Source organism: Homo sapiens, chromosome 6, assembly GCF_000001405.40.
Source record: "Homo sapiens chromosome 6, GRCh38.p14 Primary Assembly".
Lineage (NCBI taxonomy): Eukaryota > Metazoa > Chordata > Mammalia > Primates > Hominidae > Homo > Homo sapiens.
In genome coordinates, this window is record NC_000006.12 from 13565288 (window position 1) to 13852126 (window position 286839).

The window sequence follows — 286839 nt, forward strand, 5'->3', positions numbered from 1 at the left end:
ATTTGTTGTCCATCCCTAGAGTTTACCTTTTCTAGAATGTTATATAAATTGAAATATATAGTAGGTAGCCTTTTATGTCTGCATGGTGTCTTTGAGATTCATCCAAATTGTTTCATGTAGTCCATTGCTTTTTATTGAATAGTATTATGTTGTATGATGTACTACCATTTGCTCATCCATTCCCCTACTGATGGACATTTGGTTGTTTCCATTTGGGGGAGATTATGAATAGAGTTGCTATCTAGAAACTTTTTTTTTTTTTTAATGAGACTGGGTCTCATTCTGTCACTCAGGCTTGAATGCAGTGATGTGATCATAGCTCACTGCAGCCTCAAACTCCTGGGCCCGAGCCATCCTCCAGCCTCAGCCTCCTGAGTGGCTGGGACTACAGGCCACCACAACTGGCTAATTTTAAAATTGTTTTCTAGAGACAGTCTCATTATATTGCCCAGGCTGGTCTTGAACTTCTGGCCTCAAGGAATTCTCCTACCTTGGCCTCCCAAAATATTGGGTTACAGGTGTGAGCCACCACACCTGGCCCTAATCTTTTTTAATGAATTCATTTTTTAATAGTTCAGTCAGCCAGTTGGTTTCCGTTGTTTGCAATTAAGAATCAAATGGCTATTCCTCTATAACTGGAACATCCGCAGATCTCACTCGCTAACAGTATAAATAAGCTCATTACCACTTACTTATTTTATTAGTCAAACATCCCATACCTACATCACTACAGTATCCCAGGTATTGTTTTGCTTTGATTTTTGTTGTGAAGGGGCATCTTCAAACCCCTTCACGCCAGTGCCCATGTCAGCAGGATGACTCATCCCCATCCACTGCTCAACAGTCTCCTTGGGCCATTGCCTACAGATCATTTGTGCTGTGTGATGGATAATGACTTGTGAATCCTGCTCTTCTTGGTTTATATTCTTAGAGGCCGTAGGAGAGATCCTTAGACCCCAGGCATCACAGAATTTAATGAGCCAAATGCTTTACTTTTACATAAGCTCTTTCCTCTCTAAAGCTCAGGTGGTGTCAAGGGGACTGGCTTGGGCAGGCTTGCGTCATGACCACTATGCTCTGTCTACTTAGACCTGCTGCCCGGCTTCAGACCTTAGACTTATTGTTGAGACCAGCTCAACACGCCTTCCTGTTTCTTTCCTGAGGATGAATTCACTTCCAGGGTCCCCGTAGTCCACACTCTGTCTTCTAGAGAGCCCCCTTCCGCATTTCCCTGCCAGTTCACCACATACGCCTTTCTTGGTGGTATCTTGTACCACACATGTCCATCATGGGGAGGATAAGCAAGTTCAAAGGGCTGTGGACCTGGGTGAGGCCAGGACATGTGGAAAGTCCCAAGAGTTTCCACTGCTTTTTTCTCATCTTATGTCTCATTCTCCTCCTCTGCTTCCAAAAATCATCAGGTAAATGCCCTCTTGAACTTCCACTGGTAGGTAAACAAGGGCAGTAACTCTCAAACTGTAAAGTGCATACAGTCACCTTAGGATCTGAAAATGCAGATCCTGATGGAGCATTTTAGAGTAGGGATTTATATTTAGCATTTCTAAAAACTTCCAGGTGTTGCTGATGCTGCTGTTTTCAGAATCACGCCTGTTTGACATGACGGAAATTTCAGAATCTGGTTAATATTCATTTTATGCCTTTCCAAGAGGGTTGATATATGGTTTCTTTTTCAAGGAGATTGATGAAACAGTACAAAGATGAGGGGGTTGATAGTTGCTAATAACTACTCAGATGTTATTTCAAAGTGAAATGTATAAAGTAATTTCATAACCTAGTCCTGGAAAGTAGCAAATGAACAGCAACTGCCTATTGGGTGGTACTGTATGCTAGGCACTATGTTAAATACTCTTCATACCTTATTTCATTTAATCCTTACAACAATGCATTCAGAATGAGCATTATTAGCCCCATCTGAAAGGTGAAAAATCTGAGGTTCAAGATGCTAAGACAGAATTGGTGAAGACTGGATTCTTAAATCCTGTGCTTTTCAGTCCCACAGAACATTGCCTGCAACACACTTCTACATGCACTCCAGTGTTTATCACACACTCAGTGGAGTAAGTGATCAAATCTGTTTATGAAATAAATACAGATCGAATATGTAATAAAATGGACAAATGTCCGCTGAAGTAGAACTTAAACCCAAGCTCTCTTCTGTGTGTTTCCTGAGGGTGTTTTTTGTTCCTACCGCTCTAATAAAGTGTCCTGATTAGAGACAATGCCGGTGCACTAGTTTTGCCTCAACTTCAATCTTTTGCCTTGACCTCTCACCAGATTATATTAAACTTCTTAAAGACTCTGATGAAAAAAATTTTTTAAATGCTTTATGCGCCTAAGGAAAATGTTAATATTTACAACAGGTACCCTGTAGAGCTCTGTATTAGAAAGGAAGGGAGAAAAAGCAAAGACTAAATTTCAGTATTTAAAGTTTTGAGGAGGGGCTAAAGAAAAAAACAAAAAGAGTATGTTTGATAGTAGAGTTTTATTATTTCATCCATGCACTGCTAATATTATCAGTACTCATACAGAGCTCACATTGAAGGCCTAGCCAGTTTTTGGCACATATAAGATAAATGAATGAGTATATAAATGGATGGATGCTGTGATGGATGTATAGATGGATGGATGGATGAAATTATACTAGAGGTGGCTGCATCTACCCAGTCAATTTGAAGAATATTGGATTTTTATTCTCGTGTTTCTTAGCTTTTGACCTACTGTCTTATTTTTTGTTTTGTTCAGTTCTTCATGTAAAGATGACTTTTCGAAATGAACACATCCTTTGGTTAACTTCCACAACTTATTTTTAATTATAAAATATTTAGGAATAAATTAAATAGGAAAATGTGGAAAATTCATATGAAGAAAGTTGAAAACATTCCTGGGAGATTTACAAGATGACTTGAATAAATGGAAAGGTAAACATTGTTTTTAAATAGGAAAGTTCACTATCATAAATCTGTTAATTCTCCTTAAAGCAATTTATACATTTAACTTGCTCCCTTCAAAAATATCAATAGGATTCAGTTTCTAGAGCTGCATAGCTTTTAAAAAATTCTGCTTCCTTCCCCCTCCCTCCCATCTTCTCCTCTCCTTCGCCTCCCCACATGCTTGTACAAAGCGAAAGTTTTCTTCATTGGAAAAACTGCACCACTCTTGGGGACAACCTGGGGACAGCAAGCAGAGGAGAGTGAGGGAGAGATGCTGTACTGGGAAAAAAAAAAAAAAAAAGAGGACTAAGAGAAAGTCTACATTTTAATATTAAGGACCTCCCACCCTATCCCAAACCCTCTTCCACGACTCAGTCAGGAAAACTCTGGCAAACAGGCACATACCTTTCACCAACAGGATACTGTATGATGCTTCTTTAAATACCTGAAAGCCTCAAAGACTGACATTTTTTTGTGTCCTCCAATGAACTAGCTCTATCCTTGCCCAACAGTGAAGCCATTCCTCAACCCCCACCCCTACCTGGGATCATCCTATCCATTTTTGGTGTCTTGCTGTGAACAGTCAAGGATCATCAGATACTTGAGGAAAGCCTCCAACATGATCTCTCATGATCTCTCCAAAACAAACACAAAAGGAAACAGGAGAAAATAGAGACAATGTAGGGAGCAAAAGAAAAAAATGCACATTTTATATGTTATATATAATGTACAACATTATATATATATGTTTTCATGTATCAGGATATTACACGCAATGTCCCTGGTTGCCTCAGAATGTTGCTTAGGTTCAGAAGGCTGAGAAGAAAAGAGGTGACGAGCACCCCCACCTTAGAAAGAGAGGTGCTAGACTATTCATAGTTGGCAACAGCATGGGCTCAGGAGCCAGAAGGCCTGGGTCCAAATTCTGACCCTGTAGTTAGCAACTCCGTGACCAGGGGCAGATTAGTTCATCTGTCCATGCGGTAAAATGAAGAAAATCAAAGCCTCTACCTCACTGGGTCATTGTGAGGATTGAAGAATAGAATAACCCATGGGGAATGTTCATAATCGTGCCTGGTGCTTAGAGCTCAGCAAACATTAGCTATTGTTACTGTTATGCCATTATTAGCCCCTCACTCATCCAGAGACACGTAAAAGGAAAAAAATTCTCTGACTGTCGTTGTTAAAATGCAGGTATGTTTCTTATCTCTCATTGGTGAGGAGAACAGAGCTTTTCCCTACACCTCAAGACAAATGAGGAGGGCTTCAGAAAAACACCCAGAGAGCTTGACCTGTGTCCCTAGAGCTGGAGGACCTCAGGGACTGGTAGCCAATATGTACCTGTGAAAACCCACAGGAAAGAAGTGGCTAGGTGGGCCTGAGGGAACAGACCCAAGAGAGTTTGGGCTGTGTTAGGAATGCCTCTGTTTCCAGGATTCAGCAGTGAAAAGATTCAGGCACGTTTTCCACGGACTTGATACGGCCCCATGGGAAAGGGAGTTGGCTTTTAGTTTTCTTGGGAAGAATCCTGTTCTACCAGCTTTCTGTCAAGAGAAGGGCCCTCTGCTAGAAAAGATCCAAACCTACCAAGATGCAGAAGCTAAGGAGACCATGTCAAGGGAGCTAAGGTTATAAGAATCCCCCCAAACTATACAGGTCTCTCATCAGAGAAAGAATCAGCATTTGGAAACTGCTAGGACTTTGATCCTCATCCTTGAACTATTGTAGAGACCAAGGACCAGGGTGGAAAGGTATCAGAGACAAAGAGGTCCTCAAGCATGGACCTTCCCCACTAAACTCCCTCCTACCCCCACCCAATAACTATGGACAACTTTCCATCCAATGGTAAACATTGGGAGAGTGGAGAACTTGGACACCTCATTGGAGATGGATTGGGGTATTGTCTTAGTCCATTTGTGCTGCTGTCACAGAATACCACAGACTGGGTAACTTATAAAGAACAGTAACTTATAAAGAACAGAAATTTCAGCCGGGCGTGGTGGCTCACGCCTGTAATCCCAGCACTTTGGGAGGCTGAGGCGGGTGGATCACGAGGTCAAGAGATCGAGACCACCCTGGTCAACGTGGTGAAACCCCGTCTCTGCTAAAAATACAAAAATTAGCTGGGCGTGGTGGCACTGTAGTCCCAGCTACTCGGGAGGCTGAGGCAGGAGAATCGCTTGAACCCAGGAGGTGGAGGTTGCAGTGAGCCAAGATCGTGCCATTGCACTCCAGCCTGGGCAACAAGAGCGAAACTCCGTCTCAAAAAAAAAAAAAAAAAAGAAAAGAAAAGAGTAAAAGAATATGGGCTCATTGGCTGGGTGTGGTGGCTCACATCTGTAATCCTATCACTTTGAGAGGCCGAGGCAAGCTGATCACTTGAGGTCAGGTGTTCGAAACCAGACTGGCTGACATGGTGAAACCCTGTCTCCACTAAAAATACAAAAACATTAGCTGGGCATGGTGGCAAGCGCCTGTAGTCCCAGCTACTCGGGAGGCTGAGACAGAAGAATCGCTTGAACCTGGGAGGTAGAGGTTGCAGTGACCCGAGATTATACCACGGCACTCCAGCCTGGTGACAGAGCAAGACTCTGTTTAAAAAAAAAAAAAAAAAAAGGGGCTAATTGGTTGGTCAGGGGTGGCTCACGCCTGTAATCGTAGCACTTTGAGAGGCCGAGGCAAGCAGATCACCTGAGGTCAGGAGTTCGAAACCAGGCTGGCCAACATGGTGAAACCCCGTCTCTACTAAAAATACAAAAACATTAGTTGGGCATGGTGGCAGGCGCCTGTAGTCCCAGCTACTCGGGAGGCTGAGGCAGGAGAATTGCTTGAATCCGGGAGGCAGAGGTTGCAGTGAACCAAGATTACGCCACTGCACTCCAGCCTGGCAACAGAGCAAGACTCTGTCTCAAAAAAAAAAAAAAGAAAGAAAATAAAAGAATATGGGCTCGTCATCCAACCATCCAGCCATCGAAAGACAGTGTGTTGTTCTCGTGGCCCGAGACTGCCTTCTGTTGCAGACTTGTCCTGACAACCTAGCTTTCCTCACTGCAGAGCATGCAAACACCTGCAATCCCCATTTTCCTGTCTGCCACCTCTCAGTTATTCATGTCAATTTTATTTCTTAAGATGTGCTGTGTGCACTGTTACTGTGTGTAGCAGGGTTGGGAAAATGCTATGGCTACATGTTACACGCAGATGCACTGACCAGCTGATGGAGGTTAGCGTCACAACTCATGGTGCTGTGTGTGATGCTCCAACTCAGGGTAGGGTCATTCTAGGAAATAAATCCCTAGGCATTTATTTCCATATTTATATTTGCACCAGAAGCTTAAAGAGGACAGTTCACCCCTGAGAGACAGCAGTGATAACCAATAAAGTGAGAGATCCCAAGAGGATGTAAAACTCAGGATGGAGAGAGATTTTCTTTCCAGAGTTAAAGCTTGACATGTCTGAATCTCACCAAAGGAAATAGGCAAAATTATTTTCCAGTGTATGTGCTTCTAAACTTTTCTGTCACCTACCCACATGTCCCAGGAAAACCTCTGTAAATAGGATGAGTTATCAATGAACTCTATCTTGCTTGTTTATTTTTTATTTTGTGCTGCTACAGACAGACTCATAAGCAGAAAGAAAAGGTCATTCGCCTCTTAAATTTTAGTAAAGATAGCCCAAGCCATTATCCTCTGAGTTTGAGGCTGCTTTTCCTGTGAGATTGTTCATTCATTTATTTAATATGTATTTACTAATTCAGCATCTACTATAAGGGATCCTGAGGTGCTGGGAATACCACGGGGAGCAAAACAAAACAAGAAGCCACCTTCACAGCCTGGTGGAGGAGAGAAACTTTAATCAAATACACAGAAATATATTTAAAATCTCAACTGGGATAAGTGCCATGGTGCTACAGGAGCTTATATTAGAGACAAGGGACCTCATGCAGTTGTGAGGGAGGAGGGTTTAAGAAGGCTCCCCCCGCCCCACCCCACCAAGGAACAATTGAATTGAGACTGGAAGGATGAGGGGAGTTACTGTGGAGGGGATAGGAAAAAGTCATCTGGGAAAAGAGAACGGCCTTTTAGAAGGGCAAGGCCATCGAGAAATTAAGCTGGAGTTGCCTGAAAGATGGAAAGGATAGTGGCTGATGTATCAAGATGAGGAAGTGGCTCGACATTGGTCAGGGAGAGGTGGCGTTTCCAAGTCTGGGAGAAGGGACGAGTTCCAGGGCTGGTATGTGGATGGCGGGTGCCTGGATCTTGATGGAATATAATGCCCCAGAAGTGGCAGAACCTGTGGGTGGTGAAGGCTACATATCGGGCCTGTGGACTGTGAAAGTTTGCAATAACTGGCACTGTCTCCCTCTTCTTCCAATTGAAAGGATTAACACACAATGGTCAATATGAAAGCACAAAAGAAATGGAATACACTTTAACGAGAATTGGTATGTGTAGCAGCTTGGAACCTTGTCTTTGAAGTCAAAGCACTTAGATTTAAATCCCAGCTCTACTGTTACTGGTAAATTGCGTTCTTTTCCTAGTCTGTATCAGTTGCAAAGAAAGCACACCAACTGGAAAAAACGGCAAGCGGGTTTCATTCCTGGCCAGGAATAGAGAAGGAGTAAACTTTCACTCTAAAGACCCCCTTCTTCCAGAGCTTTGGGAAGCTGGGGAATTGTAAGGCGTTAGATGTGGAGTGGGGAGGTATGCAAGCATATGCCGGGAGGAACTCTAGACGCACAGGTGCATTTCATAAACATGCCTCTTCATACAATGCACTATCAGAAAATGGCGGCGATTCTCTTCTACGGGTCGGGAGTTGAGCATATAATGATGTATTAATGATCTAAAAGTAACAAGGGGTGGCTGGTTCTGGTTTTCTCTGGTTCCTAGTAGGCCTTATCTTTCTCTGGTACTTGGCAAAGGGCAGTGAGGATCCCGGGCCAACCGCAGTTGTTTTAAGCTGGGTTACCTATAGATAAAGAGACTAGGAAAAAAAATCAAACAAACAAAACGGTTTAAAAAACAATGAGCATTTTCAGCTGTCTACTGTTTAAGAAAATAATGAGCTCTCAGTTTTGCCCTCTGAGCGATTTCTCCAGGACTGCCCTGGTAACACTACTACTCAACAGTTTTGTGCTTTGCGCAGTTACTTGACCTCCCTGGGCCTCGGTTTCCCCACCCATAAAGTGGGGATAACAGTACCTATTTCATCAGGTGGTGGGGACGATTTAAAATGGTTAATAATGTGCAGTTCTTAAAAGTGTCTGGCTCAGAATAAGCACCATACACGTTAGGGGGAAAAACAGCAGCCGGATGTGAGGCCCTCCCCAATTTCGTTACTCCATAAACCTCTGAGTTGCTGGTAACACCTGCAGGAATGAGAAGGGCCTCAACATGGGCTGAATTTCCAGCCAAACTGTGGGAAGTGGCTGAGATTTTAGGTAGGCAAAAAATGTTAATGTAACATTTTTGGCCCCCAAGTTCTCAGACCACTTACTTCCCTTTCTAGTCCACTGACATGCCCGCAAGCAATTCCATTCTGCCAAGTGGTGCTGGTGGCAAGCCGGAATCCAAGAAAAGGAAAGACTCCGATTTTAAGGGAACGGGGACATGCGGAGCCACGTGAGTCACTGGGTCCCAGAGCCACGGAAGGCTCTCAGCTCAGCAGTCAGAGTGCACTCGTCATTGCGTTCGAGGTTAGGTGGCCTAGCCTGGGAACCAACTCACCGTCATTTGAAATCGTTTTAGGGAAAATGACCCTAACATTTAAAATCCTCTCTCCTGAAGTTGTGTGGTCCAGCCGTTTGCTGAAGGAGGAAGCAAAGCCGGTAGTAACTCACTACATATTTGGGCAGTGGAATGAACCCTGGAAGCTGACAAAGTCGAAGCAAGTCACTGCGCCGCCCCCCACCCCCACCCCCACCCCAAATAAAAACAGAGAGACAATCCTTCAATTATAAAGAAGACCACGGCGCCCGGGTCTCCGGCAGGGGCCGCTGCAGCCGAGCAGAACGCTGAGCCGCTCCGCCCCACGGCCTCCTCTCCAGCCGGCGCGCCCGCCTCCCGCAGGTGCGTCTCTGCCTGCGCCGGGCCGGGGTCTCCGCGGCCTCTCCCGCTCGGGCTCCGGCTTCGAGGTCCCGACCAAGCACTGCTCTCGCGGGACTGCGCGCACCGCCCAGGGCCTGCCGCGGGCTCGCGAGCGGAGGTGGCACCGGTCCGCGGTGCGCATGCGCGGCCCGGCCTCTGCCCTGCGGTCCCGGGCTGGTGACTGGCTAGCGGTTGGAGGAAGGGATGTGGGGGATGGTGGGTGGGTACAGAGAGCTGGGAGGGAGGCACCCCGGGGGGCGGGGCGTGGGAGACTGTATTCGGGGGCGCGAGCTGCCCCAGGTGAGCCGTGGCTCAGGTCCGGAGCGCGGTCGGGACACAGCGCCTCTAGGAGAAAGCCTGGAAGGCGCTCCGGGGGTACCCAGAGCTCTTAGCGGGCCGGCAGCATGTGCGGGGCCCAAGGTCTTCCGGGCTCTGCGTGGGGGTCGCTGCGGCTGGAGACCAGGGAGGGGGATGGAAACGGGGTTGGAAAGTAATCCCACCCGAGCAGGTGGGCATGGGAGGCCGCTGTGCTGGGGAGCCCCGCGAGGGCTCCGAACAGAGCCTCCCTTTTCAGAAAGGTCACCCTGGTCATTGCAGCTGCCAGGGTGACCGAGGAAGGTGGCCGGGGTGGAGGCAGTGGGCGTGGAGAGGGGTCGGATTCCGGACGTAGTTTGAAGGTGGAGCCGTCAGGTTCTGCTGAGCAGCTTGGCTATGGGGCGTGCGAGAAGGGAAGGCTCAGGGCCTAGTCCCTGGGCACGAGTAGTAGCCGGGAGGATGAAGTCCCAGTGCTTCGGGGGGAGGCGGCTTGAGGACGGCTCTGGAGCTCAGGCTTGCCCGCGTGGAGTGGAAGCTGCCTCTTGGACACAGGGCGGGGAGGCCGCATGCAGTCTGGCGCGCTGGGAGGATGGGAGATCCAGAGGGGCAGGGCTGGAGGGGTAGGAGGAAAACCTGAAGAGGGTGGCGCCCGGAAGCCCGGGAAAGTGATGAACTGGGTCAGAGGCCGGGTATCAACAAATAGGAGGGTGGAGACGACCTTGAGGAAAGCAGGTGATGGAACGGGAGGGAATGGGGCCCCCTAGTGGAGACACCTGGGAGTGATGTATTGCATTTATTTAGCTCTTAGGCGTTCAAAAATTATTTATTGGGAGCCTGTACAACTTTTTGCAGTTCATTGCATTATCCTTAGCATGTATTTTGTTTTATATAAATATATATTTATATAATTATTTTTATTGACAAATTTATATATTTATAGCGTACAGTGTAATGTTTTGATATATGTATACATTGTAGAAAGATTAAATCAAGCTAATTGACATATCCATCACCTCACCTACTTATTTTTTGTGGTGAAAATCTACTCTCCTGGAAATATACAATACATCATCAACTATGGTCACCATGCTGTGCAGTAGATCACTAAAACTTACTCCTCTTACCTAACTAAAACTTTGTATCCTTTGACCAACATCCCTCCCTTCCACATCAGCCCTCTGCCAGGCCCCTGGTAACCATCATTCTACTCTGCTTCTATGAGTTCAACTTTTTTAGACCCCAAGTATATAAGTAAGATCATGTGCTGTTTGTCCTTCTGTGCCTGGCTTATTTTACTTGGCCTCATGTCCTCCAGGTTCATCCATGTTGTTGCAAATGACAGAATTGCCTTCTGTTTTAAGACTGTATAGTATTCCATTGTATATATGTGCCACATTTTCTTTATCCGGTCCTCAGTTGATGGATACTTAGTTGCTTCTATATCTTGGTTATTGTGAATAATGCTGAAAACAACACAGGAATGCAGCTATCTCTTCAACATACTGATTTCAATTCCTTTGTATATATACCCAGAAGTAGGATTTCTGGGTCATGTGGTAATTCTATTTTTAGATTTTGAGGAGCCTCCATACTGTTTTCCAAAATGGCTGTACTAATTTACATTCCACCAACAGTGTACCAGGGTTCCCTTTTCTCCACATTCTGGACAAAACTTGTTGTCTTTGATCTTTTTTATAATAGCCATTCTAACAAGCGTGAGGTGGTAGCTCAGTGTGATTTAATTTGCATTTCCCTGGTGGTTAGCAAAGTTGAGCGTTTTTCATGTATTTGTTGACCATTCATATGTCTTCTTTTGAGGAATACCTGTTCAGGTTCTTTGTCCATTTTTTAACCGGGTTATTCGTTTTGTTTTGTTTTGCTGTTGAGTTTTTTGAGTTTCTTATATATTTTAGATAAGAGCCCCTTATCAGATGCATGGTTTGCAAATATTTTCTCCCAGTCTGTGGGTTGTCTCTTTACTCTGTTAATTATTTTCTTTGCTGTGCAGAGGCTTTTTAGTTTGATGCAATCCCATGTGTCTATTTTTGCTTTTGTTGCTTTTGGGGTCCTATCCAAGAAATCATTGCCCAGACTAATATGGAGTTTTCACCTATGTTATCTTCTATTAGTTTTACAGTTTCAGGTGTTATGTTTGAGACTTTAATCTATTTTGAGTTGATTTTTGTATATGGTGTGAGATAAGGACTCAATTTTGTTATCCAGCATGTGGATATTCAGTTTTCCTGATGCCATTTATTAAAGAGACTTTCCTTTTCCCATTGTGTGTTCTTAGCACCTTTGTCAAAAATCAATTGACTGTAAATACTTGGGCTTATTTCTGGGCTTTCTATTCCTGTTCCATTGGTTGATGTGCCGATTTTTATGCCAGTGCCATGCAGTTTTGATTACAATGGCCCTATAATATATTTTGAGATTAGGGAGTGTGATGCCTTTGGCTTTGTTCCTTTCACTCAAGACTGCTTTGGCTATTTAGGGTCTTTTGCAATTCCATATGAACTTTAGGATTGTTTTTTCTATTTCTGTGAAAAATGATATTGGAATTTTGATAGAGATTACATTGAATCTGTAGATTGCTTTGGGTAGTATGGACACTTTAACAACCATTAATTTTTCTAATCCGCGAACATGGGATACCTTTTTACTTATTTGTGTCTCTTTTCTCACATCAGTGTTTTATGGTTTTCAGTGTACAGGTCTTATATCTTTGGTTAAATTTACCTGAAGTGGTTTTTTCTTTAATGCTATTATAAATGAAATTGTTTTCTTAATTTCTTTTTCATATAGTTGGTTGTTAGAGTATAGAAACACCACTGATTTTTATATGTGATTTTGTATCCTGCAACTTCCCTGAATTTATTAGTTCTAACAGTTTTTTTTGGTTGAGTCTTTAGTGTATTCTGTATATAAAATCATATTATCATCAAACAGGGATCATGCTGATAACATCTTATATATAGAAATCTCATATATCTTATATGTCTCTCTATATTATATATATATTTATATATCCCTATAGATCTCTCTGTATATCTTATATACATAGATATTATATATCTATATTTTATATACATATCTATATTATATATAGATCTTATATATAGAAAACATATATAGAAAAATTCTTCCCTTCCTATTTGGATGACTTACTTCCTTTCCTTGCATAATTGCTCTGGCTAGGACATCTAGTACTACACTGAATAGACAATGTGAGAGTGAGCATCATTGTCTTGTTCCTGATCTTAGAGGAAAAGCATTCAACTTTTTACCGTTGAGTATGATTTAGCTGTGAGTTTGTCATATTTGGTCTTTCTGTGTCACAGTACTTCTATACTTATTGAGAGTTTTTATTATGAAAAGATGTTGAATTTTGTCACATGTTTTACTGCATCTTTTGAGGTGATCATACAGTTTTTGTCCTCCATTTTGTTAATATGGTATATCTCATTTATTGATTTGTGTATGTTGAGCCATCTTTGCATTCCAGGGATAAATCTCAATCATGATGAATGATCCTTTTAACGTGTCAGTGAATTCAGTTTGTTAGTATTTTGTTAAGAATTTTTGCATCTATGTTCATCAGGGATATTGGTCTGTAGTTTTTCTTCTTGTAACGTCCTTCTCTGGCTTTGGTATCAGGGTAATACTGGCCTCCTAAAATGAGTTTAGAAGTATTTCCTCCTCTTTAGTTTTTTAGAAGAGTTTGAAAATAATTGGTATTGGGAGGCCGAGGCAGGCGGATCACGAGGTCAGGAGATCGAGACCATCCTGGCTAACACGGTGAAACCCCGTCTCTACTAAAAATACAAAAAATTAGCCGGGCGTGGTGTCGGTTGCTTGTAGTCCCAGCTACTCGGGAGGCTGAGGCAGAATGGCATGAACCCGGGAGGTGGAGCTTGCAGTAAGTGGAGACGGCGCCACTGCACTGCAGCTGGGGGGACAGAGCGAGACTCCATCTCAAAAAAAAAAAAAAAAAAAAAGAAAATAATTGGTATTAGTTCTGCTTTAAATGTTTGGTAGAATTCAGGTCATCAGTGAAGCCATCAGGTTCTGAGTTTTCTGTAAATTTTTTTCCCTCAAATTTCTGATATAATCTTTCACTTCTATCTTTCAGAATTGGTAGGGTGCCCCCCTTTTTCACAGAGAACATACAGGCTTTTAAAAAAAATCTGTTAGGTGAGTTTCAGATTTCATGAAAAGGCATCGTTAAATGACATTACTTGGATTAATGTCAATTTATAAGAACCTGCCTAGCACCCAAAAAGCTCCCAATGACTGATCAATGAGTTTATTTCCTCCCTCAAGGCCTCTTTTCCCACCTGGAAGATAAAATCAAGGCAGGAGTCTTCACCCAGGGTAACTTTCACCCTGAGTCCTCTTTCCTCTAACTGTCACAATGGTGCCTTGTCACCCTTCTGACATTGCTTCTAAATTTGAACAGGGTTGTAACCTTGTGGAAACTAGAACCACTGCCTGCCCTGACACCCTGGAAAAGCAGATACATGTTGGCACAAAGGATGTTTTCAATAAAGACTTTGTAGTAGTATCTTAAAAGACTATTTAGTAGCAAATACTAAATTGTATTTAGACTTTTAGTCTTAAAATACTTTGTAGTCGCAAATAAAGACTAAGAAAATAGTTTTATGTTATGAACATTTACGATCTTGGGAATAATTCCAGGTGACATTGTTCTTAATTTCTTTTAAATTCTTAATGACTTTTACAATCCTACCTTCATGCCTGATAAAAAAAAATGACAGTTTATTCAGTAGTTTTTTTGAATTCTTTTACAGTAAATGGAAATGTTTTCTAACATATAAAAACCTACAGAAGAAGAAAATAATTTTCTGGATCAAATTAGAAGTCTGTATTATATTGATGTCTCCAGATTCAAATATATTAGAAAGCAGCCGTGGAGACAACCATCTTCATTTTGGGAGAAATAACTAAAGGTATGTATTAAGCTCAAGATGATAGCCTAAGTAACTTCATGCAGCATATAAGAAGCTTTTAGTTACTGTTAGGCAGTATTCAGAGTTTTGATCTTCACAATTTTCATGACATGCAAGTTTAATAATTGTCATCTCTAACGATATTTTTAAAACTTCATGCCCCTAATTATTGAAGCTGGGTGATAAGAATATAAGGGTTCCCCATACTACACTGTTTATTTTTGTATATGTTTAAGTTTTTCCAGATTTTAACAAAAAACCCACAAACTATATTAACACCTCATTTGTTCCTTACTGAGTTTTCCAGGTAAATTGAAGTTTGTCAAAAGTTTATCATGCCCATGCTAGTTGAAGATCATGGCAATCCATTTTCCTCAAGCTTTCTTTAAATCAAGCACTGGAGTGATATTCATGTTGGTTGGATGTCACCATTGTCACTGAGTCTGGGAGCTGCTCACCAGAGTGGCTGCTGGGGCCCATGAGTCTGTTCACTTCCCTCTAGCAGCCAGTCTGCCTGCCTTCCCTGCAGAAGTAACTTTAGGCAGCCAGACAGCCTTGTCCCCTGAGGTTGTTCTGGAGACACTACACCATGTTTCTCTAACCTCTTCTCTTTTTGAGTGTCAATCTTCTTCTACAGTCTTTTTGATTGCAGAAGAGACAGGATACATTGAAAACGTGTTGACTTGCTTGCTTATTTGTAGGTGAGGTTTATCATATTACTCCTTACGCACTGTAAAATTCACGCTTTTTATTATACAGTTCTATGAGTGTTGAAAAAAATCACAAAAATAAAGATAATGTAATTTTACGTTGCTCTAAAAATTTCTCTGCTCCCCCTTACTCCCCCGACCCCTGTCCCTGGAAACCACTGGTGTGATTTCTGTACCAACAGTTTTGCCTTTTTAAAATGTCTTATAAATGGTCTCAAAAACTATGTAGCCTTTTGTATCTGGCTTCTTTCACTTAGCATAATGCTTCTCTGTCTCTCTTTCCCTCTCCCTCCCTCTGTTTCTTCCTCTCTTTTTCTCTTTCTCTCTTTCTCCCTCACTCTCGCTCCTGCTCTGGCCTTCTCTCCTTTCTTTGACAGGGTCTCACTCACCCAGGCAGGGAGTCCAGTGGCACAATCATGACTCACTGCAGCCTCAACCTTCTGGGCTCAAGTGATCCTCCTACCTCAGCCTCCTGAGTAGCTGGGACCATAGGCATGCACTGCCATGCCCAGCTACTTTTTTGTAGAGATGGGGTCTCACTTTGTTGCCCAGGCTGGTCTCGAACTCCTGGGCTCAAGTGATCCTCCTGCCTCAGCCTCCCAAAGTCCTGGGATTACAGGTGTGTGCCACCATGGCTGGCCCTTTTTTTTCTTGTTGTGAAGCAATTTTATTTTGAAATAATTTTAGGCTTACAGAAATGTTGCAAAAATAGTACACAGAGTTCTCATTATACCATTTACCCAATTTCCTCTAATGTTCACATCTTACCTAACTAGAGTGCAATGATCTAAACCAGGACAAGTACTACACCTAGACATTTACATATACAGTACTAGTAACTAATTTACAGGCTTCATTCAAATTTTGCCATTTGTCCTACTAATGTCCCTTTTCAGGTCTTGAATCCAGCCCAGGATCCCACGTAGCATTTACTTGTCATGTCTCATTAGGACCTGGGACAGTTTCTCCAGTTCTTATCTTTCAAAACTTTGATACTTTTCTGAAGAGTATTGGCCAGTTTTGCTGTAGAGTGTGTAGAACGCCCCTCAGCTTGAGTTTGGCATTTTCTCATAACTAAATTGCAGTCATGAATGCCACACAAGTGATGCTTTGCCCTTCTCATTGCATCATATGAGGAGGTAGGTGGAGTCGCCATGTCTTATTACTGGTGATGTTAACTTTGATCACTTGGTTAAGGTGGTAGCTGCCAGCTTTTCTACTATAGAGTTATTATTGGATAACACTTTTAAAGATTCATTCATGCTGTTGAAGGTATTAGTAGTTTGTTCTTATTGCTGAAGAGTCTTCATGGTATGGATAAACCACAATTTGTTTACCCATTTATAAATTGATGGACATTTGGTTTGCTTCTAGTCTTGAGCCTGGCACTATCTGATAGGCCTTGGTGTTCTATTGAACATAAACCACGTCACAGAGCACCGATATCAGACAGGGCCACTCTGTGACCACAATGGGTCAGGACAAGAACAAGGCCACTCAGTAATCACGTCTGAACTGGGACCGAAACAGGAACATTGTTGAAGCCACAAAGATGACCAAACATCCTCCCATGCCGCTAACATGAGGGACTCCTGCTTGGCCACTCACAGCTCTAGCCTCTCTTCATTCCTTCCACCTTTTAGATAAGATCCATTAACAGCATCAAATCCAGAACAAAGCCCCACTTCCATGAACCTCTCCCCAACATGATCTAACACAAGCACAAATCCTCTAATCAGTCCATTCCAGGTTCCTAACAGATGCTGCAGTTCTTCATGGCGTGTTCTATCTCTCGCAACTTGCTCGAGTACAAGTGTGTTCCTTGGACTGGAAGGCATTGATAATCCAAACAATATATAAACACATATGGAAAATCCTTGCTCAGCTCTAATCTCCTTACATAGCGTTTCCCACCCTATACTCAATTCTTTTTACTAATTTCTTGTGAATTCTTTTTTTGTTTTTATAGCAAATGCAAGAAAGTTAAGGTATATTCTTTTATCCCCTTGCCTTTCTCTTACAAAATACAATTGTGGTAAAACACATGTAACAAAATTTAGCATTCTAACCATTATTAAGGGTACAGTTCAGTCTATTCGCATTGTTGTGTAGCTAATCCCCTGAACTCATTTCATCTTGTAAAACTGAAGCTCTATACTCATTATTTTTAAGTAAAATATGTGTCTAATAAAATTAACCCTTTGTTAGTATTGAGTTTTATGAGTTTTGACAGATACAGTCATGTAACTACTACCACAATCGAGATATATAACAATACCATTGCCTCCCACCAAAAAAAAAAAAAAAAAAAATTCCCGCATGCCCCTTTTTAATCACTCCTCCCCTTTCTGGCAACCACCGTTATATTTTCTGCCCCCACAGTTTTGTTGGACAATCAGTGTCATTGTTCCAAATGTTGTCTTTCTCTGTGTTTGTTTTCTTTTTATAAAATTCCTCAGGTATAGACAAAGATTTACTGAATGTGCCTTAAGATCCACGAGTTTCTGTGACACGATGTTATCTTAATACTATTGTCACAGTACACTTCTTTCCTTCAGAATTTAGTTCTCAGTTAGAAATTACATTCTCACAGAAACTACTTTGGGCTGGGCATGGTGGCTCATGCTTGTAATCCCAGCACTTCGGGAGGCCTAGGTGGGTGGATGGCTTGAGCTCAGGAGATCAAGACCAGCCTGGCCAACATGGTGAAACCCTGTCTCTACCAAAAATACAAAAATTAGCCGGGCATGGTGGCGCGTGCCTGTAGTCCCAGCTACTGGGGAGGATGGGGTGGGAGGATCGCTGGAGCCCAGGAAGTCAAGGCTGTAGTGGGCCGTGATCACGCCACTGCACTCCAGCCTGGGTGACAGAGTGAGACCCTGTCTGAAATAAAAGAAAGAAACTGTACTTTGACCGCAAGTTGAGAGACTAGTGGTGGTTTTCATACCTTCTTTTTTTTCTTCTTTGTTCTTTTTTTTTTTTTTTTTTTTTTGAGATGGAGTTTTCCTCTTGTTGCCCACGCTGGAGTGCAATGGTACAATCTCGGCTCACTGCAACCTCTGCCTCCGGGGTTCAAGTAGTTCTCCTGCCTCAGTTTCCTGAGTAGCTGGGATTACAGGCATGCACCACCACTCCCAGCTAATTTTTTGTATTTAGTAGAGACAGGGTTTCACCATGTTGGTCAGGCTGGTCTCAAACTCCTGACCTCAGGTGATCCACCCATCTCGGCCTCCCAAAGTGGTGGGATTATAGGCGTGAGCCACTGCACCTGGCTTCATACCTTTTGAAAAGCAGCAAGTTTTCAAATGAATTCTCATATTTAACCCTTTCTTGTGCATTTTAGTGGTCCTCAAACTTGAGTAGTTACTAGAATCACCTGGAAATAGATGATGGGGTCCACCCCCAGAGTTTCTGATTCAGCAGCTCTGAGGTGGAACCAGAGGCTGCATTTCTAACAAGATTTCAGGTGATGGCGACGCTGCTGGTCTAGGGAACACGCTTTGAGAAGCACTGCTCCAAGGCACCTCTGCACCTCTAGGAGCACTTGAGAACACAAACGGAAAACAGCCAGTTCAGAGGATGATCTGTTACTAAAGATTTTTTAAAGGACATTCGTGTATGTGTGCGTGTGGGTATAATATAATATACATGATGCGTTTCTGTAATATATAAAATATAAATATTTATACATATTTCCATATATAAAAATATTTGCTGATTGTTTCTACACTATTTGTTTTTGTGATTTTTCTAAAGCCCGCCTCAAGCATTAGAACTACAGACAAACCCTGATGCGACCTCTCCAGATTGTCCCAAGTCGATTGATTTCCCAGCTATATTGTGGCCTGAAGCCTCCAGCGTCCACACGAAACCAGATTTGCCTGAAAATGGCTCGGCCAAGTTCAAGTAAGTCATTTTACCCATTGCCTCACCTGCAGCCAAATGTGAAGTACCTGAAAGTCCTACACTTCGAGAGGAATGTCTCTGTCAAATTAGGTATTGGGCAAGGTTTTGGAGAAAGCCACTCTGTCATCTTCTCTTTTTTTTTTTGAGACGGAGTCTTGCTCTGTCGCCAGGCTGGAGTGCGGTGGTGCGACCTCGGCTCACCGCAACCTCCGCCTCCTGGGTTCAAGCAGTTCTCTTGCCTCAGCCTCCCGAGGAGCTGGGACTGCAGGCACATGCCACCACAACCAGCTAATTTTTGTATTTTTAATAGAGATGGGGTTTCGCCATGTTGGCCAGGATGGTCTCGATCTCTTGATCTCGTAATTTGCCTGCCTCAGCCTCCCAAAGTGCTGGGATTACAGGCATGAGCCACCGCGCCCACCTGTCCTCTTCTCTTTTAGGTAATCCCTTCTAGGGCACCTTCAGAGCCTATCTCCTTAATACTCAAGTCCATCTAGGACATTTTGTTGCTTCTGCCAGAATATTTGCATTTAAGCTTTTTACACATGTTTTGTACTATAAAATCCTTATCTCTCTGCAGGGGAGGAAAACTGGTGATTGTCCTATAGGGCAGTATGAGGTTAAATTTTCTCCTGGACAGAAATACTTTGCAGCTCTACCTGGCAAAAACCTACAAATTAACCTGTCTGGGCCCTTAGTCTATAGTGAACTCAGAAGAAGAGTAGGCTTTTTCCTCTCTGGCTCCATTCATGTTTTGGCAGCACAAGGCTGAGAGAAATTAAGACGGTCACGGTGGAACAGAACAGAGGCCTCAGAAATAACACTACACATCTACAACCATCTGATCTTTGACAAACCTGACAAAAACAAGCAGCCTATCTCTGGAAGGGATGTGAGTTCAGGTAGAGCTTTAGTGTGATTGGTGGGGTAGTTGGGTTGGTTGCAACCTGACGAGAATGGCGTGTTGTGACCGTCTTTTGTTATTTCTTTTACTTTTTTATTTTTTAAATTATTTATTTATTTATTTTTTATTATAATTTAAGTTCTAGGGTACATGTGCACAACGTGCAGGTTTGTTACATAGGTATACATGTGCCATGTTGGTTTGCTGCACCCATCAACTCATCATTTACATTAGGTATTTCTCCTGATGCTATCCCTCCCCAAGCCCACCACCCCCCGACAGGCCCCAGTGTGTGATGTTACCCGCCCTGTACCCATGTGTTCTCATTGTTCAACTCCCACTTATGAGTGAGAACGTGTGGTGTTTGGTTTTCTGTCCTTGCGATAGTTTTCTGAGAATGATGGTTTCCAGCATCATCCATGTCCCTGCAAAGGACATGAACTCATCCTTTTTTATGTCTGCATAGTATTCCATGGTGTATATTTGCCACATTTTCTTAGTCCAGTCTATCACTGATGGACATTTAGGTTGGTTCCAAGTCTTTGCTACTGTGAATAGTGCCGCAATAAACATACGTATGCATGTGTCTTTATAGTAGCATGATTTATAATCCTTTGGGTATATACCCGGTAATGGGATGGCTGGGTGAAATGGTATTTCTAGTTCTAGATCCTTGGGGAATTGCCACACTCTCTTCCACAATGGTTGAACTAATTTACACTCCCACCAACAGTGTAAAAGTGTTCCTATTTCTCCACATCCTGTCCAGCACCTGTTGTTTCCTGACTTTTTAATGATCGCCATTCTAACTGGTGTGAGATGGTATCTCACTGTGGTTTTGATTTGCATTTCTCTGATGGCCAGTGATGATGAGCATTTTTTCATGTGTCTGTTGGCTGCATAAATGTCTTCTTTTGAGAAGTGTCTGTTCATGTCCTTTGCCCACTTTTTGATGGGGTTGTGTGTGTTTTTCTTGTAAATTTGTTTAAGTTATTTGTAGATTCTGGATATTAGCCCTTTGTCAGATGGGTAGATTTCAAAAATATTCTCTCATTCTGTAGGTTGCCTGTTTACTCCGATGATAGTTTCTTTTGCTGTGCAGAAGCTCTTTAATTTAATTAGATCCCATTTGTCTATTTTGGCTTTTGTTGCCATTGCTTTTGGTGTTTTAGTCATGAAGTCCTTGCCCATGCCTATGTCCTGAATGGTATTTCCTAGGTTTTCTTCTAGGGTTTTTATGGTTTTAGGTCTTACATTTAAGTCTTTAATCCATCTTGAGTTAATTTTTGTCTAAGGTGTAAGGAAGGGATCCAGTTTCAGCTTTCTACATATGGCTAGGCAGTTTTCCCAGCCCCATTTATTAAATAGGGAATCTTTTCCCCCTTGTTTTTGTCAGGTTTGTCAAAGATCAGATGGTTGTAGATGTGTGGTGTTATTTCTGAGGCCTCTGTTCTGTTCCACCGTGACTGTCTTAATTTCTCTCAGCCTTGTGCTGCCAAAACATGAATGGAGCCAGAGAGGAAAAAGCCTATTCTTCTTCTGAATTCATTTTTACCAGGAGTCCATGGTAGGGAAGAGAGGAAGGGAAGGGGAGGAGGGGTTGAGCCCTTATTGACAGTCTCTATCCTAGGCTGGGCATAGTGTGTGGCTCTGGGCTTATGAGGATGAGTAAGTTCCATCCCTGCTTAGAGGGAGTCAACCATACATGAGAAACCAGTAGGATGCCCCTTATGGCTGGGATACAGAATGAGGCCACGTTCCCTTTAATATTTAAGCTCACCATCTCTGAGCCCCCATCCCACTATGTTTCTTCCTTGCCTGCTTCCTGCCTGTCCCTGGTTCCATCTGTCAGGGGAGGGTTAGCCTCCCCTCATTCATTCAGTCCAAGGGTTAGCCTTGGTTGCCATTTCCTCAAGAGAGGAAGGCCAGGGAGCCTGCTTAGTCAGCTGAGGAATTCAGCTCCACATTTGCTGGAATTCTTAGTGCTTTAACACAGGGTGGCCATCCTTGGAAGATCTCCATATCCAGGGTGGGGCATTCCCGGCTTCAGTATCTTAGGCCTGCAGCAGGCAGTGAGGTACAGCACTCGCTTCTCCAGGGGGAGGGCAGAAAAGGGGCTCTCTGTTCTCCTCCTGGCAGCGTATGTTCAGTGTTGTACCCCTTAATTCTGGCTTTCCAGGGCCACAGCGCTTACCTTACAAGGGCCTGCAGAGCTGCGGTGCCTAGGAGAGAAGCAGAAACAAGCTGTGTCCCCAGCTGACCTCCCTTTCCCAGTTTCTGCTGCCCAAGAGAAACAGTGGCAGCTTCCCCCATCATGAGTTCCAAGTCTGGCTCCTGCTTCTTGTCCTAGGATGAGGACATTTGTTTCAGGGGAAAAAATCCCACCTTGTGATCCACGTAAAGTGCTTGGCATAGCACTTGGGGTGCAGGGAGCCCTCACCACCATAGCTGCTGTCCCTGTGGGTCTGTGTTCAGGCAGGAGAACTGCCTGGAGTTGCAGGACGGGAGGGCAAGCCATGGTCTGTGTCCACAATTACTTCCTCTCGTGTTATTCTCTGTCTTCAGTTCCCTTTGCTACCCCAAGTCTCTGGCAGTGTCCTGTTGAAAAGTTTGGCTCTCATTTGACTTGTCAAGAAGAAGGCCATGTGTCCTCAAATAAGACCCTTGCCCTCACCTTCAGTCGCTGTGCTGAGGGAAGCTGAAATTAGCAAGATCCCCAAAGGGAAGGTGAACTGGGGGAGGAAGGGTAGGCTTTGGGGTCCAGTGGGCCTCAACTCAGCACTCACACAAACATACAGGCTTGTTTTTACTTTTATGAAGGAAGATGGATTCCTTCCCACTAGGCTTTTTTTAATCTTCGTAACATGCCTGCTCTAGGGAAGGCACTACTGTGCACCTCAAAGAGCCAAGGACAGTGAGGATGGAGAAAGGTACGTAACTTATGTAAGATCACACATTTGTGTGGGAGGCAGAGCTGCGGTGCAGAGCCGGCTGTGTGTGCCCAAAGCCCCTGCTGCTTTAAAATATTGTACACTCACCCAGCAGGTCACATGGGGATGGTGTTTTCATGGTACAGGAATGATGTTTGTTTATCTTAAAGTATAACTTCACACTAGGTCAAGTTTCAAGATACAGACAATTGATATGGGATACAAATGTCCAAACTGTACACTGGATTGATAAAGATTTCACTCTGTTTAGGTATGGCAGATTTTCGAAAGTTTTTTGCAAAAGCAAAGCACATAGTCATCATCTCAGGAGCTGGTGTTAGTGCAGAAAGTGGTGTTCCGACCTTCAGAGGAGCTGGAGGTTATTGGAGAAAATGGCAAGCCCAGGTTTGTAAAGTTTCCAGAACATTAAAAGCCTCTGTCGAATGAAACCATAACAGAGTTTGACTCAAATCCTATACCGATCCCCGAAACCCCAGGGAAATGGTTTTTAAGTGAACTGTGACCCTATTGTCTCATTGATTTTGGCATAAACACAAAGTTTCTATGATTAAGATCAAAATTTAAGCAAGGCTGCCACGTTCCTTCCTAGATAGGTGTGGATTGCATTTATTCAGGTAACAGTTTCTCCTAATAATTGTGTTAAAGTGAAATCAGAAGACCTTGGTTAGCATCATTCATTACTTTATTCTAAAATTATTGAACTCAAGTATGACACATAAAGTTTCTGTGAACTTTTCATGTTAAAACTAATGTCAGTTATTGAAGGGTTAGGATTTGATATTCAAAAATTTATAGGAAGCCCTTCAGAATGTAAGTTCTGTGAAGGTGCGGATTTTTTTAATTCAATTTTTATTGAGATCTAATATACATAAAGTAAAAGTCACCAGTTTTAAGTGTACAATTTAATGAGTTTTAACAAATGGACATAGTTGTATAGCCAGCACCATAATCACAATATGGAACAATTCTGTCCCTCCAGAACATTCCTTCATGGCCCTTTGCAGTCCGTGCTCTCCCATCCCACTGGCTCAGGAAATCCCTAGCTTTGGAAGACAAGGAATTGTTTGATTGTTTGAGATGGAGGTTTGCTCTTGTTGCCCAGGCTGGAGTACAATGGCGTGATCTCGGCTCACTGCAACCTCTGCCTCCCAGATTCTCCTGCCTCAGCCTCCCGAGTAGCTGGGATTACAGGCATGCACCGCCACACCCGGCTAATTTTTGTATTTTTCAGTAGAGACAGGGTTTCACCATGTTGGCCAGGCTGGTCTCAAACTCCTGACCTCAGGTGATCCACCCATCTTGGCCTCCCAAAGTGCTGGGATTACAGGCATGAGCCACCGCGCCCGGCCTCTGTTTGTTTTATTCGTTGCATTGTCTCCAGTTTCCAGAACTCTGGCACATTATAGGTGCTTAATGGATTTTCGTTGGCTGAACGAAAGCAGTCATAAATAAATACTGCAATACATGTCTTCCATGGTTAGTAGCTCATTTCTCATTGAATGCAGAGTTCATGAAGCTGCCCCTTCCTTCTTCTGAACATCTGAGCCTGGCAGATGTTTCGGTGTTTTGCCTCCTGCCTGCTGCCATCTGGGTGAAGGGTGGGGGTCATTACCTTAAAGGTGAAGTGGGGAGAAAGGAGAGCAGAGAACATTAGGGGCCAGCAAGAAAGAGGGGCCACTGGGCATTCCCTGGATTAGCAGCAGCAGAGGGTGGGAGGTCAGAGGGTGCGGGAGGAGCTCGGAGGAGGGGCGCTTAGTTGCGTCCGAAAAGGCTCAGAGTTTGCAGACAAAGCAAAGAAGTCAGTAGAATGTATTTGACTCCAACACCCTTCCAGGGACGCCTGTGGACATATTCCTGTGCCACCTATAAACTACTCCAGGCCATGTGTTCTAGGTGAAGAGCAGGGTCGGTGTGGGTCAACCTCTCACGTGGCAAAGGCTGGCATTACCACTAAGCAGAGGGGCCTTTACGGTAGAATGAAATGCACATGTGTTCAATGTAGGAAGTGTCTCCTTGATAAAGAAGCCATATTTCTTTTTAAAATTAATGTTATTGAGGCAGAATTTCCTTAGAATAAAATGCACCCATGTGCATTGTGTGTACAGTTTGATGAGTTTTAACAGGTGCATGCAACTGCGTAACACCCCCACCTCCACTATCAAGAAACAGAATGTTTCAGTCATCCCTGAAAGTTCCCTGTGCCTTTCCCTGCCAGCTCCCAGCCCCAGACAACCCCTACTCGGCTCCTTTACCAGAAAGGAGGTTTGTTTCTCCCAGAACCATATTTAAAGTGTATGTATTTTATCTATTCTGTTTATATATAAAATATACACTTTTTATGTGTAGCTGTGTGTGTTTAGTTGTGTGTGTAGTTGCATGTATGTGTGTAGCTGTGTATATATGTAGATGTGTGTAGTTCTGTGCGTGTAGGTGTGTGTGGTTTTGTGTGTAGGTGTGTGTATGTAGATGTAATTGTGTGTATGTTTAGTTGTGTGTGTATTAACAGATATGTGTAGTTATGTGTATGTTGTGTGTATGTATGTTGTGTAATTGTGTATGTTTAGTTGTGTGTGTGCAGTTGTGTGTATGTAGATGTGTGTAGTTGTGTATGTAGATATGTGTGTATGTTTAGTTGTGGGTGTAGTTGTGTATGTAGTTGTGTGTATGTACAGTTGTGTGTATGTAGATGTGTGTATATGTTTAGTTGTGTGTATGTAGTTGTGTGTGTGTGTAGTTGTGTGTGTGTTTAGCTGTGTGTAGTGCATGTGTGCAGTTGTGTGTGTATGTAGACGTGTGTAGTTTGTGTAGCAGCATATGTGTGTTTAGCTATGTGTGTGCAGTTTATATGTAGATGTGTGTAGTTGTGTGTGTTTAGTTTGTGTGTGTAGTTGTATGTTTAGTTGTGTGTATAGTTGTGTGGATGTAGATGTGTGTAGTTGTGTGTGTATCTTTAGTGTGTGTAGTATATGTAGTTGTGTGTGTGTCTAGTTGTGTGTATGTGTGTGCAGTTGTGTGTGTGTAGATATGTGTAGTGTGTATGTATATTGAGTTGTGTGTGTTTAGTTGTGTGTAGATGTGCGTGTATGTAGATGTGTACTTGTGTGTGTGTGTATAGCCATAGCTATAGTTACAAAAACTGAGTTTCTCACCCATGGTCATTAGAGCTCAATGGGCATTTTGCATTTCATGCTTTCCCTGGGTGTAGGTCAAAATGAGATCCACTTCGTGTGTTTTAGAGCTGCATGAAAAAGGGGATTCGACCCAAAATACCTTCCTGCATGTTCCTTTACTTCATCTTCACTACTTACTTGGGAGGTAGATGGGACAGGTTGCATCATCCCTGTTTTGTCACTAAGGAAATTGACTGATTTCTCCAAGGTCCCTGGGCAGTCCCAGGATGGGGACGTAGGCTGGTACCCAGACCCTGCCTGGCATCTGCCATGTTGTTTGAACATAGTGCTGCCATCTCCAGCCTGCACCTTCCCGACGCTGCCTGTCTCTGCCTTAGGGAGGAAGGGCCTGTGCCCCAGGGTTCAGCATCCTGGCTGTCTCTGCCTCCCTCACTCCTGCCTCCTCTCCCACTCCCAGGACCTGGCGACTCCCCTGGCCTTTGCCCACAACCCGTCCCGGGTGTGGGAGTTCTACCACTACCGGCGGGAGGTCATGGGGAGCAAGGAGCCCAACGCCGGGCACCGCGCCATAGCCGAGTGTGAGACCCGGCTGGGCAAGCAGGGCCGGCGAGTCGTGGTCATCACCCAGAACATCGATGAGCTGCACCGCAAGGCTGGCACCAAGAACCTTCTGGAGATCCATGGTGAGAGACCCCCAGCCTCCCATTCAGGGAACCAGCTTTAAAACACCTGTCCTGCTGTTTCAGCATCACCTCTGGTGCCTTCCCTCCCTCCCTGCTGGACATCCGTCCTGTCCTATAGGATGCTGTGGCATTTCCTTTGGGGACATGTTAGTGTCCCGTGGCACCTGGGCAGCTGCCTTTGGCCATGGGAGGAGCCCCTGACCCACTAACATTATTCACTTAGCAGTTCCTCCATCCTCGCTGCTCAGGGTGGTCTAAGAGCCAGCAACATTTGGCGTCCCCCAAGAACTTGTTAAAAATGCAGAATCTCAGGCCCCATAGGCCCCACTGAATCAGAATCTGCATTTTCCCATGAGCCCAGGTGGCTGGCGTGCTTTTTATACTGGAGGAACGCTGGGGTGCACAGCTGCGTGACCCTTTCCTCTGTGGAGGGGCACGGTACTGTGAGACAATGGCCTCAATGAGCTGAGGAATAAGAGGCCTGGCCCATTGGACAGCTGGGGCTTGAGCAGGAGCAGACTGCAGCATCTTGGGGTCTCCTGTCACTCCCCCTTCATCCTGGTGGGCACTCCCCACTGAGGCTGTGCTTCTGCCCCGCCCTGGAGCCTCAGAGAGCTGCCAGCTCAGTGCTGGACACTGCACCAAGCCCACCAAGCCTGTGATGTCGGTGGACCCCACTGAGGCTGTGCTTCTGCCCTGCCCTGGAGCCTCAGGGAGCTGCCAGCTCAGTGCTGGACACTGCACCAAACCCACCAAGCCTATGATGTCGGTGGAGTTTGTCTTGGGTCCCTCTGGGCTCCTTCCTCTGTCCTGGGTAACCCCTCACCCCTTCACTCTTGTCTTCTGGCTCCTCCCTTCTTTGCTGTCACCACAAATCTAAAACATCCACTTGTCCACAGTCATAATGGGCAAACTAGGGTTTCCCCCAAGGCCATTTGCATTTAAAGAGTCTGCATTCAAATCCAAGGAATGCATTTCTTATTTTTTAAGCATTTATTTCTCTTAATTTAATTTAATTTAATTTTTTTTTTTTTTTTAGCAATGGGGGTTTCACTCTTGCCCAGGCTGGGGTGCAGTAGCCTGATCATAGCTCATTGCAGCCTTGAACTCCTGGCCTCAAGGGATCCTCCCACCTCAGCCTCCAGAGTAGCTGGGACTACAGGCACATGCCACCATGCCCAGCTACTTTTTAAAATTTTTGTGGAGAGTGTCTCACCATGTTGTCCAGGCTGGTCTCAAACTCTTGGCCTCAAGCAGTCCTCCCTCCTCAGCCTCCTAAAGTTTTGGGATTACAGGCTTGAGCCACTGTGCCAGCCAAAAATGCATTTCTAAGTGTAGCATTTCCAGAAGCAGTGCACCAGTCGGGGGTGTTTGTTTTTGCGTGTGTGTGGTGAAGCTGCCTGCTTTTACTTAGATCACCCTGATAAGGAAAGCGAGGCACTACTCATTTCGACTGTGTCTGTCTTTTGTTCATCAGGAACAGCCAGCCACCTATTAACCGAGCATCTTTTTGGTACCTACATCTGCTGGGTCTGAGCCACTTTCCATGTGCCTCTGCTGATTTCCCTGCAGTGTCAGAATGTGGGCTATGTCATCAGCATAAAACCGAGATGACAATGCCTATCTTATAGAATTGTTGTCGGGATTAAATAAGATCATATATGTGTGTTAGTCAGGACTTTTTAAAATTTCAAACGATGAGAACTCTCTTCTAACTTAGGTTAAAAAAAATCAATGGCATCTTCAGTCTGATGAAGGGTTTTTTTTAAGATGCATCATGTTTTTAATGTGGCATTTAGAATATAATCTGCCTAAACCATGATATACTATTTTATTATCCCTTAGAATTATTCTATACTTAGAGAAAGAGCTTGTTAAAACTTAGACACGTTCTTTAGAAATTATATCTTTCCAGGCATACATAAAGTATGAGTATGATAAACTGGTCCAAATATTTCTCATTATCTAGCTCTTCTAAATGATTCTGAGTGACTCAGAGCACGGATGTCTGTGTTTTCCATGCAGTTTCATGCTCTGTGTCTCGGGAGATGGATGATGCAGCGTTTCCTGAGAGAATGCCCCTCTGTTATAGCTGGGATTCTCATCCAAGCTCCTGACACACCTTCCGCAAGTTCGCTATTGGGCCTGACATGTTCTTACCAAAAGGCATCAGTGGAAAGGCTGTAGACAACAGCCAAAACTTGCTTTCCTTCCTGAAGTGGCCCTTGAAGGGTTTGTTGGCGGAAGGATCCAGGGGCTGAATCTGCCCGGTCAGGCCACGGAGAATAACAACAAAGTCACCCCATTTTTCAGTGTTCTCCTTCAACAAGTCTGTGCAAGCATGATGATGATGTTACAGTCTCATCTGGCCAGTAGCAATTGTAGGACACATCTGAATTTCAGAGATGTGAAAATGGGGAAAAATGTCTATGCTAAAACTGACAAAGTAGGTTTATTGGCTCACAAAACTGAGGAGCCTAGTGGTGCAGCTTATGTCATCTTTCCTCCCGGCCCCTGTCCCCCTCCTTCTTTCAGCTTTGCTCACTCTTTGAGGTGGCCTCCCTTCTCTCTCTGCAATTGATCTGTCTCCACGCGCCAAGGGAGAGTGCCTCCGACGGCTCCAGCTCAGCCACCTGCTCAGAAAATAAACCTCTGGGTAGGCTTGCTTGGTCCACACGCCCACCCTTCTGACCAAACACGACTGCAGAGGGATGGACACCACATGGGGGCCGTGCGCAGCATGTGGCTGAGCTTGTATTTGGGATGTGACCCACAGCCCTATTGGCTCAGCATGCGAGAGAGCAGGGATGGTGCTCCCCAAGGAAGGACTGGTGGGCAGGACGGAGCAGCGCATGTCCACTAGGGTTGAAAGTGCTCTGCACGGCACCAGTTGCCTGGTACCCATTTCATAAACTGTGGCCACCATGATTGCTTCAGCTCAATAAGTGGTGGTTAGTATTAACAATTACTTTTTTCACTTATTAGTTGATTACTTATTTATTGAGGTGCTTTTGTATAAAAGATTCAAGCTTTCTGAAATCGAAGTTAAAATTTTGTAAACATATCCCACGCCATTGAACCTTTGTCAGTCATGTCAATAAATCACGCCCTTAGATTTAGGTTGAGCTCCCTCTACCCTATTGGCAACTTCTGCCCACTTGAACACCACTCCAAGGTCATCTGATGGCACATTAGTCATGGAGTTATTTATTTTTCCTCCAGATTATAAAGTCCTTGAGGGCATATGCTCTTGACTGGCTTAAGAGTACTGCATGCCTCTGTTTCCCATGAAAGCTAAAGCTAGGGTAGGCCCATTTGCTAAAATGAAGTATGGCTCAGTGTGGCGGTGCACACCTATAGTCCCAGCTGCTCAGGAGGCAAAGGTGGGAGGATCGCTTGAGCCCATGAGTTGGAAGCTGCAGTGAGCTATGATCGTACTGCTACACTCCAGCCTGGGTAACTGGGTGAGACCAAAACATGAAATGAAGTGTGAAAAATAAAGTATCTTATACCCTTTTAGACATGGAGAAGGTTGCTCTTGATTATACTAAATTCTGGATTTGCTTCATATGTATTTTTCAGGTAGCTTATTTAAAACTCGATGTACCTCTTGTGGAGTTGTGGCTGAGAATTACAAGAGTCCAATTTGTCCAGCTTTATCAGGAAAAGGGTAATTATACCACACTACAGAATAAGTATAGGTTGTTTTCTCCTTTAGGTTGAACATAAATGTGAGGAAATTGAACATTCATCAAAGATTCCCATGGATATTTATGAGAAATAAGACTAAATACAAGGCTGGGTGCAGTGGCTCATGCCTGTAATCCCAGCACTTTGGGGTTACAAGGTGGGGAGACTGCTTGAGTTCAGGAGTTCAAGACCAGCCTGGGCAACACAGTGAGAAACCTGTCCTACAAAAAAACAAAACAAAACAAAAAACCACAAAAATTAGCTGGGTGTGGTGGCACATGCCTGTAGTCCCAGCTACTAGGGAGGCTGAGGTGGGAGGGTTATTTGAGCCTGGGAAGTCAAGGCTGCAGTGAGCTGAGATCATGCCACTGCACTACAGCCTGGGTGACAGAGGGAGACCCTGTCTCAAAAAACAAACAAACAAACAAAAAAACTAAATATAGCCATGTGATAAAAGAAATATTTTGCTCACAACTTACAGTGTTAAGTGAAAACCACAGGGTCCTAAATTTGTACACACAATGAGTTCGTGTATCTGTATATAGTTAAAAGACCAGAAGAAAATACAACAAAATGTTAATAAGGAATATCAGGAGTGGAGGGATTATGGGTAATTTTTAATTTCTTCTTTATATCTTTCTGAATTTTCCTATATTTCTATTATGAACATGTACTATTATTACAATGAGGAAAAAATTTGAGGGTAGACACAATATTGAGAAAAATTCCACTCAGCCTTTTAAAAACAGTATAAATTGTATAAGGACTATATAATGTCATTGCAGAGGATACAAATGATGATGATGATGATGTATAAAGGTAAACATGAAGTTCCCCCTTGGCACACCCAGCCACTCCAGCCCTCCCCACACATGCATTCCCTCACTGGCAGTACAACCACTGGTGATTTTTTTTTTTCTGAGACAGGTTCTTGCTCTGTTTCCCAGGCTGGAGTACAGTGGCACAATCACACCTTACTGCAGCCTCCAACTCCTGGGCTCGAGCAATCCTCCTGCCTCAGCCTCCCAAGTAGCTAGGACTATAGGCACACATCACCACACTCAGCTAATTTTTGTATTTCTGGTAGAAATGCAGTCTTACTGTATTGCCGAGGGTTGTCTTGAACTTCTGGCCTCAAGCAGTCCTCCCACTTTGGCCTCACCAAATGCTGGGATTACAGGCATGAGCCACTGTGCCCAGCACCACTGGTAATTAATGGCTTGGGGTCCTTCCTTCTAATGCCCTTCCAAGTGAGCATGTATTAATTAGGAGTTTTATACCACATACTGCCAGGCAAATATACAAACTGAGTTATGTTGTTTCTTTATTTTTTATTATGCCAATAACAATCTTTCTTTTCTAATATTATTTACTTCAGTGCTCCAGAACCTGGAACTCAAGATGCCAGCATCCCAGTTGAGAAACTTCCCCGGTAGGTAGAAAACTCTGATTTGTACTGGTGTTCCAGGTTACCAAAACAAAAAAAAAAACAGACATCAAAACCTAAACATGTATTTGGCAAGACGCCTCTTAAATCAAATGCACAAATGTAAAAACCAGGCTTGATCTCTGAGACCAAAAGTGAAAGGACAAAGGATGAACCAAATTAGGATGAAAAGAATGATTTTTTTCCAACCTCTTTTTGCTTTGTGTTGTGGTAGGATCATTTGAGGTCGGGAAAGTTTCTGAAGCTGTCGTGCGACAGGTGGTTACCCAGTGTACAGAAAGCATAGGGGCTGACCTGTAACTGGTCAAATAACATCACTGGCATTATTAATCCAGGGTTAGGGAGGCAATGAAAGGACCTGAATAGGAGAGGTTACAGGACCAAACAGAATGTTCATAGATTAAAAAAAAAAAAAAAAAAAAGGAAGATTTTTATGCCAATTTTTCAAAACCAGGCATTAAAACAGCACTTCTATAACCTGTAATTGGATTAGAAGTTTTTTTGTTGTGTTTATTTTATTTTATTTTTTTTTGAGATGGAATCTCACTCTGTCACCCAGGCTGGAGTGCAATGGTACGATCTTGGCTCACTGCAACCTCCACCTCCTGGGTTGAAGTGATTCTTCTGCCTCAGCCTCCCGAGTAGCTGGGATTATAGGCGCCCGCCACCACGCCTGGCTATTTTTTGTGTTTTTAGCAGGGATGAGGTTTCGCCATGTTGGCCAGGCTGGTCTCGAGCTCTTGACCTCAGATGATCCACCCGCCTCAGCCTCCCAACATGCTGGGATTACAGGCGTGAACCACTGCACCCGGCTGGATTAGAGTGTTTTTAAGGTAAAATAAAACAGCACTTCTAAAAGTGTTTCATAGAACATTAATTTAATGTTACGTTGAGACATTACTTGAAAAAAACATGTTAGGCACTCAAATAAATATGGAAATGTTAGACTAAACAAAGTTAAAATATGTTTGCTTTACTGCAGGACTTTTTAGAGCATTTAATCCACATTGCTGCCTTCTAAAAAGTGGTTGTAATACGTATGTTAATGCTTTACTGGCTTATTTAACCACAGAACCTTTTAAATTTTCCTCATGAGGGTTTTAATTGCTAAATATTAAAAGTTTTCTTCTGAAGGAATAGGTAGACCTGGAGGATTCCTGTGATGCAGGAGATTACTATGATGAAAATGGTGTTTGGGGGATGGTTTTAGGAGGTGTATAGAAGGTAACCCTGAGGTAGGAGGGAGTGAAAGAAGAGAGATTTTTAGTAATGGACACAGGAAAGCTGGCTACATACTGGGCCAGAGAGACATGAACCTGAGAGAACATGAAAGGAGGTCATTGATGAAATTAGGGGATGCTTGGGGTGGGAGGCAAATCTGAGTCCAGTATGTCTCCCAGGTCTGGGTGGCTGTGAGCACAAATGTGAGCATAATGAATGAACTGGGAAAGCTTAGCTGAAACAATGTGTCAGCACATCAAGTACATACAGACAAGATAAAAAATAAGGACAGTTCTGCAGGGCGCGGTGGCTCATGCCTGTAATCCCAGCACTTTGGGAGGCCGAGGAGGGCAGATCACCTGAGGTCAGCAGTTTGAGACCAGCCCGGCGAATGTGGTGAAACATGTCTCTACTAAGAATACGAAAATTAGCTGGGTGTGGTCACACATGACTGTAGTCCCAGCTGCTCGGGAGGCTGAGGCAGAATTGCTTGAACCTGGGAGGCAGAGGTTGCAGTGAGCGGAGACCATGGCATTGCACTTCCGCCTGGGCAGCAGAGTGAGACTCCGTCTCAAAAAAAAAAAAAAAAAAAAAGACCATTAAACCTGATGCTTCATAAGCAAGGCAAGTTTATATAGGCTGGGAGGGAGGGTGTAGGGAATAAGAGGCATCAGAGGTGACCCATCTGGATGTACTAGGTTTGGGGCAGCCCCTGGCCTCCCTCCGATCCAGCTGGGCAGACTTGGCTCGGGGTTGGCTTAAGGATCCCATTCTTCCAGGTGTGAAGAGGCAGGCTGCGGGGGCTTGCTGCGACCTCACGTCGTGTGGTTTGGAGAAAACCTGGATCCTGCCATTCTGGAGGAGGTTGACAGAGAGCTCGCCCACTGTGATTTATGTCTAGTGGTGGGTCATGCCCTTCCCTAACCCCAGGACAGGACTGGAGTTTGTTATTTTTTCCTTCCCCCTCTCCTCTTTTCCTTCCTCCCTCCCTTGCTTCTTTCCTTCCCGCCTTCTCTCCTCCCTCCATTTCTTCCTTTCCTTCAAATGTATGTTGAGAGGTCTTTGTGGTATCCTATAGAAAAACTGAGAAACAATGAATAAGAATTTGTATTAAAATAGGAAACCATGCATGTCTTGGGCATCTCAAAGCCTCCTCCCCCAGCCCCACCAAAAACAAAGAAAAGAACATGCTATTGGTTTTTTAAATAATACATGCTTATGATTAAATTTAATTGAGAACATGCAAAAATTATCACATTATAAAGAGGAAATTAGAAATCGCCCATAGTTCTGCTATCCAGAAATAGTTACCGTTAGCAGTTTAGTATGTTTTCTTCTAGACCCAGGAGTGAGCAAACAGCAGCCTTTGGGCCACATTGGGCCTGCTACCTGTTTTTGGAAATAAAGTTTTATTGGAACTCAGCCACACTCATTCTTCCACACACTGTCTATGACTACTTTCAAACTACAAGTGGCAGAGTTGAGTACTTGTGACAGAGATTGAATGGCCTGCAAAGCCTGAAAAATTTACTGTATGGTCATTTTCAGAATAAGTTTGCCCACCTCTGGTCTAAACCTTTTCTTATGCAGATGTACACGTATTAATTAAAATTCAAAACTGAGTTCATGACATATGTTCTGTTTTGAAACTACTTTGTTCACGCAGCAGTTCACTTAGCATGTTCCATATCAATATGTCTAAATCAATATCATCTTTCAATTGACTGTATGGTGTTATATATGGATAAGGAATGATATATTTAGCTAATTCTCTACTGTAAGACATTTGGGCTATTTCAAATTTTGATAGTTTAATCAATGATATCGTGAATATCCTTAGATAGAAATCTTAGCATGCTCTTCAAATGATTTCCTTAGGACACATTTCCTAAAAGTGGGATTCATTGGACAGATTGTATGCGTATTTCAAATTTTTCTTGACACGTCTTTAAAAGCAGAGGCACTTTCTTGTGGTGCGTATTCATTCAGCCAGTATTTAAAGAATGCTTCCCAGTGTTGAGTATAGTGCCACTGTTGATGATGGATTGTTAAATGAGAAAAGCCGGTTTACAAAACAGGTCATGCTCTTCCCATCCCTGTAAAGAATGTTTATAAGCAAATATTTATAAGAGAAAACCTAAGAGGACATACATGAAAATGTTAACAGTGGTTATCTTGCGGTAAGATTATGGATGATATGTATGTTTTTTTCTTCGTATTTTCTACCTTAAACAAAAAGATAGAAAATATGTTTTAAAAAGTTATGGATCATTTGTTTAACTTTAAAAAGCAGAAACAAAACCAGAATTAACCCCAAAACATGTTGATTGAGTCACTTCTATGTCACTCTTTGCATAACTCTCCTTTTCATGTCACATATTCTTCTCGATTCTAGTGATTGATCAAAGGACACCTCTTCACTTTCCCTTGTCCCTTGGACACCCTGTTTTATCCCATCCTGTTTGGCTTTTCTCACACCTGCAACCACAGACCTGCCTGAGTTTGTGTAAGGTTTTCTGAAATAATGTTCCTTCTCCTTGTCGTCTGGCTGTTTGTTCATCTCCGTGTACTTGCCTTGTAGGTGGGCACTTCCTCTGTGGTGTACCCAGCAGCCATGTTTGCCCCCCAGGTGGCTGCCAGGGGCGTGCCAGTGGCTGAATTTAACACGGAGACCACCCCAGCTACGAACAGATTCAGGTACTGGGATACCCTGATGGGAGAGGGAGATGTGGGAGGCAGGTACAGACATGGTCATCTAAACATAGTTGACCTACTCCTCTAATTTTTAAAAAAGACATAGGGTTTGTGTTTTTTTGTTTGATCTGCAGTTGCTTTTATGGAAGAACAAAATCATTCACTGTAGACTAAGGTAGGGTAGCTCTGTCATTGTATGCGAAATTTGCCGTGGGACTTTTGTTTGTTCACATTTTGAACGCTCTTCTTGGATTCCTTAGGCTTTGCTTTCCCTTACATTTTTAAGCTAGACTTAGTGATGACCTGTAGTTGTAGGTTACCCAAATGCTCCGCAAGTAAGCCTGGGAGATGCCCTTGCAGAACCTCATCACCTGCCGTTCTTACTGGGAGGCCACCTGGCAGATACCCCTTTGGTCTAATCGCCAAGGTTATTTGTATCTGTGGCCATATTATGACACTGATCCTGCTTCCCAAGTTTGGGTGGGAAGTGTAGATTGTCATAGTATGCATTTTTAGTCTTATTCCTGGGTCTGTTTTATTTCTTCATCCATGTTCTGTCTTTTTTCTCACCCCAACTTTTTTTTGCTTTTACCTCTAATTCTTGTCCATCTAGTTAATTCCTTTTGAATAAGTTAGAATATAAATAAGTAGTAAATTAATATAAATGAATAAAATAGAAAACTTCATTGAACCATCTTGTCATTACTTTAATCAACAGTTTCCAACCTTGGCTGCATATTTTAAAAATACTGATGCCTGGGTGCCACCTCATGAAATTTCGATGTCATTGCTCTGAGTTGCAGCCCAGACATCATCATTTTGATAAGCTTCCTAGGTGATTCCTGTGTGCAGCCAGGATAGGAACCACTCTTCTAAGTCTTTGCTGGGATTTAAAAAAAAAAAAGAAAAAAGAAAGAAAAGGGGCCACAGACACTTCAGTAGGCCCCTCCTCAAGTGAGTGAACTGGCTCTGAGCCTCTTCTTTTCCATGTGTCTTTTTGATCAGCTACAGCCTGTGTTCTTGATCCATAGTTCTTCATCTGTGTGTGAGTAGTAGGAACTAAGAAGATAGCCTTAAAAAAAAATTGCCTCCTATGCAAAACTTATACTCTGAAAACTACAGAACATTATTGAAAGAAATAAGGAAGGCCTAAATGAATGGAAACATATCCAGTGTTCATGGATTGGACAACTTAATATGATTAAGATGGCAATGCTCCCCAAATTGATCTATGGGCTCAATCAACTCAGTCCCTATCAAAATCACAACTGGCTTTTGACAGCAATTAATTGAAAAGATTAATCTAAAATTCATATGAAAATGCAAGGGACCCAAAATAGCCAAAACAAAATGAAAAATGAAGTTGGAGAACTCATACTTCCCAATTTCAAAACTTACTATGTATTAACTAGGCATGATGGCACATGCCTGTAATCCCAGCTACTTGGGAGGCTGAGGCAGGAGAATCGCTTGAACCTGGGAGGGGGAGGTTGCAGTGAGCCGAGATTGTGCCATTGCACTCCAGCCTGGGCAACAAGAGTAAAACTCCGTCTCAAAAAAAAAAAAAAACTTACTACAAAGTTGCAGTAATCAAGACAGTGTGGCACTGGCATAGGATAGATATATAGAATCAGTGGAGTAGAATTGAGAGTCCAGTAAAAAACAAAACAAAACAGAACAATAAAACAAACCTCACATTCATGGTCAACTGATTTTTGAAAAGAGTGGCAAGACAATTTGATGAAATACAGTCTTTTTCAAGAAATAGTGCTGGATACCCACATGCAAAAGAATAAGCTTGGACCCCTCTGTCACACCATTACAAAAAATAACCCAAAATGGATCATAGACCTAAATGTAAGAGCTAAAAGTATAAAATGTCAAAAGAAAATGTAGGAGTAAATCTTTGTAACCTTGGGTTAAAGCTTTCTTAGATATGACACCAAAAGAGCAAGTAACATAAGAAAAATGGATAAATTGGACTTTATCAAAATTTAAAACTTCTGTATTCCAATGGGTACCATCGATTAAGTAAAAAGACAACCCACAGGCCGGGTGCGGTGGCTCACGCCTGTAATCCCAGCACTTTGGGAGGCCGAGGCAGGTGGATCATGAGGTCAGGAGATCGAGACCATCCTGGTTAACACGGTGAAACCCCGTCTCTACTAAAAATACAAAAAATTAGCCGGGCGTGGTGGTGGGCGTCTGTAGTCCCAGCTACTCGGGAGGCTGAGGCTGGAGAATGGCGTGAACCCGGGAGGTGGAGCTTGCAGTGAGCCGAGATCGCGCCACTGCACTCCAGCCTGGGCGACAGAGCCAGACTCCGTCTCAAAAAAAAAAAAAAAAAAAAGACAACCCATAGAATCGGAGAAAATATTTGTAAGTCTAATATTTGATATTTGATAAGGGATTTGTATCCAGGATATATAAAGAACTCTTACAACTATAAATAATAAAAAGACAATCCAATTAAAAACCAGGTCAAAATATTTGAAAAGACATTTCTCCAAATATATACACATGGCCAATAAGCATATTGAAATGATGTTCAGTAGCAAAACCACAGTGAGATACCACTTCACAGCCACAAGCGTGGCTATAATTTTTAAGATAAAGGAAAATCACAAGTGTTGGTGAGGAAATTGGAACCCTCATACATGGCTGATGAGAATGTACAATGGCGCAGTCATTTTAGAAAACAATGTGGCATTTAAATATAGGGTTACTATATGATCTAGCAATTCTACTCCTTGGTATATAGTCCTAGAAATGAAATCATACATCTACACAAAAATCTGTACACAAATGTTCATAGCAACTTGTTAATGGAAAAAGTAGAAACAACCCAAACGTCCATCGACTGAAGGATGAATAAATAAAATTTGGTATGTTTGTACAATGGACTATATTTTAGCCATAAAAAGAACGAGATATCCATACATGCTACTACATGGATGACCCTTGAAAACGTTATGCTAAGTGAAAGAAGCCAGTCATAAAAGACCATATATGGTATGACTTCATTTATACGAAATATCTAGAATAGGCAGATCAATAGAGAGAAGGTAGATGAGTGGTTGTTTTGGCTGGGAGTAGGGAGGAATTGGGAGTGGGTGCTAATGAGAACAAGTTTCTTTGAGGTTGTTAAAAATGCTCTAAAGTTGATTGTGGTGATGGTTGTATAATTCTGTGAATACACTAAAAGCCACTGAATTATATATTTGAAATAGGTGGATTGTATGTGAATCAAATCTCAATAAAGCTGTTAGATAAAAAGTTAAATGATCTTCTAACTTATCTCCTGAAAAATGCACATTGAGCCTCCGTCTGATTTGTGTTGTGGCACCTATGTGGAGCAGCTGGGCCACTTAGCATGACTAAGCGTAGTAATACCGGAGCTAGGCAGCTCAAGCCTCCTGTCTGTTTGAAAGACCATCAGAAAACTCGAAGAGTGGGACAGGATAAACTTTGTGAAGCAGGACCTGAGCTATGTCCCCAGTTTGGTTCTTCTAATGTGGTTTCTTTTCAGTCATTTGATCTCCATCTCATCTCTAATTATTATAAAGAATTAAAACAAGTCATCATTGTAGAAAAGCAAGAAAATGCAGATAGAGAAAAAGAAGAAAATAAAACTGGAGTATTTCCACAACCCAAGTTTAGAGTTGGCCCCCACCTCCCATGCCATGGACTGAGCAGCAGGGGCCCAGCATCCCTTGGATATGGTGGCTGTGTCTTCATGTGAAAGAAACTGAACTTGGTGGTTTTTCCTGCCAGTTCAGGAGAGATTCTTGGCATGTAATATATATCACTGCTCAAGTCAAGCCTCCTAAAACCACAGACCTGTTTCAGCTGCTACTTCAGCCAAAATTCTTCAGCTTCATATTGTCTTGAAAACCTATGATTGTCTCTAACAAACAGGCTACTTGCTAGTTAGAAATTCTTATCAATTTGGCAAGCTACTTATCAACCAGACTGACCACAAGAACTGTCATCTCATCAATGAAGGAGTAACTGATCAATGAAGCCAGCAATGCTTTTTTCTTGGCATCATCAAAGCTGACATTTAGAAGAGATGCTGGTGATAGTCATCTCATCCTACTCAATTTTTCAAAGGCAGAAACCAACCCTGGAGCAATTGAGAGGACTGTTTAAACACAGAGCTTAACAATGGCAGAATTGTATATCTCGTGCTTAACAGATTTTGGTTGAACTTTACCCTAGGTCAGGGGTCAGCAAACTACTGCCTGTGGGCCAAATTTGCCCACCACCTGTATCTGTAAATAAGGTTTCATTGGAACACAGCTGTGGCCATATGTTTGTATATTGTGTGTGGCTGCTTTTGCATTAGGATGACAGAGGTGAATAGTTGCAACAGAGACTGGCTGGTCTGCAAAGCCTAAAATATGTCCTGTGTGGCCCTTTACAGAAAAAGTTTTCTAACCCCTGCTCTAGGTTACGGAGAAAAAAAAAATGGAATAATGTTCTCTGCTACTTTTAACCTGATTTTCTTTGTTACCTAAATAGGCAGCTAGAATGCTGCCTATATTTTAATAAGGATTTGGATCTCACAAGACACCTTAGGCCTTACACAAGTTGTTCAGATTCTTTGCCCCAGTTCTAATCTAGTGACAAAGGCATAGAATTCTCCTCCCACAGGAATGTATTTCTATTTTCAAGGTGTTAATTAGTTCCAGTTTTGGTTTTGTCGTTTTCCCCATGTCCGATGCTTATATTGGATGATTTCTGATAAACCCTGACTATTCCAATAAACCCTAGGCATTTTTGAATTTAAACCTCAGTGTTTTGACTGTTACTCAACCCCAGGGGGCCTTGGCTTGTAGGATTTGTACATTCGCTGAGGCAAAAATGGGACTGTCGCTGCAGGGAGCTGGTGGCCAGGGCCTTCAAAGCACCTTTGGCCCACTGTGCCCTGCAGCCACTATGTTGTGCCCTGTTGATCTTTAAATTTCTCTAAATGTTGGAATTTAATTAAAGTCCACAAATATTTGTAAGTATCCACTATGTATCAGACACTTTTCTAAGTGCTTAAGATAGGATATATCAGTAAACAAAACAAATATCTACCAAGGAAAGATTATATTCTAGTGGTTGAGGCAGACAGGTAAGCAGTGAACATAAGGTACACATTCTACAGCACGTGAGCAGGTGCTAAGAGACTGCACAAAGTAAAGATGCACAAACCTCATTAAGAAGAGATTGGAGCAAAGACTTGAAGGAGGTGAAGGAGGCAGCCGAAGACATAATCTGGGATAAGAGCTTTTCAGACACTGGGACCACCTGGAGCAGAGGCCCCTCAGTGTGGCTGGAGTGGAGTGAGGAAGTCCCAGGAGAGGCGAGCAGTAAAGTAATGGAGTTGGGGGCTCTGGGGAGGGAAGACACCCAAGCTACCTGCTGTTGGAGTTTAGAAGTCTAAGGAATTGTTAGGTAGAAGAGTTTTATAGATTGTTGTGGTTATATAGTTACCTATCTAGGGTGTGAAGAGGTCACTGCTTTGAAGCGATAGTTGACCGTGTGTGTTAGGGAAGTCCAGCGCTCTCCCTGGCTGTGCTGTCAAGGGCGGGTAGGGAAGCCCTCCTAGTCCATGCAGTCAGGGCTTAGTTGGTCTGTTCATTCAAAAAGCCACTGAAAACAAGACTAATAGAAAAGGACACATACATACTTTAAACATTTTGATATAAAGCATAAATCTACCTTCATTTGCTTTTTGTTTGTTTTTTGTTTTGTTTTGTTTTAAGACAGAGTCTTGCTCTGTTGCCCAGGCTGGAGTGCAGTGGCGCAATCTTGGTTTACTGGAAACTTTGCCTCCCGGGCTCAAGCAGTCCTCCCACCTAAGCCTCCCGAGTAGCTGGGATTACAGGCGTGCACCACCACACCTGGCTAATTTTTGTATTTTTAGTAGAGACGGGATTTCACCATGTTGGTCAGACAGGTCTCAAACTCCTGGCCTCAAGAGATCCACCTGCCTTAGCCTCCCGAAGTGCTGGGATTACAGGCGTGAGCCAACACACTTGGCCTGCTTTTTTTTTTTTTTTTGGAATAGAGCTAAAGGCCTTTTGTTTGAGTAGGGATCTGCTGATTGGAGCTCACCTTTCTTGTCGTATCCATAATCTTCCTCGTGTTCCCCAAATACCCCTGAAGATACGAATGACTCCAGCCCTTATTTTATAAAACAAAACAGACAACCAGGAAAATCAGATCCCAAGGCCCCCACCTAGACTTCCTGAATCAGAATTTCTAGGGGGAAGATGCCTGTTTATCTGTGTAGTTAGCAAATGACCCAGGTAATTCTTACCAAGAAACCTTGGCAAACACTGGATTACAACTTCTGGTTTTTGATATTTGTCTGTTTTTTTTTTTTCTTTTAAAGGAGAGCAAGAACTTAGGAAAAGAAACATGTGAAGCAGTCTTCCCCCATCTTTTACACCTACACCTAATTTAACCAAATTATATTTAGTGACTCAGTATGTCTTTCCCAAGCATTCAACTAGTTTTCCTAGAAATAACTCTCTTAACAGCTCTATTTTTGCAGTTTATTACGTAATTTTAAATGCAGCAGGATGATTACATTAACCAATGCAAGTGGCGTGAGCAGATGTGCAGCTAACACTGTAGTCGTGGTTGTCCTACAACTGGTGGGGGCCAGCAGAGTGCACAGGTGTGCTAGAAAGAGGCTTTCAAACACTGTTCATGTTTGCCTTTCCCATTTTAAAAGTTGACATCTAAGGTTTTTTAAATCAAATATAGTTGGAGATGTGATTCCAAGTGCATTGGAAACACTGCCATTTTATTTATTTATTGATGTTTGAGACAGAGTCTGGCTCTGTTGCCCAGGCTGGACTGCAGTGGCACGATCTCGACTCACTGCAACCTCCGCCTCCCTGGTTCAAGCAATTCTCCTGCCTCAGCCTCCCAAGCAGCTAGGACTACAGGCGTGCGCCACCACACCCAGCTAATTTTTTGTATTTTTTTTTTAGTAGAGACGGGTTTTCACCACATTGCCCAGGCTGGTCTCAAACTACTGACATCAGGCAATCTGCCTAGCTCAAGCTCCTAAAAGTGCTGGGATTACAGGTGTGAGCCACTGTGCCTGGCTGAAACACTGACATTTTAAAATAAAAACTACCATATCATTGTTTAAAATGTATCCAGTCCAATCTGAATGTTATAACTATCTGGTACATACCACCATCCATTTACAAAATAAATATACAAGCCCTTCCTTAACAATTGGAAACTTTGCATTTTTTCTTTTCTCTTTGAACTTGTATTTCCATTCTATCACTACTACAGAATTTATACTAATGTAATATATTTTTATGCATGAAAATCTTTTACTGGCCAGGTACAATGGCTTATGCCTGTAATCCCAGCACTTTGGGAGGCTGAGGCTGGAGGATCACTTGAGGCCAGGAGTTCAGGACCAGCCTGGCCAACATGGCGAAACCCCATCTCTACTAAAAATACAAAAACTAGCCAGGCGTGGTGGTCCACACCTGTAATCCCGGCTACTTGGGAGGCTGAGGTGGGAGAATCCCTTGAGCCTGGGAGGCAGAAGTTGCAGTGAGCCAAGATCGTGCCACTGCACTCCGGCCTGGGTGACACAGTGAGACTCTGTCTTAAAAAAAAAAAAAAAGAGAGAGAGAAAGAAAATCTTTTACTGACTACCTATTATACTTCTACAGCAAAATATCATATGAATTATTTAATTTTTTCAATTTCCTTAAAATGTTAAAAAATGCTTTACTAAAACATCTTCTAGATAGAATTATCACTAATCTGCAGTGCATAATTGTAAAAACAAAAAATACATATAAATGTAGATTAATAATTCCAAACAAGTAAAATTTTATTGGATTTTTTTTTTTTTTCTTTGAGATGGAGTTTTGCTCTTGTTGCTCAGGCTGGAGTGCAGGGTGCAGTCTCAGCTCACTGCAACCTCTGCCTCCCGGATTCAAGCGATTCTTCTGCCTCAGCCTCCTGAGTAGTTGGGATCACAGGTGCCTGCCACCACGACCAGCTAATTTTTGTATTTTTAGTAGAGACAGGGTTTCACCATGTTGGCCAGGCTGGTCTCAAACTCCTGACCTCAAGTGATTTGCCCACCTCGGTCTCCCAAAGTGCTGGAATTACAGGCGTGAGCCACTGCTCCTGGCCTGGAAATATATCCTTAATAGATGAATGGGGCATAAACTTTTAATTGGTCCATGTTTCTATGGCTGAGTGTTACCTATTGTTGGAAGGAGACAGTTCCTCCTGTTCTAACCCAATCCTCCTGTAGTCACCATAAACAAACCGGTATTCTGTCAAGATCAGGTTTATTGATTTAATGCAATGAGGGAGACCGGACCCCCGTAGAACTGAGAAGTGTTTCCCAATAAGGGAAAGGTGGAGTTATTAAAGCAATTGGGGGGAGGGTGAAGTTTAAGTGAAATTTGAATGAAGTAGTTTTTGATAGACTCAAGCAACTAGCAGGGCTGTACAATGTAAAGGGGTCAACATCATGTCTGGCTGGCAAAGTAGGCCAGGGTCCCACTTCCCCAGAAACTATAATACCAAGTTTAGATCAACGTGGAATGTTGTGTCCAGAAATCCCTTATCTGAAGCTCTGCACCTGGGTTGGAAATCCAGGCTGCTTCTCAGTATCAAAGTGACTTAGATCCTCAAGGCTAGAGGAATATTTCATTCTTTACTGCTATAATTTCAAATAGCAATGTTTCCAATAGTTTATAATATTAAGGAACAAAATCCAAAAGCAGTAGTCACTCAAAGAATGGAATTAAGACATTTTGCAGCTTGTCCTAGGGGAAAATATATTGTTTCCTATTAACTTGGCAGCTGGCTTTACCCGTGTCTTTTATTCTGATCCAAAGAATCGCTGGGCAGATTTTGACCTGCCAAGCTAAATTTTACTTTTTCAATGTCAATTGTAATCTTCAGTGTTGTTTTTTATAGATGTAAGTACTGAAAGACCTGGGCCACCTAAACTCTAGGCATGAGGGAATTATTTTTTTTTAAGAGAGGGAGCTCCCTCTGTCACCCAGGCTGGAGTCTGTACAGTGGTATAATCATAACTCACTGCAGCTTCAAACTCCTGGCTCAAGTGATCCTCTCGCCTCAGCTTCCGGAGTTGCTGGGACTACAAGCTCGTGTCACCACGCATGGTTGTTTTTACTGTTACCTTTTTGTAGAGACGGGGTCTTGCCATGTTGCCCAGACTGGTCTTGAACTCCTAGCCTCAAGCGATCCTCCTGCCTCAGCCTCCCAAAGTGCTGGGATTCTAGGCATGAGTCACTATGCCCAGCCATGAAAGAAATTTTGGTATAGCCTTGCCACTCCAATTTTGGACCACCTTCCAAGTTGTATGCCAAAATACACAGAGTAATTTTGTATCATACTTAGCGATCTATTCACTGAAAATCCTTTCCGACCCTCTTTCAACTTTATTGAAAGCAAGAATGAAACCAGCCTACTTACATATGAAGGTGTCAGATCTACACCAGTATTCCAGACGTCCCTCTATTTGGTACTCCATATGTTTCACACTCCCTCTATTTCACACTCGGGGATGAGGTATCATTGTAAAATTTGGGATGGGTGAGGGGTCCAGCTTGCTTTTGTAAGGCGGAAGAAGGCTGAATGTGGAAAGGGGCACTTGAAATCACTTAAGAAAGAGAAGAGGTGGAAATTGAGGATCTGGGAATTCCCTAAACGCTCCCCATGGCTGGCAGTAATTCCTGGATAACCACATACTGGCCTGGAACTTTCTGGAAGTCAGTGCTCAGCACGTGGCAGGGGGCAGACGGACTGGAGATGCCGTGTAGTCTGGGCTGTCCATTAAGTGGCACTCTGTTGATAGAACAAAGCATTTGAGGGATAAGGCAGTCACTATTTGTATTGTATCAAGAATAAATAATATAAATGAGTTGCACTGAGGAAATGCCTTTTCTATTTTTAATTGTGCTCAACTGGTTTTCTTTTAATAATGCATGAGGAAGTCCTGCTTTTGCTTCTTATTCATAGTTTTTTTAAACAAAAGTCCATGATTTTTCTTCTTTTTTCTCCTTCCTCTTTCTCTTTTTTCTAACTACACCTCAGAAGCTAGTCAGAAAGTTCAACAGGTGGTTTGAGAGGCTCGTTGACTTAGCTGAGATCCTAGTGGTCAGATAGTGCATGGGTATTTTTTTCTCTTGTTCTCAGTACTACCTGTGAATGCTGCTGTAATGTTTTATGTGTGTGTGTGTATATATATATATATATATATATATATATACACACACACATACACACACACATATATATACACACACATATATACACAAAAAAGTATGTATTGTGTCTATATATAACATGCCAAACATACGTGTTATATAGATACACATAAAACATATATATGTATATAAAATACATATATAACACACATACATGTATATTTTATACTTACAATTTCAATGAGTTTGGCAGTACAGTCCCAAAATACACTTTACTTGCATAGGTTCTCAGGATTTGAAAAAAACAAACAGAATACACTTTGTAATCATGTCTCTTACACTTTGAAATAAAATTCTTCTTTATGGCACATAAATTCTAGACATTTGCTTCTCAAAATTCCCCCAGTCACAGAGCCCAGCCCATAGTGAAGTGTTATAACTAGAGTTGTTAGAAGCTAGTTGAAAGAAGTGGGCATGGAAATTCATAATACCATCTTTATGAGAATTTGGGTTTTACTTCGGCTATTACTTCAGAAATAAGTGCTTGCTGAAGTAGGGCATTCATTTTGCTAACCTGTAGTTCAAAACTGCTGTATTTGCTTCTTCTCTTTCAGGTTTCATTTCCAGGGACCCTGTGGAACGACTCTTCCTGAAGCCCTTGCCTGTCATGAAAATGAAACTGTTTCTTAAGTGTCCTGGGGAAGAAAGAAATTACAGTATATCTAAGAACTAGGCCACACGCAGAGGAGAAATGGTCTTATGGGTGGTGAGCTGAGTACTGAACAATCTAAAAATAGCCTCTGATTCCCTCGCTGGAATCCAACCTGTTGATAAGTGATGGGGGTTTAGAAGTAGCAAAGAGCACCCACATTCAAAAGTCACAGAACTGGAAAGTTAATTCATATTATTTGGTTTGAACTGAAACGTGAGGTATCTTTGATGTGTATGGTTGGTTATTGGGAGGGAAAAATTTTGTAAATTAGATTGTCTAAAAAAAATAGTTATTCTGATTATATTTTTGTTATCTGGGCAAAGTAGAAGTCAAGGGGTAAAAACCCTACTATTCTGATTTTTGCACAAGTTTTAGTGGAAAATAAAATCACACTCTACAGTAGGTAATTTATTGTATAAAGACATTACCCCACGATATGGCTTTATTAGGGACTTTTTTTTTTTTTTTTTGAGACAGAGTTTCACTCTTGTTGCCCAGGCTGGAGTGCAGTGGTGCGATCTCAGCTCACAGCAACCTCCGCCTCCCGGGTTCAAGAGATTCTCCTGCCTCAGCCTCATGAGTAGCTGGGATTACAGGTATGTACCACCACACCCAGCTAATTTTGTATTTTTAGTAGAGACGGGGTTTCTCCATGTTGGTCAGGCTGGTCTTAAACTCTCGACCTCAGGTGATCTGCCCGCCTCGGCCTCCCAAAGTGCTGAGATTACGGGCATGAGCCACCGCACCCGGCTTACTGGGGGCTTTTTAACCTTGTTTGGCTACATTACCTCAGTGAACAAGGGGAAGCTCACAACAGGAACTCACACAAAGAAGGAAGAGAACAGTACCAACAAGGTAGAACATCACGATGAGAAGAAAGAATGATGCAAATATGTGGACCCCCAGGATAAACACAGCTGCCCAAAATTTAGCTCTGGCCCCCTTAGATGGGGGAAGTCAACAGTGAAGTGTTTCTCAGCATCATAAAGGCAGAAGCTGTGGTTCCTGTGGGGCCTGCCAACCGTTCCCAGATGCTGAACTCTGCTGGGAGTTTTTTCCATGGGACTTTAAAAAATGATGCCCTTAGGTTGGGCCAGACCTCTGTTAACTTCAGTAGGGATGGCACCAGGTTCAAGAGGCCAAAGAAGAGACCTGGAGCTAGTGAAGGAAACATAGGGTTTATTTGGGGAACCTTACAGGGTGGTCCAGTGGCCGCGGGCTGGACAGAACTGCAACCACTTATAAAAAGCATGCAGTTTACATAGCACTTTCACTCAGCACCCTCCCCTCAGCAGCCTCCACGTGGCAACCCTCACTTCTTAAGTTATTGCTGTCAGATGCATCTGCCATACAGGGTCATTCTCAGGGGATGCTTAAGTTATTTCTGTCAGGTACATCTTCCATACACTTTACTACCTTGGAGTAAAGTAGTAAGAATACAGCTTTTTCCTTAACCTTTACCAGCTAACTCAGTGCTTAGGGGCCTTGGAATGCCTGCTGTCCAGCAGGTGTCACAGGCCTGACTGGGAGGCATGGCCATTATCAACAGTGTATGAAGGTCACATATGGCTCCCTGAAGTGATTACATACTTGGACCACATCACCTCAGCCCCTTGCAAAATTGCATTTAATGTTACACCCTTGGCTTTTGTAGAAACAGGCAACAAGACACTATCATATAAAACTTTGTACTGCATTGCAAGGCATAACCTTTAATAAATCCCAGTGGTCCTTTGTGTAGGGAACGGGGATGCTCATAGCCTATGGGGCGGCTGGAGAACCAGTCAGGGACCCTGAGGGCTCGATGTACACTTTACATGGGTGGGCCAAGGAGTTTACACTGAGGGCACTGGTAATACCTGTAATAGTCTTATAGTACTTATAAAGCAGTTTTGCACATAAAATACCATCATGCACTTATAAGTTTGTTCTTGGGCTGCTCCAAGTTAACTTTATTCATTTTCCTAGTGTTAGTGTCTCAGGGAGTCTGATTATATTTTTGATTTGTAATTTCTATCTGACTAAGGCCTAGAGATTTCAAAACTGTTCTTTGCAATTCCTCTCATACTGAACCTCTGGTTCAGCAGCTTTTTTTGTTGTTGTTGTTTTCAAGTTTTATCATTTTTGTTCCTATTTGGTTTTGTCGTTTTTAAATTGAGAATTGCTTCTAAAACAGAAGACATGAAAAGAGAATTAAAAATACAATATATGTGTAAGATAGAATTATTCAACTTAGCATTTATTAAACATCTACCAGATGATAGACATTAGAAATAAAATGACTAGCAAGACCTGGCCCTTCCCCTCAGGGGTTCACAGAATGGCTGGAGCAACTGTCATATAAGCTGTTATGAAGTGCAGAAACTACACAGACATTTGTGCGGGTTCAGACCAGCGCAATTAGAGATGGGCAGAGTGGGATGGGGTAGGGGTAAGGTGCTTGAAATTTGCCTGGGTGGGAATTTTTGAAGTATAAAAAGGACTTCTACCTGGGGGGCTGCGGCAGTAGAGGGAAGAGCACGGTCGGTACAAATGCATGGCAGGTGTGAAACAGTTTGATTTGTTCAAAGAATGATGAATCACTTAGTGTTGTATAATGGATGGGAGGAGAGAAACACAGCGATCACAAAGGGCCATGTTTGCCAAGAAATAAAATATACTTGGAAAAAAAGTACGTATGTGTATATACCACAAAACTCGGGTGCATTCTCTAGGGACCGGCGAAGCCATTCTTTCAGGAGATATGCTCAGCATTTGCCACGGGCCAGCTGCTGTTCCAGGTCGTGGGTTAGGGCCCGGCACCAGGAAGGGCGCCCCTCCCACAGGGCCGACATCCTAACCGGCGTCGCTGCGGCCGCGGAGCTGGGAAGGCCGAGGGCGCCGGGCACGTCTGTGCAGATTTCTTTAGAGTCCAGGTCTGTCGCCCGCGTCTTCGTCGGTGGCAGCAGGGCTGACTGGCCACGGCGGCCATCTGCTAGAGCGCATTTCTTCCCATGAAACGCCACCTCCTCCGAAGTGCGGAGCGAACGCAGCCAAATCTACACAAAGACTGACAAGCTGGATCCACTCGACGGAACCCAGGGCCAAAAAACGGCGGCGAGCAGCGCCTCGGGCCCGCGATTACCGGTTTTCTGAGCACCGGACAGCGTGAGCCGTGCCAGCCCTGTCTCGCCATCCCAGCCGAGGAGGGCAGCGCGATGGCTCTTCCCTGCCTTGAAATCAACCCCATTGCCAGCCGCTTTCGCCGGCAGAGCATTTTCCGTGGGGTCCATCCGGCTCCAAGGCGGCCTGCGCTGGCCACGTGGAAAGAAACACGCCCACTGCCTACAGGCCACGCCCTTCCTCCCTTCGCGCATGCGCCCCACCCGTCCTGAGGACCTCCGAACCTGCAGGGGGCGATGAAAGTAGGCTTGCGCTCCGCTTGTAGCTGCTTCCGGGTCAGAGGTCAGACGGTCTAGCGCTGCGTGGGCCATGGTGCAGCTCCGACCGCGAGCGTCTCGCGCCCCGGCGTCGGCGGAGGCGATGGTGGACGAGGGCCAGCTGGCCTCGGAGGAGGAGGAGGCGGAGCACGGGCTGTTGCTCGGGCAGCCCAGCAGCGGCGCGGCCGCCGAGCCCCTGGAGGAAGACGAGGAAGGGGACGATGAGTTTGACGATGAGGCCCCGGAGGAGCTGACTTTCGCCAGCGCCCAGGCGGAAGCGAGAGAAGAGGAGCGGCGAGTGCGGGAGACCGTGCGCAGGTTCGGAGCCCGCTGCCCGGCGGGGAGAACCGCCCTTTCTCGTCCCGCTTGTCCTTCCCTTTGCTGACTTATCACCCTTCCTCCCAGGGATAAAACGCTCCTGAAGGAGAAGAGGAAGCGACGCGAGGAGCTGTTCATCGAACAGAAGGTTAGAGGCTAGGGAGGAGGTGTCTTATTAAAACAACTCGGCTCAGGGAGAATTCCTATGGTGGATGTAATTTGGGTTGGCAGGATATTGGAGTGGGGAAACAGTCACCAAGATTGCCTCTGACAGTGGTGGAAAGATGCTCGGGCCGGGCGCGGCAGTACTTTAGTTGGACGAGGTGGGCGGAGCCCGGGATGTCGAGGCTGCCTGGAGCCGAGATCACACCACTGCGCTCCAGCCTGGGCGACAGAGCGAGACCCTGTCTCAAAAAAAAAAAGTTCGTCTCCTTTAGTGTCCACCAACTGAAAATAAGAGGTTGCTGTGAGAATTAAATGAGGTGATTTGTAAACTGTAAGGGCTGTACAGACTTAGTGTATGGTTGCTTTGCTGTCTGATACTCGACACAGAGAGCTGGCTCCAGGCAGACATTACTTAACTGCTTTCAATTTATAACAGTGACCTGAGGGTTAGAATACCGTGGGCACCCTTTCTAGTTTTCATCAAGTCTTTCAGAGAATGTGGAGTTTTGTGGACCCGGTCTTCCCATAGCTTAGAGGTATGGGGGCAGTTTCCAGCCTAATTCATTTCTTTGCCTAGATGTAGGGCATTCTTAAAAGCGGTAACTTCAGAAGCAACTCCGGACATACTATGTACATGACTTTCTATTAATTTTAAACGTTTTCATTCCAAAAGAAAAGAAAACTCCTTCCAGACACTATTTTGGAGAAGTTAACCACAGCTTCACAGACTAAGTAAGTAATGGATCTTTTTATATTACTTGCTTATATACACCCATCTTTGAATTATATACTGGTACATTTATTTGAATCCATATAACTGAAGGAATTGTAGAACCCAAATTCAAAAGCTACCTTGGTATATGAATTTGATGGGAAAGACGGAGGTAACGTTCTACTTCTTATTTTACCATTTATTTTTGTTCATTCCCATAGCTAGCTTTTGAATTCCTGATCCCATTGTGTTCATTCAGTACATTTTGTTGACTGCCTGTCATTGTACTAGGGCATAGTGGGTGGTGGTGAATAAAAAGTGTTTTGAATCATTTAGTGGGGTAGCAGGCACTTATCCACAGGCTCTGAAAACTTGATTTGTCCCATACTTGCCTTACCTGCCACCAACCTGTCCTTCCTGTTCCCCACTTCATTTAGCATCTTTGGTGTTTTATGGTTTAAAGCGAAAAGCTATAGTCGTCTTTGGGAATTGATCAAACCCTACTAAATTTAGCCTTCTAAATTTTTTTTTTTCTATCCTCTTTTTCTCCCCTTAAGGCTTTAAATTCAGAAATTCAGCCCCCTTTTGCTTAGGCCAGTGACTCTCAAGTTTTCAGTAAAAAAACTTTACCAAAGAGTTACTCAGATCCTGAATACATTAAACGTAAGAGCAAATCTATTTGGTGGCAAATTCCCTTTCATCTTTTAAAACCAAGCTCAAGTGTCACCTTTACCTTCTCATTTGCCCCCCCCCACCTCCCATCACTTCCGCTTTTGTGTGGCCTTTCTCCTGTGCAAATGCTTCTGTATTGTATTCTGTCCATTTACATTTCTCTCTCCATTGGGCCACAGCCCCCTTGAGGCTGTTCCCTGTCTCCTGTGCCTAAACTATTAAATTAATCCTTTGTGATTTCTCCAAATGAAATGAGGCAGACCTACTCCCATTCACTTCATATTTCAAATACTTTATAACTTGTTCTGAACAAGTGTTTCACTTGAACTCCATTGCCCACAGCATTTTGCTGCTTTGAAAGCCTGCTAATAGGCTCTCAGATTTTAACTGTGAAGATCTTCCAATGCTTGAGAGTTGGTGGCAGTGTACTAGGGAGTGACTATTGCTTTCCAAACTGATGAGAGCTCCTGAGTAGAAATTGAGGGTGTTGGTAATGAAAGGGGGTGTCTTACTTGTAAAGGCAAATGAAATAATATAACATGTTTTGAGTAATCTTTACTGCCATTGCAGTCAGTGGTTTTGTTTTTTTTCCTTAGCATCAAGAAATCGCCAGGAAAGGTGAAAGAAGGTATGACTATTCTAATTTAACTAACTTCTCATGTAAGTGTCAAGTGCACTTGCAGATGTTTCCAGTCAAATATGAATGGCCCTTAGAAAGCCAGCATGGGCCTGGCCAAGGTTAGCTGGGGCCTATTCCCTGTATTTCATACAAATAAAAACTGCATCCACATTGGTGTGTAGTGGATGCTTAAAGTGAACTCCAGTAAATTTCCTGATTTATTTTTACGTGAATGCTAATTAGAAAATGTAACTCTATTTTTTAGTTAATTTGCAAAAGAAAAATGAAGACTGTGAAAAAGGAAATGACTCCAAGAAAGTTAAAGTACAAAAAGTACAGTCTGTCAGGTAATGAGTCTTTTGTTTCATTTGGGATGTAAAGGAGACCTTTAAGAGAGTTAAAGTATTGGCTAACATGGGAAAATATTTTATTTTATTTTATTTTATTTTTATTTTTTTATTTTTTTGAGACGGAGTCTCGCTCTGTCGCCCAGGCCGGACTGCGGACTGCAGTGGCGCAATCTCGGCTCACTGCAAGCTCCGCTTCCCGGGTTCACGCCATTCTCCTGCCTCAGCCTCCCGAGTAGCTGGGACTACAGGCGCCCGCCACCGCGCCCGGCTAATTTTTTGTATTTTTAGTAGAGACGGGGTTTCACCTTGTTAGCCAGGATGGTCTCGATCTCCTGACCTCATGATCCACCCGCCTCGGCCTCCCAAAGTGCTGGGATTACAGGCGTGAGCCACCGCGCCCGGCCGGGAAAATATTTTAATTAGTAGTAATTTCAGATTGTCGTCTCTGTGGAAAAACCAATTTTGGGCCGGGCATGTTTGCTTACACTTGTAATCCCAGCGTTTTGGGAGGCTGAAGCAGGTGGATTGCTTGAGTCCAGAATTTCAAGACCAGCCTAGGCAACATGGTAAAACCCAGTCTCTACACAAAATAAAAAAAGTAAGCTGGGCGTGCTGGTGTGCACCTGTATTCCCAGCTACTCCAGAGGCCAAGGTGGGAGGATCACTTGAGCCCAGGAGGTCGAGGCTGCAGTGAGGCGAGATTGTGCCACTGCACTACAGCCTGAGCGACAGAGTGAGACCCTGTCTCAAAAAAAAAATCGGTTTTCATAAAAAAATAAAGATCAGTTGAACACTTTGTCTTTGCAGGTCCTGCAGGTTAAGTTCAAAAACTTTTTTTTAGTGGTTTTATTATTGAGAAAATTTCATTTCACCTCTCCCAATAGATAGATGTTTATTTCAAGATACACTGCAGCCTACTGTCAGCACTTCAAACTTGCCAGCCTACTCTTATTCAGGCAGTTTAATTTTTCTGGCTGCTGAATGTTCCTCCAGTCACCAGCCCTTATGGTGCATGGTGCTGATGCAAAGACAGTCATTCCAATGGAAAGGTTGTTCACCACTATTGCCAGTCATGGCAATTCTTCAAAAGGAGTCATTTTTCACAAAATTCAACCTTTCCCTGACAATATGGCCTTATCTTCTATTCTTATGGTCTACAGAAGTCACAGAGAAAGTGCCTATTGCTGTTACTGGAATTTTGGCCGATACTGTGGACGATGTCTGTAGTATCTGTCTTGAAGTCCACAGGCATTCATTTGAGTTGCATTCAGTACAGCTTGGTGGTCCAAATCATTACTTGCAAATCGGTGTTTTAGCCACAAGATCAAATATAGAAACAAATGTAAAGCAAAGTGCAAGACCATGAGAGGAATTCATCACAGTATGTTGGACTTTTCATTTGGAAAAACTTATTTGGCACAATCGATTTGGAAATCATGCTGTCAATTCTCTTTTACTACATGTATCCGAACAATTTCCTGTTAACTAATGTTTTGACTTTTGGTTTTAGTATATTTTAGTACAAAAGTCCAGGAACAAGTTCTTCAGTTGGATCTATCTGAGATGCTGATTGTTCAACTGATGAACAAAACCACCATGTGCTCTACTAAAATATGAGTGTCTGTTTCTTGTAGTCCTTGTAATTTAGTTTTATCCTATCTGTGCATATATAAAATTAGTTTCATTTATCACTATGAGACAAATGATAAAAATATTTTAAAGTAAGCATGTAGCCTGGGCACGGTGGCTCATGCCTGTAATCCCAGCACTTTGGGAGGCCGAGGCTGGTGGATCACAAGGTCAGGAGTTCGAGACCAGCCTGGCCAACATGGTGAAACCCCGTCTCTACTGAAAATAAAAAAATTAGCTGGGCATGGTGGCAGGCACCTGTAATCCCACTATTCAGGAGGCTGAGGCAGGCAAGTTGCTTGAACCTGGGAGGCAGAAGTTGCAGTGAGCTGAGATCGCGCAGCCTGGGTGACAGAGCGAGACTCTGTCTCAGGAAGAAAAAAAAAAGAAAGTAAGCATGTGTAATTCTTATTTAACCTTTTATATTGATCAACAGCCAGAATAAAAGCTACTTGGCCGTAAGGCTAAAAGACCAAGATCTGAGAGATTCAAGGCAACAAGCAGCACAAGCCTTCATACATAATTCATTATATGGGCCAGGAACCAACAGGACTACTGGTAATTTTTTTATGGACTATTTTTCTCACTTTTTACTGCAAATAAAACTGTGAAATGATAAATACCTTTCTTTTCTAGTAAATAAGTTCCTGTCTCTTGCCAACAAGAGGTTACCAGTGAAAAGAGCTGCTGTCCAGTTTTTGAATAATGCTTGGGGTAAGATCCAGCTTTATTCTCCTGTCTCTAATAGCTTTATATGTTGAATAATGTTCTTTTGAAGGAGATAGTTCATAATTATACTTTTCCCCCTTATAATGGCTTATATATTAAGTTACTTGTGAAAAACAGGTCAATGTAGTATGTATATACATCTAAAGTATAATAAGCCCACCCAGTTTTAGTAATTACATTCATATAGAGTAATTAAAAAAATTTTGAATTATGTTTTTCTAATATACTTACTGCAGAAAACTTTATATTCTAGGAATCCAAAAAAAACAAAATGCCAAGAGGTTTAAAAGACGGTGGATGGTCAGAAAGATGAAAACTAAGAAGTAAATCAATGCTAAATGAAGAATCTGTACTTTGTATGTATAGAATTTATCTAATAAATCATTCATAGATCATTTTAAAGGATCATTATAAAAATCATAAACCTATTTGAGGAAGTGCTCAACCACATTTCATTCTTCTGGAGTAGAACTGTGCCTTGCAATCCTAGAGGAAAAAGTGGTTTAAGAAGGAATTGTTTTCTTTTTAATATATTTAACTGAATTCAAGCCATACCCACATCAGCAACAGCACCTCTTCTACTCTCCCCGGGTTAGAGGGGTGGCAAAAATGGCACGGACTAAAAGGAGAAATGGATATTCCAGCAAAGTCTCTAACTGCAGCCTGTAGACAATTTGCTATTAAAGATTCAGTGCACAAAATATAGCTAACAGCTTTTAAATTTTTACTTTTAACCAGTCTGGGGATTTGCTTGCCTGGTGAGTCTCATATGCCATATTATGAATATGAAAATAATGAAGTTAATTTCCTGTTGCCTTTCTGTGTCAGCCACAATATCAGGTCTAACCCTAATCCAGGGATGCCAGTAAACTGAAGGCAATTTTAGGTTGTAGAACTCAGATTAATTGTAGAAACCATTAATTTTAATTGCTCTAATTTTCATAGTAATCATAAAAAGTATGCAAGTACCTAATATATAAACTCAATTGACACTGTATCTGTAGAAGTAAATTTTTAATGGCTGGTTAATTATATCACTACATTTTATTGCAATATAGTACTCATTTAAGCACTTAAAAATGGAAGGTGTACAAAGATTAAATTAAGACACGGTAAATTGACTAAATATTTGGTTTTTATATAAATAAAGGTCATAACCACACCGTTGACATGTAATACTGTTATAATACAACAGTTAAACTTGTGAGTCTACAACAGAAGTCATCTGTAGTTAAACAGGAAACAAAGTTGAAAAAGACCATGTTAAAACAAAACTACTGGGACTAACAGGTCGGGATTGTAAGTAGCAACAAACATATTCACTCAGCTCCTGAGTATTTCAAGTTTTACAGTACACATTAAAAATGATTTCTTCCATCAACACTATAAATTCAAACTGTCGGATGTTTATGCATTTTGCAAGTTACACTGATTGAATGCTTATATGGGAGTGGGGGTCGGAACATCTCCCAATTTGAAGTTTACATCACCCACATGCTAACACAAACACAACTTGTTCCATTTCCTTCCCCTCTCTCCCCCCTCCCCCACAAAGAAGGCAGGATTTTTGGTTTCTTTTAGGTAATTGTTTTAAAGGATTTGTGATGATCAATTTGAACGTCTGAAATTCAGTAATATTTAACTCTTAGACAACTAAGAGGTTAAAGATGGAAAATAATTTCTCCTAACACTAAGTTAGAAAATCATTTGCATCATGCTGTAAACTAGGAAGCAATGTAAAGCGACAAAAACCTGTCCCCAGTACATAATTTAAAAAATCTAAATTTCAAATCAGCAGAGCTGGTCTACTTCCATGTTGACTATATGCCACAATATAAGTGTGAGCTCTTGAAATGCATAGCTAATGTAGGTAGTCTTCCACTGTGGCAAATGCGCAGGATCCAATTCCTGATCGAGCCATCAGTCCTAGACATTGTGTGGCCTGTCCCATTGCTAGGGCAAGTGGAGGTTGCTTTGGCAGATTGTGGGTTTCTGAGGAAAAATAATTTAAAAATGAGAACAGCAATTAGCAAGACATTTTAAAAAACATTTCAATCAGGAGAATACTGCAATGACTTTAAAAACTACCACTCCCATACCACTCTGAAATATCAGCAAATGAAGGTTTCTAAGCAAAAGACAGATGCCGCCTTGGACATACTATTCTGACAAGGTAGTGTGGGTATTGTGTATTCAACTATAAGATAAACTCTGGCAGAATCAGACTTTTAAAGTATCAGATACTAAAATACTTCCATATTAACTATGATGGGAAAGGTACAATTTTTTATCTGATATTTGGAGTGGAGAGTAAGGAATTATTTCCCTTCTGGTTGATCAAAGTCAGTTGATACTAACTAAAACTAAAAAAGGCACCAGGTTTTCATTACAAGTTTCCACTGATGGGTTCTTCCACCTCTGTGGATAGGACCAAACAGGCTGCCTAGCCATCTCCAAGGCATATATAGGTAATGTTATTTGGGCTGGTGGGGAGTAAGTGGTGGTGGTGACAGTGAGAGAACATACAGCAGAGCCACCCCACAGTTTTGGAGGTGCTAATTTACAGTGGACAGTTCAGACATTTAAAAAAATGCCAATAAATTTTCAGGGTCCTGCATATCATAAGTTTCTTTGTCAGACATTTGTAGTACAAATGCAATAATTAACAAAATTTGTTCCTTGCCAGAGATGGAAAAAAATGAACTAATGGTAAAAGTGGCCAGACTCAGAAGCTGGTAATTTCTCTTTATGAGAAGGCAATGTCCAAACTAATCAATAAAATTACTAATCAGTTCTTTATAGGCACAGTTGACAACAAAGGGCAAAAACAGTTGACACATGGCTAGGAAGGCTTCATATGGTTTAACTCCACTCTTGGTTCAGAGGATGCAATTTGATGGTGGAAGAAAGAAGAGGAAATTTCCAAAAGGGAAAAAGCACAATATCAGAAAGAAGCAAATTCAGGACTTAAAGGTAGAAGAGAAAACAAAAACAGGATTAAGAATAAACGTGTGCAAAAAAGGGCACATAGATTGATGAGAAAGTGTGGTGTCTTGAGGGTTCACAGGGAAGACCGTGCTCAAAGACAAACATCTACAGGGAATATTTTTTTAATTTTATTTTGGCCAAAGGAAGCATCTGGCGATGCATCTTTAACTTTTTTGGATGTATGAAATTTTCATAACACTATATAGATGGACCTACATAATATAGCATGGTATTTATAAACATATACATGCCCATCTATAGCAGTTTAATAATTGTGTCATTAATTTTACAGGAATCGCATACATTTATATTAATAAGATTAAGCACTATTTATGGCTGAATCTACATAATATAGCACAATATGTAAGAGTATATGTGTCTATAGATAATGGTGCTCAACAATTAAATTCCCTTGAAGAACTCAAGAAACTAAATTGTAAGAAAACTGGTCACTTTAAAGATTAGTATCATCTAATAATTAGGTCTTAATGATTACCTACAATATAACTTCAAAAAGACATTTATAGTAAACCATAATTTTCCTTACAATTCCAGCATTATTACTAAGTTACTTTTACCAACGGAGCTAAATGAATTTTGTAGAACCAATGAAAATATAACACATTAACCAAAGAAAATTCACATTTATATACAAATCCTAAATTCCGGAGAACTACAACACTGAGGACACTACTCCTATTCCCAAACTTCAGTATTGGTCCTTAACAAATTAATAAATTTTCTAAGGGCAAAGAAACAGACTGAGTCTTAAATATGAATGCTTTTCATTGCTTCCTTTACATTCTTGCTGTAAGAGTCCTGGCCCTCATTGCAAGTCTCCCTATCTAAACTACTCTTTAATCTACTTTTTGTGGCACTGCCCTCATCTTCCTAAACTAGTTTGAAATATGTGACTAAAAGTCCCTGAACCTTGCAGGGCCAAACAGCACAGCACAGACTTCTAAACTAGACTGGAGTCCCAATTACCTGGGAATTAGACTCTGAAGTCAAATGAAAACTCACTCTTTATATAAATTACCTTTGATGAGAACTGCCCAAAACTCAAACTTGTTTTATGTAAACAATCGACCCTATCACATTTATATAGAAATGCACAATATGTGCAGTTACACAATTCATATAAAAAGTACTTGTTCAGTATATAAATACTATAATCACAAACGCTACAGTGAGCTGCTCATAGGAATGGCAACCAAACGAACATCGAATTAGCGTTTCGCACTTGATGCTCACCCCTGGCTAAGCCTCGCCTTTTAAATTGCTTTTCTCTTCCTCACCCACCCTTTTTATTGGGTAAGGGCATGTAGTTGAATCCGGCTAATATAAATGCAAATAGAATGTGACATCAAGGCTTGATCCTGCCGGGTACTCACAAGTCATCAGGAAGCCCCTTGTGCCCATATTCATAAGCATGGTGGGAGCTGTGATACCAGTGGCTTAGGCTGCTGCTACCCATTGCAAATTTAGCTCAAGCAAAATGGTTGGGAACCAGGTAACAGGGGAGGACCAGCTAGGAATCCTGCCCTCTACTGGATCAGTTTGAGCTTCTCTGATATTCAAGCTCTTCACTCCCTTACTTCCATTTTCATTCTCTCCATCAAAACCTTTCTTGACCTCTTTTCTTCAAATGTACCCTGTTCCCTTCTAGCCTAACTCTTGTGACAATTATTAATCTATGTTCTTAACGTTCTCCGATTCCTTCTACAGCAGCCAAACGAGAGAATGCCACCCAATTCCTAGCCTAGAAATCAGTGGCAGAAAATGCCTTTCACTAAAGAGGGCTGTAAGGAATGTCTCTGGTAGGGTAGTATTTTGAATTATACACAAGGACCACCAAATCTCTCATTCTAATGAGAGAAGTAGACATTCGTGGCTACCAGAAATGCTTACATACATGCACACAAAAACTTCTATTTCCCAAACATCCCAAGTTGTACCCCATCTTACTGTTTTTATTCTATTTAAATCCACTTGAATCTGGAATTAAAGGAGGGGGTTTCTATATTTTAGGTATTTTTATATTTTAAAAATATAGAAAACATTTTCCTGATGATTTTACCAAAGTGTAAATGCCAGTACAAACACCCTCTCTTAAATTTTCAGAGAATCTAACTGAAATTGTGCCTTATTTGGCTTTACTTACCTAATATTGCACTGTTAAGAGCTGAGCACACAGGTTCTCTCTGAATCGGGTCAAGCTGATTTCCAACTGGGCTGTTCCAGGGATCTGAATATGCTAGTAGACTGAATGCATCCTGTTGAAAACACATCGATTTGGTTTTAATTCAAATAGTTCAACTATTATGCTCACAAATGTTTCCAAGTTGAGAGGTAAAATATGGCTTCCAGGCACAGACTAATAATGTAAACTTTAAACCCATTTACTCCCAGCACTGGGACGCTCTACATTTTTGAACATTAAATTATGCAGCAAAGCCTAATTTATTTTCATTTTTCCTGTGGACAGCCATTCTCATTCAACTTCCTCCCATCCCTAAACACAAAACAGGAAAAAAAAATTTCAAAGGAATGAACTAGTACTGGTGTAGGGAGAGTGGAAGGCAAAACATTCAGATGTTTTACTTCACAATTTATTACTACTGATATGAATGTGACAGTCAAAGGACAGGGCCTGTCTGCATTTCCTTTTTTCAACAGATTTAGGAACTGGACACATCTCACTGGGATGTCATCTTCTCAAATTCAGTTATGAAAAAATTAAACAGGCTGCCCTTCAGGACCTGTTTATGCATTCAGTATTTCCAACTATCTCAAGCCACACCTCTTCAAAACTTAAAATGACTGACAGTCGTCTTCTTTTCAAACAACTACTTTATATTTTTTGTCTTCTTTCTATGGGAGGCACATACTAATGGTGGTTTCAGATACTGGCTTCAAGTCCAAGCTCCACCACTAACTGGCTGTGTAGCCTTTGGCAATTGACAATCTAAGTGCCAGTTTCATTACTGCATAATGGGGACTATAAGAGGCCCTATTTCCTAGATTTGTATGAGGACTAAATGAAATTAGCAGTATCAGTTCATTCTAATCTTTCAATAAATGACGTCTTATTATTATGCCAAAAGTCAATACCCTAATCCAGAGCAATATTATACAAATATAAAAATAGAGAAATTCAGAACACTCTTACCAATTTGGAAGGCAGACATGGAGAGTTGCTGCAGAAACTGTCAATTTGTGAGTTCAGGAACACAACACTTTGAAAATACTGACTACTGAAATTCCTAAAGAGCACCATCTCCTAGGTTCAGCTGCTCAAAAAACCAGATTCCACACCCATTTTCCATCATTTCTCTAGTTATCTTACTAGTGTTATGAAAGCAGAGGTGGGGGAAAGGCTTCTGATTAACTGTACTCTTGCCCTTTCTCATCCAAATAAGCCTCTAATATTGTGGATTTAAAGAAGAATAACCCATGAAGAAATGCTGTGAAGTCAGTCTGAGACCACAAGGCATGGAATACACGTGCCTCTACGCAAACACACATGGCTCCTCCATTGTTTTATATTGCTGAGTATTTCATTCTGGGTAGTTTTCTCCTCCAATTACAATAGAAGTTCTTTGAAGATAAAAATTATTTACTATACTATTTTGAATCCCCTGAAGCTATGCAGGTGCTTGGTACAGGAAGATAATTCATATGCCTGTTGAGAGCAAGACCTGCTTCTTCCAGCAATGAAGATGTTTTATGCATCCCACAAAGCTACTTGGTTCTACTTCCCGCCCCTAACCCAACCCACACTTCCCAACCCATGGAAAGAATATATGACCCTTTATCCTGTAAAGCTAACTCAAATCAAACACATTATTTTGTTTTTGGCCGGGTGTGGTGGCTCACACCTGTAATCCCAGCACTTTGGGAAGCAGAGGCAGGCAGATCATTTGAGGCCAGGAGTTCAAGACCAACCTAGCCAACATGGTGAAACCCCATCTCCACTAAAAATACAAAAATTAGTCAGGCATGGTGGTGCATGCCTCTAATCTCAGCTACTCGGGAGGCTGAGGCAGGAGAATCACTTGAACCCAGTAGGCGGAGGCTGCAGTGAGCCAAGATCACGCCACTGCACTCCAGCATGGACGACAGAGAGAGACTCCATCTCCAAAAAAAAAAAAAAAAAAAAAAAATCACGTTATTTTTAAGGACTGAGCTTTGCTCAAGACTTAATTTACCCCACAACCATCTGATGAGGGTACCATACCCATAGTACAGATAAATTTAAAAAGAAATACTGAACAATTTTTCCAAGGAATACTTGGTAAACAAAAACTTCAAGTACAAAACTATATTCATAGCCTACATCCTAACACACCACCGAAAATGTGAAATGTCGCACTCCCAAATCTTAAATTAAGACTACACTGTCTAGTGCAGCAAACCACCATGGCACACGTTTACCTATGTAACAAACCTGCACATCCTGCACATGTACCCTGGAACTTAAAGGAAAAAAAAATACTACTACACTGCAGTGTTTAAAAACTCAGAGAAAAAGTTCTTTAAAATGACAACAACGTATTGTGCACTAATATTGTGTGAAGAAGTGTTTTAGGCACTAATATGGATCATCTATTTAATCCTTACAATAATCATCTAAAGTTGTTATCATGTCTATCATCTAGAGAAGCAAACTGAGGCAGTGAATAGTAAGATGCAGATTCTTTTAGTTACCAATCTAAATGTTAAGAAGAAAAAACATCTAAAATTTTTCTCTGGTATTTCATTTTCAGTACAGTTCAACATACAGCTGTCAGATATTGAGGATACAGTGATGACCAGGACCTAGTCACTGCTTCAAGAAAAGGCTTACATGTAAATAAATAACACACAGTACATTACTATTGACTTAATACATGCAAACTCAGGCTGAGAGAAAGGAGAAAAAAGCATGGTTGGAAACATGGGTAGGGGTTAGGAGCTAAAATACCCCAAAAAACATACTAAAAAGCTTCAAGTTTTTCCAATAAGGAAATAAGGTTTTAAATGAAGGAAACCAATATGGATTAGACTTAATTTTAGAAGGATCACACAAAAACACTATAAAACATGGCTTGGAAGTAGAGTGAAGCTGTAAGCAACAAAACTAACAGAGCCTTAAAAATAAAAAATGGTTTATACCATCAAACTCCCAGTCGTAAACATCTAGGACTTGATTCTTTCTTCACAAAGGAAAATGAATGAAACTGGCAAAACAATACTAATGGTTTAAAGCCTGCTGTAAAAGTTAACTGGTGATGATAACCAAAGAAATGCAAATAAGCAATTTTAAGATACTAACATATGTTAAACCCGCTAAAGTAGCATTAATGTAGTAGTGCCATTGGTACATTCCTTCATTACTGCTGGTAAAAGTTGGTAAAGGGTTTCTGAAAACCAGTATAGCAACATGCAGTGAGAGCCACAATAATGTTCATATTCTTTGACTCAATTCTACTTCTAGAAATTTATCTCAGTGGAATAATTTAAGAAACAAAGATACATGTATAAAGATTTCACTAAAGCATCTGACATAAAAGCAAATGGAAAAATCCAACAACAGAGCAATGTTGAAATAAACCTATACAGCAACAATAAAATATCATTGAGCCTTTTTGTTTTTTTGAGACAGGGTCTTGCTATGTCACCCAGGCTGCAGTGCAGTGGTGCAATCACAGCTCACTGCAGCCTCGAGCTTCTGGGCTCAAGCAATCCTCCTGCCTCAGCCTCCCAAAGTGTTGGGATTACAGATGTGGGCCACCACACCCAGCCTCGTGTAGTTATTTAAAAATAATTGGAAATAATGCATAGAAACTGGGAGGAAATAAATTCTTATGACAAAACAGAATACAAAATAGTGTCACTACAGTTATTAGCTAGTTAAGATACATGCACATGGGAGTTAAGGCACAAAACTGAAAATACCTGAAATATGTAGCATTATGGGTTATTTTAAAGCAAAAAACATTACCTCAGTGGAATAACTTCTGAGGGAAATGTGACATCATTTAGGTAGGATTTTCAAATTGTACTCATATTTGGTTTAGAATCTGGAGCAGTTTCTAAATAGGGTGACTCTAAATGGTTCTCTTGCTACTTCAGTTACTAAAGGGTCCTTGCAGGCTGGGGCTGTTCATTCATACTGGACTTTCCACAGTCCCTACAACAATGCCTCTCCACACTGCAAAAATTCAATAAACAGCTGCTCAACAAACAATTCAAGAGTTCTTTTGGGAGCCACTGGAAGACGTAGGCAGATAAGGAACAAAGACAACAGGAAAAGAGGAAAGAAGACTTTGAAAAAACTAAAAGGAAAAAGGTCAAGAGAAACAGTGTGCCACCTGACCTTCAACATTAATCAAATCTCTCAATCTCTCTCTCTCATGTCTCTGTCTCTCTCTCTCTCTCTCTCTCTCTCGTGTGTGTGTGTGTGTGTGTGTATTTGCATGAACTTCTGAGTCACATGACTCAAAGTTTATGCAAACCTAAAAACGATGCTACAATTTTAAAAAATGCTACAATTACAAGTGAACTGAAGTGACAAAAAGAAGTGGAATGATTTCTAAACCTGTTTTCTCTTCATGTTGCCCTCAAATCATCCGGCCTTGTTCTTTGGCTACTTATATATAAGGTGGGTCAGTTGCTCACCTTATCCCTATCTAGATCAAGATAAGTTTGGGAAATGAGATGGAAGCAGCTCAGAGTATTAAGAAAGTCTCTGAAAGTAGCTGGCATTTGCTTAGAAGTTAGAGGTGCAAAATCAAAGACATCTATACTCTTTAAATAAAGATGATACATCTTCACACAATTCAGTATATAACCAAGGAATATCTTTGAGAATTGGCCATATAATGCCATCTTCTGAGCTTCATGTAAATAAGAATCAAACACAAAGTAAGCTAATGGAGTATAATCTTAAATTTTCAAAGGTATTTCATCCTGCTCAATTAGCATAAAGTTTTAAAAAGAAAACCAAGTCAGATGACCTAGTGTAAAAAAAGTCTTAAGAATTCTTAAAAAAAAAAAAAAATTCTTTATTTCCAAATATGCCCTAAAACAACAGTACTCAAAGTATGATTCAGGGACACCTGGGTCCAAAAACCTTTCAGGGGATCTGTGAAGTCAAAATTATTTGTATAATAGTACTAAGATGTTCCTTGCCCTTTTCTCTTTCATTTCCTCTGACTATATAGTGGAATTTTCCAGAGGCACAAGACATGTGATACCACAACAGACTAAAGGCAGTCTGGTCTGTATGCGAATACAGCTCACCTATTAAACCAAGCATTAAAGAGACTTACAAAAAAATATAAAGCAATGCCACTCTTCTCATTTTTCTATTTTTTTTTTTTTAAGAGGCAAGGTCTCACTATGTTGCACAGGCTGAACCTGAACTCCTGGGTTCAAGTGATTCTCCTGCCTCAGCCTCCTGAGTAGCTGGGACTACCGGCGCCCGCCACCAGGCCCAGCTACTTTTTTGTATTTTTAGTAGAGACGGGGTTTCACCGTGTTAGCAGGATGGTCTCAATCTCTTGAACTCATGATCCGCCCGCCTCAGCCTCCCAAAGTGCTGGGAATACAGGTGTGAGCCACCGCGCCCGGCCTGATTTGACTTTTTAAATTAAACTTGTTTCAATTATCAATTATTTTTTATCTAACATAAAAATAATTTAACTTTTTTGATAGCTCAGGGTAACCACTAGAAACAGCAGTTTTTATACTATGGAGTAGATGAAGTTCAAAGTATGATAAATACACCTGACTTCCCATCTCAGCTAGGGAAAATACAAGATTGCATGCCTTTAACTTGAGGTGCTCTATAACACATCCTAGGCCAGGCAAGCATGTTATGTCCTACACTTGTGCTATGTTTCAGATTTCAGATTTTTTCAAATGTTAAAACATTACTAATTGAGCATCTCTCATCTTAAAGTCCAAAATGTTCCAATGAGCATATCCTTGTGTATCATGTCGGCACTCTTAAGTATCAGATTTTGGAGCACTTCAGATTTTCGGACTAGGGATACTCAACCTGTACTAACTTTCAGTCCAGGTCAGGAAGAAACAGCGGCAGGAATCTTTTGCTTGCCCTTTCCTACCATACCCAAACATTAGTCTCAAGGCCACTGCATTCATCTCCCCTTTAATTTCAGTCTTCTTCCAAAATATTCAGAAGAAAATGTTTACAATGAACCAACTGTTAAAGAGCTGTACATCTCTACAACTGCAATGCTGACTTAAGTTAGGAGAAAGCCCCTCCACCTTCAACTGGTACACAAAACTGTGGCTACTTTACTGAATTAGATTGTATCCATCCTATCAGCTCATGGACAACAATCCAGAAGAGACTTTAAAATGTATTTTAACTATTCTGGCCATGAAAAGTGACCCAATTCTTCACTAATTCCCATCAAAATGAGAACCATGTGTTATACATCCAAAATGCTATAAACCTGAACAACATTTACTAAAATGAGATCTCAGACCTATAGTTTTATCTGCACGCCCACATTGCTCCTAGTAACTGCTGATTTTACAGCTGAGAAAATAAAACTAAGAAACTAAGTTAACGAGGACACACAATGTTGATAAGCACTAGCACTGGGATTTAATCCTTTTTTTTTTTTTTTTTTTTTTTTTTTTTTTTTTTTTTTTTTTTTTTTTGCTTTAGTCCAATGCTCTTTCCAGTAGATCAGAACTGCCTAACTTCATCAAATATTTCCACTCTCAGATGGGCAAGGAGCCAGGGGGAAGGTCAGGTCCCAGTTCCCTAACAAGAATTTCTGGTACACTGCTCAGTGTTTCACAAAACTACATTTTAGTTCCTCTGACATATTCATAATTTTTCAAGAAAAAATATATTCACCTTCAACATTTTTTTGTTTGCAGTGTTCTTGCCACAGTCTCTCCTTAGCTGTTCACTCATTGCTTGCAGCTCTCGTCCAAAGTGGATCATTCTTTCTATGGCGGCCTGACTTCCTCCACACAACTGGCGTCTCAACTGACTTGAATCAACTTCTGTAAGAAAAACAGACAAGTATTTTACTACCTTATGGAATGGAGTATAATGAGGACACGAACATACATTTCTTATACCATTTTGTACATTTAGTAACTATTCCCTAATATTTCATCTAAATATGCAGATTGTTAAAAATTCATTTTTAATATGAAACTGCAGCTAAAAGATATACTTTATTTAGCTCTCAAGAGTCTAGGATCCAGTATTCAGCATGCAGTTGAGAGGGGACAACCTTTCAGTGTTAGAGGGTACTTATGTCAGAAAAAAATTTTAGAAAAAGTATAATTCCCTAAAACTACATTAAGCAACATTTAAAAAAAAAAAAAAAAAAAGGAAAACTGTTAATAATGCCACTCAGGCTGCCTTAACTGACGTAGTAGAGATGTAATAAAATGCTCCTGAAAGCTAAGAAAAGCTAAATGACTACAATAAAAATACAGAAGACAGCATATTATACTAACTGAAAAGATTAAATGCACTACTTTTAGAAAAATACCACTTTGAAAAAATAATTTTTTTTTTTTTTGGATGGAGTCTCACACTCTGTCACCCAAGCTGGAGTGCAGTGGTGTGATCCCAGCTCACTGGAACCTCTGCCTCCCAGGTTCAAGCAATTCTCCTGCCTCAGCCTCCTGAGTAGCTGGGATTACAGGCACGCGCCATCATGCCTGGCTAATTTTTGTATTTTTTAGTAGAAATGGGGTTTCACCATATTGGTCAGGCTGGTCTCAAACTCCTGACCTTGTGATCCGCCCACCTCGGCCTCCCAAAGTGCTGGGATTACAGGCGTGAGCCACCATGCCCAGCTAAGAAAATAGTTTTATATATCTTGATTGATAAAATAATTTAACTGTATAAATTACTTATAAGTCATTAAAAATAAGGTAATGACGATGATGATGGTTAATATTTCCCAAGCACTTTGTGCTATTAGCTTTTTGGATTATTCATTTACTTTCACAATAACTTATGAGGTCGTTATTATACCCATTTTACAGATGAAGAAACTGAGACACAGAGCAGTTAAGTAATTTTTCCAAGGTCACACAGCTAGTAAATGGCAGTTTTGCAGAAATCAAATCTATGTAATCTGGCTCTAGAACTCCTGCTCTTTATCACTGTACTTAAATTACTCTTCAGAAACTGAGGTGGCTGATATTGAAGAGTAAAACAAAGCTGCATTTCTTTTTAAAAAACAATTTTAGTAATACCACTCAATCTCAAAATAATAAGAAATCTAACATTGCCATGGAATTCCAACAAATAAATGAAAAAATGTAATCCAACAAATAAATTTTCACTCTCCATTTGATGGGATAGTTTGCTGATGGGACAGGCAATTTACTACTTAAGTTGTCTACAAAATAAAATTATGCATGCTAATGTGTCTTGGAGCCACATAATTTTTTTGTTGGTGGTGGGGTTTTTTTTTTTGGTGAGGGAGGTCATACTTAAGCACCTACTATATACCAGGGATAGTACTATGCAAAGTCACACACGTTTACGTTAAACTCATTTAAGAAATACTGATTAGAAATTTGTAAAATCATCTAACCATTTGGCCTTACTGACTATACTGACATAAATATAAGAAGTTCTATCATCTCCAACCTAAAATAGCCTAGAGGCTCAACACCAGTAAGTCAGTACTGCTGCATTAGTGACAGCGCTAAACCTGAGCCTAAGCAGTTCAGCAAGAAACACTGCCTGTAGCTGAAAGGTAACTCTACTTTCTCTAGCAGCCCACTCAAACAAGAGTTTAAGTGCTATGCATTACTGTCAAGTCCTACAGCACATACATCTTTAAATCTGGTTTATGCTCATCAGCTGTGAATCAGTACAAGTAAAAACATAACCTTGTAGCCATCATTTTTTATTAAAAATGTAAGAAATATCACTGCAGACCCATTTCGGTGTCACAATCTTCCATTTCGTGGTCATGTTTAGAGCTACCATTTAGGAAACCATTGGATGAAGTTTCTCCAACTCCATTGGAGTAGTGATCTGTTTCCATGTCTACATCATTACTGAAAACGAAAAAACAAACCTAATTTTAGAAATATCATACTTGCAGCTTAGTTTAAAATAAATCACTACTGAACTACATAGCCTACGAATAAACTAATTTCATAAGGCAACAGAAATCTGCAAAAAAGGTATTTAGTTAAATCTTGAACGTATTCAAAGCCAAACATGTCGCTGACTTTTAACAAATTTGTACCCCCGGAGGTAAGGGAGGAAAAAAAGTACATATGCTAAAATGTAGTGGTTTTATGACTTTACATCAATATGGAGAAATCATACTTCCACACAATCCTATTATTTTTCAAATTCAGATCTGTACGTCTTCGTTAATCAACTGCTGCCCCACCAACTCCCCAGCCAGCCCTCTCCCCCTACCCCCAGCACTGATTTCTAGTATGTAAGGGGAAAACCTCACTCTCAAAACAAATACATCTCACTCCTGGAACCCGCTTCACCTCGTTCCGGACCTCATACTCAATCCACTCCTAGGCTGTTTTTAAATAGCATTCTGGCATTTGTCCTCACTACTTAAAAATATACATTCTTTCAAGGGTAACTGATAACTTAAAAAATGATTGAGCTTCATTCTCTCATCCCTTTTCACCACACGACAGAGAGTGAACTCACAGGCTATCTTATTGGCTAAAGTATTGCTGAATCTTAACTTTTAAACTGATGTCCTGGATAGTTTCCAGTTTTCACTCATTCCACTCAATGAATATCTATCTGCCAATAACTATATTTGCACATATTTAAGCTGTCAATGTATGTCCTTCAGAACCATCCGCACTCTTATAAGCAACAATAAATATCTAATCTTTAGGATTTATCCTATGGAAGCCTAGGTAATAATTATACAATCTAGAAGTAAACACTCGATGAAATTTTAGGTAATGCTTAGATAAAAATGACATTTCTCATTACAAAAGCAATATATATTCAATTGTAGAAAAAAAAACACAGATGAGCAAAAACCACTATGCGTAATACCACCAGAGGTAACAAATTCTAACACCTTGGGGGTGTGTGTGTGCATGCATACACTCCTGTTAGTAAAATTGTTAAGGTAAAAAAAAAAAAAACAAGAGATCTAGGGAAAAGGGGGATATGGCCCTACGACTCCAGAGCAGACTTACTCAACCAGGAAAGCTTGTTTATAATCTTAACAAACTTCGAAAATTGGTAAGAAAAACCAAACTTTAAGAATAAGAAAATCCTTACCATCACAGCTTTCAGTGGCTTTTTAAAAAATACTAAACTTTTTTTTTTTTTTTGATAACTCAGTTTAGTATTTGGAAGGAACTCGTTCATTTAACACACATTTAAGAGCCTCTGAGGTATGATCCCTGTTAGGTGCTAAGGATATTATGAAACAGCCTCTGCCTTCCTGTAGCAAACAACCTATAAAAAGCTAATTAAGTTATTATATTACAGAGTAATTATGATCAGTACTATGATGGAAGTTAATCACAAAACATGACATATTTGATGGGATGTAAATCAAGGAAAACATCCTGGAAGAACTGACATCTGAACTTGAATTTTCTCAGCCTGGACAGAAGTTATACTGGAGGTGAGGGAGGGTAGGAAGAAGAGCATTTCAGATGGTGGGCGGTATCAGGGAAAAAGCACAAGTTTGCAAGTCAAATCCTGAAACGCAGCCTCAGCTCTGCAACTTACTAGCTACTAATAATTGACCTTAAGAAAAAAAAGTCATTTACTTTTCTGATATCCCGCTCTACATCTGTAAAATGGTTTAAATAGTTAATACCATCTTTGCCTACTTCACAGTTAGGAAAGCCATTACCAACTACAAAATAACTTATAGCTTAAGGCAGTTCAAAGTTGACTTTCTTTCCCTTTTATACTGCAGACAAAGGAGGATGTTGTGTCATCAGACCCTTCCGTTAAGCTTGCTTCCCTGAACTCAGGTAATAATAGATCTGTTTAGCAACTTCCTGCTGTAGGGATAGTATTCAAGAGAAAAACTCACAAACTGACTGCAATCTTACCCTCAAACATTGGCAAGAGCCTTGATCAATGATAAAGTACCAATGCATTTAGTATAAAGCATGATGAAGTACTTAACTTTTTACATTTCCATCTATTTTTAAACTATAATATTTTGATTTTATATTTTCCAATATATCACCTCTGCTGTGAAAGACGATTTTTCTGCTCTTCTCATACACTTTTGTGGTTCTCCATTACAACTTATATCAATCACACACACTATTACTTCAGTAAATTTTTGTCACGTGTGACAGACAACCCAGAAATTGAGATTAATCTCCCAATTTTCAAATACAGATTTTTTTTTACATACAATCCTTTCTGCAAAATCATATTTCCATTAAGATTCCATGCTAAAAGTTAGGCTCTCTCTCCTTTAATAAGAAAATGTGGCACTGATGACCATTTCCTGAAAATGCAATGTAACCAACTGGTTTGTTATAGACCAAACCAATATTAAATTGACCCAGTCCTGGATGATTTGGGCAGGGTGAATTCACAATAATTTGCTACTGCACAGTAGTATTTAATTCAAATAATGTCACTTCATGAACTTTTAGGTTTCATAAATATTAAACCTGAGTATATCAAGGGTCATAGTACACTGACTGAGATATCATCTTTCAAACCTCTTCAAAGTGAGACACCCTACCTAGCAGAATGTTTGGTGCCCAACAAATCCTCAAAACCATCCTCACACCAATGTTTACTAAATGACTTAACCATCTGCTATATGCAAGCTACTTAAAGGCAGGCTTTCAAAAAAGATTATTTGTAAAGTTAGTTTTGAACTTGGAAAACATTCTACACATTTACACCAAAAAAAACTCACACACAGAGAAAAAATCAGTTGTAAATTTATCTTATGTCACCGTTCAAGGTTAAATATGCTACTGTGTCTTAACCACTGTGAAAACATAACAAATGGCATTTATGTGATCATTTGTATAGCTCTGTGGCTGGCAGGAAGACAATGCATGAAGCCCTGAATTTGTCCTTATAACTTTACTAGAGGGAAGAAGGTAGTAGAGAAGAGGAAGAAACTAAGGAAAGAGCTCATGTGCATAATAGGAGACTAAAAAGCTTTGGGGAACTGACTCCCTACGCTTTTATTCTCTGGGGGCTTAAGAACTCCCAGAGCCCCTCTGTGGGTCACATAATTCAAGTTCTTTCAAAATTATTACAACGATTACACCTATAACTAGGTTGCTTATATTAGTGCAAAAGTCAGTGAAATTACTTACCTGGTGAAGTTATTAACTTGCTGTGATCTTGACATATTTATACTGTTTAGTTCTGGTACATTCAAGTTGGATGACTGGTGTTTATTACTATGGCAATATGATTGATGTGCTTTATTTGATATTACACCATTACTACAACTTTCAAAACCTGAAGAAAAAGATACCACGTAGAAACAGAAACAAACACTAATTTATTAATACGGTTGTAAACAAGTCTCCATGTTGATTTTGTACTAAGACTTCTAGAACGTAGGAGAGTCAATGGATGATGTAAACAGGTAACTTCTTTGAAAGGATACTAAGAATACTTAATTGTGAGATCTTAATTATTACCTCATCTAACATTTATTGAAGGCTTAATTACACATCTCATTTAATCCTCAAAATCCCCCTAAAATGGCAATATTATGATCATCCCCATTTTACATATGAATACACTGAGGCTCAGAATTTATCCAAGCCTGAAGTGACTGTATGATATTCAAGAGGAGTAGTGGCTAAGAACAGACATGGGAATCACACTTGTTGTACAGAGTGGTGATGTAAATAAACTGAGAGGAAGTAATGCAGAAAAGAGAATAAATTGAAATAAGAAAAAGCAATGGTGTTACTTCATGAAAGGAAAGGAGACACTATCTGACTTGTTTAAGAATGTTAAATGTACAAAGATAACATCTTGGGAAATGCAGAATTAAAGAGATGGGCAAACAGAAGACTGAGAAGCATCAGAAATAAATCTGTGGCTGGGCACGGTAGCTCACACCTGTAAGCCCAGCACTTTGGGAGGCTGAGGCAGGAGCAGTGCTTGAGGCCAGGAGTTTGAGACCAGCATCAGAAACATTGCGAGACTCCAACTCTTTAAAAAGAAACAAAAACAAAACCAAAAAAACCTGTAGAAGTGATGTCACAAAAGCCAAGAAAGGAGAGAATTTTAATTAAGAGAAAGCCCAAAGTCACAGAGAGTAAGACTGGTGAGCCAACAAACGGATGGGAGAAAACGAACTAGGCAGAGCTGACTTTTGCAAGAGGCTTGGTTGGGAAAGGTTGGGGGTGGGGGGAGAGGAGGGAGGCAGCGGCAGCCCAGCTAGATGTGGTAACCAGTGGCATAAGGTATCACAGCCACATCACCTTTAAATTTATATTTTATTAAAACACACAATTACCTTTTCACTATTAAAAATCAATAATTTAATTCTGGTGACTACTCATTGTGAATGCTGACTTTCATTTAGGAAGGTCTGCTAATAACCTATTCTCAGACAGCTGTTCTTCAAGTGACTTCCTGGTACTGAGAACATGTCAATCTGAACCTACAATTTTTCACCCAGAAAAATCTTAAGTATACACATTTGAAAACAGCTACAAAGGAAATATACAGATTTTCTGAGACAAATGGAGTGTCCCTCTGTCACCCAGGCTGGAGTGCAGTGACGTGATCTCAGCTCACTGCAACCTCTGCCTCCAGGATTCAAGCAATTCTCCTGCCTCAGCCTCCCGAGTAGCTGGGACTACAGGCACCTGCCACCATGCCCAGCTGATTTTTGTATTTTTAGTAGAGATGGGGTTATCACCATGTTGGCCAGGCTGGTCTCGAACTCCTGACCTCGTGATCCGCCCACCCTGGCCTCCCAAAGTGCTGGGATTACAAGCGTGAGCCACCGTGCCCAGCTGGAAATATACAGATTTTCAAAAGGAAAAAGGTTTAAGATTATAAAGAGGAAAAATCTAAAAATAATGTCATAAGTTAAATCTCACCTGAAAAATGTGCGGTGCTTCCTTTGCCTGATGCTAAATTGTGGATATTCATTCCATGGCTGGGGCTCATACTTGGACTACTAAAAGGTCGAGGACTAACAGGATAACTGTCTTGAGACTTTGGACTTCGGCCTCCCAAACATCGTACTTCACTATCTGTACCATTCACCATTTCTATAAACTGACGCACTCTAAAGGAGAAAAGAAAAATTTACTTAGACACAATCTTCAAATGGCCTTTTATTTAATAGCAACAGATTTCTAAAAATATTTTTAAAACTTTGATTTATCAGTAGGATTGGTCTTTAGTAAGCTAAAAATATTAAATATGGTGTCCTATGCTTTAATGCTTAGAATTTTAGAATTTCCAGAAAAATGAGAGTACAATGTAATAGACACTATAATAATATTACCCCCTTTAATCAGGATTTACCAAATGGAAATTTACCTATAAGAAGATATGAACCCCATTTTTTTGGCTACAAGTAATTTAATCAAAATAACATTTGCGCTTGGTAGCAAATCAAATTGTGCCTAAGGACATGATTTTATGTATATGAGATACATATAAAGCGTAGCCTTTCTCCCCACCCGTCCCATTCCCAACCTCTTAACCAAAATGGGCCTCATTTAAAATTCTTATTCTAAAGCAAAACAATTCTGTCATTTGACTTACAAAGGATATCTGTTGCTTAACAAGTTGAAATCTGAAGCTCAGTAACATCTCATTTTTTAAGTAACAAAGATTCATAAAACCAATTAAAATTGTCAAATCAGGATGGCTATTATTAAAAAAAAATAGTTAAACATAGAATTACCATATGATCCAGAAAGTTCACTTCTGGGTATATAACCAAAAAAATCTAATGCAGGGACTCAGATATTTGTACACCTATGTTCACAGCAGAATTATTCATAACAGCCAAGAGGTAGAAGCAAACTTTAAGTGTCCATCAGTGGATGAATGGATAAACAAAATGCAGTATTATCCAAACAATGGAGTAAAATTCAGCCTTTAAAAGGAAGAAAATTCTGATACATACTACAATAAAGATGAACCTTAAGGCTATTACACTAAAATAAGCCAGTAATGAAGAATAAATACTCTGATTCTACTTATATGGGTAGTCAAATTCATAGAGGCAAAATGTAGAATGGTGGTTTCCAGGGGCTAGGGGGATGAATGGATGGTTAGTGTTTAATAGAGAGTTTCAGTTTGGGAAGATGGAGAAGTTCTGGAGTCGGATGGTGGTGATGGTTGCACAATGATGTGAATGTAAAAAATGGTAAATTTTATGTATATTTTACCACAATTTTTTAAAATGCCAGAGAGATTAAATGTAAGGTACTTCTGAGAAGGAAAAATAGACACCCATCTTCTAAATAAGATTTTCACATTTTTAAACACATAAATAGAATAATAAAAGCAAATACATAGCAAAAGACACCTTCTGCTTATGGTCCTTAACACAAAAGTATTTTTCATAACATGTTGCTTAAATGACATTACAAAATTGTATATACTTGAAAAACGAAAAAAACTAAAATTACAAAAGCACGAAAATGTCTTTTATTACATAACTTGACAAATATTTATAATATATAACAAATATAGCATTTTATTATGCAAACTCACTTTAATGTGAAAAGGAGATTAGGATTTCTTTCAAGTAAACTTGGGTATAACTGTTGTGTTGTTTCAATGGCTTCTCCCATTCTTCCTGCTAATACCAATTTCTGAATTCCTATTCAGTAAAAGAAAGCAAACGATTAACTTTTACAAAAGTAGATAAAACATAAACTTAGTGACCTCAGAAAAGAAAGTTAGTAAGAAATCTTTAAATAAATTATGATTAATTTCAATTTCTTTCTCTAACATCATAGTTTCCATTAGGCAATCCAGGAAACATTTCAGACATACTAGAAAATTAGAAAAACAAGTACGGTCACAAATTTTTTTTTTAAAATCACGAACATACGAGTAATATAGTTAAAATACCTATTATGCAATATTGAAGTTTCAAACACTGAGATTAAAAAGACTGTTTTAAAGGGATACTAAAATGCCTTATCAAACATAATCTTCTGAACAAAGGACTGAAAAATGCTAGCTTTTGACTAAGATTCCAATTTAACAGAGACTCGTTGAGCATTCACTTGATCTGTTATATGTTAAATTAGATGATAAGGATACAAAATGAGTAAGTGATCTCTGTTCAACAGAGCTTATTAAAATAGTAGAAAAGGACAGCACACAATTAACTACAACCCAATGTAATCAGTGCTATTACAGCAATTTGACCTATGAAATAGTTGTTTTCACCCATTAATTTCACCCATCTATTTTGTTTTCATCTCTATACTCTTGTCAAGTCATACCCACCCTGATGGACAAACAGCACCAATTTTAGGATGGCTAACTATGGACCAGTTATGCTGACTTGCCATTGTTATACAGGACCTGTTTTATCTCTGGCCACAGAGGCCAGCACTAGGATCTAAATAATAAATACTTATGGATCAATACTGTATTAGCCATTTAAATTCAAAGATATTTACATTTCTTTCACATACTATCTCCTCCAACTAATCAGGACTACTTTATTATTATTTTTAAATCTTTTTATTAAATGTTTATTTCCTGAAAGCTTAAGAAAACATTTAAGAAAAAAATGGTAAAGACATTCCTTCAAAAAACTTCTGTAAAATCTCTCTAGAATTAGAATTCTGACATAGTCCTATGTGAATTTTTAAACTGATCTTCAAAAATGTCAGTGAAAATAAAATTCAGAGGCATCCATTTTAAATTAATATATTTGAAATTTTTTTAATTAAAAAAACAAAATTTCTAAAAATTAAAGTAACCAAATCTATAATCTGAAAACAAATGTTAGCCATGCACCACAGTGTCCTTACTTTGTCTATTCTTAATGGAAGCTAATTCTTCTAGAACGGTCTGGTCTGTAGATCTGGCAAAGGCCTCTGCTGTGGCACAGTACCCATGGTGGACTAAATAAGATGAAACCATTCTTAAAATAAAAAGAAGAAACATACATCTTTTAGTGAAGAGAATACATGCTTCATACTACAATTTATATAAACAAAATCTATTCTGGTGTTATAAAAACGAACCTATTTCCTTGAAACAAGGCGTTAAGAACCTCACCTTTAAAGTAAGCTTTTGAAAAACATCATTTTGTTCTATTCATGTACTATTTTCGAAAAGATAACTGCAAATGCTATGTTGAGACTACTCTCCCTAAAATAAATATTACTTGAGAATCAAGGACATTAAATGACCTTTTCTTTGATTCTTGGACTCTCATTACCCCCAGGTCCCTTCCTATCTTATTATTCAGCCCTACTAACCATAATTTCTATTTTGACTTTATCATATGACTTATTCCAGTATTGCTGGCATTCTGTAAAATAACCAACTTTAAAATAAAAGATTAACTCTTAATGTTCCAGAGTTCAACCATCTTCTTTACACACCGGTTAAATGAAGTGGGATCACAAAGTATGTACAGAATACTAAGGTGAATCCAGAGAGACAATCTTCCAGAACATGTCTATAAGTGTACTACTAATTAAAGGAGGAATCAGCCTTCTAATCTAAATCAATTACTATGGTTTTACCCAAGAGATTTATCAAATATGGTTTACATGTAAGTGACACATTTCCAAGACAATAATCTTTTAAAAACGTACCAGGTAGTCAAAACATATACTTACATCTACCCACAAGATGTGGTTAGAAAAACTGGTGATGCAACAATATTAACCCAAATATCTGTTATCTCCAAACAGTCAATTTTTAAACTTGCCTCCACCTGACACTACTAAGGGCCAGTTAGAAAATCGTGGGAAGCAGTGGTTCACCACAGGAGGAGACTGAGGCAAAGAGCGGAGGGAGAAAAGGGAGGAAAATGTCTAAGAAACAGATCTGCATCTTATTTTACCCAATTGTTCAAATTAATTTAAGGGGGAGGGGACCTTTTAGAATGGACTTCTCAAGAGTTCATGGTGAACATCAAGTCAGTGAAGAAGTGGGTGGAAGGATCCTGGTTATAAGGTTAAGATAAATGTTTTCTACTATCTTGCCATGATACTCAGTGGTAACCATTTTCAGAGCATTAAAACAGTGTGGCCCCAGAACAACCCATTCTAGCTTCACTTCGTGGTGACTATAGGATTCTGCATCAGGGTTGTCTATTCTCAACTGGGCTGGACAAAAAAACTAGTGTCCAATCTCTGTAATACAGATGATAATAGCTCCAGGGACGAAGTGTGATTTCAGAGTCATCATCATGTCTCCCAATCACTTCCTTTTCTAAAAAATACCCCCAACATTTTATTACAATTTTAAAGTTAAGAATATTCAAAGCAATTATAAGGACATTAAAGATGAAATGTGTTGGACCAACTGTATCTGAAAGTCTGCTATTTTCTTGACCTGGATTATAATAGTGAAGAGGACTTTTTAAATTTAATGGTATTTATTTAAATTTTAAGTCCATACTTAACTACTGCTGATAGTTCAGATATTAAGAGCTTGGACATAGCCAAGTTCATGACCAAAAACCACAGATCCTGATTATAAGATCTAGATTATCTCTCAACTTTATCTTTTCCATTAACATTATTAAAAGTTAAATTGTATAACCTACAGAAATCATTAAATCCTATTACTAAGAATAGCAAATGAATTAACCTAGCCTAGGTGACCTAACATCATTTTATTTCCTTCATCAAATTAATTCAGACTGAAATACAATTCTGTACGTGTGTCAAACAATTGTTTTTAATTTGTTTAAATAGTGGAGTAAATTACTTTTCGTTGAGAGATTAAAATCAATAATATAATAGATATGTCAGTATATAAATTAGTGGATTAAAAAGCTTCTGTGGATACCAACAGAATAAATGTCTTATAAAAAACAGATTCTGAATAGCATCAATTGAAATTTCTTCACTCTTACTTTTGTATCATGGTCTGCCATTCTCCTTCTCGATCTCCGATAGGAAATCGATCTATCTGTGCCTGGATTTTGGTTCTCCACTCCCGCATATAGTCTTCTATATCAAACACGAAAGGATGTTGCCCAAAATTGGCATCGACCACTTCTCCTGGTGTTTGAAGCCCCACAGTAGGATACAAATTTGGCTGTAAGATAGCATATTTCATTAAACATCTATCCATTTTATGTTAGATTTAATAATTCTTTTAATGTTACATTTAAAAGAATAGAACTATAAATTTACTTCATATTTTAAAATCCCAATCAAAATATTAGAAGGCTAAAACAAATGATCTAAAATACATTATATGTTAGATGAAAAAATATCACTTCCTGCAATGTAATCATCAAGAAAAAACAAAGAGACCCAAGATCTCTGTTTTATTTATTCAGGGACTACGTTGTATTATACCACGTGGTATTATGCTACTAATATATGTGCATGTAATTCTTGTTCTAAGATTATGTCATATAGTAGTTACAGAAATTCAACTATAAACACATAACTCAGGTTTATCCCACATTTTATATATGATACATTTCTATAAACTGCATGTTAAAGCTAGTTATCATAAAAGTATGATCTCAGCTAGTCTGGCATTTAATAGCTTAAATTTACTGTTTTCATTCTGTATATTTGGGATGCCTAACTTTACAAAGGGAAGGGGATAAGACCATAACTATAAGCAAAACACAGTGCCAGGAAGAGTGGAGATTCTCTATATTAAAAAAAAAACACAAAACCTCAAATATATGTATTTCAAGGGAGGAAAAGGATGAATCTGAATATACCCAAACTCAGAAATGCATTCAGGTACACTCCATGGTTTCAAGGTTAATCAAGATGAAAAGGTGATAACTTCAAGTAAACAAAAAATACAGGGGTCATTCTTTTGGCTATGTCACTAATTGGTTGTTACATCTAAAGGCAGAATGAGTTTCTGAGTGGCTACTAAATGCCAGGGTTTAATCATAATTCTGTGAGGCCACTATTATTATTTCTACTTCAAAGACAGAGAAAATGAGGATTCAAGGTTAAATAACTTGCTCATGGTCGTTCTGCTAACAAATGGCAGAGATGGAATTGGAACACAAGTTTGTCTGATACCACATCCAAAACTGATTTTTCCTCTTGCAACTCCAAATCCTACCATATTTTCATTTTCTGTATTTATGTCTTATATCTTTAATAGTTATAACAAGTATTTTTCAGTACAAAACAAGGTAAAGATCAAGAGCGGATAATTTCTGTGTGAATATGTTAAATAGATTTCACAGTAAAATGCAAAGAGGGTGTGTTTAAAAACAACCGTTCAATCAAGCAGAACAAATCAGAAACAAAATATTACATCAAAATATCAAAAATATAAAGTACTACTGGATTATGGAAATAAATGGTTAAAGCAAAGTATGCAAATGTATTGATTCTTAATAATCAACAGAGCTAACAAGTTTATAAACTTTTAAGCCAAAAACAGGTGAGATAGTACAGCCTTCCCATTTCACCAATGAGAAAACTGAGACCTAAAGACTTTATAGAAACAGGCCAGGCATGGTGGCTCACGCCTGTAATCCCAGCACTTTGGGAGGCTGGGGCAGGTAGATCACCTCAGGTCAGGAGTACAAGACCAGCCTGACCAACATGGTGAAACCCCGCCTCTACTAAAAATACAAAATTAGCTGGGTGTGGTGGCGCATGCCTGTAATCCCAGCTACTCGGGAGGCTGAGGAAGGATAATCGCTTGAACCGGGGATGGGGAGGTTCTGGTGAGCCGAGATTGTGCCACTGCATTCCAGCCTGGGCAACAAGAGTGAAACTCTGTCTTAAAAACACAAAAACAGAAACAAAACAAAACAAAAAAACAGAAAAAACACTACAGAGTTATGAGATACTTTAACACAAAAGCATATAAGCCAAACACAATTGAGTGAAAGACAATTCTGTTCATTAAGCAGTTTATAATGATGATATTCAGTATTGTCTAAATAAAGACATTTTTAAAATGACTGCTCATCTAAATTTTCTTACAAATTCAGAAAAAATAATTCTATCAACACTATCAAAGACAATCAACATTCATGAATTCTCTGATAAAACTATTTCATAAAAATTTAAAACTTCCCTATGACAAAACATGCCACAAATGGCAAAGACAAATGACTCTCTAGAAAAAAAAATCTGCCACACATATGGCAAAATGTGTTTTACAAATACAGAAAAAATTCAGGAGGACAAAGACTACCAGTTCAAATTCTTAAAAAAGGCAATGAATATGTAGGCAATTTGTAGAAGAAATAAAAATGACAACACATAAAGAGAAGCTTAATCACACTCAACTTTTTAGATGAACATTTTTAATGCGCACTTAAAAATAAAATCAATTAAAAGTTCAAGATTTAAAAACTTTTGCACATCAGATTAAGACTTGAAAGGCTGAGAATACCCAATGCTGATAAGGGTTGGGGAAATAACCCTTTCATCTACTGTACACAGAAATGTAAACTGACATAATCTTTTAACAAAGAAATCTGGAAAAATCTATTAAAATTGACCAAGTAATTTCACTTGGAAGAGTGTATTCCTACAAAAATAAGTATGTGCAAAGATATGTCTTGTAGCATTATTTGTAACACAAACAAAATTTTAAAATATTCACAGATATGTGATATTATACCATATTCATCAAGTCTCAAAATCTAATAGTAACAAACATCACTATTTTGTGTCTAGGAAAACATAATGCAAATTAAACTCTGACCAGTCATTGATTCTACAGTGCATTCTCATTTCAGAAATACTAAAATATGAAAAAAATGTACATTTTATAATTGATCAATTGTGGTAGTAAGTTAATAAGATAACATAAAGCAGGCAAAAAGAACAGAATGAAAAATGTATATATGGACACAGAAAGATGTCCTATACACACTAAAGCAAGGTATAACATATTGTATATGGTATGACCCTATCTTTCACATAAACATTCAAAAAATGAACATACTGGCTTATATGTGTTTAGAAAGAAGTCTAAAAGGATATATATTCAAGTTAAAACAAACATTATAGCCAAAGAGACTGGGATTATGAAGAACTTCTCTTTTGTACATTTCTGTATATATAAACATTTCTCATTTAAGTATTTAATACTATACATTACTTCTGTAATCTGATATTGATTAAAAAAACTTTTAGTAATATTAAGTCAGTTTTGGCTCACTGAAAAGTAAGTATAATTGTTATACCATTTACTCAACCTTAAAACTGGAGAATTGGGAGAAGAGGATTAAGGACATAGTCCTTAACTTGCTATATTACAGATTTTAAAAAACAACGGCCTTCAATGTTTTTTAGTATGTTCACAGAACTGTGCAACTACTGTAATTTAATTGTGTAACAATCCCATCACCCCAGAGAGAAACTCAGTACCCATCAGCAGCCACTTCCCATTTCCCCGTTCCCCCTGGCAACCACTAATCTACTTTCTAACTCTATGGATCTGCCCATTCTGGACATTTTGCATAAATGGAACAACAAAATATGTGATCTTATATGACTGGTTTTTTTTTTTTTTTTTTTTTTTTTTGAGACGGAGTCTCACTCTGCCGCCCAGGCTGAAGTGCAGTGGCATAATCTCGGTTCACTGCAACCTCTAACTCCCAAGTTCAAGCAATTCTCCTGCCTCAGCCTCCCGAGTATGGGACTACAGCCACATGCCACCACTCCTGGCTAATTTTTGTATTTTTAGTAGAGACGGGGTTTCACCATGTTGGCCAGGATAGTCTTGATCTCTTGATCCGCCCGCCTTGGCCTCCCAAAGTGCTAGAATTACAGGCGTGAGCCACCGCACCCAGATGGCTGGCTTCTTTTATTTAGCATGTTTTCAAGGTTCATCCATGCAGCAGGTGCATTGTCACTGTAGATTTATATGTAATAATGTCTTCTAGAAAAATACTCCTGCCCATGTAGAATAGTATATAGACAGAATAGGTTCTTTATGAAAAGAATAGGAAAACATTTCTATTAACTTGCAAAACATACTTTCAATCTAGAAATTGCTTAAAAGCTAAATGTACACAATATAAATTTATATTCTCAATAGCACAGCTTTGGTCTACATTCGATCTCTTTTAATAAAAATGACTATACAAATAATGTATCCACAAAAAGTAGATTTCAAGTCAGTGCCCAGAATTCGAAAACAGCATCATTTAAAATGAGAACAGCTACTGTAACAAAAGCCTTTAAAAAGCAACAGCCTTCAATGTTTTTTAGTATGTTCACAGAACTGTGCAACTATCATAATTTAATTGTATAATTAAATCCCAAACTGAATTAGTTATACTTAATGTCATTTCTCAAACTGGTGAGGTAAGCTGAGGAAAAAAGACTATTTTGAAAAAAATCTAAGGTTTTCAAAGCTGTATAAACACTTATATTCCATAACAGGTGCAGAACAATCTAGGTAAACTGGTTTTTCTGCAAATATACTTTCTCTCAGGATTCAATGGTATGGGTAGCTTGTGAGAGATCACAGGTATAGAAGATATAAACACTTCCTTGATGCTTCCTTTAAAAGGAAGAATTGATATGAAGCCTATGGAAGTCCCAGAAGATTTACAGTATTAAAAATGAAAAATACTACACTAAAAGGAAACCTAAAACCACCACTGTACCCATTGTTACAACAAAGTTGCACATGATCATTGGCTACCTGAGGGAAAAAACATAACTGGTGATTCAAAAGTGGGAGAGAAAATAAACAACATGTCTACAAGCAACCAAGCTTTTTCCAAATGATCTCCGCTATCTATGAACAAGAAAACGAAAGCTAACAACAACAAAAGCTCACGCTGACTAGTTGCTTAGTGCCACAACAGAAAAAAAAAAAAAAAAAAAAGTCACTAAACTCTTTAACCAACTCCAAATGAAACTTACAGCATTCTCACCAGTCTCTTAACTGTTAAAGACCAAATCAACCCACTAACCAGAATCTGCACCTACACACTCTGCCTGTCCCCACAATGCTCTTCTCAAAAGCCCATCCCCTCAATTACACATCTGTCTACCTCTTTCTATGCGACACCGACATTTTCATCAGCATACTCAATCTCCTAACTTAATTTTTTTTTCTACTGCCCCCACTTCCACCACTGGCTACTACTCCATTTCTTTACTCCTCACCATGGCCAAAGTCCTCCAGAGTTATCCACTGCCTATAACTCACCTATTCCTAAAATCCATTCCAATCAGGATGTCTCCATCCCACAGCTGAAACTTTCTTGTCCAGGTCACCAACGACCTCTACTCTGCTAAGTACAATTGTCAATTCTCAGACCTTATGTAATTTTCAGATCCAATCCATTAGCCAATTCTCTTGGTTTTCAGTTGGATTTTTAAAAGAATCATATTTTTGTTACTATTATTTTGGGATTTTTAAAAATTTAACTCTTTAATCCATCTAGAACTTACTTTACACTTTGTCCTAACAATATGTATTTTAAAAAAATAAATAATAAAGACTCATTCCATCACTATTTACTAAATAATGCGGCAGGGTTTTTTGTTGTTGTTGTGTTTTTTTGTTTTTTTTTTTTTTAGTAGAGGTGAGATCTCATTATATTGCCCAAAGTGGTGTTGAACTCCTGGCCTCAAGCAGTCCTCCCACCTCAGACACCCAGAGCCAAATAATGCTTCTTGAAGAGTACTTTTGATCGGTAGGGTTCAAATATTCCTTGGCTTAAAATTATTTTCTATTATAATTTTGATTTCTGTTTTTTCCTAGCATTTTATTAAGGGATATAAATAGTCTATAGATTTGGTATCTATTCTCTACCTCTGAATCTTCCATCATCTCTTTCAAAACATCTCTGAAAACTGGAATGCATTTTATAATTGATGACACCTTACTATGGTCAGGCAGCTGTCATGACACAGCTGTCAATGCCTGCACAGGAGCGATTTGTTAAAGAATGAGCTCACTGAAAAACTCTTGGGACTGAGTTGCTTTTCCTGATGAAATTTTCATTTTCGTGATATTGGTTAACATCATGAAAGTGACAGTATCAAACGTGCACGATGTAATCAGCAGCTTGGAGATTAATCCCAGAGACATAATAAGAGTAATCTTAAAAAATGTTCTTGATGACGGAGAAGACAGTATCACATAGAAAATCATGGGCATCAGCCTCGGCAACCTGGCGAAACCCCGTCTCTACCAAAAATACAAAAAATCAGTCGGGCATGCTGGCGTGCACCTGTGGTCCCAGCTACTTGGGAGTCTGAGGTAGGAGGATCCCTTGAGCCTGGGAAGCAGAGGTTGCAGTGAGCCAAGATCACACCACTGCACTCCAACCTGGGTGACAGAGTGAGATCAAAGAAAATCATGGCATCCAGTCTTTAAAAAACTGATTTAAAAGGTTAGACTCTGAACATGAAATTTTAGGAATACCTTAATCAATTTATATTGCTTATCTCATCCTTTTTAGGTGTGCAACACCTAAAAAGAGACACATATTAAAATCTAAGTTTAAATAACCCTAAGAGATCATTCAGTGAGTATAAAATAAAAATGCTAAGTGATAAGGGAGGCATTATGTCACAGTTTGTTAGTTTTTTTCCCCCTTGGTGTCACAGATGATGCAGATTACAACTGACAGTGCCTTGGGTTTGGTAAATAAGATACGTGGAATCAAACCTCTACCGAAGAGAGTTACTGTAACCCCTTGCTTGAATTTCTGCAATAGTCTTCTCACAGGTCCCCTTGCTTCTACCCTTACTCCCATATAGTTTTTTGTTGTTGTTGTTGTTTTGTTTTTTTGTTTTTTTTTTGAGACAGAGGCTTGCTCTGTCACCCAGGCTGGAGTGCAGTGGCACAATCTTGGCTCACTGCAAGCTCCGCCTCCTGGGTTCACGCCATTCTCCTGCCTCAGCCTCCTGAGTAGCTGGGACTACAGGCGCCCACCACCACGCCCAGCTAATTTTTTGTATTTTTTTTTTTAGTAGAGACGGGGGTTCACCGTGTTGGCCAGGATGGTCTCGATCTCCTGACCTCGTGATCCGCCCACCTCGGCCTCCCTAAGTGCTGGGATTACAGGTGTGAGCCACCATGCCCGGCCTAGTCTACTTTTCAACTAAGCAATCACAGTGATCCCATAAAAACTGAAGTCCTATCATGACAAATAAAAGTCCACAATGTCTTTGTATTTCACTCAGAGTAAATTTCCAAGCCCTCCCAATGGCTTGCCCAGGTCTAGATGATCTATTAATAGCTTACCCCCAACCCCATTATTATCTCTGATCATCTGCTACTACATATGCTCTGCCCTCCTCACTCCTCTCTACCACACTTCACACTCTTCTTCAAACAAGCCATCTGTGCTCCTGCCTGAGCACCTTTTCTCTAACCTCCCTCTGCCTGAAAACTCTTGCTCTACATATCCACTTGGCAGACTCCCTCACTCCTCCAAAAGCTTCAGCTCAAGTCTCACCTTGAGCAAAGGGGAGCAACTTGTACAACCTTGTGTCCTACCGTTGGTATTCCCATTCTCTGTTTTTTCCCTTTCTTTCCAAAGTATACTTAACACCCTTAAAATATGTTCTACTTTACTTGTTTTTCATGTACTGCTCATTCTCTTTCACAGCTTGAATACTATAAAGTCCAAGAGGGCAGAGACCTTTACTACCTGTTGAATAATATATTCCAAGCACTTTACCTGCCACATAGTAGGCCTCTATATAGCTTGGATGAATAAACGATTATAACTGCTATACAGCCTTCTGCTGAAAAGTCCAAGGAAATACATTTCAAATGAATGAATGGTGACATTTAAAAAGACACTTGAGAATCAATTCTGATTTATTTTCCTTTATACAATGAATCCAGTGCAAGTTGGAGCTTAATTTCTGAGGGTCTACACCCAAGGTGGTTAGAGAAAAGATCTCTTTCTTTGCATGTCATATAAACCTAATAAATATCAATAAGACTGTATTTTAAACTTTCTAAATATGCCCAGTATCAGTTTCTTTATACTTCCTGTAATTAAAAATGGAAAACTGCTTTTAAAAAAAGTCTTACCGGTAGGTCAGTGAAAGCAATACCTAAAAAGAAAAAAAAAAGTGGCATTAGAAGCTGTTTTTCAAAGCAGACTATACTGACAAGCTGAATTTCTAACTAAAAGGAGGAAACAAATGGCAAAAGAAAAAAACATTAAAGCCTAAATAAAAAATAACAAGACTAATTTTTAATCAATAATACTAACATATGTCTGAGTGAACAAACGCTGTCCCCTTTCAAGATAATCAGCCTTGCTAGTCATACACAAATTTTATTTCTGAGATGCTGCCATTGTCTCCAGGATTTTTGAAATACTTTTAGATATATCTTCAAAGCTACATTAGAAAACACATTAAGAAAGTTGGTTGCAAAATAGTCAGTTTATTTTTTAACCCCAAGTTGCAATTTGTACCCTCACCGTTTAATAATCATCATCTAGATTTAGCTTTTAAATAATTTTAGCTGGAAAGAAAAGAGTTTTTCTGTTATAAAAGGCAAACAAGGGAAAATACAGTATATTTTTGCTTCTTTAAAAAATGTTTCTTATGAAAGTAAATTCTTTAACTTATGATTTACTCGTGGGAAAAATCAATTCCTCCTTCAAAGGATGAACGATTTTGCACAGTTTAGAATTTCTCTTGAATACCTTTTGACAGTAATTACAACAGTCATGTTCTAGATACAACTTGAGCAATGGCAATATCATTGGAATAAGTCTACTGTCAACTCAACGTGACAATTTAACGACCTCCTTTAAATATTCCAATATACAACTTAGCTGAAAATAATAAAGTATTTCTGTAGATATATTTTTAAAGATTTAGCTCTAGAATAATGGGAGAGCAGTATTGGTGAGTCAGTCAGCTGATCTCAATTCTTCCAGTCTAAAACAAACATTAAAACCAAGCCAGCACCACTGCTTCTACAGTCTTGATCACTATCTTAAAACTGAGGGAATTTCCATTAAATTGTTTTTAAGGTCTCTTCCTACTTGACATTTTATTCCTCTATGACTGTGCTGTAATAACAGAAAACATCTAACTCTATTTATTAATAAAGTTAAAAGACAAACTGAAAATAAATTTTATACTTTTAAAATAATGTGTAAAATTAATGCTTTTGTAGTTAGTAAAGCCCTGTTTTTATGATTTTTAAAAACTAGTAAATTCATGGTGGCTTGTTAAAAGGAAAGCAAAGTTAGGGTTCCTGTTTTCCCCACGTAAAACATTATCATTACATTTAACTTCATTAATAACACAGAAAGCAAGTACTATCAGCCCAAATAAAAAACTTTCCCAAAAATTTCACAAAAGTAAAAAGAATACAGAAAGCAAGAGAATATTTTAATATACTATAAACTATACATATTTCTAATATTTTTCATAAAATAATTTTTCTCAAAGATGTCTAGTTATAATCAACACTGTATATTCTATCTTTAGCAAAAATCCTTTGTCTGTAATTACTGAAATCTTCACTTTACCAAAAACTCTAACGAAAAATTCAAAATTAATTCCAAAGGTTAACATTTTTTAACACAGCCAAATATAGTTACCACAACATGTTTTTGCTCAATCAGACCACGAAAAGATGCCACTTTAACAAGATGGCATAACTATTTGAATTTTACACAGAAAGCAATTTTCTATATTCATAATTTCCTGATTTGTCAGGCTTTTTGAAAAGTGATCTTCAATTGGTGAACGATATTCAATAAAACAAAGTAAAAAATTATCAAATTACATTAACCTATATACTGCAAAGTTTCTCTTATTTTCTCAAATAAAACCTTTCTATTTTTCCTTATATAGTAAACAAATATACATTCTGAAAATCTTCCATGAGACAGAAACTAAAGATGTATCAAGTTTTGGGCACAGATTATCCACTTAGGAAGTATAAGGGAATAGTAACTAAATATTTAACAGTATTTTATCTTGGAAGATGCCAGAACCTAGACCAGAGGTAGGCAAAGCTTTCCTATGAAGGACTACTAATATGTTCTGCTTTCCAGGCCATATGGTCTTTATCACAAATATCCAACTCTGCCACTGTAACAGGAAAGCAACCATAAACAATATTTAAGTAGGTGTGGCTGGTTGCTAATGAAATTTTATTTTAAAATAAACAGGAGGCTAACTTGGCCATAGCTTGTAGACTCCTGTTCTAGAGAAGTAATTTCTGCTCATCAATGGTTTACCAGTGGATCCCAGGAACCTAGCTCAGGGGCTGACAAACAATGATACTAAATAACATTTAATGGTTATTCACTAGATGCCAGAACTGTGCACATACTATTGCAGTTTAGTCTAACCACCTTAGTGAGATAGGTATTACAGTGATCCTACTTGACAAACTAAGAAAACTGAGGCACAGAAATGTTAAGTAATTTACATATGGTTACCTGGCATAGGCCGGGAGTCAATCCCAGGCAAGTCTGACTAAAGAACTCTTACTAACCACTGTTATACCATCTCTCTATGTGCTTAATACTCATTAAATTTAAGAATGAATAATGCCAAACATTCAGGTTTACTTAAAATTAAAATGTAGGCTGGGCACAGTGGCTCACGCCTGTAATGCCAGCACTTTGGAAGGCTGAGGCGGGTGTATCACTTGAGGTCAGAGGTTCAAGACCAGCCTAGACAACATGGTGAAACCCCATCTCTACTAAAAATACAAAAATTAGCTGGGGGTGATGGCGTGCCTATAATCCCAGCTATTCAGGAGGCTGGGGAAGGAGAATTGCTTGAAACTAGGAGGCAGAGGTTCTGAGCCGAGATCACATCACTGTACTCCTGCCTTGGCGACAGAAGGACATTCCGTCTCAAAAATTAAATAAATAAAATAAACAAAAAATAAAAATTTATAATGTGACTCCATTATTAGGTGCACCTTTTTAAAGACACATCTTACATTTTAAAAATAGCTTTCTTAGCCAAGAGAAAAATTTAATTTAAATATTTGTGAAAATAGGGAAAAAATAAAATCATTATCACCTGTGATTGTCTTATCTCCCAAAATGAAATTTCTTCTCTGGAAAGTTTAAAAAGTTTATGTTAAAGAGATTGTGGTTTTTTCAAAATGTATTTTTTGGTTTTTGAGCCAAAGGTCACACCTAAAAGCAGATTTCTCCGGATTCAAAACTTCCAACATCTTAAGCAGTCAAGCCAACTAAGATTATATGAACAGTCAGAATAGTAACAACAAATAAATTCAAGAGGCCTGTATTGTTCTTGGAAACCAGGTGGCCACAACAATGAAACCACACACAAATATACATAATTTGCATGGGGTCCTTAACATTATTGTACTAGTGAGAAAAGGATCTCTTGTGGACTTGAGAAAAACTTTTAAGTCAGATAATACAGAAGGACTTCAGAATTAAAAATCAGTAATCAGAAATAGAAATGCTAAGCTGAATATGAAAAAAGTTAACTTTATTGAAACACTCTTAAAAGAGTATTGCCAATGCAGCCAGAAATTCAGAATTTTCTTTTATACTATGAAATAACAGAAAAAACAGCTTTTGTGTTAAAGAACATCTATTATATGTCTAAGCATACTACTTTAAGTCTAATTTCTAAATACTATTTGTAAATAGTTTCTGCCTTCTAGGGTTACTCAGTTTATGCTTCCTTTCATTTTACCTCATTAAAAATAATTTGCTTTGAGTCAAAGATTTTTCCAGCAGTAAAAGGTGAAATCTTTTTTTATAAAACAAAAAGCATCAGTGTTATTATCCTTTATATTTTCTATAGTTTAAAAAAAAAAACTTCTAAGAAAATGGAATATAATGACCACATATAACTTTAAATTTGAAGTGCTATGAGTACATGAATAGTCCACTGAAAATCTTAACTTACTATTAGTCTTACAATGTATGGGTTTCAAGTTTTCCATAACCTATTTTATTTTCAGAAGTTTTTTATTCTCAGTTTTGTCACTGTTTGCTTGTTTAATTCTGCTTCCTTCCATAGAACAAACTTGTAGTTACCAACTTAGCCATCTTTGTTAGCAGATCTGACCTTTGAGTGTGTTGATGCCCTTCATATGCTTGTGGCATCAAGCTTTCCCTTCCTTTGTTACTATTCCCCACACTATCCTAACAACTGACTGCCCCTTTTTCTTAGCACCTGTTACCCAGAGAATTAGATTATACTGTGTAGCGTTTTATTTAAAGTAGAAAACTCTTGGCATTTCTATTTCTAGAATAAGTATCTCAGTGTGGGGATTATTTCTACAGTAACTCCTATACATATATGTATTATATAGATGGCCTTCACAGAATATAAATAGGGTGAATATAAATATTCACCATTTCCTCAGCTTCTGTCTGGGAAAAAGAAAGAAACCATTTCCAGAGGCATCCATCTATAAAGGAGAATCACATAATAAATACAACTACCATCCTGGAAGTATAATAATCTCCATATTTGGTTATTTTGCATGCAATATATTATCTCAGTACCTAAACTATGTCCATTCTTGGTGTAAAAGCAGGTATTGTTGATAAGATTAACACAACAGCCAATGACATCACCAGTAGTGAAAGTTGGTCCATAAGGTTGTCCAGTTCCAGAAGAACAAAACGAATGTCCATCATCCCCATGGTAACCATATGAATGCTTATCCCAACCTAAGGAGAAAGTTCCGGCATATTTACAATGAAAAGTAAGGTTCCTCTGTACTAGGTTTATTCACTAAGATTATGATAAATCAGAACAGTACAAGATAATATAAAGATGAAATTCCCAATGTACATTTAAATTCTCAACAATTACACTACATAATTTATTCTATATTAAAATACAGTTTACAAATTTAAGAAAAATAGCTACACAGAACACTAAAACAAATATTAAACAGAGAGAACCCCCTACCAGAAAAAACAAACATAAATGCAACAACCACAGGAGGACACATTTTCTGTGCATATTCCGTTTGCTAATACACCAAAATAATTTTGTTTTGATTTAAAGAAACACATACACGTTTTATATAACATAAGAGATTACATCCTATTCAATCACTGCAAGTTTCTCAAGACTGTGATCCAAATATAAAAGCCAAACAGGGTGTGGTCTTACCACACTACAGATATGTTTATATCATCATTAAGAGATTTTTACCTTATCAGTTACTTCTATAAGGAGTTTTCAAATAATAAAAACCTCAATTAAACCCTCTTTCAAGTATAATTTTAAGCAAAAGGGTACAAAACAAAGCATGTCAAGGTAACATATGTGATTACAATCAGATGCAACTACATTGTCTTGGTTTGTTTCTTTAAGGTACTTCATGTAGTTTGACATTGACAGTTTTGCCTTGTACTTCAAAAAGTCTCGCCAAAATTAATTTTTAATTTTAGCAAAGAGAGTATTAGAAGACATAATCCAAGAATCACTTCCTTCTCATAAGTGGTACTGGGAAACAGGTCTGGATCTCAATTCATCTCTTCCTTAGTTTACTTTAAGTATTAGTCGATATTCCCTGAATATTAAGATGGGTTAAAAGTCAAAAATGTGATGGGTAGCCAATATAACTAGCCACATTAAAATATTTAAAGTAGCTGATATTACTATGTACTAAAACTTAAAAATATAAAAATACAAAAAAAAGCATGATATATATACTATATGTTTTACTAAATAGTGTGAAATTTAAATTTATTAAAAACCGCTCAGCAGGCTGGGCATGGTGGCTCACGCCTGTAATCCTAACAGTTTGGGAGGCCGAGGCAGGTGGATCACCTGAGGTCAGGGGCTCGAGACCAGCCTGGCCAAAATGGCAAAACCCCATCTCTACTAAAAATACAAAAATTAGCCGGGCCTGGTGGCGCATGCCTGTGATCCCAGCTACTTGGGAGGCTGAGGGCAGGAAAACCGCTTGATCCCAGGAGGCAGAGGTTGCAGTGGGCCAAAACTGCGCCACTGCCCTCCAACCTGGGTGACACAGTGAGACTCTGTCTCAAAAACAAAACAAAACAAAAAAACCCCACTCAGCTTTCACTTAAAATTCATAATGATGATTAAAAACACAGAAAATCAGTATCTTTAAATATTACAATTTCTTACTTGAAAAATTTAACCAGAAAGAGCTACTCATAAGACATAATACTGTAATTCAATTACAAGTGTACCTGGTAGTCTATTCATGTTCACACCTTGAGCAGAAAGACCAATTCCCATGTAACTGTTGGCGGAGGTTGGGGGAGAGAAGAAAAGGACATTATTACAGTCATATATGTATAAATTACCAAACAGTCTCAAACAATATCAGAACCAAGCCCAAGTTGGAACTCCTAAGGTAGCAACAAAAATTTTATTACAATTTATTATGTAACAACAACGGGCAATATTAAGTACCAGTAATACTCAGACTTCACAGCAAACTCATATGGTAATAATTCATAAATACACACAAAGCATTAATATACAGCTATGCACTCTACTGACACCTATAAAAAATCTCGCCAACTTATTTACAGATAAATGTTTGGGATTAAGATTTCTCACAAAAAAAGCACAGAGGGATTGCAGAAGGAAAAAAAATGTTAAGGAAACAAATGTGTTTCCCAAGGGACACAGTACAAATTTAGACCCCACACACACACACATACACACACACACACACACACACACACACACACACACACGGAAATATGGATTCATATTTGGAAAAAATTTCAAACTCACATAAAAATATCTTAATAAAATTACCCCAAGGTATGTATTTTCTATACTAGCTTTCTAAAACTGAGCAAACTGACAAAATCTACCTAAACAGAGGGTTCTTTATTATCAATTTATAAAGTTAGAACAAAACAGTCTCCACACAATACACAAGGGAAGATTATTAAGGTATTCAATTATTTTTCAAGTGCTTATAAAACATTAACAACAAAACCTGATAAATATAGTTCAAAGGAAGAAAACATAACACAATACACTTGTAAGTATTAACACAAAAGGAAAAACAAAATAAAAAGCAAACTGAATCCAGTTTGTTAAAAGGCTAATTGCCCATTATTGTTATCAAGGTTTTAAATGGCATTTGATAAAATTCGGCCACCATTCCTAATAAGAACTCCAATAAAATAAGAATAAAAGGAAATTATTTAACTATGAGACTTTTCCCCCAAATACAGCAAGCAAGATATTCAACAGTAAAACACACTGAAGGCATTTCCACTAAAATCAAGAACAAAGAGATGCCTATAATTGTTAAATACTGTTTTAGGGGCTTTAGAAAGCTTAATAAAATAAGAAAACTAAATGACTAGCATAAATGTTAAAAGATATAAAAGTACCTTTATTTGTAGTTGGTATGATTATATACATAGAAAACCACAGAATCTACCAAAACCTTTTATAATTATTTAGGCATTCTGGCAAAGTGACTACATGTAAGAGGAACATTTTAATATTTCTTCTAGTATAGCCAGCTGGACAGCCACAATAACTACAGAAAACATAAAACAGGAATAAGGTTCTCAAGGAAGGCTCAAAATTACATATTAAAAGCTGTATATAAATGGATATAGTTAACTTCTGGATAACTGGAGAGCATAAAAATGGCAATCTTTCAGATAGGCACAGAGGCTCACACCTGGAATCCCAGCACTTTCAGAGACTGAAGCAGGAGGATCTTTTGAGCCCAAGAATTCAAGACCAGCCTGGGCAACATTGGGAAACCTTGTCTCAAAAAAAAACAAAACCATCAGTTGTGTGCGGTGGTGCACACCTGTGGTCCTAGCTATGTGGGGGACTGAGGTGGGAGGACTGCTTGACCCCAGGAGGTTGAGGCTGCAGTGAGACATGAATGATCACACCACTGCACTCCACCCTGAGTGATAGACCAGGACTCTTGTCACTCAGGCTGGAGGGCAAAAACAAAAAAAGGAGGACAACCTTTCTAAAATGATGTAGACACACATTTATACATTTCAAGACATATTCCAACAGAAGTTTTAAAACTGAGCAAAATTATTTCAAAGTTCATATGTAAAAATATATAATTTTGATCAAGACAAAATTTTAAAAAAGAAAACTCAGAGTTTTCCCTACTAGAAATTAAAACTCAGATTCACAAGAGCAATATTACTACTATGAGCATATGCCAAGTGAGACAAGAGTGACAAAACATTAAGAAACAACACATAGATGTCTAGTCAAGAAGGCTCATTAAGTTTGTATTTTGATTCAGCCCCTTTGCTAGAAGTACAATATAAAATGTTAAGTATTACTTTTTATTTAGAAAGGCTAAGTCACAAGAAGATGAGAAGAAACACAAGGCTGTGAATGGGGATATAAGCTGTGGACCTGCAAAGCTCTGAGTCTATGAGCACTCAATAGTGGCTCAAAGTTCCCCCTCCTCTGGGTAAACAAGGACTAAAAATGTTCCATAAGAGGAGTATTAGCTATGCTTACTGCTTAAAGCCAAAGGCTGGAATAGCCTTCTCCTCTTGAAAGGAAGCTAAGAATATACTGATATCCCCTGTTGCCTAAGCTAGAGCTTATTTGACATTGTGGTGTAGTTAAGGGGAAAGAGAGAGGAGAAACCTCTTAACCAGGATCTAAACCAGTTAGTTATTGAATGGATCCATGACAGAACCTGCAATACTCTCAATATCATGCTGAAGCAAGAACCCGGAAACTCTAATACAAACCTAGTTTTGGATTGGGAGGAATGAATTGAAAATCAAGTAAAAACTGTAAGAAAGAAAATAAGCATAGAAAAAGACAGATGGGCAAAATGAAGAAAAATGTTAAACTTCCCAATCAAAATAAGGCTGCAAGGACAAAATTCTAAAATATAATATCAACAAATGTGACACAACAGGCATGTGGGAAAAAAAATGAGAAAAAAAGAGAAAGACCAATAAAATAAATGGCTGGAACATGAATTCATTCTAGATGATATCACCCAATGGATAGTATGATTTTAAAAAAACATAAAAATAAGTATATTTAGGAATATACTAAAAGAAAAAAACATAATCACTAAGATATAAGGACAGTGGTGTACCAATATTTGCTGAGATAATTTAGATAGTAATTTTCCAGAATTGAAAAACATGTTGTTGAACTGAAAATACACACTACATACTGAGGAAGATAAAAATTAAGTCACACATAAGACACACTGTAGAATATCAATCACGGGCATAATCTTAAAAGCTACCAGAAAGAAAAGCAGATTACCTAGCAAGAAATGGCAATTAGACTGACTTCAGACTTCTCCCCAGCAACAACTGATGACGAAAAACAATGGCACAATATGTTCAAAGTATTGAAAGTAAAGTAACTGTCTACCTAGAACTTAGGTCCCAGGTAATGCAGCAAGAATGAGGGAAAAAATAAGATATTTTAAGACACATAAAAGCTAATGGTTTACTATACACAGACTGTCACAAAAGAACTATCTGACGACATACTTTAGCAGCAGGGAGACAAGTGAAAATAGAAGAAAAGCATGGACAAGGAAACAATCAGCACAGAAAATGACAAAATATATCACTAAAAGTCATTATCAATTTAAAAAATACTATTCAGAGTTTTAAAATCTATCATCCATACATAATGTGCTAGAACACAATTACCCGACATACAAAGGAACAAAAAATATCCATGCTCAAAAGAAAGCACAAACAGGGAATGGCCCTGAGACAATCCAGATGTGAGAATTAGCAGACAAAAAAATTTAAACCAGGTACTGTTACAATGCACAAGATGTAGGGAGAAATACTCTTGCTTTGAATGAAAAGAAATTCCAGAAAAGAAAAAGAATCAATAAAAAGGGACTACTATGGTCTGAATGCGTGTGTCCCCCAAAATTCTTATGTTGAAACCCGGTCCCTAATATGGTGGTATTATGAGATGGGGCCTCTGGGAGGTCATGAAGGCTCCACCCTCAGGAATGGGATTTTTGCCCTAATAAAAGAGGCGTGAGAAGGCTTGTTTGCCCCTTCTGCCATGTAAGGACACATAGGTGTTTTCTATGAAGCAGAGAGTTCTCACCAGAAACTGAATCTGCTGGAACCTTTTAAACTTGGGCTTTCAAGCCTCCAGAACTGTGAGCAATAAATGTATGCTGTTTATACAATAAATTACCCGGCCTAAGGTGTTTTGTTACTGCAGCCCAAACAAAAACAAGAACCAAACAGAAATTCTGGAGCTGAAAACTGTATGAAATAAATCTTTACTGATGTACTTAATGGCAGACTGAAGATGGCAAAACAAATAGTAACATGAAAACAGACCTTATCTGAAGGACAGAGAAAAAAAGGTAGGGGTATGGGGGGAAAGAGTCCTTGGAACAGTATCAAAATACATATAACCAATCCCAAGGAAAAAGAGAATAGGACAGAAAAGAAATTGAAAATAATTCCCCAAATTTGGTAAAAGACAAAAACGTATAGATTCAAGAAGCTCAGCAAACATTAATTAAATAAAAAGAAAACCACACCTAGGCACAAATCACAGCTGAACTGCTGAAAACTAACAAAAAAGAAAAAAAGTGCAGAAAACAGCTAGAGAAAAACGACATATTACTTTCACAGGAACACTGAGTTGAATTTCCACTGACTTATTAGAAAATATAAGGCCAGAAGACAGTGGAATGAAATCTTTAAAAGTGCTAAAAAGAAAAAAAACCCAAAAGCCTGCCAACACAAAATGTTATTTTCAAGAGAAATATTCTTAAGAATAAAAGTGAAACAAACACATTTTCAGATAAAAGAAAAACATAATGTGTTGCTAGCAAACCTACACTTAAAAAAATGCTCTTAATTTTCCTAAAACACGACTCTTTAAAGCAAAAATGGTAACATGTATTGTGTAGTTTATAACATACCATAGATGTAATACATATGACAATTACAGCAAGGACAGGAGGAAGTGATAAATGTAGAAATGCAAGTTTCTATATTTTACATAAAATGGTTCAATATTAATTCTCAACAGGTTATGAAAAAAGATACACAAAATCTAGAATGGCTAAAAATAGCAGAGACATAAAGGTCAGTAAATAAAAAGAAATTCTAATAATGTATCAAAACGATAACATATGATTACTAGATAGTGTTTAACCCAAGAACAAAAGATTGGTTTAACATTCAAAACCAATCAATGTATTTTTCTATACTAGGGGAAAATTCCTATCATGAAATAGCTGCAGTGAAAACACCTGATACAATTTAACACCATTCAAAATAAATACACTTGGCAAACTAACAAGGGAACTTCCTCAACCTGTACCTACAAAAACTCTACAACTTACATGCTTAATAGTGAAATACTGAACACTATTCTCCAAGGACCAACAAAAAAGCAAGAAGGCCAGTGCTCACCACTCGTATTCAACACCATACTACAAATCCTAGCCATTTCAACAAGGCAAAAAAGAGAAATAAAATGCATAAAAATCAAAAAGAAATAAAGCTGGCTCTATGTACAGATGATATGACTGTTTATAAAGAAAATCCTAAGGAATCTACAAAATAACTGCAATAAGTGAATTTAGGAAGGTTGCAGGATACAAAGTTAATATACAAAGTCCACTGTATTTGGCAGCAAATACTAGAAAAACAAAATTTAAAAAACCAATTCTATCTACAACAGCATCAGAAAACATAAAACATCGAACAAAAGCCATGCAGCCCTCTCTACTAAAAATTACCAAACATCACTTTGGGAAATCTTAAAAGACGTAAATAAATGGCAAAACATATCATGTCTACGAATTGGGCACCTCAACTGCAATTCTCTTCAAACTGATCACAGAGTCAACACAATCCAAAGCATAACCACAATAGGCTTTTCTTTTTTTTTAATCTGAAAAGCTGATTCTAAAGTGTATATAGAAGCTGATTAATGAATGTACATACACAGCTTAATAGAAGAAATAAGACCTAGTGTTAGATCAGTAAGATGACTATAGTTCACAATATTCTATTGCACATTTCAAAATAGCTAGAAGAGAGTAATTCAAATGTTTCCAGCATAAAGACAAATATTTAAGGTAACAGATACCCCCAATACACTGATTTGATCTTTACAATTATATGAATGTATTATCACTGTACCCCCAAAACATGGACACCTATTATGCAGCTATAAAAAATTTAAATTAAATAAGTAAAATGTATATGGAAATGTGAAGGATCTAAAACATCCCAAAAAAGCTTGGAAAGCTGTAGAAGTTACACAATCTGACTTCAAAACATAGCATGGGCTGAGTAATCTAAACAGTATGGTACTGGCTTAAGGATCAACAAATAGATCAATGCAACAGATTAAGGAGTCTAACAAAGAGACCCACATTTATAGTCATTTAATATTTTACAAAAGTGCCTAGACAGTCCAAAAGAGGATGGAAAGTCTTTTGAACAAATAGTAAAAAGATAACTGACATCCATGTGGAAAAAAGTAAGCCTTAATCTCTATCTCACACAATACACAAAAATCAAATGAAGATGAATCACAGTCCTAAATATAAATGTTAAAAACTATAAAGGTTCTATAAGAAAACATGTAAAACTATCTTAATGACTTGAGGATAAAGCAAAGATTTATTAGGACACAAAAAGGAAGACCCATAAAAGAGTAAACTCATAAATAAAACTTTAGCAAAATTTAAAACTTAACAAAAGACATAGATGATCCAATTTTCAAAAATGAACAAAAGGTCTGAATAGATATTTCACAAAATAAGATACTGCAAACAGCCAAGGAGTACATGAAAAAGTGCTCCAAATTGTCAGTCATCAGGAAAATGCAAATTAAAACCACACTGAGATACAACTGCATACCTGCCAGAATAATTAAAATTTATAAAACCAACAAGATCAGTGTTGCCAAGCATATGGCACAACAGGAACTTTCATATGTTTTTGGTGGGAATTTAAAACAATAAAACCTCTGAAACAAAGGCTGGCAGTTGCTCATAGGACTGAACACCTGCCTACCCTACGACCCAGCAATACCACTCATAAGAAAAATGAAGATGTGTCTACCAAAAAAATTTGTACAAATAGGTTCATGGCAGATTTCTTCACAACAGTGAAAAACTTGAAACAGCCTGGCTATCCATCAACAAGCGAACAGATATACAAATTGTGGTATATTCTACTCAGCAACAAAAACAAAAATACAATTACTGATAAACACAAATGGATCAATCTCAAAATGTCATGCTGACTCAAGGAAGCTTTACATACAAGAAGAGCATATGTCATATAATTCCTTTTATATGAAATTTTGCAACAAGAAAAATCAATCTAAGGTAGTAAACAAGTCAAAACAGTGGCTGCCTCTGAAAGGGTGGCTCAAGGGCCTAACTAGGAAGGAGCATGAGGGAACATTTCTGAGAATGATGATGTTCTATACTTTGATAGAGGTTTGTATTTCATGGGCATACACATCTGCAAAACTTATCAAAGAGTACACTTAAGATGTGTGCATTTCACCAAATGTAAACTGTACCACACACACACACACAAAAAGAGAAGTAAGCTGACATCAAACTCTAGTTAATGATATATACATGCTGTAGTGATTAGGAGGGAAGTATACCTACACTGAAATGTATCAAAGACTAAGACGGATCAACTGATGAAAAGAGGAATAAAGAGATACCTTATAAAATAATTATAGTCAGGTCCGCTATATCATGACATACGAGTTTCAAAAAAACCACATTATACAAAATCATGCAATAAAAGCTACAAGGTTTACGAAGGAAATGGGATTGGAAGCACAGCATGCAAAAATGTCAGTAACACATTTTTGAAAAGATAAGAACCCAATAAAAACAATTTTACACCAATTAAATTATTAAGGAATAGGCCAGGCACAGTGGCTCATGCCTGTAATCCCAAAGGAAAACAAAACTGGGAGGCCATGGTGAGAGAAGCGCTTGAGTCCAGGAGTTCAAGACCAGCCTGGGACCCCGTCTCTCCAAAAAAAAAAAAAAAAAAAAAAAAAAAAGATTGGCAGGGTGGTGCATTGCCTGTAGTCCCAGCTACTCGGGAGGATCACTTGAGCCTGAGAGGTCGAGGCTGCAGTAAGACATGATGGTACTACTGCACTCCAGTCTGGGTGACAGAGGCCTTGTCTCAAAACAACAACAACAACAAAAAATTGTTATGGAATAAATACTACAAGAAAGTGAGTATTTTACCTTGAAAAACACCTAAGTTTATGCCTGGGAAATGGGTGTCATAAGAGTTACCACTTGTGAGTTACTGTGAAGTGATGAAAGGAGGGTTATCTGACAAAGGGAAATTTGTAATACCAGTTGTGGCTGGGTGTGGCTCATGACACACAGTAAACTGAATAGCTGGTAGATATATAAAGGCTATCTGACATATAAAAACAAACTCAATCCAACAGTGAGGGACAGGCAAAATTTATGTGAACAAGAAATTTATTATTGTGGTACTATGTGTTTACCAAGAGCAATGAACATGAAGATTTTTCAGATCAATATGTCAACGTAGATCATCACAAATTATGCATTTATTAACAGTTATGTAAGTAATGTTTGTGCCTAACATACAATGGAGACTAACAGCATTCTAGTTTAATTCCTATTATTGATAGGCTTAAGCCTACTATCTTGCTATCTGTCCATCTGTTCTCTCCATCTTTTTCTGTGTTCTTTTTAATTCTTATTTTTGTTTTATGGCCATTATTAGTTTTCTGCTATACCTTTTGGCAGTATATTAATGACTACCTTATTAAGATTTTAATGCATCTTTGATCTATTACATTCTTGATTAAGTTAGTATATGTATCACATGCTGGCAATGCAAGAAACACTTTTAAAAACCTATTTACAGTGATGTTCCACATAACAAATGTTTCGGTCAACAACAGACCGCATGTACAACAATAGTCCTATAAGATTATAATGGAGCTGTTCTATACAAGTGTGCCATTTTAAATCTTTTATACCACACATTTTTACTGTATCTTTCCTATGTGATGTATTTAGATACACAAAACCATTGTGTTACAATTCCCTATTGTAACACAATAACAAGCTATTCAGTTTTGTAGCCTAGGAGCAGAGCAATAGACCACACAACATGGCCTAGGTGTTTAATAAGCCATGTGGTATGGTCTATACCATTTAGGTTTGTGTAAGTACATTCTATGATATTCCTACAATGACAAAATCACCTAACCACACATTCTTCAGAACGTATCCCCATTCTTACGCAACACATTTTTTGTTACTGTTGTCAAAAATTAAAATTAAATAAAAAAGAAAGATCTCTAATTAGTAATCCAATTTCTACCATTAAGAATGAACTAAACCCAAAGCAGGTAGCAGAAAAGGAATTATAAAGATTAGGGGAGAAATAAGAGGAGAGACTAGAAAAACAATAGAATCAACAAATTCAAAAGTAGGTTCTACTAAGCAAGAAAAATAAAAGAAGACTCAAATTACTAAACATCAGGAATTACAAGAGTATTACTACTAAACTAAAAAGGATCATAAGAAAACAATTATTAAATACTATGAACAATGAATTACATAACCTCCTTTAAATGGACAAATTCCTAGAAAGACACAAACTACTGAAACTGCATAGTAATTTTAAAACACAAAGACAAGCCCGTGCTCAGATGGCTTCACTGGGGAAATCTACCAAACATAAAAATTAACATTAATCTTTCCCAGACTCTTCCAAAAAAGCTAGAAATACTTCCTAACTCATTCTACAAAGCCAGTACTATCTTGTTACCAAAACTAGATAAAGGCATCACAAAAAAACTACAGAAAAAATATCCTTCATTAATACAAATGCAAAAATCCTCAACAAATTACTAGGAAATCAAATCCAGCAACACATAAAAAAGATTATAAATCATGACCAAATGGGATTTATATCCCAAAAACATGAAGTTCGTTTAACAAACAAAAATCAATCAATGTAATATATTAAGAAAATAAAGAACAAAATCCATATAATCATCTCAACAGGCATAGAAAAAGAATTTCACAAAACTCATCACCCTTTCACGATTTAAAAAAAATCATGAAAAATCATGACTCAGCAAGCTTGAAACAGAAGGAAACTTCCTCACACTGATAAAGAACATCTATGAAAAATCCCCAGCTAACAGCATACTTAGTGGTAAAAGACTGAATACTTTGACCTTAAGATTAGGGACAAAAAAAAGGATGTCTTCTCTCACCACTTCTATTCAACATAGTACTGAAACTTCTACCCTGGGCAAGAGGGCAAGAAAAAGACATAAAAGCCATCAGATCAGAAAGCAAGAAATAAGCATCCTCTATTGACAGATGGCACAATTTTGTATATAGAAAATCCTAAAGAATCTCCTCCCCCAAAATTATTAAAAGTAATCAAGTTCAACAAGACTACAAGATACAAGATTAATATGCAAAAATCAGTTGTATTTCTACACACTAGAAATAATTTGAAAATGAATTTAAGAAAATACTTTCATTTGGAACAGAATAAAAAAAAAGAATACTTAGGAATAAATATAACAAAAGAAGTGTGAAATCTGAACACTAAAAACGACATTGTTGAAAAAATGAAAGAACTGCTAAGTAAATGGAAAGACTCCCCATGCCATATTCATGGATTTGAAGACTAAATGCTGTTAAAATAGCAATACTCCCCAAATTAATCTAGAGATTCAACACAAACCCTATCAAAATCCTAACTTGCTTTGCTGCAGAAATTGACAAACTGATCCTGAAATCATACACAAATGCAAGGGCCCAGTAGAGCCAAAATAATCTTGAAAAAGAACAAAAAAGTTGGAAGACTCACACATTCCAATTTTAAAACTCAATAAAAAGCTACAGTAACCAAGAGAATGTGTTGCTGGCTTAAAAACAGACATAGAGATCAATGCCATAGAATTGAGATTTCAGAAACTCTTGTATTCACGATCAATTAATTTTGTTATTGTTGTTGTTTTGCGACAAGTAAGGTCTCACTTTAACCAGGCTGCAGTGCAGTGGCATGACCACAGCTTACTGCAGCCTTTTTTCTCCCGATTAGGTGATCCTCACACCTCAGCCCCCGAGTAGCTGGGACTACAGTTGCATGCCACCATGCCTGGCTAACTTTTTTTCGCATTTTTTGTACAGACAGGGTTTCTCCATGTTGCCCAGGCTAGTCTCAAACTCCTGGGCTCAAGCAATACTGTCCACCTTGGCCTCCCAAAGTGTTGGGATTACAGGTGTGAGCCACAGCATCTGGTAGATGAATTGATTTTTGACAAGCAGGAAAAAACAATCCAGTGGGGAAAGAACTGGTTTTTTTTTTTTCAACAAATGGTACTGGGAAAACATACAAATGCAAATGAATGCAGCTGAGGTCGGGCACAGTGGCTCAAGTCTATAATCCCCGCGCTTTGAAAGGCCAAGGTGGTGGGTGGATCACTTCAAGTCAGGAGTTCAAGACCAGCCTAGCCGACATAGCAAAAGCCCATCTGTACTAAAAATACAAAAATTAGCCAGGTGCAGTGGCACATGCCTGTAGTCCCAGCTTCTCGGGAGGCTGAGGCATTAGAATTGCTTGAGCCTGGGAGGCGGAGGTTGCAGTGAACTCAGATTGTGCCACTGCACTCTGGCCTGGGTGACAGATTAAGATTCTGTCTCAAAAATAAAAAAATATTTTCAAAAAGAATGTAGCTGGATCCCTATCTCACACCATATATAAAAATTAACACAAAATGGATTAGAGAGCTAACTGAAGAGCTAAAACTATGAAACTCTTAGATGAAAACACAGATGTAAGTCTTTCTGATAGTGGCTTAAGACAATGGTCTCTTAGATATGACATCAGAAGCAGAAGAAACACAAGAAAAAATAGACAAACTAGGCCAGGTGTGGTGGCTCATGCCTGTAATCCCAGCACTTTGGGAGGCTGAGGCAGGCAGATCACGAGGTCAGGAGATCGAGACCATCCTGGCTAACACGGTGAAACCCCGTCTCTACCAAAAATACAAAAACAAAATTAGACGGGCGTGGTGGTGGGCGCCTGTAGTCCCAGCTACTTGGGAGGCTGAGGCAGGAGAATGGTGTGAACCCGGGAGGTGGAGCTTGCAGTTAGCCAAGATCATACCACTGCACTCCAGCCTGGGAGACAGAGCAAAATTCCATCTTAGAAAAAAAAAAAAAAAAAAAAGTAGACAAACTAGACTCCATAAAATTTAAAATTTTTGTGATTTAAAGGATACTGTCAAGGAAACTAAAAGACAATTCACAGAATGGCAGACAATATATGCAAATCATATATCTGATAGGGTAACTTTTTACAGTATATATAAAGAACTCTTACAGCTCAATAAAAGGAAAACCCTACTAAAACAATGGGCAAAGGATCTGAATAGACATTTCTTCAAAGATGTATAAATGTCCAATAAGCAAGTAAAACTATGTTAATCATTAGTAATTAGAGATGCAAATCAAAAGACACTATGAGCTCTCATTTTACATACACTAGGATGGCTAGAATCAAGAAGATATGTGTTGACAAGAATGTGGAGAAACTGCAACTATCATAGCTGGTAGTAAGTAAAATGGTACAGCCACTTTGGAAAACCGTCTGGCAGCTCCTCAAAAAGTTAATCATAGGGTATCTATGACCCAGAAATTACACTCCCATTTTCTGCAATAAAAATGAAAACACATAGCCATACTATGTTACACAATTCTTCATAACAGCAATATTCTTAACAGTCAAAAAGTGTTTCCACCAACCAATGGATAAACAAAATGTGATATATTAATACAATGGAATATTAATTTGGCAACAAAAAGGAATGGAGTATTGATATATGATACAGCATAAATCAACCTTTAAAACATTAACCTTTAAAACATGTTAAGATAAAGAAGTCAGAAACGAGAGGTCACATTTTGTATAATTCCATTTATATGAAATGTCCAGAATAAGTAAATCCATAAAAACAAAATAGTTAGTTGCTGCCTGGAACTGGGAGGAGTGAGTGTTTTGGGGTTCCTTTTTCAGGTGACAAAAATGTTTAAAAATTAAATAGTAAGGGTTGCATAACTCTGTGAATATAGTAAAAATTACCAAATTGTGCATTTTTAAAGGGTGAATATGTACATGAATTATACATCTCAATACAACTCTCATTAAAAAAATAAAGATGACAACTTTGTTCCACTCTATTACGTAAACAGCTTGGAAATCATCACTCCCATCCTCACAAGAAAAAAAGCAGAACAACTGAAAATCAACTACTCTTAGAAGCACTGGAAAACTGAGTTCACAGGTCACAACACCTCCAGAAAAACTGAAGAAACATGTGAATATAGACATATGGAGCTATATTTACTCTAAAGCCAATAACTGGAAGGAACACTTTAAAAGTAAGTAGCAAACTGCTGGAGACTGAGAGTGAACTAACTTGAGCTTTAACTTGTGAGGGCTCAGTCTTAAGGAAGAATATAGGTGAGAAAAGGAGCTCCACCTGGTTTTTATTAGAGTAAAATCCCTCCATTTTGAGTAGGGAAAAGGGAAAAGTAACCATTTTGAAATCTGACCTAGAGTAAGAGCAATAATTCCAGCCCCCTCTAACCTGCCTGAGAGGAGGGAAGAAAAAAGCTTAAGAAATTCTTTTGAAGGTCCGTTCAGGAACTCTGGTCCACTAAAAAACCCAACAGATTTCATCATATGATTATAGAACACTTCTCCTCTCTACTAAACAGGGCTCCAATATAACAGATTACAACTGAGAAAATTACAAGAAATAGACTTTTTTTAATTAATAAAAGTTTCTAAGGAAACTCAAAACAAGACAAAAACCAGGAAAGTAGAGGAAAATGAAATGTCTTATACCTACAAACAATATAAATACCTAGTGAACATTAAACACAGCCTAACTCCCAGCCAGATAAACCTAAAATCTCACATTAAACACCTGTTTACCTGAGTTTCTACTACTCAATAAGCCATGTCCAGATTTCAACAAAAAATTGCAAGGCATGTAACAGGCAAGGAAAAGGTCTGAAGAGACAAAGCAAGCATCGAAACCAAACTCAGATAAGGTAGATTTTGAATGATCAAACTGGACATTTTAAATAACTCATTAAAATGCTAAGGGCTATAAGAAAGAATCAAAACAAAATGCTAGAAATAAAAAGCATTAACACAAATAAAGAATGCCTTTGACGAGCAATCAGCAGACTAAAAAAAACAACAATCAGTGAGCTTGAAAAAAAACTGGAACATGGTATTTGAGAATGGAGGACAACTATAAAAGGTGAAAAATATTCATAATAGTAATGCTAGAAGGAGAAGAAACAAAGAAAATGAAGTATTTGAAGTAATGATGGTTGATGATTTTCCAAAATTAATGACAGATCCCCCAAACCCCAAATCCAGAAAGCTCAGAAAACACTAAACAGGATAAACATCAAAACATCAACACCTCATCTTCAAACCTAGGTCAAAGACAAAGAGTAGGTCTTGAAAGAAATCAGGAAAAAACAAAACAAAACACTCACTCTATATAAAAGAAGGGCAAGAATTATATCAGATTTCTCTTCAGAAATCATGTAAGCAAGAAGAGAGTGGAGTGAAATATTTAAGTGTTGGGAAAAAACCCCACCAAGCTAGGATTTAGCATCCAGAGAAATTATCCCTCAGAAGTGAAAGAAAAATAAAGACTTTCTCAGACAAACAAAAATAGAGGGAACTTGTGGCCCACAAACTTGCCTTGCAAGAAATGTTACACGTTCTTCAGAGAAAAGGAAAATGATATAGGTGAGAAAATAGAATCCTTATGAAGAAAGGGAGAGTCCAAGAAGGAATAAATGAAGATACACTCTTTTATTTTTCTTAATCTTAATTGATCACATAGATAAGTATTCAAAATAGTAACAATATCTTGGGTAACTGCTGACTATGGATAAGTGAAATGAATAACAGCAATGCTATAAGGGACAGGAGGGAGGAGTTGGTTATATTCTGTTATAAGGTACCTGCACTATGTGTGAAGCAGTGTAAATGGTATTTAAAAATGAACTTAGATGAGCTCTAAGGGAAACTACCAAAAAATCTTTTTTAAAGAAGTACAATTAGTATTTTATACAGAAAAGAAAAATGGAATAATATACAATGCTCAATTAAAATCAGACAATGGGCTAGGCACGTAGCTCATGCCTGTAATCCCTTCAGAAGGCCGAGGCAGGAGGATCACTTGAGCCCAGGAGTTCAAGACCAGCCTGGCCTACATGGCAAAATCCCATCTCTATAAAGAATACAAAAAATTAGCCAGGTGTGGTGGTGTGCCCTTGTAGTTCTAGCCACTTGGGAACCTGAAGTGGGAGAATCACTTGAGTCCAGGAAGTCAAGGCTGCAGTGAGCTGAGATCCCGCCACTGCACTCCAGCCTGGGTGACAGAGGGAGACCTTGTCTCAAAAAAAAAAAAAAAGTACATTTTAAAATAAGCAACAAGGAACAAGTATAATGAGTAAGAAACAAATATGGTAGACACTAAAACCCAACTTTAACAATACTTTCAATGTGAATCATCTAAATATACCAATTAAAAGACAGAACTGACAAGAGTGAACAAAAAGACCCAAATATATGTTGTCTACAAGAAACTCACTCTAAATATAAAGACACAGATAGGTTAAAGGGATGGAGAAATACATACAATGCCAACACTGATCAAAAGGCAGCTGGACTAGTTATATTAATTTCTAACAAAGCAGAATTCAGAACAAGGAAAATTATCGGAGAAAAACAGGAATAGTACATAATGATCAAGGATCAATTATCAAACAAGATATAACAATCCTTAATTGTCAAGGGTCGTGATCAACTCAGTATAGTACTGGAGGCTATATGTGCAAACAGCAAACTGTTTCTCATAAAAGCAGGATGTCGGCAAACTGACAAACTGTGTCTGTTGCCCAGAAGGAATGCTGAGGGCAGCCACCACCCAGGCACAAGTGTTTCTTCTGATTAGGCATAACTGAAACCTGTTAGCAATAATGTGAACCTGTGATCAATCCAGCAGCTGACCAATCATTACCTCCTCCTGCTGCTCTTTCTACCCAATACATATTAAGGGCTGTAGAGTCTTAGGCAGCTGCCTTTGCTCACTAAAAGCAGGGAGCCCTTTTCTTCTTCTCTTCTCCTTCCCCATGTTACCCTTACTTTAAAGTAGTTACCTTTGTCTTAAGTTTTCATTTCTATGTCTGTCCCCCTTGATTCAGTCTCATAATGATGGTCTCAAGTAGTAACAGTAATAACTGTCTCAGTGACAGTCTCAAGTAGTAACTGTGGCAGTCAGCCACACTTAATGTGTCTGAGCCTAACAACAAAGTGTCAAAAGATGTGAGACAAAAACTGATAGAGCTACGAGAAGCAGCAGTTAACTCCACAGCTATAACTGAAGACATCAACACCCCTATATCAACAACTGGCAGACACAGCAGGCAGAAAACCAGTAAACATATAGTCAAACTGAAAAGTATCATCCATCAACTGGATTTCATTGACATTTATAGTATACTTTATCCAATAACCGCATAATACATATTCTTCTTAAGCTCACAAAAACATTCACCAAAACAGAACACATTCTGGGACATAAGAAAGACATGCCTTAACTAAAGTCATACAAACTATGCTCTCAGACTTTAATAGAATTAAACTAGAAATCAACAAAAGAAAGATAGCTGGAAAATCCCCAAATATCTGGAGATTAAACAACACATTTTAAAATAACACATCAAAGAAGTCTAAAGAGAAATTTAAAACTATTTTCAACTAAATGAAAACAACTTATCAAAATTTGTGGGATGCAGTGAAAGCAGTGCCTACAGAGAAATTTATAGCACTGAATGTAATGGTGATCTAAAAATCAATGATTTAACTTTCCGCCTTAGGAAACTGGAGCAATAAATACAAACCTAGAGAAAGAAGAAGAAATGAGAAATAGAGATAGCAATGAAATTTTAAAAAATAAAATAAAATAAAATAAAAATCAACAAAATTAAAAGCCAGTTCTTTGAAAAGATCAGTAAAATTGATAAACCTCTAGCCAGGATAACCAACAAAAAAAAAACACAAATTATTAATACCAAAATCAAAGACATAAGAAACTATTATTATCAGTAATAATATCAATACTGATCCCAGACATTAAAAAAGTATTAAAGAAACATTTATAACTAACTTTATGCCCACAAATTTGATTATTTAGATGAAATGGATTTCAAGGCAATTCCCTGAAAGATATAATTTATCAAAACACACAAGGAGAAAATGAAAATCTGAATATGCCTCTATAGATTAAAAAATTAAATCAATAATTAATAACCTTTACAGAAATGAGAAAGAAGAGGAAGAACTCTGGTAACTAGATCGAATTGTAGTGTCAAAATAAACTCCATCCATTGAAAGAGCCTAGAAGCAATGATACCCAAGAGTAGAAAGCACACCCATAATAAATCTATTAAATAAAATTCAAGAATATTTGTTGCATAATGTTTGTCCTCAGAATATATCCAATAAGGGTGTACGATATATTGTGTTCAAAAGTTATCTGCATTCATTATTTTTTTTTATTGTGGTTATTGTTTGTAAAAGCTAAATAAAAACATATACTCAGAAAAAAATAATAGTAACAATTAATAACCTTCCAAAAAAAACAAACACTGGGCCCAGATGGCTTCAGGGTAATTCCAACCAAACATGTAAGGAAGAAATAACACAACTGTCTCCAATCTTTTCCAGAAAATACACTCAGAGGGTACACTTTCTAAGTCATTCTGAGTCTAGCATTACCCTAATGCCAAAACCAAATAAAGACATTACAAGAAGGGAAAACTGCAGACAAATATCTCTTATGAACACAGATGCAAATATCCTCAATAAAGTATTAGCAAATCAAATCCAACAAGGTATACAAGAACTATACCTCCTTGAAGTCTGGATATTAAAATAAATAAATTAAATTAAAATTTTAAAAAAAGAACTATACACCAAGACTAAGTGGGATTTATCCCAGGTATGCAAGGCTGGCTCAACATTCAAAAAAAACAATGTAATCAATCACATCAAGAAACTAAAGAAGAAAAATCACGTGATCAGACCAATAGATGCAGAAAACGCATCTGACAAAATCCAACACCATTCTTGATAAAAACTCTCAGTAAACTAGGAATAGAGGGGGAGCTTCCTCAACTTAATAAAGAACATCTACAAAAAACCTACAATTAGTATCATACTTAATGGCTAAAACTAGACACTTTCTCTTTAAGACCAGGAAAAAGGCAGAGGTATTTCCTTTTACGGCTCTTATTCAACATCATAGGGGAAGTCCTAGCTAATGCAATGAGACAAGAAAAGGAAATAAAAGGTATATAGATTGAGAAAGAAAAAATAAACCTACTTTTGTAGCTGAAAAGATTGTTTATGCAGACAACATCAAAGAATTGACAGAAAAAAACCTCTTGGAAAAAATAAGCAATCATAGCAAGGTGGCAGGATACAAGGTTAATATGCAGAAGTCAATTTCCTACGCACCAGCAATGAACTGGAATTTTAAACACACAATACCACTTATATTAGCACCAACAAAAAGGAAATAATTAGGCATAAATCTAACAAATATTGACAAAATTGATACCATAAAAACTATAAAACTGCTGAAATACTCAAAGAAAAGCTAAATAAATAGAAAAATAGCCTATGTTCATGGACAGGAAGACTCAAATTTTAAAATTTCGAATTCTGAATAGTTTATTCATGTATATAAGTTACTGACACAGTAAGAGGGATCTTTTTTTTATCTTACAAGACCTAAAAATTACTTAATACCTTTGAAATAAAATGTTTTATTTCTGCCAAATGGCATTATGAATATAATAAGACTTAAGAGCACCAAAAGTTAGTTACTACAGCAAGATACACTAGTATACGTATATCTATTTATATTAAGAAACTCAGGGCACTTGTCTATAATTCACAAGTTACCAATCTTAAACATTTAAGCTTATGAACATATACCCATTTTTTTCTCATGTAAAAGAACAAACTTTAACATCTTTCAACCATCATAAGTGAAATAATATTAAAAGTGATATATACCAACTGGTGATTCACATAGTAGTGTTATAAAATCAAACCAAAAACATTCCAGCAACAACTGCAGGCCAGGTGTGGTGGCTCAAGCCTATAATCCCAGCACTTTAGGAGGCTGAGGTGGGTGGATCACTTGAACCCAACAGTTTGAAACTGGTCTGGGCAACAAGGCAAAACCCCGTCTCTACATAAAATATAAAAAATTAGCCAGGCATAGTGGTATGTGCCTGCAGTGCCAGCTACTCAAGAAGCTGAGGTGGGAGGATCACTAAGTCCAGGAGTTCAAGGCTGCAGTGAACAGTGATCACGTCACTGTACTCCAGCCTGGGCAACAGAGTGAGATCTTATCTCAAAAAACAAACAAAAAACAATTACAGATGCTCCTGTGAAAATATTTCAATCAGGTTACATACTTGAGACGTATTTCAGTGTTTAGAAAAGGCAATCACTATCTAAAAGAAATGAGAACTTATAAAAAATAATAAAGAACCAAAAGGAAAGCAATTGTTGAGAAAGCTATGGTTCTCAAAGATTATTAACACAGAAATTATTTGACAAGGTAAACAGAACTTCAGCTGGCCACTGCATTTAAAACATGTTTCTTATTTACTATATTTTATTATGTTTTGGCTTTTTAAAAGCTTGCTGGCCAGGGCTAGTGCTTTCTTAGAGATAAGAGGGCTCACAGGAGCATGTCTTCCATATACAAACCAACCAATCCTGAGTCTACAGCCAAATCCACCTCCTTATCTAACGCTCACATACGAAGCCAGTATTTCCTGCCCTAAATCATTCCAGAGTCAGGTACCAGGCAATTAGAGACCACCTCTACAGCTCAAAGCCTGGAGGAATCATCCAAACTCTTCAATCCTCAACTGTTTACTCTGCCCTCCCTTGCCTTTCCCAGGAAATCCCAATACTCTGGCCTGGACTTTTCCGTGGCTCCTGTCTTCTGCTTCCTGACTAAAACCTGGTGCTTCCCCTGTGTAGCATGCAGTGACCCTCCCTGAGACCTGTGAGTATAATAAAATTCTTCCTTCTAAGCCTTATTCTCATATCCCCCTGCAGCTACCCAGACTTTACCACACCGTATCCAACACCTACATTCTTAGAATAGCCACTATTAATATACAAAATAAATTTAAGTATATGCATGCTCAAAATATTGCAAAGTGAAATATTAATCACCAGATGATTATCTGCACCAATGGAACTGAGGTAAGAAACTTAAAACTAAAGTAACAGAAAACAGAAATCCTTTTTTCAAACCTAGAACATTCTGCTGTGATTAAAAAAAAAATTTGTTCCAATTCTAATTCTATGCTGACAGTAAAGCAGCTACTTATCTCTCTCTACACTGCACCTTCTCTACCACATTCTTCCCAAAGCATAAAGAATCATGAAAAACAGAAATTCTTTCTTGCCTTCGGAAAGTTCACAATAATATACACCAAGCTGCATCTTTCTTCAGCTGCATCTTTCTCCCATTACCTCTCGAAGAGCTATAAAAATATAAATATACAATACCTAAAATTAAGGCCTGGCTATATTTACTAAGATGGCCTTCAAAGTACCTATTCATTTATCCTGCCTTTTAATAATTAAGACAATAAGGCTCTAAAAACAAGAAAAGCCTATTAGTTTGAGAGTTCCTCTGACGATTCTTTGTCGAATAATTCCATCTGTAGTTAACTACTACAACAACAACAAAACACAAAATAACTTGTTAAACTGTTAAATGTTAAGGAAAATAATCTATCATATGCATAAAACAACATATTCTACTTTTCACCCAACAGACACAAAATTGTTTATGTTTCCAATAAACTGACATTTTTGGTTAATAAAATTATTTATATTTTAATCCATATTTAAAATCTTGTTTTTCAACATATCCCTATAAGATTAATAAATAAAAAGTAGCAACTTTAAATCACACAAATAAGTTCAGAAGAAACTGATTTACATTTCAATTCTATAAACATTACAGGTTCTACTTGTACCAAATGAGATGTACCTATAAAACTATGGAGACTGAGATGCGTTTTACTGTTTTGTTTTTCAATAATATTTCTCTTCACAAGTGCTATAACTTAAAAATTACACTGGATGTTCAAGACTTGTTCACAGGAAGTCTCCAATTTTTAATATAAATCGGTCAAAAAATAGTGTTCTTATTTACTTAAGAATTACAAGGAAAAAAAGGAAAATTATTTCAGAAATAAAGACAAGCTAATTGGAACACAAAGTAAAAGACCCCACAAGAAAAGAGGAAAGAGAATGGAGGAAATTTTTAAAATAACGAAGTTAGTCAAGTGTTACAGATCCTTTAGAATTTCTCTGGCAGGTTTTCCAGTTTTTACCAAAAAACTCTTCAAAAAAACAAAATAATAGAAGAAGTTAGTCAAAGAAGACCCAACATACATTCATAATTAGAGTCCCTAAAAAACAAACCCATGTAATGGAACAGAACAAATACTGAAAACCATCATACGAAAAAACTTTTCTGAAATAAAACACTTGAACCTACTCTTAAGACCATACCAAGATCAACACCAAGACATAGTCAAGTAATGGTTCTTTAAAGAAAAAGAAAAATCTTTCAGGTAACAGGCAAATGACCAAATTTCTTGTAAGAAAAAAATGTCTGAAGACTTTGAAAATGTCCATGGAGCTCATAAAAAAACATGGCTGGGTACAGTGGTTCATGCGTGTAATCCCAGCACTTTGGGAAGCTGAGGTGGGAAGATCATCACTTGAGCCCAGGAGTTCAAGACAAGCCTGAGCAACACAATGGGACCCTGTCCCAACAAAAATAAAAATAAAAATAAAAAATAAAGTTAGCTGAGCATAGTGGTGCGCACCTGTACTCCCAGCTACTCAGGAGGCTGAGGCGGGAGGATCGCTTGGCCCCAGGAGGTTGAGGCTGCAGTGAGCCATGATTGTGCCACAGCCCTCCAACCTGGGCAACTAAGTGAGAGTCTGTCTCGGAAAAAAAAAAAAAAGAAAGAAAGAAAACATGAGCCAGGGATTTTACATACAATCAAAGCTTCAAATATAATGAGTATAATGGTCACAAGCAAATAGTTTGAACCAAAAGGACTTAAAAGAATATTGTTCCCATGAGCTCACTTGTAGAATGTGAGCTTCAGATAACCAAAAAATCCTCGAAGTATCTTTGGGATAAGGTCTGATGATGAGTATTGAATATAATTTAAAATTAACACTAAGTGATCAGAATAAAGATAACAGTATAGTGTATGCAAATGTTATATGCTCATAAAATATAGATATAAAACAATTAACAAAAAAGAGAATTTACAGAAAAAGCAATGACCTACTGATACACTCAACTACCTGGATGAGTATCACATGCATCATGCTAAGTGATTACAAAATAGCCATTTTCAAAAGGTTACATTTATATAACATTCTGGCTTCAAAAGGCAAAACTATAGGGACAGAAGACAGATCAGTGGTTGTGAGGAGTTGGGGGTGGGAGGAGGGTTTGAGATAAAGGGGCAACAAGAGAGAGTTTGGCGTGGTTGTTATGTAATTTTAGTTGTGGTTGTTATGTAATTCTATTTGTCAAAACTCACAACTATACACTGAAAAAAATGTATTTTACTGCACATTAATCAATAATACATTTTAAGTGCAAAAAACCCACAGACACTGGGGAAAGGGAAGAAAAGGTGCTGAAGAGGTTACTAGCTAATTTCATTATTGCTCACAATACAAGAGTACCTTAAAAGGAGGGGACTATAGGTATTAGTATAAATGTACCTCTCTCAATGTAAAAATATACTAAACCTCTCAAAAAAAAAAGAGCAAACAAAATAGATAAAATAAAAAAATTCAAAAGCAACAAAAATGTTTCAAGTTTCCTTTCACTCCCATCCCCATTTAACCACTTCCTCTACTTACAGCCAACTAGTGTCATCAGCTATTTGTGATACCTCTTCAAAGTTTTCGATGGCATATTTGCTTCCATTTTCAAAAGGAAATAACAAAAGAATAAATCAAGAACTAATGAAAATGGTTACCTGAAGGGGGAAGAAAAAAAGGATGACGTGAACCTTCTGTGAAGTGCCTTCTTTCCTTTTTTTTTTGAGAGAGAGTCGTGCTGTCACCCAGGCCAGAGTGCAGTGAAGCAATCTTGGCTCACTGCAACCTCCACCTCCCAGGCTCAAGCGATTCTCCTGCCTCAGCCTCCTGAGTAGTAGCTGGGATTACAGGCACGTGCCACCACACCTGGTTAATTTTTGTATTTTTAGTAGAGATGGGGTTTCGCCACATTGGCCAGGCTGGTCTCGAACTCCTGACCTCAGGTGTTCCTCCCACCTCGGCCTCTTAAAGTGCTGGGATTACAGGCGTGAGCCACCGCACCTGGGCCAAGTGCCTTCTTCAACAGTCTTACTTTGAAACAATGTAAATGTTTTATATAATTAAAACAAAAATTTAAAAATCAGTCCCTAAGAATGGAAGATAATTTTAAGTAAGTGAAACTAGTATATATCAAGTTGGTGGCAGAAATACAGAAAAAAGAATTACTTCAAGTGACTTTAAAACACAGTATTTTGAATATCCATCCCTAATGGGATATATTCTAAAGACTGAAGCAAAATTAAAAAAAAAAAAAAAAAAGACTGCAAAAAAACATACAGTATTCAATGTTCTTAATACATAATTTTTTTTTTTAATTGATGGAGTTTTGCTCTTGTTGCCCAGCCTGCAGTGCAATGGCACGATCTTGGCTCCATGCAACCTCCGCCTCCTGGGTTCAAGCGATTCTCCAGCCTCAGCCTCCCGAGTCACTGGGATTACAGGCGCCCACCACCAGGCCCAGCTAATTTTTGTTACTAGTAGAGACAGGGTTTCGCCATGTTGGCCAGGCTGGTCTCAAAACTCCTGACCTCAGGTGACCCACCTACCTCTGCCTCCCAAATTACTGATATTTTAATTTGGCAATGTATCAAGATATTCTAGGCTAAAGCAAATAAATATGTAAATATCACTAGAATCAAAGATTCTCAGAATAAGAAAAAAGAAGTATAAAATGAGAGACTTTAAAACTGATTTGGAAACTCTGCAACTCATGAACTCACTTTGAAATGCATTTTAAAAAGATGGGGTGTGGATGTACAGATCTATAATAAAGTAAATATAGCAAAATCTTAATTCTAAAATCTAGGTGGTGTGTACAAGGGTATTCACTGTATTAACTCTGTCTTCTGTATGTTTGTAAATGTTGGGGAGGAAAACTCCTTAGATTCTGTACTATACAAATCACAAAGAATCACTGGGATGAATCTCAACTCTTAACCAGTCTGTTTTTCCATCTGACAACAATTACTTCTCATCAACCATTTTAAAACATTTCAACCACTCCTCCAAAAAACTATCCATACTACTAAATCATCCACAAAGCCAAAAAGGTCTAGGACCAACAGATCATTTCTCCTTATCTTGGAATGTTAATCAACCTAAGTGATTCCAGCAATAGGCAAAGAGCAAGAATTCAATATATCTGAGATAAACATAAATAGAATGGTTATAAACTGTTTTCCTGGTTCTGAAAAACTGAAATATGATTTCAAGTAATATATTCATCAGGACAAAACTATATACAATCTTAAAGTTATATGACATGGGTGTCTTTAAGACATTAAAATGAAATTTTCTTCCTGAATTTTCAATTAAATTTATATTAAAGTGAAAGTATAAGAACTGGTACCCATGAGAATAATTTTTTTTAATCTCTCATGTGACTCAAATACATCTTAAACCTATTTTTCTTTCTTAGACTAATGTTGAAAGCAGTTTTAATAGAGAAAAAAAGCTGGAGAGAATATACTCCAAAATGTCAACTGCCATTAATCCAGGTGGTAGGATTGTATATGCTTTTAAAAATATGTTATTTTTTTTCTATTTCACAGGATTTGTTTATTTGATTTTCCCTTTTGCATTAAGAATGCATTACCTTGTAATTGGAAAAAAAAATTTCTTGGGAAAAAAAAAACACCTATACTTGTTAAGTATAAAATAACTGACAGAGTAAGAGGTAAGGGTGATTTGGGATTTAAACTGCACTAAAGATAACCACTTCAAGAATAATTTGAGAAACATGATGGTTATATATCTTTAGGTCACTTTTCCCATATTTCATACCTTCTTAAATAACCAATTTTTCTCTCCACCAAAAATGTGGCTCCTACCATTCTTAATGGTTTTTAGAACATATCCAAAATCCAAGACTCACATTCTGTTCATTCCATAAATATTGACTATCTATACTCTGTACTATGCACAGCAAGTGCTAGGGGATTACAAAAGAAAAGATGTTATTATCCCTACCCACCTCTACTTAGTTAACATATTTATGCAGCACCTATTTTGTGTCTGGCATTGTTCTACACAACATGGATATAGCAGTAAACAAAACAGACCAAAAAAGCCTCTCTGATAAAGATTTTCTTCTCTTGTCTTTCATTGTTATGCCCTACACTTAGCCAAATGCAGCAAATCCACCTCAGAAATCCCTCTGCATCTCCTTAAAACTCACTAAAAACAGCAATATATAAATCTCTCATTTTGTCTGAGTATATCAGCTCCGTGCTGATTTCATTTTTTCCCTACCCAGCCTGAACTAAAATGGTCCATTTAGATATTCCCTCACCCGTAACCTCAATTACTACAATTGTTCTTCCAACTTACCTAACCTATAGTTTCCCATTTTGCATCAATCATACAATTCAACTTTCCTCTCTAACCAGCTGGGTATATAGTAAAAAATTGTAAGTATGTAAACCGCTGTCACAAATTTGTGGTTTTAAATCTCACAGTTCCTCAATACCTTCACTTCTCTGATCAATGAACATTTACTAAATATCTATGTGTAGGATGACACAGATAAAGCTGTGGCAAAGACAAAAGTCTGTGCCCTCCCTAAAGGGATACTCTAACGGGTAGGACAGATCTTAAATAAATAATTATGAAGGTGATTAAATGCTATGAAGGGGAAGTACAAGATGCTGTGAAAGGGTGTTAACAGAGGAGCCTCATCTTGTTTGGAGGTGAAAAGGCTGTCAAGACAGGCTTCCAGAAGTAGTGATAAGTGCCAATAAATAAATTCCGCACAGCATCCCACCTTCCTAATTTATACTTAAAACCCCATATCCCACCTACTGGGCAAAGAAACTTGCCTCATTCGCCTCCTCAGCCTTCTCCTGGACTCACTAGTGATTCCTTCTCCTCAGCATATACATACAACAAGGTCTCTCCCACCCAAACATAAATTGCAATAATTTTTCCGGAGAGTAATTTGGCCATGTGCATCATAAGCCTTAAAAATGTGCATACCCCTTCTTGTGATCCATAATTCCACTTCAAGAAATCTTTCCTACGGAAATAAAGACAAATTTCATGCAAAAAAGAGTATTTAGAATAGTGAAAGAATTAAAACAATCTAAATAACTGGCAACAGGAGAACAGCTATGGATGTGCCTTAATAAACTTAGACTATGCCACAGCCAAAAATAAAAAGATATTCAGAGCTTTTAATCTCATAGAAGAATGCTTATAATTATGTAAGAAACATACTATAACTGCTACATAGAAATAAATCAATAATAATCCTCTACAAAAAAATTCAAAAATAAGCCAGGCATAGGATACATCTCTGTAGTCCTAGCTACTCGAGTGGCTGAGGCAGGAGGATCACTTGAACCCAACAGTTTACAGTGAGCTATGGTTACAGTGAGCTATGAATGCGCCACTGCACTACAGCCTGGGCAACAGAGAAATACCCTGTCTCCCCAAAAATACTAAATAAATCAATGATAAACACAGGATGTAAAAACCTGTATAAAGAGGATACCAGGCCGGGCGCGGTGGCTCACACCTGTAATCCCAACACTTTGGGAGGCCTAGGTGGGAGGATCACGAGGTCAAGAGATCGAGACCATCCTGGCCAACATGGTGAAACCCTGTCTCTACTGAAAATACAAAAAGTAGCTGGGCGTGGTGGTGTGCGCCTGTAGTCCCAGCTAATGGGAGGGAGGCTGAGGTGGGAGAATTGCTTGAACCTGGGAAGCAGAGATTGCAGTAAGCCGAAATTGCACCACTGCACTCCAGCCTGGCAACAGAGCGAGACTCTGTCTCAAAAAAAAAAAAAAGAGTATAACTAAGCTTAAAATATAAGTGTATATATAAAATCCGAAAGAAACGAGCAGAAGTATTGATAGCAATTAATTATACAAAAATCATGGTTTAGTTTTCTCCCTTACATTTTTTCTGTACTTTTTTTTCTTTCCTGAATTTCCAAAATTTCTTCCCCCCCCCCCCCCCGCCCCCCGAAATAGAGTCTCACTCTGTAGCCTAGGCTGGAGTGTAGTGACAGAAACACAGTTCACTGCAGCCTTGACCTCCTGGGCTCAAGCGATCTTCCTGGCTCAGCCTCTCATATAGCTGGGACCACAGGTGCATGCCACTACACCCGGCTAATTTTATTATTTTTATTTATTTATTTATTTTTTGAGATGGAGTCTGGCTCTGTTGCCCAAGCTGGAGTGCAGCGGCGCGATCTTGGCTCACTACAGCCTCTGCCTCCCAGGTTCAAGGGATTCTCCTGCCTCAGCCTCCCAAGTAACTGGGTACAGGAATGCGCCACCACGCCCAGCTATTTTTTTGTATTTTGGGTAGAGACAGGGTTTTACCATGTTGGCCAGGCTGGTCTCGAACTCCTGACCTCAGGTGATCCACCCACCTCAGCCTCCCAAAGTGCCGGGATTACAGGCATGAGCCACCATGCCCAGCCTAATAAACAGGGTCTCGCTTTGTTGCCCAAGCTGGTCTCGAACTACTGGGCTCAGGCAATCCTCCCACCTCAGCTGCCAAAAGTGCTGGGATTACAGGCATGAGCCACCACGCCTGGCCTTGAATTATCAAATTGGCAGTGTATTACTTTTCTAAATGGGTTGTGAATTATTGTTTCTCACAACAGCAACACAGCTACTAAGTCCACTGGCACATTATCTCCATTCCTTACCTCTCTTTGACACACTGCACCTGCTATCACCCCAATTTTAAGGAAACTGCTATCACAAGGACTAATTAACCCCCCAAATGACAAACCAGTGGAGACTTAGCAGTCCTCCTTTGAACTGACTTCCTTGGCTTCTGAAAACACCTAGGATCTGCCTTCTAATTCTCTGACCATTCTTTTATAGAATCTTAGATGATTATGTAACAAGAAGAAATTGTTTTAAAAAATTCATAAGTACATGAAAAGAATCTCAGACGAATTCCCTCCTTCTATATGTCCTTTAAATATGGTGTTTCAGGTGTCCACCCTAGGCCCTCTTTGTTTTTGTTACATTACATACTTGGGTGATCCTATCAATTCCCATGGCTTTAACAACTTAACCTTCTGACCACTCCAAAATCTACCTTCAGCCCTACTCTCCTAAATCCCATTTATTTTTAGTCAAAGCCTTTGCTATTAATTTTCTGGGATTCCCCTAGCAGCTCAAACACTGTTCTCATCATCATCTTCTTTAAAGATCCACTTCCTGGCCAGGTGTGATGGCTCACAACTGTAATCCCAGTACTTTGGGAGGCTGAGGCAGGAGGATCCCTTGAGCCCAGGAATTTGAGGCTGCAGTGAGCTATGATCACACAACTGCACTCCAGCCTGGGCAACAAAGTGAGGCCCTATCTCTTAAAAAAAAAAAAATCCTCTTCTGGTATTTTCTGATGTATTTAGTCACATCACTATCCATTTAATCTTCTAAGACAAAAGCTAGGGAGTCATTCTTAACATTCTCTCAACAACTACCTTTACGTGCTTACTACTCCTACTTCCTAATCAAGGAAATAAAGACAGATTTCATGTAAAAAATTAAGTCCTAATTAGTTAACAAATCTGTCTACTTTCCTCTACAACCCCACCACACAGATTAAACCCTCAATTTATTATTACAATAACCCAACTGATCTCTAGAAGTCAGTCTCAGATCTATTTTCCATATTACCCTCAGATAACCCACCTAAAAAGCAAATCCAACCATATAATTCCCTTGCTTAAAACTAGCACCTGAAAGATAAAAGGTAACACCCATTAGCATTAGAAGTCCCTTCATGATCATCTCCAGACACATTCCTCCCACAAAACTTTATGCTGAGCTTCCTCCAGCAGCAGCAGTGGCAGCAGCCAGCAGCAACAGCAGCAGCAAGAAGACACGAGTTTGCTGTGCACCAGGCATCTTTTTTCAGAGCAGCATCAAGCTACCTTGAGTTTGCTTCACACCAGGTACTCTAATAAGTGCTTTAAGTGAGTTATGTAATTTAGTCTTATGAGGTTGGCACTATTATTTCCTTTTCACAGACTGAGAGAGTCTGTCAAAAAATACAAAACCACAGAACCAGTTAAGTAGCAGAGCCAAGATTTACATCTCCACTATATTTCTCAACAAAAGTAACTAGTCAGCTTCTAAAACAGCTACTAATCTTTAACATCTCTGTTCATATCCTATCTTGTGAAGGATACCTGAGCAACTGAAGGACAGAGAAGCTTATGTTTAACTGTATTCCTCTTCTGTAATTTTATGTAAGCTTCCTAGATAGACTTCCCTGATCACCACCCTGTCTTCCAACAGTGTTGGTTACCTCCTCCAACATACTTCTCTAATTTGTTTATATGTCTACTACTGTGTATCTCATACTGGATTTTATTAGTTACTTACATGTTCATTTCCCTTCTTACCTGCAAACTTCTGGAAAGTAGGTACCCTTTCTCAGCCATGTTTACAGCCCTGTCTCCATCTCTGTCAATCCTAGGTTCTTAGCACAGTATCTGGCACATAACAGGTACTCGACAAACTAAATCTCCTCGTCTGTTATTTTCCTCCTGTTATTTTTTTTTTTAAATCTCTATCACACTCTATCCTCAGGCAACCGCCTCACAACCTAACTCCTAGCCCTAGCCCGTAAACTCTGTAGCAGTCTTGCAGACCGCCATCACACACTTCATCCTCTCCCCACTTTGTATTATCTTTCTAAAGCAGGTATCATATATCTTCCCTACTCAAAAAGATTGAAGGCAGTCTGGGTGCAGTGACTCATGCCTGTAATCCCAACACTTAGGGAGGCAGGAGGATAGCTTGAGGCCAGGAGTTCAAGACCAGCCTGTGCAACATACCGAGACCCATCTCCACAAAAAAAAAAAAAAAAAAAAAATGCTGGGCATGGTGACGCACACCCATAGTCCCAGCTACCTGGGAGGCTAAGCTGAAGCAGGAGGATCACTTAAGTAAGGGAGGTCAAGGCTACAGAGAGCCTTGATTGTGCCACTGTACTACAGCCTGGGTGACAGAGCAAGACTCTGCTGCAAACAAAAACAAAACAAAACAAAAAACTGAAAGCTCCCTTCTACCTATAGAGTATATTTCACCCTAGAACTATCATCAAGGCTCTATAACATCTGATTCCATTCTCACTTTTTTTCCTTTTTTTTTTTTTTGAGAGATGAAGTCTCACTCTGTCGCTAGGCTGGAGTGCAGTGGTGTGATCTCGGCTCACTGCAACCTTTGTATCCTGGGTTCAAGCGATTCTTCTGCCTTGGCTCCCCAAGTAGATGTGACTACAGGCATGTGCCACCACACCCAGCTAATTTTTGTACTTTTTAGTAGAGATGGGGTTTCACTATATGTTGGTCAGGCTAGTCTCGAACTCTTTATCTCAGGTGATCCACCCGCTTCGGGCTCTCTAAGTGTTGGGATTACAGGCATGAGCCACCACACTCAGCCTGTTCTTACTTTTATAACTCTTCCTTATAATCCAAGTCCCCAACAATACTGAACCATGTATCTCTGCCAAAGACCACAAAGTTGCACTCTTCCTGTGAGACTATTCTGGCCATTTACCATAGTCTGGAATGTTCTTCCCCAAAAAGGCCTCTCAAATTCTTACTCATTTTGTAAGGTCTACCAACTACTACTTCCTGTATAAATATTTCCTTGAGCCAAAATTAATTACTCTCTCCTCAGTTTTCCCATACATGGTCTCATTTCTAAGTACTTAGTATATTATGTCTTAAGAGTTGCATATTTCTGCTTCCTGCCTTGTCCCACCATATCTTCCAAACACCATATACCAACAGTTTGGTCAACAAAGGACTATGTATGTAGTCCTCTGTTGGACAGACCAGGTATGTAGTAGGTACAGCCCAGGTATGTAGTAGGCTATACCATCTAGGTTTACATAAGTACCCTTTACGATGTTCATAAAAAAACATCGCCCAATGACTCATGTCTTAGAACATGTTCCGTAGTTAAGTGACATATGACTACACTAAATTTGATCTTCCTCAAGGGCAGGGACCACATTCAGTTCACTCACTGTATTAATTGAGTTTCTACTAAATGTCAGGTCCTCTAGTAAGAACTATGAATAAGACAAATCAATAAAATAATTTCTTATCCCCACTCAGCTGCTGACGATGTGCTATATCATAGGTGTTCAACATATATTTGTTAAATAAATATATTGCTTACTTATAATAAATGTATTGTTTACTCTTTGTTCACATTTACCCTGTGCTTCCATTTGCTGCTTACAACGAATCAAACCTAGAAGGAAAGATCCTTCTAGTTTTCAAAGCTAGACAGGAAGAAAGACCTTTGTTCTCCTCCCCCGCCAAGAAATAAACTAGAAAGTCAGCAAGCATAAAAGGAACATTCTGAAAGAGTGCACTTTATTATCAGCAGAAGAATTTAGGAACAGAACAGAGAGACTGAATTACTTGCCAGTTCTTACTGAAACACTGTCAAAGAGTGGCATCAATATTTTGTTTGAAGAGCTAAAAATACCATTCATAATAAATTATAATTCTAAAAACTTTCAAATAAAAATTTTGTTCTCTCTCACATTTAGAATTAACAGTATGTCCACTGCCTCTATTAATATGCATAATTTAAAATTTGAATGAAATCCCTGAACTGAAAGTACCTAAGATACAGACTCCTTAAAGAAATTCATCTCAACGGTCAATGATCACTAAAAAGAAGGGAAAGTAAACACACACCCGTTAAATATATGCCCTAAAGAAGTTATGCAGGGCCAGGCATGGTGGCTCACGTCTGTAATCCCAACACTTTGGGAGGCCGAGGTGGGTGGATCATTTTGAGGTCAGGAGTTCAAGACCGGCCTGGCCAACATGGTGAAACCCCATCTCTCCTGAAAATACAAAAATTAGCTGGGTGCGGTGGGGCATACCTGTAATCCCAGCTACTAGGACAGACTAAGACAAGAGAATTCCTTGAACCCAGGAGACAGAGGTTGCAGTGAGCCAAGATTGTGCCACTGAACTCCAACCTGGGTGACAGAGACTCCGTCTCAAAAAAAAAAAAAAAAAAAGTCATGTAGATAAAGTGATTTAATTTTTCTTGTGAAATGCATTAGATTTTATTTTTAAATTAATAATATTTAAAGACTATTTAGTCCTAATAAATTTATTTAGCTGCACATATACAAAACTTAGGTTCAGTTTAAATGAAAACTCATGGCAGAAAATGAAATATATTCTTTCACTCAATAAAAGGAACTTTCTTCAGGTCTCATTTTCTAGGCAATAAAGAAATACAAGTAACAATCATGACAGTCATATTCCTAATTTTCCAGGGTAAACCTAGAAATAACGTACACCATAGGAATTAAAAGTCTTTACAAGCACATAATACATTAACACCAGTTCTTTCTACCCTATTGAAAGAGGCAATTCACATCCAACTCTTGCCATTTCATGAGAAAATTTGTTGCCAAGGACAATTTATTTTAAAAACTGAGATCTGGGATAAACACTGTTTAAAAGAAAACTCAGTGTTTTTTTTTTGTTTGTTTGTATGTTTGTTTGTTTTTGAGACTGAGTCTCGCACAGTCACCTGGGACGGAGTGCAGTGGCGTGATGTCGGCTCACTGCAACCTCTGCCTCCTGTGTTCAAGCGATTCTCCTGCCCCAGCCCCCCAAGTAGCTGGGATTACAGGTGCCTGCCACCACGCCTGGCTAATTTTTTGTATTTTTAGTAGAGACGGGGTTTCACTATGTTGGCCAAGGCTGGTCTTGAACTCCTGACCTCATGATCCACCGGCATCAGCCTCTCAAAGTGCTAAAGGCTAGAGCCACTGTGCCCAGCGAAAATTCAGTTTTAAATTAAGCAGAATAAACTCTCAGATGGGCACACATCACTGCAAACAAAAGGTTCCTAACAGCTACTCTTTCTGGTCCATACTTTACAAAGATGTTGAGATTTTTAGGAAATAATCTTTTCTCCAGAAAAACATTAGTTGGCCAAAATTAGCAATATGAGTTGCTTTTTTTTCATAAATGAATTGTTCTTTGCTTCCAAAAACAATGGGCTGGGCCTAGAACTTTGTTCGACACGTTTACCAGAGAGATAAATGAATGTGACCAAAGAAGTACAATAGTTTGGCCAGGCGCGGTGGCTCACACCTATAATCCCAGCACTTTGGGAGGCCGAGGCGGGTGGATCACCTGAGGTCAGGGGTTCGAAACCAGCTTGGCCAACATGGCAAAACACACTAAAAGCACAAAATAAGCTGGCCGTGGTGGCGCATGCCTGTAATCCAGCTACTCGGAAGGCTGAGGCAGGAGAATCACTTGAACCTGGGAGGCAGAGGTTACAGTGAGCTGAAATCACACCATCGCACTCCAGCCTGGGCAACAAGAGCGAAACTCCGTCTCAAAAAAAAAAAAAAAAAAAAAAAAAAACACAAAAAACAAAAAGGCAGGGCACAGTGGCTCACACCTGTAATCCCAGCACTTTGGGTGGCAGAGGCAGGCGGATCACCTGAGGTCAGGAGTTTGACACCAGCCTGGGCAACAGGGTGAAACCCCATCTCTACCAAAAATACAAAAATTAGCCAGGTGTGGTGGTACATGTCTGTAATCCCAGCTACTTGGAAGGCTGAGACAGGCAGAATTGCTTGAACCCAGGAGGTGGAAGTTACAGTGAGCCAAGATCGTGCCACTGCACTCCAGCCTGGGCAACAGAGCAAGACTCTGTCTCAAAACAAAACAAACAAAAAAATAGTTTTCTCCAAGAACATACAAGAAATAGTACTTCTTCTAATCCATTCATTTATTCATACCTTTAAAAGCCAGCTATAAGTTAAGTACTGGAGTTATAGAAATTAAAATAGTCCCTTACTCTTAAATCTGTAGGGTCATGTTGGCAGTAAGCAGACAATTGAAACAATACAAATATCATAATTACAGTCTGGCCAAAATGTAAAGGAGGCATAGAAAAGGCATATTCCTACTTTAAGGAGAAAATGCCATAAGAAAGGTACTCCTAAACTAGGACTTGAAGACCAATTAATTAGCTAGGCAAATAGAGAAAGGGATAAGAGAAGGTGAAGGAAGGGCATGCATAAGGAACTAGAAATATAAGCCAGCATGCGTAGTCAGAGAACTCCAAATGGTACCTTATAGGTGAAGAGCAGGTGAGAATTAGGGATTCTTCAACATAATTAGTCATTAGGGAAATATAAATTAAAACCACAGCAAGAAATCACTAGAAACCTATTATAATGGCTAAAAATTTAAAAAAAAATGACAATACCTAGTGCTAAGATCAACAGGAACTCTCATACACTGCTGGTAGAAATGCAAACCAGTGGGCCAGGCACAGTGGCTCACACCTGCAATCCCAGAACTTTTGGAGGCCGAGGCGGACAGATCACCTGAGCTCAGGAGTTCAACACCAGCCTGGGCAACATGGTGAAACCCCGACTCTACTAAAAATACAAAAGATTAGCCGGGGGTGGCAGCAGATATCATATCCCTCCACAGCATGGCTGGTTTCTGTCACTCAACAAGCACATGAAACACAAGAACTATGTCTGTAAGGAACTTACTGTCTGGCTCAGGAGAAAAAAATGTATATATGAAAAACGTATATATGTAAAAGCTAGAGGCCGGGTGTTGTGGCACATGCCTGCAATCCCAGCACTTTGGGAGGCTGAGGCAGGCGGATCATTTGAGGTCAGGCGCTCGAGACCAGCCTGGCCAACATTGTGAAACCCTGTCTCTACTAAAAATACAAAAATTAGCCAGGTGTGGTGGTGGGCGCCTGTAATCCCAGCTACTTGGGAGGCTGAGGCAGGAGAATTGCTTGAACCCGGGAGGCAGAGGTTGCAGTGAGCCAAGACTGCACCACTGTACTCCAGCCTGGGTGACAGAGCGAGACTCTGGCTCAGGAAAAAAACAAAAACAAACAAACAAAAAGAACAAAATGCAAACTAGTATAGCCACTTTGTGAAACAATTTGGCAGTTTCTTACAAAGTTAAAAATACACTTAACTACAATCCAGCAATCCCACTCCTAGATACTTACTCGTGAAAAGAAAACTTATGTTTACACAAAAACCTGTATATACATGTTTACAGTTCCAGCCAAAAAACTGGAAACTGAGAAGTTCTTCAACTGGGGAGTGGGTAAGCAAACTTTGGTTCACTTATCTACAAAATTAGATTTAAAAGGACTGTTCTATGAATATATACAACAGGGAGGAATCTCGAATGTGTTATGCTAAGTGAAAGATACCAGACTTAAAAGGCTACAAACTATATGATTCCATTTATATGCCATTCTTGAAATGGACAAACTATAGAGACAGAAAACCAGTCAACAGTTACCAGGAGCTAGATATGGGGAAGGGTTGTCTACAAAAGAGTATGGCAGAATTTTGGGGGATGATAGAGCTGTTCTATATAAAGCAGTCCGCATTTATCTGTGGTTTTGCTTTCCTCAGTGTTTCAGTTACCCACAGTCAACTGAGGTCCAAAAATATTAATTGGAAAATTCCAGAAATAAGCAATTTGTAAGTTTTAAACTGCATGCCATTCTGAATAACATGATAAAATCTCATGCCATTGGATTCAGTCCCGCCCTGTCCCCACCTGGGAATCATTCCTTTGTCTAGCATATCAACGCTGTATTTACCACATGCCCTTTAGTCACTGAGTAGCCCTCTCAATTATCAGACTGAAAAAAAACATAGTATATATAGAGTTCAGTACTATCTGCAGTTTCAAGCATCCACAAAGGGTCTTGCAATGTATCCCCCACAGATAAGGGGAGTCTCCCATATCAACTGCGATGCTGGTTATATGACTATACATGTTTGTCAAAACTCACAGAACAGTACACTAAAAAGAATAAAGTTTACTATGTGTAAAATATACCTAATTTTAAAAACAAAAGAAAAAGGGTAAGGTATCCTGGCTACAAAGAGACTGAAAAATGACCCAAGAGCTAGTCAGATCTGAGGGGTCCTGTTAAGAAGCTCTACATTTTATCCTTGAAGCAACAGATATCTCAAAAAACGGGTAGAGGCAACTCAGTTTTTTATTACTAAGAACCCTGACAACAGTTATAGACTAGAATAAGAGCAAAACAGGCAGCAACTGGAGACCCATCAACCAACTATCTGAGAGTAATTCAGCAGATAAATAATTGAGATCTGACAAAGGGAGAGGCAGTAGAGATGAACAGAAAAGTTAAAAGCAGGAAATTCTCAAGTTTCTAGCAATAGTGAAACCACCAACCAAATGTTTTTTTTTTTTTTTTTTTTTTTTCAGAAAAAGATTTTAAACAAGCTAAATTTAAATGCCTGTGGGACATTCAAATGCAAACATTTGGTTAGACACATTGTCTGGAGCTCGAGGGAATAAGCTAAGATGTAGCATTAGATTTGAGAATCATCAGGGTATTTGCAGCCAAATATGAGGTCAAGTTCATATAATTTGAAGTATAAAAAGAATCAGCTTACTGATTATACAGCTTGTAAAGTGAGAAATGGTGACAATCGTGTGCCTATTTCAATATGGGCCTCTCTCAACCACTCTATCCTTGGCATCTCTGATTTTCTCTTTGGCTTGATTACCCTAAGAAAACTGAGGCAGTTACATAAAAAGCTGTCACTGAATTCCAAGTTTTTATTTTCTGTTGCTCATACTGTTGACATCGAGAATATTCAGCCGATAAAGGAGTAATCTACTGAATACACTTATTTGGTTAATTAAACACAGGAGGACCACTAAGAGGGGTTTGATTTGAGGTCCATCTGACTGACCTCACAGGGCAACTTATCCACACAGCTCAATAAGCTTTGTCTTGGTAACTCAACTAAAGACCCTATGACTGCTTTAAGAGACCTCTGATATGCAATAAAGTTATCAGGAAATACTATAGGATAGATCCAATGATTCTAGGTAATTAGTGCTTAACCAGGGATAGGCACCAAAATTCAGTGTGGAGCTTTCTCAAAATGCCTATCTTGCCCAAAGCTCTACTTCTGAAAATCCTAATTTAGGAACTTTTGGGGTAAGGCCCAAAAATTACTATATTTTTAATAGTCTCATAAGTGAATTCTGATACCCATACAAACCACACACCAATCCCAAGCTGAAAAGCAATGATATAAAATTTGGTTCCAGGCCCTACCATGGAATTCTCATTTGGAAATTTCTAAACCACATCCTAAACCTTGAAAATCTCCTCTAGTTGAGAGCATACAAATACACATTTCCCAGCTGAAACCTAAAATTCTAAGTCCAACATCTGTAAAATACCTATGAATCACCAACTGACTATGATTACTAGTTTGAGAGGATTTAACTTCTTAGCAGAATTCACGAAAAAGCAGTGTAAGAAAAGTCATGGAAAATGAGTCACCATCCCTTCATTCCTTAATTCCAAATTCTCCATTTTAATAATAAACCTACCAGAAAAGCTTAGTTAATATCACCAACTCAAGCTTTAACTTCAGCTAGTATTTAAGCATAACCAGATCCAATCTGTTATACTGAAATATTCAGATTCCACTTTTCCAATTAGCAAAATTTCCAGGATTCCAACTTTCCAATTACATCATAAACATTATGAACCAAAACAAAAAAACTAGCAAACGATTTTTCTCACCAAAATTTACTTACCCATCTCTTCCCTTACTGACAATTTTTACTTCAAAATAATAAATCCCACAGGCTGCTGGTATTGGATGCGTGGCTCGAACTGACGCGGCATCTTTTGGGGTTTTGCCATGACCTGCATAGAAACAGGAAGGAAAAAAGAAGTCACATGAGATATTCACTGAAAGATGAAAACCTTAAACAATTCAGGAACATATAGGTTTTTGGAATGATGTATTATTTCTGCTCCTATCAGTTCAAATACTCAATAAAACGTTTATCATCACCATGAACCCAATATGCAAAATAGCCCAAGTTAACCACAGAACTCTTCACACTATTACTAGTTTTATTAAGATTGCAGAATCCAAATATGGAAATTGAACCTAGCAGCCTTTTATGCAAATTAAATAAAAGACATTATAGAGTACACTATATTTTTAAGAGGAAAAAGGCTGTATGAAGAACATGAGAGAAAGATCTCAATTTTATCAGGTCTAAATTTGCATATAACTTATATAATTTCTGTACACTCTTGCCAAAGTCCTGGCTCTTTAAACCAGAAGCATCTGTATTGTATATTTCTAAGTGAAATCTTACACAATTAGATTGAATTGGCAAAACAGCTTTCTTAAGAATTTACAGTTTTGTTCTTTGGTATAGTCTTATTAATTAAAGCTGATTCATAAAATCTCTTGGGCCAATAATAGCTTATTGAGAAATACATCTAATTTCTAAACGTATTTTTTTCTTTTTAAACAACAGAAGTAACACCATGCCACTGCTGACACTTTAGAAAATCTTTTAGATAATGGCTTTCAAACTTTTTAAACCAGCTATTCCTCAATTCTAATCCCACAGGGTTTGCTAAACTCACAATCACTTCCCCTACCTCTCGCCCAAGACACAAATTACCTTGAAAGCTAGCATGTAGACAATATTAAGAGAAAATATGTCCACAAAACCATGGAAGAATAAAGAAAGAAGTTGAAGTAGCATGTCAGAAAGTACTCATAGAGTATGAGTGAGACAAGTCTCCATATCCCCAAAAGGACTGCATGAGAAACAATACTCTAAATCATTATTGGGGTGTTCTAGTTAAATATGCTCCACGCAATACAAACTTCGCATTAATCTTTCAGTCATACTATAAAATTATCTTCATGGGTAGCAGAATTCTCCTTAAATTTATGATTGTTTTAAAACTAAATACCTTCTTGTAAGTCAAAAATTGTATCTTAAGATATACAATCATCACACATGAATGAGATCATATCCTCCCTTACCACACACTTGACCAAATTTATCAAATTTCCAACACATGCCTTATTACTATTAAACACTTAAGTTTACACTTGCAATGCAAATTAGTACATGTTCACACCCCCCACTCCCCCCACAAAAAAATGGAATGAATTCTGCCACTCCTTCCATTACCATGAAAACTTGGGTTATGGGCAGAAGTTCTTTTAGCCTGGTGACCATAAGGAGTCAACAAGCTTGGCTAGGCAAGACAAAAATGGAAGCAACAGTATTTACATGCATCAAAACTACTTCAACATATGATGCAGGTAATAGATTTACACTGAGCTAAGCAGCAGAAAAGAAACAATTGCACAAGTCTGTGCACTAGTCACTTTTTAATAAAATTTAATTATGGTGGCAGTAAAACACATTTTTCAGTCAAAATATGTTCAAATAATTAAGTTACCTGAGAAAAGGCCATGGAAACTACATATTTAAAAATTAGATTGTTACAAATAAATCTATAGAAAACTATCTAAACAAAATCTAACTGCAGTTCTAAATCCACTGATTTTTTAAGGGGAGTGACCCAAACTTTTAGTGATAAAGTAATCCCAAAGTATTCTTAATAACAAATAATAGTTACATATATTTAATACCGTGTGAAAGGCACTGCTCTAAGAGCATTAAGTTTATTAACTCATTTAATATCCAAAACAACCCCATGAGGTAGGTACTATCTATTATCATTTCACAGTTGAGGAATCCAAGGGAAGATAATGAAACTCGCCCAAAGTCATACTGCTAAAAGCGAATTCCAAACCAGGATTTGTGCTGGGATTTAAATTCAAGAAACCTGATCTAGTGTGAGCTCTGAACCCACATGAAGGATTTAGTTACAATGAACATTCGGGGATCACTTCACATATCCCCATGTCCTATTCTGACTACTTCTACGGGAAAAGAGAAAGAAACCAATATTTGAAAGTAAACAGTCTCTCAAAGAGTTGGGTGCTTTTGTATGGATTTTTCTCTTTCAACATTTACGAAATAGGTATTATTTAACCTCACTTTTTGAAATGAAGAAATCTGTAATCTGTCATGGGCCTACAGAAAAAAAAATAAAATGTTTACACATTATATACCCAGCCCCAAATTGGTAGAAACATATATTAGATCCATGCATGAATTAAAATCCCATACATTTTTCCATTATGCAAAAATTACTATAAAGTACCAGTTATAAATCTTCAAGGATCCATTATATTTGTTAGGATTCACTAATTGCAGATAAATTCTGTAAATATTAAAACTAAAAAGATTTGTTTCATGTTTAAATTAAAATTTAAATTAGATGTAAAAGGTATAAGGAAAAGTTTAAATGCAAGATTATAAGGTTTCATATTATTTCTTAAATGAGACCAGTCCAAGTTGAGTATCCCTTATCTGACATGCTTGGGACCAGAAGTGTTTTAGATTTTTTTCAGATTTTACAATATTTGTGCATACTTACCAGTTGAGCATCCTAAATCCAAAAATCCAAAATCTAAAATGTTTCATTGGGCATTTCCTTTGAGCCGGGCGTGGTGGCTCATGCCTGTAATTCCAGCACTTTGGGAGGCTGAGGCGGGCGATCACTTGAGGTCAGGAGTTCAAGACCAGCTTGGCCAACATGGTGAAACCCTGTCTGTACTAAAAATACAAAAATTAGCCTGGCATGGTAGTGTGCGCCTGTAATCCCAGCTACTCAGGAGGCTGAGGCACAAGAATCGCTTGAACTTGGGAGGCAGAAGTTGCAAGGGCCTGACAGCGCCACTACACTCCAGCCTGAGCAATAGAGTGAGACTCTGTCCCAAAAATAAAAAAATAAAAAATCAAGTTTTGAATTCTGAAAGCATTTTGAATTTCAGATTTGGGATGCTCAAACTTGTAATATCAGCAGCAAAGGGCCTATTTCTAACAATGCTCATCACCTGAAAGTTTATTATTACCTCAAATTCTGTGGTAACCAAAAAACAACCTCATACTACCAAAGTTTAAACTTTTAAAACTACAAAGTCTTCAGTATTAAGTGTTTTCTATGTGGCTTTAGAAGAAAACATATGTAATACTTCCTAATTCTAAGGCTAGCAAGTTTAGCTCTTTTTATTCAAACAATCTGATGGAAAGAGTTTGAATAAACCATTCTACCCTATTCCCACTCCCTTCCAGTCGCCAACATGCAGCCAGCCAGTGCCTTTCTGGAAATATAAATCAGCCGTCCTTCTATCAGTAGCCCTCAATACAACTAAGATTCCTTCCAAAGCCTCCTCTTTGGCCTAGGAAAAAGACACGCTTCCTGAGCACCTTGTCTGGTCTTGCTCTCCACCTGCACTTTCCACCTCCTTTCTGCTCCAGCCGCATCAGCACTATTTCAATTCTTCACATTGATCAGGCCAGTCTGTAAACATGCTATTCCCTCCACCTTTCCTTCTTAGCCTGAGTAGGTAGGTCCTACTCACACTTTAAATCTTAGCTCAAGCTTTACTTCCTCAAATATTCTTTCTCTAATCTCTCCAACTTGGTTGAAGCTCCTTTTTACAAGCCCTCATAGCAACATGTATCTCTCCTGCACATTTACACACTTAACACTCACGTTTAATTATTTTTTCCCTGCGTTTTAATTCCTGAACCTCTTTATTCCCGCTAACTTCCACTCTAACTTCAATCATTCCTTCTTGAAGAAGCAAAAGCTCAAGACCCAGAGTCTAAAGCTGCAACAGACCAAGCCACCTGTAATATCGGGCACAGTGAAAATTTAACTGGGCTTTTATTTTACTAGGACTGTAATTTTTGTAGTGTTCTGATTAATGCCTACAAAGTTCCCAAGGTTTTAAGGGGTTGCTCCAGCTTTATAGTTTGCATAAGTCCTGTTACTTTTAGCGCATTGATTTTGTGGAAAACATGGTTTTCCAGCCACGCATTCAGGACATTATTGCAGAAACACCGGTATCTTCCTCCAGAACACACCATCCTGTTCTATCCCCTTTCTAAAGCCTTCACGTCTATACTTCAACATCATGGGAACTCTAATTCCTCAAACTCTTTGTGTTTTTTCTCCCTTTTTCCTCTTCCAGGACAGGCTACATGGTAATCACTTAAAGCTCTCAAATATCCTTGATTTCCCTCATATGCCCATCATTCTATCATATCCAACCAGCAAAATGACACTCTCAGTATCATAATCTACCTTCCATACTCCCACACTGGACAGTTGACTTCCAATGAATAAAGTCCAAAATCTTATGAACAGCCACTGCTATGAACTAATGATGTCAACTGAGCACTCTCAATGCTACCAACAATATTTTTAGAAATGTTGTCAGCTTATTCCCTATCCCTCTCAATGGCTTAGTCCACATTTTCATCATTTACTTTAAACTTTACATCCTCTACTCAAATTCATGAGCAAAGTACCTCACCTCTTATCAAGAAAACAGGAGGCCAGCTGGGTGCGGTGGCTCACACCTGTAATCCCAGCACTTTGGGAGGCCAAGGCAGGCGGATTGCCTGAGGTCTGGAGTTCGAGACCAGCCTGGCCAACATAAAACCCCATCTCCACTAAAAATACAAAAAGTGGCCAGGCATGGTGGTGCGCAACTGTATTCCCAGCTACTTGGGAGGCTGAGGCGGAAGAATGGCTTGAACCCTGGAGGCAGAGATTGCAGTGACCCGACGTTGTACCACTGCACTCCAGCCTGGGCGACAAGAGCAAGGCTCCATCTCAAAAAAAAAAAACCAAAAAAACAAAAAACGAGAGGCCATTAGCTATGGTCATATTCAACTCTCCACTCTTTTATTACAAAGTGATCTATGTCCACGGCAGTCTTCACCTCTTCCACTATTATCAAAGAACAGTCTGTACTCTCCTCTCCAAGACCAACCATTCTGGACTCTGGAACCAGTTTCCTCTCTAGAAGCCTCTCTGTCAGCCTCTCAAGCTTGTATTTCATTATCTTCCTCTCTAATCTCTCCTTCCCCTCAATCTGTAAAGGGACAATGTCCCCAAAATGTACACTTTTCACAAATTCTATGCCTCCGTGCTACATATAAATCATTGTCAGTAATGTACCAGAGTTGGTGGTATATAATTTTTTACCTTAAAAGTAATAACAAGGCTGGGCGCAGTGGCTCATGCCTGTAATCCCAGCACTTTGGGAGGCCAAGGTGGGTGGATCACTTGAGGTCAGGAGTTCGAGACCAGCCTGGCCAACATGGTGAAATCCCATCTCTACTAAAAACATAAAACTTAGCCAGGCATGGTGGCGGGTGTGTGTAATCTCAGCTATTCGGGAGGCTGAGGGAGGAGAATTGCTTAAACCTGGGATCCGGCCTGACAAAGCGAGACTCTGTTCAAGAAAAAATAGTAATAATAACCAGGTAGGCTAATCAATTTTATTTGTTAAAATGTTAAATTTTGTATACATTTCCTGGAACACCATACCTTGGACTAATATAATATAGTATTTTCATTTAATTTATGTCGCTTCAGTTTTACCTATACAACCAAATTAAAACAAGATTGACTAAGAAATGACACAGTGGTCTCTAACACAATACTTTCCAAAGGAATTTTTAAGGATAATTTTGGTTATGTAGGATTTTCATCTTCTATGCTGACATTAGAAGCTAAACACCAGGTAAAACGTAACTCCACTATCAGCCGTTAAAAATTAGAAGAAAAAAAAAATCCTACCTTAACCTCCATCCTCCTCTAGGAAATGCCTCATCTCTTCCTTCATCTATATTTCTCAAGGATAATCTCTATTCACTATCCTCTCTACTTGGTCCTTTCATTTACTCTTTCAACCCACTGAAATCTGGTTTTTGCCCCATCACTCAATTCAAACTGCTCTCCCTAAAGTCACAATGATCTAATTTCCAAACGTAGTGGAAAACTATCTGTGCCTATCCTACTAAACCTATCTGTTGCAACAGACACTAAATATCACTTCCTCATTTCTAGGGAAGGTGGGGAGGCTGTTTGAGACAGTGTCTCATTCTGTTGCCCAGGCTAAAATGCAGTGGCATGATCACCGCTGGCTACAGCCTCAACTTCCTGGGTTCAAGCAGTCCTCCCACCTCGACTTCCCCAAGTTTTGGGATTACAGGTGTGAGCCACTGCACCCTCCCGTGCTCAGCTTCTGTGACACCAATCTCCTTGATGTCTGGGGACCTACCATTTCTTTTGTGCTCCCTCTAGTCTTTCAATGTTGGTGTTCTTCAGGGTCCCCATCTTTGGCCCACTGCTTTTTCTCACTCTATTCTCCCTCTCTCTTTCAAATACTCTGAGTTTCAACTACCACCTACAAGTGACTCCTAAATCAGTCACGACCTAGACCTCTCTCCCAAGCTTCAGATCAATTATGGTTAACTGCCAACCCTTCCTAGGAGAAACTGCCTCACACATTGCCCCTACCGAAAGAAGTGAGACCCAGACTATCCTTGTACCAGCAGGGTATTTTGTATTTTATAATTACCACCATTCCTACAGCTGATTCAACACAGGTTAGCACCTGACTTGAAGGCCACCAATTCACAACATAGTCTGTATTGAAAAGCTCTGCCCAACTAAGAATCATAGCAATTAGCCAGGCCAATCTGTTAAGTCTCTCAGGAATTTGACATAGGAAGGAAAGGATAAGCCAGTCAGTAGGGAAAAAGAAATAAAACAACCAGAAACTAGTGATTGGAGCTGAGTCATTTTAATAGAATAGAATTAAGTCATGACTATTAAGACCAGTTAGAGTCCCCTTAACTCCAAAAGACCTGTTCCTGTTCTTTCTGTAAGGCTTGTTTCTTTGGCTTCTTCTGGTTTCCATGAAGTCAGATCACAGGGCTGAGATTCCCATTTTTACTTATCTCCAACTATACTGTAATACAGTCTCCTTCACAATCATTATTTTATTCATGGTTCACTGCAAGAGCCTAACAGCTAAAGACCCAAACATCATCCTAACAGAGTTGGAAACCCAAACATTTTCTTTGATTTCTCTCACTATCATTCCTCATATCCTCTCAGTATTACTTTTAAATATCTCACAAATATATCTGCCTTTCTCTGGCCTTACCACTGACCCAGCTGAGGTCAATTCTAACATGGTCTACTGCAATAGTCTTCTAAATGAATTTACTATTCCCACTCTTGTAACCTCTTGAATCTATCTTCCAATCAGCTGCGTAATCTGACAAAAATGAAGATATGAGCCAGTCACTTCCCATTTAAAATCCTTTGATGATTCTCCATCTCCTACAGAATAAGATCTAAACTCAACAAAATATTCCATAGGGCTCCTAACTGGGCCAGGTACAGTGGCTCCTGCCTGTAATCCTAGCACTTTGGGAGGCTAAGGCAGGCAGATGGCTTGAGCTCAGGAATTCGAGACCAGCCTGGGCAACATGGCAAAACCCCCTTCTCTACAAAAAAATACAAAAAATTAGCTGGGAATGGTGGCACGTGCCTGTAGTTGCAGCTATTCAGGATGCTGAGGTGGGAGGATCACTTGAGCCCAGGAGGCAGAGGTTGCAGTGAGCCTAGATCGCACCACTGCATTCTAGCCTGGACAATGGAGTCAGACCCTGCCTCAAAAGAGAAAAAAAAAAAAGCCTCCTAATTGATCTTTTCCCAGATGCTCCTTGTCACATACTCTAAATGCCAACCCAAAATTGCTTGTAAAACCAGACACATAAAGTAATTCTCTATGTTTTTGCTTTTCCTTCATTTGCAACACCTAGCCCCTCCCTTTCTCCTATATCCTACTCATCTTTTAAGACTGACCACTAGCCTCGACTCCTCCAAGAAGCTATCCCTGATACCTACACTTCCTTCATTCTTTCCAATGTCAGCCTGGGTTATACGCTCCTCCTATTTTCCACAGTACTCTCTATAATATTTCCCTTACTACTCTATTTTATGTCCTCTGAGCTCTCTGAATTCAATGACAGTATCTTCTCCACCTCTGAGTGTCCAGAACCTAGCACAAAGTAAACATTCACTAAAAGCTCATTAAATAAATGAAGAAATGAACAGTGAAAAACACATATAAATTGTCTAGTCTAGCAGAATATATATCATTAGGCTGGGTGCAGTGGTTCACGCCTATAATCCCAGCACTTTGAGAAGCCAAGGCAGGCGGATCACTTGAGGTCAGGAGTTCCAGACCAGCCTGGCCAACATGGCAAAACCCCATCGCTACTAAATATACAAAAATTAGCCAGGCGTGGTGGCAGGCGCTTGTAATCCCGGCTACTTGGGAGGCTGAGGCTGGAAAGTCACTTGAATCCAGGAGATGGAGGTTGCAGTGAGCTGACAAAGTGCCACCACTGCACTTCGGCCTGGGCGACAGAGCAAGATTCTGTCTCAAAAAAAAAAAAAAAAAAAAAAAAAAAAAGAATATACATTATTATTGTCTACTGTTCTGCATGATTATTAGATTTACTTGATTCTTGCAGTTACCAACTGGCATTTTTAAACCTAATTTCCCAAAATCTTGGCAAGTAATTCTTCAATTCCTTCATTTTAAGGAACATTTTTAGGCCGGGCGCGGTGGCTCACGCCTGTAATCCCAGCACTTTGGGAGGACGAGGCGCGCAGATCACAAGGTCAGGAGATCAAGACCATCCTGACTAACTCGGTGAAACCCCCTCTCTATTAAAAATACAAAAGAAATTAGCCAGGCGTGGTGGCAGGCGCATGTAGTCCCAGCTACTGGGGAGGCTGAAGCAGGAGAATGGTCTGAACCCAGGAGGCGGAGCTTGCAGTGAGCGGAGATCGCGCCACTGCCCTGCAGCCTGGGCCTGGGCGACAGAGCAAGACTCCGTCTCAAAAAAAAAAAAAAAAAAGAAACATTTTTATATCACCCCCGTAATGCTTAACAGACATTTGCACTTGTAAGCAAGCATGCTGAAATATCTGTTCAAACTTAAAAAGTGCAAGAAATTAGATAAGCAATTATATTTAGGAAGTGTTCAAGCGCTAATGACTGGGGGTACAGGTGGGAAAGACAGAGTAAGTATAACAAAAGTTCAACCTATCACTCCTGTAATCCCAGCACTTTGGGAGGCCGAGGCGAGTGGATCACTAGGTCAGCAGATAAGAGACCACCTTGGCTAACACGGTGAAACCCTATCTCTACTAAAAATACAAAAAATTAGCCGGGCGTCGCGGCGGGCACCTGTAGTCCCAGCTACTTGGAAGGCTGAGGCAGGAAAATGGCGTGAACGCGGGAGGCGGAGCTTGCAGTGAGCCGAGATGGCGCCACTGCACTCCAGCCTGGGCAACAGAGCAAGACTCGGTCTCAAAAAACAACAAAAAAGTTCAACCTATTTGGTTATTGTTCATAACATTTCAATTAAAAAGTGAAATTCTGGCTGGGCACTGTGGCTCACGCCTGTAATCCCAGCACTTTGGGAGGGCGAGGCGGGCAGATCACGAGGTCAAGAGATCGAGACCATCCTGGCCAACATGTTGAAACCTCCCCTCTACTAAAAATACAAAAATTAGCCAGGCGTGGTGGCGCATGCCTGTATTCTCAGCTATTCAGGAGGCTGAGGCAGAAGAATTGCTTGAACCCGGGAGGCGGAGGTTGCAGTGAGCCAAGATGGCGCCACTGTACTCCAGCCTGACAACAGCAGAGCGAGACTCCATCTTAAAAAAAAAAAAAAAGGACAATTCAGGCCAGGCGCAGTGGCTCATGCCTGTAATCCCGGCATTTTGGGAGGCCGAGGCGGGCAGATCATCTGAGGTCAGGAGTTCAAGACCAGCCTGGCCAACATGGTGAAACCCCGTCTCTACTAGAAATACAAGAATTAGCCGGACGTGGTGCTAAGCGCCTGTAATCCCAGCTACTCAGCTACTCAGGAGGCTGAGGCAGAAGAACTGCATGAACCCAGGAGAGGCTGCAATGAGTAGAGATTGTACCACCGCACTCCAGCCTGGACGATAGAGCAAGACTCTGTCTCAAAAAAAAAAAAAAAAAATGCAATTCACTATTTATTTACTTATTTTTTTTTTAAGATAGGGTCTCACTCTGTCACCCAGGCCATCATAGCTCACTGAAGCCTCAACCTCCTGGGCTCAACCAATCCTCCTCCCTCAGCCTCCTAAGTGGCTGGGATTTCAAGTGTGTGCCACTTAGCCCGGTTAATTTTTAGGGGTAGAGACGGGGTCCCACTATGTTGCCCAGGCTGGTCTAGAACTCTTGGGCTCAAGCGATCCTTCTACTTTGGCCTCCCAAAGTGCTGGGATTACAGGCGTAAGCCACCACACCCACTGAAATTGACTATTTCATTGCTTCCTATAATTCCCAACTTTGACTTACCTTGGATTTCTTCTAAACTGTTCTAAATTAGTAAAATCAAGGTGTCTGGACTTTTCTGAAGCACTGTGTTCCAGTTACCTTTTTCCCCCAGAGTAAGTATTTTCAATCTCAACTATTCTTTAAAAGTTCTAAATGTGATCACAGGATTTTATCTACTTGAGATAATTAAGTCTCATATGAACTTAAAGAGGCAATACTATGGGATTGTGAAAAGAACACTAAATCTGGAGTTAGTGAAAATTTTCAATCCTGATTTACTCATGACTGGGAAGATCTAACCTCCAGGTTCTACCACTCTCTAAAATTTAAAATGAAAATTCCAGGATCTTGTCCAGATCCACTAGTGTGTGTATATATAAAGCACTCTATAAAATATCCAAATAGTGGTAATAACTAGAAAAATATAAAAATGCAATCTGTTGTTGAAACATTTAAACTAAGTCCATTGTCATATTTATTAAAATTATTTTCCCGTTATCATTATAACTAAGTCTAAACTTGTCACATTTGTACTTATTCAATACTGACAACAATTTCAAAAATAAGAGGGGCTATCCCTGGGTTTTTCAATAGTTGTTGTGTGACTGCTAAGCAAAAGGCCTTTAAAAAAATTTCACATATACTATACATACCCTGTTGTTCCTCTGCAATCCAATCAACCTTATCTGCATGTCTAGTATTATCTAACATTAATCTCTTCAAATCATTTCAGGAACAATACTGCTTCCAAAAGCAGTAATTTCAATTTAGAAGAACATCTTAAAAACAGAATACAGGCTGGACACAGTGGCTCAGGCTTGTAATTCCAGTACTTTGGGATGCCAAGGTGGGAGGATCACTGGAGCCCAAACATTCAACACTAGCCTAGGCAACACAGTAAGACCCCATCTCCACAAAAAAAAAAATTACAACTTAGCCCAGCATAGTGACAGGAGCCTGTGGTCCCAGCTACTTGGGAGATGGAGGCAGGGGGATCCCTTGAGCCTAGGAGGTCTAGACTGCAGTGAGCCATGATCGCACCACTGCACTCCATCAAGGCAACAAAGTTGAAATCCTATCACACACACATACACAAAAACACCAGAACAACAACAAAAAACCAGAATACCTTTGGAGCAAAAGAAAGCAAAATACTTCTATTTCAAAGATAAGGAAAATTCTCGTCACTCTGGAAAATAATTAAAATCATTCTTTTGAAATTCTGTAATACGTGAATATATGAATAGTAGTTTTTACTGTTAAAAGTGTCTCATGATACTTAGGTAAAACCAATGCAGCACAATGATAGGTTAAATAAAAATTCACTCTTCTTATTCTGTGATTTTAAAGTATTATCTACTCTCTATGATACTTCTCCTTTGCTACTGCTACTGCTACTGGGACACAGTTGCCCACCACAATCGGCGTGGTCCTCTCACAAAACACGCAGAAAATCAACAGTAACAACGGAAAACTCACACACACACACACACACACACACACAGTCTACAGTAACAAGACAAGAGGAAGAGGCAGTAGAAAGGGAAAAAGACTTTCTGACAAGGGGTAAGAGAGAGACAAAGGAAAGATAGAAGAGAGGAAAAATAAAAGGATAACAACAAAATCTGTTCTTCCAGAAATAATGATTTATGTTTATAAAACAGTTATGTTCCCAGAAAGTGAACCTTAGTATTACACAACAGAAAGTAATAAAGAGGCCAAGAATAAAAACAACTGAGACAGCAGTGTCAGAAATATTCCAAACTCCAACTAATTTCATATAAACGTGTATTTTTCTCTGACCTAATCATCAATTTTATGTAAAAGACTAAAACTAATCAAGACACCTTACAGTACTAAATAAACAGTAATCACGAATCTTAGACATCACGGAAATTCAGAGCTGGAAATTTCCTTACCAATCGTCCAGCTCAACTTACACACCACTCAGAGGAAGAAACTGAGGCTCAGTCTTGTAAAATATCTACAACCACAAACAACTGCAGAACTCAGGAAATCTAGAATTCTTTGTTCATCTACACTGGCTCTGACTTTATGAGCAAATTATTTACTGTCAACCATAAATTTAAAATTATAAAATTCTGTCACATCTAACAATAGCTTTCTGGCAGCCAGATCAGAAGTAAACACCTCATAACATAGCACCGTTCACACAAATTAAAACATAAAAGTAGAAATACTTCACAAGGAAATTAACAAAAGGTCCTAACTTGAGAAAAAACAAAGATTTGATATTGTGAATGAAACGTTCAGACGTTTAGATTAAGGAGGATAACACTTGGAAGTACTTCTTTGGATGTATGGCGAGAATAAAAAGAATGTTCAACAAGGCCTATTTTTGTGCGTGATTCTTTGCAGCCAAATCATTTGGTAGATTTCTATTGCCATTCGCCTTTCTGATTAAATAGTAACTTACTTATCAAGCTTCTTCTCAAATTTCAGTCCCGTATAAGTTAAGAATTTAACCACAAGGTTGTTTATCTCCTCTACATACATGTCACTAGGATCTGAGTAGACCCCTTTACAGCCAATCAAAGTGAGGCTGCCGTGAATGTAAAAGCTTCTGCTTTAGGTTTGGGGCCTAAAACCCTGGATTTGTTTCCAGACAAGACTGATACGTTAGGTTGATTTTTTTTTCTTCCACACAAGTAAACTTGATACATGCTATTAAATTGGGCTACATTTCAATAGTTCCCATAGCAATTCATAATTTTATATACAACTGATTTGCTTCCAGCTTTGTTTTAACCTAGGAGAGGTAGGTGAGGGAGGAAAGGGGCAAGCACAAGCCTAAGGTTGTTGTTTTTAACTGCAAGTGCAAAACATAAGCCAATTTTCTTCAAAATACTAAGCTGCATTTTGTTCCATCTTCGTTTTCAACAAGACTTCATGTGATATCAACACCTAAGGACCTGTATAGGGCACTTCCAATCGGGAGGGGTAGGTTTCTGCTCCCCTAAGAAAAAGGGTGTTCCTGGGGTTCCCTTCTCTTACCCTCCCGGTTGCTTTTACTAAAATATATTGATGGCAAACTTGGGCCCCTTGTCCTTTTGTCCCCCTAGACAATCTCTGGCCTAATTTTGATTACTCCTCCCCCTGTGTATCCCTGCTCTCTCTTAATTAGAAATCATACCTCAGAATCGTGCCTCTCTTCCCCCCTTGTAAGAGGAGAACGCCTGACCCACCACCTGGAGAACAATGTAACCCAACTCCGAGTCCATGGATTCCTCTACCCAAGCCCCAAGATTTATCTCCCAGGGAAATCAGAAAGCCAGTTCTGTCCTGTCATCCCGGATTCCCTCAAGGTGTCCTGCTCCTGGTCTAGGATTACCAGCTCCTTTCTACCCTGGGGCATTCTACTCACCTTCCTTTTCCAAGAATCTCGCCCCTCACCCTCGGACCCTTCACCGCGACCCCCGCGCCCACCCGGAGCAGCACAACAGGCGGCGAGTGGCCTCCGAGGGCAGAGCCCGCGAGGGCGGGGGTCGGGGGCGGGTCGAGAGCGGCGCAGCGGCGGCCGGCCACGTCGGGTCAGTGCCCCACTCCCACCGCAGGACACACGCCCAGTACCTTTGTAGTGCACCCGCAGGTTGTTCTGAGAGAGGCCGATGTAGCTGAACTTGTCCTTCGGGCTCCAGGACCGAGGCAGCGGCGTCTCTTGTTCGTCCACGGCCGGGTAGAGACGCTTCAGCCGCCGCTGCAACTCCTTCTCCTGCTCGTTCAGGGCCGAGTCCCCGTGAGGGAAGGGGGCCGCGGCGCTGCTGCCCGCCACCAGAGCTGGGGTCGGGGCTCCTCCAGCCGGGCCGGGGCCCGCTGCAAGGCCCGGGGGAGCGGGCGGCCCGCTGGCGGGGGCAGCCGCTGAGGCAGGGGGAGGCGGGGGCGGCGGCGGGGGCGGCGGGGCCGCGGTGGCCGGGGGCGGCGGCGGCGGAGGGTGGAGGAGCAGGGCGGCCGCCGCGGCCCCTAAGCCTTCGCCGCCCGCACCGCCGCCGGGCGAGCCGGCCGGAGAAGAGCCGGCGCTGACGGCCGGGGGCGCCGGCAGGACGACTCCGGAGACTGGGGCCAAGGCCGCCGGCGGTGGCGGCGACAGCTGCTGCTGCTGTTGCTGCTGCTGCGGCGGCGGCGGCGGCGGCTGCCCGGACATCCCGGCCGCGACTCAGCCTGCGGCCACCTCCACCTCTTCTCTCCTTCCTCCTCTGCTTCCCGGGGGCGCTGTCGCTGCGGCCGCCGGCACCAGGCGCCCAGTCCGCCCGCCCCGGAAGCAGGCGGCGGGCCGCGCGCCCAGGGAGACCGCGGCGGTTGAGGAGCTCGGAGACGCGGGAGTAGGCGGCGGGCCCGGGAGGCCGGGAGAGAACGTTGGCCGGAGCGCGGGCGCGCGGCCCGGGGACGAGGCGCCGAGGGCGGGGGCGACGCGGGAGCGCGGGAGGGGAAGGCGCGCTGGCGGCCGCCGCGGCCGCTGCTCTCGCGGCTGTTTCCCGGCGGGCGGGCCGGGCCGGCGCGAGACGCTGCGCGCGGGCGGCGCTAGGCGAGGGGGCGGGACGGAGGCGCGAGAGAGGCGCGAGCGGTGCGAGGGGGCGGGCCGCGGGGCTCCCGGCTGTGCGCCGCGAGGCGTCCTCCCGGGCCCGCCAGTCGCTCGTGGGCAGGATCGCTGGGCTCCCGGCGCCGCAGGTCCCTTCGGAGGTGTCCGCCTCCTCTCCCTTGGCGGCCGCCGTCGCCCCCCTCGCCGGCGAATCCCCTCCCACTTGACTTCTTTTTGTTGTCGTCGCCCCACCTCCCCACCGTAGGGCTCCTCGGAGCCGAGGCGCCGCTTCTCGTCCAGGCGAGAGTAATCGAGCCCCGCTGGGGCCGCCGCGAGCCCAGGCCCCGGGGCGCTCTAGGACCCGTCGGCCCGGGGCGTGCGGAGCGGCTCAGGCTCCCCGCGCAGTGCTGCTAGCTCTCGCCTCAGTCCCGTTCCCGTTTGCCGCCTCCCTCCAAAGAGGAACGCATTGCCTTTGGTACTTCAGTGTTTAATTCCGTAGCATTGACCATATGGGCAGTAGAAACCACTTCTGAAGGCAGTCTCCCACTTAGAATAGTGACTGTTTCATTAATTAATTTTACGAGGACTCACAGTGAACTTAACAGTGGTAGAAGATGTCATTAATAAAGACCGGCATATCTTCAAAAAGCAGGAGCAGGCACTGTATGAATACAAGATTATAGTGTGTGTTTAGGAAGGGCTTCTAGAGACGTCAGAACATTTTATAGACTCGTTAATTTTCATAACAGGGTTCTTAGGTAACAGAAAATTATGCCCATTTTTAAAACAAGGAAATATTTACCGAGATCAGCAGAGTCAAAAATAGGACTTCCTACTTTGCAATTCCCAATAGAATGCTTCGTCGACTAATTTGGCACAACTTGCCAAGTGTTGCTCTCTGACCCATCATAACATTACTACTTTGTTTTCACCACTTCCCTTTGTTTAGCTTATCCCTCCCTAGCTGGCAAAATCAGGCTTTGCATATGTAAATTGTGTGATGTAAATTCTGATATTTTGTTTGCTTCCAAAGATATGATGGTAATCATTTGGTCAAATAAGAAATGTTTTGCCGAAGAGAAAATTATTTCGTTTTGAAGAAGGTAGGCCAAAGGTGATTTAATTTAAGGCCAAGATTATCTGGCCAGAACAAATAACAGAGTCATTCGGCCTAATTTCTCCCTCAGTTACCCAGACAACTAGATGTTCTGTTGTACTTTTATTATTATTATTATTATTGTTTTGTCGCCCAGGCTGGAGTGCAGTTGTGTGGTCTCAGCTCACTACAACTTCCGCCTCCCGGGTTCAAGCGATTCTCCTGCCTCAGCCTCCCAAGTAGCTGGGACTACAGGCATGTGCTCACACCCAGCTAATTTTTGTACTTGTAGTGGAGACGGGGTTTCACCATGTTGGCCAGGCTGGTCTCGAACTCCCGACCTCAAGTGATCTACCCGCCTCAGCCTCCCAAAGTGCTGGGATTACAGGCGTGAGCCACCATGCCTGGCCTCTGTTGTAGTTTGATAGAAATATCCATTAATTTTAACCTGTTGTTTGATGACTTTTTTTAAACCACTGCACTTTGAATCACATGATGTCACTGTATTTACAGTGTTCTAACACTTTCATTTATATTACAGTAACAATGAGTTCAATGTAAGCCAAGCTCTATTTAAATGTACGATAGCCATGTTAGAATAAATGGGCTCCAGACGTCATTAAACTTTCTTGAAACACTTTTGAAGATGTACTTTTTTTCTGTCAGCACACTTAGGAACTATCTAGAACTTTCCGTATCTTAGGAACAGCTGAAGGAATAGAATTGTCTAACATTTTGTTGGAAGCATTTTATAAGGGGGACTGGTGGTTCTCCATCAAGAAATTAATGATTTCAGTTGTGGGGGAGGATGCTGTGAAATGAGTACTTTCTCATATAGAAGGAGATAGAGAACATTGATAACGTCCTTTTGGAAAGCTACATACTTGGTTATATTTATAAGGAGACATAAAGGAGTTCATACCTTTTGACTTATCTATCAAAAAGCCAAACAACACAATCTAAATATGAAAATACTTTAGGCTGAAAAATGTTCCACAAGAAGTATTAATGGTAGATTAAATATAGAAGCAAATCAAATGCCCAACCGGAAGAGACTAGAAGAAATTCTAGTCACATGTGAAATTCTAATCACATACCCCACTCAGTGGAGTTATGCTACAGGAGCACATATAGCACATTCGTGCCATTTTTTTTTAAGGTATCCCTTCTGGGCAGTGGAAGTGCCAAAAGAGGTCAACCAATTAGAAAAAGGCACCCCTTCCTCTTGACTTAGTGGATCCTGGGCCCACCTTCAGACCCACTCTCTCCAGGCTTCTTGCACAGGCACAGCCTGAAACAAATATTTTATGGCCTCTTAAAAATATGTTATTGAAGACATAGAAAAATGATTATGATATGCTAAATGAAAAGAGGCAATACGATAATTATAGCACTGCCAAAATCATTACCAAAAAGACATGAAGGAAAAATTGTAAAATGTTTCCATAATGGACAATTATAATGCATTATTAAAAGTAATGTACTTTTATTATGAAAATAATAGAATTGTACATAGATATGTAAATAGTAAAAATCCATTAGCCATGAACATATCCACACCCTTCTTGAACCTATGTTTTCAGTCTTTACCATGTATTGCTCTAATATTACCCAGTATCTGTATCTGCTGGGTTTCTCAGTATCGAACAATAGGAACCAATTCTGGCTCTCTTAAGCAAAAAAGGAACTTACTGGAAAGATATTAGATGGTTCTCAGAATTGACCAGAAGGCTGGACAAGCAGGCCTGAAAACTGACAATGGCCAAAGGAGGAGAGGCTGCATAAATAGACTGGCCTGGACCCCAGCACTGATCACAGAAATCACTGCCAGATGTCACCTTCAACACCTGGACTCTTATCTCTCTGACCTCCAGCCTTTACACCACTCACTCAAGTTTCAAAGTCACCAAGCCTAGATTGTGTGCCCATGCCAGAATACACCAGCAAGCAGAGATTCCCAGGTTATCCAGTGACTGGGTTACAGAGATGCTACGTTATTGATAACTTCAGCTCAGGGTGGGCCTTGAGTGGTTACAGCCACCAGAACTGGTCCCTTCCAACAGTGAGCAGTCTTGTGCATTCAGAGTACCATACACATCTTATTTTCTGTGCATGGCATAACATGAAAATGTTTAGGACACATTGCCCTAGTGGAAAAGGGCCACTGGTGCCCACAGTAGAGGATTTTCCATACTAGGAAAGATACTAGGAAAGAGGTAAGATGCTGACCAGCCTGTTTCAGTCAATGCCCATGACAGTATCCTTCTGAGTACTGGAAAATGTTATGGCAATGTGTGCCAAGATCTATAGTATGGTTTTAGGGTCTGGATTAGTTATCTATGGCTGCAGAATAAATAATCCTCAAATTTAGTGGCTTAAAATAACGTTTATTATCACACATTTTCTGTGGGTCAGGAATCTGGCACAACTTCACTGGATCCTCTGCTTCAGGGTCTCTCATGAGCATTAAAGGTGTCAGTTGGGGTTGCAGTCATCTCAAGACTTGACTGGGGAAGAATCCACTTTCACACTCACTGATGTGGTTATCACACTCATTGATGCAGTTCCTTGAGGGCTGCTGGACTAAGGGATTCAGTTTCTTGTTGGCTATTGGCCAGAAGTGGCCCATGATGCCTTGCCACATGGGCACCTTCAACATGGCAGCTTGCTTCATGAAAGCATGCAAGCCAAGGCAATCGTGGCAAGACAAAAGTTACAGTGTTTTGTAACCCAACCACGGAAGTGACATCCCATCACTTTTGCCATATGTTTGTTAGAAGTGAGTCATCAGTTTCATCCCATATTCAAGGGGAGGGGATTACACAAGGCTATGAACACAAGAAGGTGAGGATCATTGAAGGCCGTCTTTGGAAACTGACTCATACAGGGTCCTTGTAACTTCCAGTGACCCTGGGGAACTGCACTTGCCACATTCACATCAAATATGGATTCTAGACCAGGGATCAGCAAACTTTTTCTGTAACAGGTTAGATAGTGAATATTTTAGGCTCTGCGGAACATAGTTACCTGTCGCAACTACTCAATTTTGCCATTGTAAATGAAAGTAACCATAGATGATACATAAACAAACGGGCATGGCTGTGATCCCGCAAAACTTTATTTACAAACATAGGGAGCAGCCTGGATTTGCCCTACAGGCTTCAGTTTGTGATTCCTGTTCCAGACTATTACATCAACGTTCCTTATAAACCATTCTCAACACTAAAAATGAAAGCCAAGTCACTAGCAATGAAATCCTAGGAGTCAACAAATTCATTTTATTACCCACAATGCGTGCTGCACTCCAGTGTCCGAGGCAGCCTGATGCCACACGAATGGAGTAAGCATATTTCTGCACGTAGTGTGGCAAATTCAAATGGATGACAAATGGCTGAACAATGTTAGTAAACTATAGCAATAAAGGGTCCAAGTTTGGGAAAGTTCTCAGTCAGCATTTATGAAGCACCTGTTATGTTGGAACCCTGGGTCCTGTCTTCTCTAGGCAGGGAATGAAGAAAAGAGGCAAGACAGATTACAAAGAAAAACAGCAGTATGGAATCTACTTCTTCGGTGAACAGTCTAGTTGGAAAGTGATACGGTTTTGAGAGATGACAGCATGTTGGGAGCCCTCGCTCACTCTGGGTGCCTCCTCGGCCTCGGCACCCACACTGGCCGCGCTTGAGGAGCCCTTCAGCCCGCCGCTGCACTGTAGGAGCCCCTCTCTGGACTGGCCGAGACTGGAGCCGGCTCCCTCTGCTTGTGGGGAGGCGTGAAGGAAGAGCTGCGGGCGGAAACCGGGGCTGTGCGCGGCGCTCGCGGGCCAGGGCAAGTTCCGGGTGGGCAGGGGCTCAGCAGGCCCCGCACTCGGAGCGGCCGCCTGGCACCGCCGGCCTCAGGCAGTGACGGGCTTAGCACACGTGCCAGCAGCTGCAGAGGGTGCGCCGGGTCCCCCAGCAGTGCCGGCCTGCCGGCGCTGCGCTGGGATTCTCACCGGGCCTCAGCTGCCTCTCCGCGGGGCAGGGCTCTGGACCTGCCAGCCCGCCATGCCCGAGCCTCCCCACCGCCATGGGCTCCTGCACTGCCCGAAGCCTCTCCGACAAGCGCCGCCCCTTGCTCCGTGGCACCCCGTCCCGACTGCTCAAGGGCTGAGGAGTACGGGTGCCCGATGCGGGACTGACGGGCAGCTTCGCCTTTGGCGTGGGTGCGGGATCCACCAGGTGAAGCCAGCGGAGTCTCTGAGTCTAGCTGGGATTTGAAGAACTTTTATGTCTAGCTGGAGGATTGTATACACACCAATCAGCACCGTGTCTAGCTCAAGGTTTGTAAATGCACCAATCAGTGCTGTGTCTAGTTAATCTGGTGGGGACTTGGAGAACCTTTACGTCTGGCTAAAGGATTGTAAATACACCAGTCAGCACTCCGTGTCTAGCTAAAGGTTTGTAAACACACCAATGAGCACCCTGTGTCTAGCTCAAGGTTTGTAAATGCACCAATCAGTGCTCTGTGTCTAGCTAATCTAGTGGGGACTTGGAGAACTTTTGTGTCTGGCTCAGGGATTGTAAACGCACCAATTAGCACCCTGTCAAAAGGGACCAATCAGCTCTCTGTAAAACGGACCAATCAGCAGGATGTGGGTGGGGCCAGATAAGGGAATAAAAGCAGGCTGCCCGAGCCAGTTGTAGTACCACGCTGGGGTACCCTTACGCTTTATGGAGTGTTTGTTATTTTGCTGTTTGTCATAAATCTAGTTGCTGCTTACTCTTTGGGCTTGTACTGCGTTTATGAACTGTAACACTGACTGTAAAGGTCTGCACTTTCATTCTTGAGGCTGGGGTGGTCAGTAACTGACTGCAAAAAATAAACTATTCTGGAGGAGAAGAAGGAATAATTCAATGCGCCACCTCTAAAAGCTATAACGCTTGTCACGAAAGTCTGCAGCTTCACTCCTGAAGCCAGTGAGACCACAAACCCACCAGTAAAGGAGAGACTGCATATGTCTGACCATCAGAAGCAAGAAACTCCAGACACACACCACCTTTAAAAACTTAACAGTCACCAGGAGGGTCTGTGGTTTTTCTTGAAGTCAGTGGGAACAAGAACCCACCAGTTTTGGACAGTTTGGTGGTGTCCCCACCCAAATCTCATCTTGAATTACAGTTGTGATGATCCCCATGTGTCGTGGGAGAGACCTAGTGGGAGGTAATTGAGTCATGGGGTTACCTACCTTCATGCTGTTCTCATGATAGTGAGGTCTCACCAGATCTGGTGGTTTTACAACGGTCTTTATCTGCCTGTTTTTTTCTGCACTTTTCTTTGCTGCTGTCTTGTGAGGAAGGATGTGCTTGTGTCCGTTTCCACCGTGGTTGTAAGTTTCCTGAGGCCGCCTCAGCCATGCTGAACTGTGAGTCAAACCTCTTTTGTTTATGAATTACCCAGTCTCAGAAATGTCTTTATTAGCAATGTGAGACTGGACTAATGCAGAGTGGTGAGATGATTAACAGTTGTCGCCTCCGTATCCATCCATAGGGCATTGGTTTCAAGAACTGTGGAAAACAAAATCCACAGAGGCCCAAGTCTCTTATATAACATGATGTTATATAAAAATTTGGATAATAAAATGAATTTGCCTGTAACTTACATCGTCTCCTGTATACTGAAATCACTTCTAAATTACTTCAATATTAAACATAATGTGATCCTGTGTAGTTGTGATACTGTATTGTTTAGGGAATCATGGCAAGGACAAAAAGTCTGTTCGGGACAGACAGAACAATCATAGGTCTAACTACATCTTTGGTCTTCGGTTGAATCCAAGGTTGCAAACCTTCAGACACGGAAGGGCTGACTGCACACATGAATTAGAGAGCAGTGATTTTCAGACTTGAATGTGGAGATTTGCCAAATGGGACCTGACAGTCTACATTTCTAACAAGCTTCCAGGGGCTGCTGCCACTCCTGATCCATGGATTAGCCCCTGAATAGCAAGGACTGGGAGAACAAGTCTTGCTCTGTCCCGCAGGCTGGAGTGGCCCGATTATAGCTCACTGCAGTCTCCAAAGCCTGGGTTCAAGGGATCCTCCCACGTCAGCCGCTGAAGTAGCTAGGACTACAGGCACATGCTACAGTGCTCAGCTGATTTTTTTTTTTAATTGTAGAGACAGGGGTCTTGCAATGTTGCCCAGGCTGGTCTCGAACTCCTGGACTCAAGGGAGCCTCCTGCCTTGGCCTCCCAAAGTGCTGGGATGACGGGCAGGAACCACCACAGCCAGCCTCAGTTGATGCTCTTTAGAAACAAGTGTTCCAGAGTCCATGGGCAGATACACAAAAGTCTAGTGAGGGCGGACTCTGCCTCAGAATTTGTGTGCTGTCTTGAAGAGAACACGAGGGGGGTGCTGGCTGTTTTACCACAAACCAAGAGACTGCATCCCTGGGGTTTGGGGTTCAGGGTGAAAAGGGTCTGCAGGGCCACATGGAATAACATAAATATACTATTTCATATTCATGTGTGAATAAAAGTGGTTACAATTCAGTGTTCATGAAGTAAAATCTATGTGAAAAACCAAAAGTTAAATTTAGAGGAAACTTTTATCATCTGTTCTAGAAGAATTTGTACAAAAATTACAATTTGGGCTGAAATAACCTAAGCTAATGACTTTTTGACAAATTAATAGGCTCTCAATCTCCTTCTGATTTTCCTCCTAATTTTTCCTTCTGCTTGTTCTAGTCCACTGTAGCCCTTCCTCAGTTGCCAGAACTCACATCCTTCCATCCATACTGATCTCTATGTCTCCTCTTTCTTGTTTCCTTGAGACAGGGTCTCACTTTGTCACCCAGGCTGGAATGTAGAGCCACAATCATGGCTCACTGCAGCCTTGGCCTCCTGGGCTCAAGTGATCCTCTCACCTCAGCCTCCCAAGTAGCTGCGACTACAGGCATGCACCACCACACCTGGCTGACTTTTTTTGTGATTTTTTTGAAGAGACATGGTCTCCCTATGTTGCCCAGGCTGCTGTCAAACTCCTGGCCTCAAGTGATCCTCCCGCCTCAGCCTCTCAAAGTGCTGAGATTACAGGCATGAGCCACCCGCCTGACCCTCTTTCTTGTTTCTTGATGGTTGACATTAAAAGTGCATTCAAAATGCAGTAATGGCAGGGCATGGTGGCTCACACCTGTAATCCTGGTACTTTGGGAGGCTGAGGTGGGAGGATTGTTTGAGGCCAGGAGTTTGAGACCAGCCTGGGCAACATAGGGAGACCTCATCTCTACTATAAATAAATAAATAAATAAATAGTAAAAATAGAGGCCGGGTGCGGTGGCTCATGCCTGTAATCCCAGCACTTTGGGAGGCTGAGGTGGGCGGATCACGAGGTCAGGAGTTCAAGACCAGCCTGACCAACATGGTGAAACCCCGTCTCTACTAAAAATTAGCCGGGCGTGGTGGCATGCACCTGTAAACCCAGCTACTCAGGAGGCTGAAGCAGGAGAATTGCTTGAACCTCGGAGGCAGGGGTTGCAGTGAGCCGAGATTGTGCCACTGCATTCCAGCCTGGGCTACAGAGCAAAACTCTGTCTAAAAAAAAAAAAAGTAAAAATAGAGTAACTATAGGGAACAGATAGCAGGAATTCATTTCCTCCCTTGGTGCTACAGTGATCAAGTTCTTGATGGAATCATGGGATGGGAAGCCTACCCCAGAATGTCTCTGAACTCCAGGGAATGCCCCCTGCAGGTCTAGGAAGTGCCTATGGGTGCAGTGGCTGGAATATCATGCAGGCAGCCAAAGGCATAGTTTGGAGGGAAGAAACAGGAAGAAAGGAAGATGAAAGACAAAAATAGAAAGCATAGAAAAAATAAAAAAGAAGAAAATGATCATTCTTTAAGAAAATGATAAATAGCTCCCCAAGGTGCCAGATATCATTGAGGAGAATAACTCACCAACCCACTGTGGGTTAGGCTCCTAGTTCCCCAAGATGCAGGCTGCATTCCATTCATTATCTACTGAGTGCCTATTATGTGCCTATTGTGTGTACACAGCGCTAGGAAGCATAGGGGAAAACATTTTTAAGGGACACTAACATCTTTACCCTCAACTGGTTTATAGTTTTGTAGGAAATTGACTTACACAACCAGTTTTTCAAGGTAGAATATGAATAGTGTTCTAAGAGAGACAAAAAGTGCCATAGGTTTTTCTTCTTTTTTTGAGACAGAGTCTCACTCTTGTCGCCCAGGCTGGAGTGCAATGGCACAATCTCGGCTCACTACAACCTCCACCTCCTGGGTTCAAGCAATTCTCCTGCCTCAGCCTCCTGAGTAGCTGGGACTACAGGCGCCCACCACACACCTGTCCAATTTTTGTATTTTTAGTAGAGATGGGGTTTCAACATGTTGGCCAGGCTGGTCTATAATTCCTGACTTCAGGTGATCTGCCCGCCTTGCCCTCACAAAGTGCTGGCATGAGCCACCACACCTGGCCAGGTTTTTTTCTAATATCCTAGGAAAAGTAATTGTCCAGCCTATTGTAAGAATGTAACCCATTCTTACAAGTAAAATGAATTCTTCAATCTAAGTTTCTTTATATCTAGGCTACAGCATGGAGATAATTGATACAAATATTTTCTTATCATCATGGTCCTCAAAGAAAGTACCAGGCCTAATTTGCAATCTAAGTAAACATAAAAAGAAAGTTGTTTAGTAAAGCAATTTATTTCATAAGTCACTATTTCTTTCACCATAGCCATATACTATCTTATGCTTAGTAATGAATTTTTAAAAAACATTTTTATTTGTTTTCCTTAAGTGCCTTCAAAGATATGCTGGGAAAAATATGCTCAGCAATACGTGAGACTTCCCAAAACTGCAATATTTCAAAGATGTCAGAGCATCTGTATCTTAAAAAGCAGCATAGGCCGGGCGCAGTGGCTCACACCTGTAATCCCAGCTCTTTGGGAAGCCAAGGCAGGCGGATCACGAGGTCAGGAGTTCGAGACCAGCCTGGCCAACATGGTGAAACCTCATCTCTACTAAAAATACAAAAAATAGCTGAGTGTGGTGGTGGGCACCTGTAATCCCAGCTACTCGGGAGGCTGAGGCAGGAGAATCGTTTGAAACCTGGAGGCAGAGGTTTCAGTGAGCCGAGATCCCGCCATTGCACTCCAGCCTGGGTGACAGAGTGAGACTCCGTCTCAAAAAAATAAAAAAATAAAAAATAAAGGCAGCATAAATAATAAAATGGCTTCAAAATACTTTTTTTTAGTATTTTTCTGCTTCAGCTGCAATTAGTTTATTTTGCAAATATTTAACTTTGAAACAGGCATCAGTTATTTAAAGAGAGGTAGCATTGTCTGTGGAATTACCGGTCTGGCTCTTAATATCACCAACAGTCCCCCACATGTGCCTTATGCCATTGTCTATATGAAAACTTCTCATAGATAATAGATCTTTGACATTCTTAAGAGGCCCAGATCTTTCTGAATCCTTAAACTGTAAATCTCATGAAACAATATTATATCATCCCATAAAATTCAGTAAGTATAATTTGAATAGTCTACATGATTGAAGAACAACAAAGCCACACTGACATGTGGCTGTTGAGTGGTTGACTAGGCTACGTGTTTCCATGCAGTGCACTAACCTTAACACACATGGGATGCTATTAGCGCTTGGTAAAATTATGGCAAAACGGCCTTCTGCATTGCTTCTAAAGAGTCAAGACTGGCCAGGGTGCGGTGGCTCACACCTGTAATCCCAGCACTCAGGGAGGCCGAGGTGGGCAGATCACTTCAGGTCAGGAGTGTGTAACCAGCCTGGCCAACATGGTGAAAACCCATCTCTACTAAAAATACAAAAAATTAGCTGGGCGTGGTGCCGAGTGCCTGTAATCCCAGTTACTTCGTAGGCCAAGGCAGGAGAACTGCTTGAACCCGGGAAGCAGAGGTTGCAGTGAGCCCAGATCGCTCCACTGCACTCAACCCTGGGCGACAGAGTGAGACTCCGTCTCAAGAAAAAAAAGAAAGGAGTTAAGATTGTGGATGTTCAATGTGAGTCTAAATGTACAAGTTAGACTGTACAAGCTAAATGTACAAGCTCTGATCAGGTTCTTCAAATATATACACCCCTCCTTATCTTCCTGTGGTTGTGCACACCCACGTTTATAAACACTGTGGTAGAACCAAAAATGGCACCCTAGAAAGCTGTCCACCTCAAATCCCTAGAACCTGTGACTCTGACTTTATTTGGTAAAAGGGTCCTTGCAAATGTCATTAAGTTAAGGATCTTGAACAAGATCATCCTGGATTATCCTTGCAGGCCCTAAATCCAATGACAAGTATCCTTATAAGAGAGAGGCAGAGGGAGATTTGAGACAGAAAAGACACGCAGAGAAGGGAAGACCGTGTGAAAATGGAGCCTAGAGAGATGCTGCCACAAGTCAAGGAATGCCACCAGCCACCAGAACCTGGAAAAGGCAAAGAATGGACCCTCTCCTGTGGAGCTGGAGGGAGTGTAGCCCTATGACATCTTGATTGCAGACTTCTGGCCTCCAGTGCTGTGAGAGAATAAACTTCTGTTGTGGTAAGCCACCAAATTTGTGGCCATTTGTTACAGCAGCCCTTGGAAACCAATCCACACATACACACACTGCAAACTTTTTAGGTTTCAGGAAAAATGTTGCACAAAGTTGTTAAGACAATTAGGTATACTGTGCATTGTAGAAGCCAGAGTGATATAACAATCACAGTTCTCTCATCAAAATCAAAGCACTTTCTATTTGAAAGTACTTTTCTGTAAGATACAGAGCTTGGTTATATAAATTATGTACGTCAATAAGGCAATCTAGGCTCACTGCTTGTCTTCATAATTTTATAGCTCTCTCTCTCTCTCTCGGTTCTGGCCACATTTCAGTAAAGGAAGGGGTTATATAAGCATTCTGGTTTGATGGAAAAGTAATTTTATGATTGAAGTATGAACTGAAATGGCTCTTCCACTGGGCAGAGGCATTAATGCCATAAAACTGCCTTTAAGGGACTATTAGAGGGTCACCATGACTGCTGCAGCTCAGGGCTGTTACTTTCTAACCATTACATGCCTAATGTCATGTGTATTATGCTTTAATAACTATTTAAAAATTTGACCCCATAAGGACAATTTTGTAGGGTAGGTTAGGTGTCCCAGATCAGGTTTCCTAGAAACGGAGGCTGAGATGGGGTTTCTGGTACCTGTGATCTTTTGACAGAGTGCTCTCAAGTGAAATGTGTAGGGGAATAAGGGAAGTAAACTAGCACGGGGAGGAAGCCAGGCGAAGATGTAAGCTCGGTGAGGTCTGGCTCCAGCCTAACCCCACAGGAAGCTCTGGAGTGTGTGTGCACCATGCAGTCATCCCACCTTAAGGCAAGAGTCCAGGGCTTTTAAAGCCTGTATTAACCACTCATTAGCTGCAGACCACATTCCTCCCTGGGGTGGTATAACATCCGAGGGATCTCTGGGCAAGGAGGTGAGGGTGTGGCTATGAGTCACTGGCAACATTCCCTGTGGCCTGAGATGGGTGCATCAGCAGGTGACAGGACATGCTCAGGGCACCAAGAGCATCCAAGGATGCTTTTTTTTTTTTTTTTTTGAGATGGAGTCTCACTCTGTCACCCAGGCTGGAGTGCAGTGGTGCCATCTCAGCTCACTGCAACCTTCGCCTCCCAGATACAGATGATTTTAATGCCTCAGCCTCCTGAGTAGCAGGGATTACAGGCTCCTGCCACCCCACCAGGCTAATTTTTGTATTTTTAGTAGAAACGGGGTCTACCATGTTGGCTAGGCTGGTCTCAAACTTCTGACCTTAGGTGATCCACCTGCCTCGGCCTCCCACAGTGCTGGGATTACAGGTGAGAGCCACTGCACCTGGCCTTCCAGTCACATTTCTAATCACACACCTGATCATTTCAATGACTACATCTGCCTTAAGAGAACTCTCTGAATGTTGGCATTACTGAGCAATGTTGGAATGTCACAAGTCTTGCAAATATGTCCATCAAATAAGTTCACATTTTAATAGGTTTAATCTGGGAAGAGGGTCTTTCATAAAGAGACGATTTTTAGAATACGTGTGTACGTAGGAACACAAGCCCGTAAGTTTGGCTGTTGCCACCATGCTCATTACTGACCTTCATCATGTTTATTTTCATGGTCCATATGCCTTTTTCTACTCTCTGTTGACCATGTGAAAGTCTGTCTGTGTCAGCATGGTTTACCTTAGTTTATAAGGTCCTCATAGGTATAGGTCACAACTATTTACTGTTCTCTATGTTGCATGTTGCACAATTATGGGTTTAACAACTGCTTCTTGTTGATATAGGGATGTAACTCTGCTTTTTTATTATGGCAATGATATTCTATTTGATAATTGCCCAGGCCTTAAACATATGACTAAGGCATCATCCTGAGCAGGACTTGCAAACTCAAATACCTCCATGAGCCAGGTAGATAATGTAAAAGAGTGAACCAGGTCGGGTATAAAACAATAACAGAGTGGAGAGCATAAAGGAATTTCAAATCAAAACGTTCCAAACACTTCACAGGTCAAACAAAACACCTCTGTGGGTCAGATCTGGCCAATGGTTCACCAGTTAGTGGCCTAAAGGCTAGGTCTGAACTCAAAGCCGGAAACTCAGGCCAATTACAGGTGTCCTGGATCTGTCTTAGGTTTGCCAAAAGCTATCATTACTTGTCCCTGCCTACCGTGGGTGATCTGAAATACCAGATTTTTCAGTCATGCTGCCCTGCCTGTAGAACCAGACCTGGAGATTTTGAGATACTTCCTGGCTTGCCAGGGAAATCTGAGTCATAGGTGCCCCATTTACTTAACACAACCACAAAAAAACACCTTCAAAGAGCCTATTTCCTATTGTAGTGCCCTATATCTAGGAGGCACTCCTTAAATACTTCTTGATGACACAAGCAAGCTACTTTCATAATGCTTGATTTCAAGTCTTTATAACCCATCCAGTGGTCTTCATTCTAAGAATTAAGTGTAGGGGCTGGGCACGTTGGCTCACACCTGTAATCCCAGCTCTTTGGGAGGCCGAGGCGGGCAGATCACGAGGTCAGGAGATCAAGACCATCCTGGCTAACACGGTGAAACCCCATCTCTACCAAAAATACAAAAAATTAGCCGGGCGTGATGGCGGGCACCTGTAATCCCAGCTACTCGGGAGGCTGAGGCAGGAGAATGGCGTGAACCCAGGAGGCGGAGCTTGCAGTGAGCCGAGATCACGCCACTGCACTCCAGCCTGGGAGATAGAGAGAGACTCCGTCTCAAAAAAAAAAAAAAAAAAAAAAGAATTAAGTGTTCACAGTTTAATTATGATGCAAAGATTACATATACTATACCAAGTGTTGACAAGGATGTGCAGAAATCAGAGCCCTGATACGCTCAGACACTGCAGGTGTGAAAACAGTATGGCAGTTCCTCCAAGCTTAAACTTAGATTTCCCATATGACCCAGCAATTCTACTCCTGGGTATATACCCAAAAGAAAGGAAAACATATGTTCACATAAAAACTTGCACACAAATGTTCATAGCAGCATTATTCATAATAGTAAAAAAGTAGAAATAATCCAAATATCCATCAATGGATGAATGGATAAATAAAATGTTGGCCGGGCACAGTGGCTCACATCTGTAATCTCAGCACTTTGGGAGGCCGGATCGCTTGTGTCCAGGAGTTTGAGACCAGCCTGGGCAACATGAAGAAACCCTATCTCTAGAAAAAAATAGAAAAGTTAGCCAGGCGTAATGGTGCGCACCTGTACACCCAGCTACTCGGAAGGCTGAGGTGGAAGGATCTCTGGAGCCCGTGAGGTCGAGGCTGCAGTGGGCTGTGATCATGCCACTGCTCTCCAGCTTGGGTGACAGAGCGAGACCCTGTCTCAAGAATTTTTTAATTAAATTCAATTAAACATTTAAAAATAAAATGTTGTCTATTCATAGAGTGGAACATTATTCAGCAGTATAAAGGAATGGAGTTCTGGTTCTGATGAATGTTACAACACAGATGAACCTTCATAATATTATGCTAATTGAAGGGTGCCAATCACAAAAGACCACATATTTTATGTTTCCTTTTATATGCAATGTTCAGGATAGGCAAATCCATAGACACAGAAAGTAGATTAGTGGTTGTCAGGAGTTGGGGGGAAGAGAGAGTGAGGAGTGACTGCTAGTGGGTAGAAAATTTATTTTGGGGGTGGTGAAATGTTCTAAAAGGTATGATGGTGATGGTTGCACAACTTTGTGAATATACTAAAAACTGCTGAATTGTACATATTAAATGGATAAATTATGTGGTATGTGAATTATATCTCAATAAAGCTCTTATTTTAAAAAAGGTTACATGTGCTATGAAGGTTTTTGTCATAAGCACCAAATACTGTGTACATGAATTTACTGCCATGTAACTTTCAGTGCTTTTCTTACTCCTGGCACATAGTAGGCCATCAATAGATGTTTGTTGAAGGAATGGTGAATGGTTTCTAAGAAGCTAGAATATTCAGTGAATTGGGCTGGAGGATTCTGATTTAAATTTCTGGAGGCTATCCTGAAAATCCATGGATTTTCTTTCCTACAAGAAAGAAACTAGCATGAAGCTTGGCATATGGCATGCTCTCAATAAATAGCAGTTCCTTCCCTCTTTTTTCAAAACAGTTCTAAAATGTATTATTCTACTTTCTTAGTATCAACCTTTTCAGCTTTATAATGAATTATCAATGGAAATAGGAGTAGAAATTTTAAAAGACCAATCTTATTTGTGTCCAGTAGTGGGAGTCACACTCAGCTAAGAAATGGTTTTTTGATGTTAAAATTTGAATAAACGGGCTAGTACAGTGGTTCTCAGTGCATCAGAATCACCTGAAGAATTGATCTGGGGTGGGGCTCAAGAAGCTGCATTTCCAACAAGTTCTAAGGGAGACCAGCATTTCTTCCTTTTAAAAAAATTTTTTTAATTTTTGAAACAATCACAAAATTACAGGGAAATCAGAGATACAATTCAAAGAACTATTTCTACTGAGCCATTTGAGAGCAAATTGCTGACATCACCTGTGTGGAATTTCTACAAACAAGATATTCTACATAACCGAAATATAACCATCAGAATCAGGAAAGAAACACTGATGCGTTAGTACTATCTAATCTTCACATCCCATTCAAATTTTACCAGTTGCCCCAATAACATTGTTTACAGCTAATGATCCAGTTCAAACCATGCATTGCAGTTACTTGTCATATGTCTCTAGCCATGAAACACTTCCTCAGTAACTCCTTGACTTTCCTGACCCTGACACTTTTGAAGATTACAGGCCAGTTATTTTTTAGCGTCCCTTAATTTGGGCTTCTCTATTTCCTCAAGTGTAGATTCAGGTTATGAATCTTGGGAGGCATATCATAGAAATGCCTCTGTGTTCTTCTCAGTGTATCAGGTGCCACACAATAGTAATGTGTTGCATTTCTGATGATGCTAACTTTTATCATTTAATAAAGGTGCTGTCAGTCTTCTCCACTATAAAGTTATTCTTTTCCTCTTTGCAATTAATAAATATTTTGTGGAGAGATGCTGTGAAATAATCCAAATATCCCATTCTTCATCAAACTTTCATTTATTTATTTATAGCTCTATGGATGTGATTTCCAATTTTATTCAATAGGGTTAGAATTCATCATTATTATTTATTTTGATATTCAGATTGTCCCTCAGTAGGCTAGTTGGAGCCCCTCTACCTGTCTTCTATGCCTTTTGACTTGTCCCCAACACTTTCTGAGCACTTCCTGACTTTCAGGCACAACAAGATGTTCCAGACTCATCTCGCACTTTCCATGCTACAGCCCTGGAATCAGCCATTTCTCCAAGGAGCCATAATTCCTTTTAATTGCAAATGGTGTTTGAGGCCAAAATCTAGGTGCTCAGTGTGCTTATTGATATCGGAGTGTTGTTCCTCTAGGCCTTTTCAGCGAGAGCTAAGTAATATACATACATACGTATGTTAGGCATTGATTGCTGTATAACAAATTACCACAAATTTAGCATCTTAAAACAACACACATTCATTACCTCACAGTTTTGTGGCTCAGGAGTCCTGGCATGGCTTAGTGGAATCCTCTGCTTTAAATTCTCACAAAATGTCAACTGAGGCTATGGTTTTATCTCAGGGTTCATCTGAGGAAAGACACGCTTTCAAGCTCATGTGGTAGCAAGATTCAGGTCTTTCTGGGTGTGCTGAACTGAGGGCCTCAGGCTTTTACTGGCTATTGGCTGAAGGCTACCCTCAGTTCCTTGCCATGTGGGCCTCTCCCTAGGGCGATTCATCACCTAGCAACTTGCTTCATCAAAGTCAGCAAGAAGACCAGATGAGCTGGCTCATGCCTGTAATCCCAGCACTTTGGGAGGCCGAGGCGAGGATGACTTGAGCCCAGGACTTTGAGACCAGCCTGGGCAACATGGCGAAATCCTGTCTCTATAAAAAATACAAAAAAAATTAGCTGGGCATGGTGGCACATGCCTGTAGTCCCAGCTAATTGGGAGGCTAAGGCAGGAGGATCACTTGAGCCCAGAAGGCAGAGATTGCATTGAACTATGATGGCGCCATTGCACTCCAGCCTGGGCTACAGAGCAAGACTTTGTCTCAAGAAAAAGCAGAGGCCAGGCACAGTGACACATACTTGTAGTCCCAGCACTTTGGGAGGCTGAGGCGAGCAGATCATCTGAGGTCAGGACTTCAAGACCAGCCTGGCCAACATGGTGAAACCCCATCTCTACTAAAAATACGAAAATTAGACAGGCTTGGTGGTGCACGCCTGTAATCCCAGCTACTCAGGAGGCTGAGGCAGGAGAATCACTTGAACTCGTGAGGCGGAGGTTGCAGTTAGTTGAGATTGCACCACTGCACTCCAGCCCGGGCAACAGAGCGAGACTCCATCTCAAAAGAAAAAAAAAAAAAGCAAAAGAGAGTCTCCAAGCAAGATGGACATTATAATCTTATGTAACATACTCACAGAAATGACATTCCATTCTATTTGCTATATTCTCTTGGTTAGAAGTGAGTCATAGGCTCTGCCCACACTCAAGGGGAAACCATGAATACTGGGGGTGAATACAGGGGGTGCAGATCATTCCAGGGCATCTCAGGAGCATCTTTAACACATGGTAGATGCAAGAGGAGACTCAGGCCTCCCAAAGTGAATAAGTGGGGGCCTTCTGAGAGTATGCCCACCACAATACATATATATGGATGTTCATTTATGTTTATAAGTCTATCTATTCATCTATCTTGAAAACTCTGATTCATACTAATACACCCAATTCTAATCCAAAACCACAATATTCATCTTAGTTTTCTTCCTTTCCATATTTTTAACTCCCCTGACAGTGAGAAACCTTTATGTATACATATGTATACATATACGTATACATGTATACATGTATACATTTATGTATACATATGCATATATATACATGTGTGTATATATATATACGTGTATATATATATATATTTTTTTTTTTTTTTTTGAGATGGAGTCTTACTCTGTCACCCGGACTAGAGTGCAGTGATGCGATCTTGGTTCACTGCAACCTCTGCCTCCTGGGTTCAAGCAATTCTCCTTTCTCAGCCTCTCAAGTAGCTGGGACTGCAGGCACCTGCCACCACACCCTGCTAACTTTTGTATTTTTAGTAGAGACGGGTTTCACCATATTGGTCAGGCTGGTCACGAACAGAAACCTTAATATATTTCTTATTGCATCAATCTCCAAACTCCACAGTTGTCTCTTCTCCCTTATGGATGCTTTTCTTTCTCCGCTCAGGCTCTGATGCCCCATGTCAGGCTGCCCCCAGGTAAGGATGCTCAGATACACACATCAAGCACCCCCGTGAGTGGATGCGCCTCACCCTGTAGGCTGTGACTCCCGGGCTGACCTCCCCCTTGCATGGAGGCCCCTTTACCTGGTGTGGCTCTGACGCACCGCAGCCCTGTCTCTCCCCTCCCTGTGAATGCCCACCTCACTCTGCCCCATCTCATACTTCAGGACTCAATCATTCAGGAAGAAAGGGATAAGAAAGGAAGGAGCACATTTCTCTTTAATGTTTCCATTTTCCTCATTAAATACAGTTCCCCTGCCCTCCCCCAAAATATGAGAGAGAGGGTACAAAACATTCCCTGAACAGATGGTGTAAAGTACGAGTGGCTATTCTATAAACTTGCAGCTTATTAGCTGGAGTTGAAGGAACTCTCCTGTGTGAGGCAGCAGGGAAAAATATAAAGGAGGGACAAATGGAAATAGTCATGCACAGTGTTTTCATTTCACCTCCATGCTCTGCTCCGGCTCTGCTCTTTTCCAGTCTGAGATGCCCACTCTTTCTCCTTTGCATTAGTTCAATTCCTTACTCCATTCAAGGGCCCCTCTCAAGGTTCCTTCCATAGAAATCTCTCACTAACTTGAGCCCAGCTATTTTCCCCTCCTTTGAAATTCCAACCCATTTTCAGTCTTTGCCACTCACATTCTAGCACTTGATTCTACATGAACTTGCACTGGTCTCTAGCTTTCTCTTTTCTTTTTTTTTGAGACACAGTCTTATTCTTGTCACCCAGGCTGGAGTACAGTGGCGCAATCTTGGCTCACTGCAGCCTCCACCTCCCGGGTTCAAATGATTCTCCTGCCTCAGCCTCCTGAGTAGCTGGGATTTCAGGTGCCCACCACCACACCTGGCTAATTTTGTATTTTTAGTAGAGTTTCACTATATTGGCCAGGCTGGTCTCGAATGCCTGACCTCAAAAGATCTGCCTGCCTCGGCCTCCCAAAGTGCTGCGATTACAGTTATGGGCCACCACACCCAGCCTCTAGCTTTTTCATATATACATTTTTTTCCTCCTAAGCTAGACAATAAATTCCTTATAAATACACTTCATTGTGTGTTTCATGTGCTTGTTGAGTGATGAAGAACAGCCTTGCTGTGGAGTGATATGATATTGACGGGAAGAGGGGAAGATGGAAACCCTTTCAGAAGGGTGGCCACTAGCTATTTCATCTGTTTCTTTGCTTAGCTCACTCTCTTCACTTGAGAGCAGGCACAGCATTGAGATGTTCAATAAATACATACTGAATTATAATTTAACATTTACGGCAACCACGATTTCTCCAGAACACATGGACCCCAGAATACATGTGCGACGTATTTCAATGACCCCAAATGGATAATCAATTACATGCACATAAAACTGGAGGGATGGCTTTATTTCTATCCCTGTTTTTCTGAACCCTGTACATCATACTAGCCCTGTAATTTTGAGGATCTTGCTGAATGTGAATGCACAATTATTCCCACAAAGCATTGAAACAGGGATCACAGGTTAAGATTATGTTCTGATACGGCATCAAACTTTAAAAAGGCAGCAACCTTTGCTGCAATAAGAAAATAGTACGACCAATTTCCTAGTGTGCTGAGTAGCCTTATTGCATCCTAGCCAGGGTGTTTAAGGGGATTGTTTCTCACAAATCCTTCAAAGGTATCCAGTGTATGGAGCTACATGTGATTTGAATTTCAGACTTATTTAAGTAACAGCTTAGAAGTTTGTCTAATTACAAAATCCCTAGTAACCATGTAGGGGTTGGATACTAATCATTGTCACAGAAATGTTAAATATCGGCCAGGCGCGGTGGCTCACGCCTATAATCCCAGCACTTTGGGAGGCTGAGGTGGGTGGATCACCTGAGGTCAGGAGTTTGAGACCAACCTGACCAACATGGAAAAACCCCGCCTCTACTAAAAATACAAAAATTAGCCAGGTGTGGTGGCACATGCCTGTAATCCCAGCTACTCGGGAGGCTGAGGCAGGAGAATCACTTGAACCTGGGAGGTAGAGGTTGCGGTGAGCTGAGATCGCACCACTGCACTCCAGCCTGGGTGACAGATCGAAACTCCGTCTCAAAAACAAACGTTAAATAGCTTGACCCAAATCACTAAAAAGCCTCAGATCTGGAAAACCTTGACCTTTTGACCAGTATCTCTTTCTGAAGTCATTGGGGATATTATCATTTTGGTTTTTTTTTTGTCTTGTTGGTGTTCACAATGAATAAGAAGACAGTGGCTTTGGCTTGCACATTGTATTCAGGTGATGGTATCAAGCCTTCTCTAATCACCCCAATCTAATATCCAGCTAGTCAAAACAGACCTAGAGCATAACATCACACGATCACAACACACAGTACATCCATTTGGCAGCTGCTGGGAGGACAGCCGCAGTTCCTCTCGGCTGAACGTGGCTCCTTTAAGGGGCGGCCGCAGGAAAGAATGCATGTGTGCTGCCAAAACAACATGTGAGCCGGCGAAGATGATCCTGAACTTGAGCACGTGAAGAGGGTGATGCAAAACATAGACCGCGCTCTTTCTTTTTGGCAAAAACAAGAGACAAAAGACACCTTGCAGGAGAGAGGAAGGGAATTTTTAGATGTGATAGTTATAGCCATGTTCAGAGGATTTTCCCATCAAGTAGAATAGTTGAGTCTAGTTCCATAAGTAACTGGATACACATGTACACACACACACACACACACACACACACACATATGCACGCTCGTTTAGTTGCCCAGGGAGTATCTTAAGAAATCAAACTAGCATTTTGACTTTTGTTCCATATGTCAGGGATCACTCAGAGGTTGCCTCTGAGCATTCTTGTTCCTTGTGGAGCACTGAGGGGAATGACTGCTTTAGGATAGGGCTTTTTTTTTTTTTTTTTTTTTTTTAGGATAGGGCTAGCTCATAAAGAACTGTTTGCTGAAGTCCTTTGTTTGCTTAACTACCATCCTGAATCAACGTACTCTTGTGATGCGGATGAGACTGTTAAAACGAGGCTGGACAAGAGTGCGCAGTGTAAATCTACTCTCAAACACACAAGCGGTTGAAAATGCCCCTATCTGAGAAACTAAGTAACAAATGAGAAGCTTTTGTGCTCAAGAGAGGTTCTGTGATGATTCCTTTGTTTAGCAAATACCTCAGTTATTTTGGCTATGTATCTGCATTTTCAATTTTCCGGGTGCTTAGTTTAAGTTCCACCTGTACTAATCAGAATGTTGTTTTAAAAAAAATACTGGAAATGATTGCATTTTCCTTTGCCAGACTACTAGGTAGTGAAACAGCAGGGGCTTTGGAGTCAGACCTAACTAGAACCCACTTCTGTCCCTAACTAGTAAAAGCAAAAAGGTCATTTTGCCTCTCTGATTTTCAGTGTTTGTATCTGTAAAACGGGGGCCATTCTTCCAAGTTCACAGAGCAGTGTGCGGTACAGTGCTGGCCTGCAGTAGGTGCGCAGGGAATGAAAGTGATGATTGCTTTTGTTAATTACACAGTCAGAAGCCTACAGAGCTTGCACGTCATAGAAGGCCACCACCTCAGACCTAATTCCTGTTCAGGCCAAGGAGAGGGTAACAGCCAGCTCCTCAGACTGTTCAAAATTCAGAGCATAGATTCTACAGGAAGGCAGATTGAGAAAACATGTCCTTCGAAATCCATCAGAGGCACAAAAGGACAAATACTGTATAATTCCACTTATATGAGGAACCTAGACTAGGAAAATTTATAGGGACACAGAATCAAATAAAGGGTCCCAAGGGATTGGAGAATGAGGAGGCATTGTTTATAGGGTACAGAGTTTGTGTCTGGGATGGTGAAAAAGTTCTAGAGATAGTGATGATGGTTGCATAACCATGCCAACGTACTTAATACCACTGAATTGTACACTTAAAAATGTTGAAAATGGCAAATTTTGGGCTGGTCATGGTAGCTCATGCCTGTAATTTCAGCATTTTGGGAGGCTGAGGCAGGAGGATTACTTGAGCCCAGGATTTCAGTGCCAGTCTGGGCAATATAGTGAGACCCTGTCTCTACAAAAAAAATTAAAGAACTAGCCAGGTGTGGTGGCATGCACCTGTGGTCCCAACTACACAGGAGGCTGAGGCAGGAAGATGGCTTGTGCCCAAGAGGTCAAGGCTGCAGTGAGCCATGTTCACACCACTATACTCCAGCCTGGTGGACACAGTGAGATCCTATCTCAAATAAAATAAAATAGTAAAATTTTATGTCATATATGTTTTACCATAATTTTTAAAAAGAGAAAAAAAATCATTGGAATGAAGCAAATTAAGATACATCCACTTGTGGAATTCTATGTAGCTGTTAGAGGGAATGGGGTAGATTTTATTCTACTGACATGGAAAGATGCCCAAGATATACAGCTAAATGAAAAAAGCAAGCTGCAATCGTATGTGTAGTATAACGCCAGTTTTGTTTTTTTTTCTGCTTGAATTTCTTTACATTCATTAACTGATCTAATCTTCACAACACACCTATGATGTATATATTGTTACCATGACTCCATTTTGCAGATGAGGAAACTAAGGCACAGAGAGGTTAAGAACCTTGCCCCAGGTCACAGATCTAATATGCAGTAAAGCTAGTTTTTTTTTTTGTTTTTTTTTTTTGTTTTTTTTGAGATGAAGTCTCACTCTGTTGCCTAGGCTGCAGTGCAGTGAGACGATCTCGGCTCACTGCAATCTCTGCCTCCTGGGTCCCAGTGATTCTCCTGCCTCTGCCTCCCGAGTAGCTGAGATTACAGGCCCCTGCCACCACACCCAGCTAATGTTTTTGTATTTTTAGTAGGGATGGGGTTTCACCATATTGGCCAGGCTGGTCTCGAACTCCTGACCTCGTGATCCACCCGCCTCAGCCTCCCTAAGTGCTGGGATTACAGGCGTGGGCCACCGTGCCTGACCGAGCTACAATTTTGACGCAAATCCAACTATCTGGCCCCCAAAATCTGAGTTCCAAAACCTTCAGCATCAGCTTCCCTGGGAGCATTTTAGAGATGTGGATTCTCTGGCTGTGCCCCAGACCTACTGAATAAGAATCTGCAGGGTAACTATCCCCAGATGATTCTTGTGCACATTAAAGTCTGGGAAGACTGAAGCCTAAAGCACCATGCAACACAACGCCAGTTTTATAGTAAGTTTAATATATGCATAAAATAATTTACTTGGAATTCTGTGGCCTTTTAAGTTTTTTAACTGAGCAATGTATTCTAGAAACTAGACCAAAAAATCTGTGTTAAATTGGCCATGAACCAGGTTCACATCCTGTGTCATCACTGGCTTAGGAGTTACTCTGTCAGAGTTTAGAAATGTGTTTCTCTTGGAGCTCCTGCCTAAAGCTTTCCTAATGTAGTCCTTTACAATATAATAAAACCTTATTAAGTTGAACTCAATTCTTTTTTTGTTTTTTTGTTGTTTTTTGTTTCTGAGACGGAGTCTCACTCTGTCGCCCAGGCTGGAGTGCAGTGGCGTGATCTCGGTTCACTGCAAGCTCCGCCTTCCGGGTTCACGTCATTCTCCTGCTTCAGCCTTCCGAATAGCTGGGACTACAGGCGCCCGCCACCACGCGCGGCTAATTTTGTTTTTGTATTTGTAGTAGAGACGGGGCTTCACCGTGTTAGCCAGGATGGTCTCCATCTCTTGACCTCGTGATCCTCCCGCCTTGGCCTCCCAAAGTGCTGGGATTACAGGCGTGAGCCACCGCACCCGGCCAAGTTGAACTCAATTCTGAATTATAATGCATTCATTTTGAACATGGTGAAGGCTTTAATTAATTTAAGAAATTGTTTAGTAAATAAATTGTTATGCTAGTTAATAGACTTGTAAGGGGACACATTTAACTGCTTAAATAAAGCCAGATCCTTTTCTAATTTGAAGGATTTTAGTACATTCATTATTAGTGATTGTAAGTCAGACGTCAACATTTACTAAAGGAACATGAGAGTGCTTCTCCGTAGACAGTCTGGAAGTACTTAACTAATTGGTTAAATGTAGTTTAATCTACTAGAACAAATTTCCTTACAAATAATTCTATAATTCGTACACTTTAAGTAGTGAAGTCTACTACCTTTCCACACCCATTCTTGCAACTGAGCTGGATTAATGAGGTTTTATTTTACCAAGGTTTGAATAATAATTATGTAGTGATCATGAGGTTGATTAAACTCTGAAGTAAGAATGTTTCACTTAACAGCTCCATGCCTCAGTTTCTCCATCTGTAAAATGAGCATATTAAGGGGCACAAGCAGGGTCACAACATGTAGTTGTGGTGGTTGCGCAGGTTGAGAACTGCACAACTCTAGGGGGCACCATTTACAACCTGCATGGTTGTGGGCTGCTCCTCTGCTTGGAGGGTTCCTGAGAGGATTAAATGAGTTAATACACACAGCCCAAGTGAAATTGTGCCTGGAACAGAATAAGCACTGCTTAAGTGTTTAATGTTAACAGAATAGGTATTGATTCAAGGAGTTTTTGCTTTCACATAAATATTGTAATAAACGTCAAGAGAAATGAATTTGGAGGGTATCATGCACTTTCCTCAATAAAAATCGATATGATAAGCAATTACTGTATTATATTCATATTCTTCCATTTAAACAGTCAGAAAAGCAACCTATAATATAAAGACAAAGCGGACATTTCTGCCTTCAAGGGCCCCATAAGCTAGTAATAGACACACGAGAACAAATTGCTCAGGAGACCGGGCACAGTGGCTCATGCCTGTAATCCCAGCACTTTGGGAGGCCGAGGCGGCCAGATCACTTGAGGTCAGGAGTTTGAGATCAGCCTGGCCAACATGGTGACACCCCGTCTCTACTAAAAATACAAAAATATGTAACCAAATTGCTGGGAAGAAGGTGGTAGTTAAGAGTGTGGGCTCTGGAACCACACAGACTCCAAATCCCAGCTCTGCCATCATCAGCTGGAAGACCTTCACCTTAACTTCAGCTTTATCTCTTTAAACCCAATTTCTTTTTCCATATAATGGGGAGAATGATAACACATCACAGAACTGTCATGAGAGTAAAAAGAGGCAATGCATGCAAATCCCATCCCAACTGCTTTTGGCACTAGTAACTCTCAGCACATGCTGTTGCTTGTTTATCATCTCATCAGCATCATTACGATTGCATAGGCAACTGTCTTCTGCTTCACCCTCCATTCCCCAACATCCCTACTTTTTTTCAGACCCTGCTCTTACCATTATGATGTCCATGTGTTTCTCCTCCTTGGCCTTTGCTCTTTAGCATTTATTCTAAACCCTTAGCTTGGCCTAATCCAAGACTCACTTTCTTGAACCAAGGCCTAGAAGGAAGACCAAGAGAGGTGGAAGCCCACTTAGACCACTTACCAACAATTAGCATCTGCTCCTATCCCTTAGGAATCGCAAAATGACAATGGTTTTGTCCTTCTAAGGTAAAATGTGGTTTTGTCCTTATAACGACATAATATAAATGTCCTCATATGTAAAAAAATATATACACCCTGTAATTTTTTATTTTTATTTTTATTTTTGAGACGGAGTCTTGCTGTGTCACCCAGGCTGGAGTGCAGTGGCACGGTCTCGGCTTGCTGCAACCTCCGCTTCCCGGGTTAAAGTGATTCTCCTGCCTCAGCCTCCTCAGTAGCTGGGATTACAGGTGCCCACCACCACACCTGGCTAATTTTTGTATTTTTAGTAGAGACAGGGCTTTGCCATGTTGGCCAGGCTGGTCTCAAACTCCTGACCTCAGGTGATCCACCCGCCTCAACCTCCCAAAGTGCTAGGATTACAGGTGTGAGCCACCGCACCCAGCCTGCCCCTGCAGTTTCTTTTTTTTTTTTTTTTTTTTAGACTGAGTTTAGTTCATGTTGCCCATGTTGGAGTGCAATTGCACGATCTCGATTCACCGCAACCTCCACCTCCCAGGTTCAAGCGATTCTCCTGCCTCAGCCTCCCAAGTAGCTCGGATTACAGGCATGTGTCACCAACCTGGCTAATTTTGTATTTTTGGTAGAGATGGGGTTTCTCCATGTTGGTCAGGCTGGTCTCAAACTCCCGACTTCAGGTGATCCGCCCGCCTCGGCCTCCCAAAGTGCTGGGATTACAGGCATGAGCCACTGTGCCCGGCAGTTTTAACTGTTTCCTGCAGTTTTATCTGTTTCATGTTTAGCTCTTTATTTTAAAGTATAAGCATTAATTATTGCCACACTTAGTAATTTTTTAAAGTTGAATTTGTAAAAACAAAACAAAAACAAAAAGGGCTCATTTGTTCATTAAATGAGACTACTGGACCACCCACCAGCTGCATGGCAAACATTGCGCTGCATAAGATATAAAGAGAATTAAGGTAGAGACTGACTGTTCCCCCAGAAATTTATACATTTGGATAAGAAACCCAAGGTAATGACTGTAACATAGAAATGCTATGTCCTGCAACACAAATAAGCTCAGGATGTTGGGGTGTGTTTGATTCATTAGGCACCACTGGCAGGAGCTTAAGGCCTGCAAGCTTTACCAGGAACTATAAAAATATTTGAGTCCTAAAAAAAAAAAAAAAATATATATATATATATATATATATATATATATATATATATACACACACATATATATACACACACACACACATATATATGTGTATTATATATATATATATTCTAAACCCTTAATGGAGAGAATGATAGATGTATAAATGATATATAAATATCATATCCAAAATATAAAAAGAAAATGAACTATATATAAAAATGATATATAAATATTCAAAATATAAAAATATGAAAACATCAAATAAATCTTTAATTAAATGCCTACATCACGTAAAAATGCAACACTATGTCAACCGCCTCCAAATTCATCTAGTATTTATTTATTTATTGAGATGGAGTCTCCTTCTGTCGCCAAGGCTGGAGTGCAGTGGCATGATCTTGGCTCACTGAAACCTCTGCCTCCTGGGTTCTAGCAATTCTCCTGCCTCAGCCTCTCGAGTAGCTGGAATTACAGGCGCCTGCCACCATGCCTGGCTGATTTTTGTATTTTTAAGAGACAGTGTTTTACCATGTTGGCCAGTCTGGTCTCGAACTCCTGACCTCAGGTGATCCACCTGCCTTGGCCTCCCAAGTGCTGGGATTACAGGCCTAAGCCACTGAGCACAGCCACATTTAGTATTTATAAAAGTTATTACATCTGAAAACAATTTGTAAACTAGATTATTAAAAGATTTCTGCTGGGCATGGTGGCTCACGCCTGTAATCCCAGCACTTTGGGAGGCTGAGGCGGGTGGATCACCTGAGGTCAGGAGTTTGAGACCTGCCTGGCCAACATGGTAAAACCTTGTCTCTATTAAAAATACAAAAATTAGCCAGGTGTGGTGGCAGATGCCTGTAATTCCAGCTACTTGGGAGGCTGAGGCAGGAGAATCACTTGAACCCGGAGATGGAGGTTACAGTTAGCCAAGATCACACCATTGCACTCATTGCACTCCAGCCTGGGTGACAAGAGCGAAATTCCATCTCAAAAAAAAAAAAAAAAAAAAGATTTCTACAGGCCATGGTGGCTTACACCTGTAATCTCAGTCTTAGGGAGGTTGAGGCGGGACAATCACTTGAGCCCAAGAGTTCAAGACCAGCCTGGGCAACAAAGAGAGACTTCTCTCTACAAAAGAATAATAAAAAATTAGCCACGCATGGTGGCATGCACCTAGATAGTTCAGGTACTCAGGAGTCTGAGGTGGGAGAATTGCTTGAACCCAGGAGGTTGAGGCTTCAGTGAGCCATGATCGTACCATTACACTCAAACCTGAGCAACAGAGCAAGACCCTGTCTCAAAAAAACACAAAATCAAAAACCAAAACCAAAAAAAAAAAAAGATTTTTACAATTACCAGATACATAGAATTATTACTGATATAAATAATTATAAATTTAAAATAATTACCCATAGTCCATTCCCAAAGCAATGTTATAAAGCAAATTCTTTCAAAACTATACCACGAAATTATATTTAATTTAGGATTTGGACACATTTTAATATGTCTAATATGATGTGGGGTGGGGTGTCCACAGGCATATCATAGGCCCACCTGAAGTCTTAGAAGAGCTTGGTTTCTGTGTGAGCCACTGGGAAAGATGAACAATCAGCTGGGCGCGGGGGCTCACACCTGTAATCCCAGCACTTTGGGAGGCAGAGGCAGGCGGATCACAAGGTCAAGAGATCGAGACCACCCTGGCCAACATGGTGAAACCCCGTCTCTACTAAAAAAAAAAAAAAAAAAAAAAAAAAAATATATATATATATATATATATATATATGAATATAAATTAGCTGGGTGTGGTGACGTGCACCTGTAGTCCCAGCTACTCTGGAGGCTGAGGCAGGAGAATCACTTGAATACGGGAGATGGAGATTGCATTGAGCTGAGATTGTGTCATGCACTCCAGTCTGGGCGACAGTGCAAGACTCCATCTGAAAAAAAAGAAAAAGAAAGAAAGATGAATAATCCAGACTTTGAGAGCCAAGAAAGGCCTCCGGGTAATGCCTGAGGGAAGTTGTGAAGGGGAGTTAGGTGAGTTAGTTAGTTAGAGATGCCTTGACAAGGTATCACAGACTGGGTGGTTTAAACCACATAAATATATTGTCTCACAGTTCTGGAGGCTGGAAGTCCAAGACTAAGGTGTTGGCAGGGTTGGTTTCTTCTGTGGGCGCAAGTGTGAATCTGTTCTATGCCTCTCTCCTAGCGTCTGGTGGTTTGCCAGCAATCCTTGGCACTCCTTGGCTTGCGGCAGCAAAATTTCAGTCTTCACATGGCATTCTCTCCCTACATCTCAATCTGTGTGCAAATTTCCCCTTTTCATAAAGACAGTGGTCATATTGGATTAGAGGCCTCCCTGCTTCAGTATGACCTCATCCTAACTAATTATACCTGCAATGACCCTATTTCCAAATAAGGTCACATTTGGAGGTCCTGAGAGTTAGGACTTCAACATAAGGTTTTTTTTAGGGACATAATTCAGCCTATAACAGTGGGTAAAGAAGTGATGGGGGGAAGGCCAGGGAAGGAGGACAGAGTAACTCGTGCAAAGGTCTCACAGGGAAGAGAGAACACAGGACCTGTCTAAAAACGGAATCAAGAGAGGTGAGATAAGGGATCAGATCACAAAACACTTTGTAAACTAAATATGGGTTTAATCGAAAAGGCAGGATTTTTCAGTGTGATTTTGTTGTTGGTGGTGAGACGCAGTCTCACTGTTACCCAGGCTGGAGTGCAGTGGCAGGATCTCAGCTCACTGCAACCTCCTTCTACGGGGTTCAAGCGATTCTCCTGCCTCAGCCTCCTGAGTAGTTGAAACTACAGGCTTGTGCCACCATGCCCAGGTAATTTTTGTATTTTTTAGTAAAGACAGAATTTTGCCATGTTGGCCAGGTTGGTCTTGAACTCCTGACCTCAAATGATCTGCCCCCTCTTGGCCTCCCAAAACGCTGGGATTACAGGCATGAGCCAGGGGGCCTTCAGTGCGATATTTAAAAATCAAAATGAAACAACAGAACAATCCTTATGCATCTCTGCTCTCCCATGCCCTCTCCTTATCAAACTCCCCCTATCCCAAGATCCTGAAAGTCAACTAGGAAAGAACCAAGGCCAGAAGTCTAGGGAGTACTTTGGGTCACATGGCTTGTACCTGGCACAACCCAGGTTAGAATCCAAGGAGGTGACTCCTGTCCGAGTCTCTGCTTTCTACACACCATGCTATTTTTATTTGTCTCACTTAGTAGGTAATTCTTTGGCTGTTATAGAATCTTAGATCATAATTTTTGGAGCAATTTTTAAAATCTGGAGTTCTGTAATCGAGTTAATATCTCTACTTTTATTTTTAAAAAAATTTTTTTTTGGAGGTGGAGTTTCCCTCTTGTTGCCCGGGCTGGAGTGTAATGGTGCCATCTTGGCTTAAGTGCAATGTTACGATCTTGGCTTACTACAACCTCTGCCTCCCGGGTTCAAGAGATTCTCCTGCTTCAGCCTCCCAAGTAGCTGAGATTACAGGCGCCTCCCACCACACCCGGCTAATTTTGGTATTTTTAGTAGAGACAGAGTTTTTGCCATGTTGGCCAGCCTAGTCTCGAACTCCTGACCTCAAGTGATCCGCCTGCCTCAGCCTCCCAAGGTGCTGGTGAGAGATGACAGCATGCTGGCAGCCCTCACAGCCCTCGTTCGCTCTCGGTGCCTCCTCGGCCTCAGCGCCCATTCTGGCCGCGCTTCAGGAGCTCTTCAACCCGCTGCTGCACCGTGGGAGCCCTTCTCTGGACTGGGCGAGACGGGAGCCGGCTCCCTGGGCTTGCAGGGTGTGGAGAGAGAAGCACGGGCGGGAACCGGGGCTGCCTGCCGCGCTTGCGGGCCAGCTGGAGTTCCGGGTGGGCGTGTGCTTGGCGGACCCCGCACTAGGAGCAGCCGGCCGGCCCTGCCGGCCCCGCCGGGGTGTGAGGGGCTTAGCACTCGGGCCAGCACCTGCGGAGGGTGCACTGGGTCCCCCAGCAGTGCTGGCCCACCGGCACTGCGCTCGACTTCTCGCCGGGCCTTAAACCGCCTCCCCGCGGGGCAGGACTTGGGACCTGCAGCCCGCCACGCCTGAGTCTCTCCCTTTCCCCCGCCATGGGCTCCTGCGCGGCCTGAGCCTCCCCGACGAGCGCCGCCCCCTGTTCCACAGCGCCTGGTCTCACCGACCGCCCAAAAACTCAGAAGTGCGGGCGCAGGATGCAGGACTGGCAGGCAGCTCCACCTGCGGCGGGGATGCGAGATCCACTGGGTGAAGCCAGCTGGGTTCCTGATTCCAGTGGGAACTTGGAGAACCTTTATGTGCAGCTAAGGGATTGTAAATACACCAATCAGCACTGTGTGTTTAGCTCAAGGTTTGTAAATACACCCACCTACCCTGTATTTAGGTAATCTAGTGGGGATGTGGAGAACTTTTGTGTCTAGCTCAGGGATTGTAAACGGACCAATCGGCTCTCTGTAAAATAGACCAATCGGCTCTCTGTAAAATGGACCAATCAACAAGATGTGGGTGGGACCAGATAAGGGAATAAAGGCAGGCTGCCCGAGCTAGCCCCCACAGTGGTAACAGCGCGGGTTTACTTTTATGTTGTGGAAGATTTTTGGAAGCTTTGTTGTTTCACTCTGTAGTAAATCTCATGGCTGTTCTTTCTTTGGGTTCACACTGCTTTTATGGGCTATAACACTGTCTGCAACCCGGTAAGCACTAGCTTAAGAGTTATAACACTCACCGTGAAGGTCTGCACTTTTGCTTCTGAAGGCAGTGGGATCACGAACCCACAGAAGGAAAATACTCCGAACACATCCCAACATCAAAAGGAACAAACTACGAAGACGCCGCCTTTAGGAACTGTAACAGTCACCGTGAGGGTTCACGGCTTAATTCTTGAAGTCAGTGAGACCAAGAACCCACCAATTCCGAACACAGTGGGACTACAGGTGTGAGCCACTGGGTCTAGGTTGTTTAAGTCTTTTAGGTTAGACTGTTAATCACTCATAGTAGAAAAACTGAAATGATCTGTTTATGTATCTCTTTTTGGCTACTCTGTAAGCACCAGCCAGGCAGGGCCATGGCCTAGCCATTCCTAAACCCTGCTGCTGAGTGGTGAATTCAGTAAGTGTTAAATTAACCGTAAGGCCAAGGATGTTCTCTTTCTCAGCTGTGGAGATCTGTTCTCAGCTGGGTATGCCCAGGATCCGGCACTGTAGACACAGTTCAAGACCCGGGGTACCCCGGGTTTTATAAGCCTTTTAAGCCTTTGGTAACATTTAGGAGTCCCAGGCTACTATCAACAAAAATCTCATGGTGAGCCCCAAACCCAGAAGTGACTGCTCTAAGCAGAAAAGCCAGATATTTGCACATCAGAAATCCTGAAAAAGAAAAAAATCACAAAGGAGTTCTAAAGAAAAAGAGAAATCCTGAACAAAAACTTTTCTAAAAAATACACAACCCAGAAACCACAAGAAAAACACGGACAGACTGCATTAAAAAATATGCAACAAAAGACATGGTTAATTGTTAAAAGACATATGACAGTCTATAAAATATTTACATCATATATTCTAATTAAGGTTTAATATCCCAAATGTACACAAAGAGCCAGAAGAAGAAAAACTCAAAAGGAAAAGGCAAAATAGATGAATATGAAATTTGTGTAGTGGCAATATACAGGGCTGATAATAAAAAAGTCTTGTTGGCTGGGTGCGGTGGCTCACACCTGTAATCCCAGGACTTTGGGAGGTCAAGGTGGGTAAATCACTTGAGGTAAGGAGTTCGAGACCAGCCTGGCTAACATGTTGAAACCCCGTTTCTACTAAAAATACAAAATTAGCCAGAAGTGGTGGCGCACACCTGTAATCCCAGCTACTTGGCAGGCTGAGGCATGAGGATCGCTTGAACCCGGGCGGCAGAGGTTGCAGTGAGTTGAGATCGCACCACTGCACTCCAGCCTGGGAGACTTTGTCTCAGGAAAAAAAAAAAAATTAGTGGGGCATGGTGGCACCTGCCTGTACTCCCAGCTACTCGGGAGGCTGAGGCAAGAGGATCGCTTGAGCCCAGGAAGTCAAGGCTGCAGTAAGCTGAAGTTATGGCACTGCCGTCTAGCCTGGCTGACAGAGCAAGACTGTCTCGAAATAAAAGAAGATAATTTTTTCTCTAAAAGGCTGTGTTGCTTCATCGAGTTCAAATGCTTGAGATGAACTACCTGCATTAAGGGGGTCATCTAAGAGACGTGATGGGATGTAGAGACACAAGTGCTGGACTGGGAGTTAGGAGGCCTGGAATCAAGTTTCACTTCTGCTAGTAACAGCAAGATCTTAGGAATACCACAGAACTGTCTAGGGCTCAGTTTCCTCATCAGCAAATATTGGTCTTGGATTAGACAACTTTTAAGTTCTCTCCTACTTGAACTATTCCTTTTTGCTTATAAGATGCTATGTATGTATGTATCTATCTATCTGTCGTTCTATCTACTTAGCTAACTATCCATCCATTTAGGTTAACAATTTTAGCCGGGCGTGGTGGCTCACACCTGTACTCCCAGCACTTTGGGAGGCCGAGGCAGGTGGATCACCTGAGGTCAGGAGTTCAAGACCAGCCTGGCCAACATGGCAAAACCCCATCTCTACTAAAAATACAAAAAATTAGCCAGGCATGGCGGTGGGCACCTATAATCCCAGCTACTTGGGAGGCTGAGGCAGGAGAATTGCTTGAACACGGGAGGCAGAGGTTGCAGTGAGCGGAGATCGCACCACTGCCCTCCAGCCTGGGTAACGAGAGTGAAATTCCATCTCAAAAAAAAATGCGGGAGCAAGTAAAAATACAATATGATACGAAAAACATTCTAACAATATGAAAATACACACAGTGAAAAAGTAAGTTTCTCTCTCACCCATGACACACAGCACTCTAGTTTCTGCCTCACTTTAGCCACTCAACACTCTATTTTATATGCAGATAATTCTCCATCCTTCCTTTTTTCATATAACTATCTAGAAATGGACCTGCTAGATTAGAAGATATGTGTATCTTATGGTGTTTGTTTGTGTGTGTGTTTGTTTCTCGAGACGGAGTCTTGCTGTGTCGCCAGGCTGGAGTGCAGTGGTGTGATCTCAGCTCACTGCAACCTCCGCCTCCTAAATTCAAGTGATTCCCCTGCCTCAGCCTCCCAAGTAGCTGGGATTACAGGCACACACCACCAAGCCCGGCTAATTTTTTTGTGTTTTAGTAGAAACGGGGTTTCACCATGTTGGCCAAGATGGTTTCGATCTCCTGACCTCGTGATCCACCCGCCTCGGCCTCCCAAAGTGCTGGGATTACAGGCGTGAGCCACCATGCTGGCCATATCTTATGTTTTAATAGATGTTGCTAAACTGAGCACCAAAGAGGACCATGCTTATTTTTCCAGTTCTTCATCTACACCTTATGTTATCAGACTCTCATTTTTGTTATTCTGCAAGATGGAAAAACTACATCTAGTGGTTTTACCTTGCCTTTCATTTATTGTGTATGAGGTAGAGAATCTTTTAATATGCTTAAAAGCCATTGACATTCATTATTTTATGAATCATCTATTCATGTACTTGGCCCTTACTTTTTGTACAACCAGATTTTTTCCTGGAATGCAGAAAATGGGGCACCCTTAACACCCCCATCATGGAGAGATGGAACTTAAAGGACATCACTCTTAAGGCCTGGGTTACAGGTGGGTGTTTGAGGGCGGCAGTTGGTGGAATGGGCCAGGAAGGACTGGCAGAGTGTAAAGGGAGGACTCCCGCTGCCCAGCTAAGAATGGCTTTTATATTCCAAAGGTTTTAAAACAACAACAATAAACAAAAAACGAAGAAGAATCTGATACTTTAGGGGATCACATGACCCACAAAACCTAAAATATTTACTATCTGGCTCCTTGCAAAGAACTTTTGGGTTGAAAAGAAAAAGAAGAGGCTGAGATGGAGTCATCTGGGAGGTGGGAGCACACTCAGCTAGAATAGCATCTCAGAATTGAAGAGTTACAAATTATCTGAGATTGGCGGGGTTAACAGTGTTGAATGTGACCCAGAAATCAGGTAAGATGGAGATTTAAGAATGCCGAGGCGGGCGGATCACGAGGTCAGGACATCGAGACCATCCTGGCTAACACGGTGAAACCCTGTCTCTACTAAAAATACGAAAAAATTAGCCGTGCATGGTGGTGGGCGCCTGTAGTCCCAGCTACTCGGGACGCTGAGGCAGGAGAATGGCGTGAACCTGGGAGGCGGAGCTTGTGGTGAGCAGAGATCGCGCCACTGCACTCCAGCCTGGGCGACAGAGCGAGACTCCGTCTCAAAAAAAAAAAAAAAAAAAAGCGTGTATTGGAACTGACATTTAGAAAGTAGGTCACTGTGACCGCTGAGAGTTTCGGGGGTGTGTTAATACACAGTCTTTTGAGTCACAAGAAATAAAAACAGAGAGAGAGGGAGGGTGGAGGTGGGGAGGTCGGGGAGACACCTATAGAAATGAGGGCTTAGTAAAAGTTAATTGAAAGAAAGTGGCATGATTTCTTTAAGACAGTTACTATTATGAATGCGAATATGTTCATTTCTTTAAAGCACACCTTTGCAAAAATGTTCATTTCTTTTATTTATTTATTTATTTTTTGAGACGGAGTCTTGCTCTGTTGCCCAGTCAGATCTCAGCTCACTGCAACCTCTGCCTTCCGGGCTCAAGGGATTCTTCTGCCTCAGCCTCCGGAGTAGCTGGGACTACAGGCGAGCGCCACCACACCTGGCTAATTTTTTGTATTTTTAGTAGAGACGGAGTTTTGCCATGTTGGCCAGCCTGGTCTCGAGCTCCTAACCTCAGGTGATCTGCCTGCTTCGGCCTCCCAAAGTGCTGGGATTACAGGCGTGAGCCACCGTGCCCGGCCAAATATGTTCATTTCTTTAAAGCACAACGTAATTAAAATCTGTCTGACTTAAGCTATGTATCTTTCCATTTCTAATCTGTCACGCTATAAGGAGGTAAATTCCTAATGGACTTGAAAATAGAGTGTATCAGGACTGGGTGCAAGCCAGGCCATCTCCCTCATGTTATTGGTGAGGCAGCCGAGGCCCATGGAGGAGAAGTGACCTGACCAGGTCACACAGCCACTGTGCAAGAGCCCCAATTCTGGTTTTCAGTCCCAACCCTTTTCCACTCTATTGCTGCCATTTTATCTTCTTTAACACTCCAGGACCATCTAACATCTTGCTCGCATCTAGTAGATCCTCCATAAATATTTTAAATAATTATATATTTCATTTCCAGACATTGTATTTTTTTTTCAACCTTCTGTTTTCAGTACCTTCTTTCAGTTTTGTAAAACTCAACATCATTGTATTTTAAGAATGCAGTTTCTTGGATTTTGATAAGTATAGACTCTTATGTAATCACCGTCATAATCAATATTTACAACGTTTCTGTCTTGGCAAAATAATTCTCTGCTATTTCTTTTCCATCTTTATCTCTGATCCCAGGTAACCTCGAATCTGCTTTCTGTTGTCATAGATGATTTTCCCCTTTTCTGAAGTTTCATATAAATGGGATCATACATTATATACTCTTTGGTGTTTGCTCCTTTGATCTCACATAATGTTTTTGAAATAAAAATATATTGAGGGCTGGGCATGGTGGCTCACACCTGTAATCCCAGCATTTTGGGAGGCCAAGGCAGGCGGATCACCTGAAGTCAGGAGTTCGAGATCAGCCTGGCCAACATGGTGAAACCCCGTCTTTACTAAAAATACAAAAATTAGCTGGGCGTGGTGGTGCATGACTGTGATCCCAGCTACATGGGAGACTGAGGCAGGAGAATTGCTTGAGCCTGGGAGGCAGAGGTTGCAATGAGCGGAGATTGTGCCACTGCACCTCAGCCTGGGCAACAGAGTGAGACTCTGTCTCAAAAATAAATAAATAAATAAATAAAATAAACAAACAAAAATATATTCAATGTTTTGAATTTATTCAGGTTGTGTACATCAGTAGTTTATTCCTTTTTATTGCTGAGTAGTGTTCCATTATGTTGACATATATAGATACACCATCATTATCTATTTGCTTGCTAATAGATATTTTGGTTATTTTCTGTTTTGTTTTCACTATTATAAATAAAGCTGCTATAAGCATTTATGTACAAGTCTTCTTGTGGACATGTTTTCATTTGTCTTGGGTAAACAGCTAGGAGTGAAATTTCTGGGTCGTACGGTTATTGTAACCTTAGAAGAAACTGCCAAACTATTTTCCAAATTGGTTGTGCTGTTTTGTACATCTATCAGCAATGTTCATCCTGGCCAATACTTGGAACTGTCAGTTTAAAAAATCTTAGCCATTCTGGTGGCTGTGGAGTGGTATTTTCTTGTAGTTTTCATTTGCATTTCTCTGATAAATGAAAATGTGAAGCATTTTTCATGTACTTATTGGACAATTCTATATCTTCTTTTGTAAAATATTTGTTTATATCTTTTGCCCATAAAAAATTCGGGGTTTTGTCTTCTTACTGTTTATTTATAAAAGCTGTTTATATATTCTGGATAGAAGTCCTTTGTCAGTCCTTTCTGACTTATATGAAGATTAGAAGTTAAAAATTTGATGGAGTTCAATTTCTCAATGTCTTCTTTTCATGCCTTTGTGTCCCATCTAAGGAATCTGCCTAACCCAAACTTGTGAAGATTTTTTCCTATTTTTTCTTATAGCAGTGTTATAATTTTAGCCTGTAGAAGTAGGTCTTTGATTATTTCAAGTTAATTTTTGCATATGGTGTGAAGTAAAAGTTAAGGCTCATGTTTTTTCATATGGATATCCAGTTTTTCCAGCATGTTGTTGAAAAGATACCCTTTGCTCATTGAATTACCTTGGCACTTCTGTCTAAAGTCAATTGACTATATATGTGAGGATCTACTTCTGAACTCTCTGTTCCATTAATCTATTTGTCTGTTCTTACACTAATATTATATTAGCTTAATTACTGTAGCTTTATAGTTAGTATTGAATTCAGTTAGTGTAATTCCTCCACCTTCATTCTTCTTTTTAAAAAAAATTCTTGGCCGGGCGCAGTGGCTCACGCCTGTAATCCCAGCACTTTGGGAAGCCAAGGTGGGCAGATCATCTGAGGCTGGGAGTTCAAGACCAGCCTGACCAACATGGAGAAACCCCGTCTCTACTAAAAATACAAAATTAGCCAGGCGTGGTGGCGCATGCCTGTAATCCCACCTACTTGGGAGGCTAAGGCAGGAGAATTGCTTGAACCCAGGAGGCGGAGGTTGTGGTGAGCCGAGATCATGCCATTGCACTCCGGCCTGGGCAAGAAGAGCAAAACTCCATCTCAAAAAAAAAAAAAAAAGAAGAAGAAGTAGTAGTCTTGGCTTTTCTATGTCTTTTGCAATTGCACAGAGATTTTAGCGTGAACTTATCAACTTCTTTTTAATAATATGCTTAGATTTTGATAGAGATTGCACTGAATCTATTGTCAATACTTTTTTCATTAAAAAATGTCATTCAGGGTTTGCTGGCTTTCATGCATGATGGCTTATTTCCTTGTATGTTCTGAGATATTTTTATTGTGAGCTCATATTCCTTGGAAATCTATCTCTTATAATTTGTTGAGGCCTGGATTTAAAATCTGTTTTCCAGAGAAGATTTGTATATATATTTCCCAGGCATAATTTACTACCTTGGCCTACTCTAAACAAAAATTGAAACACAAATTTTAAACAAAAATGGCTTATCCTTTTGTTGTTTTAGAATGATGGTGTCCATTTCTAATAATTATTTTTTCCAGTTTTCCCATGGATATATGGGTGGGGAAGATTGACCAGTTTATGTCACTATATATGTGTAAAATGAAGAAGTTAAAATCGTGTATTTTCTTCATGTAAGGTTAACCACTTGGCAGAGAATTGGATTAGACCAACTCAGAGAGGACAATCCTAATGAACTAAAATGGGAATTTCTCTAGAATGATAGAGCAACTGAACTAATTTCCTTCATTATGAAATTGGAGTCAATCAGCAAAAGATTTATTTGAATCCATCTTTACTACAAATTAACCATACAAATGTAAAAATAGATAAGTAGATTCACGATAGTCACTGCTGATGGTGTGTGGAGGTGTGTTTCTGTGTGGCAGTGTTAGACCAGGAGTGTGTAAAGGTGCAGAGAGGGGCTTAACAGTGTTCACAAGTTGCAGGGGCAACAGAAATGAGCAGGAAAATGCAGGTCCACCTGTAGGAATTTTACCTGCATCTATCTGCCCTCTCCAATTTCTTTTTCTTTTTCTTCCTGTTTCTATTTTTTTGAAATGGAGTCTCACTCTGTCGCCCAGGCTGGAGTGCAATGGTGCAGTCTCGGCTCACTGCAACCTCTGTCTCCAGGGTTCAAGCGATACTCCTGCCTCAGCCTCCTGAGTAGCTGGGAGCACAGGCACGTGCCACCACATCTGGCTGATTTTTGTATTTTTAGTAGAGACAGGGTTTCACCATGTTGGCCAGGCTTGTCTCGAACTCCTGACCTCAAGTGATCTGCCCCCCTTGGCCTCCCAAAGTGCTGAAGTTACAGGCGTGAGCCACCCACCGCACCCAGCCCCCTCTCTCCAATTTCTAATAGCACATTTTCCACGTAGATTGGATGGGCAATTCCAATATCTTGTGCTTCCCTAGACCAGTACTTCTCAAACTCACCTGGGGATCTTGTCAAAATACACATTCTGATTTAGTAGGTCTGGGGTGCAGACCTGAGATTCTGTATTTCCATTAAGCCCCCAGGGGATCTCAGTGCTGCTGGTCCATGTGCCAAATTTTAAACAGTAAAGTATGGCCTTAGCTTATGCCTCTAATCCCAGCTACTTGGGAAGCTGAGGCGGGAGAATCGCTTGAATCCGGGAGACAGGACTTTGGGAGGCCGAGGTGGGTGGATCACTTGAGGTCAGAAGTTCAAGGCCAGCCTGACCAACATGGTGAAAACCCGTCTCTACTAAAAATACAAAACAAATTAGCCAGGCCTGATGGCACATGCCTCTAATCCCAGCTACTTGGGAAGCTGAGGCAGGAGAATCGCTTGAACCCGGGAGACAGAGGTTGCAGTGAGCTGAGATGGTGCCATGGCACTCCAGCCTGGGTGACAGAGCGAGATTGTCTCAAAAATAAAGTAAAATAAAGTAAAGTAAAAAAATAAAGCAAACAGTAAAGTCCTACAAAAATATCTATTCTACAGTTTACACTTGCCTACCTAAAGCTCCACTGTTAACATTTTTTTTTTTTTTTTTTTTGAGATAGAGTCTCACTCTGTCACCCAGGCTGGAGTGCAGTGGCACAATCTTGGCTCACTGCAACCTCCGCCTCCCAGGTTGAAGCGATTCACCAGCTTCAGCCTTCTGAGTAGCTGGGATTATAGGCGCGTGCCACCACGCCTGGCTAATTTTTTGTATTGTTAACAGAGACAGGGTTTCACCATGTTAGCCAGGATGGTCTTGATCTCCTAACCTCATGATCTGCCCGCCACAGCCTCCTAAAGTGCTGGGATTACAGGCGTGAGCCACCGCGCCCAGCTGGAGCAGGTCATTCTTATGAAGACACATGGACTGCATGTTGTCTTCATTATGGTGAGGTATACAAATAGCATTGACAGTGCAGCCTCAGAGGGAACACCCTCTCCTCCTGTTTTCTCTTTCTCTTGTTCTTCCCCTCTCCAGCCAAATATTTGAAATCGTAAATGATGTGGGACCTTGTGAAGTCTTCCTGTATCTTCGTTGTTGCTTTGGTCAAAACCTCATCCAAATATGGCAGTTAAAATCCTACCCAGGAAAGTCTCCATGAAGCAATGGGAAGTTTTAGGGGTGATCTCTATACAAATCGAAGTGCTTCTCAAAGAGAAGTGATTATTTGGACATTCATCTGCAAGAAAACCTTTGGTGATCACTATTTACTTTGGAGAGGGAGGTGTTTCCATAAGACATTTCCCCCAAGATTAATAGAAAGCAGGAAGGCATCTTCTAAGGAATTGTATGTGGTGCTACTGAAATTTGTTATCCCATAGAGCAGTAGGTGCTGATGCTCACATGAGCAGCCAGAACCGGAGGAGAGCGTCCGGAGGCCGCAGTGTGTGAACAGGCTGTTAGGGGCTTGTTTTAATCCAAAAGACACCAGGAAATCAGACCAGAACAAGGTGAGAGGAGAACTGGGACCACAGGTTCACCCAAACCAAGAAACAAGAGAAGCCAGGAGATCACATCTGTGCTACAGAAAGAGAAATGAAAGAAGGTTGGGTGAAATGAGGAGGAGTTTCTCTACCTGTAGGCCTGGAGGTACCTGGGCCAGGCTGTGACAGGCCATGGGTGTACCCTGGCAGCCTGCTCTCCCCGTCGTCTGACATTGATTGACCAACTCATTCATTCTTTTTTTTTTCGAGACGGAGTTTTGCTCTGTTGCTCAGGCTGGAGTGCAGTGGCACGTTCTCAGCTCCCTGCAACCTCCGCCCCCTGGGTTCAAGCAATTCTCCTGCCTCAACCTGAGTAGTTGGGACTACATGGCGCATGCCTACAGGCATGCGCCACCACGCCCGGCTGATTTTTGTATTTTTAGTACAGATGGGGTTTTGCCATGTTGGCCAGGCTGGTCACGAACTCCTGACCTCAGGTGATCCACCTGCCTCGGTCTCCCAAAGTGCTGGGATTACAGGTGTGAGCCACTGTGCCCGGCCTCATTCATTGTTTCATTCAACAGATATTACCAAGCACCTAGTACTCACCAGGCATTCTTCCAGATTCTGGGGATATAATAGTGAACAAGACAAACTATTTCCTTTACGGAAAGGAGGGGGTCAGCCCAATAAACAAACAAACATGTAAAAATGTCCTGGGAGACTATGGAGAAAAATAAGCAATGTAAGAGGATGGAGACCGTGTGTCCTGGGTGATTTGCTGTTTCATATAGAGTGCTCAGGAATGGGATCTCCAGTGATGGTGAGCAGAACCGAGAGGACGGGAGGGAGCAGGCTCTGCATTCTCTATTCAGGCAGAAACATTACAGACCTTAGTCACAGAGGACCTGGAAGGGCCCAGAACCTTCTATTACCAATAGGCTTTAGTATCCACACCTTTGGCCTAGCTCTCAAAATATTTATACTGGCCTCAGTGACACCTTATTTAATGAGATGCTTACATACTTTTTTTTTTATTTTAAAATTTGGATTCTAAGGTTATTCCAGAGGAAATATTTGTGGGTTTCTAATTAGTAGGTCCCACAACTGAATTAAGATGGAATGAGGCAGCCTGGGGGTTCAGAAAAGGCTCAGAAAAAAAATTTCACCAAGTGAAATTTCAGGTGAGACCTGAAGGTTGAGTGAGATTTAGCTGGGGTGGAAGGAAGGGCTGAGTGGCTCAGAGGAAACAGTATGTGCAAAGGCCCTGGGCTGGCTTGCTTATCCTGAAGATGTCATTTTCAAGATGACACCGTACAGTCTTGAATCTCCAAGCACAGGAAGGATACCTTCTCCTCAGTGTAAGCCAAAGCTGTTACGCACCATCCTCTCTGCAGGCATTTTGGTGTGTGCACATCCTCCCTTCCCTGCCCCATGCTGCTATTTGTGTGTTGGGGATCTTGTTTAATTAAAGAATCTTGATTCTGATTCTTTAATTTCTTAGAGCCCTCCCCAGAGCCTTGAAACCATTTTTTATGGCACCTGACGTGTATCTCCCTTGGGTCCTGAGGGTGTCAGGCCTTCTGGCCCTGAATTCCTGTTCTCTTGATTCATTGCCAGGCTTGGCTGGGCACTTATTCAGTGGCATCTGGAAAATAACTTTCCTGCTCCGTGTTTTAGCTTTTCAAAACTAAAACCATACCATTCTATAATCTCACAGTCATATTGTGATGTCTCCATTAAAAAAAAGTTTACAATGATTTGAAGAAAATCTTATATATTTAGTTTTGTACTAGATGGACTAGAGAACTAAAATATGTACTTATAAGTGTACTCAGGTTTTGGAAAAACTGATACATGGAAATTCTTATAGCATAATTCTATTTGGAGAGTATTTTTTCACCTTAAAAATCACTAGTAGTTTCCTTTAAATAATTTTCCCAGTGTAGTTAAAATCAGATCAAATTTTCAAAAAACTCAGTTCCTGTTCAGGCTTTCAGCATCTGTAGGGAGACATTCACTGGATAAGGAGAAGCACATCTGTATTGCTCTTTTGCCTTCCTCCACCCCCCACACCAGGACTTGCTAGGCCTCTCCCCCTGGAACCATCTCATTTCTAACCTTCAGGTGGACCCCTTTGTGCCCACCCGTAGATTCCATTTGGCCCAGATTCTGGAATCGGAGCTGCCCTTGGAATGCCCTGCACTCACTGGTCTTCTCTTGCTCCCAAGTCTACGCTAGCTACTGCCCCATCTCTTCACTCCTTTTTCCAACAAAGCTCTTCAGAAAGTAGTCTCCACTGATTGTCTCCAATCCTTCCCCTCCCATTATATCTTGAGCCCTTTGTTTTTTGAGACAGAGTCTCGCTCTGTTGCCCAGGCTGGAGTGCAGTGGCACCATCTTGGCTCATTGCAACCTCCGCTTCCCGAGTTCAAGGGATTCTCCTGCCTCAGCCTCCCAAGTAGCTGGGATTACAGGTGTGCACAACCACATCCGGCTTTTTTTTTTTTTTGAGACGGAGTCTCGCTCTGTCGCCAGGCTGGTGTGCAGTGGCGTGATCTCAGCTCACTGCAACCTCTGCCTCCCGGGTTCAAGTGATTCTCCTGCCTCAGCTTCCCGAATAGCTGGGACTACAGGCATGCGCCACCACGCCCAGCTAATTTTTGTATTTTTAGTAGAGATGGGGTTTCACCAAGTTGACTAGGATGGTCTCGATCTCCTGACCTCATGATCCGCCTGCCTCAGCCTCCCAAAGTGCTGGGATTACAGGCGTGAGCCACCGTGCCTGGTCTAATTTTTGTATTTTTAGTAGAGATGGGGTTTCACCACGTTGGCCAGGCTGGTCTCAAACTCCTGACCTCGAGTGATTCACCTGCCTCGGCCTCTCAACGTGCTGGAATTACAGGTATGAGCCACAGTACTTGGCCTTGAGCCCATTTTAATCAGGCTGTCACCCCTCTTCCTCCTCTCAAACAGGAGATCTACTGCCTTTGTCAAGGTCACCAGCCAAATCCAGTGGGCACTGCTCAGTCCTCCTGTTCCTATGGAGCTTGTTACTCTCTCTGCTGTCTCCCTGTCCTTGGCCTCTGGACCAGCATTCTCTCAACTTCTCCCCACTCCCTCACACTCTTTCCTGGATCTTTCTCTCCCTAATCCCCAACCACTGGAATATTCCAGGGCCCAATCTTCAGACTTCTCTCCTCACTGTACAGCAACTCCCTAGCTGGCATCATTTAGTCATGTGGCTTTAAATACAGTAGTCCCCTCTTCTCCGCAGTTTTACTTTTCTTGGTTCCAGTTACCCATGGTCACCTGTGGTCCCAAACTATAAGATATTTTGGGGCCAGGCACAGTGGCTCATGCCTGTAATCCCAGCATTTTGGGAGGCCGAGGAGGGCAGATCACTTAAGGTCGAGACCAGCCTGGCCAACAGAGTGAAACCCCATCTCTACTAAAAATACAAAAATTAGGCTGGACGCGGTGGCTCACACCTGTAATCCCAGCACTTTGGGAGGCGAAGGTGGATGGATCATGAAGTCAGGAGTTTGAGACCAGCCTGGCCAAGATGGTGAAACCCCATCTCTACTAAAACTACAAAAATTAGCCAGGTGTGGTGGCAGGGGCCTGTAATCCCAGCTACTCAAGTGGCTGAGGCAGGAGAATTGCTTGAACCCAGGAGGCAGAAGTTGCAGTGAGCGGAGGTCACACCATTGCACTCCAGACTGGGTGATAGAGCGACACTCTGTCTTGAAAGAGAAGAAAAAAAAAGAAAAAGAAAAAATTAGCCAGGCATGGTGGCACGTGCCTGTAGTCCCAGCTACTTGGGAGGCTGAGGCAGGAGAATCGCTTGAACCTGGGAGGTCCAGGTTGCAGTGAGCCGAAATGGTGCCACTGCATTCCAGCCTAGGTGACAGAGCAAGACTAGGTCTCAAAAAAAAAAAAGATATTTTGGGAGAGAGAGAGGCAGGGAGGAGAAAAGAGACTACATTCACATAACTTTTATTACAGTAGACTGTTTTAATTGTTCTAGTTTATTACCAGTTACTGTTAATTTCTTACTGTGCCTAATTTGTAAATTAAACTGTATCATGATTATGTATCTATGGGCAAAAACACAGTATATAGGGTTTGGTAATATCTGAGGTTTCAGGCCCACAGACCCACTGAGGGTCTTGGAAAGTATCCCCCACAGATAAGAGGGCACTTCTGTATATTGTGAAAACTACCAAATTCATATTTCAGCTGGGACTGCTCTTCTGAATGCCAGACTCATATCGTATCCAACTGCTGACTTGACATCTCCACCTGAACATTTAACAAGGCATCTCAAATTTAACATGTCCACAATGAAAGTCAGATTCTACCTTGCAAAACAGGCTCTTTCCAAAGTGTGAATAACGGCTTCCCAAAGATGTCCACATCCGAATCCCCAGAACTTGTGCATGCTACCATACAGGGCAAAAGGGACTTTGCAGATGTGAGAAAATTAAAGATCTTGAGAATGAGGAGATGCTGCTGGATTATGTGGGAGGGACCAATGTCATCACAAGGGTCCTTATAAGAGAGAGGGAGGAGGATCAGAGTCAGAAAGAGAAAGGAGATGTGACAGCTGAACCAGAGGCTGGAATGACGTACTCTGAAGATGGAGAAGAGGCCATGAGCCAGGAGATGCAGGCAGCCTCTAGATGCTGGAAAAGACAAGGAAATGGATTCTCCCTTGAAGCCTCCAGAAGGAACACAGCCCTGCCAACCCCTCGACTTTATCATTTATTTATTTATTTGTTTATTTATTTATTTATTTATTTTTGAGACACAGTCTCCCTCTGTTGCCCAGGCTGCAGTGTACTGGCATGATCTCAGCTCACTGCAACCTCCACCTCCCAGGTTCAATTATAGGCCTGCTCCACCACACCTAGCTAATTTTTTTTTTTTTGTATTTTTTGTAGAGACAGGGTTTCACCATGTTGGCAGGCTTGTCTTGACCTCAGGTGATCTCAGGTGATCCACCTGCCTTGGCCTCCCACAGTGCTGGGATTACAGGCACAAACCAAGCCACCACACCCAGACTCAACCCCTTGACTTTAGGCTTCTGACCTCCAGGACTGTAAGAGAGCATACTAGTGTTGTTTTAAGCCACTAAGGTTGTGATAGTTTGTTATGGTGGCAATAGGAAACCCATACACAAGCTTCCCCGTGTCAGTAAATGGTGACACCAGCCTTTTAGTTACTCCAGAGAGACACTGGTGTTGTCCTCATTTTTTTCTCCTTCTCACACCCCAAATCCAATTCATCAGCAAATCCTATTGGCTCTGTCTTCAAAATATATCCAGAATCCAACAACTGTTCACACCCGCCACCAGCTACACACTGGTCTCCTTTTTCATGGAGGACTACAGGCACCCCCTAGTGAGCCTGCGTGCTTCCCCCTCGCCCGTCTGCGGTCTATTCCACACAGCTGCCAGCGTGATCAGGTTAACCCAGAAGCCAGACTTTAGCATTCCTCTGTCATACCCTTCGATGGCTCCCCACCTCATGAGGAAGAGAAGGCCATGTCTTTACCATGGCCCACAGTGGCTCCCCCAGTCTGGCTCCTGGACACCTCCCTGAGCTCATCTTCTGTCCCTGCCTCCTGGCTCAAGCTCCAATCCCACCAGCAGGTGCTGCCTAGAGCGTCCTTCAGGAGCTGAGGCGTGCTCCTGGCTGCCACCCCTCGGATGCTGAGGTGGCCTTGGCTGGAGAGCGCTGTCCCCCTCAACACCCTATCTCACTCCCTTCTCAACGTAGCCAGTATCCAGTGGCTGAATGGTTTGGAGGTGTAAAGGCCTGTCCCCTCTCCCCAGCTCAGAGCAGCTCTGAAGGGCCATCCTATCTTCAACATCCCCATGGGGTTGTCTGGGGCTTTAGTTGAGACTGCATCACAGCTCATCCCCCTCTGCCCAGTCTTGCTTCCTGCCCCTCTTTCCCTTCCATGGTTTGATCCCAAGAGCACTTCCTAGTAAGCATCATATGTGTGCCAACCATCATCTCAGACACTGCTTTCCCTGACCTGTGAACCTGATCTCTTTGCTATACCAAAACACCCCAAGTACCCTTGATCTCAAAGCTTCTGCGGTAAGTGTTCCTTCCGCCCGCAAAGCTCTTCTCCCAGGTATTCAGGAAGTTTACCCTCTCCCTTCCTTCAAGTCTCTGCTCAAATGTCCCATGGCCTGTGGCCTTCCCTCACTACCTTATGTAAAATAGCAAACACCACCACCGTCACCAGCACGACGAACTCCATTATGCAGCTTTTTTCCCTATAGTATTTAACCTAATTAGATATATATTTCCTTGTTTATTCATCTTCTCTCACTATACTCCAGTTTCACGAAGGCAGATACTTGATCTACTTTGTTCATGGCTACTTCCATAATAACTAGAATAGTGCCTGCCACATAGTAGAGGCTTAGTACCGAGTCAGGCTGGTGCTGGTCTTGCTGTGACCTGATTCCAGTAATTGGCTCACCACCATAGCCCCTGTGATGAAAGTTTCGCCTTGAAGCTTTTCATCTTGACCCCTTTGATACCTTTGATTCTGTGTCAATGCCATCATGGCTTCCTTTATATCCTCCACAACTAAAGGCCCACCTGTGTTTTCCTCAGTCTTTCTAAAGTCCTACCCTGTGGCTTAGTCCCTCCATACCTGCCCTTAAGCTGGAGGAACCCCACCTCTCAGGCTCCAGGTGCACTTGTGTGGTGGATTACCGAAACTCTCCCACTCCAAGTCCCCATTCTCATCAACGTCCCTCCAGGGTCTGGCCAGGCTCCCTAAAAGCCCTGTCCAAACTATGAGCCACACCTTGACCTTCAGCATCAAAGAGGGCTTTACTGCAGGGGAGGAAGCTCCCATAAGAGCCAGAACGACCTGGGTGTGAGTCCCAGCTCTGGCATGTACCAGTGGGGCAGCCTTGGCAGGTCACTCACTTCCCTGAGCAATGGCTTACTCCCTGGTAAAGTTAAGTCAATGATGTCAGCCTCGCAGAGTGGCTGTGCAACAAGACATGAACATGTATGAAAACAGTCAGTAAATTTCTCCCGACTGAACTGAAATCCTCTGAAGCACCTGCCCTGTTGTGTTAAATGGAAAAGTGTGGTGTCCTTAGGAAGAAACTCTGACACTAGGTAGCTCTATGTGCAAAAGAATTTGCTGTGGGAAACCTTTCAGTACAACATGAAGTTCCATGATAATTCCAAACATATGTGAACGATATATAAGCTGTGTAGCAAAATCATATTGTCAGCCAAGTATACTAGGTCTAGGCATGATCTCAAGGATGGGAAAAGTTTGGCTTCACCTCTGAAAGGTAACCCTCAACCAAGAGGTAGCACAAAAGCATAATCGGTGGATGCGTTTCCCTCCCCCATCCATGCCTTGCCCAGATTTAATGGAAACATTTATACTAAACCTTGCCAAATTCACAGAAGTTTTTCCAGTTCCCATTACTTTGCTATTCAAAAGGAAGGGAGTAATCGCTTCAGAGGTAGGGTGTGGTACAGTACACTTAACAGAGTGCTGAAAGCAAGTTCAACACAGATGACCAATGTTGCCAGATTGCACAATTCTCGAGTTATTTTCGTGATGGGCAATGTTTTTCCTTTTTATTCCGTTTTCCTCCCTCTGGAGTTGGCTAATGATTTCCAGTGAATAGAACTCTGTCCAGTACAATCCAGTTAGCCCACAATGAACAGACTGTCAATGAGAGATGCTGCATTGACAGCCTTTATTTTAGTGGGCTCCCCGTATAGTAAAGATGGAAAAGGAACTGCTGTTGGGGGCATTCATTTGTAATTTGTGCTCTTGGTCTGGAAGTGGGCCATTAGCTCAGCAAAGATAATACAGAAACATACAATAAGGTCACCACTCTTTCTGAAGCCTGATCCATCATCTCTTGGAGAATCAATACCTGTATAGACACGTTATGAATGTGTTTAGTCTTTTCCTACGTGACCAGGTAGGAAGCTTCCTGGTCCAACCTGGGTGGGTGCTTCATGTTGGCTTGGCAGGTAGTGTCAGGCATCTGGAGATACAATACACATGTTTAGCTCCCTGCAATCAGCAGGCTGGTACATTCACTACCAGCTGCATTTTCTCTGTGATACTGCCGGAAAGAATGTGCTTAAAGTCACTATTGATTACTCTTTAATCCACACTATGTTAGGAGCAAAATTGAATCCGACAAGACATGGTATCTCTTTTCCACATACTTTGTGCATTCCAATAAAGAGGGCTGTCCTTGAGAGTATGAAGTGTGTATCCAAGAAGCCAGGCAGATTCCTTCGTATTCAGCCCACGGATTGTTCAGAGATTCCCAATTTCCTCCTGGGGAGTTGGGTGCAGGAGTCAAGAGAGATATTTGAGTCAGGGAATATTTCCCAAGAGGAGCCTTAGTATTTAAACATCCATTTTCTTTCTTTCTTTCTCTTTCTTTCTTTCTTTCTTTCTTTCTTTCTTTCTTTCCTTTCTTTCTTTCTTTCTTTCTTTCTTTCTTTCTTTCTTTCTCTTTCTCTCTTTCTTTCTTTTTTTTTTTTTTTGAGACAGAGTTTCACTCTTGTTCCCAGGCTGTAGTGCAATGGGCGTGATCTCAGCTCACTGCAACCTCCACCTCCTGGGTTCAAGCGATTCTCCTGTCTCAGCCTCCTGAGTAGCTGGGATTACAGGCGCCCGACAACAGGCCCGGCTAATTTTTGTATTTTTAATAGAGACGGGGTTTCACCATGGTGGTCAGGCTGGTCTTGAACTCCTGACCCCAGGTGATCCGCCTGCCTCAGCCCCCCAAAGTGCTGGGATTACAGGCGTGAGCCACCACGCCTGGCCCAGTTTTCATTTTTAAAAAATCTATTACATGCTCATGATAAAAAAAATTAAGCAGTGCACAGTGAAGAGTATACCCCCCTCACAGCATTCCCCCCTGCAGTTCCCATCCCCCCAGGCAACTACTGTTATGAATTTTTTTGTGTATCCTTCCAGAAAGAGTCTATGCATATAAGAGCAGCTTTGATTTTTGAGATGCATTTTTGTATGTTCAGTTCAAGTGGTTCACAAGATGCCTTTTCCAAATAACTCCATGGCAACGCAACTCTGGAACTCACACGCACATGGATGTATACATGGACACACACAGTCGTTCTTTTGAGCATAAAATGGAGGGGAAATGATGCAACAGAGAGTGAATAGAAGGCATATTCCAGTAAACCACAGTGGTTAGTGGCTTCTCAGATGGTTCCAGACAGCTTTTTATACAGAAATAGCTCAGTGAGAACACCCCAGCCTACTCAGACTGCAGAACAAATCCCAGGAACTTGCTTTTGTGCAATCTCCCCCTTGAAGCTCAAGTCTAAACACATCAGAGCTTGGCAGGGCTGCATGGGTACATTAGCGAACAGACAGAACACCCTGGCTCCTCAGGCGCTCCTTGTTTTTTTCCCTCTGGACCAGCAGATTTTTCTTACAGCTTACACCTGCTCCTCCCCGACCCCCAACAACATGCAGAAAAGGAAAGCCCCTCAAGTTTTCCTTGATCAAGAGGTTAAATAAAAAAACAACTCTCTTTCACACTCTAAGGGAAAGGAAAATAAAAACCACCAGTAGCTAAGACACACACACACACACACACACACACACAAACACACACACACATTTGGCAGAAATAAATTAAGAAAAATCATTCTATGTATGAGACCATTCTGAAACTAAGTGATGCATGATATTATGCAAATTTGCAAGGTGTATTTGTCCTCAGAATAGAGATGGCTGAATGGGAGTGATAGTGTCTTGATAAATTGTTGTTCTAGAAATTTTCCAGAACTGAAATGTGCAACAGGACATTTGAGAACTATCTTTTATCTAAATACTGATGTATTAATAATATAGCAGTATTAAAAGCACTGTCATAATTATTAGTAAAATTAGCTCATCTATAAGAGTCTGAATAAAAATGTCTCATCAAAAGCCAAATTCTAATGTAGGAGCCACATGGAAACCAATAGAAAAGAAACATTTCCACTGCATAGGCTGATATACTTGAAAATACAGGTCTTACTCCTGGTCAAAGAAATAGTTGTTTATACAGTTTTGAGGATACTGACAAGATCACTCTTAAGAAAATACTGCCTCACCTTCTGGCTAGTGCCTGAAAATCCTTTTCTAGTTGAGAAAACCTTAAATTCCTCAATAACAGATAAAGTATAATAGGCAAATTCCCCTGAAAAGAACAGCAATAATAATAATAATGCTAATTTCCTGAGCACTTACTTGTGGTAAATACGTTACTTTCGTTCTTACTCAGGACTCCACATGAATGATCTCCTTTAATCCCTGCAGAAGCTAATTTCCAAGATGGCTTCCTATAGCCCTTGCCTCTGCATATTCATGCCCTTCTGTGGGGGCTTTCCCTTCAATCTGAGTGGGCCCTGTGACTCTTTCGTAATCAACAGAATGAGGCAGAAGTGGTACCGTGTGGCCTTTGCAAGGCTAAATCAGGCCTTACAGCTTCTGCCTTGGTCCCTTAGGATGCTCATTCTGAGAAAGTCAACTGCTAAATACAAAATCCAATTATCCTGAAACCACCATGTTGTAAGGAAGCTCAAGCTAGCCATGTGGAGTAGCTGAGTGGAGAAAGAGATGCCTGGCCAGCCCTCAGCTATTCTAGCCAGATGTGTGAATGTAGAAGCCATCTTGGACATCCAGCTCCTTGTAGCTTGTGGATGGTTTGGGGCCCACCCAACTTCTGAGAATAGCTACATGTGAGACCCCAAGTGAAAACAGCCCAACTGGGCCCGGCCAACACACAGAATCATCAGAAATAGTAAAAAATTGCTATTTTAAGTCACTAAGTTTGGGGGTATTTTGTTACACAGCAATATGCAACTGAAACAATCCCGTATTTATGCTACAAGGTTTTTCGTTGTTGTTTTGTTTTGTTTTTCCAAGACATAGCCTTGCTCTGTCACCCAGGCTGAAGTGCAGTGGCACGATCTCAGCTCACTGCAACCTCTGCCTCCTGGGTTCAAGCAATTCTCCTGCCTCAGTACAGGTGTGTGCCACCATGCCCAGCTAATTTTTGTATTTTTAGTAGAGACAGGGTTTCACCATGTTGGCAAGGCTGGTCTCGAATTTCTGACCTTGTGATCCGCCTGCCTCGGCCTCCCAAAGTGCTGGGATTACAGGCGTGAGCCACCGCACCCGGCCTGTTTTTTTTCTTTTCTTTGTTTTTTTTTTGAGATGGAGTCTTGCTCTGTTGCCCAGGCTAGAGTGCAGTGGCGCAATCTCAGCTCACTGCAACCTCCGCCTCCCGAGTTCAAGTGATTCTCCTGCCTCAGCCTCCTGAGTAGCTGGGATTACAGGTGTGTGCCACCACACCCGGCTAAATTTTTCTGTATTTTTAGTAGAGCCAGGGTTTCACCATGTTGGCCAGGCTGGTCTTGAACCCCTGACCTCAAGTGATCCGCCTGCCTCGGCCTCCCAATGTGCTGGGATTACAGGCGTGAGCCACTGTGCCCAGCCTGCTACAAGGTTTTGAAGCTCACAATTAACTCTCCAACATCAATTTTACTGCTTCCTCGCTGTGCCATTTGAGGAACTGACCCCAGTCTACAGGTTCCCCTGATTAGTTTATGCTAGTAGCTCTCAAAGTGTGGTAGCATCATTGTCACCTGAGAACTTGTTAGGCAAATTCTCGGGCCCTTCTCTGGACCTACTGAATTCAAAACTCGGGCCAGCTGGGCGTGGTGACTCATGCCTGTAATCCCAGGACTTTGGGAGGCTGAGGCAGGCGGATCACAAGTGCAGGAGATCGAGACCATCCTGGCTAACATGGTGAAACCCCATCTCTACTAAAAAAAATAAAAATAAAATAAAAATAAAATTAAAAAAGCCAGGCATGGTGGCAGGCGCCTGTAATCCCAGCTACTCTGGAGGCTGAGGCAGGAGAATGGCTTGAACCTGGGAGGCGGAGGTTACAGTGAGCCAAGATCATGCCACTGCACTCCAGCCTGGGCGACAGAGCAAGACTCCGCCTCAAAAAAAAAAAAAAAAACAAAAAAAACAAAAAAAACAACTCCAGCTGAGGCCATCATCTGTGGGGTCTGATACATCCTTCAGGTTATTCTGATGCGTGCTCATGTTTGGGAACCACAGGTGTCTGTACCAGTCACGGTAATCCTATCCCTCCTTGCTAGTGACAACGAAAATGAGTGATGGAGGAATAAGTCTCGAATCATTGCGGTTTAGCAAGGCAGCTTAAAGGGAGTGCCCAGGAAAAATGCGAGTCACAGAAGCATCTGTGGCTGTTTTTTCCAAAGAGGGTCTCAGGAGGTTTAGCATTTATACATTTTCCTGAAGAAAGTGGGGCAGGGCATGAGACAAATGATTACATACTTGTGAGACTTTAGTTGGTGCTCATTTTTCCTAAGATAAGGTGAACATTTGAAGAAAAAGGGAATAGAGGAAGAAGATGTCTGAGGAGGGGTGAAGGTGTCTTTGTTCTGTACCTGGAAAGATAAACTAGTAGTCTTTTGAAAGGGCTGGTTTCTGTTTAGCCCTGAGGGAAGAAAACCTAATAGCTGTTATAGAGGTAGGGGGTATAATGAGGCGTGTCCAATCTCCCATCCCCTCATGGCCGTGAATTCAGCTTGCAAGATTCCCTTGGCCAAGAAGGGGTCTGTTCAGTCAGTTAGGGGCTTGGAATTTCATTTTTATTTCTTACTCGTGATTGACTTAGGAATCTAGGCTCAAGCCAATCAGCACATAGCATTCCCTTGATGTCAGTTATTAGTTTGTGGTTAAGGGAGTGGCCCTGTGTCTTTGTGGCAGCCATTCTGACTATGAAGGGAGCCAGGCTTAAAAGGCAGCTGACACTGAGGATGGAAAGCAGAGATGCAGAAAGAACCTAGGTCCTTGACACCAGGGTTCAATCAGCCTGTCCCATCTGTGAACTTCCAGTTACATAGGCCAATACATTTCCTTTTTGGTTAAACTCATTTGAGTTGGCTTTTCCGTTAGTTGCCGCTGAAAGCACGCTACCAGATACAGTAAGCATTATAATCCCTACTTTTACACAGGAGAGATTAGTTCAGACAACTAGGAAGCAGATGCGCTAGGATTTTTTTTTTTTTTTTAAGACAGAGTCTTGCGCTGTCACCCAGGCTGCAGTGCAGTGGCACGATCTCAGCTCACTGCAACCTCGGCCTCCTGGGTTCAAGCGATTCTTCTGCTTCAGACACCTAAGTAGCTGGGACTACAGGTGCACACCACCGCACCTGGCTAATTTTATGTATTTTTAGTAGAGACGGGGTTTCACCATGTTGGCCAGGCTGGTCTGGAACTCCTGACCTCAAGTGATCCTCCCACCTCAGCCTCCCAAAGTGCTGGAATTAGAGGCATGAGCCACTGTAGCCGGCCCATGCTAGGATTTGAATCCAGGTCTCTGTTGTTAAATCCCACTTTTATAATGAAGCCATCAATGGTGAGATTTGTCCCTTTCTGGAAAGTAGAGGGTTTTGGTGAGTTAGGGTACTAAGACTACAGGCGGGCAGTGGGCATCAGACAAAAGAAGGGATACCATGGAATGAGGAAAAGGTCGGGAGAGAGGAGGGAGGATGCATACAAGACAAATCACTCCTGCTTAAGTCTTTTCTGGGCCGGCCCCAGGCTCTGGTATTTCTTTATGTCCTTAAATCAAATGACGTCCTTTCTCTTCTCCTCTTCCCCAAAATGCAAGACCAACACTGGAAGAGTGGAAAGCCAGTGTTCCTTTGAGGAGGAGGCTGATTGGTCCAAGTAGTTCTATAAACTGCATCCACCCACATCACGCTACTCCAAAGACACTTTATAATCACAAAAGAAACAATCCGGAAGATTCCAGTTGTCAATGCAGCTTGAATTGTAGCAGCAGCAGACCTTGCCCAAAAACATATAACATGGCATAAAGTCAGGATTGTTATAACCTTGGGGATCCCAAGGCTCCGTGCTCCCTCCGTGGATGCCAACGTTTGCGGGGGCTCGTGTCTCTGTTCCGCTACACCGCTGCCTCCGACGCAGGTCTGCTTCATCTCTCCCACCACGTTTCCTGCCTCCTCTGGTGCCCCCCTCTGACAGTCATGTGGCTAATTTTAAACCGTAATCTGAAGCCCAGAACCGGGAAAGTCCCATGGTCCGAGGGTGGCCACAGCTAAAGGACACTCGGGAAACATGACAAAAGGCTTTGGAGAAATGAGGCAAACAGGAAGGGGACAACTTTCTCTCCAGTGAGGATCAAGAGTTTAAAATAAGAGCAGAACATCCTTGTTAAAAAATACTGCAAAGGGCTTTGTGCTAACTTGAAACTGATTGCTAAGGGAAGCAGATAGTAAGTGGAGCACTATTTTAGTACTAGGAAGGGACACCAGTAAGAGGACAGTCCTTCTGATGAGGTTTAATTATATAAACTAATTTCTTTTCTTTTCTTTTCTTTTTTTTTTTTTTTTTGAGACAGAGTCTTGCTCTGTTGCCCAGGCTGGAGTGCAGTGGCCCGATCTTGGCTCACTGCAACCTCTACCTCCCAGTTTCAAGTGATTCTGGTGCCTCAGCCTCCTGAGTAGCTAGGACTACAGGTGCCCACCACCACATCTGGCTCATTTTTGTATTCTTAGTAGAGACGTGTTTCACCATGTCGGCCAGGCTGGTCTCAAACTCCTGACCTCAGGTGATCTGCCCGCCTTGGCCTTCCAGTGTGCTAGGATTACAGGCATGAGCCACCACGCCCAGCCTATATAAACTAATTTCATCCTCCTAAGGACCACATGAGATAGGTATTACTATTACCCCTATTTCACTGAGGAGGAGACTGAGGCACTGAGAGGTTAAGTCATCTGCCCACCGTCATACAGGGTTCAAACCAAGGCAGCCTGGCTCTGGAGGGCACACTCCTTGCCAGGACACAAGGCAAGGAGTCCTGAGGAGGAGGAGTCCATGTTAGCTAACAAGGAGTTCATGTTAGCAGGGGTAAGCACAGAGAAGAATGGATGGGTCCAGACACCTTCTCAGAGGAAGTCAGTTTTGATAAAAAATGAAGATTGGCCGGGCACAGTGGCTCATGCCTGTAATCTCAGCACTTTGGGAGGCCGAGGCGGGAGGACTGCTTAAGCCCAGGAGTTTGAGACCAGCCTGGTGCAACATAGCAAGACCTTGTTTCTACTAAAAATAATTTTAAAAATTAGCTTAGGTGTGTTCCTATGATCCCAGCTACTCAGCTGAGAGGCCGAGGCAGGAGGACTGCTTAAGCCCAGGAGGTTGAGGATGCAGTGGGCCTTGATTGCCCCATTGCACTCCAGCCGGAACTACAGGAGAACTGTCTCAAAAAAGAAAGAAGAAAAAAAAAAAAGATGGAGATTCAGGGCAATGTTGAGAGTGAATGAGAATGAGTTATATTAAAAAAAAAAAAAAAAGGAAAAAGATTGCCCTTTTTGGTCTCCCTCCCTCCCTCCCTCCCTCCCTCCCTCCCTCCCTCCCTCCCTCTCTCTCTCTCTCTCTCTCTCTCTCTCTCTCTCGTTCTTTCTTTCGACACGGTCTCACTCTGTCGCTGGAGTACAGTGGCGCGATCATGGCTCCGCCTCCTGCGTTCAAGGGATCCTCTCCCTACTGCCTCAGCCTCCTGAGTAGCTGCAACCACAGGCGTGCGCCACCATGGCTCGCAATCGTCCCGCCTTGGCCTCCAGGGTTTGGGTTACCGGCGCGAGTCCCCGCGCCTGGCCTCGGTGGCTTATGACGGCCGTGGGGCGATGCGAATTTGCTCACGGAGGGCCCCGTCTTTGTGCGCTTCAGTGTTAGCGCTCCTGGATGCTAGTCCCGGGGCCTGTGTGCCCCGAGCTCCAGGCTGGACGCGCCTTGGGATCAGAGTTGCGGGGCTCAGAGGACGGCGGAATCGCTGGGCTCGCCGTCCTTAGTTCACCGATGAGGTACCTGAGCTTCGCGGAGATTTTGTGGGGCCCGGACCAGAACCTCCACGCTCCGGAGTCTCAGCCTAGGGTCCTGCGGCCACCCAACAACTCCCTGAACGACCTGGCCCAGCGGCCTGAGAGGGCCGGGCCTGCGACAGGAAGCCCGCGGAGAGGCCAGGAGGCCGCCTCAATCGCGGGGTTCTGAGCACACCCGTCTTGCCTGCCTGGGCCTGGGTCTGTCCGGAGTTTGGGGGAGCAGGGAGGAGGTCGCCAGGGCTCTCCTCTGGCGCGGGTGTCTTGGGGTCCCCGGGTCCAAGCGCTGAACCTCCCGCCTGGGGCCACGAAGCTGTTGGTGGCGCCCCCTTCTGGCTCCATGCGGACTCGTTCCCTGGAAGAAGCCTCCCTGTGGACAGGGAGCCCCTGCCCGCCACGCGCGACCGCCAGCCCGCACCCGCTGCAGGGGGCAGTGAGCAGGCCCTGCCCTGCCTTAGGAACCACAGTGCAGCTGGGCATACGCTCATAAACGGATGATTGCATTTTATTATTATTTTTATTTTTGAGACAGGGTCTGGCTTTGTTGCGCAGGCAGGAGTGCGGTGGCGCAATCTCGGCTCACTGCAGCCCCCAGCACCCAGTTTCAAATGATTCTCCTGCCTCAGCCTCCTGAGTAGCTGGGACCACAGGCATGCGCCACCATGCCTGGCTAATTAAAAAAAAAAAATTTTTTTTTTTAGAGATGGAGTCTGGCTCTGCTGCCCAGGCTATAAACTATGATCTCAGTTTCTCTCCTTGTGCTGATCAGAAGTAGACTTTGCCCCTTGTTGATCATTTTAAACGTAGGGATGATGACTAGATTGTTTCACTTCGTCATCACTAAATCCTTTTTTTCCTTTTTTTTTTTTTTTTTTAGACGAAGTTTTGCTCTTGTTGCTCAGGCTGGAGTACAATGGCGAAATCTCAGCTCACTGCAACCTCCACCTCCCAGGTTCAAGCACTTCTCCTGCCTCAGCCTCCCGAGTAGCTGGGATTACAGGTGCCTGCCACCACACACTGGCTAATTTTTTGTATTTTTAGTAGAGACGGGGTTTGCCCACCTTGGCCAGATTGGTCTCGAACTCCTGACCTCAGGTGATCCACCTGCCTTGGCCTGGCAAAGTGCTGGGATTACAGGCATAAGCCATTGCGCCCAGCCTAGTAAATCCTAATAAAAAGTGATTTGGGTTTTAACAGCAACCAAAGCATTTTCTTCTAAGGGAGAGGAGTCAGGAGTCATGGAAGGGGACCCACCACGGCGTCATTTGGACCCCAGGCTGGGCCTTCCAGCCACCATCTGTGAGCTCTGCAATGAAGCACAACATTCTCTGGCTTGGGTTCTTCATCTGTATATTGAAGATGTAGACGGATAGATGATTTCGGAGGTTCCTTTTAGCGTTACTACTTGCTTTTTCTTTTTTAAAAGAATGGTGCACTTTCTGAAGTTGTACTTTTTTAATGTCAGCTTTATTGAGACATATTTCAACACACAATTTACCCATTCAAAATGTGCAATTTAATGGTTTTTAGTATATTTACTGAGCTGTACAACTATCACTATGATTGATTTTAGAACAGTTTCATCACCTCAGAAACAAATCCTACCTGATTAGCAGTCACCCTCTATTTCACCCGAAGTCCTCCAGTTCCAGGCAACCATAAATCTACTTTTTATCTCTACGGATTGGCCTATTCTGGTGGCACTGTCTCATAGACACAGAAACACACCATCGGCCAGGTGAGGTGGCTCAAGCCTATAATCTCAGCACTTTGGGAGGTCAAGGCGGGCGGATCACTTGAGCTCAGAAGTTCAAGACCAGCCTGGCCAACATGGCGAAACCCCTGTCTACTAAAAATACAAAAATTAGCCGGGTGTGTTGGTGCGTGCCTGTAATCCCAGCTACTCTGGAGGCTGGGGCAGGAGAATCGCTTGAACCCAGGAGGTGGAGGTTGCAGTGAGCTGAGATCATACCACTGCACTCCAGCCTGGGACACAGCAAGACTCCATTTCAAAAAAAAAAAAAAAAGAAACACACCACCACCGGAATAGGCAAATATACCTTACATTTTTAACTCAGAAGAAGTTGGGGTGAAAAGATGGTGTGCCCTCCAAATGTCCCAATTTTTCCTGTGCTTTTTTGGGATCTGAAGTCCTGCTTTGCTGGAGAAGAGTAGGAGACACTCTTCTGGACTCCATTGATAGCTGAGAGCAGGCAAGAAGGGTTTTATGCAAATAAAGCGCAGATTTTGGATGAGATGTGAATGCTCGCAAGGGCCTGGTCAGGATTTGGGTAGCCCAACATTCTGGGGAAGTTTTTAAAAGTTGCTGAAATTTGTTTTACTTTTTCATGAAGTGTTGCAGATGGTCAACTTGGATGATTAAGAATGAGATATCCCAGGCCGGACGTGGTGGCTCATGCCTGTAATCCCAGCACTTTGGGAGGTAGAGGCGGGCGGATCACCAGGTCAGGAGTTCGAGACCAGCCTGGCCAACATGGTGAAACCCCGTCTCTACTAAAAATACAAAAATTAGCCAGGCGTGGTGGCAGGCTCCTGTAGTCCTAGCTAGTTGTGAGGCTAAGGCAGGAGAATCGCTTGAAACCGGAAGGCAGACGTTGCAGTGAGCAGAGATCACGCCACTGCACTCTAGCGTAGGCGAAAGAGCAAAACTCCGTCTCAAAAAAAGAAAATAAAAAGAATGAAATATCCCAGTTAATGATCTTGTCACAAAAGAAGGGTACTGAAAGCTGGGCTTGGTGGCTCACGCCTGTAACCCTAATGAGAGGTGACAGCGTGCTGGCAGTCCTCACAGCCCTCGCGCGCTCTCGGCACCTCCTCTGCCTGGGCTCCCACTTGGCGGCACTTGAGGAGCCCTTCAGCCCACTGCTGCACTGTGGGAGCCCCTTTCTGGGCTGGCCAAGGCGGAGCCGGCTCCCTCAGCTTGCAAGTAGGTGTGGAGAGAGGCGCGAGGGGGAACCAGGGCTGCGCAGCGCTTGCGGGCCAGCTGGAGTTCCAGGTGGGCGTGGGCTTGGCGGGCCCCGCACTCGCAGCAGCCGGCCGGCTCTGCCAGCCTAGGCAATGAGGGGCTTAGCACCCGGGCCAGTGGCTGCGAAGGGTGTACTGGGTTCCCCAACAGTGCCAGCCCACCGGCGCTGCTCTCGATTTCTCACCAAGCCTTAGCTGCCTTCCCGCGGGGCAGGGCTCGGGACCTGCAGCCTGTCATGCCTGAGCCTCCCACCCCCTTCATGGGCTCCTGTGCAGCCCGAGCCTCCCCAATGAGCGCCACCCCCTGCTCCACAGCGCCCAGTCCCGTCGACCACCCAAGGGCTGAAAAGTGCGGGCGCACGGCGCGGGACTGGCTGGCAGCTCTACCTGCAGCACCTATGCGGGATCCACTGGGTGAAGTCAGCTGGGATCCTGAGTCTGGTGGGGACGTGGAGAACCTTTATGTCTAGCTCAGGGATTGTAAATACACCAATTGGAACTCTGTATCTAGCTCAAGGTTTGTAAACACAGCAATCAGCACCCTGTGTCTAGCTCAGGGTTTGTGAATGCACCAATCGACACTCTGTATCTAGCTACTCTGGTGGGGCCTTGGAGAACCTTTGTGTCGACACTCTGTATCTAGCTAATCTGGTGGGGACGTGGAGAACCTTTGTGTCTAGCTCAGGGATTGTAAACGCACCAATCAGCGCCCTATCAAAACAGACTGCTCGGCTCTACCAATCAGCAGGATGTGGGTGGGGCCAGATAAGAGAATAAAAGCAGGCTGCCGGAACCAGCAGTGGCAAACCGCTCGGGTCTCCTTTCACGTTTTTGGAATGTGTTTTGCAATAAACCTTGCTAGTGCTTACTCTGTGGGTCTACATTGCTTTTTTGAGCTTTAATAGTCACTACAAAAATCTGCATCTTCACTCATAAGGCAGCGAGACCACGAACGCACCAGAAAGAAAAAACTCCAAACACATGTAAACATCAGAAGGAATAAGCTCCTGACGCGCCACCTTCAGAGCTGTAACACACCGCGAGGGTACGTGGCTTCATTCATAATTTCAATGAGATCAAGAACCTACCAGTTCCAGACATACTAGCGCTTTGGGAGACCAAGGCAGGCGGATTTCTTGAGTCCAGGAGTTCATAGACCAGCCTGGGGAACATGGCAACACTATCTACAAAAAAATACGAAAACTAGCTAGACATGGTAGTGCGTGCTTGTAGTCTCAGCTATATGAAGGGCTGAGGTAGGAGAATGGCTTGAGCATGAGGAGGCAGAGGTTGCAGTGAACTGAGATTGCACCACTGCACTCTGGGTGACAAGTGAGACCCTGTCTCAAAAACAAGGGTACTGAATCAAACAAGTATTTAAGGCCTAAACTCAGGGTGACTCTGAGACCCAAACAGTGGGCTCCATGTCAACATCAACCCCTTTATACGAAGATTCCCCAATAAAAATATAAATATTCACAATCACCCTGGGGTCTGCATGGAAGATTGATGTATAACACTTGAGAGCTTACGGATATGTCCATGGGTTACCTACGTTGTTTTAATACCTACTACAGTCTGTACCCTAGATACTCGAAGAAGAATGTTCTTTTACTAGGATACTGCATCTTAGTAAATTCACCTTAGTACCCTGGGGTGGTTGCCAGGGAGGGTACTAACAGAAGTTTGCTTGTTTGGTGGTTGGGCAAGTAATATTACTAGTAATTACTAGCAAAGGATTCCAGTTATTGCATGCAGACTACACATTTTATATGTAGGTATGGGGTTTTACTATTTATTTATTTATTTAGAGATGGAGTCTCACTCTGTTGCCCAGGCTGGAGTGCAGCGGAATGATCTCGTCTCAGGGCAACCTCCGCCTCCCAGGTTCAGGTTGTTCTCCTGCCTCAGTCTCCCGAGTAGCTGAGATTACAGGCACCTGCCACCATGCCCGACTAATTTTTTTGTATTTTTAGTAGAGACGGGGTTTAACCATCTTGGCCAGGTTGGTCTTGAACTCTTGACCTGTGATCCACCTGCCTCGGCCTCTCAAAGTGCTGGAATTACAGGCGTGAGCCACTGCACCTGGCCAGGGTTTTATTGTTTAGAAAATATTTTCATGTATTTGACCTCATTTGATCCTTACCACATGTGGTCAGCCAGGTAGGGTATCTATTCCCTGGAATCAGAATGCTTCGGTTTGACTCTGACGTCACCATTTATTAGCTATGTGTTCTTGGGCAAGTTACTTCAACTTTTTTATTACTATTTTTTTTTTTTTTTTTTTTTTTTTTTTGAGTCAGAGTCTCACTCTGTCACCCAGGCTGGAGTGCAGTGGCACAATTTCGGCTCACTGCAACCTCCACCTCCTGGATTCAGGTGATTCTCCTGCCTCAGCCTCCTGAGTAACTGGGATTATAAGTGCACGCCACTGTGCCTGGCTAATTTTAATATTTTTAGTAGAGACAGGATTTTGCCATGTTAGCCAGACTGGTCTTGAATTCCTGACTTCAGATGATCCACCTGCCTCGGCCTCCCAAAGTGCTGGGATTACAGGCATGAGCTACCACGCCAGGCCCACTTTTTTCTTTCTTTCTTTCTTTCTTTTTTTTTTTTAAATAAATAGAGATGGAGTTTCCCTATGTTGCCCAGGCTGGTCTCAAACTTCTGGGCTCAAGGGATCCTCCCAACTTCACCTCCCAAGATGTTGGGATTATAGGTGTGAGCCACCTCATCCAGTCTACTGAAACTTTCTATACCTCAGTATCTTCATCTGCAAAATAGAGATCACTGTAGTACTTACTTCATAGGGATGTGATGAAGATTAAATGAGATTGTGATTACTTTAAAACTATGCCTGGGCCGGGCGCGGTGGCTCACGCCTGTAATTCCAGCACTTTGGGAGGCTGAGGCGGGTGGATCACAAGGTCAGGAGTTCGAGACTAGGCTGGCCAACATGGTGAAACCGTGTCTGTACTAAAAATACAAAAAAAAAAAAAAAAAAAAAATTAGCCAGGCATCGTGGGAGGCACTTGTAATTCCAGCTCTTGGGAGGCTGGGGTAGGAGAATTGCTCGAACCCGGGAGGCGGACATTGCAGTGAGCTGAGATCAGCCACTGCATTCCAGTCTGGGTGACAGAGCAAGACTCTGTCTCGGAAAAACAAACAAACAAACAAAAAAACTATGTCTGGAGGCCAGGTGTAGTGGCTCATGCTTGTAATCCCAGCACTTTGAGAGGCCAAGGCAGGCAGATAGCTTGAGCTAAGGAGTTTGAGACCAGCCTGCGCAACATGGCGAAACTCCTTTTCCACCAAAAAATACAAAAAATTTGCCGGGTGTGGTGGTACATGCCTATAGTCCCAGCTACTTGGGAGGCTGAGGTGGGAGGATTGCTTGAGCCTGGGAGGTGGAGGCTGCAGTGACCTGAGATCTCTCCACTCTAGCCTGGGTGACAGAGCGAGACCCCAACCCCCACCAAAACAAAAAACAAACAAAAAACTACAGCTGGAATACAGTAAATAAATGCTCTATAAGCATTCCTATTATAATTATTGTTGTTGTTGTTTTCGAAACATAAGGACTAAGGTGCTCTGGACTGAATTTGTGTTCCCCCAAATTCCTGTGTTGAAACCCTGCTCCCTAGTGTGATGGTATGAGGAGGTGAGGAGGTCATAGGCATGGAGCCCTCATGATAGGATTAGTGCCCTTATAAGAAGAGACTCTAGGCCGGGCGCGGTGGCTCACGCCTGTAATCCCAGCACTTTGGGAGGCCGAGGCAGGCAGATCACAAGGTCAGGAGATCGAGACCATCCTGGCTAACACGGTGAAACCCCATCTCTACTAAAAATACAAAAAATTAGCCGGGCGTGATGGCGGGCGCCTGTAGTCCCAGCTACTCGGGAGGCTGAGGCAGGAGAATGGCGTGAACCCGGGAGGCGGAGCTTGCAGTGAGCCGAGATCGCGCCCCAGCACTCCAGCCTGGGCGACAGAGCAAGACTCCGTCTCAAAAAAAAAAAAAAGAAGAGACTCTAGAGAGCTTGTTTCCTCCGTCTCTCCACTCTGTGTGAGGACACAGCAAGAAAACAGCCATTTGTGAACCAGGAAGTGGGCTCTCACCAGACACCAGATCTGCCAGCCAGTACCATGATTTCAGACCTCCCAGCCTCCAGAATTGTGAGAGAGAAACGTTTGTTGTTGAAGCCGCCCAGTCTACGGTATTCTGTAATAGCAGTCCGGACTGACTAAGACTTAGGCTTGGCAAGGTCAAATGGTTTTCCCAAGAGTGCAACAAGTGGCAAGGTGGGGAGCTACGGCCAGGGCTCCTGACTCATAGTATTCTTACTGGTCAAATATCTGCCTGTAAAAACTGGTTTTTAGCAACCGTAACAAGATATCGTGCTGCTAAAACGAAATAATCATGGTTTTGTTAAGTCTCAGGAAAAAGGTAATAGGTACGGTTTTCTCCATCTTAAATGTTTTCCCATGGAGTTCTAAGCTTTGGAGATTTGCTACTGCTTGCCTACTAGCACTTGCTGGTGCTTACAACCAAGCAAAGGCATTCACATACATTTTTTCTTTCTTTCTTTTTTTTTTTTTTTTGAGATGGAGTTTCGCTCTTGTTGCCCAGGCTGGAATGCAATGGCGCAACCTTGGCTCACTGCAACCTCCACCTCCCAGGTTCAAGCAATTCTCCTGCCTTAGCCTCCCAAGTAACTGGGATTACAGGCATCTGCCACCATGCCCAGCTAATTTTTGTATTTTTAGTAGAGACGGGGTTTCACCATGTTGGCCAGGCTGGTCTCGAAGTCCTGACCTCAGGTGATCTGCCTGTCTCAGCCTCCCAAAGTGCTGGGATTACAGGCGTGAGTCACCGCGCCCAGCCCACATACATTTCTTTCTTTCTTTCTGTTTTTTTGTTTGTTTTGAGACAGGGTCCTGTTCTGTCATCCAGGCTGGAGTGCAGTGGCATGATCAGAGCTCACTGTAGCCTTGACCTCCTGGACTTGAGTGATCCTCCTGCCTGAGCCTCCTGCCTGCGTCATCACACCCAGCTAATTTTTTTTTTTTTTTTTTGAGAAGGAGTCTCGCTCCGTCCTCCAGGCTGGAGTGTAGTGGCGTGATCTCAGGTCACTGCAAGCTCCGTGTCCCGGGTTCACGCCATTCTCCTGCCTCAGCCTCCCACGTAGCTGGGACTACAGGCGCCTGCCACCATGCCTGGCTAATTTTTTGTATTTAATTTTTGTATTTTTTAGAGGTGGGGTTTCACCATGTTGTCCAGGCTCATTCACATAAATATTAATAGGGAAAGCTCAAAAAATTAATTCATGACTGCCTATAACCCCTGCCTCCCTGCCTTAAAAACCCTTACCTATATGCCTCAGATCTTAAGCATAAGCTGCCTGATTCTCCTTGCTTGGCACCCTACAAATAAACACCCTGCTTTCTACCACTACAAGCCTCGATACAGATATTTGACCTTACTACACAGGGCAAGTAGACCCCAGTTCGGCTCGATAACACTCCCTTCCCTTTAAAAGGGGCAGGAGTAGTTCAACAGCTTTTTTGTTTTCATAAGTATCCAACCTTGTGGTTAATTGCATACTGGTATCATAGCTGTATTTTCTGTTCCTAGGTTGGATGAAGGAATCGGATACATAAGTAATTTGCAGCATTCCACAAATTCAGTAGAGGACACAATGACTTCTAGGTTTACCACCCTATGAATAAGGCCGAGGGCCCTTACCAACCACGCATAAGCCACAGTCATCCCTTACCAACCACGAATTCTACCAAATATAAATTGATTTTAGTACTCTTTTCCCATAATCATGCAAATTTCAGACCAAGTATATATGATCTGAGTTATTCTTGTAGGTGATAGTTAGAAAAGATGGAACCAGGAAGCTGGAAAGAGGAGAGGGGTGGTGTACAGGAGTACATACTTTTGCCATGCACCCACCCTAAGGCAACAGAAGCAAAAGAAACAGGTGTTGGAATTCTACTCCTGCCCCTTTTAAAGGGAGGGGAGTGTTATTGAGCCAAACTAGGGTCTACTTGCCCAGTGTAGTAAGGTCAAATATCTATATTGAGGCTTGTAGTGGGAGAAAGGGGGGCGTTTATTTTATTTATTTATTTATGACAGATTTTTGCTCTGTCTCCCAGACTGGAGTGCAATGGCGTGATCTCTGCTCACTGCAACCTCTGCCTCCTAGGTTCAAGCGATTCTCCTTCCTCAGCCACCCAAGTAGCTGGGATTCCAGGCGCGTGCCACCACGCCAGGCTAATTTTTTGTATTTCTAGTAGAGATGGGGTTTCACCATGTTGGCCAGGCTGGTCTCAAACTCCTGACCTCAGGTGATCTGGGGGTGTTTATTTGTAGGGTGTCAAGCAAGGAGAATCAGGCAGCTCATGCTTAAGACCCGAGGCTTACAGGTAAGGGTTTTTAAAGGCGGGAAGGCAGAGGTTATAGGCAGTCATAAATTAATATATGGAGGCTACATGCTGGCTTCTCATATAAAGGAGGACATCTCGATGTGAGGACCCATAGGTCATAGGTGGATTTAAAGATTTATTGATTTGTAATTGGTTAAAAAAGAGCTTTGTTTAAAGATTTGAGGTCAGTAGAAAAGAATGGTAGCTCTGGCTCGAGGGTGTGACTTTTTGTAGCCTGCTCAGGAAGAAGAAATTTAGAACAAAGAACAGTGGTTACAGTTTAGCCATCAGTTCTCCCTTATTTGAGGTTTAAGTGCCAGTGGATCCATTCGGTGGGGATCTGGGTTTCTGAAAAACAACCGAGGGATATATGCTCACATGTTATCTTTAGTTTTTGTTGTTGTTTTGTTTTTGTTTTTGTTTTGAGACAGTCTCGCTCTGTCCCCCAGGCTGGAGTGCAATGGTGCGATCTCAGCTAACTGCAACCTCCGTCTTCCAGGTTCAAGCGATTCTCCTGCCTCAGCTTCCCGAGTAGCTGGGTTTACAGGTGCCTGCCACCATGCTTAGCTAATTTTTGTATTTTTAGTAGAGACAGGGTTTCACCATATTGATCAGGCTGGTCTCGAACTCCTGACCTCAGGTGATCCACCCACCTCAGCCTCCCAAAGTGGTGGGATTACAGGCATGCACCACCACACCTGGCCATTATCATTAGTTTTTATAGGGAACACAAATATCTCATGACTTTAACTTTTTTGCTATTGTTTCTTTAATTAATTTTTTGCTTATTGTTCATTTTTAGGGCTAGTTAGGTGCCTGGAATTTATTATTTATTTATTTATTTTGAGACGGAGTCTCGCCCTGTCACCCAGGCTGGAGTGCAGTGGCTCGATCTTGGCTCACTGCAACCTCCGCCTCCCAGGTTCAAGCAATTCTCCTGCCTCAGCCTCCCAAGTAGCTGGGACTACAGGCGCATGCCACCATGCCCGGATAATTTTTGTACTTTTAGTAGAGACGGGGTTTCACCATCTTGGTGAGGCTGGTCTCGAACTCCTGACCTCCGGTGATCCACTCACCTCAGCCTCCCAAAGTGCTGAGATTACAGGCATGAGCCAGCATGCCCGGCCTGGAATTTTTTTTCAGTAACTCAATACTTTAAAATTTTTTATTTTATGTGGGGTTTGGTAGGCCTCTAAAGGGTTCCTGCTCCTTCTTAGGTGTTGTACCTAGGTTATGCTACTCTTATTTAATTAAAACAATATGGCAAAGCCAACACTATACAAGGGGACTTCAAAAAGTTCATGCAAAATGCATATTATGAAAAAAAACTATGTATGGATTTTAAGATGTTTTTGCACCAACATAAACGCACACTAACTTGTAACATGTCTAAACAGAACCTAGTTTGAGGCACGAAGAAGGATACTACATCAGTCTGAAAACAGTCTGGGCATGCCGGGCGTGGTGGCTCATGCCTGTAATCCTAGCACTTCGGGAGGCTGAGGCGGGTGGATCACAAGGTCAGGAGTTTGAGACCAGCCTGGCCAACATGGTGAAACTCTGTCTCTACTAAAAATACAAAAATTAGCTGGGCGTGGTGGCACGTGCCTGTAATCCCAGCTACTTGGGAGGCTGAGGCAGAAGAACTGCTTGAACCTGGGAGGCAGAGGTTGCAGTGAGCCAAGATCGTACCACTGCACTCCAGCCTGGGCAACAGAGTGACACTCTGCCTCAAAAAGAAAAAAAAAATTAAAAAATTAGCCAGGCATGGTGGTGCGTGCCTGTAGTCCCGGCTACTCAGGAGGCTGATGTGGGAGGATCGCTTGAGCTCAGAAGGTCGAGAATGCAGTGAGCCAAAATCTCACCACTGCACTCCAGCCTGGGTGACAGAGAATAGACCGTGTCTCAAAAAAACCAAAAAACAAAAAACAGAGGCCAGGCACAGTAGCTCATTACTGTAAATCCTAGCACTTTAGGAGGCTGAGGCGGGAGGATTACTTGAGGCCAGGAGTTCAAGACCACCCTGGCCAACAAAGTGAGACCCTGTCTCAATTTATTTTAAATGAAAATAGTAATTAATTTTTTTTTTTTTTAAGAAAATAGGCTGGGCACAGTGGCTCACTCCTGTAATTGCTCTTGGGAGGTCAAGGCGGGAAGATTGCTTGAGCTCAGGAATTTGAGACCAAACTGGGCAATATGGCAAAATCCCATGTGTACCAAAAATACAAAAATTAGCCAGGTGTGGTGGCAAGCCTGTAGTCTCAGCCACCTCAGAGGCTGAGGTGGGAGGATGGCTTGAGCCTGGAAGGCAGAGGCTACAGTGAGCTGAGATTGCGCCACTGCACTCCAGCCTGGGCAAAGGAGCAAATCCCTGTCTCAAAACAAAAAACAAAAAACCAAAAAACAAAAAACCTGTAAAGGGCACCCAATTTTCTTCAGTTAATAATATAAAAAAGACTGCATTGATATGGTTAAGTTCCCAGGACCCTCAGTTCCTTAAGGATGGACTACCTGGCTGGTATCATTGCTTACAAGAGTGTTGACCTTGATGAAGCTTATATTGAGAAATAAAGTTTATACTTTTAATTTTTATCTTCTAGTTCCATTTTTCCACAAACTTTTTGAAGTCCCTTTGTATAAATCAGTGAGTTTTGAGAAATGCCCAAGTGTGTATGTGGATTCTTTTTTTTTTTTTTTTTTTTTTTTGAGACAGGGTCTCACTCTTTCATCCAGGCTGGAGTACAGTGGCACAATCATGGCTCATTGCAGCCTTGACCTCCCAGGCTCAAGTGATCCTCCCACCTCAGCCTCCTGAGTAGCTGGGACTACAGGTGTATGCCACCACACCTGGCTAATTTTTGTATATTGTGTAGAGACAGTGTTTCACCATGTTGCCCAGGCTGGTCTCGAACTCCTGAGCAAAAGCCATCCACCCACCTTGGCCTCTCAAAGTGCTAGGACTATAGGCGTGAGCCTCCGCGCCCGGCCTATGTGGATTTTTTTTTTTTTTTTTTTTTTTTTGAGATGGAGTCTTGCTCTTTCACCCAGCCTGGAGTGCAGTGGCATGATTTCAGCTCACTGTAACCTCCGCCCCCTGGCTTCAGCCCCCCGAGTAGCTGGGATTACAGGTGCATGCCACCACGCCTGGCTAATTTTTGTATTTTTAGTAGAGACGGGGTTTCTCCATGTTGAACAGGCTGGTGTCGAACTCCTGACCTCAGGTGATCCACCCCTTGCCTTCCCAAAGTGCTGGGATTACAGGCGTAAGCCACCGTGCTGGCCGTGGATTTTTTGGTTAACTTTTTTTTTTTTCCCCTCAAGCATCTGAGTTAATCCAGAACTATAGTGGGGTCCTAGAAACTAGCCATAACATTAAAAAAAGTAATTTAAGATTCGGTAGAGAGCTGGTAAAATTATGTGAAACAGAATGAACCGAAATTACCACATGACACTGGAAATCAAAGGAGGGGACATTCTGCAGTATTTCTAGCTACTAAGCGATGGCAACTTAACACTCGCTGTATGGTTCTCTTCAGTTTGCAGCCTGTGTTTTATTTTTGTGAACCTGGTAACCAATGCTGATGAATGCCCATCCGAAAACCACTTCCAACTTCTTCTTCCTTGTCCACCTCCTACCAGAGGAGCGGAAAAAGCTAAAAATTCCATTTTGCAACCAGTCTGTGTGACCCAATCCTGTTCTAAGAGACACGCGGGGGTTCCTGTGGCAGGGAAGATTCTGGAAAAGATTTTTCTCCCTGATTTAAAGGAGAGAGACACATGAGAAGGGCCCTTTCGCACCTCCCTCCCTTCTTGATAGCACCCTCCTCTGGGTGCTATCGTGAGGATGTGATGCCTGGAGCGGTGGTAGCCCCCTTGAGATCAGATAAACCCCCAGCCTGAAGCTGAAAGCTGACACGTATAGGAAGGTAAGAAAGGAAAGACCAAAGGAGCTCCAATCCTTGTAGGCACTGTTGAGCTGCCAATCCAACCCTGAGGATCACCCATTTTAGATTTAAGAAACAGAAGTTCTTAGGTGTAAGCCACTGCTCATTTCACATTAACTGCAGTTGACAGCATCCACGGGATACAAATGTCAACAAAATACATGTAAGCGTTTTCATGAGGTCACTGTGTATCTTGATCCTCCAGGCCTCCATCTTTTCCTCACGAAGTCTGTTCAAATTTTCACAGAGATTCTTTTTTGTTTTGAGACAGAGTCTCACACTATTGCCTGGGCTGGAGTGCAACGGCATAATCTCTGCTCACTGCAACCTCTGCCTCCCGGGTTCAAGTGATTCTCCTGCCTCAGCCTCCCGAGTAGCTGGGATTACAGGCACCTGCCACCATGCCTGGCTTATTTTTTTGTATTTTTTAGTAGAGACGGGGTTTCACTATGTTGGCCAGGCTGGTCTTGAACTCCTGACCCTGTGATCCACCCACCTCAGCCTCCCAAAGAGTTGGGATTACAGGCATGAGCCACTGCGCCCGGCCTCACAGAGATTCTTGAGGTTAGAGAGAGACACTCTCTATTACAGCGCCCCTCAGAAGGCTGTGAGGTTCATGCACTCCATAAAATACTACACAAATGTAAAAGACAAATAGTAGCAAAATACTTCTGTGTTAGGAAAAGACACTGACTTTCATGCTGTAGGGGACAAGATGCTATGAAGCAACTGTGTCTTTTCCACTGGGGGAATGAACACTGTGAAGCCTGGAGGTGGCGGAGCAAGAAGTATTTTTAAAACCTTTGTTGTTAAGACGTTAACTGCAGAAATGCCACACTAAGCTGAAACCGGGAGTGCCTCTTCCTGGCTTTAACATTAAGCTGACCTGAACCTTCAGAATCATGGACAACCAATCAGAGTTTACCGAAACATAGAGTATGTGCAAAACAAAAAACAAACAAACAAACAAACAAAAAAATTAGTTTAAACTGAAAGGGCAAGTTGGGACCTTATAAAATGCCTACATGTTTCAACTACTCATTGCGGAAGGTGTTGCCTAAAAATACTTATCTGCAGATTTGTGATATATAAAAGAAGACCAAAATCTCACTGATCTCTATTTAAGGATGCTGATGCTTACACCTTGGTGGCTGACAGTGGCCACCCTCTGCAGTGTCCCAAAGGCCACCCTCCTTGGGTCCTTGGCAAGAACCTCCTACAGAAACTGCCGAGTTAAGGTGGAGACAAAATGGGCAGCGGAACAACTGGAGGAGATCTGCTGTGGGATGCCAGAGAGAAAGCTGTTTCTAGAAAATGCCTTTAAGACAATCTTCTTAGTTTTAAAGAAATCAGCCAGGCGCGGTGGCTCACGCCTGTAATCCTAGCACTTTGGGAGGCCGAGGTGGGTAGATCACCTGAGGTCAGGAGTTAGAGACCAGCCTGGCCAACATGGTGAAACCCCGTCTTTACTAAAAATACAAAATAATTAGCTGGGCGTGGTGGCGGGCACTTGTAATCCCAGTTACTCAGGAGGCTGAGGCAGGAGAATCGCTTGAATCCAGGAGGCAGAGGTTGTAGTGAGCCGAGATGGCGCCATTGTACGCCAGCCTGGGCGACAGAGCGAGACTCCGTCTCAAAAAAAAAAAAAAAAGAAAAAGAAATCATGGCTATGAGTGGTGGCTCACGCCTCTAATCTCAGCACTTTGGGAGGCTGAGGTGGGCGGATTACTTGAGGTCAGGAGTTCATGACCAGCCTGGCCAACATGGTGAAACTCCGTCTCTACAAAAAATACAAAAATTAGCCGGACGTGGTGGCAGGCGCCTGTAATCCCAGCTACTTGGGAGACTGAGGCAGAATTGCCTGAACCCGAGAGGCAGAGGTTGCAGTGAGCCGAGATCACAACACTGCACTCCAGCCTGGGCGACAAGAGCAAAACTCCATCTCAAAAAAAAAAAAAAAAAAAGGAAAAGAAAAAGAAATAAAAAACTCAAGGCAAAGAAAAGGTTTTTAGTTTGTTCCCCTACCACTGATGTGAAATGGGGACCTAGGGGAGATGTGGAAGGATGACTAAAATCTAACACATTGCCCACCATTTTTGAACTTGAAGGTTGAGTTTGCAAATCATTTACCGCCTTTGCCTACCTCATCTGCTAGTTGCCTTCTGGAAATTTTGCAGTTCCCCCTCAAGTCTAGTTATTTGATTCTAACTTTGGTACAAGATTTCTGGTTGGAGAAAATGAGATGTAACTGAAATTTCCAGGCTACCATTCATTCATTCACTTTAGATACAGGGTCTTGCTTTGTGGTCCAGGTTAGTCTCGAACTCCTGGCCTCAAGTGATCCTCCTGCCTTGGCCTCCCAAAGAGCTGGGATTACAGATGTGAGCCACCGTGCCCAGACCTGTATTTCATTTACCCCCTTTTCTGAGATGTTCCTTTCCTCTCCTCCTGAGCAGGTATTAATTACACTGAAGATCAACCCACACAGGCTGACTCAAGAAGAGCTCAATTTTTTGGAGGTGGGGAATTTGCTCAACAGGCCCTCAGGGAAGGTGAAGTGTGCATCCCTCTGAGGACCCTTCTGCTTCCTGTGACCCCAGCTGCTTGCTTTAGATATTTCCTTCCCAAGATTTTTCAGGGTGGAGCTCACTAATCATTAAGCTGTAAGGGGATGTACTGGGTGTTTCCTGCAGACACACAGGCTCTCTGTGCTTGAAGAAGTAGGTCTAGGAGGATTATGCCCTCCAGAGAAGAAGCAAAGGTAAGAGGTGCAGAGGGGAGTTCTCACAATGGCATTTTTTTGGTCCTTCCTGAACCTTGGTTACATAAGCCAAAAAAGGATATTCTTTTTTCTGCTCAAGCTAGCCTGATTTGGATTTCCATGAATCCTTATAGCTATTTTTATTTTATTTTGAGACAGGGTCTGGCTCTGTCACCCAGGCTGGAGTGCAGTGGCACAACCACAGCTCACTGCAGCCTCTACCTCCTGGGCTCAAGCCATCCTCCCATCTCAGCCTCCTGAGTAGCTAGGACTACAGGTGTGTGCCACCACATCCGGCTAATTTTTCTATTTTCTGTAGAGACAGGGTTTCACCATGTTAGCCAGGCTGGTCTCGAACTCCAGGACTCAAGTGACCCACCCGCCTTGGCCTCTCACAGTACTGGGATTACAGACAAGACCAACCGTGCCCGGCCAGATATTTTTTAAAATTGTGTATTTCTCAGCCAGGTGCAGTGGCTCATGCCTGTAGTACCAGCACTTGGGAGGCTGAGGCAGGAGGATGGCTTAAGCCTAGAAGTTTGAGACCAGCCTGGGCAACATAGTGAGACACCATCTCTGCAAAGAATAGAAAAAAAATTAGCTGGGTGTGGTGGCGCATGCCCGTGGTCCCAGCTACTTGGGTCCCAGGCTGAGGTGGGAGGATCGCTTGAGCCTGGGAGGTCGAGGCTGCCATGAGCAGTGACTGCGCCAATGCACTCCATCCAGCCTAGGCAATAGTAGTATCTTGTCTCAAAAGAAAAAAAAAAAAGAAAATTGTCTATTTCTAAAAACCTGTATTTAAACCTCATCATTTCCCCTCAAACAAGTAGCTTGTATAAAATTACTCATAACATGAACATGCTAAAGAAATTCTTTTGAATGATGAAAAGTTACTTTGTACATTATATTAAAATTTATTTTCTATGTATACCCAAATTTTCAAGTATTAGATTTACTTAGAAATTCACCAGTGTTATCATTATACAATTGGCTGGAATTAACAGTTGCAATACAGTTATTCTAGCTTTTCATATTCAATTTGAATGATCAGAAAAGTATATTAGTCACACAGAATTAAATATTTTAGATAGTAAGAATCTTACACTTTATTAGATAATAAAACATAATTGATATTTGCTTAAGTAACAAAAAAGTTAAGAAATTGGGTTATAAGCAAAGGAACATAAGTGTAAAATGTGTAGAAAGATAAATATTTTCCAAATAAAATTCTAATAAAAGGCTAAACATTCTCAAATATTTTACATACATGAAGAATAAATTATTTCTGGTTAACATGTTTTTGCCTTAGTGCCAAAAAAGCCAGAACAAATTTGATAAGCTCACATTAAAATCAAAGTTTTCTAGATATGAATTCTATATACCATCTCTATATTTGTTTAGAATTTTGCAAAATTCTTAGAAGATTGCATGTTAGGGTGGGGGAAGATAAATGCTTGCCAATACTGACATGGTTAATTAACAGACAGGCTTGAAAGGAGAAGGCTAGAAGAGGGAAGATTATGTCACTAAGCATAGCTACAAAAGGAAAAGCCACATGGAAGCAGAGACAAAGGCAATCCCGACACACAGAGGCATGTTTGTTGCGGCTCAGGGTTTCTGTTTTTCAAGTGTTCAGAGACGAATTCCAGCAAGACTTCTGGTTTGAGTCAAGCCTTTCAACCGAGGTGCTTGGCATACTTAACGGAAAAAGCGAGTACATTCAGATTTAGTTTTGCTAGATATTAAACTAGAAAACTGGATGACAGTAAAACCAATACAGAAACAAAAAGTCATGTTTCCAGTAAAGAACCGTACACACAAGCAGGTTTTGCTTATTAATGTAGCAGGAGAGCATGGAAATCGGAGTTCAGACTCTTTAGAAAAGACAAAAGGCAGGGGAGGGGAGAGAAGAAAAGGAGGAATGCAGAGAAGCCCTCCAAGAATGATGAGTGATTCGTGCAGGAGAGGGAAATACAGACGTTCCGTCCATGTGAGATTCTGCTTCAGGTATTGGACATCGTTCCCTCCACCTGCACCTAGAGGATATGTGTTCAGGATCTCGCTATGGTTAGTTACCCATGTGCTAGACATAGGTTGCTAGCTAGAAGTTTTGCCAGCCATCTTCCCCCCTCCTAGTGCTAATGCCTAATTTCCTAAAGTAATCTGAATCCTTATAAGCCAGGGTAGCTCAGGAGGTTCTATTTACTTATTTATTTATTTTGAGACAGAGTCTCACTGTGTCGCCCAGGCAGATCTCGTCTGGGCCCGAGTCTCGTTGCAGTGGTGTAATCTCTGCTCACTGCAACCTCTGCCTCCCAGGTTCATGCAATTTTCCTGTCTCAGCCTCCCGAGTAGCTAGGATTACAGGGGTGTGCCACCACGCCTGGCTAATTTTTCTATTTTTAGTAGCGAGAGCATTTCGTCATGTTGGCCAGTCTGGTCTCCAACTCCTGACCTCAGGTGATCTGCCTGCCTTGGCCTCCCAAAGTGCTGGGATTATAGGCATGAGCCACCGCACCCAGCATCAGTAAGTTTTAATATTACGTCTAGTCGGCTCACGGGTGCTTGAGCCAGAAGTGGGAAGGGTACACTTGTATTTTGGGCTCAAATGGTTTTCAAATAAAATACATCTGACCAAATAAAGTGAACACAGTCCTGAGCCCTCCTCTCTCCAGATATGCATGCAATCCACACCATCAAAAGAAGAGTTCACTGTTCCCAAGGCCAAGAAGAGGCTATGCTGTACTGCAAAGAACTCTATAGCAAAATCGAACACCCAAATTAAGTGCCAGAATGATGCAGCCCGCTCTCACCAGGAAGAACGACATGTGAGAAAACTTATAGCAGATGCAAAAATGTCAACCCACCATGTTATTTAAAAAAAAATTTTATCAGGATACAAGGACACTTCACTGTTTTTAACCCACACAAGGTTAGGTAATGTTTACCTTGAAACATAATCGCATATGGCCCTTTATGCCACTCACCTAGGCCTTTAATAATGAGGGCAATTGCTAAGTGTGCTGTCTCTTCTGGGGACTTCTCTCTGAAAGGGGGATGATATATTGATAAAATATTTTATTAATCAGTTAAGAATTTTTGATCTACTTGAAAAAGATTAAATTATAATATTTCACTTTGAAACTGCTATTGCTCATGCAAAAGTACTTGATTTTCATACTATATGGAGCTCACAATCTTTGGACTACACAAACATTCTCTAAAAGGGCAATGACTTATATTTTCCAAAGTTTAGACATGACATCCAAAGGACAAAAGGTAACTATTTTTTTTACCAATGTGGTTGGAACAGTGACAACGAGCAATGTATTCACCAAACTGATCAAAAAATCTGCCTGTGGTTCCTTCACTGTATGTGTGTGCAGAGAAAGGCAGAAAAGCTTCTATCCATGTCATTGTCTCTCTTGCCCATGTGCCAGTAATTTGAATAAGATGAGAATGGGCCAGGCGCAGCGGCTCACGCCTGTAATCCCACTACTTTGGGAGACCAAGGCGGGTGAATCACGAGGTCAGGAGTTAGAGACCAGCCTGGCCAACATGGTGAAACCTCATCTCTACTAAAAATACAAAAATTAGCTGGGCGTGGTGGTGGGCACCTGTAATCCCAGCTACTCAGGAGACTGAGGCAGGAGAATCGCTTGAACCCAGGAGGCAGAGGTTGCAGTGAGCAGAGATCACGACAATGCACTCCAGCCCTGCGACAGTGCGAGACTCCGTCTCAAAAAAAAAAAAAAGGTGAGAATGTGCTTTTCCAGAATAACCCCAGTTGTATCTAGAATTTGTTTTCAATATAAAGGCAGGTATGAGAATGTTTTGAACAACAGAATTAATCCATCTAGATTAGAATGCTGTGTGGCATGACCATTCTCGAATTTTGAAAGCCTGAGCTGGTTGTGGGCAAGGGGATATTCATTAATGACATAAATTTCATTTATGAAATATGTATCCATCATCTAGGTATCTTATACATGGAGAGCTGACTGCATCCCTTGTATAAAAAGTAAATGAAGACCGGAAGGAAGCAGACTTTGTCCTGCAAACTGAAGCAAAGTTCCATGCTAAGAATCAGCAGGTTTTCTAGGTAGGTAATGCCACCAGTGGAGGATTATTACAGTTCTCAAATCATGAGGGAAAGAGATGGAGAAGAGGGAGGGAGGAGGGAAAATCTTGCATTCTAAGAGGTAAGAGTCCCCATTACAATTGCAATGCTTCTTTAGACAGCTGATTTTTCTGGCTGGAAGGCACATTAAAAATAACCCTAACAATAACTTACCAAGACAATGGAAATCAAAAGAAAAGAAGGTAGACGTGCAGCTGTCTTATTAACATGACAACCAACTACAGCTGAAACAATACTATGGTACAGGGACTAGCTCATGTTAAAGACTGGTTATTTAGGTAAAGAGGATCTGGTGCTCTTGGTTTAGCTTCAGTGATTTTCCAGCACTTATTAAAGCCATTGTGCCCTGAACATGGAGACCCCCAAATCCTCTATGTGCCAAAGATTAAGTTGTAGAGAATTACATCAATGTTTGCTGTTGGTGTGCACCACAGATGAGACCAAGCTTCCTGGTCCGGCTAAGTGGAATCTTCCATGCACTGTGCACCACTCAGCTAGAAAGTCAACTAAGCAGAAAGGAGATAAGGAATGGCTATGGAATACCTGACTTCTTTATCTTGGTTATGTGTCCACAATTTTCATAAAAATAAATAATACACATTAAGTCAAAATCTGGGCTCAAATGTGTAACAAGAAAACAAAAGGACAACAATCTGGTATTCCGGTTTTTTTTTTTTTTTTGAGACGGAGTCTCGCTCTGTTGCCCAGGCTGGAGTGCAGTGACGTGATCTCGGCTCACTACAAGCTCCGCCTCCCAGGTTCACACCTTAGCCTCCCGAGTAGCTGGGACTACAGGCGCCCGCCACCACGCCCGCCTAATGTTTTAATTTTTTAGTAGAGACGGGGTTTCACCGTGTTGGCCAGGCTGGTCTCGAACTCCTGACCTCAGGTAATCCACCTGCCTCAGCCTCCCAAAGTGCTGGAATTACAGGTGTGAGCCACCGCACCCAGCCAACAATCTGGTATTCTTAAGGCAAAACAGTAGAAATCACTTTAAATAGACACTTTATTAGATCCACAGGCGATAAAATCCCAGAGCTACTGTTAGGCACGTAAATATAGACCCTGTAAGAAAAAAACAATTGAGAGTACTATTAGTTCTATTAAGAGTTACTTGAGGGAACATCTTTTTTTAAGAAAACCTAAAAAAGAAAACCTAGAAACTTAGATTGCTCACTGATGTCCCATATTCCGTGAAACGCCTGCCTACTGAAAAAACAAATCCCACACCCTTTATTTTATTTTCTTATTTTAGAGACATGGTCTCATCTGGTACCCAGGAGGAGTGCACCATGCAATGGTATGATTACAGCTCACTGTGCCTCAAACTCCCGGGCTCAAGTGACCCTCCTGCCTCAGCCTCCCAAGAAGCTGAAGCTACAGGCAGATGACACCATGCCCGGCTAAATCTTTTTGTAGAGACTAGGTCTCGCTGTGTTGCCTAGGCTAAGAAAACTTTTCAATAAAAGTTTCGAATAGCAAAAATTCTGTGGTCACAAGGTCTATGTATATGCACTATAGAGACAGGAAGACACAATTTAATATAAAGAACAACATTTCACTGTTAAATAATGCTGTAACCTTAAAATATTTAATTAATCCAAGACGTTAAATCTGACTTGAAATAATGGTTAATTTGGGTGGGGGGTGGTACATGAATGTTCATTCTCTCTTTTGGATCAAAAATCGCGAAAGTAAAATAACTCCTTAAAAGGAGTTTAAGCAATTGAAGCAGAAAGATTACAACTGAAACACCTTCCATTTTATCCATAAAATATTTCCTGTCTTGAATCTCATTAAAATCCCTAATAACTATAGTTCAATTATAGTATCTTATCAAATTTCCAATTCTATCAATTATAACGTACACAATTACTTTATTTACTACTAAGAAAGAAAAAGTGCCAATTAAACTATGATACTTCATCTACTGGAAATTGTAAGATGCTTTCCAATTTCAGAGATGTTAAAATATTTCAGAAAGTGTTGGAATCAATGAAATGCAGTATCTGTCAACGACTTATTTTATAAATTTATTTTCTTTTCAGGTTGATTTAAATAGATACAAAATAGCTTACCTGCTAAATATTTAATATTATCAAGCTTGTGTGACTCAAGCATGGTTTTGAGGCCAGCAACCTCAGTTTCGATCTTCCTGTCTGTCTGGGTAAGGGCCCGATCTTGCTGGGCATGCTTTTAAAATGAAGAGAGTCACAGCGTTAGACCACAGCACGTCCCCTCTGCTCACCATCCTATAGCTCCTTCCCAACGGGGTGCAGTCACAGGGAAACCTGGGTAAGACTATGGAGGCCTGGGCTTTAGTCTCAGTTCTAAAACCCTAATTCTACGCTGCATTGGTCAGGACCCTTAACCTCTCTAGGCCTTAGTTTTCTTCTATTTGAAAAAATGAAAACAGAACAAAACGAAACAACCAAGCCAGTGGCCCTGCCTTTACCTGGACTGTTTAGAGAATCAAATGCGATAATCTATGTGAAAAAGCATTTGTAAGCTCTAGGTTGCTATACAAATGATGTGGTATTATGAGGCCAGTCTGTTCTCAAAGGCAACGGCTACGTCTCATCCTTCTAAATCCTCCTTAGTCAAAGATAGACAGTAAACTCAAAAATGTTTTCAAGAAATGGAGTCTTAGATAATGTGAAAGCGGCAGTGCTTGTCTTGAGCTATTTCTAGTCATATTTTTAAAAAACTTTCTTCTTTCATGTTCAAATATCAAGTGTTTCATTACTATGAGGCTTGGCTACCCACGGCCAATTTGTGTCCTTCCCCAAATACAATACAGTTAAACTGGACACATAATCAACCCTCAAAAAGGCAGTGGGTTTGGCCGACGCTATAGGGGGTTGTAGAACTGCATTAAAGCATAAAAACCATGGGAATCCTTCACTAAAACTCCTACAGCAACTAAATCTTTCCCTATGGCTACCAATTCAGGCAGAGAAAAAAAGAAATAAATGCCTGGATGCGTAAAAAAGTATTCCAGAGAAATATCCCAGGATTCTGGAATTCTCTCATGAAAGCCTCTTGGGGGTTTCAGAGGTCCCAGGTTCCATACAGTATGGAAAAGGAGAAATGTATGCTATAAATTAAAAATAGAATAAGACTTCTCCATTCCTCACTATTCTTCAATTACTGAGATTTAAACTTTCTTAATAAAACTTCCGTTAAGAAAAACAAACTCTCAAGTAGGGCATGGTGGTGTGAGCCTGTGGTCCCAGCTACTCTACAGGCTGAGGTGAAGGAGGGTGCAGTGAGCTGAGATTGAGCCACTGCACTCCAGCCTGGGTGACAGAGCGAGACCCCACCTCAAAAAAAAAAAAAAAAAAAAAGAAAGAAGAAAAGGAAACTTTCATTAAGAAAGTTTAAATCTTTCATAGGATAACTATCTTCCATTACGATAACCAAACACTTTGTGAAGTGCAAAAAATCCTGTGACACTCCACTTCTGCATATATACCCAAAAGAACTGAAAGCAGGGATCCCAACAGACATCTGTGCACCCATGCCCACAGCAGCACTATTCACAAAGGCCAACGGGTGGAAGCAACACAAGTGCCCTTGACAGACGAATAAAGAAAATGTGGCATATACATATAATGGAATACTAATCAGCCTTAAAAAGGAAGAAAGTCCTGTCATTTCAACAACATGGATGAACCTTCAGGACACTGTGTTAAGTGAAATAAGCCAGCCACAAAAAGACAAATGCTATGATTCTATTTATATGAGGTATGTAGAATAGTCAAATCCATAGACAGTAGAATGGAGGTCACCAGAGGCTGGAAAAGGGAATGTATAAAGGGTGCAGAGTTTCAATTTTGCAAAATAAAGAGTTCTGTGATAGCCAGTGGCGATGGTTGCCCCAAAATGTGAATGTACTTTAAATGTACTGAACTGTACACTTAAAAAATGGTTAAGATCCTAATTTTTATGTTGTGTGTATTTTAGCACAATGTAAAAAATTCCCATGACAGTAAACCTGCATGTAACTTCCTATTATCATTACAAACAACCATGCATGGAACGAAGCAAAGATGAGTACAAAGACAAAGAAAAATCACAGTCTTGTTTCTTACCAATGCCACTATTTCTGTTCTCAATTCCAGCAGCTTCTTTTCGTTCAATGAATACTGAAATAAACACGTAACATGGGTCAGATTCTGATCTACTCCTCTCTCTTCTCCTTCTCTGGTGCCTTAAATATTCTGGTCTCAGTACCTCCTAGAATACGTAACACCAGAAAGTCACCTCTGGGATTAAGTAGCCTACCTGCTTCTTTATATGTGTTACTTGAGGTTTCTTTTTTTTTTTTTTCCATAGAGATGGGGCTTTGCCATGTTGCCCAGGCTGGTCTCAAACTTCTGAGCTCGAGCAATCTGCCCACCTCGGCCTCCCAAGGTGCTGGGATTACAAGCATGACCTGCCGTGCTGGCTAAAGTTTCTTATTTATACTTACTCATTCCTCTAATATCTGGATTTCCTTAGTCATCTGTCACTTCTCCCTGCATATTTCCTGTGATGTCTTTAGGTCCCTCCCACTATTGTAGTAGCACTCCCTGGGGACCAATTTCGAAGGATGCTGAGTCATATGGTTTTTGGTTTTGAGAGGGTTGAAAATGGAGACTCAACTCAATTTAGGAGCTATCCCATCATAACTAGTAGCAAAACACGTCACTACTTGAGTCTCAACAAAAGACAGAAAAGGTATGAAGTTGGGGAACAAATAGCTGCCAAGGATTATTATTCTATGACAAAGACATTGTGTTGTGATTATAAAATACAATGTAAATACATAAATACACTAACTCATCACATGTTGGGTTTTTTTTTTTTTGGCTTGGTTTTTTGTTTTGAGATGGAGTCTCACTCTATTCCCAGGCTGGAGTGCAGTGGCTTGATCTGGGGTCCCTGCAACCTCTGCCTCCCAGGTTCAAGCAATTCTCCTGCCTTAGCCTCCTGCACATGTTGGTTTTAATAACAATAAAAAAACCCACTTGGGCGTAGCCATAATCCAGCGTTACTAAAGGAACTAATTCTACCCAGAGTTAAAGTATCTCGCCTTTTGGCTATTAATGTCAGTGAAAAGATTTAGTGCAGTTTTGTAGACAGTAAGATTGAAATCAGACTTATCTCCTTAGTAGTGGGCAACAAGATTTAATTGAGCATATGACAATCAGTAATTTGAATGACGACTTTTAAGAACTACATTAACCTTGTTATAGAAAGAAAAAGTTAATCCTTTGAAGTATATAGAAACTTCCTAGCTATAAAATATTCTCCTGGGACTACTGGGAGCTTAGAAGTAGAAAAAAAAAAAAGAAAAAAAAGAGAAAGAGAAACAAAAACAAAAACAAAAAACCCCAAAACCCTAAGCCAAGGAGTAGGTTGTAAAACCAAGAACAATGCTCTTTAAACCTCAGGGTTTCAGACCAGGAGAGCCCGATGCATCAGATCACCACTAGAGGGCGGCGTGGAACAAGATTTTGTGCACCACTAAACCTCAGTCTTCATTAACTCAACATTGACTCACCCACAAAAGAAGAGCCTAAATATTGACGCTGTCATGGTTTTAAAAATAACATCTATGTAGCTCTATATCCCCATGCCCCAGAAGTTTATATGCCATACTGCTTTTGGAACTGGCTGTAAATATCATAGTTAATTTGCAATTTAATATTTAACATTATAACTTTACCGAAAGAACGAGAGCCAGAAAACTCATCTTCACCAATGCATGTTACAAACACACTCGCTGTATAATTTACTACTGCCTTGTGCTTCAGAGTAATCCAAGTTTATGATTACCAAGAACAACCTCCCCGCTAGGTTACTAAATGACATAAATTCACTGGCTTGATGGGAGCTAAGCTATGATGCAAAGGCAAAAGGATGATACAGTGGACTTTGAGGACTTGGGGGAAAGGGTAGGAGGTGGGTGAGGGGCAAGACTACACATTGGGTACAGTGTACGCTGCTAGGGTGATGGGGGCACCAAAAATCTCAGAAATCACCTCTAAATAACGTCTTCATGTAACCAAACACCACCTGTTCCCCCAAAACCCACTGAAATTAAAATAATGAAACACTAAAAAAAGACTATAAGAACAATTCATAGTCACAGTTACTGTTCAAATATACCACAGACACTTTTGTGTCATGTAGAAAAAGTTACTATCATGATGGACAGGATTTAATTGAAACTCTGTGCATTGGTTGCTTTCTGGAGATTAAGGTCAATATAGTCATTCCAGATAAAGTAATTACATGTAAATCATATTTATCAGCATATTTAACTAGTAAATTCAAGTAAAATAAAATCAGGGTAAGTATTTTGAGTGCTGCATTATCAAGTCTGCAAAATATTATAAGCTTTACTTTTCTTATAAGAACACTGAATGAATCCACTCTATATATCCAATAATTTAAAAATATGAGTATTTGCAAGAATGAAATTTCATCATTTTTTTTCTTTTCTTTTTTTTTTTTTTGAGACAGGGTCTCACTCTGTCACCCAGGCTGGAGTGCAGTGGCGTGATCTCGGCTCACTGCAATCTCTGCCTCCTGGGTTCAAATGATTCTTCTGCCTCAGTCTCCCGAGTAGCTGAGACTACAGGTGGGCCATCACGCTGGGCTAATTTTTGTATTTTTGGTAGAGACAGGGTTTCACCACGTTGGCCAGGCTGGCCTCGAACTCCTGACCTCAGGTGATCCACCCACCTTGACCTCCCAAAGTGCTGGGATTACAGGTGTGAGCCACCATGCCCGGCAGAAATTTTTTCATTTTGGTTTAAAGACTAAAACTGTAATTGTGAAAAAAATTTCTGGAAAATTTTTGTTTGCTGGATGATGTTAATGACTTAAAATGAGTAAAATCTAAATGTTACATGATTGAAAAATGTACATATATATCAGCCTAGTTATGTTATTAAAATGACTCCATATAAAATTTTAAAAAAATTCACTGGCTTTAATCTACATTCATGCCCTGTATTTCCTGATGTCCTTGATGTAGTTTTTCCCAGGTTGGTTAGCTACACACAGTCATTTTCCTATATCAAGTGAATTCAGTTCTTCCTGAGTATACAACCCATAAAGATAAAGGTAACCAAAAGAGTTTCTCCTCTTCCAGACACCAGTGACATGCTATAGTCAGTAACTATTTAGTAACACTAGGTGATTTAATCTTTATGGGTGGAGACTGTTGTTGTAAGACTAGAAAGACAGGTAACACAGCCTTAATAATTATTTTGTATAACGAAGCTTGGATTAACTCTTGAAATCCAGTGGCAGTTCCAAAACACAAGTAGGTTACTTTTTTGAGTTTCAGTATTAGCTTCACTTATCATTATAGCACATTTTATCTAAAAGCAAATTGTCAAAAATGAGAAAACAACAAACAGTTGTGAGTACTCAGTTTCTGCATGTGTATTCAGTTTTGTGTTAGTGCAAGATGCTCTCTCTGCCCTATTTCTCATTATGCTAAGAATAAAAAAGGCACCTGATGTTACCAAATTCAAATAAAGTCTGAGCAAGAAGACGGCTGAATATTCAGACAGGGTTAAAAATCACTAGAGGCAACCCGACACATATCTTTATTAAAACACACTTAGGCCGGGCGCGGTGGCTCACTCCAGTAATCCCAGCACTTTGGAAGGCCGAGGTGGGCGGATCACGAGGTCAGGAGATCGACACCATCCTGGCTAACACGGTGAAACCCCGTCTCTACTAAAAATACAAAAAATTAGCTGGGCGTGGTGGCAGGGGCCTGTAGTCCCAGCTACTCTGGAGGCTGAGGCAGGAGAATGACGTGAACCCGGGAGGCGAAGCTTGCAGTGAGCTGAGATCACACCACTGCACTCCAGCCTGGGTGACAGAGCGAGACTCCGCCTCAAACAAAAACAAAGAAAAAAAAAACACACTTGCCGGCCAGGCGCAGTGGCTCACTCCAGTGATCCCAGCACTTTAGGAGGACAAGGTGGGCAGATCACTTGAGGTTAGGAGTTTGAGACCAGCCTGGCCAACATGGTGAAACCCTGTCTCTACTAAAAATATAAAAACTAGCCAGGTGTGGTGGTGGCGTCTGTAATCCCAGCTACTCGGGAGGCTGAGGCAGGAGAATTGCTTAAACCCAGGAGACGGAGGTTGCAGTGGGCAGACACGGTGCCACTGCACTCCGGCCTCGGCAACACACTGAGACTCTGTCTCAAAAAAAACAAAAATAGAAAACAAAACAAAATACCCTCACAACTTCTCACTGCACTTAAAAGACAACATAGAAATTTTCTTTTTTTTTTTGAGATGGAGTTTTGCTCTTGTCACCCAGGCTAGAGAGCAGTGGCACAATCTCAGCTCACTGCAACCTCTGCCTCCTGGGTTCAAGCGATTCTCCTGCCTCAGCCTCCCGAGTAGCTGGGATTACAGGTGCCCGCCACCATGCCCGGCTTATTTTTTGTATTTTTAGTACAGACAGGGTTTCACCATGTTGGGCAGGCACGCTGCCTCGAACTCCTGACCTTAGGTGATCTGCCCATCTTGGCCTCCCAAAGTAGTGGGATTACAGGCGTGAGCTACCGCGCCCGGCCAGAAATGTTTTAATCTTGAATTCCAGTATATAATTTAATATTATTTAATGTTAATAATTTACTATTATTCAAGCCTGAAATAATCAACTTAACTTTTACAAGATCAAGACCTATGAAGATTTAAGTCAGTATTAAATAGATCAAGATTGCATTTAATTTCTTTATGAATCTCTATGTAACATATCTCTAATATTTCTGAAACAAATATTCAAACTGACTAATTTGACTAGGAGTTTAATTTTAATGTTACTTTTGAAAGCAACAAATTTAAGTCTTAATCCAAAATTATTATAATAGAGAAAATACAGCCTAACACTGATAAACAGATAAATATTTAACAGTACCTATGACATGTACATAAACTTAGGCTTAACCAAGCATTCCATTCCAAAAATAAATTAATTCATAATGTGTTTTTAGTAAAGGAACGTACCAATTCTTTTACTCTGCTCTTTTCTAGGTTGAAGTCTAATTTGGTATCTGTTCGGACTTTGATCACTTCATCCTAAAAGGAGGGCAAACAACAAAGAAGGAAAAATCCAAAGTAAGAAACCCAAACTCTATGAGGACGTGACACTGGGACCACTGCCCCCACTGTCCCTATCCTAGGCGAGGCAACCCAGGGAGGGAGAGAGCCAGGGGCTTCCAGAGAAATGGACCTAGGCCTCCTGGCATCAGGGAACTCTGGCCAAGCCACATCTGGAGGCAGCCTGTCCCAGGACTTCCCAGTTAGACACAAATAACCCCCTTCTATGCTTATGCCAGTCTAGAGTGGGTTGTTGCTGCCATTTTTTTTTTTTTTTTGAGATGGAGTCTCACTCTGTCAACCAGGCTGGAGTGCAATGGGGTGATCTCTGCTCACGCAACTTCTGCCTCCTGCGTTCAAGCAATTCTCCTGTACCAGCCTCCTGAGTAGCTGGGATTATAGGTGCATGCCACCACGTCTGGCTAATTTTTGTATGTTTAGTAGAGATGGGGTTTCACCATGTTGGTCAGGCTGGTGTTGAACTCCTGACCTTGTGATCTACCCACCTCAGCCTCCCAAAGTGCTGGGAGTACTGGCGTGAGCCATCGCGCCCGGCCTGTTGCTGCTTTTAACCTCAAGACTCCTCATACAATCTCCGAATGGAACTTATGAATAAAGCTGATCTTAAACAACTTTGGAAAGCAAAGATGGACTCAAAGCAGCAAAATATTAAAATCCAGTTTACATAGAGCCTTTTCTCTGATACATATCAAAGCCTTTTTTTCTTTAACATCTATGTTTTTTCTATTTAAAAAACATTAAATAGCTGGCACAGTAAGCATTTAAAAATCACGTGTGATTCTCTAAAGACAGTCTAAGAGAATTTAAGGGTTCCTTCCGTGCAGCACTTTAGAAAAACTTTTACTTAAAAATGACTTAATTCCTCCTAGAACACAATTTTCTTTTTTTTTTTTTTTTTTTTTTTGAGACAGTTTCGTTCTTGTTACCACGGCTGGAGTGCAATGGCGCAATCTCGGCTCACTGCAACCTCTGCTTCCTGGGTTCAAGTGATTCTCCTGCCTCAGTCTCCCAAGTAGCTGGGATTACAGGCACCTGCCACCATGCCCACTTAATTTTTGTATTTTTAGTAGAGACAGGGTTTCACTATGTTGGCCAAGCTGGTCTGAACTCCTGACCTCAGGTGATCCACCCACCTCGGCCTCCCAAAGTGCTGGGATTACAGGCATGAGCCACCATGCCTGGCCACAATTTTCTTAATGAATATGGTTACAGACAACAGTAATTCATTCATTGGCTGTGTTCTTAGCTAAATCTTCCAATGTGTACTTTTGAGGCATATTACACAAACATTTCACAAAGAATTAAGTTTTTAAAAACATCCATTTCTAATATTATACTTATTAATAAGTTTATATAATTACAAACCAGCCAACAAACAGGAAAGTGAATCTTACCATTACTTGTTGTTTTAACTGATGTAGTTCGAGTTTTATTTTCTAAAAACACATAAAAAAAAAGTCATTAGAAAGAACAACATAAAACGTAGTAACCAACAAATATTACAATACATATTTATGCACAAGTTCCTCAGGTTTTTCCTTCATTCAGAACACCGTATTGATTGCAGAATGGCATTACAACACACGTATCTTGAAATCAGTTTGAATTCATCTTGAAGGCTATGTAAAGTTAACTCAGTTGTGTTTGGCATACACATTTGCCTTCAGTGACCCTGCTTTATTTAGTATCTCCTTCGGTTTATCTTTTAACTAATCCTACCCTCAAATAACTGATTTCAAGAACAACCTAGAGAGTCTGAAACTTTACCACTTTACTTTTTGCTAGAAGGTTTCTTACAAGGCTAGGGTCAACAGGCAATAAATGGCCTTCCCTATTATGGGACTTTAAATAGGACCGAAAATAAAAGGAAAATGCATAGACAGCACTTATTTAAATGCTGATCCCATATGCTCTGTTTAAAGAAACACAAGAGATATTTCGCAGTAGCAATTATTCAAAATAACCAAAAACTGGAAACAATTCTAATACACATTACAATAAAATGATGGGGCCTATTGATGTTAAGACTATAGACAATGAAAAAAATGATCTCTTGCTACAAGACACACAGTATGATACCATCAAATGGTTCTAGAATAGGCGAAACTAGTTAATGGTGTTATCAGCCAGGACAGCGTTTCCTCTGGGGCAGGAGCAACTGAGAGGCATGAGAGAGACTTCTGGGACAGTGGGCAAGTTTTCCTGCTCGATCTGACTGGAAGTGCACACTGTTTGAAAATTCACTGAGATGTACACTTAACGTGTGCTCTTTTATGTGTATATAATTTATCTCAATGTCTTAATATAATCAACTTTCTAAGTGTGAGAGGCTCTGTTTTACCTCATTTTCTGCTCTGAGGGCTGAAAATTCACTCTTCTCCAAAATAATCATATCCTTTTTCACATTCGCAATCTGAGACATTACTTGCTGAAAAGTGATTTCCTAGGAAAAGAAAAACAAAACACATAATCTAGTCTACCCTAAAAAGTCCACTTCCTATCATCTCAATGTGCTATCTTCTTATTGAGAAACCAGGACAATGTGGACACAAAAAGAGGTTCAGTAGGGTCATCCTTTATTCCAAAAGGGGAAAAGGAAAAGAAAAAAACAACACATATCTGGCCAGGCAAGGTGGCTCACACCTGTAATCCCAATACCTGGGGAGGCCAAGGCAGGTGGATCACTTGAGCCAAGGAGTTCGAGACCAGCTTAAGCAACATGGTGAAACCCCATCTCTACCAAAAGTACAAAAATTAGCCAGCTGTAGCAGTGCACGGCTGTAGTCCCAGCTACTTGGGAGGCTGATGTGGGAGGATCACTTGAACCCAGGAGGTCAACGAGGCTGCAGTGAGCTGAGACTGCACCACTGCACTCCAGCCTGGGCAAATGAGTGATACCCTGTCTCAAAAAGACCCCCCCAAAACACAAAAAAACAAAAACCACATATCTGGTTATTGTTACCAAGTGAATCACAGCTAAAAGGGTGGTGATGTGAAGACTCGAGAACATGATGCTATAATACTACAATTCAGGCCACGTCTCCATTTATTAAAGTATATTTCACTGGAATAATTTTGAACAGTGAGCTTTCAAGCATAACGATTCTACAACTGTTGACTAAATAGTTCTGAGTAAGTATTTTTTATGCCACTGTAATCTTTTGCCTCTTAATCATGGTAAAAGTTACTATATACTTTTCAACGGGGTATTATCCAAAAAATTATATTAAAACATTACTACAAATAATACCCCATCTTCACAGTCCTAATTTGCTAAACCACCCAACAAGGCTAACCTGCTGCATCTTGGTGACCATATCTTTGTAGACGATGTCCATGTTGGCCTCCAGGATCTTGACCAATGCAGACACAATGATTTCTGCTTGTTGAGTAGCAAACCCTAAGCAAGCACACAAGCAAAAAAAATCATGCTCAGAGTTACAAAAGCCCACAGCAAATGCACACATTCATGTGAATGTCCAAATCCAGGAGGAAGAGTACAGCACAGTGTGGTAGGAGGCAGGGAGGAGGGTACAGCCACAAACTATGACGTGCCGGTCACTCAGAGCAAGCACGAAACATACAAGTTGGCTTCCCCAGGTACCGGTGGCTTTGCTGACTGATCTGTAAGTCGTTCCTAGCTATCAAAAGTCATGTTTTCAGAGACTATTTAATGACATAGACAATGCCGGCAAGTCAACATCAAGTGAAAAAAGGCAAGACTCAAAATTACAGATGCAATTCTTGTTTTTATAATTTAACAAAAATTCATAGTCATTTTTATTTTCTTCTTTATGTTTCTCTGCATTATGTAGATTTTCTACGGTGGACAATATTTCTTTAATTTTATAATGTGTACATTATTAAAAAATAATTTCCTTAAATAGGAAAGCTCAGTTGTTTTATGTCCAGCATAAGGCAGTCAAATCATTGACTATATAAATAGTAATCTAGCTGTTGGCTAACTTCATGTTAAAAGACAAAATCAGTTCTTTCATTTTTCCTCCACAATTCTCTTCAGTAACTAGTCTGGGGGACCCAAAGTAGAAAAAATATGTTCTTTGGTAGTCAATAAATGATACTGAATTGAATGATAGAGATTCAATGCAGTACTTGGTATTTTTTTTTTTTTGAGACAGAGTTTCGCTCTTGTTGCCCAGGCTGGAGTGCAATGGCGCGATCTCAGCTCACAGCAACCTCCACCTCCCGGGTTCAAGCCATTCTCCTGCCTCAGACTCCGGAGTAGCTGGAATTACAGGCATGCGCCACCATGCCCAGCTAATTTTGTATTTTCAGTAGAGATGAAGTTTCTCCGTGTTGGTCAGGCTGTTCTCGAACTCCCGACCTCAGGTGATCTGCCCGCCTTGGCCTCCCAACGTGCTGGGATTACAGGCGCAAGCCACCACGCCTGGCCAGTACTTGGTATTGTTTTTAAAAACATTGGATAGTAACTCCTATTTAACATAAATTCTAATTAAATGCTTAAAACTGAGTGCCTGGGAAATAGTTCTATTAAATGCTTCCAGCTATAAGAATTTCAGAAGAATCTATTGATTCCTGTAATTAATTGTGTATTTCTTGGAATAAAGTAGTACTTAATTAATGGAATTTGTGTGGCTGAGATGAAGCATGGGACTATAATGAACAAAAAAACCAAAGACACAGATTTAAAGGAGAAGGAAAAAAACCTCCAAAGACCTATTCCCATCACTTTCGTCAAAATTCTTTAATTTTTCAACATGTTATACACATGTCTAGAAAAAAAATACAAAAGGTTACTCACCAAAATGTTAACATTGTTTAGCTCTGACTCTGTTTTCTTTTTTCTCGTCTGTCTTCCTAGTTTTTAAAAACTCAAACTAAACTTTTGCCAAATTTTAAAGTTTTATTAAGAAGAGTTCACTGGCTGGGTGTGGTGGCTCACGCCTGTAATCCTAACACTCTGGGAGACCAAGGCGGGAGGATCTTTGAGCCCAGGAGTTCAGAACCAGCATGGGCAACATAGTGATCCCATCTCCATTTTAATGTAAATAAAATTTTAAAAAATTTTAATTAAAAAAAGAGTTCATGTTTAAACATAATTAGGTTTGGCAACTGGACACAGTGGTTCACGCCTGTAATCCCAGCACTTTAGGAGGCCAAGGTGGGTGGATCACTTGAGGTCAGCAGTTTGAGACCAGCCTGGCCAACATGGTGAAACCCCGTCTCTAGTAAAAATACAGAAAAATTATCCAGGTGTGGTGGTGCATGCCTGTAATCCCAGCTACTCAGGAGGATGAGGTGGGAGGATCGCTTGAAACCGGGAGGTGGGGGTTGCAGTAGGCCAAGACTGTGCCACTGCACTCCAGCCTGGATGAAAGAGTGAGATTCTGTCTCAAAAAAAAAAAAAAAAAAAAAAAAAAGAAAAAAATTAGGTTTGGCAATGATGAGGAAAAGAAAAATAAAGGTAGAAAGAGAACTTATGTTGATTGTAAAACAAACTCTAAAGCCATATACTTTATAACCACTTGTGGGAGGAGAAAGGGATATGAAAAAGTAGAAGTCTTGGCCGGGCGCGGTGGCTCACGCCTGTAATCCCAGCACTTTGGGAGGCCGAGGCGGGCGGATCACGAGGTCAGGAGATCGAGACCATCCTGGCTAACACAGTGAAACCCCGTCTCTACTAAAAATACAAAAAATTAGCCAGGCGTTGTGGCAGGCGCCTGTAGTCCCAGCTACTTGTAGTCTTAGGTACTCGGAAGCCTGAGGCAGGAGAATGGCATGAACCCGGGAGGTGGAGCTTGCAGTGAGCCGAGATTGTGCCACTGTACTCCAGCCTGGAAGACAGAGCCAGACTCTGTCTCCAAAAAAAAAAAAAAAAAAAAAAAAGTGGAAGTCTGAAAACCTACTGAGTTATGAGGCAGAAATTAATTTTTTGTAGACACGAGGGAATAGGACAGAACCAGGGTGAGATGACAGGCATATGAGAAATTTTGTTAACCTGAAGACACAGGTCTGGATAAAGAAAGGGTAGAATATGCCTTGAAAAGTCCTTCCTGGCCTCCTACTCAGCCAGTCATCTCAGACACCCCCAACTCATCCATGTTGGATTGAACAGCCCCTCCATACCACGTACTGCAGTGTGGCCCTCACACCACAGTCTTGAAAGATGCAAATAACCATGGGTTAAGGTTTAAAATCAAGAAAACTAGGAAGACTTCTGCTTATCAATTTTTTTTTTTTTTTGGTAGAGTCAGGCTCTCACTATGTTGCACAGACTGGTCTTGAACTCCTGGGTTCAAGCCATCCTCCCACCTCAGCCTCCTGAAGTGCTGGGATTACAGGCATGAGCCACCTCGCCTGGCCTTATCAGCATAACTTTACATGCTCCCTTCTCGCTTCTACTTTTCTCTTTTAAATTCTGTACTGAAAGAAGTTTTGGCGAAAAAAGCCTACTGTTTGACAGGAAAAGTTGTGAAAATTATTACACAGCATATGACAGTTTTTCCAAAGTTCATTCATGCGTATTATCTTGTTTAATATTCAAAAAGGTCTTTGGAATTCGTATTACACTCATACTATAGATGGGCAAATAAATGGAAACTGAGAAGGGGAAAAAAGCTTCCTAAGCTAGGCAACTAGAAGTCTGCAGGGTTAGGCTCGAGCCCAGAGCTGCTGTCTCCCACAAAGCACAGAATAATTCATTCCGTCACTTTGTCTTAGGCATGTAAAGTACCTCTACAGAGAGTAGCTTTTCTGACACAAACATGTACAACTGGACAAATAACTACACAATGAAGTAAAAGCACAGGCAAATTTATTTCACAAGCATAATTTACACTATTTTGAAATTCTGATTTTTGAGAATGTGTCACCATATAGAGAATTATAATCGGTGTATTTGTCTAAATATGATTTAGTATGAGAATGTTCCCTACATTCTAAGTCTAAAGTGCATTTTCAATGAATGCCATATATACCAGAACAATCTTTTATCTTAACAGCAATAACGAAGAATGTTAGCCTGAGTATTAAAAAGAAAAAAGAGGGCTGGGCGCGGTGGCTCACTCCTGTAATCCCAGCACTTTAGGAGGCTGAGGCGGGCAGATCACAAGGTCAGGAGTTCGAGACCAGCCTGGCCAACATGGTGAAACCCCATCTCTATGAAAAACACAAAAATTAGCTGGGCGTGGAGGCTCGTGCCTATAATCTCAGCTACTCAGGAGGCTGAGGCAGGAGAATCGCTTGAACCCGAGGTGGAGGTTGCAGTGAGCCGAGATCGCGCCATTGCACTCCAGCCTGGGTGACAGGGCGAGACTCCATCTCAAAAAAAAAGAAAGAAAAAGAAAAAAGAAAAAAGAACAGTAAGTTGAAATTATCAAGAACTGCTACTCAGCAACATTTCAATTTCACAGGATTTTAAAAAGCACACAAGATGCACAGTAATAAAACTATCACTTCTGTGCTTCAGACACTGTTGTCATAGGAATCATTCCTCAGCTTTGCTGACTTGTGTCTAAATTTTTACCTATAACACTGTACTTCCATGGTGATGTTACAGAAATACACTTCACTTGGACAAAGAGACAATGTGTGAGAAAAGTCTCCATTCTATTGATGAAGCAAAAATGTCCTCCAGCAAAAAATGAGGACTTAAAAAAATGGAGATTAATTAAAAGATTGCCCATAGGCCTAAAAGTCAAAGAGATACAAAAATCAGCCAGACATGGTGGTGTGTGCCTGTAGTCCCAGCTACTCGGGAGGCTGAGGTGGGAGGATGGCTTGAGCCTGGGAGGCAGGTTACAGTGAACCAAGACTGCGCCACTGCAATCCAGCCTGGGTGACAGAGCCAGAGCCTGTCTCTAAATAAATTAATTAATTAAACACAAATAAAAAATAGAAGTCAAAGAGGAACATGAGAAATTAAATGAAACCATAAGAGAAGTCATAATTTAAAGTGTTTTTCTAAGGCACTAAATGACGAATGACAGAGGATTACCATTGTCTTCCAGTAAGCACACTAAGGCATGAGTGTCGAAGTAGAGTTTCCTGCTCCCAGAAGAGGTGAAATCTCTCCTTTTGCGCTCCAGCTGCAGGGATCCAGCAGACAAGCTTAGCTCTAGGGTGGAAAGGACAGTAAGCTCAAAACAGACTTCATGCAAAACAAAAGCAACTCAGCACCCAGAGAAAATAAGGCATACCCCAAAGCCTTCGTGGTACTTTATAACAGCTTCGTTGAGATATACAATTCACCCAATTTCAAGCATACAGTTCAATAGGTTTTGGCATAGAGTTGTGCTACCATCCCACAATCAAATTTAGAATACTTTCATCACTGTCAAGACAAATTGTACCCCTTAGCTGTCACCTTCCAATTCCCCCAGCCCTTCTCAACTGCCCCCAACCATACCCAGGACAAGCACTGGTCTATTTGCTGTCTCTTTTGTTTACCTACTCTGAAGATTTCATAGAAATGGAATCATATAATATATATAGTCTTTTGTGACTGGCTTCTTTCACTTAGCATGTTTTCAAGGGTCATCCGTGTTGTAGCACGTCAGTACTTTTATTTCTTTGTATTGCTGAATACTCCTCCATTGTATAGCTACAGTAAATTTTGTGTATCCATTTACTAGTTGAAGGATGCTTGAGCTGTTTCTACTTCTTAGCGATTACGAATTACATGGACGTTGTTTTCAATGATCTTCAGAATATACTTAGGAGTAGAATTGCTGGATCATATGATAACTCCATGTTTGTTTTAGCAACTGCCAGACTGTTTTCCAAAGCAGCTATACCATTTTACACTCCTTCTAGCAGCGCACGAGGGTCTCAATTTCTCCACATCCTCACCAACCCTTGCTATTATCTGGGTTTTTAAAAAATTATAGTCATCCTATTGGGCGTAAAGTGGTATCTCACTGTGGTTTTAATCAGCATTTCCCTGATGACTAATGATGCTGAGCATTTTTTATGGGCTTGTTGGCCATTTGGATATCTTCTTTGGAGAAATGTGTATTCAAGTCAGCTATGGTTTGAACGTGTTTCCCAAAGTTTATGTGTTGAAAACTTAATCCCCAAAGCAACAGTGTTGAGAGGTGGGTCCTTTAAGGGATGATGACTAGGCTATCAGGAGGGCTCTGTTCATGAATGGATTAATGCTGCTATCCTGGGGGTAGGTTTCTGATAAAAGAATGAGTTTGCCACCCCTTCCCCGACACGTGTGCTGTTCTGCCTTCTGCCATGTTATGAAGCAGCACGAAGGGCCTGACCAGATGTGGTCCCCTCAATCTTGAACTTCCTAGCCTCCAGAATTGCAAGAAATGTGTCTCTTTTCTTTATAAAGTACCAGTCTGTGGTATCTCCTTATAGCAGCACAAAACAGACTAAGGCAAAGTCCTTTGCCCATTTTTAATAGGGTTGTCTTTCTATTACTGAGCTGTAAGAGTTCTTCATATATTCTAGATACAAGCTCCTTATCTGATTATGATTTGAAAATATTTTCTCCCATTCTGTCGGTTGTCTTTTCACTTTTCGATACTGTCTTTTGAAGCACAGAAGTTTACTTTTGATGAAGTCCAATTGATCTGTTTTTTCTTTTGTTGCCTGTGCTTTTTTCTTTTGTTGCTTGTGCTTTTGATAACATACCTAAGAAACCACTAGGTAATCCAAGTACATGAAAATTTACACCCATGTCTTCTAAGAGTTTTATAGTTTTAGCTCTTACATTGAGGTCTTTTCCTCATTTTGGATTAGTGTTTTAAATGGTGTGTGGTAGTGGGTTCAGCTTCATTCTTCTCCATGTAGATATCTAGTTGTCCCAGCACCATTCCCTCCACTGAAATGTCTTGTCACTCTTGTTGAAAATCAGTGGGCTGTAAGCATGAGGCCTTGTGTCTGGGCTCTCCATTCTAATGCATTGATCTATGTGTTTGTCCTTACGCCAGTGCCACACTTTCTTGATTACTTTTAAGTTTGTTTTAAGTTTGACATCAGAAAGTGTTTTTTTTGTTGTTGCTCTTGACGTTTTTTTAAGACAGGGTCTCGCTCTATTGCCCAGGATGGAATGCAGTGGTGCAAGCATAGCTCACTACAGACTCGACCTCAGCCTCCCAAGGTGTGGGTTATAAACTCTGTTGTTTGCCAAGATTGTTTAGCTATTCTTGTTTTCTTGTATTTCCCTATGAATTTTAGGATCTGTGTGTCAATTTCTACAAGAAAACCACTTGGGATTTTGATAGGGATGTGTTACATTTGTAGATCAGTTTGAAAAGTACTGCCACCTTAATATTAAGTATTCAGATCAATGAACATGGATGTCTTTCCATTTATTTAGGAACATTATACTTTAAAGTACATTATACTTTAAGTACATTGTACTTTTTATAAGTTGCTGGATTTGGCTTGCTAGTATTTTGTTAAGGATTTTCTCATCTTTAATCATAAGAGATATCGGTCAATAGCATTCTTTTCTTGTAATGTCTTTGCAAAAGCCTATCTTTAGAGAGCTATGTTCTAACAATTTTTACATTACCTTTTCTATAAGTTTTTGTGCATTTAGCCACAGATCCAATCCATTCTGTAAACTTCTTGTTTCAAGGTACTCATCTGAGGGAGGTGGTATAGTATATGGTACAGTTGGCTTTTGGATTTTATGAACTGCTAAAATCTTTTTTTTTTTAATTGGGTCAGGTGAACTAGTTCATGGTTGTAATTCCAATACTTTGAGAGGCCAAGGTGGGAAGATCACTTGAGGCCAGGTATTCGAGACCAACCTGGGCAACACTGCAAGACCTCCTCTCAAAAAAAAAAAAAAAAATTAGCCGAGTGTGGTGGTGTGTGCCTGTATTCCCAGCTACTCCCAGCTACTTGGGAGGCTGAGGCAGGAGGATGGCTTGAGCCCAGGAGTTTGAGGCTGCAGTGAGCTATGATTGCACCACTGCACTCCAGCCTGGGTGACAAAGCAAGATCCTGTATCGAAAAAAAAAATATTTAAAGGCCGGGCGTGGTGGCTCACGCCTGTAATCCCAGCACTTTGGGAGGCCGAGGCAGATGGATCATGAGGTCAGGCATTCACGATCAGCCTGGCCAAGATGGTGAAACCCCGTATCTACTAAAAATACAAAAATTAGCCATGCGTGGTGGCAGGCACCTGTAATCCCAGCTACTCGGGAGGCTGAGGCAAGAGAATTGCTTGAACCTGGGAGGCGGAGGTTGCAGTGAGCCAAGATCGCACCACTGCACTACAGCCTAGGTGACACAGCGAGACTTCATCTCAAAAAAAAAAATTAATTAAAAATAAATAAACAATATTTGAGTTGCCAATTTTTAATTGTGTCATGAAAGAACTTTTAAATATAGCTGCTTACTACTACTATTAAATATTGTACTAAAAAAGACATTATGACACCAAAAGAAAAAAAAAGATGAACAATCAAAAGAACTTCCATTTAATCAACTTAGTATATGAAAATCTTGCTACATATTTGTCATTACTTTTCTAATTTTGCCGTTAACTGGCACCAGTCTGAGGTCTGGTGTTGTAGAAGTCTGGTAGGAGCAAGAAGGGTCACCTGCCAACTCAAAGGTCAAAGGTTTCCCCAGCAGGCCTCTGAATGACCAGAAAGATGCTCCAGCTGATCAGCTTCCACTCTCAGTCCTTCACCCCGATTACCCTATAATGAAATCGAGAGTAAACAAAACAAAAAAATGGACTGAACCCTACAAATGTGACGCTTTGCTGCAGCCTATGGGAGTTGTTCCCAGCCTACTCACAGCTTGGGAAGGGGAGGGTAGCTGTGGTCACTGTAAGCATCCAGATGAGTGCAAGAGATGCAATAATCCATATCTGTATCAAGAACCATTTGCAGACTGACACAATATAAAGTGCAATGACTTATGTGTGTTTGTGTTTGTTGGTAAAACTGGGCCCTGAGATTCAAAGAACCACTGTGCTATGACAGGAGGTCCTTGACCTGGCATACAAAGCCCTTGCTATTTATGACCACGCTTATCCTTTCAGCTTTCTTTCTAGCAACCTAAGCTATTCTATTTCCTGCAATTGCATGCTTAAGCATGGCTTGCTCCCCTTTCCCAATCGTTAAACTTTAAGCATTCTTTTTACCCTTCTTCATTAAATTGCCAATTTACTGAGTATACATTATGTTCCAGGTGTGGCATTTTCTTTTTTACACTTTATGGTTCTCTCTGCTTCCTCCACCCAGCTAAGGGAGCAACCTTTATTGAGCCCATACCTGTGTTCTCAGCTCAGTACAGATAGCTCATCGTAGCACTTACTACATTATTTCCTCATCTGTATCATCTATTTGTCCAAGCTGCCCAGGAGCAGCCAGTCTTGCTCATTTTTTATCTTTAGCATCTGGCAAGGGGCCTGGCATACAGCAGGCTAGGAATAATTTTTTTTTTTTGGTAATTGAACTGTAATGACTTCTACAATCTGGATTATGAAACTGTCTAGAGGGAAAATTTGAGATGAATTCCTTTCTCCTCAGTTCTTCCCTTTTCACATAAACGAGCTCACTTAAATCTGGTACCTCTTTTTTAGTTTATTTCCAGTCCTGAGACTAAAACTGGCCTCCATGAGAAGAGACCCAGGATGTCTGCCCAACACAGAAGAGACCTAGCCTGAGAAACAGTGGGAGTGAAGGAATGAAAGCACTTCTCCAGGGGACCTCCTAAGGACCACCTCACCTGCCCCAGAACTCTACTGGACTGCCCCATGTGTCAGGGAGCTCGAAAACACCTGAGTCTGGAATGACTTGTGAAGAGTGACAGGGTTACTCTAGACCTAAATTCCTTGTTTCTAGTAAGAAAATAATCATTCATGTATTTAAAACATAACCTCCTCACCCCCACCCCCACATAAACAAAACAATCACATGACTACTTTGTAACGCCAATTTGGATACTACAGTTTTTTTGTTATTGTTGTTCTTTTTCAAAAAGATTGGAACCAGAAACAGCAAGCTTATTTCCAAGAAATCCTGCCTCTGAAAGGTCGACAGAAGGGCTGGCCACTTTCCATTGGTCACTCCAACCCCTGATGAGGGAAGGAAATGCCCTCTTGGCCTTCTGTCAAAGGGCAGTACCTGAGGACACCGCCAACTCCCAGACTCCTCACTGATCATAAGGAAGCGAGCCAACTGAGCTGTGTCAACGTGTAACATGCAATTCCCCTTTCTGGGGACCTTCAGCATATCAAGAGAATATTAAAAACCCACAATTACAATAGAGGCCCAAAGGTAGCCTTGGACAGGATGAGGAAACCAAATACAAACTTCCTACTCATGACATCCTTAAGTAGCTCAACCGAGAACCTCAGGCACCAAGCAAACAAATGGTTGGGAAACGCTCATTGGCTGGTTAATGGGCATACATGCTTCCTTAACTGTGTCTCTGCTCTCTTCTGTTTTTATGCATCCATACTCATTTTTTATGATGACTGAAGAATGAGATAGCTGACACTAAAACAACAGTACCACCTTACCGATTGGTCAGCAAATCCGTGAGAAAGAACACTCTCTTTTTGCCCTATACTCTTGCATTGAGAGAAAAACAAATTGGAAATTACTAGCTTGTCAGAAAAAGCGCAACAAAAGGCAAAATACAGAATAAAGACCAAACTCATCTCCGACTCCTAATTACTGAAGGACAGTGACACCGAGTTCACTACTCATTCCCCACTCTCTGTATATAAAGTTTCCTTCACTTTATTGCTCTACTAATCAGTTTTTACCCCAGCCAATGATATTCTTAAATTATAGATATGGTCAACATTTAGTGGGCCTATCTGTTGAAGAAAATATGAAAAATGTGTAGTTAGTGATGGCTACTAATGAATATGTATAGACTGCCCAAAGTGATAATTTTGCCAAGTCTGTTGATTATCAGAAATGATTTTTTTCTTTAATCAACAATATGCTATCTAATAAATTGATTCTATTTACTTTCCTCATCTCCAGGGCAGTGATCTCTCTCACCTCCTTTAAATAGTCATGAGCCCCACAACTACCTTTCAGCCCAGGACAGAGGGGCACACACGACAGTGGTCTATGAGACTATAATACATATTTTTACTCTACCTTTTCTACATTTAGATGCGCAAATACCATTGTGTTCAGATTGCCTCTAGTATTCAGTACGGTAACATGCTGTTCAGGTTTGTAGCCTAGGAGCACTAGCCTCTACCTGATAGTCTAGGTGTGTAGTAGGCTGTAGCATCCAGGTTTGTGTAAGCACACTCTACAATATTCACACAAGGAAGAAGTCGCCTAATGACTCATTTCTCAGTAGGCGACTGTCCTGAAGAGATGCATGACTCTAATTAAATGCTACCTTCTCAATGAAATCGATTCTGATCACCCTATTTAAATTCACAACTGGAGACCCATTCCACTTCCCAAGCCTTATCCTATTTTTCTATACCAGGCATCGAATTACGAATATATAAAAATTATTTGTATATATAAATTATATATACATCAATTATGCATACGTATATCCACACACACATATTTACTGCGTCTGCTCTGCTAGAATTAAGCTCCAGAGGGAAGATTTTGTGGACTGATATATCTCACACATCTAGAAAAGCGCCAGGGACAGGGCAGACGCTAGGACTCCACGAATTAATGATTCCATCAGAATTTGAAATCAAACTGTAAAGCAATCCCTTCATTTCCCAGAGCTTTGCTGCTCAAACATACACACCCCTTCCCCTTGAACGCCCAACAGGCTGGGCGCTGCCAAACAGAACTCCTGGAAGGCGGCGCCCAAAAGCAGACCCTAGGAGTGGGCGGGCACCAACTCCCCGCCCCAGCACGCACCTCCCTCCAACTTTAGCGCCCGGGATTCCCAGGAATTCGTCTCTTCTGGGCTAAGCCCCGCCACCGCGGCCGAGCAGGGCGGGCCCGGACCTTCGACCCACGCTCCGGGCAGATGCCGGTGGCCTTGGAGGACCCGCCCTCCGGCCTGCCGGGCCTTTCCTCGGGGAGGCTGTAGCTGAGATCCCCGCCCCGCCGTCCAACCCCGCGAGACGAGCCCCCTCTCCTCTCCCGCCCGGGCCTCACCTCTCCTGCAGGAAACGAGTGCAGGCGCCGGGCCGTGGTACTGGGGAAGGGCGCCGGCGGCAGCGGCGACGCCCGGTGAGCACCTCCACGCGCTGCTGCGCCCGGCCGGGGGTGCGGCATACCCGAGGCGCGAGCGCTCCCAGTCCCCGAGCTGCCGGCGCGGGGCTGCGGCGGCCAAGCGCGGGGAGGGCACTAGCAGGAGGAGGAGCAGCGGTGAGGCACGTGACACGCCGCCGCGGGCCGCCGGGGCGCGAGGGCGCAGCGCCCCCAGACCGTCGGAGAGCGCAGAGAGGCAGCGGCGTGCTGAGGTTTCGCTGCCGCCCGGTCTTCCGCTGAGGCCCACGGGCAAGAAGAGAAGCCGCTGGCGGCCGGGCAGGCGCTGGGTCCTCTGGCCGCCGACCGAGCCGCAGTCCATCCCCGAGCAGTTCACTGGCCCGGGCGCGCGCTCATGCCTCTCGCTTTTGGCGCCGGCCACGCGCGGTCCAGGCCCAGAGTCCGACAGCGGGAGCGAGCGTGGGCCACAGCGCAGGACCGCCCTTTCCTGCCGGGCGCGCGGGCGGGGCTCGGGACGCGCGCCGGGGGTGGGGTGGGGCGGGGCGGCAGGAGCCCGCCGTGGCGCTCCGAGATGCGGGGACCGTGCGAGCCCCCACCCCATTCGCTAGGCGACGGCGGCGACCGGGAGGAGCCTGCGGGCACTCCGGAACTGGAAGGAGCTTGTTGCTGTCACGATTTGCATTTTCACTGCACTGCTGTCCTTAAAAAGGAATTACCCCGGTGCCCTTCAGAGTCCTGTGAAAAGTCTCAGACCGACAGGCTGCCCTAGATTTCACTGATTATCCTAAGTCCCCAAACATGTGGTTCTGGGGAGCATTTTAAGGAATTATTAGCAGGGCCCAGGGAAAGGCCCTCACATAATACATTCAAAACTAAATTTTCAGAGTTTTTGTTTCCAGATTAGAGCACCAAAAACATGGGAAGGTAGCAATCTGGGAACTTAAAACGTGGGGCATGAATGTTAAAATGAGACCTGTCGGGTATATTTGAAACTGGTAATGTTTAGTTTCGTGGACTTTTTGAAGGCCTGTTACACCATTCACAGATAACTGGTCCCTTATGTGAATTTGGAAGATGTTAGTTGAATAAATAAATGAAATGCATAAGGCACCAAGCTAGGAGATTTTATTAAAAATAAAAAACCGCAAAACAAATTGTTCTTATCCTCCAGAAGCTGTTTTCCTATACAGCCATATGTGTACACATACGTGATGGAAGAATGTGTTATGAGCCATGAGAGATGTACAAAGTGCTGGGAAGAGAGGAGCGTGCATATGGATGTGCAAGATAAGTGTCTATCAAAATTTGAAGAACTGAAAAACAGGATTCAAGTCATAGGTTGGTGCAAAAGTAGTTGCGGCTTTTGCCATTGCAAGTAATGGCAAAAACCGCAATTACTTTTGCACCAACCTAAGACACTTTTGTAAAAGGAGTATACATTTATAAAATTGGTAGAAAAAGCAGTTTAGCAATGAGTATCAACAAAAATTTGTAAACTTTTCTCAAGTCACCTAACTAAAAATGGGGATAATGGGAATAATCCAAAATATTAAATATCTACTAGGTTTGACTATACAAACTTGTCATTTTTATGGGTCAAAATGCTTAATATTGGTAATTTCACATATGCACAAAAGATAGTCATTGTATCATAATTTGTGATTGTGAAAAAATGGGAAAATAGTGCACAACATTAGAGGAACGATTAAACTGTGGCACAAACTTTAATGTTAGTCCTTTGTAATTTTTAAAAATTGAGGTATAATTTGCATACAGTAAATTCCACAGACTTAGGTGACATTTAGCAGTTGATAAATGTCATTTAGCAACTTGATGACATTTAGCAGTTGTATATACCACCCAGTCAAGATCTAGAACATTTTCATTGCTCCAGAAAGTTATTTTGTGCCAGTTTTCCAGACAATCCACCACCACCCCAAGGCAACTATTTTCTCTTTTTTTTTTTGAGACGGAGTCTTGCTCTGTCACCCAGGCTGGAGTGCAGTGGTGCAGTCTCAGCTCACTGTGTCCTCTGCCTCCCGGGTTCAAGCAATTCTCCTGCCTCAGCCTCCTGAGTAGCTGGGATTACAGGTGTCTGCCACCACGCCTGGCTAATTTTTGTATTTTTAGTAGAGACGGGGTTTCACCATATTGGCCAAGCTGGTCTCGAACTCCTCACCTTGTGATCTGCCCGCCTCGGCCTCCCAACGTGCTAGGATTACAGGCGTGAGCCACCGCGCCCGGCCAACTATTTTCAAATTTCAATGACCATAGATTAGTTTTGTCTTTTTTTGAACTTCATGTAAATGGAGACCTACAATATGCATTGCCTTGTGTCTTTCTTCTGCTTTGCGTCTGACTTCAATATCAATGAGATTCATCCATGCTGTTGTATCAGTAATTAGTTGCTTTTAATTGTTGAATAGTATTCCATTGTATGACCATACCACAAGCGGTCATCCATTCTATTAATGGCCATTTGCTTTGCTTATAGTTTTTGGCTATTATGCATAGGGCGTTATGAACATTCTTGTATAAGACCTTGTGTGGACATAATTTTTATCCCTGTTGGGGAAAGTATCTGGGTCAAATTGCTGAATCATATGGTAGCTTAACTTTAGACACTGCTGAATTGTTTTTCCAAAGCGACTGCACCCTTTCACACTCTTAGCAATAGATGAGCGTTTCGGTTGTTCCACATCCTTGCCAAATTTTGATATTTTCAGTCCTCATAAAATGGTACCTTATTGTGATTTTTAACATAACATTTCCCTGATGCCTAATGATGTTGACTAACTTTTCATGTATTACTATTACCAGCCATATTGAATACAATAACATATGTAAAGCACTTAGCACAGTGCCTGGCCTATGATAGGAGTATAATGAATGTCAGTTCTAACTACAGGTTGGATAGCATCCACTTTTCCTTGGATGTGACACCTGTTGTTTTATTTTCCAAAGCATTCCCTTTCTTTTGGTCTCAGCACCCTAGTTTTCCATGGGCAGTGGCTCTTCTCTGCTCTCAGTCCATGCGGTTTGGAGAGACTGATCGCTCTGCAGACCACAGGCATGGGCATGTCACCCAATCAGAGTTAATGAGCAGCCGGGCGCGGTGGCTCACGCCTGTAATCCCAGCACTTTGGGAGGCCAAGGAGGGCGGATCACTTGAGGTCGGGAGTTGGAGACCAGTCTAGAGAAACCCCGTCTCTACTAAAAATACAAAATTAGCTGGGTGTGGTGGCACATGCCTGTAATCCCCGCTACTTGGGAGGCTGAGACAGGAGGACTGCTTGAACCCAGGAGGTGGAGGTTGCGGTGAGCTGAGATTGCACCATTGCACTCCAGCCTGGGCAACAAGAGTGAAATTCCATCTAAAAAAAAAAAGCTTCAATTCTAGGATTCTTTTTTTGTTTGTTTATTTGAGATGGAGTCTCACTCTGTTGCCCAGGCTGGAGTGTGGTGGCTCAATCTTGGCTCATTGCAACCTCCACCTCCTGGGTTCAAGCGATTCTCCTGTCTCAGCCTCCCACGTAACTGGGATTACAAGCAAGCACCACCATGCCCAGCTAATTTTTGTATTTTTTAGTAGAGACGGGGTTTCACCATGTTGGCCAGGCTAGTCTCAAACTCCTGACCTCAAGTGACCTGCCTGCCTCAGCCTCCCAAATTGCTGGGATTACACGTGTGAGCCACCACGCCTGGCCCAATTCTAGGGTTCTTAATAGGAACTATTGGGAAGAGGTCGTCTTATTTTATTGTGATGTCTAGGTATAGGATGATTTGAACCATGAGCTCCTGGGGCTACCATGTGGCCTAAGACTAAAGCCCTTATGAAGAAAAGAAGACTGAGAAATGAAGAGACGGGTCCTTTTGAGCGTCTGATTCTAGCTTAGGCTGAAATTGGCATTTTATTTATGTAATCCAATAAGTTGCTTTTACTTAAACCAGCTGGGATAGGGCTTCTGATTCCTATCCCGGATACATTAGTGTACATTAGGATAATCTAGACATGTTAGACTTCTGTCTATGTATAGAGAGACTAGATACAGGAATCTAATGGCCAATGAAGAAGAAGAAGTATCAACTAATTAATGGATCAGGCAGGAGCCAGACAACCCCCATGTGAACCATGACAAAGTTGGACTTTATGACAAAGTTGGATTGGTGAATATACTTGGATCTGGGGCCAAAGTGGGGCCATCTTACTCTCTCTCTGTATCTAGACTTAGGGACCTCCCATGAGTAAAGCTGGATTCACAGAGCAGACTCTGACTTAGCCACCATCTGTGAGAAGTTTAGGTGGCCTTATATATTCTAGGTGTCATCAGGAGAAAAGAGATGGAAGATGGCCAGAGCTATCCCTGAAAGATCTACTGGGTCTGTTTTAGCAGGTAGTAACAGAAAGGTCAAGGGCTCATTGTCCCCGGTGCAAGCAGGTCAAAGAGAGAACAAAGGAGTTGGAACATTCCTGGATGTGACCTTTAGCATACTGATACTCTTACTAGTAAACACTGATGGGGGAATGTCAACTTCCACTAATCAAACTACTATTCTCCGTAATTGAAGAGTGTTAAAGGGTGAAGAAAGGATTCTCCTTCTGGGTAAAATGGAATAAGCACACTCCACCCTGTCTTTCCACCTGAATGCAGGCATAAAAGCTGGACAGAATGCATAGAGCCACTATTTGAGGACTCTGAAAAGTAAATAATAGCAGGCACATCAGTGAAGAAGACAAAAATCAAAGTACCACTGAACTGATGTTTAGTTTAGTATTTTTTCCAATGTATGAGCTCCCCTAGCTTGAACTGTCAACCCATAGTTCTATTACTAGCAAAAATATCCTTCAGTAATGAAGTGATGAAATAAAGACATCCTCAGATGAAGGAAAACTAAGAGGAGTTGTTTTTAGTAAGCTTGCACTAAAAGAATTGCTAAAGGAAATTCACCATATAGTAGGGAAATGATACCAAAAGGAAACTTGGAGCATTAGGAATAAAGGAAGAGCAACAGAAATGGCAAATACCAAGATAAGTATAATATTCTTCTCCTCTTTAGTTCTTTAAAATATGTTAAATGATAGAAAGCAAAAATTCAAACAATGGTGAAGTTTTTAATGTTTATAGATGTGGTATATAATAACTACAAAATAAAAGGGCAAGGATAAAGAGACCTATATGGTAGTGAAGTTTTCATATTGCACTTACAGTGGTAAAATACTGATTCTAAGTAGAGTTAGAAAAAGTTAAATATGTCTACTGTAATCCCTAGAGCAACCCATAAAGATACTGTACAAAGAGATATAGGTTGGGCACAGAGGCTCATGCCTGTAATCCCAATACTTTGGGAGGCTGAGGTGGGAGGATGGCTTGAGGTCAGGAATTCAAGACTAGCCTAGGAAACATAGTGAGACCCCACCTCTACAAAAAAAAAAAAAAAAAAAAAAAAAAGAAAGCCAGACATGGTGGTGAATGCTTATAGTCCTAGCTACTCAGGGGGCTGAGGTGGGAGAATCACTTGAGCCCAAGAGTTTGAGGCTGCAGTGAGCTATGATCAAGTCAAAACACATAATAGATAAAATGTAATATTAAAAAATGTTCAAGTAACCCAAAAGGAGATAGGAAAGGAGAAATAGAAGAACAAAAAACAGAGATAAAAACTAAAAGCAAACAATAAAATATTAGGCATCAATCTAAACATATCAATAATTACATTAAGTGTAAATGGTCTAAATCAGTGGTTGAGGAATGTTTTTAAAAAGCCATATAGTAAATATTCGGCTTTGTGAACCATAAGCAATCTCTTTTACATATTGTTCTGTTCAAAAACAGGTGGTGGGTTGGATTTGGCCCATGGGCCATAGTTGGCCAACCTTTGGTCTCAACATGCCAATTAAAACAGAGAGAATGTCAGAATGGATTAAAAAAAGAAGAAAGCACAGCCTAGTTATATACTGCCTACAAGACACTCACATCAGTTATAATAATATACGTAGGTCAAAAGTCAAGGATGAGGAAACGAGGATGCTCCTCAGGAGGTGAAAGTCTTGATAAAAGTTTTTTCTAATGTGTACTAAGATGGGAAATTGAGAGAAATAGAAGGGATTCTCCCTGATCCTTTCTCTTCCCTTGTATGAAAGTCAGACTCCTGATAACATCTGCATTTAAGAACATAGCCCTGAAACTGGAAGTAAAGAATGCCTCTGAGTTTTATCAGTAACCTTCACCAAACCTGAGCTCTTTATGCCACAATAAAGTCTATTAGGCACTCATTCTGAGCCTACTTACTCTTATTTTACACATAGTTAACTATGTTAGCCACTCCGCCAGTGTCATGAGATGAGAAAAAAGATAGAAGGGAGGAAAAATCAGAAACTAATGTGTAAAGTAGAGTAAGAAAGGCGTGTGACAATACAATTGCCACTGGACCATATAATGGTAACCAAGAGGACCTAAGGAAGGTCAAGATATAACTAACTTCTCCCGTTTAAGCATTTCATTTAGTACAAATCTTACTTAAAGGAGAACTTTCTTTTCAATCTGTGGGTTCCATTTTTCTTTTAGAGAATGTTTTCTTTATATATATATTTACATATAATATATAATATTATATTATATATATTTACATATAATATATATTATATTATATATATATTTACATATAATATATAATATTATTATATTACATATATATAAATATATTTTAATAGAGTTGGGGGTCTTTCTATGTTGCCCTGACTTGTCTTGAACTCCTGAGCTCAAGGAATGTACCCACTCTGGCCTCCCAAAGTGCTGGGATTACAGGTGTGAGCCACTGTGCCTGGCTTTGTTTTCACATATTTTTGATAATTTTTCTGTTGCTTCGTTGAATTTTTACTTCAAGCGACAATTACCTATATATTGGGTCACTTTTTAAAAATGATGTCTTTCATTTTCTTTAATCTAGAGCAATCTTTAAGTTGTTTTCTGGGAAGGGTGGGGAGGGAGGTTTTATGACAATGACATTTTTGAGAAGTCCAGACAAGTTGTCTTGTGAAGTGTCCCACAATTCGAATTTGTCCAATTATTTGCTTATGATTAGATTCAGATTACCCATTTTTTGCAAGAATAGCTAGTGTGTAGTGTTCAGTTCATCACATCGGGATGCATACTGTCTCAGGCTTTCCCATCATTCATTGCACTAAATTTGAGCACTTGGCTAAGGTAAGTGTTCAGCAGATTTCTCCATTGGACCTGGGTCACTTTTATTTTCCATATCTATTCATTTTTCTTAAACGACTTTTTGGGTTTTATTTCCTTATGCTCACTTTATTTGTCTCAAGACTTTCCTTCTTGGGAATAATTTAATTTTTTGCTATATCAATTTTGTTCCTTACTGATAAGCAGTGCTGCTCCTGATATTTGTAGGAATAAGAGCAAGAAAATAAATGCAGGGCCATCCTCCATATATCTAAATATTTAGAAGTTATAAACCAAACTAAGAAATTATTAAATTAAAAAATATGCTCTATCCTTCTTCTTTGACAAATATACTTTCATACTAACAAAATAGACAATATGTGTAAAAGCCATGGTTTTTACATGACTGAAATTTGACAAAATATTAAAGGTGATGCATGTAATTATAATTGGGCATATTTGAGTGTTCTGTTCATGGGCCAGCAATGGTTAGATGTGTACTAAAGTAAAAACTTTTATAGTTCATATGCTTTTTGTCTATTCATAACATTAATTTTTCTTTCATTTTAGCAAAATCACTCATTATGTTGGTATAATGAAGATTTTCATATAATTTGTTTTTTAAGAACTTTTTTACATTTTCTTTTTTTTTTTTTTTTTTTGAGACTGAGTTTCACTCTGTTACCCAGGCTGGAATGCAGTGGCACAATCTCGGCTCACTGCAAGCTCCACCTCCCGGGTTCAAGCCATTCTCCTGCCTCAGCCTCCCAAGTAGCAGGGACTATAGGCGCCCGCCACCACGCCCGGCTAATGTTTTGTATTTTTAGTAGAGATGGGGTTTCACTGTGTTGGCCAGGATGGTCTCGATCTCCTTACCTCGTAATCTGCCTGCATAGGCCTCCCAAAGTGCTGGGATTACAGGTGTGAGCCACTGCGTCCAGCCATTTTTCACATTTTCACGTAATCTTTAAAAAAATATATAGAAGAGGCTGGGCGCTGTGGCTCATGCCTCTAATCCCAGCACTTTGGGAGGCCAAGGCAGGAGGATCATGAGGTCAGGAGGTCAAGACCATCCTGGCCAACATGGTGAAACCCCATCTCTACTACAAATACAAAAAATTAGCTGGGTGTGGTGGCATGTGCCTGTAATCCCAGCTACTCAGGAGGCTGAGGTAGGAGAATCACTCAAACTAGAGGTTGCACTGAGCCGTGCGCCACTGCACTCTGAAGCCTGGCGACAGAGCGAGACACCGTCTCAAAAAAAAAAATTATATATATATATATGATTAAAAATTTAAAAAGAACAAAATTTGAATAATTTTCATCAAAAACAAAAAGGATGTAAAAATTTAAATTTTTAAATTGTTTTAATGATTTTTATATTTTTCTTCTAAAATTGAAATTTAAAAACTTTTTTTTTTTAAGAGACAGAGTCTTCCTCTGTCAACCAGGCTGGAATGCAGCGGCACAATCATAGCTTACTGCAGCCTTGAGCTCCTGGGTTCAAGCAATTCTCCCATGTCAGCCTCCCAAGTAGCTGGGACTATACAGGCACATACCACCATACCAGGCTAATTTTTTGAATTTTTTTGTAGAGAAGGGTCTCTTGATCTCTCAGCCTCAAACAATCCTCCCACCTAAGCCTCCCAAAGCACTGGGATGACAGGTGTGAGCCACTGCACCCTGCCTGAAATTTCTCTATCAAAAGACAAAACAGCCTGGGTGCAGTGGCTCATGCCTGTAATCCCAGCACTTTGGGAGGGTGAGGCAGGCAGATCACCTGATGGGTCAGGAGTTTGAGACCAGCCTGCCCAAGATGGTGAAACCCTGTCTCCACTAAAAGTACAAAAATTAGCCAGATATGGTGGTGGGCTCCTGTAATCCCAGCTACTTGGGAGGCAGAGGCAGGAGAATGGCTTGAACCCGGGAGGTGGAGGTTGCAGTGAGCTGAGATTGTGCCACTGCACTCCAGCCTGGGCAACAGAGTCACTCTGTCGCAAATAAAAATAAAAATAAAAATAAATAATAATTACATTGAACAAAAATCAAAATTACATAAAGTTGATATTTTATTTAGTATTTTAAAAGTTTAATACAGTAATAGTAAAAGATTTTTACATTGTAAAACTATTTGTAGTGTTAATGTTCAAAGTCCACATAGTTACCAATGTAAATAATTGGAACTACACTTCACATAAGTTATTTCTTGTCTGTATGTACATACACCTTTAAGAATAATATGTAATATGAGTTGTTTAATGTTGCAAAATGCTCCTCAGATGCCATGTGTAACAGTTGTGAATATGCTTTAATATTTTAGTACCTTCAAAACCAATGAATTAGATACAAAAAGACATGAGAGAATGAATGCTTGGCCTTCTGGGAAATAATACTTTCTTCAGTAAGAATCTATGGGATTCATGCTGAGACTATGTATCTGACAAGCAAGTGAATTGGTCTATTATCCTTCTTAAATTCTTCAGCTCAAATCTTTCTCATTCTCCTGAGCAGTGTCCATCTCTGATACTGGCAAAGGCGCAAAAACCTTCATGGCGTTTGGCATTCTTCGGTACATCAGAAGAAACCTTTCCTTGGGGCCTGAGGGTGTGGATTATGAGAGTAGGTTTAGGGTTGTGGGTTTTGCTGTGCCAGCACAGAACATCAGAGATGTCCACGTGTTCTTTAATGAATTTATCTTCCTGGTCTTTGTGATATCTTCGGTCCTCTAAAGAGCAGGGCCCAGAGCCTGGGTCTCTTTTATCTGTGAGTAATGTCATATATAAGAAGCAGAATCTATGAGTTATGATGAGTATTCTTTTAGTCTTTAATCTGTTTACTTAGAATTGTAAGTTTCTCTTTTCCTGTTGTTGTTTTGTATTTCATCTTGTCTTTAAGTTCTTATTTATAGAATTCATATTTTTTTAGTTGCTTTATAGAGAAGCCGTTATAGAGAATTTCCTTCTCTCCTTTGAGTTATATTTTCTTCAACACTGGGTTCCATATCTTTTTTTTCTTAGTCTGGTTGTTTCTTTGTCCTCCTTTTAAAAAAGTAATAGATTTTCATAATGCAGACAGTATTTGTTTTCATCTTCTTAATGTTTAATGTAGGGGAGTTTATCCAGACTTTCAATTTACTTGGGTGTAATTTCTCCTCAAATCCTTTCTCATTTTTGTGCAAGACCCATTTGTTTTGCCTTCTGGACTGTGGCTGGAGGGCATAGTTCTAGTGCTCTGTCAGCTTTTCTGTATCTATGCATTGGTGGGGAAAAGGTAGCTGTAATTTCCAGTATCCTTTCTTTTTTTTTTTTTTTTTTTGAGATGGAGTCTTGCCCTGTTGCCCAGGCTAGAATGCAATGGCGCAATCTCGGCTCACTGCAACTTCCGCCTCCTGGGTTCAAGCGATTCTCCTGCATCAGCCTCCCAAGTAGCTGGGATTACAGGGGTGCACCACCACGCATGGCTAATTTTTCATATCTTTAGTAGAGACGGGGTTTCACCATGTTGGCCAGGCTGGTCTCAAACTCCTGACCTTGTGATCTGCCTGCGTTGGCCTCCCAAAGTGCTGGGATTACAGGCGTGAGCCACTGCACCCGGCCTCCAGTATCCTTTCTTAGAGAAACTGGTCTCTAATATCTTTTTGAGGTTTTAATAAGTATCTTGTGTCAGACTTTCCTTTTCTATGATGGGTTGGATGTGAAGGGGGAGGATATGGAGGGGTAATTATATTCCTATTGGAAGCACCGATTTCCCTAAAGTGTGTATTTCTATTTCAGAGATTCAAAGCTGGCTGCTTAATCTCCCATCTCTTCTGTCTTCATCCTACCAACAGGTCAAAAATGACATTTTGAAGATTAGTCTTGCATCAATAACCAGGATGTTTTGAAATGGAAGAAATTGGACACAGGGAGACCAAAGAAGCTACTGTTACGGTAATGCACGTGAGAAATGAATTAGGTGAAAACATTGTATACGAAGAGAAAAAGATGAGCTCTCATAATTTGGAGAAGAAAAAACCCCATAAACTTACAGTGACAGAAGAGACATCCATAACAAAGGATTGGGAATAGATAACATTTATTTAACCCTAGGGACTGAAGGATTCATAATGCTATCTGCGGCATGCTGAAAACTGTATTGATTCTTCTGAATGTGCAGAGAAAGATGACCTCAGTTTGGGCATCACATAACTTTTTTAAAAGTGAAAAAGGAAGCAAATAATACTGTATATTTCATACACTATATCTTAATTTGAGATATATATGTATGTATATTTAAATTTAGAACCATATATTAAAATTTTTGCAGTGGTTATTTCTGAAAGGTGGTTTATGGATGGATTAAATTTCTTTCTTTGTACTTTTCTGTATTTTTCAAATTTTCTACAAACGACCATAGTAGAAAATAATAGAGAAGCTGCAAAAAAGGGAGAAAATTTTTATAATAGAGAAAAAGTTGCAAAAAAGGGGAGACACCCAAGTTTATAGTACTATATTTTAGGCAAATTGCCATGAAAAATTGTTAAACTTAAAAAAAAAACTTAAAGAGGTAAGGTTTGGTGTTATTGAGCACTTCAAATGTGGCTAGCTCAAACTGAGATAGCTGTAAGTATAAATTACCAAATGGATTTCAAAGTCTTAGTGCAAAAAGAGAATATGAAATATCTCATGTATTTTTAAACATTGGTTACATGATAAAAAAAATTTTGTTAGATTAAATAAACTATATTATTTTCTTAGTCCATTTTGTGCTGCTATAACAGAATGTCTGACACTGGTTAGTTTACAATTCTGGAGGCTGGAGTCCAAGGTCAAGGGGTGGCATCTGGTGATGGCCTTCTTGCTTCATCATCCCATGGCAGAAGGCAGGAGAGCAAGAGAATGTGTAGGAGAGAAATAGAGGGCCAAACTCATTTTTCTAACAAGCCCTCTCTTGAGATAACTAACTTACTCCCTCAATAACAACATTAATCCACTCACAAGGGCAGAGCCTTCATGACCTAATCGGCACTTATTAGGCTGTACCACCAACATTGCTGCATTGGGGATAAAGTTTCTGATACATAAACTTTGGGGAACATATTCAAATCATAGGAATTGTTAAAAGTAATTTTATGTATTTCTTTTTACTTTTTAAAATGTACCTACCAGAAAGTTTACAATTAAACATATGGCTGATGTTTGTGGCTATATATGTATTGGACAGTGCTGGTCTAGAATATCATCCAATTTTTAATAAACCCCTGAAACCCAAGTGACTTTAAGTGCTTTACCTTTCCCCTAACATCCTCTTCAGTATTATCCAATAAAAAGGCTTTATCCTCCATCCTAAGTGATCTCGTTCCTCTTCCTCTACCTCCAAAGGTTCTAGTGACTCGATGTATTTGGGGAAAATACAGAATCTATCTACAACACAGGTGGGTTTGCAGCTGGAACCTGTCATCTCATCCCCGTGTAGATTTTTGAAAGTACTGCCACTGATTATTATTATTGTTTTTTTTGAGACAGAGTCTTGCTCTGTCACCTAGGCTGAGTGCCATGGTGCGATCTCGGCTCACTGCAACCTCTGCCTCCTGGGTGGAAGTGACTCTCTGCCTCAGCCTCCTGAGTAGCTGGGATTACAGGCATGCACCACCATGCCCGGTTAATTTTTGTATTTTTTAGTAGAAACAGGGTTTCACCATGTTGGCCAAGCTGGTCTCGAACTCCTGACCTCAAGTGATGCACCCGCGTCAGCCTCCCAAAGTGCTGGGATTATAGGTGTGAGCCACCACACCTGGCCTACTTCCACGTTTTACTCCTTCTGCAAAACAATGCTAATGCAAGGCTACTTCAATTAACAGATGTTTCTGAAGTTTCAGGGAATAATTATAGCATATGCAGAAAACTGCTTCAGATTGTGTATTACTCCTCGCTCTTCTTGTACCTTTTCCTGCCATTCCCCACTAGAGGGGATTTCTCACTGCTTCAAGAGGAAGTGCCCTTCCTCCCCTCCCTTCTTTCTTCCAGAGTCCACTTCCCTTCTCAGAGCACCAGCTGACAACTCCAGAATTTCTTGAGACCTTATTGTGTGGAGCATTTTGGCCAAATATTTTTCACATAGCCTCTGCCTAGGCTACCTTGCACTTCAAAGCCAAATAGGCCCTTTTTGGTGCTTTCCAAAAGGCTACCCTGCTCAAATTCCCATGAGCTCTTTACAATAACACCATTTTATTTGGTTACACTAGTTTTGTTCATACACAGGTGGTGTAAGTATCATTATGAGCCAAGCTCTGTTGTATTGACAGTTCTCAGGTAACAGAAAGGCTGCAGGCATGGAATGCTGTCTGTCCTCCAAAAATTAAGATCAAATGGCTAGTGTTATTTGCAGATCAATACAGTGCTTATGAGTATGACACTCTCTGACACTTACTGGGTGACCTTAGGTGAGTTTCCTTGTCTCTCTCATTGAATTATCCAATGCTTAAGAAGAACTCTGTCATAATAATAATAATAATACCATCTATCTCTTAGGTGAGAATTAAAATGAGATCATGGCCAGGCGTGGTGGCTCACGCCTGTAATACCAGCTCTTTGAGAGGCCAAGGCAGGCAGATTACGAGGTCAGGAGAGCAAGACCATCCTGACTAACACAGTGAAACCTTGTTTCTACTAAAAATACAAAAAATTAGCCAGGTGTGGTGGCAGGCACCTGTAGTCCCAGCTACTTGGGAGGCTGAGGCAGGAGAATGGCATGAACCCGGGAGGCGGAGCTTGCTGTGAGCTGAGATTGTGCCACTGCACTCCAGCCTGGGTGAGAGAGTGAGACTCCGTCTCAAAAAATAATAATAATAATAATAAAATAAAATGAGATCATGAATCATCAACATTTATTACTGTGCTTGATCTGCAGTATGAGCTCAATAAATAGTACCTATGTTGGTTATTAATATTGCACATAACTCCAAGGAGTCCTAGGTAATAAGAAATTTATACCTCCATAGGGTATCATAGCTCTTAGAAATGCTTTTGGTTGCAAATAACAGAAAACTTGAACTTTGGTAGCTCAAACAATTAGAGATTTATTTAATTTTACAGAACATCATTGGAAGTTGGCAATTCAGGGCTGATTCAGTGCTCAGCAATGTCATGAAAGACCGTGACTTCTTCTGTCTTTCTGCTCTATCCTGCTCAGTGAGTGGTTTTCATTTCTAGGCCTGTTGGATTCATAGTCACAAGATGGCTGCTGCACCACAAGGCCCCACAACCACATTCCAGGCTGGAAGAAAAGAGAAAGGTGAAGTAGCCGAATCCTCACACTAAGGCTTTGCCGTTTATTTCAGGAAGGGATGGCCTTCCCAGGGCCTTTTGCTCACATCTCATTGGTTGGAACTGTGTCATTAACCAGCCTCAGGTGTAAGAAAGGCTGGAAAGTCACGTTTGGCCTCTCTGCTTCAACAGAAAAGGAAAACAAAGCAAAAGTAGGGAAATGGGTATTGATCAAACCTGTAACATCAGTTAGAAGGAGGCAGTATAATTTGGCATGCCGAGAGGGCCAGCTTCTAAGCAAGTAGCATCATTTCCCCTACTGGGGGAACTCGCCCCCAACATTTCAATGTAGGTTCTTTCTATTTTCCGTAAGTGTCGGCCAGCTGAGAAATAAAGAGAGACAATACAAAGAGAGGAATTTTACAGCTGGGCCGCCAGGGGTGACATCACATATCGGTAGGACCGTGATGCCCGCCTGAGTCTCAGACCAGCAAGGTTTTATTAAGGGTTTCAAAAGGGGAGGGAGTGTAAGAACAGGGAGTAGGTACAAAGATCACATGCTTCAAAGGACAAAAAGCAGAACCACTGATAAGGGTCTAACAAAGATCACATGCTTCTGAGGGAACAGGACAAAGGGCAAAAGCAGAACCACTGATAAGGGTCCAACAAAGATCACAAGGCAAAGGGCAAAGCAGAACCACCGATAAGGGTCTATGTTCAGTGGTGCACATATTGTCTTGAAAAACATCTTAAACAACAGAAAACAGGGTTCAAGAGCAGAGAACCGGTCTGACCACAAATTTACCAGAGCGGAGTTTTCCCAACCCTAGTAAGCCTGAGGGTTCTGCAGGAGACCAGGGCTTATCTCAGTCCTTATCTCAACTGCCCAAGACAGACATTCCCAGAGTGGCCATTTATAGACCTCCTCCCAGGAACGCATTCCTTTCCCAGGGTATTAATATTAATATTCCTTGCTAGGAAAAGAATTTATCAATATCTCTTCTACTTGCATGTCCGTTTATAGGCTCTCTGCAAGAAGGAAAATATGGCTCTTTTTGCCTGACCCTGCAGGCAGTCAGAGTTTACGGTTGTCTTCACTTGTTCCATAAAAATCGCTGCTATTCTGTTCTTTTTCAAGGTGCACTGATTTCATATTGTTCAAACACGCATGTTTTACAATCAATTTGTACAGTTAACACAATTATCACAGTGGTCCTGAGGTGATGTACATCCTCAGCTTACTAAGATAACAAGATTAAGAGATTAAAGTAAAGACAGGCATAAGAAATTATAAAAGTATTATTTGGGAACTGATAAATGTCCATATTAAGATGAAATCTTCACAATTTACGTTCCTCTGCTGCGGCTTCAGCTGGTCCCTCCATTTGGGGTCCCTGACTTCCTGCAACTTTCCCCACCCTAGGAACGTAAGGACTAGAGCTGCAACATATGGGAACATACGTAAGTGTTCTGCTTCCAGCCAGGCTCTTGAGAGGGGAAAAGGCTCTCTGCCCCTTTTTGCTTTTCACTATCACTTATCAAGGGACTGTTATGTAACTAGGACTGAACAGCTGAATAACATTGATGCAGTCATTGACTTCAAAGGTGGAGGAACATATGCTTGTCAAACTGTATATTACATCCATAGAGATACGCATGTGATGCTGTGGGAAAATACAGAAGAGGGGGCCTCTGGCTCAGACTGGGAAATCAGGGAAGGCTGCCCAAAGGAGGTGACACTGGAGCTATGTTTGGAAAGATGGCAAAGATCTGGGACGGTAAACAAGGGGGTGGAAAAATATTACAAGTAGAGGTAACATGTGCAAAGACCCGGAAGTAAGGAGACCATGCAGGTGATTCAAAGAATTCTGAAAAGTTTATTAGGACTGGAGCTTAGGGTTTATGTTGGGGTCTAATGAGAAAGAGGACTAGAAAAATAGGCTGAAGCAGGCTTGAGGTTGCCTTGTTTGCCAAACCAACAAATGTATATGGCACCAAATGTATATGGCAGGACTTCAAGTCAGGGAACAATGTGATTAAACTCACATTTAAAATTACTTTAGTGGGCAATGTAAAAGCTAGACCAGAGGAAGGGAAGATGAGATCAGAGGCAGAGTGATTAGAAGGTAACTGGGAGAACTGGGGAGGAAGGCTGAGCATCTGAACCATCGTGGTGTTGGAGGCTGTCGCATCTAGAGGAGATTTGGGAGATGCTGAAGAGGTCAAATCAATGGGACTTGATAAGTGATTGGATATACATGTTCACGAGAATTCAGGAATGACACCATGTTTCTGGCTCAGGCAACTGGGTTGATGTGCTGCCTCGTGATATCAAAGGGATTACTGAAGAAGAACAAAGTAATTTTTGAGGAAGTATTGACTTTGGGCAAGTTGAGTTTGAAGTGCTTGTAGAATGTGTAAATGAGTATGTCTGGTAGGCAGCTTGGAGATACAAGTCAGGAGAGTGGTCTGGCAGGAGATACGGATTTACCATCTGCAAATAGATGATGGTTGAAGTCTCTGAAATGAGTATGCACACCACACCCCACCCCCAGGGGAATTGTTTCAGAGTCATCACAACCTCAAAGCCTCCCTTCCCCTCACCTCCCCTCCCCTCCCCTCCCCGCCCCTTCCCTTCCCTTCCTCTCCTTTCCTTTCCTTTCTTTTTTTTTCTTCTCTTTTCTTTGAGACGGAGTCTTTCTCTTTTCCCCAGGCTGGAGTGCAGTTGTGTGATCTCAGCTCACTGCAACCTCCGCCACCTGGGTTCAAGCAATTCTCTGCCTCAGCCTCCCAAGTAGCTGGGACACAGGCACCCACCACAACGCCCGGCTAATTTTTGTATTTTTTGTAGAGACGGGTTTTTGCTATGTTGGCCAGGTTGGTCTCAAACTCCTGACTTCAAGTGATCCACCCCCATCGGCCACCCAAAGTGCTGGGATTACAGGCATGAGCCATGGCATCTGGCCAAAGCCACCTTTTTGAGGCATCACTTATCAAGAAATATTTAAGGAAATGAATGTGTTAATTATGTCTTAATAAAACAACCATAAAGTTAATCTATATGAATGGTACCAATCAAATTAGAAGAAAATTTACATTTTAAATAAGAGTAATTAAGAACTCAAAGTCACTCGGTGTGGTAGGCAGCCTCCAGGGTGGTTCTCAGTATTATTCTGCTTCTTGATATTCATGTCCCGTGCATGCTTCTCCATCTTCTAGGGACTGCCTGTGTGACTAATAGCATATGGCAGAAGTGAGAGTACATCACTTGGGTCATTTACTCTGTGGGAAGAGAGCTGCCACGGCACGAGCAGCCCCTTGGAGAGGCCTACACAGTGAGGAACTGAGGCTTCCTCCTGACAGCCCTGTGAGTGCGCCATTTTGAAGGTAGAGCATCCGGCCCAGGCAGGCCTTGAGCTGACTGCAGCCCCTGCCAAAATCTGAACTGCAGCTTGGCCAGACATCCTGGCCAGAACCACCCAGTTAAAATGCCCCTGATAAGACTCAAACACTATGTCGGATAATAATGTTTACTGCTTTAAGCCACCAACCATGCAACTAAAGATAATTAATAAAAGAGGACATAATAATTTGTATAAAATAATTATGTCTTGTTTTCATGGAAATAAAATTCTTTATGATGATTTCAATACTTACTTGCATTAGTATTTTATTTTCTATAGAAACAATTCTAGATTTTACAACCTTTCTTTTGACATAGTAGACCTTAAGTAGGTTTTAAATAAATTTTAGTTTTGGGAAGCTATATTCTCCAGTGTGGAGAAATAATTTAAAGGCTCAGCATTCTTTTTTTTTGAGACGGAGTTTCACTCTTGTTGTCCAGGCTGGAGTGCAGTGGCGTGATCTCGGCTCATCACAACCTCCGCCTCCCAGGTTCAAGCAGTTCTGCTTCAGCCTCCCAAGTAGCTGGGATTACAGGTATGCACCACCACACCTGGCTAATTTTGTATTTTTAGTAGAGACGGGGTTTCTCCACGTTGAGGCTGGTCTCAAACTCCTGACCTCAGGTGATCTGTCTGCTTCGGCCTCCCAAAGTGCTGAGATTACAGGCGTGTGCCACCGCGCCCGGCCTAGGCTCAGCATTCTTATATTAGAATTTATAGCATTTTAAAGTAATGTATAGTAATAAGCTGCTGAATTTTAATACACATTAAAATTTTGCAATTATTACAATTTCATAATTAAAATAAATTATTGCTATAAAATAATTAGCCTAGCATTACTTATTAATTTCTAATTTATTTCCATATAATAGTTATTACTTTGAATTATTCTTGGTAAATACTATTAGTGGTTATATTATGATTGTAGATTTAAAATGTGAACTCAGCAATGCCATCTGATACAATAAAATGACAAATGATATGAACTGCAATATAAAATAGCAAATGTAACCAGCACACTAATATCAAAAAGCAATTTATTAGTAATTTTATGGCAATTGCTGATTAGCCCATCACTCGTGAAAGGAGCAACTCATTTAGAAACTCAGGTTATTTTAGTTATTGCTAGATCAACAAGGTTTTCTTTTTAAAATAAGTTAAAGTGGCATTGTTTATATCTATCCTGTTAGAACAAGGCACTTTACTTCCATTTGCTGGAAAAATTTTCTACTGGATGTACACATTCTTATCTTTGGAGGAAAAAAAGCCAAAAAAAAAATCACCCACCAAACCCCACAAAGAAATAAAGACACCTCTGATGTGAATGGCATGTGGTGATCTCATGAAATACACAACCTAAACGCATGTACATGGCCGCCCTGAGTGTGCAGGCTGAGAAAAGGTAGCAGACTGGGATACACTGCCTTTTAATCTGAGGAAGAAATGAGAATGACCAGTGGGATGCTGCCAGAGTCCTCCAGAGTTGGAGTCTTGAGTATAACTCTCTGGGTTATTTTCCCTCCCTCCCTAAGGCAGCTACAAAATTAGAAGAATCTGCTAGCCTTGCTTTAACCAAATTCTTTAAGGGAATCACTTGAGTGTCTGCGGTAAGAAAACACTGCACTGTAGACATCTCTGAGCTCAGGGTGCACCCAATGAGAAACAGCACTTTGAGGAGCTGAGCAGAGCGCTTCGGGGTCAGCAGGTTTACTGTCATCTGCAGAGCTTGCAGCGGGCTTGAAGAAGTACCACATGCAGGCCCACCCGACAGCCAAGGAAGGGTCCTGTTAGTTAGGAAAAGGTGCCCACTGATGCCAGCCCCTTGGAGACACTTGGGTAAGTGGATGAGAGCATCCTGTGGGACCCTGTTACAGCCCTGCCCAGTGAGTTATTTGGGAAAGCAATTTGTGGGGATGAGTTCAGAGCTGGGGAGAAGGAGGAGAACATATTCTGAAGTATAATGAACAGGACTTCCCCTCTCCTTTTTGTCTTTTTTCTTTGGGGCATTTCTTGAAAGGAAATCCCCTAGGAAATGGAAACTTAGAATGCAGAGTTTGTGCAGCCCAAAGTGGAAACATCTTTTCCCGGAAAAAGTTTACCAAGCTAAACGACATTCAGGAGGTGATTTTCACACATATGAGGGTTTGGGTCTGGGGACTTGAGGGCTTGGCGTGGAAGAGCTTGGTGACATATACTCTCTTCGAATGAGTGAGCATGTGTGATAGCAAAGACTTGGAACCAACCCAAATGCCCATCAATGATAGACTGAATAAAGAAAATGTGGCACATGTACACTGTGGAATACTACGCAGCCATAAAAAGTATGACATTATGTCCTTTGCAGGGACATGGATAAAGCTGGAAGCCATCATTCTCAGCAAACTAACACACGTACAGAAAACCAAACATCTCATGTTCTCACTCATAAGTGAGAGTTGAACAATGAGAACACATGGACACAGGGAGGGGAACATCACACACCGGGGCTGTAGGGGGTTGGGGGGCAAGGGGAGGGAGAGCTTTAGGACAAATACCTAATGCATGCAGGGCTTAAAACCTAGATGACGGGTTGATGGGTGCAGCAAACCACCATGGCACATGTATACCTATGTAACAAACCTGCACATTCTGTACATGTATCCCAGAACTTAAAGTAAAAAAAAAAAAAAAGAAAGAATGAATGAATGAGAACTGTTGAGTGAGCAACATAGCTACTTTAAAGCATTTGAGTATATTTATCATAACATTGAGTGATACATGTGCAAAAATATAACCAAAATAGAACTTTTTGGTTACAACAGAATCAATTAATTAAGAAACAAAATTTGCAATAATCATACCACTGCTGATTCCTATAAATGTAATATATCTTAGGATTCACATAATCCAGTTCTAGGATTCAAAGAAAAAAAGAACACCACAAAAGTCACTGAAAATAGTTCCAAATGTTATTTTTATAGTTCCAAGACCAATGAGGAGGTTCCAAGACCAATGAGGAGGCTCCATTGCCCCTTCTTCCTACTTCTTTCAAATTCCTCAGTGGCCACCGCACCTCTGAGCCTCTTCTCACTCTCACTTCCCTCCTGAAACTCTCCCAGACACCATTCCCTTCCAAGGTGCCTCTCTTTCTTTCTTATCTCCTTTTCTAGAACTTCCTTCCTCCTGGTCAAACCCTAATCTCCACTAAACTCCTTGGTAAAGAGTATCCTTCTTGCATGAGAATTTCCTGGTGAAAAAAATTATTCACCTCCTTATACAACAACAGAGTAATAAAAACTTAACATTCTTTACTTTAAAAAATGCCGTTGACTAATTTGATTATTTTGTTCAAAAATGTTTGTGTTGCAGCCATAAAAAAGAATGAGTTCATGTCCTTTGCAGAGACATGGATGAATCTGGAAACCATCATTCTCAGCAAACTAACACAGGAACAGAAAACCAAACACAGCATGTTCTCACTCATAAGTGGGAGTTGAACATTGAGAACACATGGACACAGGGAGGGGAACATCAAACACCCCGGCCTGTTGGGGGTTGGGGGCAAGGGGAGGGAGAGCATTAGGACAAACACCTAATGCATTCAGGGCTTAAAACCTAGATGATGGGTTGATGGGTGCAGGAAACCACCATGGCACTTGTATACCTATGTAACAAACCTGCACATTCTGCACATGTATCCCAGAACTTAAAGTAAAAAAAAAAAAAAAAAGAAGAAGAAGAAAGAAAGAAAGAAAAAGAATAAGAGAATGAATATGTGTGAATAGCTCCTACCCACAGAGAGCACTTCGAGGGAGAAATGCATGGGGGAACTCCTAGTGCAGGATGGCTGAGTTAAGTGACTTAGCAACATTCAATACCTAAGGGAAATTGGATGAAGGCTTGTGATTGGTTTAAGATTGATAGGAATATTTTCAGGTCACTTTTGTCATTTTCCCTGTATATCCCAGCCCTGGAGGTATCAGGTGTTTGACAAAATTCAAGGGACTCATGGATTTAGAGCTAGACTTAATTGTGGTCCTTTGAAGGTAAGAATGATGTAGCGATTTGTGTATCAGATGGCTTTTGTGTACCCCCCTCATATCCTTTCAGGCTTGACTCTGATTGTAGTCAGGGCTGGAGCAAATTGTTCTGTGTGGGCTTTGACTCATTTCTTGCTGACAGCATCTTACCTCAAGCACCAACTGTATATACCTTTTATGTTCTGCCCCAGGTTTCTCCAATCAATGGTATGGGATGACAGTGAATGTTTGCTCTGCATGCATGAGTGTGAAACCTACTAGACGGAAGGAGCGAGGCTTCTTGCATCACCATGCGGAAAGCTGCCTACTGAACAGTGCATGATTGGTCCATGACATGAGTGAGAAACACACCCCTCATATATGAGACCACCGAGATTTGGAGGTTATTTGTATACATATTAGCCTACCTTGACTAATACACCACTGTACAGCTCCAGGGGGAGCCATGCTCATAACTAGGATGTGAATGGTGGCCCTTCAGAGCTACACAGTACATAGCCTGCATGGCTGCACAGTAGCCCTACTTGTCTTTCCAAGAGAGAAGCCAGAAACACACTTTCCTAGTATCCCTTGCAATTGGATATGTGACCTAACCTCTGCCCTGCAAATATAGACACGTGCCAGAGTGAGGCTTTGGGAAACAATGTGAAGGCAAGCACCATTTTCCTGGTAATGATGATGGTGGAGGCATCGAGTTTCAGGGGAGGCAGTAAGAGCAGTTTTGGCATCTAATGCACAGCACCAGGTATGATCCCCAGGGCCTTTGCTGGTGTAGTGCTGTCATATGGTAGTACATTGGGCATTTTTCCTGGTTCTGTACTCTCCAAGCCTGATTGATTCTCCTGCAAATTCTGTGACTTACGTAAGTGTCTTTACTAAATTAAATTTCTGCTTAACTAACTAAATTGCTGTACTATTTAGGATGTAGGTTCAATATCTAAAACCACAAGCTCTACAGATAAGATTGAGATCTTTTCTTTCTCATGTAACCATACAAGGTTGATATGGTGGCTCCACAGTGTTGGCAAACCCACTGACTCACCAATCTTAGACAGTTGTCATTATCTGTCAACATGGGTCACCAACATTCTGGCATTCTACTCAGTCAGAAAAAGAAAGGGAAGATATGCCTTTTCCCTTTAAGAACATGACCTGGATGTTGAACACATCGCTTCCCCTTACATCCTCCATTGGCTAGAACATAGTTATATGGCCAAACCTAGTGCAAGAGCATCTGGGAAATGAAGTGTGAAAGTTGTCAGAATCAAAATGGAGTCACTAATGTTAAGAAAACTTTGACAAATAGAGCCAGAGAAGGTCATGAAGAGAAGATTCATAAATTAGCCGGGCGTGGTGGCACATGCCTGTAATCCCAGCTACTTGGGAGGCTGAGGCATGAGAATCACTTGAACCTGGGAGGCGGAGATTGCAGTAAGCCAAGATCACACCACTGCACTCCAGCCAGGGTGAGAGAGCAAGACCTGACTCAAAAAGAAAAAAAGAAAAAAGAAAAAAAAAGATTCTCACGCTTGTTCAACTGATAAGGAAAAAGACTACAAAAACCACAACCTTGGACAAAGGACTTTGCAACCTCATACAAAAAATACTTCTCCAAGGACATCTGCCCAGCAACTACCTGTCCAACCTCAGACTGGCATTACCCTTGCAATTGATCATTGTAGCCAAAGATAATATTTCAAAACAATTACATAATCTTCCTTATTATTTTTCTTTTTTTTTTTTTTTGAGACAGAGTCTCACTCTGTCACCCAGGCTGGAGTGCAGTGGCACGATCTCGGCTCACTGCAAGCTCCACCTCCTGAGTTCACGCCATTCTCCTGTCTCAGCCTCCCAAGTAGCTGGGACTACAGGCTCCCACCACCACGCCCAGCTAATTTTTTTGTATTTTTTTGTATAAAAGTAGAGACGGGGTTTCACCGTGTTAGCCAGGATAGTCTCGATCTCCTGACCTCATGATCCACCCACCTCAGCCTCCCAAAGTGCTGCAATTACAGGTGTGAGCCACCACACCTGGCCTTCCTTATCATTTTCTTTAAAAACCTTTGTCAGCTGGGCACACTGACTCACACCTATAATCTCAGCACTTTGGGAGGCCCAGGTGGGCGGATCACCTGAGGTCAGGAGTTTGAGACAAACCTAGCCAACATGGCAAAACCCCGTCTCTAATAAAAATACAAAAATTAGCCGGACGTGATGGCAGGCGCCTGTAATACCAGCTACTCGGGAGGCTGAGTCAGGAGAATCCCTTGAACCCTGGAGGCGGAGGTTGCAGTGAGCTGAGACTGCATCTCTGCACTCCAGCCTGGGCAGCAGAGTGAGACTGTTTCAAAACAAACAACAAGCAAACACCTATGTCTTCCTTTGCCTCCCTCAATATGCACATGGTTTACGATGGCATGCATATTCCCATTGCAATGCTCTATTCCCAGATAAACATCATTTCCTTTTAGAGCCTCACTCTGTTTGTTATTTAGGTTAACGTTACTTTCAATGTTCAGAAATCTTTGTTGGCTTCCAGAAATAGCATATGCAAAGGATCTGAGGTAAGGAAGAATATGAAATGCTGGGTAATGGCAAGTAGTTTGGTGTGACTGCAGCTTATGGTGGAGTGGGAGGCCTACTGGTGAAAGGTGAGGCCAGAGATGCAGCAGTGCCTATATGCCAAGATAAGGAGTTTAGACTTTATCATGGCGATGTTTTAGGCAAAGACAAGAGACGATTAGTTTGCATTTTAGAAAGGTCATTGTATTTGCATTTGCCTAAGTTCTTGCACAAAAGAGAAGCTGACTCTGGCTGATTAGGCAGAAATAGAGTTAATTAAAATACCATTGCATCATGGAATTATTAGGAACTTGGTCTGAAGTTCAGTTTCCAGGAACAGTGTCCCAAACCATGTGGCAGACCTGATTTGATGAGAAAGCTGTCCTTCCACTGTCACTATCGTCATGGAGCATTAGTTGCTATAGTTTGCACTGCTGCCAGCAAGTCAGCACAACTGAAATTTCCACAAACTCCAGCCACTGCAGCCATTTCTGCACCTTAGGAATCCAAGTTTGCAGACACTGCTGCTTCTGAAGGCTGGATACCTTTACCACCAGCAAGGAGATTCTACGTGGATCCTCCTGCCTACCCTGGTCTACTGCTGAATCAGATTCTGATTTAGACGTCTGATTGGTGGAGCTTAGGTTACAAGGTGCCTGCGAAGAAGCCTTTTGGGTAGCATTTTCTGAGTTAACTCCCCAAACATAGAAAGGATGTTTCAAAGGTACCGGCTGGCTGAAAAACATGCTAAATGCCCAAGTCATAACTTTTTCACATGGTCTGGCTTTCCAGAAATACACTGTCTGGACCCAGACATTTATCTTGGTCTTGGACAAGAGGGAGAAGGTAGCAATTCTTTTTGCTAAGCGCAGGTGTTACTTGTCTTTCCAGTTCCACATTTTAAAAAAACAATCACAAGTTTTAACTGAAATTTCATTGCCAGGCATTATGCCAGGTACTTTTATTACACTCCTCCTCAACTCTTTGCGCATCAACTCCCCACTATTAGACAGATGAGCAAACTGAGACTCAGAAAGTTTAAATGATTTAAAAAGGCCAGGGAACTTGGAAGTGAGGGAACCAGGATTCTAACCCAAGTTTCCTGACTTCAAGTCTTTTTCCATTATACTTTGTTGTGTATAAAACCCTAGAATTTTCTAAAATTAGAAAAAGATTTTAATAAGTTGTATGAACTTATTTATTTCCTTATTGCTGGTAAATGGGAACTCATGGATTTGGCTTATATAAAAACGTCTTTCTTTTTAAGTGAGCACAAGGAGCCTTCTACTCATTCCATGAGGTGTTTTTTATGTTTTTTTTTTTTTTTCCAGTTATTCCAGGGCCCCTGGAAACCTCTAGGTACCATCTTTTCTTAGAGCAGATATAAACCCCCCTAGCATCCCTAGAGCTGACTAGGCCGTAACCCTCATGGCTGCTGTGGATGATGGGCCTAACTCATGGTAACTCATTGTTGGTGATAACTGGGCCTTTTGGGAGGTACAATTGTGAATGCAAATTTGGGATTTAGCGCCAAACACTCTCCCACCCTCAAATGTTCATACCCTTATACTTATGAAAGGGTATTAAAGGTTTATACCCTTATACTTATGAAAAATAAGCATGATATAGTAAGTTTCTTATGATAAAAACAATTTATTAATTGCTTATCATACTGACATTTTGGCCTTCCCAGCTTGTTACTCTTGACATAATTTTTTTTCTTTTTTTTTAAGTCAGTGTCTTGCTCTGTCATCCAGGCTGGAGTGCAGTGGCATGATCTTGGCTCACTGCAACCTCTGCTTCCGGCGCTCAAGCCGTCCTCCCACCCCAGCCTCCTAAGTAGCTGGGACTGCAGGCATGCGCCATCGTGCCCAGCTAATTTTTGTATTTTTTTTGTAGAGACAGGGTTTTGCCATTTTGCCCAGGCTGTTCTCGAACTCCTGAGCTCAAGCAATCCTCCTGCCTTGGCCTCCAAAGGTGCTGAGATTACAGGTATCAGCCACTGCTCTCAGCTGACATAATTTTTTTTTAAAGAAAATCATTGTTTTAGTGTATAGTGAGTCCCTTTATTTAACTTTTAAAAAATGTTTTACTGATCTGTGAAAACTGAAAGATCATTTTACCTAAAGGAAGGCCTATTCTACTTGGAAATATTTGTGTATGTTTGCATGTGTGAGACAGACTTTTATATTGCCAGAAAAAGAAACACACACACACACACACACACACACACACACACACGCACTTCCTTAGTGAACAATACTGCAAACTATTTCTTTTAATCTTGATAATTTGACTGAAGCCGGGTCCAGAAATCTCACTGTTGCCTCCAAGGGCTGATCTGTTCCATTTCAAGGCGGCTGCCAAGGCGCCTGCCTATTGCTTCACTTTAGATTCAGCCAGTTCTAAGCAGGAGCCTGCCCAGATCCCGACTTCCCAGCTGTTACCCACTTTGGGGTTTGGGGCCTGCAGAAAATGAATGTCCAACAACGCATTTTATAAATGTTCAAGTTAATGTGACAAGTTCAAAATACATTTTTTTTTTTTTTTGAGACGGAGTCTTGCTCTGTCGCCCAGGCTGGAGTGCAGCGGCACGATCTCCGCTCACTGCAAGCTCCGCCTCCCGGGTTCACACCATTCTCCTGCCTCAGCCTCCCGAGTAGCTGGGACTACAGGCGCCCGCCACCACGCCCGGCTAATTTTTTGTATTTTTAGTAGAGACGGGGTTTCACCGTGTTAGCCAGGATGGTCTCAATCTCCTGACCTTGTGATTCTCCCGTCTTGGCCTCCCAAAGTGCTGGGATTACAGGGGTGAGCCACCTTGCCTGGCCCAAAATATTTTTTAGCAGAGAGCTCAGATGACATCAGGCTGGAATATATTTCATGAGCGTGGCTTCCCCAGTCCCCAGTGTTCTCATGGGATATGTGCGAGGCTGAGTCATGAAATCCTGCCAAACCAGAGACAGGTTTTCGAGTCCTGGGAAGCTCTGGTGGGGATTTAGCAATCCCCTCTATCACCCCAAGCAAGTCACCCTCAAAGGCTGGCACAGTTACCTTTTAGAATTGCAACCACATCATTTGGATCTAATATTTAGGTCCCAAGTACTATTTCTTATGATGCTATTAGTGCCATTTTGCTATAGTGTTTCAAAGATTACATATTGTGAAAATGACGAGTCATCACACAACTGCATCTCACCCGCCTCAAGATGCCCTGTCTGAGATAAGTGCAATAATTACCAGGCCAGGAGAAACCCAGCACAGCTGGCTTGCCAGGGCATACGCCCTCCACCCACAGTCCCACTTCTTTTCTCGACTTGACTCATCAGCTCCTCTAATACTGGGCTGGGATCAGACCAAGGAATCAATTCCTTGCTTATCTACCCAATATTGTTATGTTAAAAACTGCTGCTCTCTCTGGGTGAGAATAAAAGTATCTTCTGGGGATAAAGGTGACTGAAGTGGAATAGACGCGGCTCCAGGAGAATGTCATCTAGAGCACCATTGATTGTAGGTAGCATCCTGGTCTTTGAGGAGTTATCCGACCCTGTATATAACCTGCTGAGTCTGTGGGTGTGCAGGAAAGAGTTAACAAAACAGCCCCAAACTGCTATCCTTGAAAAGGTCTGCTTGCCAGGCTGGCCCTTGGCTGGTATCTGAGAACTCAGACTTTAGGAGGGTTCCCACTGTTAACTGATAGGAGTGGCTTAATGTGCCTAAGCTGTTTGTAGATACAATATGGTTTATGACAAATATCTGCTTTGCTTCTGGGAGTCTGGAATTTCAGTACATGTCCCGCAGAGGCTGTCTACATGACCAGTACCCCTCGCAAAAAACTATGAGCATTGAGTCTCTAATGAGCTTCCCTGGTGGGCACTATTTCACACCTGTGGTCACAACTCATTGCTGAGGGAATGAACATATTCTATGCGATTCTAATAGGAGATGATCTGGAAGCTTCTGCCTGGTTCCCCCCATGTCTCACCCCATGCACCTCCCTTTGCTGATGGCGCTTGGCATCCTTTTGCCCTAATAAATCATAGCCATGAGTATGTTTATATTTATATGCTGAGTCCTGTGAGTTCTCCTAGTGAATTACTGAAACCGAGGGTGATCTTGGGGACTTCTCACGCACAGGGCAATAAAAACTCCTCAACAGCAATGTAATGTCTGCCACATATGCAATGACTTAAAACCTATCTATCCTATAGAATGCAAGCTCCATGAGTTCAGGGGCTATGTTCTGTTCATCACTATCTTTAGTACGTAGTACAGTGCGTATAACACAAATGGTATTGGCTACCTTTTCTGAAGAACTGACTGACTAAACAGGATGGGAGGAGCAGGTTCTTAGCCAATGAACTGTGGGCAACTATATGGTATGGGTTTGAGCCCAAATTTGACTTCATTTTTGATCATGTAGATAAACGACCCAGATTGTGGGACAATATTTTAGGCTAAGTACCGCATCATACATGGTGCAGCCATCCCTGGCATAGGCCTGGTTCATATTTGTATGTTATGAAATATGATCCTGCCTATTTTCATTCACCTATAGTTCCCCCGTGTACTGGGTTAGAATAGTACCTCCCCTAAGTTCATGTCCTCTTGGAACCTCTGAATGTGACCTTATTTGAAAATAGAATCTTTACAGATATAATGAGTTAAAATGAGGTTAAACTGGGTAGGTGCGGTGGCTCATACCTGTAATCCCAGCACTTTGGGATGCCAAAGCGGGTGGATCACCTGAGGTCAGGAGTTCGAGACCAGCCTGGCCAACATGGAGAAACCCTGTCTGTACTAAAAATACAAAAATTAGCTGGGCGTGGTGGTGGGTGCCTGTAATCCCAACTACTCCGGAGGCTGAGGCAAGAGAACCCCTTGAACCCATGAGGCAGAGGTTGGAGTAGACGAGATCGCACCGCTGCACTCCAGCCTGCCTGGGTGACAGACTGAGACTACATCTCAAAAAAAAAAAAAGGTTAAACTGGATTAGGATGGGCCATAATCCAATGATTGGTTTCTTTTTAAGAAAAGACAGATGCAGGCAGACACAGAGAGGAGGCAATGTGAAGAGTCATCGAGGTGCGGTAAAAGGTGGGACTTGACTCCAAAGGTGGGGCTCAGTCACCAGGCCAGCCTGAGGACTAACTAAAACAGGGCCAGGGCAAAAGCGCTTTCAATCAGTCACGACCACCTGGGAGTTACCACCTCTTTCCATGGCAATGACCCAATGATTACTCCTTCCCTAGAAATTTCTGCATAAATTACCCCCTAATCTGCATGCAATTAAAAGTGGATATAATTACGACTGCAAAACTGCCCTGAACTGCTATTCTCTGCCTGCGGAGTAGCCCTCCTCTGCAGGAACAGTCATGAAGCTGACACACTGACTCTTCCATAAAGCTGTTTTCTTCTACCTCTGGCTTGCCCTTGAATTATTTCCTGGGTGAAGCCAAGAACCCTCGCGGGCTAAGCTCCGCTTTGGGGCTCGCCTACCCTGCATCAGAGGGAGAAGGCCATTTGAAGGGGGAGCCAGAGACTGGTTTGACGCATCTACAAGCCAAGGAATGTGAAGGATCGCTGGCAAATGCCAGAAGCTGAGAGAGAGAGGCATGGAACAGATTCTCCCTCAGAGCCTCCAGAAGGAACCAACACTGTTGACACCATGATTTCAGCCTCCTAGCCTCCAGAACTATGAGAGAATCAATTTCCATGGTTTTAAGCCACCCAGTTTGTGGTACTCTACTATAGCAGTGCTAGAAAACAGATACAGCCCTTAAATCCTGAGCCTTGTATGTGATGAAGTTACTTCTTTTTCCTTTGCACTTCCAGGAAACAGGCAAGTATTGTTGAATCACACTGGTGTACCTTTTACATTTTGGCTTATATAACTTAATATTTGTATCTGTAAACATAGGCCTTTATTCTTCTATACAAGCTCCTATCTCTAAATGAACGTGCCTAGATGGTTTTCTTCAGCCAGGTTTGATGTTAAAAAGAAATTACTCTACCAAAACCAATTATCTTGTATAAATATATCTGGACAGCTATTTGGAACTTAAGTATTCTTTTTTTTTTTTTTTTTTTTTTGAATTTCTTGTTTGGAAGAAATGGCATGATACAAATCCAACAAGTATATATTCACCAAAGTATATTATAAGTATTTTCCCCTCTATGAAATCAGTGAAGACATTTATACAGGGTGGGAGAAGAATCCTACAAATGCCGCAGCAATAAGCAGATCAGAATAAACTTCAATTTGATAAAAATACTCAGGGGCGGCCCGGCGCGGTGGCTCACGTCTGTAATCCCAGCACTTTGAGAGGCCAAGGCGGGTGGATCACGAGGTCAGGAGATCGAGACCATCCTGGCTAACACGGTGAAACCCTGTCTCTACTAAAAAAAATGCAAAAAAATTAGCCAGGCGTGGCGGCAGGCGCCTGTAGTCCCAGCTACTTGGGAGGCTGAGGCAGGAGAATGGCGCGAACCTGGGAGGCGGAGCTTGCAGTGAGCTGAGATTGGGCGACTGCACTCCAGCCTGGAGGACAGAGCGAGACTCCGCCTCAAAAAAAAAAAAAAAAAAAAAAAAAAAAAAACCTCAGGGGCACCTGACCAGCGGTGGGAGAGGGGAGGTGAAAATAAAAGCACGTTTATTTTTATCCATTAATAGATGGATAAAATGTGGCTCCAAAATGCGGCCCTGCTTTGGTGATGCGCCCCATCTTACTGGGATCAGAGAGTACAACGATGTTTTCAGTGACATTCTCCTCCTGCCATTGGCTAATCAACAACATTTACTAAGTGCTTATTCTGTGCTTATGAAGGTTAATGATCATCATTATCATCATGAGATAAATTACGAATATGAGATTTTTCTTTACTTTTCTTTTTTTTTTTTTTTTTTTTTTTTTTTTTGAGACGGAGTTTCGCTGTGGTTGCCCAAGCTGGAGTGCAATGGCTTGATCTCGGCTCACTGCAACCTCTGCCTCCCGGGTTCAAGTGATTCTCCTGCCTCAATCAGCCTGCCGAGTAGCTGGGATTACAAGTGCTCGCCACCATGCCCGGCTAATTTTTGCAATATGAGATTTTTTCTACCAAACTTGCTTTACCCAGCTCAGGCTAGAGGGCATTCCAAATGCACTCCCTTAGGGAAGAGTTGTTACAGTAGCAATATGAATAAAAATAAGAGTCAATCTTAGTTTTTCAGGTTTTTTTAGAATAAAAATTTCTCCTTGTTTTATTTACTTACTTATTTTTCAGAGATTGGGGGCCTTGTTATGTTGCCCAGGCTGGATTTGACCTCCTGGGCTCAAGTGGTCCTCCTGTCTCAGCCTCCCCACTAGTTGGAACAATAGGCATTAACCATCATGCCTGGCTTAGTTTTTGGATTTTTTTTTTTTTTTTTAAATTTGAGGCAGGGCCTCACTGTGTCACCCAGGCTGGAGTGCAGTGGTGTGATCTTTGGCTTACTGCAGTCTTCACTTCCCAGGCTCAAGGGATTGTCCTGCCTCAGCCTCCCAAGTAGCTGGGACCACAGGTGCCCACCACCACACCCAGCTAATTTTTGTACTTTTAGTAGAGATGGGGTTTCACCTTGTTGGCCAGGCTGGTCTCGAACTCCTGACCTCAAGTGATCTGCTTGCCTTGGCCTCCCTAAGTGCTGGGATTACAGATGTGAGCCACCTTGCCCAGCAAGTGTTTGGATTTTTTTTTTTTTTTTTGAGACAGAGTCTTGCTTAGTTGTCCAGGCTGGAGTGCAGTGGCACGATCTCAGCTCACTGCAAGCTCCACTTCCTGGGTTCACGCCATTCTCCTGCCTCAGCCACCCGAGTAGCTGGGACTACAGGCGCCCTCATCCTCCCAAGTAGCTGTGACTACAGGCGCCCACCACCACGCCCAGCTAATTTTTTTTGTATTTTTAGTAGAGACGGGGTTTCACCATGTTAGCCAGGATGGTCTCTATCTCCTGACCTCGTGATCCACCTGCCTCTGCCTCCCAAAGTGGTGGGATTACAGGCGTGAGCCACCTCGCCCGGCCAGTGTTTGGATTATAAAATAGGCTTTTACTTTCAGAGGGCAAGGATGGCGGATCACTTTAGCCAGGAGTTCGAGACCAGCCTGGGCAATGTGGTAAAACCCCTACAAAAAACCTCTACGAAAAATGCAAAAATTAGCCCGACATGGTGGCACACGCCTGTAGTTCTGGCTACTCTGGAGGCTGAGGTGGGAGAATCCCTTGAGCCTAGGAGGTTGAGACTGCAGTGAGCCAAGAGCGCACCACTGCACTGCATCCTGGGCGACAGAGCGAGACACTGTCTCAAAACAACAACAAAAAATACTTTTGTTTTTAAAATATGGGTTTTACTATTATTCAGGTACGGCGAGGCCAACAGATGAGGAGAGGACCGCCACTGAAAAAGATTGTTAAACTTTCCGATCCCTAGGGGAGGGGGTGCGACACCCAAGGAGGGCCACAGGGGGAGCACCAGCGTCAGTCAGGAGGCAGCAGGAGTGAGGCAAAAACACGGGCAGGGATTGGCTGGTTTGAACAATTTCAGTGGACTCTGGGGTGGAGGGACTGTCGTGAAGTGTCTGGTTCCTGGCCCTGTATTGTCCCAAGTATGGAGGAGGTAGAGGAGGTGGTGGAACGAGCGGGCTCTGGATGAACGTGTTTGCATATGAAAGGCACACTCGAGGGAGAATCCTTTACTGTCGCTAGGAATTGGCTAATCCTGGGAGGGGCAGTCTCTCCAGGGTCAGCAAGACCCTGTGAAACCGCATTTGCAGAATTACAAATAATGAGAGAAATCTGACATGGCTGACTCCATCTTGCTTCTAATCTCACAGGCAAAATTGCTTTTTTGCTTATTCTAGCACAGAGGCCATAACTCACGGCTATGGATAACTCATAAGCAATGAGAAGAATTCGGTTTATAGTTAAACTTGGAGGTCAGGGAAATTAACCCCACTCTTTGTCCGGAGATTGAAGCTGCATTCGTAAGACAAGGTTAGACTTACGGACTTTGCTAATGAATAGGCAGAGTTAAACAATGACCTGCCATTGCTTAGCTTGTTTTCCTATAAGCTGCTGACTGCCCCAGAGTCATGTAACTGGGGTTCCCGAGTTTTATAACTTCCCCAATGACTCCTAGATAACAGCACCATTGTGAAACCTAAAAAACTCGTTTTGAGATATTTTCGGTAGACCAAGAGATGCTGCCTGGTCCTGAGACACTCCTCCCACCCACCCCTCCTGGAAACTGACTCAGTGACATGAAGACAGTTTTAGACACCCCTATGATTTCATCCCCAGCCAATCAATTGTTGCAGTTCCCCAGCCCTGTGCCTTCCAAAGTACCCTTAATAAACCCTAGCCTCCAAATTCTCAAAGAAATGGGTTGAGAAATTTCTCCCTGTTCTCCTCACCTGGGCGGCCCAGTGATTATTAATCCCTTTCTTTGCTGCAGTACCTGCTGTTCTCTTTGGAGTATTTATAGGGCAGCGAGCAAGAAGAACCCGTCAGCCTGTGACACCAAGATGTCAAAACATCAGAATTATAGAAAATTAAAAGGTGTGATTAATACATCGGGTTTTTAAATTACAAAAATGTTCAAATGGATACAAAAATAGAGACAATAGTATAAGGAACTCCATTTACCCATCTTCCAGCTTCAATAATTATCAACAAATCCTGTTTCATCTAGTCCCTACCTACTCTCCATCTTCCTCACCATTGGATTGTTTTGAAACAAATCCCACATGTCTAATCATTTCATCCATAACTATTTCACTATTCTAAAAGAAAAGGACTTTTTAAACATATAACACTATTACCATACATTAAAATTAACAATAACTCTTTACTGTCATCAAATATCCAGTCAGCATTCAAATGTCCTCAGTTACCTTATAATATTTTTCAAAGTTTGCCCAAGTCAGGATAGAAATAAGATCCATACATTGTATTTCATTGGCATATCACTTGATTCTCTATTAATTTTAAATTCTCTTCCTTAGGGTATTAGGGTAGCAATATAAAGAAAAGGTAAGAATCAAGTCTCATCTTATGAGTTTCACCATAGCCTTTTAAATATCACAGCAGAGATAGTAGTTAAAAGTGTTTTGAATCTTAAGCTTTTGAATATCCTGTTTTTTAAGGATTCAAATATTCATACCATAAACAGCAGATGTGGAGGAATACTTGCTGAGCCATTTTTTTTTCTTTGCCTCAGAGGAATTGAAACTATGTGGGAGCTGGGAGAAGGGTCAGAGCTGGATGGGAGAGCAACTGAGTTGGAGAGCGACTGTCCGAGTGGGCTTCAAGCCTGCCTCGGCGCCTCTCTGATAAGGACCACCAGTGGGAGAGTGTGTGGAAAAAGAATCCCTAAATATGTTTGGGGATCAGAGGTGTGGAAATAAAGACCAACCAGATGAGAAGAGGCAAAGGCTATTTATTCAGAGCTTGCTACAGCAGGGAGTCAGCCACTGTTACTTGCGCTTGGCAGCAACTCCAAGGCTGGCAGAGGAGTGGGGAAGCTTTACAGTGGAAGAAAGGGAGGGCTTCAGGTGTGCACTGATTGGAGGCTGTTGGTGTGGGAAGCTGGATTGGCTCCCTAGAAGCAGGGTGTCCTATGTGGTTGCTTAGGGGTAAATATTTACCTTTCTCTGGTTAGTACTGAATTGGAAAGAAGGACAAAAATTAGGGAAGCATCAGTTGTTAATCAAATCCTGACCATTTTTGGCCGAATGAAAAGAATTATTGTTTGCCTTCCTGGATTATTACTAGGCATAGTGATCCGACTTCCTACAAGTCTGAGTTAAGGCAGGCTGACTTCCTGGGCTGGCTATTGTAGGTAAGGGGCTGGTTTCCTGGGCAGGCTGCTGCAGGCTGTGGGTCAGTTCTTTTTTTTTTTTTTTTTTTTTTTTGAGATGGAGTTTCACTCTTGTTGCCTAAGCTGGAGTGCAATGGCGCGATCTCGGCTCACTGCAACCTCTGCCTCCTGGGTTCAAGTGATTCTCCTGCCTCAGCCTCCCGAGGAGCTGGGATTATAGGTGCACGCCACCATGCCCAGCTAATTTTTTGTATTTTTAGTAGAAGCGGAGTTTCACCATGTTAGCCAGACTGATCTCGAACTCCTGACCTCAGGTGATCCGTCCACCTCAGCCTCCCAAAGTGCTGGGATTACAGGCTTGAGCCACCGCTCCCAGCCCCTTTTTTTTGTTTTGTTTTGTTTTGTTTTGTTTGAGCCGGAGTCTCACTCTGTCACCCAGGCTGGAGGGCAGTGGCTTGATCTTGGCTCACTGCAAGCTCCACCTCCCGGGTTCAAGCAATTCTCCTGCCTCAGCCTCCCGAGTAGCTGGCATTAGAGGCACGCACCACTACATCCAGCTGATTTTTGTAGTTTTAGTAGAGATGAGGTTTCACCATGTTACCCAGGCTGGTCTTGAACTCCTGACCTCAGGTGATCCACTCGCCTGGGCCTCCCAAAGTGCTGGGATTACAGGTGCGAGCCACCGCGCCCGGTGCCAGTTCTATTTTTATACAGGGTCTGGCCATCATCTGTTTATATATTCAGTCTCTCAGACGGTGGAGAGGCCGCCTGAGCTGCACTTCCCAGGTGGGCCTTGCTAAGTTCTTCTCCTGCCAATCAGCTGTGACAGGCATAGAGCAGATAGGTGAGGAACCGATAAAACTTCCTGAGTGAGTGGCAGGGAAAATATCCAAAGTTCCCAGGCTCTTTCTCAGAGCTTGGCAAGTGCTGAGGGAGGGCCCTGCTGTCCTGGGAGGCCACGTCCTGGGAATAAAGAGCAACCTGCCCAGTGCAAGCACCGGAGACCAGATGGGAACAAGGGGCTTATTACTCAGTGCTCAATCTTTGCTCTTTAATGGTCTTCTTAAAAGCATTTTTTTCTTTACCATTACAAACATGACACCATTTCAGTCTGATATGGTTTGTCTCTGTGTCCCCACCCAAATCTCACCTTGAATTGCAATCTGAATTGTAATCCTCTGGTGTTGAGGGGAGGGACCTGGTGGGAGGTGACTGTTCTCATGATAGTGAGGGAGTTTTCAAGAGAGCTGATGGTTTTATTTATTTTTATTTATTTATTTGTTTGAGATGGAGTCGCGCTCTGTTGCCCAGGCTGGAATGCAAAGGCGTGATCTCAGCTTACAGCAACCTCCACCTCCCAGGTTCAAGCAATTCTCCTGCCTCAGCTTCCTGAGTTGCTGAGATTACAGGCACCCGCCACCATGCCTAGCTAATTTTGTATTTTTAGTAGAGTGGGGGTTTCACCATGTTGGCCAGGCTGGTTTCAAACTCCTGATCTCAGGTGATCTGCCCACCTCGGCCTCCCAAAGTGCTAGGATTACAGGCGTGAGTCACCGTGCCCAGCCACGAGAGCTGATGGTTTTAGAAGTGTTTGGAAGTTCCCCCTTCACACTGCTCTCTCCCCTGCTGCCATGTAAGATGTGCTTGCTTCCCTTTTGCCTTCTGCCATGGTTTTAAGTTCTCTGAGGCCTCCTAGCCATGTTTCCTGTTAAGCCTGTGGAACTGTGAGTCAATTAAACCTCTTTTCTTTATAAATTACCCAGTCTCAGGTATTCTTTATAGCAGTGTGAAAACAGACTAACACAAGTCCCATGGTGGCCCTGTGTTATTAGCTACATTTTCTTATTTTCTGGCATGTAGGGCCTTGGTCCTGGAGAGGCTGCCCCTCTGGGGCTAGCTAATTCCTAGATAGTAAAAGACTCCCAGGAGCATGCTTTTATACAAACCAATCAACCCAGAGCCCACGCCTCCAACCGTCTCCTTTGTCAAACTCTCCAAGCCAAGCCAATAATCCCCCTGCCCCAAATTACCACTGTACCAGGTACCCAGACAACTAGGGATCATCCCTGTAGGCCAGAGCCCTTTGGAGTTACTCACAGGATGCAATCCTAAACTTCCTCTGCATATGTGTGCTGCCTTGCGACAATCCCAATAAAGGCTCCAGGCCATGCTGTAACCTTTGTCCTTCTGCCTCCTCAGGGTCCCTGGTGCTTCCCTGTGTGGCATGCACACCTCCCATTTCTAGGAATCTGGGAGTAGGAAGTCCTTCCTTCATGACAATCATTTCTCTGTCTGCAGGTCTCACTATACCTGATTAAAACAAGTCCCAGGTACATTTTAACATACCCTGTCAGAAGACGCTATGGTCTGAATGTGTGTGCCCCTCAAAACTCCAATGTGATAGGATTGGGACGTGATTAGGTTATGAGAGGGGAGCTCTCATGAGTGGGATTATTGCCCTTATAAAAGAGGTCCCAGAGAGATCCCTCACCCCTTCCACCAAGTGAGGACACAGATAGAAGGCGCCATCTATCAACCAGGAAGCAGGTCCTCACCAGACACTAAACCTGCTTGTGACTTCATCTGAGACTTCCAGCCTCCAGAAATGTGAGAAATTTTTCTTTCTTTTTCTTTCTCTCTCTTTTTTTCCTTCTTTGTTCTTTTCCTTTCTTCTCTCTCCTTCCTTCCTTCTTTCCTTCCTTCCCTCCTCCCTTCCTCCCTCCCTCTCCCTCTCCTCCCCTCCTCTTCCCTGCCCTCCACTTCCCTTCCTTCTCTTTTCTTTTTTTTTCTTTCAACAGGATCTCACTCCTTTCACC

General features: G+C 41.5%; 4 protein-coding genes, 5 long non-coding RNA genes and 1 other non-coding gene across 61 annotated transcripts, besides 23 other annotated features; 4 read left to right on the forward strand and 6 right to left on the reverse strand.

Moving 5' to 3' along the window:
• Positions 1-6784: 6784 nt before the first annotated feature.
• On the reverse strand, positions 6785-9147 carry LOC105374937 (uncharacterized). Its single transcript, XR_926497.4, has 2 exons — positions 8678-9147; positions 6785-7934 (listed from the first exon to the last, which is right to left on the reverse strand). It is a non-coding gene; the product is annotated as an uncharacterized LOC105374937 (long non-coding RNA).
• Positions 8867-9386: a silencer, noted in NCBI's record as "silent region_16933". NCBI's record gives its function as "represses an Ori minimal core promoter by ATAC-STARR-seq in GM12878 lymphoblastoid cells {active_cell/tissue: GM12878}" and the evidence as "EXISTENCE:reporter gene assay evidence [ECO:0000049][PMID:35858748]".
• Positions 8867-9665: a biological region, named in NCBI's record as "NANOG-H3K27ac-H3K4me1 hESC enhancer GRCh37_chr6:13574598-13575184".
• SIRT5 (sirtuin 5) lies at positions 8987-49871 on the forward strand. Of its 43 annotated transcripts, none has more exons than NM_001376798.1 (11): positions 8987-9019; positions 13485-13546; positions 14164-14322; positions 18789-18938; positions 23044-23177; positions 26382-26607; positions 30190-30277; positions 31676-31729; positions 33745-33868; positions 35547-35662; positions 46503-48820. In NM_001376798.1, exons 4-11 carry the CDS (start codon positions 18824-18826, stop codon positions 46576-46578), a joined length of 933 nt encoding a protein of 310 aa, NP_001363727.1. In that variant the 5' UTR covers positions 8987-9019; positions 13485-13546; positions 14164-14322; positions 18789-18823; the 3' UTR covers positions 46579-48820. The 43 variants fall into 43 exon arrangements, 39 of the variants coding, with proteins under 39 accessions (NP_001363727.1, NP_001363728.1, XP_047274475.1 ...); NM_001376801.1 differs by having other exon boundaries at positions 9018-9171; NR_164856.1 differs by lacking the exons at positions 8987-9019; positions 13485-13546; positions 46503-48820 and adding exons at positions 9314-9457; positions 32441-32577; positions 39189-40452.
• Positions 9079-9665: an enhancer, noted in NCBI's record as "NANOG-H3K27ac-H3K4me1 hESC enhancer chr6:13574598-13575184 (GRCh37/hg19 assembly coordinates)". NCBI's record gives its function as "activates a minimal SCP1, AML or CMV promoter by ChIP-STARR-seq in primed H9 embryonic stem cells {active_cell/tissue: H9 hESC(primed)}" and the evidence as "EXISTENCE:reporter gene assay evidence [ECO:0000049][PMID:30033119]".
• Positions 9597-10076: an enhancer, noted in NCBI's record as "active region_24037". NCBI's record gives its function as "activates an Ori minimal core promoter by ATAC-STARR-seq in GM12878 lymphoblastoid cells {active_cell/tissue: GM12878}" and the evidence as "EXISTENCE:reporter gene assay evidence [ECO:0000049][PMID:35858748]".
• Positions 9597-10251: a biological region, named in NCBI's record as "NANOG-H3K27ac-H3K4me1 hESC enhancer GRCh37_chr6:13575185-13575770".
• Positions 9666-10251: an enhancer, noted in NCBI's record as "NANOG-H3K27ac-H3K4me1 hESC enhancer chr6:13575185-13575770 (GRCh37/hg19 assembly coordinates)". NCBI's record gives its function as "activates a minimal SCP1, AML or CMV promoter by ChIP-STARR-seq in primed H9 embryonic stem cells {active_cell/tissue: H9 hESC(primed)}" and the evidence as "EXISTENCE:reporter gene assay evidence [ECO:0000049][PMID:30033119]".
• On the reverse strand, positions 33743-43307 carry LOC105374938 (uncharacterized). 2 transcript variants are annotated; one of them, XR_001743983.2, is made up of 3 exons: positions 41768-42496; positions 41144-41314; positions 33743-34354 (listed from the first exon to the last, which is right to left on the reverse strand). It is a non-coding gene; the product is annotated as an uncharacterized LOC105374938 (long non-coding RNA). The 2 variants fall into 2 exon arrangements; XR_007059460.1 differs by having other exon boundaries at positions 41144-43307.
• On the reverse strand, positions 43979-49915 carry LOC124901263 (uncharacterized). Its single transcript, XR_007059461.1, has 2 exons — positions 46122-49915; positions 43979-45526 (listed from the first exon to the last, which is right to left on the reverse strand). It is a non-coding gene; the product is annotated as an uncharacterized LOC124901263 (long non-coding RNA).
• Positions 49261-49430: an enhancer, noted in NCBI's record as "active region_24038". NCBI's record gives its function as "activates an Ori minimal core promoter by ATAC-STARR-seq in GM12878 lymphoblastoid cells {active_cell/tissue: GM12878}" and the evidence as "EXISTENCE:reporter gene assay evidence [ECO:0000049][PMID:35858748]".
• A 132-nt stretch (positions 49916-50047) lies between the features above and the next one.
• On the forward strand, positions 50048-67183 carry NOL7 (nucleolar protein 7). 2 transcript variants are annotated; one of them, NM_001317724.2, is made up of 9 exons: positions 50048-50337; positions 50425-50485; positions 51176-51234; positions 52483-52514; positions 52771-52852; positions 54921-55042; positions 55121-55198; positions 55467-55569; positions 67106-67183. In NM_001317724.2, the coding sequence occupies exons 1-8, from the start codon at positions 50072-50074 to the stop codon at positions 55538-55540; spliced, it is 774 nt and encodes a 257-aa protein (NP_001304653.1). In that variant the 5' UTR covers positions 50048-50071; the 3' UTR covers positions 55541-55569; positions 67106-67183. The 2 variants fall into 2 exon arrangements, with proteins under 2 accessions (NP_001304653.1, NP_057251.2); NM_016167.5 differs by lacking the exon at positions 67106-67183 and having other exon boundaries at positions 55467-56425.
• Positions 56211-146548, reverse strand: RANBP9 (RAN binding protein 9). 4 transcript variants are annotated; one of them, NM_005493.3, is made up of 14 exons: positions 145648-146548; positions 131498-131609; positions 93493-93545; positions 91822-91989; positions 87372-87394; positions 79258-79442; positions 77192-77304; positions 75912-76020; positions 74276-74466; positions 72521-72668; positions 69144-69265; positions 67083-67234; positions 60366-60477; positions 56211-57205 (listed from the first exon to the last, which is right to left on the reverse strand). In NM_005493.3, exons 1-14 carry the CDS (start codon positions 146216-146218, stop codon positions 57075-57077), a joined length of 2190 nt encoding a protein of 729 aa, NP_005484.2. In that variant the 5' UTR covers positions 146219-146548; the 3' UTR covers positions 56211-57074. The 4 variants fall into 4 exon arrangements, with proteins under 4 accessions (NP_005484.2, XP_047273988.1, XP_016865638.1 ...); XM_047418032.1 differs by lacking the exon at positions 145648-146548 and adding an exon at positions 134232-134249; XM_017010149.2 differs by lacking the exons at positions 131498-131609; positions 145648-146548 and adding exons at positions 119842-119881; positions 121529-123694.
• Positions 114793-114854, forward strand: LOC124901523 (U7 small nuclear RNA). The gene has a single exon (XR_007059944.1). It is a non-coding gene; the product is annotated as a U7 small nuclear RNA (small nuclear RNA).
• Positions 137530-137824: an enhancer, noted in NCBI's record as "tiled region #12249; K562 Activating DNase matched - State 5:Enh". NCBI's record gives its function as "activates a minimal TATA promoter and a strong SV40 promoter by Sharpr-MPRA in K562 cells {active_cell/tissue: K562}" and the evidence as "EXISTENCE:reporter gene assay evidence [ECO:0000049][PMID:27701403]".
• Positions 137530-137824: a silencer, noted in NCBI's record as "tiled region #12249; HepG2 Repressive non-DNase unmatched - State 17:Gen3'". NCBI's record gives its function as "weakly represses a minimal TATA promoter and a strong SV40 promoter by Sharpr-MPRA in HepG2 cells {active_cell/tissue: HepG2}" and the evidence as "EXISTENCE:reporter gene assay evidence [ECO:0000049][PMID:27701403]".
• Positions 145493-145612: a silencer, noted in NCBI's record as "silent region_16934". NCBI's record gives its function as "represses an Ori minimal core promoter by ATAC-STARR-seq in GM12878 lymphoblastoid cells {active_cell/tissue: GM12878}" and the evidence as "EXISTENCE:reporter gene assay evidence [ECO:0000049][PMID:35858748]".
• Positions 145873-145922: a silencer, noted in NCBI's record as "silent region_16935". NCBI's record gives its function as "represses an Ori minimal core promoter by ATAC-STARR-seq in GM12878 lymphoblastoid cells {active_cell/tissue: GM12878}" and the evidence as "EXISTENCE:reporter gene assay evidence [ECO:0000049][PMID:35858748]".
• Positions 146003-146122: a silencer, noted in NCBI's record as "silent region_16936". NCBI's record gives its function as "represses an Ori minimal core promoter by ATAC-STARR-seq in GM12878 lymphoblastoid cells {active_cell/tissue: GM12878}" and the evidence as "EXISTENCE:reporter gene assay evidence [ECO:0000049][PMID:35858748]".
• Positions 146283-147052: a silencer, noted in NCBI's record as "silent region_16937". NCBI's record gives its function as "represses an Ori minimal core promoter by ATAC-STARR-seq in GM12878 lymphoblastoid cells {active_cell/tissue: GM12878}" and the evidence as "EXISTENCE:reporter gene assay evidence [ECO:0000049][PMID:35858748]".
• Positions 147065-147467, reverse strand: LOC124901264 (uncharacterized). Its single transcript, XR_007059462.1, has 2 exons — positions 147396-147467; positions 147065-147254 (listed from the first exon to the last, which is right to left on the reverse strand). It is a non-coding gene; the product is annotated as an uncharacterized LOC124901264 (long non-coding RNA).
• Positions 150310-150604: an enhancer, noted in NCBI's record as "tiled region #2979; HepG2 Activating DNase matched - State 8:EnhW, and K562 Activating DNase unmatched - State 8:EnhW". NCBI's record gives its function as "activates a minimal TATA promoter and a strong SV40 promoter by Sharpr-MPRA in HepG2 and K562 cells {active_cell/tissue: HepG2 | K562}" and the evidence as "EXISTENCE:reporter gene assay evidence [ECO:0000049][PMID:27701403]".
• Positions 190351-190560: a silencer, noted in NCBI's record as "fragment chr6:13755870-13756079 (GRCh37/hg19 assembly coordinates)". NCBI's record gives its function as "represses an EF-1alpha promoter that drives an FKBP-Casp9 reporter gene in an ReSE screen in phorbol 12-myristate 13-acetate-treated (for megakaryocytic differentiation) K562 erythroleukemia cells {active_cell/tissue: K562(+PMA)}" and the evidence as "EXISTENCE:reporter gene assay evidence [ECO:0000049][PMID:32094911]".
• Positions 199901-200000: a silencer, noted in NCBI's record as "silent region_16938". NCBI's record gives its function as "represses an Ori minimal core promoter by ATAC-STARR-seq in GM12878 lymphoblastoid cells {active_cell/tissue: GM12878}" and the evidence as "EXISTENCE:reporter gene assay evidence [ECO:0000049][PMID:35858748]".
• Positions 202406-202465: an enhancer, noted in NCBI's record as "active region_24039". NCBI's record gives its function as "activates an Ori minimal core promoter by ATAC-STARR-seq in GM12878 lymphoblastoid cells {active_cell/tissue: GM12878}" and the evidence as "EXISTENCE:reporter gene assay evidence [ECO:0000049][PMID:35858748]".
• Positions 203809-204309: an enhancer, noted in NCBI's record as "H3K27ac hESC enhancer chr6:13769328-13769828 (GRCh37/hg19 assembly coordinates)". NCBI's record gives its function as "activates a minimal SCP1, AML or CMV promoter by ChIP-STARR-seq in naive H9 embryonic stem cells {active_cell/tissue: H9 hESC(naive)}" and the evidence as "EXISTENCE:reporter gene assay evidence [ECO:0000049][PMID:30033119]".
• Positions 221270-249270, reverse strand: MCUR1 (mitochondrial calcium uniporter regulator 1). 4 transcript variants are annotated; one of them, NM_001031713.4, is made up of 9 exons: positions 248728-249270; positions 241638-241757; positions 236956-237059; positions 236001-236102; positions 235054-235095; positions 233546-233617; positions 228607-228660; positions 226591-226705; positions 221270-225577 (listed from the first exon to the last, which is right to left on the reverse strand). In NM_001031713.4, exons 1-9 carry the CDS (start codon positions 249140-249142, stop codon positions 225522-225524), a joined length of 1080 nt encoding a protein of 359 aa, NP_001026883.1. In that variant the 5' UTR covers positions 249143-249270; the 3' UTR covers positions 221270-225521. The 4 variants fall into 4 exon arrangements, 3 of the variants coding, with proteins under 3 accessions (NP_001026883.1, XP_047275205.1, XP_011513104.1); XM_047419249.1 differs by having other exon boundaries at positions 248485-249270; XM_011514802.2 differs by having other exon boundaries at positions 221453-223417.
• Positions 222365-223197: an enhancer, noted in NCBI's record as "H3K27ac-H3K4me1 hESC enhancer chr6:13787884-13788716 (GRCh37/hg19 assembly coordinates)". NCBI's record gives its function as "activates a minimal SCP1, AML or CMV promoter by ChIP-STARR-seq in naive H9 embryonic stem cells {active_cell/tissue: H9 hESC(naive)}" and the evidence as "EXISTENCE:reporter gene assay evidence [ECO:0000049][PMID:30033119]".
• Positions 223866-224034: a silencer, noted in NCBI's record as "fragment chr6:13789385-13789553 (GRCh37/hg19 assembly coordinates)". NCBI's record gives its function as "represses an EF-1alpha promoter that drives an FKBP-Casp9 reporter gene in an ReSE screen in both phorbol 12-myristate 13-acetate-treated (for megakaryocytic differentiation) and untreated K562 erythroleukemia cells {active_cell/tissue: K562 | K562(+PMA)}" and the evidence as "EXISTENCE:reporter gene assay evidence [ECO:0000049][PMID:32094911]".
• Positions 248458-249127: a silencer, noted in NCBI's record as "silent region_16939". NCBI's record gives its function as "represses an Ori minimal core promoter by ATAC-STARR-seq in GM12878 lymphoblastoid cells {active_cell/tissue: GM12878}" and the evidence as "EXISTENCE:reporter gene assay evidence [ECO:0000049][PMID:35858748]".
• Positions 248523-261281, forward strand: LOC107986571 (uncharacterized). Of its 2 annotated transcripts, none has more exons than XR_001743986.3 (2): positions 248523-248802; positions 259789-261281. It is a non-coding gene; the product is annotated as an uncharacterized LOC107986571 (long non-coding RNA). The 2 variants fall into 2 exon arrangements; XR_007059463.1 differs by lacking the exon at positions 259789-261281 and adding an exon at positions 249953-250509 and having other exon boundaries at positions 248713-248802.
• Positions 249208-249477: a silencer, noted in NCBI's record as "silent region_16940". NCBI's record gives its function as "represses an Ori minimal core promoter by ATAC-STARR-seq in GM12878 lymphoblastoid cells {active_cell/tissue: GM12878}" and the evidence as "EXISTENCE:reporter gene assay evidence [ECO:0000049][PMID:35858748]".
• Positions 249638-249737: an enhancer, noted in NCBI's record as "active region_24040". NCBI's record gives its function as "activates an Ori minimal core promoter by ATAC-STARR-seq in GM12878 lymphoblastoid cells {active_cell/tissue: GM12878}" and the evidence as "EXISTENCE:reporter gene assay evidence [ECO:0000049][PMID:35858748]".
• Positions 261282-286839: the final 25558 nt, after the last annotated feature.

What these genes read in the sequence shown, in the direction of transcription:
- SIRT5 (NM_001376798.1), top strand. Translation starts at nt 18,824, where the DNA reads ATGCGACCTCTCCAGATTGTCCCAAGTCGATTGATTTCCCAGCTATAT. An exon ending in GGAGAAAATGGCAAGCCCAG is followed by an intron (nt 23,178 to 26,381) that starts GTTTGTAAAGTT and finishes TCCCACTCCCAG; the next exon opens with GACCTGGCGACTCCCCTGGC. An exon ending in CCAGCTTTATCAGGAAAAGG is followed by an intron (nt 30,278 to 31,675) that starts GTAATTATACCA and finishes TATTTACTTCAG; the next exon opens with TGCTCCAGAACCTGGAACTC.
- NOL7 (NM_001317724.2), top strand. Translation starts at nt 50,072, where the DNA reads ATGGTGCAGCTCCGACCGCGAGCGTCTCGCGCCCCGGCGTCGGCGGAG. An exon ending in CAAAAAGTACAGTCTGTCAG is followed by an intron (nt 52,853 to 54,920) that starts GTAATGAGTCTT and finishes ATTGATCAACAG; the next exon opens with CCAGAATAAAAGCTACTTGG. An exon ending in GTTTTTGAATAATGCTTGGG is followed by an intron (nt 55,199 to 55,466) that starts GTAAGATCCAGC and finishes TTTATATTCTAG; the next exon opens with GAATCCAAAAAAAACAAAAT.
- RANBP9 (NM_005493.3), bottom strand. Translation starts at nt 146,218, where the DNA reads ATGTCCGGGCAGCCGCCGCCGCCGCCGCCGCAGCAGCAGCAACAGCAG. An exon ending in TGGCAGACCATGATACAAAA is followed by an intron (nt 77,305 to 79,257) that starts GTAAGAGTGAAG and finishes TTTTATTTTAAG; the next exon opens with AATGGTTTCATCTTATTTAG. An exon ending in AAGCACCGCACATTTTTCAG is followed by an intron (nt 72,669 to 74,275) that starts GTGAGATTTAAC and finishes CTTTTTCTTCAG; the next exon opens with GTTTTGAAAGTTGTAGTAAT.
- MCUR1 (XM_047419249.1), bottom strand. Translation starts at nt 249,142, where the DNA reads ATGGACTGCGGCTCGGTCGGCGGCCAGAGGACCCAGCGCCTGCCCGGC. An exon ending in GTGCTTACTGGAAGACAATG is followed by an intron (nt 237,060 to 241,637) that starts GTAATCCTCTGT and finishes GTGCTTGCTTAG; the next exon opens with GGTTTGCTACTCAACAAGCA. An exon ending in TGGTCACCAAGATGCAGCAG is followed by an intron (nt 236,103 to 236,955) that starts GTTAGCCTTGTT and finishes TTCTTTTCCTAG; the next exon opens with GAAATCACTTTTCAGCAAGT.